The sequence below is a fragment of the Chaetodon trifascialis genome, chromosome 13 (genome assembly GCF_039877785.1).
Source record: "Chaetodon trifascialis isolate fChaTrf1 chromosome 13, fChaTrf1.hap1, whole genome shotgun sequence".
Classification (NCBI taxonomy): domain Eukaryota; kingdom Metazoa; phylum Chordata; class Actinopteri; order Chaetodontiformes; family Chaetodontidae; genus Chaetodon; species Chaetodon trifascialis.
Genome location: NC_092068.1, coordinates 16,879,064 through 17,151,201, shown reverse-complemented (window position 1 = coordinate 17,151,201; position 272,138 = coordinate 16,879,064). Strand labels below are relative to the sequence as shown.

The following is a 272,138-nucleotide window of genomic DNA, read 5'->3' as shown; positions in this document are numbered from 1 at the left end:
TTTTGACATGCAGCTGCTTGCTGCAATCTCTGATACCTTCCAGAGATCTACACAGTTTGCAAGTAAAACTGGTATCAAGTGCTCAAGACTAACTTGAATGTCGCTGATTTTCTTCTTATTTAACATCCATATGGCGTACAGCATGTACAGTACACAGTATTTGAATTTACAAGATACAGTCTCACATGTGAACACAACTGGGCTAAAATCAAATACTTAGTACACTTTATGTAAGATTAATCTACCTTGAAAAGCACAAACACTGTGCATTCAGTGGAAAGAGACATGACTCTTTAAGTGCCCTGCTTAAAATTTAATGAATCCCACACCGACACACATGAAATGTCAGCTAGTATTTACATGAAGCAATGTGTCATTATGCACTTAAGACCATTAACTGAGAAAATCAGCAGTTATCGCTAATTTTAAGCTTCAGTAGATGAAGTCACACTCGTTTTTTGTCCTTTAAAATGCTTTTAATCACGCATATGAATGCTTCACTACCTGAACACTTCCTCTGGTTTTAAATCACCCAAATGCCTCGTCCTCTGTTCGCTCATGTATAGTTCTGACATAACTGTGAACATGGTTTCAATGTCTTTGGTGCTGTTATAGATAAATTATAATAAGCGATGGTGAGATGACAGTACTGGTTATTGTTTTTGTATGGTGATTTTTTTGTGCTTGGTTTCTTTGTAACGTACTTGACTTCCTTCTTTTAGAAAATTGGAGGCTTGTGTCAGTTTGTAAACTTAAGTGAAGATTTGTTTGATATCACTTGACACCGTGGTACATTGTGCTACGTGGCGCCCTCGAGGTTTTTAAACAGGTTTAACTATGTTAAGTTCATCCATATGAATTAACCATCCTCTCCTTTGGAGGCAAAATTTACCACAATCACATAATCTGAAGACTATCTTGGCTTAACATCACCTTATGGAACTTTTAAAATGTCTTTTATAGACAGATGGCGATAGGAAAAAAAAACAAGATGACATTCTGTGAAACTCCCAACTTCGCGCCATGATCTCTCACCCAGCTCATCACCTCTCATGTCCAAAAGTCAGAGCATAAAATCAGAAGAAATGTAAGTGCCTTAAATCAATGGCATACAAAATTAACACCACAAGTCCTTTTCGATGCTGCATGAACACATATACACCTCAAAAACGTATGTGTCCTCTTAGACGGCTGCTTCTCATCCTTTGTTATATCTAATAAATACATTAATCACAATGGAAAGAGAATTTCTAGTCATTTGATGGCTCACAAAACTGTATGTGGAATACATTCCCTGCTTTACCCCTCTGATTTTATCTCACAGGAACATTTACTGACAGTAAAATGCTCAACCCTGATACGGCTGCAATGACGTGCTTTTCTCTGTGTATCTAATGTGGTCTCGTGAAGTCCACCTCAACTGGCCTGATCAAAAGTGAACAATGGCTCAGAGGGACCATCCATCTCCCGACTCAGACATGAAATGTGAGCATTTAGAGATGGCAAGAATGATTTGCAGTTTTGAACTTTTTACGATTACCAAAACAAAATTCTAGTTCACGGAATGCCTTTTAAGTCAATATGAAATACATAAATATGCCTTTGAAATAAATCCTGAAGGAGGAAATATACAAACAAATGGAAATATAAATATATTAAATGGCATTCCATACTTGTTTACCACTGTTGACAATCCTTGACAGTATGACAGCATTGATCAAAATGCATCATCATCCAAACTGTCATTTTATTATTTGGTTTGAATGAAGATGAACGATGCGTATTTGATCCCAGGAGGCCAAACAGACTGACACACTTGCATTGATATTATATAAATCTTGAAGTAATGTTGATGGGGAGCTAAAAAATGAGAGGAAATCTTACTTCTGTAGGCATACCGTAAGTATTTTACTGTATTAAGGGCAGGTTATGTTTATCACAAAGCCTTATGTATGCCATCACTCTTCAAACCATTGGATTTGAGTCTTATACTGACCGCCTTCTGCAATGTTACCTGATATTTGCCTTGTGTTATGTTGTTTATTCTGCTGTAAATTGATTTTGCAGAGTGCCACTGTGTAAGATTTTTAAAATTATAGAGTAAAAACAATACTTTTGAGTGGTGTTTGTCTCTTAGTTATTTGAACAGCTCAGAATGATGGATTGGAAGCTGTGTGTGCTGCTCGGAGTTCAGTTTGCTGCAGTGGCCACACGAGGGAGCTGCAGGTGAGACAGAATCTCTCCCAAACCGACTGCCTCGCCTAAGCCTGATGCGACCTGGCAAAGGTTGCCTGAGATCTAATAATCAGTCCGAGAGTTAGTGTCATCCACTTAGTGGTAAGTGCAGATGATTCAGCCTCTCTGGTCTCAGTGTTATTCGCACAACAAATCTGTTTGCGGGACAGGGGGAATGGCTTCAGCCATAACAACAGGGTGACACTTCTGCGAGATCAAAGGGGATCAAAGTGCATCAAAGGAGCTCACCTTACCAGCACTGACATTTAGTAAAGTGGAGATAAAAGCTCTACTTCAAAAGATATACAGCAATTCAAACGCGCAAAGTGCTACAGCGTGTTTGTCAGGACGTCTTTGGCGCATCTCCATCGCGCGCGGGCGCACACGCGGACGCATGTGCACGCACACGCTCATATGCAAAAAAACAAAACAAAACAAAAAACACGCATGCATGCACACATGTATGCATGGACGCGCACGCGCACGCACGCACATCCTTACGCTCAAAAATAGGCTGCGTGACCAGCAGATGACGTCCAAGTGCCAAGATGTCTTCACAGACAGACTTTTGTCAGCATCCTGGAAAGGGACACAATGCAGGTTCGTGTGATTCAGATACTTTAAGGTGCAAATTAAGACCCAGAGCGGAGCCCTGCTTAATTGAAGAAAACATATTTATTTTAAAAAGGTGAGATGAGCTGACCTTGTTTGCAGACTGATGTCAAACCCACACTGTCAAGACTTCATTTGAGTATTGTAAGATATTGCCTTCGGATGGACATTCCTCGCAGTGGAGGAGCCCAAAGGGTCAGAGAGCAGAGACAGATCAGAGTTGCCTTTAATCTCGAAGTGCCAGTCAACCCTGAAAGGCCTCGCCACGGAAGTCCATTAATTCGGTAAACTTTTCACACCCCTTAATGGTCTGCATATCCTACACATTGATGTTCGCCACTGGTGTAATCAAGCACACTTTGGAGGATAATTGCCCCCTTTGCAATCAGAAGGATCAAATGAAGTAGTTAATCGACGCAAGCAACTTCAATCACTGTCTTCACAGCCAAAGGGCAGTTAGGCTACTTGAATGTCAAAGAACCTGGAATAACCAAACAGCTTTAAAGAAGGCTAACGGAGTTTGTGAGGAAACACAAAAACCCACACTGTGAGGAATACAGGTGAGGTTTTGTTACAAGTATAAAGCATTATCATTTAACAAATGATAATGATTAATAAGTGGTGACTCGTCGCCATCAATATTTTGGAAAAGCAAAGAAATTCTAATCATTTGAATCAGTTCTAAGAGTTGAACAAGAAAAAAAAAAGACTTTGAACAAGTTAGCTCACACTAAAATATATACATTTATATCATAACAGTTCTATCAGTGTGGTAAGACTGTTTTCCACAAATGGTCTTAAGTCAGTGTTGAAAAGGCAGAATAACGCACACAAATGGTGGAACTTGGCATAAATGACACTAAAGGCATTAATAAATGCATAAAAGGAACATAAATAACGTATTCACTATTTTCTAGTAAAAATGTGATTTTATACATGCTAGACTCAGTAAGTCCAGACTGTATGTGTACTTTACTCTCAGTGTGCGTCACTGAGTGACGGACATTCAGACAGACTTTGCAGGTCATTATCATTACACAAACATTGTGAAACGCAGTCCTGTGCAGGGAGAATAGATGGCCATTTCCGTACAGTGGGGCTCTCTTTGAAATTCCACCCCTCCGCCTTTGTTGTGCACAGCGAGGGGCGGGAAGACAAACAGGTCCATATGTATAAAGAGATCATCCCAGCACTGTGAGTCAGGAGGCTTCGAAAGCATCGTGCCGAAACTCTCTGGAAACTTTTGGATTCAGGATTCAAGGCCGCTTTGGACTTTGTCACTCAGTTTTTGCAGACAAACAGAAGGGATTTTTTTCCGTGTGATTGCAGCGCAGCAGAGTTTAAGGGAAGAATCATGCAGATACCGTCTGCGCATCGCGTCTTGGCTGTGTATCTCACGCTGTTTGGATACCTTGGGGACGTTTACACGGGGACTGTCCTGATGAACTCCAACGCTATCAAAAACTTGCCCGGTGCGTCGGGAAGTAAAGGCGCGGACACTGTCAGTCCGAGTCCGCGCACCTCTCCCTCCGGTAGCATGGGACACAAATTACCCGCAGACACCTTGCAGGTAATTTCCGTGCGTAAAAGTCAATTCTGTGCGCCACCGCAGAAGTTGCAGTTATGTAAGTTTCATAAGTAATATCTCAGTACTTCAATGACACGCTGCTCTTGTTTTTATCAAACTACAGCAGCCAGGTGTTTGTACGGATGATGAAGACTGCGGAGGCGATGAGTTCTGCAATGACGCCCGAGGCGTCTGCCTGCCCTGCCGTAAAAGCCGGAAGCGTTGCGCACGGGACTCCATGTGCTGTGCAGGAAATCGGTGCAGCAATGGTGAGTAGAGGCATCCCTTCAGAAATATATACACTTACATTCATGGCTGATCAAATTGTTGATGATATTCTGATTTATCTATTATATGTCTGCATGCTTACGCATTCATTCTTATCCGCACAAGAGATGAGTGACTACTGTGGTAAATGCAGGCTCTCAATAAATGTCTTTCTTTTGACCTTTCTAGGTGTTTGCCAGGCAAATGACATAGATGGCACAGATGCATCCATCATCACTGGCTGGCACAAACACAACAACACCATGGAGCATCACGCCAAGAAGCCTCCCAGTGCCCACGGCCATCAGCCTCCTGCTGTCAAAGGTGAGAGTCTTTTCTAAGCATCATCAATCTTTATCAGTTCAAGTAACAACATAAGAAGTCTCCAGTGAGGTGTGGTCTATGTAACAAATTTTCATCTTTCTCTTCCCTGTGTGTGCAGGCCAGGAGGGGGATACTTGCCTGAGATCTGCAGACTGCTCTGAGGGTCTTTGCTGCGCCAGACACTTCTGGTCTCGAATCTGTAAGCCTGTGCTGACGGAGGGCCAGGTGTGCACGCGCCACCGCAGGAAAGGCACCCACGGCTTGGAGCTGTTCCAGCGCTGCGACTGTGGCGACGGCATGACCTGCCGACCAGAGAAAGGAGACCGAGACCACGGTGTCAGCAGGACTGCAGCCCGGAACCTACACACCTGTCAGAGACGCTGACACAAACGCATGAACACACACAGAGACGGAAAGACACACGCGCAAGACACACACCCAGCAAACCAACAAATCAGTCACAGACACTGACAAACAACACTCAAGATGCTGACACACACACTCAGACACCCAACACCTAAGACATTCTTTCCTGCCAAAGCTGCTGACACAAACAGCACCCGGAAGGATAGACATGATTCCTGGAAAAGTGATACACCCAGAGGGATGCAACAGAGCAAGACGGACCGATCCAATTCCTCATCGAGAGATGAGGAGTCGGAAGTTAGGAAGTGACATTTCAGAAGTCTTGGGAAGATCGATTCATGTCGTCGGTAATGGCAGAGCTGTTTTGTTTCTCTTTTTATGGAACTTCAAGCCTCAGTTATTGCAGTAAATTACTGTATTGTAAATATTATACTGGAGGTGGCACTTAATTGAGCTATTGAATTCTGTCAACACCAGTATTATAAAGACATGGTGCTGCATGCATTGTAAATGTGTTATATATATTGTTTTATAAGAAAATGTTATATATAGAAAATCTGAATATATTTGTTTTATTAAACGTCATGTGATAACCTCATTCCTTCTTTCTGCCCCTCATTTTTGGCAACACTGTTTCTGTGTCACCAAAAAAATGAAAGAAATGTCGTTTTTGGCGACATCATTCCTGTGAGGTTTCACTCGAGATGTGTTGACGGTGAACTCTCCAGCAACAGTTAGCTTCTAAACCATTTAGGCCAAATATTCATTTAACGGTTGGTCCGGGTGGGAAACGTTTCTGGCTAAGTAACAACTATCCCCTTCTGGAAAGCAAGAGTCATTTGAGCAATCATCCAGTGGTGTTTAACTCCTAGCCCACTCCTCACAAATCAGTGGTTGGGGCTGAGTGGATGGTTTAAATGTTTGGCCCAGATATGCTTCTCAAACTCATTACACACAATTGCTGAAAAATGTGCAGGCCCACACTCACAGAAAAGCATACTTACAACAAACATACAACTGTAATGAGCCTTTACTGGAGCCTCAACAGGCCACATCCTGCTAGAGGATGGTCCACCAGGGCTGTGTCATCAGACGAACATTAAAAGCAGGACAGGATGCTGCCATATCAAATGATAACTGCAAAGAGGTAATAACAAAGTATGTGTGTCCTGGCGAGGGTTTGCCACCTAACCCTTTGGTGTTGCTGGCTAGTTTCTAATTATAACTTCCCTGCCTTCATGTGCAGCACAGCAGATAGCTAGCTATGCAAACTAAAGCCTCTAATTACTTCATCTTACTCAATCTACACAAGGATTTATGAAATGAGGTGCACCGCAGCACTTCTCAGTTTTCGTGATGCAACCCAAAAACAAACAAAAAAAACAAAACAAAACCAAAAGGGATTTCAGTTCTGTCCAACTGCACAGCACACCCCATTTCCTGGCTGTTGTGTAATGGATGCGCTCTAATGTGTAGGCTATGAATCCACCCAAATACACCTTGGTGCCTGTAATTAGACCTGTTTAGATTAGAAGATCCCGTGGAAATTACTGTACTTTCTGCTTGATTCTCGTGTCAGATCAAAAGGAGCACAAGACACTCTTGATATCTGACCGAGCCAGATAACCTCTTCATCTGTTTACATCCATAGACATTAATTTGCAGTTTGTTGAAGGAAGACAAGGTGAGGCGTACTCTGACTCCCATAGAAGATCAGTGGTGAAAAGTCTCTACGGTTATTTACTCAAGTGCTGTACTTAAGTATAATTCGGTGGTACTTGTACTTAACGTATAGTATTTCTATTCTATCCTACTTAACAGGGAAACACTGTACTTTTTACATTTATCGGACAGCTGCTGTTAAGATTGCTTTAAGATTTTTAAAAGCTATATAAAATAGGCTAGAAAATAAAAATGCAATATTTAACAGCATATTAAACTACCCAATAGTACATATGATAGTAAAAGTTATCGATTTAATTTTGCTAAAGTATCAGTATTAATAAAACACTAGTATAATATATGAAAATATCACACTATCAGGAGCCATTCTGCCTGCATAATCAATACTTGGAATAATAGTCTAATACTTTACTTACATTTTGAATGAAGGACTTTTACCTTTAACAGAGTATTTTTACATTGTGGTATTGCTAATTTTACTTGAGTAAAGGATCCTGAAAACTTCCACCACTGTTGAGGACAGATGGATTGACAAGGAGGCAAGCAGACATACAGAGAGACATACTCCGTTTAAACAATTTTGTGTCCATTCTTCAGAGTAATTAAGAGTAATGGGAGCATTGTCAGCAGTACAATATACCATGCAGGCTCAGCCAAGTCATGTTTGTGGGGGTCCTGGAATCTGTGTGTGAGCCTGTCATCATTACTCCAACCACAGACTAACACAGGCCACAGGCATGTGCCCCAACTCCAGGAAGGCCAGTGTGTGTGTGTGTGTGTGTGTGTGTGTGTGTGTGTGTGTGTGTGTGTGTGTGTGTGTGTGTGTGTGTGTGTGTGTGTGTGTGTGTCACAGACTCAGCTACGGTAGGTTTAGTGGACTCCTGAGTAACAACAGCAACAACAACAGCATCCACAACAGACACACACACAATCATGTCTCCACATGCCAACTCGCTGCTATTACACATATATACAAACACACACACACACACACACACACACACACACACACACACACACACACCCTTACAGGGGCAAATCTTGGGGTGTGAGAGGGTTGGAGTAAAAGCGTACTCGCCCACGCAAAGGCATCCAAACCAACAACATTTGGTGTTGTCATACCACAAGAATGAATCAGCATTTCCACTGACATGCGTTTTCACGCTACTGTACACTTCGAAAAACTGGAAACATGTAACTACAGCAAACCTTAATCTTAGCAACACGCCTGCATGCTGCGATCTGGGAAAATACTGATCAACACATGTAAAGTCTGTCAGTTTCCATTCAGCTGTGTATTTTTTGTGTACTTTATATTCAGAACGCAAACTTAACAAACACACAAACAAGCCACACTGTGATCTTGCGGGATTGATATTCATCGAGCACAGTTTATTATGATATGACTTAATGGGCTATAAAACCCAGAACTTATTTGTTTATACTACTGTATTAAAATCTGATATCTCCCCTCACAATCTAAGATTTACAATCAAGCTTTTCTCTGCTTGAGTACCTGGCATATCTGCCATTGTTATTCTAGCATCGCTGCCAAATACCCTTGACAGACATCAGAGATGAAAGGGTAAAGAAATGAGGCAGTGTACACAGAGGCAATGCATGTTATTTTGTCAGATGAAAGGATGGCATACTTCTGGAATGAGCATTCAGATCAAAACCAAGCTCTTATGTAAACAAAATTTCACAGGGAGGTGTCAAACTTCTGGGTGCTGGCGCTGATCACTTCATAGAAAAGAAGCACAATGCTCACTATTCATCTTTGTGGGATGACGATCTGCCTGATTGAGCAATAAGGGGAAATCTCCCTGTCCTTGGGAAATAACAATTAAACAAAGGACAACTCATTCAGCACAATGCGCTGAGTGTGTGAGTGCAGGTGGAGAACAGGTTTGCTCCACTGATTTAACTTCTGAGTGATGTCAACACAACAGGGGAAACAAGGGTTTTCACAGAGCGGTGATGACGTATTGTACTCTGATTGGGTCTCATGTTACCTTCCTGGTAAATCACCAGTGACAATTGTTCTCACACGACTCCAAACTATTTGTATATTGTATTTCACCTCTCTTTGACTTTCTCTCTCTGTCTATCTCCTTGTCTTTAAGCCCAATTTCAGGTCATGAGCTTTTTCCTATATTAATCAAATCTGTGTGCCATGGAGCTGGAATCAGTGTTTATCTTAACTTAGCATAAAGGCTGGACACATGTAGCCTATATCTGGCTACATGACACAAGTCTAAAATGGCGATTTGTGATTTTAGGGACAGTTACATGTTAGAGCTGTTTCTTGACAAGTAATCTAGTCGCTCTGCACTTCTGTGCAGCTTCTCCAGCTATGATGGCACCAAATCTGATGTCACGACTCCAGAGTGCTGCGCCCAGTCATGACACCTGGCTGTTGTCCACCAAGAGAAAGGTCAAACTCGTCTAACTAGTCATTTTTACATGTCTTTTTCTGTGTGGTTTGAACAACCAAGGCATGTTGTAGTCAGCTTTACAGGTGTTGGAATGCTTATTTTTTCACTTTGGAGAGAGCCTGCTCAGCTTTTCACCCTGCTTGTAATTTTTATGCTAAGCTAAGCTAAACATGTCCAGCTCTGTACTTGAAGCGGTAGCTTGACATTTTTGGAAATAAGCTCATTTGCTTTCTGGCAAATTAGCAGTGAAGATAAATTCCATTTTCGGAAATTCATATAATGCTACATACAGCCAGTGGCATGTTAGCCTATCTTAGCATAAAGACTGGAAACAGCTAGCCTGGTTCTGTTTGAACTCGACAAAAAAACTTTCTGACCTTTAAAACTCGGTATTTAACACTTTATATCTTCCTTTAAAAAACAAAACAAAGAAAAACCATAAACTATGTAAAGACAACATGTTGTTTTGTTTTATGGGGGCTGATGTGTTGGACTGAACCTCATAGTGATAGCGCATCTTTTATAGATTAAACAAATGAGCTACAGCTTATTAATTAGTGAGTTTTATAGATGCTCATACGTGTATTTGTTACCTTCAGACTGAGGCAAGCTAGCTGTTTCCACCTGCTTCCAGTCCTTATGCTAAGCTAAGCTAACCGGCATCTGTTTGTTGCTTCTTGTTTCTCACAAAGAAGTGTAATTTGGGCAACATCCTTCTTTCAGAGAGTGAAAGAAGCATTTTTCCTGTAACATTGGATTACTCACTTAAAATATCACAGGCTTGTGAAACATTTCCACTTAATCAGAGAAGTGTGCGTTGGGCCTTGCATGTGGCGACTGAGGGGCCCAGCCCATCTCTCACTGCTATCCCAGGGACCAAGCCGTGACACTGGGTTTGCTCACCAGGGGAGGTTCATGAATGGCTGGTTTGATCCATCCTGGTGTTCCCTCCATCTGCAGTTGACACCTCCTCTGAGGTCTCAGGTCCCTCTCTGATGATGTCATACCATGTTTGAGTCCCCGTTTACCACATGAAGGAAAGTCGGCTGCTCTGATTTCAGTTGTAGAGGCCCATAGTTGGTAAGTGTGTTGGGCTAAACAGAAACAAGTGGTTGTGTTATAAGATGTTGCGTAAGCTGCTTGTTGCAGTAACACTGCATGAAAGCCCACGAAAAAGAGACACCTGACCACAATACCCTGTGTTTTGCTATGCTCTGTTGCTCTCAGGACTCATGTTTATTTTCCCTTGACTCTAGGCTTTTTCAGCAAAGTCAGTGGTACCAGGACTTGAGGGCCATGTAGGCACTTCAGTTTGTCCTCCACCACCTGTATCCTTCAGGTGGATTCCCTCACTCTCTCCAGTCCCTCCATGTGCAACACATCCCAGCGCTTCCACAGCTGTGACCAATTCAGTGCAAACAAACAATCTGCCCATTGTTTATACAAATAATATCCCAATATGTGAAGTCTGCCCGCTCTGCCAGATGAGCAGGGAGCGAACAGATGCACCAGGAGGGGGGGGGCAGAGTTACAGCTGGGTATAAAAATGCCTACTCTTCATTATGGTTCGTCCAGAAGCTTGCTGCTGGCGGCCTGGGGCTGGGGCTAGGACAAGGGCCAGGGCCAGAGCTGGCTCAGCTCCTGGCTGCTATGTTAAGTCTGCCTCAGCCACAACCACATTGCGCAAAGCTGCTTCACACATATAATTTACTCATTATTCACGAAGTTTTTGAAGAAGTCAAAAAAATATATTGCAGAGTGAGAGAGTTAGTGGAAAACTCACACGGACTGAGTCGCTATTCAGTAGAAAATAAAGTTATATCCAGTTATATAACATTGAAAGACGGCAGGCTTATAGCGTCACAGTCAATTAGCACAGCTGATTGAATAGAGGTGACCGCAGAAACCTTATACTTTGAAAAATACCTTATAGTACTGAGGAGAGGCAGTTTAGCCAATGATTTGTAAACCCCAGTATGAGCCATCAGTAGGCATTGCCAGGTACCATGCCTAATCCACTATGCTCGCAGCAGACAGACTACTTTTTACGAGGGGCAGGAAATAGGTGTCTCTGAGCCCTCGGTTCATTTCATAAAACATCCTCAACAGGAGATGAGTCTGTCTGTCTGAGACATGGATGAATATCCCTTAAGCAGGAGCATCAAAAGGCCTGAGTCTTGTGTAATGGCATACCTTTTCTCAACAGGAAGCATCCCAACAGACAATGGCACAGTAATGGCCCCAGTGGTTCAACCATTGTCCCATTAACAGTCATCAGGCCTTAATCCAAGTTTTTTTGCCACTCGCCACCTCCTTTCATACCACCCTACCCCCCCTCCAGTCCATCACCCAAACTCTTTAATGTCCCTGCTTGTTTTCCGTCCTTTCAGAAACACTGCCTTTAACCCCACCAAAGAAAATGGCTGATGCACAATCTCATTTGTGTAGGGACTTTGCAAAGGTGGAGTCTTTGGTAATAGAATGAAAAGGAGGAGGCTGGGGCTTTGATCTCTCTGGGGGGCAAATGGACTAGATTGTCTTGCCCCTGCTGGTGGGGCTAAGCTTGGGACAGTGTGAGTCCCAGGGGGTCATATCAAAGGTAGTTATCTTCAGAGGGTCTTCTCAGCCGCACATTAGTACGCTATCTAAATGTTGATTTGTTCACACCAACATCTGAGGAGCCTTAAATGAGCTGACAAAAGGAAACACCCAGTGAATGTAAATGTGTGAAGTAGTCAAGTTCACTTCTTTCTACAGATGTGTGTATGGCTTTTCTCCTCCTCACTGCCATTAAACCTGCCCCCAGTGGACAAGTTAAAAAGTCTTGATGTTAGTCCCAAATAGCAAGATTTCCACAAATTACAGGCTGAAATCTGCTTTATTTCCTTATGTGCTGCCTGGTTCTTCCACTCACAGGACCAAACCTTAATAGCGCAACATGCTCATTGTCTATGTTGTGGGTACAGAAATGATTGGGAACACCCTATAGCCTCACCAAACAGCCATGTTGAGGTTGCTCACTGTGTGTGTGTTCCTCCATTGTGGGTGGGAAACATCATATTACTGTCACTCTCACAGCTGACATTTAGAGAAAGGTATAAATCACACACACACACACACACACACACACACACACACACACACACACACACACACACACACACACACACACACACACACACACACACACACACACACACACACACCAGCACCCACTGTTAGCCACAACCAGAGACAAAGAATTAAGTTTATTGTGCATGACATCTTTTCCCCTAATTTGATAAACTGTGGACATTGAAAGGATCCGTTCAGACATACCCCTGCTGGTACAAACCACAAACTACACATGCATCTGTTTGAGGGAACCACTGTTGCCTTTAACATCATCATGAAGCTGCAGTTCTCACAGTAGAGAAAAGAGTAGGTGGTTATCTCATGGATTGAAGGGAAGACAACAGGAAAAAAGGAGGAATAACAACAATTCAAGAGTTTCTTCACAGTTGAGCGACTCAAGATTTAATCATAATGTGACTGCCAAGAGCTCTCATCCTGCAGTGTCGCTTCTGTTCTTCGCCCGTAATACAGAAGTCAAAGGATATATTTCCATATTTATTATTTCAAAGGCTGCTGTTAGAGCGAATTCTCAGCAATAACCATAAAAGAAGGGAAAATTAGACTCCCCGTCTGGTGTCACAGTTTGCTATTCTCTGTGCGCATGGGCCCAAATGTGGGATTGCAAATAAGCATCTCTATTTTTAGGGACTTTAAGACCAGTAGCACCCGTCTGGGTCATTCCATATCATTAGAAACAGCTCCAGAGATGAACAAATTCTCATGGCACTCAAATGTACTTCTGGTCTTTAAACCTATAGTACCATGAAATCAAAGCCAAGCCTAAAACCTCCCTCCCTCCTTGGTGTTATTTTTGAATCTCGACTGAAATTTGGGTTGACACGTTGATTGAGAATGCCCACTACTTTGGTTATCTTGTGCATCAAATGTTACACTCAGCACATTCCCCAGGGGCTTGAATCGCACTCAGAAGCCTCAGTCTAACCCCCTGTTACTGAAATGTACATTTCAGCCCTTCTATACTCAGTCATTAACCATGCTAGCTGTCTCCGAGGCTCTTTTCCATGTCTTTGGCTGTTGGTAAATATTTGCTAGATGGAGATTGCATTCCGAATTGGTACTCTAATGTCTCCTTTGCATAATAGTTGTTGCGAAGGCATCTATTGTCTCATTTAAACTGACCACATAGTGTATTTTGGTGATGTCGGCAAGGCTTGGCTTCTCTACAACTCTAATTAGCATTCTTTCCAGATAAAACAATGATCACTTGAATACGACTGAGCTAAGCTTGCAGGAAGTGATCTAAAGGGCTGATAGGAAGCCGTGATTACCAAGCAACTAACTCCAGTCCTCCATGCATAATGTTTTAATTCAACATCACCCCCCACCACCCTATTTTGTCCCATCACTAATCTTGTCTTAAGTTATCTTCAAACTACCGCTTTGTCCTGCGGCTACAGGCCTTATCATTTATTGATTATGTCTCTTAGATTAAAGGACCTGCTTTCATTTCCACAAGAATGTGCCCCCACTCTTTGTGTCCATATGGAAGCATTTGCCGGACAGATGGGTTATTTTCCCCTCTAGTAAAGGTCCCATTGGTCAAACAGGGATTCACAGGGACTTGGTAAGTAATGGCGCTGTTGATATCCAATTGCTGCTCGCTTTGAAGTCCAACTACCAGGTGATCTGTGTTTGACTACTAATGAGACAGAAAGAGAGCAGTGAAAAACACGCAAGACAAAGTTAAGAACGTGTGAAAAAACCATGACAGCAGTATGGTAAAGTTGAAAATCTCAACACTAATCACATGAGCCAGTTTTACAACAAGTCATCTTAATTCCTCCAGACAATTCAGGGTTGTCAGATGGCTGCATAATAATACCCCAAACCCCCTCAAGCCTCCCAGACTTAATTCCATGTGCTGAGAAGCCGAATTGCCTGAATGTGGGTTACACACAAATGACGGACATTTTGTCTTGGAGTAAGTACTAATATGCCACTGTTGTTGCCCAGGCTGCCTGTATCTGGGTTTTGGTTTAAATGTTGGGTTTACTCTCCCTGGGCTGTGTGGTTTGCAGCAGCTTAATCACAAAGCCACAAGCATCTCAGCCATTTTGATAGGAGCCAAACTGGGAAGGCTTCATATGTAACACTGTTTTTGCTAGTGCTACATATAGCAGACTTTTCTGCAGAGTCAGCGAGGCAGCTAAATTGAAATAGTTCATGTTGACAAATTGAAAATGTGCAAATAAAATGAAAATAAACTCGAGGCAGTTATGGACTGTAAAATGTTACGGATTGTAAATCTAATGAGCAAGAGCTGAGGTTTACTGGAAGAATGGAAAGAAAAATAAAAAGAATCCACTTGGAGTGAAAATCTTAAATATTAAAAACATGATATTTTTAGGATCTCAACAACGGTGATGCTAACACTACACTAGATAATAATGCTGCCATTTGATATGGTTATTGGTCAGTTTCGTCTTATCTTCTTGCTGAGACTACTGGAGTCAGAGGCATTAAGTGAAGCATCTGGAGACAGTTTCTCAGGTCAGTTTCAGGTTTGGAACAGAAGATGAGTTAAAAACCAAAGCATGGCTCAGAGATTAAAGAGAATAAAGTGATAAAAGATCTTCAAATGGACAAGAAGCACAAGCTTCTGTGAGATAACACAGATCACCAGACTGTGAACCGACACACCGGCAGCATTACAGTTATCAGCCCGAGACAGACTCTGCAGCATCCGAGTGTCCCTATCACATAGAATATTTCCCAGCACACAGGTGTTTACAATCCCTTCCAAATAACCCTGTTTACAAAAACAACCACGTTAAAGAAGGGCTGCAAAAAAGTTACAGGCAACGAAGCAATTAACGCCTGTGTACCACGTCGAGTGCCTCGGCTCACTACTAATGGTTTGGGGCTGAGTACCAAGCCTGCTTTTTATTGAGCGTTCGACTTGCGAGACGTCCAAACGCTGCCACAAGGGTGGTTTTGAAACGTTGGCTCACAGGAGACACAGAGGCTTTTTTGTTGTGCTGTGCATGTAATTTACCATCAAACTGATCGACATAGTAAACTTGCTACTGTTGACTCCCTTGGTGCAATCACATAAACTTAGATTTTTTTTAACTGGGTGCACTGTGGATGTTGTGCAGGAGCTGCGAGACGTTACACTCAGGTTGGTGCCAAGTCCGGCCCTCAGAGCTGCAGTTTTTCCACAGAGGGGAATAGCTGATTAGTGGCTTATTTATGATAAAGCTATGGTGAAGTTGTTTTTTGTTTTCAATCTAAAGCAGCTTTAAGCTAATATGACAGGTGCTATAAAGTTTAGAATTCTTCTTATTATCATAAATCCAACATTTTTTTCATGTTTTCCTTGTGTTCGCCTTTCTCCCCCCTCATTTCACTGCATGGACTTTCAATTCGGTCCCCCGTTTCCCCTCAAATGCTGTGTATTGCTGCTCCTCTCATCTCTGCCTCTCTTTTTCTTCCCTTCTTCCCTCTGATCTGTCACACACATTGCGAGGAAGCTAACCCCTGCTCCTCAGAGATCTGTGAGTACATCGTCAGGAATGTGTGTCCTTCCTGACATTACAACACTCTTTATCAACTAACAAGAGGAGTAGGAGGGGAGAGGGGAGGAAGAGAGGAGGATGTTAAGATGTTAGGAACGGTTTGGGAGCCGGGGGGGAAAAAAAGAGAGCTCTTTGTGGCCGCTTATCTGACAGGATATGAAGCAACTCAATGGCTTTGGCATTTGGCAAAATCGCTTCCTTCAATGGGCATTCACTACAAGAGGCATCCCCTGACATGAGGACACATATGTCTGAGCAGCTGAGAGAGAGAGAGAAAGAAAGAGAATTTCAGGAAGAGAAAAGACAGCCGGAGGGTGTTTTAGAAGTTCCGTGTTTTGTTAATTGCCCACGATAAGATGCAGCAATTTGCCGGTAGTTGTGATGATTATCAATGGCAGCAATTTAACAGATGTCGGTGCAGCGCTCGAGCTTTTAAACACATCAGGCTTTCCAGCGCCGACTAAAGGACAATTGTGACAAATTTCTAAATTTTTGGAGCAGTTCTATGAGCGGAGGAGCCAGAGTTTCGAGTCGAGGAACCGAATTTAACTCACCAAAAGACGCTTGAAGGTCTTCCTATGTGCACGAGCGCACATGCCACGGTTTCTGAGTATTATTTTTGTTAATGGGATCTAAGGGGACATCGTTTTCCTGATGTGGTGTAATTGAAGCTGCTGTATTAAAGGGTTGTGTTCCTCTCCTGCTGCTGAGACACAAAGTAATGCAAACCCCATCCCAGTTATTAACCCAGGAAGTCCCCACGGTGCACTGCACTCTAATGAGAGAGGCCGATACTTTTTTTTTTCCGTTTAGATGTTGCCCTTTTGACCCCTGTGAAGCTTATCCAGTGTTCAGTGGTCCACTTCTGTCTTGCTTTGCCAAAATGTTCTCCAATCATCCCTTTTTTTCAGGCTTTTTTAGACTTTTTCCTCTCTGAACAAATGAATAAAAATAGAAAAATTTAATTCTATTGCGCGCCTCCTCCTCCTCCTCCTCCTCCTCCTCCTCCTCCTCCTCCTCCTCCTCCTCCTCCTCCTCCTCTGCCTTACTGCCACACATTTCTCCTTTCCCGGTTAATCTTGTATTATTTCCACTTTTGGGACAGTAAATATTTGAAAGTGAAAGGAAATAAAAGAGAGACTTTAATGCAGGTTTCAACCCCTTGAGCTAGCTGTCACCCGATCGGGAGCTTTACCTTTTGAACTCCATGAGAAAGATACACAACAGATTTGCTGTGTTCGGGATTAGCCATGCCATCTCAAAGAAACTCGTTATACCATCTCATTATGTGGTTAGAACGTGATTTGTATTTGTATCCCCATTCTGTCATCTAGTTACACTTTAATATCAAAATGTTTACACCTTTCTTTACCTTTCTTCTCTTCAACCACAAAACACACAACATTTTTAATTAATCGTATCTGTGGCTTTACCTGGAGTTTTCTTCTTTTAATCAACTGCACACAAATATTTTCCATTCATTAAGAACTGACGTTTTCATTTGCCAACATTTGCAGATAAATCTAATTGGCGCTGTCCACACCCCGCTCTCAACACAATGGGCCTTCTTCTCACAACACAACAGCTCCTTGTCTTTAAACAAATTAACACTAATGCATCTTAATGGGGTTGAAATTACAACCCCATGTTGCCCGAGGGCAATTTCTGACAGGGATTCTTCTTGTTTTTCTCGATCTCGCGGAACATCTGGAGTTTCCCATAATGCACTTTTTATTGGTCCTCTGGCTCTGTCTCCATTTTTCACCTGATTGGCTGTGTTTCATATAGTGTACCTCAAGAGGAATGCCGTCACTGTTGTGTATCCAAAGAAGAGATTAACTCTACAGCTCTCAAAACACTCCTGATTTTCTCACACAGGGCAAAAAGCAGTCACAGTTGTATTGTCTCTTTTGCTTTGATGTAGGACTTTGAGCCCTGACGGACGTATAATATCATTTACAGTCAAAATCAGGGGTGGTCTTTGCCGGTGTTAACAGCTCACCCTGCTTTGTGTCCCACTGATTCCAAAAGGCTGGATTTTTCTCAGGCTGTTGAACGTTCACTGAATGGTTTAATTGCAAGCAGACTCAAAGAGATGGATATTCGAATCATGCTGAGTAAAATATGCCTCCATCTGGATTTGATAAGCTCATAAATGAATGCCATGTGATGCTGATTTTACACTTTACACTTCAGACAATTACATTAATTCCAGCGCACCTACTATGGTGTGACTGCGGAGTGAAAAAGCACTAATCAAAGAGCAGACACGTGGTTAGAAAATATGCAGTTTCATGTTTTGCGAACACTTCACAGCTCTGGTTGCATCAACCTGGGGGGAAGAAAAATCATGATGTGTTTGCTAAGAATATAGAATAATTGCATGAAATTGGCCTCTTTATAGGCGAGAACCATTGGGCTTTATCACAGGGATGCATAGTCTCATCCTCAGAGAACAGGGATTGAAGCGTTTCCACTTTTTAATACCAAAACAGTTTTTACCCAGTGTTTGGAAACAACAAAAACATTTGCCAGAAGATCTCCTGCAATCCCTGACTCAATAACATTTACACACCAATCGCTTTGATCACAAGAGTTCACCAAATATGTGTCAAAACAGGTTGCAGAGGAAGCATGAATCTATAATTATATAGATGGTATAATTATGAATCAAGCACATATACAATTCATGGTATAATTATGAACCTCTGCAGTCATAAGCCACTAATGGGAACTGGGAGTGAGGAGTTATTCAACACGCAGACAGCGAATTACTGTGTAGGCCTCGTTAATTGGTTATGCCCCCAGTTTAGAACAGGAGCGTGATAAGGTTGGCAGATTTATGGAGCAGCAGCACAGGTACACAACACTGATGTTTTGAAGAGACATTTTTTTTTTTTTGTATCTTTCAACTGTGTTTTCCAGACGAGGCATGAGTTGAAGTGTGACAGAGGCACTGACCACGCGGCACGGAGATTTTGGCTCACGTTGAGGAGACGACACCGATAGTCGTGACGCTTTCGCAGCAAATGGGTATGATGAAACCGTGCGATACTGAGACCTTCACGCATGATAAGATGAAAAACGCAGCCGTGCAAAAACAGCCAAACGATTAGCTTTGTGGTTGTGAAGAAAGAAAAGAAGCATTCGGATCACCAAAGCAGCTTGGTTTTGTATGGAAACAACTGTGGCTGGATGTTTGGTTCTCATGGAAGCCACATGACAGGGAGGTCATGAGAGAGACAGCAGGCCCGGCACTGTGTGCGATCTCACCACACTCGCTCCCCACCGCACTTTTGATGTTTCCCTCCTCAACTTTTATCATTTCTCCTCGAGAGACCCCTACTCTCACTGTCAGGAAAGTGTGCACACACACACGCGTGCACACACACAACCCTTGCTCCGTCTGAGCAGAAGCTTGGCTACTGCCACCCATTTCCAGCTTCACAAAACTATTTTAACAAGCAAAGAAATCATTTAGCGGACACTTTCCTGGATCGTAAAACACCAAATGATGACTTTGGGATCCCACGCTTTTATTGATCTGCCCTCTCCGATCAAACGTACACTTCCTGGGCCAGGCCTGGTCAGCTTGGAAGAGAGGAAATGGGGGTGGGTGGAGGACGAGGATGAGGGGGAGACGAAGTAGGGGGGTGCTCATGTGAGGCTGAAATGTGATCCGGAGCCTGTGTCGCATTAGCCTTAACGGCTGTGTGGCAGACGCACTGGCACCACAGGGCGGAGGAGACGGGTGGTGGTGGTGGAGGAGGAGGAGGACTAGGAGGAAGACGAGGGAGGCAAATCGCCGGACACCCTGACGCAGGAAAAGTATGTGGAGCAAAGGCAGAAGGAAGGAATGTCATCATCCCCACTGGAAGGTTCTCTGGCACCTCCCCAAAGAAAGAGACAACAGAGAAGGAGAATGATGCTTATCCCTCTATCTAAGTCACCTTTGTACCCACAGCACACACATCATCACACATCCCCTGTCAGCCTGTCATCCCACAGGGTCACGGTCAAGCTGGCGCTCCCTCTCTCTGTGTGTCATGTTGTCTCTCTCCTGCTCTGTAATTTCCCATTTTTTTCCCTCTCCTCTTTCCCGGAAAGAATGCGTCTCCTGTCGCTCCACCAGTCAGTGTCAGGGGGCTAAACAGCCCATTTTGGTGTCTGACTCAGTTACGGAGTCCCAGAGGTGCCTGAAGGATTCCAAGAATTCCAGCTTTTGCACCCATAACTGTGACGCCACCTGAGGAGAATGCCGCAGAGATCATACCAAACACGTCCTGCACACACTCAGCATTCATCTGTCATGCAGCGGCAGCATGAACCCCTGTTTTCAAAAATTCAAGAGCAGGGTGAAAAACAAAATGAGTGCAAATGAAGCATGTCTCTGAGTGGAATATTGTACACTCAAGCCGTGCACATGCATGACTGTGAATGGAGGACGGAGTGATGATGACAGAGAGGATGAAGGAGCAATAGAGGCAGAGAGAGCAAGAGAGGAGAGACAGAGCCAGAGTGAGAAGAGTGGAGGGGGTAATGACTAGGTCTGCTCAGGACAGAGGAGGCGACAGAGGGGGAAGCGTCTCCGATCGTCTCCTCGTGGCTCCTCTTTGGCGTCTGTGATCCTCGGACCCTTCACGCAATCTCCCTTATTACAAGGCTTCCCCTCTCCACACGGGCACCACTACAAAATGGAGCAATTACATTTAATTAGGCTGCAGAGGGTTAGCTAGCCTGCCCCATCCCAAAACCTCAGAGAAGCGCAGACTTCAGGTAACACAACGGTCGGGGAGAACTTCAAAGGGATGCAAAATTACAGCGCCATTAGTGGAGCCACCACAGAACTGCTGTGAAGCCAGGGAATCATTTGACCCAGAGAGGTAGATTCAAAGGAGTCAAAACTGAAAAGCAGAGCAGTGGAGACAAAAACATCTCAACAGCCACAGATTAAGGGGCAGACTGAGCACTTCTCTAAACATTGTTTGTGTTGTATGGGAGACTTGAAAAATTAAGGAGTCTTTACAATGCCTATTAGTTATCCCATACCCCTCTAGCCTTTCTGGAAGGATGCTCTTTTGGGCCATGTCAAACAGTTTGCGGTTTTACGGTAAGAAAGACATATTTTTGTTCCAAAACAAACAGGATTAAGCGTCCCAATAAGCCATTCAGGGTAGCCTAGAAAGATGATATGCGAGGCAATCCCACTTTATCTGCCTGCTGTTTGTAGCGCTGGATTTTGGCTCACAGAGGGCATGATGGCCCTAAAAATTTTATTGATGCTGACTCACTAGGCCTCCAACCAGAGTGGAAAATTCTGACTTAAATGCTGTTAGATTTGCTTCTGAGACAGAAGGACTCCTGTTTAAATGTGCAGCATCCACACAGGTGAGCAAACAAACAAAAATGACTAATTCTGCATTTTTCCAATTTTTCCAGTTGGTTGTAATGCGATTAAGGAGATTGAGTCAAGTGGTGAGTCAGACAGACAGACACACACACACACACACACACACACACACACACACACACACACACACAAATGAAGGGAAAAACCTGCATTAATGAGTGGAGAAACATAAAAAATGAAGATGCTTCCAGACATGAGCACAAAGGATCTTTGTTAGATGTGTGTTACTTTCTCATCTCGTTTCACTCCAACAGTCTCCTCTCGCATCAGAACACTCGTGGGGAAAACACAAACTGACCAATCACATTTCTCGCTGTCCACGTTTTGAATATCGACTGTCACCGTAGCTTTGACGGATTAAGGTGACCAGATGAGAATGGGTGAAACTCAGGACAGGGGAGCTGGGGGGGTGGTCATCGCCTCCAGTACATTACATTCAGTGTCAATGAGCAGCAAAACATGTGAAAGTCAAGACTCAACATTTAAATTCACTATTTTTGTCCATGAAGCTGTTCCTGCATTGTATGCAACAGTGTGCACATCATTATCCATTACATACAATTCATTTTATGTTCTTCACTCATCAGTGTGGTGCCTGTCACATCTGCCTGTGTGATGTCAGATGGCTAGAAAACACTACAACAGCCATAATTCACGTAAGCTACGGACTTGCACATTTTCAAAGGCTACCCTGCAGCCCCTGCTTTATTATAACTGATCAAAACTCAGGTTTAGTCTAATTTTCAGGGAAAAATTAAACAAGATTTGGGATTCAGGACAACTACTCATAATTCAGGGCTGTCCAGAATCTCTTGGGATGTCTGGTCACCCCCAGTGCAGCTTTATTTTTGAGGAGGTGCCCCTTAATGCACAGCTAAGTCCAGCTTTAGACAGTGCTCTCCAGAGCCACCATCAAAACATCAAATGAGAGATTTTTTGGGGGGAAGAACAGTATTCATCTGGTAGAGATCTGAGACTTGTGCTTGCAAGGGTGCTCTTGAGGCTCATGGTGGGCTTACTAAGGCACCTAATCTTGCTTTTTCCTATAATTTGTCACTAATTTGTATTTTTCTACAAACACGTATCAACGGATTTCTCTCCCCATTTTTGGAGCTGCTCCTCTTCTCTGATTTTTCTGCCATTGAAACGCTCTTTTGCGCATGTCCTTTGTAGTTAACTGCAACTCCATAAAGAAAGGCCCAGGTCTTTTTCTTCTCCACCACAAATTAGTCTCATGCTGCGTCATGATTTACTGTCTCCGTTATAGTAATCACAACCAGATCTGTGCTCACCGTAGACTACAACGGTCTGTTGGAAACTTTGAAAGACAGCCAGTCGTACTGTTGTCGCCTGTGTCACACAGCGGTCCGGCTATGAAAGAAACATTAGCCATCTCTCACTCAGTGGACTGATGGTTACCACAATGTGCCACTGCATTCGATATTGTGCTTTCTTCATGTGGTCAACTACAATTAGCGATTATTGTAACATTCCTTATAAAATGCAGCACAGGAATAATCATAAAATAAGTAAATGGATACTTAACTTCAACTGAAAGACTTATGGAAAACATTGAGGTATAACAAGCACACTGGAACATTCAAATTAATGGGGCAGGGGATACCGAAGAGCACTTTGTACAGCATATTGCTCCCTAATAAGATAGCCAAAAATTAGGTCTCATAGGAAAAATGCAGCATTTTAATGATAGATAAACATTTCAAAGAGCTATTTATATCAAATTGTGAACCACAATGGTTCTGCAATTCAACACAAAAACACAAATTAAATGCTCCATTAGGATTTCTACACAACAAACATGAAAAACGTCTTTGTTCTTACAGGATTTGCTTGTGTGTGGTTTGAAGCTGTAAAAGCTGCTGTAGGAAATGTTGATTTAAAGCGTAACTCACAGCATAGTGCAAACCTTTGACTTCAAGATGACATCGCGTCGCCCTCGTGCGTCCCCGGCTCGTGCCCGCTGCGGCTGCATCGTGACGACACCACGATAAGACCAAAAGCATTCCAGCGTTCATCAGCTGTTATCTGAGCGAGGCCTGCCTCCACTTTAGACAGCATGGATCTCTTTAAAGAGGGCCCGAACTTAAATGCAGTGTCTGATGATGGGACCAGCCTGTAGATGCTGTGAGTGATAAAAATCTCCGGATAAGAGGAAGAGACACAAATAGATGAGAAGCCAGTGAGGTGAAACAAAGACGGGAGCAGTGTCTTGTCTCTGAACGGTTCATGGAACACACCAAGGATACGAAGCATGTGGTGCCCAGCTGTGATTCGCCTGAATCAAGTCAAGTTCTTCCTGGTAAAATGATGTGATAAAGGTGTTCCTAGAGTGTTTCTATGAGGATGAGCCCATATAATCTGCTGTATGAAGCGACAGGGCAAAATCTATATGACAGTCCATCGAGACTAATGTAGTGAGCAGATATGAAAAGAAACTTGAAATGGGCAGTGTCGGGTGATGAAAGGTGTGTTGAAACTAAAATGCAAGCGTAAATTTCAAATTTCAAAGATGATATTCACGTCTCCAGGGGTTCACCTTGAAGATGTTGAGTGCTACTTTATGCCAAAGCCTGCAGCGAAACATCCAAACAACGTCTGGCATGCTCAGCCAACCCCCACCGAAATATGTTACTGAATGCGAGCAGACATCCAACCACCTCTACAGCTGAGAGAGCACGCTGGTGCTCGCTCATCTACGCAAGCATGTCATTGGTCACATGTGCATGGCATTAACAAAGACACAAACAAGGCAGGGGTGTACCACAACCCTATGATTAGACTGATTTATGAAGATGTCAGAATGCGCTCCACAAAAATATGATCCGCTTTCCTTAAAAAGCTAAATGGATGAGCATTTAATCTAGAGGCCTTTCTTGGTGACATCAAATTGCAAATTGCTTTGAATTATGGAGGCCGTGGTGCTCTTTAACGTGATGGCAGAGTTTGAAAGGAAGGTTAAGTTTGAACGAAACTCACATTTAAAAATACGTTTTACAAACAACAAATCAAGAAGTCCGCAGAGGTCATAAAACTTAAGCAATCCTCATCACGGCTGAAGTGCCCTAACAATGACATCCCGCCTTGACAAAGAGGCCTGGCTGCAGCCCTCCATCACATCACCAATCAATGAAATCTAGACAGACACAAAATACACTGCGGGCAGCATTGCCACAAGGCCCTACTGTATCATAAATCACCACTGAGACCACCATGCTACACAACCGCACCAGGCTTAGACTTAGGCCACTCCTGATGGGAATCACTTATGCTGAAACCCCCTGTAAATGATTAAGAGTTGAGGTCATGAGTGACATTTTACACGTCGCCAGTCTCTCCGAGCCTTAAAGAGTTTTTTGGAGTTTCAGACGCAGCTTTTTGGCCCTGCGTTCCCTGATATCTTATGAAATTACTGTGTCTAAAGAGATCCAGAGTGCGTCTTGCAGCTATCCAACACTCTGATGCCTCGCTTTCATTCCCGGAAAACTGTCATTCCGTAGCCACATTCAGAGATGTGCAATTTGGTTTTGTGTCAATATACATCATTGCAGGATCATATCCAGTCCTACCTCTCAACATCTCTGCCGCAGACTTTGAGAGGTACCAGCTCTAGCTCTGATTGGCTAAATTTAGCTGCTTTGCTCCATGGGAACCCTGGACCATACAGGTTGCATAACTCTCCCTCTCAAGAGGTCTCTCTTTATTTCTTTTTCTCCCTTGTCCTCCTTTCAGTAAACACCTCTACTTTGACAGGAGTGGCAATTTTCATCTCACTGATTGAAGAGTAAAGCTGCTGCTGGTCCGCCACACAGACTCCTGCCCTGCCCTGCCTTGCTCCCTCTCTCACTTTGCGCTATCAGTCATTTAAAAGAACCTCCCCCGTAATCTTAATCCTTCAAGTCTCAAGGCCCCTCAAGAACTGAGTCTGAGCCCTCAGTGTCTCCTCTGGCCCCTTTTCATTTACTCTTGAGATACAATGCTGCAAAAGCAGCTCAATTTTAACTTGTACAAACTTCTTCAGCCACCAAGCTGTTTTTCCAGGAGCGTGACTTTGTGCACAAATCCCCACATGCATGCTAATAAATATATTTAGACTGAACAGCAAACAAAACTCCACTAACTCGAGCTTTAATGAGTTGACTGCTTGCAGTAACACAAAGAACCACTTCATTTCTCCTCTCTTAATCTGCCAGTAGCCTGTCCCTTTAATAGCACTGCTTAATTGTAATGACTGTGTCTGTTTGTCTTGGGATGAATGAGGCTCTTGGATAGAAGGGAGGCGGCAGGCCTAGACCACAGCAGCAAGACTGGGCAGTGGTGACGACTAACAGCTCATCAGTATTGGAGACGGAGGGCACCTCATCAAAGACTAAATCAACTAAACTGTCCCCCCACAGATCAGAGCCACGAGTGGCCGAAGCCTCGAAGCAACGGCTTTGGATAATCTTAACCTCACCAAAGCCTTAACTAATATGAAGAGAAAACACAAAACTAACCACAGATTGTGTCTAGACGGAGCCTTAATCTACTCTGATGACTTATTCTAAGAATTTACAGATGAGGATATTGACATCACCGGTGTAGTTGAGGAGGAAGATTACACACATGGAGGCACACAAGTAAAATGTTGTTATGCTGAAAATGTTAAAAATTTATGTATATTGAACTCTTTAAAAACAGAAGAGTAACTGCTAAAATTAAGGTTTATTGCACAAAAGCACAGTGAAAAAAACTGGCTTTAAGCACACACAAGTTCACCAGTGACACACAAAAGCTTTGACCGCCTGAAGCAGTTAATTTCAAAGAGTTGCAGCAAAGAGAGATTTTGTCTTGTTTTTAATCCAGATGTCAGAGTGGCTATCAAAGATGTGCTTCAGGACCCAAAAGCGCTGTGATGCAGTTTAGTTTCAGAACCATTCGACCCTCATAGGTGATCATCTTGAAATCAATTCGAAAACAGGCTGACCGCGAGGTGACAAGCTATAAAAGTCAGCTGGTTTCAAATTGGACCAATTATCTAATCCAGGCTGGATCACTCATTCAGTGGAACCAGTTGATTTGGTTTTCTTTTTGTCTGCTTTTGTTACATGGATGGAAAGAGATAGACAGCTAAAAAACAAGAGAAAACATTCTATTTGATTAATGATGGAAAATGTTGAAAAAAAATCCCACCAATTTACTGATCATTTGCTATTTTATGACCCAGGACCAACCACAAACCTCAATAAAATCCTTATCTACAAACAGTGAAGTTTAAAGGTCCATAAAAAGTAGGGTTCATAGAGGTGTCGACCAATGGTTCTGGCATTTAAACGTTGACGTTTTAAACGCTGAATCTTCCAAGTTATTTGTTTGAATACACAAGTTACGTTCAAATCTGAGAGAACAAACTTTTCACGAATGTTCAAGTAAATGCAGTAAACCAAAATGTCTCAAACTTTGCCGGGGACGAGAAAGATAATATTTGTTCAGCACTGCTCACTCTCATTACAGTAATACCTATTGCTTTTAAGGACACGTGTTGGCCTAGGAGTCACGTGATATGTACAACATACATATACAACAACATACAGCATTTTCCAGTGGTCGGAAGAGGTGGAATGAATTCGAGTTTGCTTTAAATACTATATTTGTTTAGATGGACAGGAGAGCAGCTACAAAATAATAATTAGCTCTAAGGATAACTGCAGACTGCAGCATTCATTATGGCATGTGATGATAACACTATGTGTGATGAGAGGAGCAAAACAACATGCCTCCTTTGCATTTCCCCCACTGCCTCAGTTGATGTTCCTGCATGATGAAAGCATCCCATAATCCCGCTGGAATGACAGTGGACAAAACATGGATAAGAGCGGGGAGGAAATTGCAGTACAAACAGCCTGATGAGTGCCAGAGACACGGCCCAATGAGTATGGTCTGATCTGTGTTTGCACAGGACCGAAGCATGCAGATTGAAGCTCAAAGCCTTTGTGTGTGTGTGCGTGTGTGTGTGTGTGTGCGTGTGTGTGTGTCTGCATTGAGCAACAAGTTGAGGTTGGGGTAACAACAGTGAGCGAGGCCAACAGGTGATTCGGGAGAAGGCTCTTGTGCAGAGATGGATTCCCATGGGATTTGTGGCCAACGTTTTTCCTCTCGCCTGTTTCCTCTCATAGATCCCAGAGGTGTGATCAGAATGACTTTAACTGAGATTTGTTGTGGATTATTGACAGGTAGACTCTGACTCACAATAAACATGTCTTTTTTCACACGAATTGAGCAAGGCACAAGGTTTTGGATGATAATCTTTTCTTCCTCTCAGAAAGCGTCTAATTGCATTGGCTGGCAAGCCCACACAGAATGGTATGCAGTTATGAATGGTGTGTTTACGCAGGTCGTTTTTATGTGAAGTGTATGTTTGCTCTCATATTGCATATAATTTGCCCAATAACACTCACATCTGCTATTAAGTTACCACAGAGTTACTTCAGGCAAAAAAACACAAGGGATTAACTCTTTGTGTTCAAGTCTGGGCTGCAGTGAAATATTAAAAACAACAACAACAACAATAAAAATAAAAAAAGCTTTTTTTCTGCTCCAGAAATTAAACTGTAGGTTTAGAATTAAGAATTCAGCTCTTGTGGAGGGCAGGCATCCCAAACATCATGTTAAAGTTTTTTGAACTCCACATAAGCAGCCCACCAGTGGCTCTTCAAACTATCCCAGACGCCACAGACGCAGATATTAAAAAGACATTCACATCCAAAATCATTGTCAGAGTGGCTTTAATAGGTGGATAGTGTCTATTCCCATGCTCGTATTGTCCCTCCACACACAGCCATGGCTAAATCAGTGGCGCCACAGCCGCAGAAGCAGGTAGTAATAAGCCTCTGGATGGTGGCCCATAGATGTGTTAGCTGATGTGTTACTCAGAGGGCCCCTATGAAAAGACCCCAGGCGCCTATCCCAGTGCCTGTCTCCACAGCACTAAGCGACCATTAGGCTGGATTTAAAGGGCAAGACATTTAGGCTGCTGTCATCTTGTGTCAGTCCACCACAGGGACCGCGCCGTGGTTAAACGGGCTCGTAAATAAACACCACACGCATACAGGCAGGGAGCTGTGCTGTGGTGCTGCTGCTGCTGGTGGTGGGGGAGCCGACCACAGGTTTGGACCAAGGCTCCTCTCAACGCCCCTCTCCCCGCCCCCGCCAGCAGCTCCATCAATTGCCAGACCTAACCTTCAACTTCATCAGTCATCGACCAGACTGACGGCTCCCCACACAGTCGCTTTGTCCCCGTCCTGCTTTCTCTCCTCCATCTCCATTTTTCTCTTCCTCTCCCACACACACACACACACGCACACACACACACACACACACACACACACACACACACACACACACACACACACACACACACACACACACACGCACATGCACACACATACTTTGCATCTGCCTCACGCTGTCCCCTGGCTCTGCTCAGAGGCAACACCACCACCACGGTGGTGGCGACAGCAGTGATGGAAAAACTGAGGGCTTCTTTCTGAGCAGCCCTGGGGTACCACCACCCCTCCCCTCCCCCGCTCCTCACCCTCTGTCTCTCCCCTGTCTGTCTTCTTCTGGAGTGGGGACCACACAGATGTTCCAAACCACATCCAAGCAGTCTGGCTGTGATGAGCACATTTGCACACAGAGTGTAAGCTAACAATCTGCCAACAGCTAAAATGTGTCTGACTATGGCCTAGCACTAATCTTTGTCTAAGACAACGGCCACTGGAACTAAAATTGAAGCTGCTTACGTAACTTTGGTAGACTTACTGGGAGACACACACAAAATGGCAAATTATCACATGGAATATGGGATGAGCTGTTGCTCTGGAAACAGGGCGAACAACTAATAGCTCTGGGTTGCCTATTGAAGACTCTCAACTGTCAGCAGTAATGTTTTGATCATCAAAAATAAGATCAAGTCTAACTCTGTTTGCAGAAAGGCTTGTGCCTGAAATCACTCAAGAAATGAATATACTGAGCAAGAAAGCCACGGATTAAGAATGTATTACAGTCAGGAACAGCTTAAATGTGTGATTCAGTCAAACTCCGCTGAATAAAGAGGAATATAATAAGAGTTACTGAATGCCACGTCCTCTTTGAGTAATCAGCCATCTTTACCAGCCTTCACAGACATCAATGCAAGTATGTCTCAGCCCCTGTCATTTAAAACAGCTACTGTTTTAATGCACCAAAAACTAGTCAAACCCCTCAATTACTCTTCATGTGAATACTGTGTGTGTGTGTGTCTCTCTGTGTGAGTGAGTGAGTGAGTATGTGTGTGTGTGTGGTGCGCATACTCATCTGAAGTCTGTGGTTTGGTATGGTTTGGCGGGTGTGGGAAAGTGTGGTTAGAGCTACACTCACACAAATAGCGGTTTTCAGTGTGAGCAGACAGTGAAATTCTCATTTTAAGACAACAACACAGTGTGTACCTCGAGGCTCGCCAATGGCCAAACCACACAATGTTTAAATCATTTTGGCTTAATTGCTTTTTAACAAGGCTCCCTACTGCGTTGACATTATACATTAACACTGTGGGTGCTGAAAGCTCGCAGTCTGACAAGTCTGGCCACGCACAGCTGCGTCTGACTCAGAATAACACAAGAGAGGCTTTTTGTGAAAAACTCAATTATTTGCTGTTTGTGAAATTGAGAACAATGAGAGCAGAAAAAGTCTCCAAAAAGCATTAAATTCTATTTTTATGCCCTGAGCAGCTATCAAAATCTTTTTTTTTCTTTTTATAGTGGCTTCAGATCCTGGAATAATGTCTCCACTGTGTCTAATAAACTGAGCTCTCATTGCAGACTTGCACCGCTGGCAGATATAGGATGAGATATGATCTGACCTTGTATCCAGTGATATAGCAGCGCATGATACATGGTACAAACACAGGACTACCAGTCATAAACCCCTTCATTAGGAGAGCCAGACAGTGTGGAGCATGTATTTTACTACACACCCAACATTTCAGATAGAATATAACCTTTGGGCGGGATGTTGTAGCCCTGGGCTCACTGAGCTGCTCTGTGTGTGTTGTGTGTGTGTGTGTGTGTGTGTGTGTGTGTGTGTGCGTGCGTGCATGTGCATGCGTGCGTGCGTGCGTGCGTGCGTGCGTGCGTGCGTGCGTGCGTGCGTGTGTGTGTGTGTGTGTGTGTGTGTGTGTGTGACCTGTCTGTCAGTTAAACCTTACTTTGGGTTTTGAGTACATTTCCAAAATAACAATGTGCAGCATAGAAATTATAAAGCACTCAAGATGTACAATATATAGTTATGGAAACCTAAAAACATCTGAGATGACTTCTAAAATGGCATTAAGTCAGATGGCACACGCTTTGTGCACACGACGGTCGACGAAGGTATAGAAATGTCAAAACAAAACATTCTGAGACATCCTAATATCCTCGAATTAGTTTGAAAGCAGGTCCCGAGATAGCTCCGGCTGCGGTCATCGGGCGCCTATTTTGGAGAGGCACAGTCTTAAATAGCTGCAGGAAATGAGGAGATGATGATGGACTTGAATCTACCCTCTGCCTAAGCACCGCTCTCCAGAAATAGGAGTGATCTGTTGTCCTCTACATGCCAGAAAGAAGGAGGAAAATAATCAGATTGAAAAAAATGTGAACTAATTAGGCAGGCGGGAGCAGCAACAAGCCATGGATGCAAACAGTATCATCAGGGCCATATTCATATAAAGCAAAGGGATAAAAACTTCATTTAATTAATATCTGACTGCCACTCAAATAAAAAAAGAGTTCAACATCAGCAACCAGAAAAGAAAGTTTTGTTCAAAAATTTGACTTATGACTCAATTAAACAGCTCCTTTGTGTTTAGTATTTTCATGTTCCTGTTTGGGTCCAAGAGAATTATCAACGTCATCGCCCACAGCACGTCCTCACTCTGTGTAGTAACAAACCCACACAAGACAAATAACCACCTAAGCTGCAGGGCCTCTCGTGTCCAAAGGGAGTAAAAGTCACATGTATTATCTTTAATTTCCACTCCGTCACTACCACCTCTTCATAAGCAATTTGCATCCCTTCATTTGCCCTCTCATCTCACGGGCAGATGCCAAGCCACAGCCGTGAGTTTCAGGCGCCATCTTGTGGTCGTGTTTGTCCAACATCTGCGCTCGCATGAGGCTGAAAGTGCATCATGGATTAGTTGGATGGTTTCACAGCAATCAGGCACTCAGGGCATGTTCCAAGCAAACTTCAGATGATGTTTTCTTTACTTTTCTAGGGTTTCACTTTTTTTCTGGTTTCACAAATTTGAAAACGAACGGCCAATATATTTATATGTAAATCTCAGTTAATTTTCTTCTCTCACAAAGCGTCACAGAATAAAAAGCTGCAAAAATGACAGCTAGGCACTGGTTTATATAACAATGACTAATGTGTCTGGAAGCAAATGGCTCCCCATTTCTAAGTCATGCCAATATTCATTATCACCTCTCTGCTGCCTGCCTTTTTCTGATGTAAAATTTCAAATGAGCAAATATATTCCGAATGACTGACAGCAGGGATATCTAGTGACGAAGAGATAACCAACATTTCATGACTGTGGCATTTAATAGTATAACTTCACTCTTCAAGAAACACTAGCAGGATAAAAAAAGAGTACATAATATGATGCAAGGCCTGCATGAGAATAACTTTCCTAACATGCTGCAAATAATTTGTCCCTTTAAAGAAACATTAAGTCCAGCTCTTGACGTTCTCGCTGGTCATTTCTCATTCCTCAGGGTGTCTCTCTTTCGCATGCTTGCACCGGGTCATGCAGGGATTCCCGCAGTAATTCTCAGTAGATTCCTCCTCCTGCTATCTCTCTGATCAGAGTTTTGACTCCACCACACTCCAGAGGAAATCTAATTAGTACGCAGTGAGGTGCTGAAATGTGAGGAAGTTGGGTTAAGCATAATCTTAACAGGTGGCTGAGCTGCAGGGCAAAAAAAAAAAAAAACAAACTGAAAAGGTGAGAGCCAAATTGATCACCGGTGAAATTAGTGGCTTCTGGGTGCCCCGATGAGAATTTGCAGAATGTTTATGAATTGGACTTAAGTGTGCTTAATCAAGTTATGGCCGGTGGGGAAGCTGTGATGAATTTAGCATCGATCCGGAAAGGCCAAAGCTCCTACAATACCGTCACTTGTCAGCAGGATTAATGAACTATCGAGAGCTGCAACAACATCAGAGCTCGATAAGCGTCTCAGCTGTGTAAGCAATACAGAAAAGGGCACAAGAACAATACGATAGAGTTTTGCATCCGGCCCCAGTGAAGCAGGAAGGACAACACAAACCTGTGTCTCTGCTCTTCATCTGGAGTGTAAAATAACTGATCAGTGTTAATGCTGTGTGCATTATGCTTAATGTTATCATTTTTAAAGGGGGGGTTAGACCACCAGCATTTGTTGATTCAGTGGTTTACTTGAAGGATATCTATACAAACATGCGTCCATCACCAAAGGTACTGACACGGCGGTATCATAGAGGCTGTGTGCTTGTTTCAGCTCTATTCAAATGAACCTCAGTTTTGCCCTTAACGACCTAATCCAAAGAACCTGATCTGCCCTCCAGCTTCCTCAATATCTCAGTCCTGTCCCTGGCAACTTTAACCACTGCAGTCTATAATCCACGAGCTTTCTACACCTGTGCATCACTCGCCCCACAAAACATGGAATAGACTTCTGTTATGGTTCCATTAAAGGTGCACATAAATCTGTAGCACTGCTCCCTCTGACCAGATCAGCAGCAGGAAAGGCAATGCTCAGGTCAGCACCATTTCTGGCTTGGTGACAAATTAAAATGAAGCAATGCCTACTTGCAACCACTCATTATATTCAGATTTCAGCTGAAGGTTTTAGTTATTAGATTCTAGTTTAATTACTTTGCACCAGTCAGTGAATTCAGACCGCTGGGAACATTCAAGCATTCACAAGTTAATCATGCACTCTACCTGTGTGTGTGTGTGTGTGTGTGTGTGTGTGTGTGTGTGTGAGTATGTGTGTGAAACCAAACCCAAGAATCAGGAAAACCACCAGCTTGCACCCCAAAGAAAATCATCAAGGCTTCAGTGTCTTACTAATAAAAAAGACCTTCACCTCACTGTTTTGTTGTTTATCAAAGAAATGACCCCGATGCCAGATGGCATGTTTGGCATAAACAGTATTACACAGCACCCTCTAATGTGGCTCCACTGTAATAACCAACCTGCAACCAGCCCCAGCCTCCCCTGCAGCACTGAGATATTCCCATCTGTCCCTGCGCTGGCTGCAGGGCAGACCTGATGTAGTTTAATGAGCAAAAAGCCAGAGTTCACTGAATAACAAAAATAATGACACACCAGATACATGGCATGAGCTGTAATTTCACCAGTATCTGCTATGGTGTGTGCTCACAGAGCACACAATTCCCTGCCTCTGCATTCGGGGCCAGGATTCTAAAATATACGGTAATATGACTTTTTCCCTTGTCTCCTTGTCTTCATAATATTCATTGTATGTCAGCCAATTCGGTAAATAAATATGCGACCTCTAATTTTAAGACTGAAGTAGTGAAATGGATCATCTTATATTGGTGCTAGGTTGGAAACGAATAGTCCTGCCCTCCAGGTCTGAGCATGCAATAAGCAATGGTGACGGATAGGTATTATGAGGAGTTTCTCCTGCCTCCGTTGGGGATTTGTGATAATCTCCTTTAGAATGAGTCATGGGTAGATTACCATATTGCCTGCTGTAGGCCAGGATATCCTATATAGGCTATGCTAATAGGTGAAACTCAGGAGGCTCGCCGGTGGACTTGGAAAGAGAACAGTGCTTACCTGTACCAGGGAAGCGCATTCCTGAGCGGGTGGAAGTGGTATTAATGTATTAGCCGGCCCTCCTGTGCACACAGAAAATCAAATCTCCCTGCTTATGTTATGGCTTCAGCTATCAAACATCTCTTTACACATTTATGACAGGCACTGTTTACATGTGATAAAAGTGTGGCCCCCCTGCTTGCTTTTTCACACACACACTCAGGAGTAAGGATCAACAAACATGGGTGCACAAATCAAATACTAATCTTAATACTGAGTCTGCTCTGCGACTACTGATTCCACGCTGTTTGAATCATCAGCATTTCTGAATTGCAGCTTCAGAATGATACATGTGCCCATTTTGTTTCCGCTGGACAGTTTGCCAGCGTAGCAGAGAAAATGATTCATAACCCTTAAAGCAAAACATTTCTGAAATGTGGATTATGTTTTTAAACAGTAGTGATTATAATACTGAGTTATACTGTTGGCAGGAGCTTCGTAAGTACATAAGAAAACCTTTATTTTACCCTTTTATTGGGCATGCTCTCCAGAACATAATTCTTCTGGCATCAAATGCTGTTGGATGGCATGAGAAATGTGTTTATACAATGCAAACAGGGAATCATAAGTCCACGGGGCTGACACATATCAGAGTACTAACACTTGTATATCTGAAAAAAGAGAAATCGGAATCCCAATTCCTATTGAACTTGTGTTTCTATTTTCCTTTCACTATGAATATTTGATTACAAAGTGATTTAAAATTGATGCATTTCTGTGAAGTTGCTCCTACTTCTTCTTCCTGTCAAATTGAATGTTACCATATCAGGAGTTATACGGCTCAATCGACTACATCCTCAGCAAGCCAAGGAATCTGTTCACTTGTTAGAGAAGAGCCAGGCACATCTGAACACATGCATGAGCTCGTTGCACTGATTAAACCAAGGGCAAGGAACAAGGCCTCAATCAGCCAATTAGAATAAGTATCCTGTCAAAAGTTAGTCCGGAGGCAGAGCATGACCCTGCTGCATACATTGCAGTACTAACTTTGCAGCCTTCCTGGTGAATGAATAATCACCCTCTATAAAACTTTTAGAGATTTATGAATCTCTGTCAAGTACAGCAGTATTTCTGCGTCATGATTTACATCCATAGGTATATTACAGAATTACTGCTGCAGAAAATGTCTTCACATAAACACAAACTGTGGCAGAACCTGTTTTGAAGGATGTAGAAATAGTCTACATTTAAATGAGCCCCTAGGCATAGAGTTTATGATACAGGGGTGCAGAAACACTGCTTGCCACTCCTGTGATCAGTTCATAAAATGATTTTCTACACATCTGTTAACCATGAGGATCACTGTGACTAACTTGCAGACACAAAAACTGCAGATGTCCCTCATTTGTGCAAACTGCCACAGCTTCGGCTATTGATGTTCGGAGTAACTAAAACATGCACCTGGATATTTGCATTAGTGAATGTGCACCCAGTAGTACCCAATTTACAAGAACACGTTTTCAAACAAGTCTAAGAGTCTACAGTCACGCTAGCATCTGTGAGGCAGTACTGAGCTTTGAGCTAAATGCTAACATCAGCATGCTCATGTCTTCCAGCAGGTACGTGTATGGCATTAGTTTTGCACCTGATGATGGCGCTGTATGAAAAATTACAGATGTTGCTACGATTTATCATGAAAAGGGAATAAATGTGTGTACTGAATAAATAGCTGCTGAGACTTTAGCCCACAAACGTCAACCTCATGGTGGCACTAGAGAGAAAGTCAGGGGATCACTGGTCGTTAGTCATCCCGGAGCGATTAATGTGTGGACTGAATACTGTGCCAATCCATCTGTTAAATGTTGAAATATTTCACCTGCTTTGGCAAGAGAAGAAAAGTCAGTGGGTTACCAACAACATTAGGATTTATGATAAAGACGCACTGGCACATTGGAATTACATTTGTGCAGTCAGCTACCAAATTGCTATTTTCAAAGATGTCTCCAAACTGAATTATCTGTCTGTCACTTTTCTTCTAAGGCAAGAGATCGGTGGCCCCTGCAGGCTGGCATTAAAAAGATTCCTATTCCAATAAACTTAACGTGTCCAATCAAAGTCTGTCATTTATTTGGTGAGAAATATTATTTAATTTGATCTCATTTCACTTTAATGTACCAGTTCAAGACTCTGCAATGACTGGTTTTGTGTACATCACAGCAAACTGTCACTGTTTTCTTCCGTCTTGTCTGTCGTCTATATACAAGCCTCTGACCTAATTGTAACAGCGAACAGTAATGAAACTTCAGGTCTGCTTAGAAATGTTCCGTAGGTGTGCAGCATTTCATCACCTTTAGACAGTCTTCTTTTATAAGTATTAAATGCAAATGACAGGTAAATCCCTTTGAGGAGACATTGGATTGCGGGTTCTCTCGAGCCAAAAATGTATTACTGCAGGGATATGTCCATTCTTAATGCTGTAATTTAATCTGCTAAGTGACATGATCAGGGTGAAAGTAAAAAAAAAAAAAAAAAAAAAAAAAAGGCTTGGGACATAATCCTGTGACAGACTGAAATGCTTCCTATATTCATTGGTGGAGCTTTAATCCAATTCATCAGGAGAATATTCCAAAAAGAGAGATTGGTGAAGTATGTCCTTGTGTTTGAGAAGACTGGGGCACAGATGCTACTGCTAATTATTTTTATATTATAATGCTGCTTTTTGTTTTGGAATATGCTCTCATTGTAAGACGTTTTAGAAGATAATTGCTAAAATGTGATATTGAGCGCCATCTGCGCGGAACAGGATTCGTACAGCGCTGCTCTCCTGTCAGCAGCGACAGCTCCTGTGAGTGTGCATGCAGAGTGAAGCGGGTGGCTTTTGATAGACAGTGAGCACTAGAGAGAAGCCTTGTGTCTGCAAATCCGAAAAGTAATCCACGCAAAAGTGTCGCACATTTAATAGCTGAAAAAGATTCAACTGACAATTAAAACAGGCTGGACGTTCTTTTTTTTTTTTTTTTTTTGCAGGTCTTGCTTCCATTTTTTTTAGTGCAGACATTTGTTTTCATCCTGTAGGACACCAGGCTTGTGGTGGGAACAAGGTTCCCTGCTGACCTATTTTCTGAGCAGCTTTTCAAGTCACCTCACTCTGGCATTCAGCTCCTGCTCCTTTCTGAACCTCTGCCTCCAAAGAACTCTGTGAACTTGACTGGCATTCTCATGGTTTGATTGACTGCAGGACACTTTTTGTAAATGTCATCCTGCGTCAGATGTGTCAATCTCTGATAAACCAAGAAACAAATGAAGAGAATGTGCTTGAGATTTCCATTGCCTTCAGCCTTTTTGGTTACAATCGCTGCCATCTTTAAAAACACGTTTTCTTTTTTTTCCTTTTCTGCACTTTGTGTTGACAGGTGAGAAAGTCGACTCAAGAGGACTGTCAGTTTCTCAGACTTCCCGGCATATTTCCCACTGCTTTTCAGAGATACAGTAGCTATCCAAATCCCCATGTTTGGTGACCTGTCATTGCTCTTCTGGAGAGTGAAAGCCCACTGCACAGAGAAGGCCTCACTCTGACAGACCTCTCTCTGCACACATTGTATTTTTATGAGCTTACTGTTGAGTTCTTCTGCTGTGGCCTGCCTTTTATTCAACTTTCATTCCCATTACACACTTCGAGAACTGTATCTCTATGACCCCAAACATCTTTCATATTATCATAAAGGCACTATTACCATCCATCCAAGAACCCTGATGTTGAGGACAGAGTGAAGTGGCAGAAATAGTCAAGGCCGGCAATTATGCTTCACAATACACCATAAAATAGGTTAGAACTTTATTGTGGAATCTGGTACATTTTTTGGTAGTCCTTTGTCCCCTGCACGGGGTCCTGATGTGTCAGTTAATAAATTATCATAAACAGAGTGAATCTGCATGATGTAAAGGGGTTGAAAATATCACATTCTGTAACAAATATCCATATAAAAAGACTGCCATCACAATGCCATATTCCACTGTTGAAATATAGCAATGACAGTCAAGTTGGTATTACGTCTTTAATGTCATATGTTAGATTTTCCATCTCTGTTAGATACAAAATAGACAAAAATAATTTCATATATTTTTCAGAAAATTTCAAAAACATTGTCAAGTGATCACAACATAAAATAATCAATGACAATCTTAATTATTTGCAAGTTAAATGCCATTAGCAAAATAAGTTTCTTTTACTTTATCATAGACTATATAATCACAATTTCTTCACATATCCACCTGGATTCCTCTGTAAATGCCTTTATCACCAGAGTGAAATGAATGACAATCTCTTTGTGATCTTTTTCAGGATTGAAAAAAAACCCAAAACAAAACTGTGGCTGAGAAAGGAAAGCAAAGCATGGAATCACTCAATTAAAGAGGCCCATCTTCTGTGTTGAATAAAGAGTTAAAATTACAGTCAAGCACGGTTCACAAAAAACTTCATATTTCTTTGAGGCACTCGTTGCCTTTCAGCTCTCCCCTCTGTAATAGCCCTGTCAGTGATGAACGCTCGGTACAAATCATGGTTAAATAAAAGTTGACTCTATAAGTGCAATCACCTGTCATGGACAGTGGTAGGAGCTTGTCCAGTTGAGGCACACAATCATTTCCGTTATGATCATTTTCTAAACAAAAGCAACATGATAAAGAAAGGAACACAAGGAAAAAATCATTTTCTGCATGGCCAGTCAGAGTTTCGTCATTGGTATGTGCAAGCTGTTCCAGGGTCCCATCCACAACTCCTCCTCGTCTGATAATGTGTGGTCACTGTGGGACTCGAGTGTCTCCCTACTGTCCTTGTGGCTGTCAACAGAAGTCTCTTGCTCCTCATTGATACACGGCACGCTGCTGTTTCTGTCAATCAAGGCCTTGGCAAAATTGGTTTTGGACCCAAAACCTCTAAGATCTGCGATGGTGGATCCCAAAGAGCCACAGGAGGACCGGGTGTTGAGGTTGACGTCCACGTTAGAGGGAACACATGTACCCGTTCCGTTTTTTGTGTCGTTTCCTGTGCCCTCGATGTTAGTAACGGGAGGGGGTTCTTCATGAGTCACACCCAACTTGTCTAGTTTTTTAAAATGTTTACCAAGCCGACACGGAGAGCCCACCTTGAAGTTGTTTGGGTGCGGCGGCCGCCGAGTTCTAACAATAGTGCCATTCTGTGCGAGGTAGATGTTCCCGTTGATGTTGCTGTGGCTGTTGGGAAGTCTGTTCCGCTGGGTCTCTGTGGTGCTCTCCTCTCCGGTGGAGCTGGTCTCATTCTCCCGATCCACCACCAGCTTAATCCGCTTCTTTTTCCCAGGCTGAGAAGAAAAGAAGGGATGGAAGTCAATATATAGTATTTTCAGAAGGTATGGAAGTTTCTCAGAAAGCAAAAATGCAAACACAAGCACTGCAGATAACTGGGTTGAACATCAGGTATGAAGATTATGGTATCTCAAGGAATTCTCGCCATAATTTATGCCCTTGTACCAGGAAAAATACTAAAAAACAAAACAAAACAGATTTAAAGTAAAATTTATACTCATGTGCAATTAAGGATAGAGGGCATTTTTGATCTGAAACAAAGATGCTTTCCTCATTAATGCTACCACACGGACACTGACATAAAGCCAAAAAATGCTGTTTACACTAATATATACTCCAATTTTGTGAAGAGGAATTGTTGTTCTATTAAAGAATATTCATACTCAAACAAATGTGAGAGAATATCTTCAGAAAATAGAACAAACCACATTTTGTGATCAGTATCAGAACTGAATTTATGGCGAGAAAAGAGAAACACTGTCTATTTATAGCAAGTAATCATGTCAAATGACAGGAAAACATTCAGTCAAAGCAGATAGTAGTGCAACATGCAAAACCTCACAGCAGAAAAGAGCCTGGCGTCGCACTAAAGGTAAAGGCATAAAAACACTCAGGAAACATCAAAGAGAAGAAGTCAGAGATGTAAGAAAGAGAGGAAAACTCTGATATTTTGCAGCAGGAAACCACCAAAGTTTTTCCTTGCCAAGGGTAAACGAGGAAAAAGTCGACGTTTGAAACACTCTGTAGAGGAGAGCAATATTTCTTCACTCCCATGCAAGGGTAATTGATTTTATTCACTCTTACTTCACAGTGGACAATATATCTCTAGAAGGCAGTTGAGTTTCCGTCAGACTCTGAGTCAGCATCTGATGTCACTTCTGTTTCTCCTGAGTCCTTCGACGCACTGCCGGCCTCTGATCCAGAGCCACTGGCTGAAGATTTGTCAGAGGAGATGGCGTCCTCGTCCACCTCAGTGATGGGGGACAGTCCACCGTATGTCTCCACCGAGGTGTCACCGATGCTTCTGATCTCGGAGCTGTATGGGGGACCTCTGTAGGGGGCAGAGGGCCCAGGGTCTCGAGGCGCCACACTGGACCTCTTAGACGATGCTTCATCACTGAGCTCGCTGGCTGACTCTTTGCTCTCATCGGCAGTCTCAGATTCTTCCTCATCCTCTTCTTCACTCTCCTCTGTGATTGTGTCCTCAGATCTGCGACTCAGGCTGGACTTCTGGGAACGCCGGCTGCCACTGGCGGACCGGGAACTAGCAGAACCCTCCTCGCTGCCCAGGGAACTCTTGTCTGTCATCTGACTACCGGATGAAGACCCTCCGCCAGACCCTGACTCAGACGTTTTCCTCTGGCTGGACCCACGAGACGAGGAGCCTTCACTTCCTGACCCTGATTCTGCCTCGCTGGCTGTCCCTGTCCCTGACTCGGCCTCACTGAGTTCTTCGCTGGACTTCTCTGAGGTTACTGCACTTCCTGATGATCTGGTTCTCTGTGATGACCTAACGCTTGAGGCGGATAAAGATGCAGCACTGCTACCGCTGCCACTGCCACTGCCACTGCCACTGCCACTGCCACTGCCACTGCCACTGCCACTGCCACTGCCACTCTCACTTGCACTTTCACTTTCCCTGGTCCCACTCCCGCTTCCACTCCCACTTCCACTTCCACTTCCACTTCCACTTCCACTTCCACTTCCACTTCCACTTCCACTTCCACTCCCACTCCCACTCCCACCTGAAGCACTGCTCTCCTTGCTGGCCTCAGTAGCTGCTGATCTCATTGAAGAGCGTGCAGAAGACCCACTTTCTCTGGTGCTCCCTGAACCCTCTTCCTCCTCAGACTCTTCATCAGAGTCTTTCTCTGTCCCTGAATCCTTTTCTGTGCTCGTCTCCTTCTCTGTTGCTGTGCCCGTTCCTGATTCTGTTTCAGACTCTTTCTCGGACGCAGACTCTTTCTCTGTTTCTGACTCTCTCTCTGTAGCTGATGACTTCTCTGACTCTGACTCTTTCTCTGACTCTGATTCTCTTTCAGTGCCAGATTCTTTCTCGCTGACAGATTCCTTCTCAGTTTTGTCAGACTTGGAGTCCTCATCAGAGTCCCCGGGCTCTTCATCAGGCTCTTCCTCTGAGTCTACAGTGCTTTCATTGGCATCATCCCGGTCTAAATCTACTTTCAGATAATCTCTGTCAACACTGCTTTTCTCTGAGGATTCCTCATCAGAGCCTTTCTCCTTACTGCTTCCACTTGCACCTGCTTCTGGCTCACTTTCTGTCACACTAATGGACACTTTAGACTTCTTTTCATCCTCACTGGTTACTTGTGAGGCCTCCTCATCTCTCTCGCTGCCTGTAGCTGAGCCACGACTCACACTACTCTGTGACTTCCTCCGGAGCTGTAACTTGTTGCCTAAGTTGATTTTCTTCAAAACTTTGCCAAGCCGGCTGCGGGTATCAGACTTGCTGTCGATTGGTCCCATAACTGCTGGTCCATCAGTCAGACTCTCCTGGCTGTCAATTCGGCGGGCTGACATCAGTTTGGCGTAATCCTTGTCCTTCTTCCCGGCACCGAACATCTTTAACATATTGGCCTTCTTCCATGGAGATGGGCCAGAAGGACCAGCGTCAGATGGCTGTTCTCCTCCCTTGCTGGCTGCCAGGAGTTTGCTGAGTTTCATGACAGACTTCAGTTTCTTGGCAGCCTTAGAAGGCTCACCCCCATCTGCTGGCTCAGCTTGTGCGATTTCATCCTCTGGTGGCACATCGCTAAATGCAACCCTTTTGGGTGGACCTCTACCCCGAATGCCACCATGACCCCTGCCTCTGCCTCGGCCCTAAGACAGTCATAGTTAATTCAGCAAGCTTTTATGAAGATTAAGCAACAATACTGGAAGTCACAAAGGGTTTATACTGCTGTTTCAATAATACACTGGAACATAACCTATTAAAGCAAAAATTGAAAATCTTGACATTATCACTGAGAGCATGAAATTCAAATCTAAGGAACGGAGATACCTCAGGGCCATGAGGACTGTAGTAATACCCATCATCTTCCATTATCACCTCTCCATATTCATCATACATAGGAGTTATCAGCCTCCTCCGACTGCCGTACTGAGGAAGGTCATACCTGAGAAATAGACGGACAAAAGATAGGACAAATAATGAGTTTTTTTGTATTACTGTGATAATACCTGAAGTACGCTAGACAACAGCAGCAACAATGAATTAATTAGTTTTTAAAAATGTCTCCTTCCAAATGCTATACGATGAAGAGCCAATTACGTATTACCTAAAAAATCATACCCTGTTATCATTTAACATGGTAAATACAGTATAACATGACTTGTCCAGTATGTCCAGGCATTGATGTCACTGCCAGAATCATCTGTTTTCATTTTTAACTCCTTCCCCTAAATCTACCTCTGTTATATCAGGCTGGCTCCATTCGTGACTGCTGCCTGACTGATCTTTGTGTTTGTAGATTTGGCAATATCTTTGATCAGATATGCAGTAATTGCTGTGGTGATTTGCAGCTCTTCCTTGAAATCACTTGGCAAGTTTGGAGGGATATAATGAAGACAAAAAAACGTGTAGCTTTTCCAAAAATAAATACAGCAGAGCACGTTCCCCACGTTTGTCAAAGAGGTCTAATAAATTACAAGAATGCAAAAACATGCTGATATTGGAACCTGTGGAGTAACAAGTAATGCCTAAAAGCCCATTAAAACACTTTAAAACTGATCAAATGAGGTTGCGTAACTCTTCTCCAATGTGCTGTTTTTTATTCCAGAGCATGTTTGGCTACACTTCTTTCATCAGGGGAGCACTAAATGAGACTATCTATCCAACCACACTCCCTGCTAGAGAGAGCAGACTGCAGGTTTATTTCTTGCCAATTGTCATTAAAATGGAAGACAAGGAAGAGGAAGATATTTAATCATTTTTCAGTGATTTGCTATTTCAGTGGTGATAGCCAAATGTCCAGAACACGACCTGAAGATAGCGCGGATGAAAAAGTTTGAGCAGAAAAATCTGATTTTAAAATTGTATCCACCATTAGGTTGTCTGCATTCATGTGGTGGAAAGACACCGAACATATGAATTATTCTTCTTACACTACAATGCTGAATTAGAGAGGAGCCGATGGTAATTTGTGTCGCTGCTACAGGGACCACACAGTCTGGTGATTGCTGGATTAAAAGCTTGACCGCTGTCTAAGTGTGCCCCCTCAATGCAAATAGAAAGAGATCAAAGGCATCCGGTCATAGTGATGATACCCTCATTTACAACAGCAGCTTTTACAATGAACTTTGTGACATGTCATTAAAATATAATTACAGCTTGTTGTAAATCAAGGCCTGTATGATTCAGGCAGAGTGAGTAACAGCTGAGGCAATTAAAGCTGGTAAAGATGACAGGTAGGTCAGTGAGTAACCACAGAGGCGATTACAAAACTCCATTTCAAGACAGTTTTTAGCATTTGTCAGATTTCTTTTGAGAGATTTAAACCTGTAAGGTGCAGAAGCTTGTCCCTGTTTTGATAAACTTGCAGTGTGACTCCCCAGAGTGGTGCAAGTCACCTGCCATAGAGCGGGACAGTTTAATGAATAACAATTTCTCAGCAGCTGTTCCGGCTTTGAGTTCCATGTTTTTCCTCTTAAGACCATATGGCCAATATAACAGGCAGGCTAAAACACCCTCTATCCATTAAACCATGGGAAAACACTTTCTCAGTCTCAGGTGCCTGACTCAAGGCAGCATAATTGATCTCATTTGATGGGAGTAGAGGGGGTAAACTTTCAGATGGTGTGTACTGCTGAAGGGTCAGCACAAGTTACACTCATCATTTTATTCTGAACTTCTTCAAAATGCTCTCCTCCCCCTGAGGATCCAAACGCATGGAGCTGGAAGGCGAGGTTGCAATAAATAAGCCTTAACGGTGTAATCTTTTCGCTTTAAATTAACCGATGGAGATCAGTCCCATGGATTAGAGTAGGACTGATGAAAGATGAGACGATCAGCAGGCTGCATGCTCACCCTTGGTCATAATTATAGTAGTCTTGCGTGTAGTAGTCCTGGCCTGGGTCGATACCTGACTCCATGGAGAGTTCCTGCATTTCAGAGAGGCAGAGAGAGAAATTACTCAGCACTCCACGGAGAAAGACTGAGGAAGAAGAGCAGCAGCAGGATACAGGGTGAGTATAGCAGCAGTATGACTACAATCCCTGTGAATTAAGAAAAGCAGGAGTGTTTCTACCTCAGGTCTCAGAAGAGATGGCCTCAGCAGTTGCTGTTGCTGCCAAAGATTAGTACAGAAGAAGGATAAGGTAATAGAAGGAAGGGAAGGTCAGGAGAGACACAAACATAAGGAAGAGCTCATGCTACATACTTCAGATTTAATGCCAGAAAATGCAGGCCTTTCTTATGTTTATTGCTAGATCTATGTTATACACCATGGAGGGGGATTAGTAAAAATACTGATGGAAAGAAAGCAAGGAAAAAGAAGGACTAAGCAACTGGGAGGTAAGAAATGGCAACAAGAAAATTAAACATCCCGTATATTTCGGATGCTGACAGTTCACAGATTATTTGAGGGGACAAAAAAACTCTAATGTCAAGCACTGTCAAACAGAGTCATTTTATTTGGTTCCTGATTATGTTTTTTTTCTCCCAACAGAGGAGAAAAAGTCATCCGAATGCTTATCTGCTATTTGACAGGAACATTGGAGAATACAACAGACTCTTGAATCAAATCTAAACTGCAATGTCAGTGTCTGAAGTCCTATCGCCGGCATCTCATCTTAATCTCATTCAGTGTTTTCCATCAAGCAAGTTGTAGATAAGAATAATAGGACATAAACTGCCTCAAGCTTCCTTGAGAGTGACAAAACGTCTTGGCACTACAATACGATAAAAACACATCACAACTGGAACGCTTACCTGTCTGCCGTAGCCTCGCCTGCTGTGTGCCGCAGAAGGGGGGAAATGAGACAAATGATGAATATGGATTGACAGCAACATTTCAAGAGCCTTCAGATAAATGAAATGGTGCGTCTACAGGACATTCTGCTGACCGCTCAGAAAACTGCAGCTTTACTTACTGTGCATTTTCATGTGTTATATTACAGAGTTGCAGATCTCAGTTCAGTTTAATAAAGAGCGCCTAAGGCCCTCCTCCCCCGTTATCTCATCCAAACAGGGAAAAAAAAAATATACAATGAGTGCAAAAAACAAAGAGGCTGAGAAGATTGGTATTTGAAAAAAAAAAAAAAAAAAAGTCAGTGTTTATACAGACATATCTAGAGCATCTTTTTGCTGATATGAAAAGGACAATGTGATTCAGAGAGGAATTAGTGACTCAAAGAAAGTTAATAAAATTGTCTTTGGTTATCATGTCACGATGTGCCAATTTCTTTCAACAGGCGCCAATGTTTTTTTTGGCTAAACTGTAATAAATCATGAGAATTTCACTCTATCAGACGCACAAAAAAACAACTCAGAGCTGCTCCCGAGGACAACAGCGCAGGGCTTTCAGTACAACTCAATGAGAAATGGCGAGTAATGGAGCAATCCGGCTGAAACCTCCAGGTTCACAAGCGTACAACTGTAACCTGTCTGGGCCCATAAATAATGACAACTTTCACGCCCAGATATATGGCCAAGCAATGATGTGGGCTTCCTCTGGAGAGATGTAATCTGTTATTATGGGCAGGGAGCAGGGGACAGGGCAGAGCCATGTGGCCACACCTCCAAGGCAGTGGGGATGATGGGAGTGGGATCTGATGGATGACCCAGTGGCTTGGCTTCTGGCTACTGCTGCTTCATACGACATCAAGAAAAATGGCCCAGTGGACAGCGGCCATAGGAAGTTTGCGGAAGACAGGAGTTGGGGGAAGATGGGTGATAAGGTAATGTTGTAATAAAAGATGTGAGATGGGTGAGCTCAGAATTACAGCAAGGCTTGAACAAATAACATTTTATATTGCATATTTCTGTGTTGAAAATAAGAAAAATGGTCTTATTATTCTGCAACAAAACAAAGTTACCCAACCCACCGGAACAAAATTCAGTTACAGGAGTAGTTTGACATTTTGGGAAATACGTTTATCCTTTCGTGAGATGAGAAGACTGATAAACATCAAGAATGTAATAACTTGCAACCTCTTTTTGACATATTGAAAACAGTACAAGCAAAGTTTTACCTCATCAACTGATTTTTTGCAAAGATAAGCTTATTCTGAATTTGATGAACGTGTTCAAATTAAGTTGGGACAGGAGCAACAAAAGACTGGGGAGGTTGTGGAATGCTCCAAAAACCTGTTTGGATCATTCCACAGGTAAACAGGTTCATTGGTAACAGGTGATAGTATCATGATTTGGTGTGAAAGGGGCATCCTGGAAAGGCTCAGTCATTCACAAGCGAGGATGGAGTGAGGTTCACCACTTTGTGAACACATGAGTGTATAAATAATATTGCTGCATGGGCTCAGGAAGACTTTGTGAAACTGTTGTCAGTAAAGCAATGCTAATTATTGCATTCTGTTTTTATTTATGTTTTACACAGCTAACCAATTTTGTTGGAACGGGGGTTGTATTTTAATTATTGTAATTTGTATAATGGTTTAATTCTATTTTCCTTGTGTTTGTTTTTTCACATTACTGCCCTCAATCATCAGCCGGGGCACAAAAGAGTTTGACAAAACCAGTTGCAAAAATGGAATATAAAGAATACCATCCATTAAAGCTTTCTGCTGTTTGGGTTGAAAAAGAAAGCAGCATGTGAGCTGCTAGCCTTTTTACAAAAGAGATTACCCCATGTAGTGAACATGGAATACAGAATTAGCAGGCCTTCGATCTGCCCATTGGGAATGTGTGATGAATCAAACATTTCATTGCTCTGGAAGGGAGGTATGCTAGTGGACGATTTGCCTGAGGGCATGGAGGGTGAAACAAACACATGAAGGGTATGTGGGAGAAAGACAGAGAGGAAAGGAAGTGGAAAAACCTGAGTGCACAAAAAAGGAAGAGATAGGGGACAGAGGGCGCATTGCAATGAGTGTAAAGAGGGTAACAGAATCTCCTGAGACCGAGTGGAAAGATTAACAAGAAGAGGCCAAGGATTGTAAAGTATTACAGCTAACTGCAGAGGGAGAGGAAGAGGGAGAGAGAAGCACAGACAAACAGGCAGAAGGTCAGACGGATGGAAAAGCAAAGGAGAGGGTAACAGTAGTTGACAGTCCCACAGGCAGCGGCCCTAGTTAAGGATTGATTGGTTCTCTAATTAGCCTTTTCCAGTGTGCAGCCGAACATCACAGTGACTACTTTATCATGCTGGGAGGATCTCTGCAGACATGTGAATAGACAGGTCCCCCAGAGGTTGGCTCTCTTTATTCAACACGAGCCAGCCGGGGAACACAGACCATGTTGTAGCCGATGCCTCAAACAACATAGGAAGACGTTTTCACTTAGAAGCGCCAGGCCTCGTCGAGTCTGCATTCAACTGTATTGCACTGAAATGAAAGTATTTCATGTAGCCTGCCTTGGTATAACATCCAACGAGTTTAATGTCATAATGTTTGTTTCAGTGTAGATTTTTCTGGATATGATTTTGTCTGTGTGTGTGTATAGCCACTGTTCCCTTGCTCATGGGCTGGTTGTGACAATCAGTTGTTTCTCTTTTCAGTCTTCACTTCTGTTATCTTGTATCTCACATTCATTCATCACTGTATGCATTTCCTGTTTAGTACACCTAAAAACTAATGTAATATTTTACATCAGATGAAGTCACTGGAACAACTTTCTGAACATGTTTCATCAACAAATATGTGATCATCCTTCCTGAATACTCTGCAGCTTATTTCACTGAATTTGCATACCTTTGGGAAATTCTTAACAGTTATGGTAATTCTCCTTCGTTTGAAAAAACATTATAATTTTTGCCTTTGCCTAATTTGGATTCTGCACGAAGCAACAGCATCCTAAATGTTCATCCTCTTATCTTTGTGAAGAAGTGAAAGAATAAATTCAAAATCAGCAAAATGCAGCCAGCAAACGGTGGGAAACAGACCCCAGGGTTGTGGGGTTTATACATGTTGGTGTTTAGGATAATTTAATTAAAGTAACTTTGGTTATGAGATGTTAATGTTAGGATTATGAACTGAAATAACATACTTCTAACATGATGAATGGACTAATCTGCTAACTCTGGGGTATACTTAACACTATCATTAATCTCATAGCAGTTCAGATAATTAAAACATGGAAATGAACGCAGCCAAATGGATATATGCAAGCATCTTTTATGTTCTAATGCAAGCCTGTGAGCATATTGTACAGTCAGTGTGGCAGAGCTGAGTACACTTCTTGGCCAGTGACACTGAAATTTGATTTCCACCACATATTCAGCAATAAACCATTTTGTCCTTGAAAAATCCACACAGTCCAAAATCTTTGACTTGACTAAAGCTCGTAAAAATGCAAACTGTGCATAAAAAGTATGTAGAAACAACATAAAAACAGGCATGGAGATGTGCAGATGGAAATGAAGAGAGAATGAAGACAGAGAAAAAGTCAGAACACTGTGGACTGAGAGGAAAACTGTTCACTGAGCTCTGCAGTGTTTGAGCTGCTCGAGTTCAGCTGGCTTGACTGCTGAGCCTCTGCTGCCGTGTTCAGTTGGCTCGTCTCATTTTCGGTGCAGCTCATACTTGTTGTTGAGTTGGTTTGGACTACAGAGCCGGAGCTGGTCATTTTTGGCGTGCTCTGCTCATCCCAGGAATCAGAGCTTTGCAGTTTGTTAGCACCCTCGGATTCTTCAGTCACTTGTGGCTTCTTGTTAAACTTGGGCACCTTGCTGTTTTTGTCTACTTGGCTGTACAGGTTGGCAACAGACCTCTCTATGTCGGCTAGATTCTGGATGTTTTTCAGGATGCCTTTAAGCTCCTTCTTGCCGCCGTCAGTTTGTGATGGGTCAATAGGAGGCGGGAGTTTCCGCTCTGAAACTGGGCGTAGCGAGGACACAGGGGGCAAAGAGGCTGGAACAAACTGGACAATTTGAGGTGAGGGAGGGGGAGGAAGAGGCGGCGGAGGTGGGGGAGCAATCTGTTTATTGACAGGAGGAGAGGGAGGTTGAGTATATTGAGGTTTATGAAGGTAGGAAGGTGGAGAAGGAGGCGGACTAGAGGGAGGAGATGTGGGTGGGGAAGGTGGATGTGGTCGCCGTGGAGGAGGAGGTGGTGGATTTTCTGGTGGGTCTGGTATGATCTCCACAGTGATCTGACAAGGCTGAACGGTCATGTAGTTGGAGATGCTGGAGCTGAACTTCCTGAGGACAGGTGGAGTTGGTCTCTGGCTTGCCAGGGGCCACTTCTCCTCTCCCTGAGCAATGATGACGCTGGGGGGCACATCTCTGCCCACAGACACGGGGCTGTAGGAGTAATCCATAATGGAGAGCAGGGTTTCTGAGGTCAGCTCCAGCATGTCATCGCCGTCTCTATCCCTGACAAGGATGGAAGCGAGGGAGCCCAGGGAGTCTCTGTTCTGCTTGAGGGTTTGTTCCTGGAGGGCCTGTTGCTCAAACTGCCTGGCCTGCTCACGGACCGACAGCTTGGTGTCTGTGCTGCCACTCAGGTGAAACGTGCCCGAACTCTCCGGCTTTCGCCTGCCTCTCCTGGCTGCTTGTGCTATCTGCAGCTCCCAATCGTCCGGGTCCATAAGAGCTTGTCTCCTCGGCACCTCATAACTGTGCTGCCCTCCGTGAATGCGAGCAGGCATCGACCAGATGCAACCCGACTCGGCTGAGTGGGAAGGAGAAAAGGAGAATCGCTTTTCGGCCCGCGCAAAGACATCAGGGCTGCTGAGGGGACTGTTGTCGTCGTAGACAGGGTTGTGAGTGGTGAGTGGTTTGCGGTCAGAGAGGAAGGTCACGTTGCTCTCTGACTTGGGCAGGTTGACATGCAATGCTCCGTTGCCGCGGGCTGCAATGGCGCGACAGGCAAAGGTGCTAAGAATCCTCTGGTGGTCAGCCTCCTCAATGACAGACTTTTTAGCCCTGCTCCGGTAAAAGGTGGAGGTGAAGAAGAAAAAAAGACTTGAAACAGGTAAAGAATGATGGTTTAAAGTGCAAGCGAAGCAAAGAAAAAAGATGACGCAATAGCAAAAGCAGTATAATTTCTTCCTGCATCTGAACTGATTATGACTCTAAGCACCGTGACTGTTGCTCAGATTATTGATTTAAACAGCTGAATATATGGTTTGGTTTTCAATGTCTGCACAACGCACAAAATCAAATGAAAAAGATTGTTTTGTAAAACTTTCTACAAAAGAGTTACAAAGATGATCCAATTAAAGATTGAAATAGAAAAATTATGACGCCCGCCGATATGCTGGGCTTTAGCCCAAAGATACCAAATAACCAACATTAACCCATATTGGATGCATTCGTGCAATCAGTCACAACACAAAGAGATGTGACAGTAAGGGCGACTGAACACAAAAGAAGACGACTGCCTAATGGGAAGGGAGAGAGGAGACAGCTATAATGATAGCTACTGAAGTGTAGTACCTCTGAACAAAGGGAGCTTTCTGGCTACATGAAAGTAAAAGATTTCACTAAAAAACTACAAAACTCTCCAACTGCTACCACTTCACCAAGGTAAATTAACAAAACAGGCTTTGCCAAGCAAAAATGCATTTACACATAAGGGGATTGATGATAAAAGAAAAAAAACTACCATTTCAATAAAGGTTGAGTACATATCAAAATTATACCTACGCATGTAAAATCTATACATATGCTTAACTGCTATCAAGAGGAAGGAAACGAGGGTGCTGCTCCTGTGCTGTATTTACATATAATACTGACTGTATTCATAGACCTCATATGTTTTGGGTTTACTTACTGCAGTCTGAATCCAGAGAGACAGGGGAATATAAAGGATGAAGAGGACAGAAACACACACAGATGGTAAGATGACTAATGCAGTAATATCAGAGGTATGGATGAAGTTGAAGCTCGAGGGTGCTCCAAGTTTTTGCATTTTGAGGGTAAATACTGAACTGCTTTATTTGCTGTGTGCATCTGAGTATGGTACAAACACAAAGTACACACACAGACACGCACACACTTTACCTTTCTGCAAAGAGAACTTTGTGTTTTATACATGGAGTTTCAAAGTGTTTTAATGGGGTTGTTTATAAGACTGACTCCTCTTGCTCCTTGTGCAGGCTGGAAAACAACCCCTAAAATAAACTAAAACGCTTGGCTACAACACAATCCCCATGAGAGCCTTTCTGCTGCTGCAGAACCAGAAACTTCTGCTTGTTGCTGAGTGTTGGTCAACATCTGTTGTAAACATTGCAAAAGGTCTTTACAGCTTACCATTAAATTTCCATTTTCTTTATTTTTTTTTGAACAGCAATTGTGCTGTTAGTAGCTGTATTGCTTTAACATGCTGTAAATCAAAATCATTAAACCCAGCGGGGCAGCTGTTTGAATTCAACCTCATTTAATCCGCAAGCATTAGCATTTCATTACGCGTTCAGGGTAGTATTTAACATGAAAGGTGAAATCCGATTGCGCTGATGGCAAAACACTTTGGACATAAAGGAAAACTCAGGGAGCATTCAACAGAGGCATTCATAAAAAAGGAAGCTTTAAAGTAATTAATGACACAATCAATTATTAAGCACAGGCCTGACTTTGTAAACCAAATCGTATTTTATGAACTAAAACTCACTCTTACCTTGAGGGAGGGTCTTGCATACAAAGTCAAATTAGAAAAACATATATAAGCTAAAGTCTAATCAGTGGCTGTGCTGTGGCAGACAGTGAGGTTTGCAGACATCTAAAGTGGATCGTTGTCAGGAAGCCAAAGAGCAGAGGGAGCTAATATGTCTAAAGCAGCAGGTAGATGTCTGAGGTCAACACGCAGAGCCGCCAGTGGTTATTTCAGAGGAGAGGAAGTGATATGATTATGAATCCATTTTACCACAATCATTCTGCATTCAATGGTTGGGGTAAAAAGCAGGAAAATACTTAGGCAGTAGTACTAGTTATTAATTCAACCTCAAATTATGTCTACTGAGGTTGGATCTGAAATTCAAAGAAAGGAACCGAGATAGCAAGATCCAGTGCCTGCTTGTCTTGGGAAATGGTGGACTTGGTGGGATAGGAGATAAATAATAAAGGGTCAGGGTTGACTCACATGCTGCTGTCGCCCAGCTCTTCATAGAGGTTAGCACTGGGAGCACCCGCTGGAGGTGCTTTCCCTCCCGGCGGTAAAGCCATCTGAATCCTGGCAGTTTTGGCACACTCCGCCTGTCGCCTGTGAGAAGTGTTAACATTTACAGTCACAAAGATATGCGTTTCTAGTCGACATGCAAAAGACATAAATGAAAACCCTCATACACAAACTTACAAAGAAAAACCAACCCAAAATGCCAGTCTTTGTTTCCTTCACATTTAATCCAGTGAAGAATGAACCCAGTTAGGTTAAAAAGTGAGTAGACACATCACTTATGCATGAGGTCTCTAACATGAATTAAAAATGTGCTTTCACAAGGTAGTTCTGCAAAAAAGAGGCACATGCTGTAAGTTGTGGTAAAACTAAAAATACAGTCATGTTCAGTCATGTCTAAGGAGATGCTAGGGATAGAAAAAGCATAACTAGGCATAGCTGATGAGGTAAAGGTAGCATCTATTCTTATTTTATGTCAACAAAAAGCTGCAAGGTCAGAAAAGACATTTCAAAAGAAAACTTCCTGTATGGAAGTCTAATATTCACTGACATTTTAGTCCTGGTTTGCTCCTTTTAGCTGGTTCAACTCTCTTCACCAGCTATTTGTTTACTCTGAAAGCTGCATAGAGCTGCGCGAGGTGATTCTTAGGGAGATCGGCAGTACTGATAACCCTTTCACCTTTAATGGAGGCATTTAGTTCAATGTTAATACCAAAAATAGTGCTTAATGGAGTTTTGAATGCAACACAAGACTGTTTTAGATTGCAAGGAAGCAGTGAAGTTACAACAACCAAAGATAGTTGCAGTTATTATAGAAGATGATGTGCAATCACACTTTTCTTTATGAGTAGGTCTAACATTGATGCATGTGCAGTTTATGCGTAGAACACCTGAGAACTGATGAGGAACAGATCAGACTGTGACGAGTGGAACGTTAGAGATGAGCGAGATGTTAGGACAGAACTATGAGTCTCCTTGACTTTGGGTTGATTTTCCTTTCGAACTGCATCACATTTTCCACATGAAGAGAAACTGTTCTGCCAAATTAAACATTCATTCTGTAACCTACAAGATGAACCACTGTTGTATTTTTGTCATTATTCTTGAGACGTTTCAAAGGACGGCATTAGCTGGCATGCATTTTGTTCCATCTTCACACATTCAACTCGTCTTTAAATAACTAATGAATAACGAAGATGAGAGAAACTGCACTTCTCACACACTCTTCACACATTGAAAGAGCTTGAAAAACACTTGAAGAAACATGAAGAAGAGAAGTTACTTACTCTTTGAACCTGGTGGTTTAGATTCAGAGGAAAGCAGGAAGAGAGAGAGACATGGGACAAAAAAGATGAGTAACATGACAAAATTTGGCAAGACTGTAACAGTAAGGTGTTGAATATTGGGAAGTCTTTTTAAAACACAGCCACATGGAGCATTATTCATGCTATCCTTACTCAGCAGAAGATCTTTATATACTATGTTTAGCAGAAGAAACATGAAAAAACTTTTGCTGTTTTCTCCAATTTCTATGCAAAGCACTCAAGCCTCCAGCAGTGACTGCAGGGCTACATGCAAGGAGCCATGGCTTTTTTCTTAAGTGAATCTTCTATGCTTCATGCCACCATTACTTATTCACAACAAAATTCAATTATTCCACAAGAATACACAGATTCCTGCTTCAAATATCATATTCATTCCCAAATTTAGGCAACAGTGAATTATGTTGATGCACAGAAAAGAGAAAATGATTCCCTGAATCATTGCATTTCACCAAAGTAATGTCGCCACCAACAAAGCGCCATCTGCTGTGACAGTTTGTGTGTGAGGTCTAATGTCACCATCAGCAGATTTCCGTTGTGTGTTTGGTCTCTGCATTTGCGAAAGGACAACCACTCCGCCCATCTGCCGTGGATAAACATTTGCCAAACATCACCGTTTACGGAACGCTTGCAGCATACCAACGACGAGAGGGTATAAGAACCTGACTCCTGCCAAGCAAGAGTTCAATTACCTCAACAATCTGAACAATGCTTTAAACAAAAAAAACATCATATTTTGGTGAAGTGCTCAGTGTGTGCGTGAAAGAGAGAGCAAGCCAGACAGAGAGAGCGCTGTTTACTGTGTGTGTCAGGCAGAGATGATTAAGTAGCGTGAAGACGCACTGTGACGGTCACAATTGGCTGTAGATATTTGTCACAAATGAGTGTTAATTAATCCGCTTTCACAGAGCATGAGCAGGGAGATTAGCCCAGCAGAGTGCGCAGTCAGCATGTCTGATGAGAGAGAGAGAAAGAGATAGAGAGAAAGGGAGGGAGAAAGAGAGGCCCATAGAAAAAGACAGCAGCCAAGCAAGAAGTGCTCTTGCTTTATCTTTAATACTTGACAAATATAATTTTTAGCAATGCTGTTCGCGGTTTTGCTGGCCGCAGGCTGCAGGGTGCAGGATGGGAAAAATGGTTTACATTCAAACAATAAATATCTGATTTATCTGTGAGGAAAAACCCTTTAGCTAAAAAGTGGGAGACAAAGATAATGCTCTGCTTAATTAAAATATATTTCCTTCTTAATTTCCTGACAACCAGTTAAACATGATTAATTGATTGCAGCAGGCGGTGATTATTACTGAGGCGAGAGGACTCACTGTTTGTAGGTGACCATGACGATAAGGATGGCAGGGATGCAGCAGAGGATGATGATGATGGCCAGGGCCAGGAGAGCTCCCTCTGTATAGCCCACGGCCTGCGCCGCCTTCTTCACGCTGGCCACAATGTCCGGAGAGCGGATCTCGAGGATGCGGCCGCCTTCGCCCAGGTACGGCTGGAACTCCTTGTTGATTTCCAGCACATTCCCATCGAGAAATCTGTTGTTTATATCACATAATGAGAGCAGGAAAATGGGTTTTCCAGCAGCACTGTGGCTGAGTTAGTAATGTGTCTTGCAAACTCTTGAATGTCATTTAAGTGGCTATAATCCTTATTTTTAGAACAATGAATCAAACATAGACAATGTCAAAGGCATCAATCGTATCACACGAATTATCACCTGAATCTGCCACTCCCCTCAGCTTTTCAGAGCTTTACAACAAGTATAAGTTCATTGTTTAGTTGTCCAGCCTGCTACTTTACTGTTTTGCTTCACTCTCACCGCTCTCATAGCGTCATTTTTGGCCACAGCAAGTAGCTGTTTTCAGCCCAAAGATACAGTTAGCAATTAGGTGGTAAACATAGTGCAACATTTAGCCGCTAAAGAGCAAGATGTTTCCCTCAGGAGTTGGTTAGAGACCAAAAGCAGAGCTAAAAAAAAGGAAATGTTTTATTTAGAAACACCGGAAACACTCAAGATGAATGACAATGTTGATCTGGAACTCCTGGATGTGCTTGCAAACAACTTCAACTTATCATTTAAAAAGGTGATGTTATGTGAATGACGTGTGTTTACAACTTGTTTCAACTGCCAAAAAAAAGGAAAAGAAAAAAAAAATCAGTGACTGCAGATTTAAGTGTCTCATTTATTGAGAGACAATATTACTTCAGGATCAGAGGCATCTGGTAATTTACATCACCGCATTATGAAAGATGTGAAAGTGATTGGGGATCTGCGTCCGCCTCATTGAAACGTATCTCTTAAGTGCAAGTGATATGTCAAAAGGAGTACTCAAAAATTAAATACTTAATGGAATCTTTCTATGATAGTGTTTTCGCATCTACAGTGTTTCAATCGCAAACCTGTGGCAGAATTCGCATCAGTGTTGTAGTAAAATGAACATGCATACAAGCAGTGCGCCCACTGTTGTTCCAGTGTTATTATGTAACAACAACTAGAAAGGCTTTCAAAAATTCAGCATCACAAGAGTGAGCACACTGCCAGATCCAATTACTGTCAATTTTTTTTCTATAGGTGAAATAAATGAGTGGAGATGAAGGTTATTAAATGGCTTCTCTGGCAATCTGTCCTCTAGAGAGCTCAAATGGTAGCTGTAGTCAAGGTGCAATAAGGACACTCGCATGCAAGAATCTACTCACTGTTGTCTTTCTCTTTCTCCCTCTGTAACCTAACAGCAGATATATTACATGCAATTACCCCACAACACTGTCAGACATGGACTGCATACATAAAAAGCTTTTCTCCTCTAAACTAAACGATATTTCTGACAGTATCTGTATCTAAGGAAGCAGATTCATATTAACGCAGGGATGTGGCAAGCCTCTTTTCAAATTAGCTTGACTCTTTCAAAAGCCGCCACTTGTGATAACAGCGATAGTCAATAGTTGTGGTTACAAAACGCTGTTTTTACAACACAAGTGCTATCTTTCCCATGCCGCCAGCCTCAACCCCCCACTTTAAAAGGCCAGCTGAGGCTCTCATCTGATGGTCAAGGACACTGAGATAATGTCTATAGATTAATTCAGACCATACACAAAGCACCTCTAAATGTCATCTGAGCAGAGCATTTCCAGATGAACTGAAATGGTCACAATCTCATTCCAAAGAAAAGTGCGGCGTTTCTTCGCAGCCACACACAGAGCAGAATTGGCAGTAACCGCGGATGAGGAGAAATAAAGACAGAAGATGGTGTCACATAGCTCAAGTTGAGATTAGCAGGAGAGCAAATTGGTAGAGGGTGAAGGGGACGACTCTTTTGATTGGTGACTCTCATGCTCTGATGGAGTTGCCTTTTTAAGATTGGTGTCTGATCGATTTGACAGAAGGGCTGAGAAACCTAAGAAAGGTGAGGACAAGATTGTCCTCAGGTGCCCAGCAAAGGCCATAGTCTTTTTTCTTCTGATGGTATGTGAAAGCTACTTGTGAAAGCACTTTTTCTGAGTTGTTTTAATAGCATGCGCGCACGGCCTCTCAGTGGTCAAACTGCGTAGCACCCAGAAATCTCTACGTGTCCCCAATGATATGTATTGCAGACGTACCTCCAGGCTCTTTGAACAGCCTCTGAGCCTGTGGCATCACAGGTTGATGGACTGATTGAAATACTCCCCGCTTCACTCTCATGTTATCACTCCCTAACCTCACCCACTCCCATATATCTGCCCCTTTTCTATGACATATGCACCTGCAGGACAACCAAAGTCTTGTAAAGAAAGTGAATGTAATGAAAAAATGGAGGCAGGAGCGAGAAAGAGACATTTGCTGATTGCACAGAAAGAGGCTAAAGAGACTGCGGGGAAAACATGCAGCACAGAAAGAACATTAGGACATCAATTTAAACCAAATGATGGACCGTACTTCCTGTAATAAAATTCACCCACTCACTTGAAGAGCTCCTTGGGCGAAATGGCCCTGTTGGTGAGCGGGTCAATGGCGTACACCATCAGGTCCGACTTACTGTAGTCCTCTAGTTCATAGCCATCGCCATGACGACGTGGCCCAATGGACTCTACTATCACCTTGGCACCTGGAATCTGGTCTTGGACGTGGCGCTCCAGAATACTGAATCAAACACAGAAACATAAGTCAAACTTATACAAAGAAAGCAAAGCAGGCATGAATACTAAAAAGCAGTTAATGTCTAGCCAAAATCCAGGTTCACGTTAGTTCAAATCACTTCTGCCCAAAGCAATATGAGAGCCACCAATCTTAAGTACTCCACTCTGGCAATGATTGTCCCATCGGGCAGCAGTTTTCTTCTCCACACCGGGCTCTTGGCAAAGCAAGGCTCTGATAATCCTTTTCAGGCAGAGAGAAATCCACACCTCAAATTACAGCCAATAAAGGCAACCCTTGCCGTCTGCCTTTGCCAAAGTGGATAAGCAGTTTGAGCGCGCAGGTAAAAAGGCCCTGGATCATCACCAACACTTTGAAAAATTGCAGACCTCTCGGAGGACATTACTGCAGGGAGCTTAACATGACTAATGTGTGTGTTTTTCAGCCTAAAGAGTAGTGTCACTTGTGTGGAAGAGACAGCAAGCTCTGGAAAAACAAACATTAATGACCATTTGCCTTTCAGATTGACTAATTAGACTAAACGCTGCCCCAAGAGCTTCAGCAAGATGTTTCATGAATCTCTATCATTAATTAACTGGGAGTAGAAAAACAGACTACATGGGATGGACTCAATGGTCACATTGGCTAATCCATGACCTTAATTGATCAGTCAATGGTTACTGAACAACAAAACTGAAACAAACGTTTGATGTAACATTTCATTTTCATTAGTCTGTGTTTATTGTCGTTAGTTGTTTGGCACTGCTGAATCACACGTCACTCCAGTCCTTCAGAAATCATTTTCTTTGCAAATGAAGGTGCCACCTTGAACCAAGTTCACCTCATATCACAGTGGACAAAGCACTGTGCAAAAATATGAAATTAATGCTGCAGTGTCAATTCTACCTGAAATCAATCAACACAAGGAATATTAGAAGGCAGGGAAATGTACTGTAACATAATGTGCTGCATGGACGAGAGTGGAGGAAGAGATGCGGTGACGGACATCTGTTCAAAGATGAATATTTTATGTCCATTTTCCTTATTACCCAGTAGTTTGCTTTATAAAATATTAACACAAATGTTTACTCTTAGCATTATGCAAACAGAGATATTGGTTTCTTGTTATTTAAAATGGTGATCTGGTTTCATATTTCCTACCTAATGAGCTGCTCCTTGTTCTCCTCCACTAAAGTGGGTGGGACAGTGGACACAACAACTTGCATGTCCAAAGCGTTGACCACAGAAACCTGAGAGAGAGTAGGAGATTCCTTGTCACATAGAGGAATCACATACAATCATACATTTGACATGATGAAATTTGCTCTGTGCACTTTAACCCATCGCTTCAGGAGCAGTGTGCAGCCACTATGCGGCGCTCAGGGACCAGAGTATAAATACCTCAGGGGCACCGACATAAGAATTGACCTAAGATACATGTTTTAATGGTGAGCCTGGAGGAAACCCATGCGAGCACGAGGAAAACATGCAAACTCTGCACAGAGAGCTTCGAGCTGTGAGGCGACAGTGTTAACCACTGAGCCACCAGCTGGGAGGAAGGGAGAGAGAGAAAGGACCAAGAGGTAAAACAGACAGCAGAAAAAACAGTTATTCACATGTGGCCTACTGTGAGTTTTTGTCGACTCATTCAAATGCTTCCTTTGGTGGACCAAATGAGACCCTCTAATTGCCTGTGTGTATTTGTGCCATGCGGCAAACTTAACAGGACCTAATTCTGATGCCGCAGTTAAGTGCATAGGCAACAGCCTCTGTGCTCTGAAGCCAAATCTCCCATGCGGCTCCTGTGAAATTAGGTTTCCCCTTGAAAATTAACGAGCACCATGGTTAAGCACTCGCTGCTCCCTCACATCCAGGCAATGTCCCAGACCCTCCTTCTGTCTCGTTAGAGGCTTGTTAGCCAGACATATTTCACTGAAACGAAAAATAAGCCTGCCCACAGTCAGGAAAGATAAGCTTTGAATTGGGGGGAAAGCTGAGCCTGATCACAGTGGGTGCATGGGGAAATTATTAGGAAAAAGAAATGCACACAGAGATGAGAGACACACAGATACATATTTAGACATACATACAGATACACACACATACACACACACTCATGTACATAATGTGCACACACTTAATACGCATATCTGAAAGAACTTTAATTGGATCATGAGGCAGTGGCAGAGGCCACATGTTGAATGTCCTGTAACTACTGTTAATAATTCAATAGATTGGCACCAAAACATTTAGTACTGAGTAAACAAAAAAGCTTCATTTAAACTCATGATGAACAAATTAGTATGAAGAAAAACAGAGCAGAGGTTTCTCCAGAATGAATAAATCTAATTTACTCTCACATATACAGTTTATGGTTGTTCATGGCAGGCACTCCCCACAGACTACGAAATTGAATTTGACATGTAAAATTGGTGGAATGACCCTTTAATAAGGGTCCGTGTATCAGTGAATTGTAGACAGGTGACATTGCAAGCCAATTCCACTCTTTAAAGCACCGCTCTCTGCAGAGATACCACGCTGTAGAAACATGCAGTCAAATCAATATGCTGCGGGTGTGCAGGTGACATGTAGGCCAAGGACATAACATGCTAACCAGCACAACCAGTACATGTGCAGTAAATATATTGATCGTTACAAACATACATATATGCTATAAAAAGCACCATACTGAATGCTCACCACCACTTCAGCACTGCTGCTGAGACCTTTTCCATAGTCGTCCGTGGCAATAACTTGAAACTTGAAGTAGGACCTGCGCATGTTTCGAAACATGATGGCCGACTTGATGACACCTGTGTACGTCTCGATGACGAAGCTGTCCTGGCCTTCTGTTGTGGGTGGGATAATCAGGCGGTACGCCATCTCACTGTAATTCCCAGTGTCCTTATCAGTGGCCTATAACACACAACGTTACAGGAGAACATCAGTGTGTCATACTTAAACAATCAGGAAAAGAGGGAATATCTATTGTCTTATGGAAAAAAATGGACTTTGTATTTAGAGATTTCAATACAGCCTGAGCCATCATCCACCAACCATTGCTTGAGCTCTTGCCCATGATGGTGGCTGTTTGGTTCCAAGCATATTACACTTCTGGCTTCTTTCCAATTAGCAATATCAGAGGAGATGCTCATCTTAGGCAGCCAATGGGAAACCTGCTGTGATGTCAGTGAATTGGGCCAGGAGAGCAATATGCTTCAAAGTCTAAACAGAAAACAGTCCATGTGTGATTCGGTGTTGATTTACCCCCAAAGCTCCCCTGTGGTGTATCAATCTTGCCGTTATTAATCACACAATTATGAGAGAACAGTCCATCAGAGCTGTCTGGTTATAAAACTAGGGGGTCCTGCTGTTTGTTTGTTCCTTGGGGGCGACATTTCCTTTAATGCATCCATGATTTGTTGCCATGGTGTCGAGTTATGATGTCAAAACCATTGATGGACAACCATTATAACCTTATGTTACCACACAGGTGGCTGGCTGGAGTGGCAACCACTGACTGTTTGGCACATTTTTATTAGCAAGTCATTGATCACAACAGACTGAAACAGGAGGTGAATGAGTGGAGCTTTTAAGTGACGTCCCCCTCGAGATATTTGCTCATAATTCTTTTCCATGCAGGTGTTTTGTAGAAATAGCTGACAAAGGCTCATAAGTTTCACATTGCTGCAGCTCTAACCACTGTTACCCACTGTAGAAGGTTCAAGAGGAGGCAAGGTTTACTGACATTTATTTAAATATTTTTAACGCTTTTAATGAATGTATGCTGAAATGCTTTTATTTCTTTAAAGTGCGATACCTCATTTGTGTTGATCTAAATGACCAGACGCCTGATCTTGAAGTAACTGTCTCTCAGAAAAGCAGACACTTAACCGGGAAATAACAGATTTTTTGGGTCTTTTGGGAAACAAGTTGTGAACACAACACTGACACATCATCACCTTTCAAGCTGATCTGACAAACTACACACATACGTTATCCTTCATTGGGAGTCATGTTTCTGTCCACCTGGTGACTGTAGATGCAATATTCCCTCTCTGTAAGCTCTTTTCTTGTTCTCTATCAACTCCTGAGGGAGATATCTGACTCTAGCTGCTAAATGCTTCACCAACTTGTCACCGACTTTGTCTTTTTGCCGTTTGGTGTTGAGCTGGGACTGTGTAGTGATCTTTTCTTCCCTGACGCAACGCTATGAGAGCAGCGAGGGTGAACCAAAACAGTAAAGTCACAGCCGGACAGCTTAACAATGAGCTGAAACTCACTATAAAGCTCAGTAAAGCTGAGGGGAGCCGCAGAGTCAATTCTCTGTAAGATCCTCACTACGAGCCTCTCACATTAGACATTGTCATTTGATACATTTTTATTATAAAAACATCAATTATAGCCACTTTAAATTGGGAAATCTATTCAATTTTAGTGCTTATTTAGATTCTTTTTTTGGGTGATTCCAGGCCAGTGCTAATACCCTTTCTTCTATGAAAACAAGAAAATGACTGGGGACCATTTAATCCTGAAAAACATCATTTCATTTATGAGATTCTGCACGAAACCACTTTATGTCTTATTTGGCAAAACCACAGAATTCTCGACCTCTGAGGCACAAGTTCTGACCGGCCACCGAGCTCACAAACAAGCATCAATTTTCTGAGTGCCTGTCTGTAGCGAGTGACACTGATAAATAGGAGCAATCTTTTTTTTCTTCAGCTATTGGCAGAAGAGGGGAGGGGGAGCAAGGTCCCAATGAAAGGGCTGCATAAATCAGCAGAGTGAGATATCCTCATTGGGTAAAGACAAATTTACTAAATATATGCACCAGCATTATATATCTAGGGCAAACCATTTGAAAGTTGTTATCGACATGGGGGGGGGGGGGGTTGGGGGGACTGAGCGAGGAAAAAATGCATGGATCCATTAATAACCCTTCAGAACACCAAAGAATAAACTTCAGGCATCTCCTTGTTGTTCGAAAAGCTTTTCATTGTGTTTAAAACAAGGGGCCAAGCAGCCAAGGAGGGAGCTGATAGAAAGTGACTGTCATTTGGCTACCCATGAATCCAATTACCTACTGATTAAAAAACAGGGTCACGAAAGTGTCACAATGAGCAGGGGGTAATCATGTAATCAGACTTTTCTTCTAAACAGCACACTTCTACCTCGTTAATGAAATATTTTTCTCTTAACTTTTCCGCTCCACTGAAACCCAACTTTAGCAGCAAGTAAGGCAAACCTGTCACTTGCTTATTAAAAACCCCTGCCAGTTACTGCTGGTGACAACGTTATGTGACTCAACTTCAGTGAAAATAGTGAAGGTCAGTAGTGTCAGAACATGGCAAATGTTGATGGTATTTCTATGGATTATCTCCAGAGAACTGGGTGCTCAGCTTCATTAAGCCAAGTACAAACGCTTGACACTAGCCATACTCCAAAGAAGTCTTGGCTCCGGGGAAATTATAGATAGAACTTGACCCATAATTCAACACTTTGGTGTCTATTCCAAGCTAAAGAAAAGGTCGCAAAGGGATTCTGAATTGGTCAACCGGCTGAAGTCGCTGCACAGTGTTCATCGATGCTTCACTATTCAGTGCCACATCTGAGCCTACACAAGATGAGCTTGACATGTTTAGAGGACTTGGGAAATAAGCATGGTGAAACAGCCTCTATTTGAAAACCATCTCCATCATTCATGAGTCCAGAGAAGGTGATTTTGCTCTGCATTCCTTGTCTGAAAGCTACAAGCTTGTACATAATTATACACTCACGCACGCACGCACGCACGCACGCACGCACGCACGCACGCGCGCACTTCAGAGGACACTACATTGACTTACATTCATTTCCTGTGAGACATACTCTGACCAAATTGTAAACCAAGTCCTCACACTAAAATTTATGGACACTCGCGTTTTGTCCCCAAAAGGAAAGCGAGTCTCCACAATGTGAGTGTGTGAACAGATTTATGTCCCAACAACGTGAGTAATACATGTTCCACTATCATAAAAAAGCCACTATCATATATTTTCAGCTAAAAGACAGAAGCAGCACATTTAATGGCATGTAACAGGTGTACCTGTTGCAAGTAAAATTGACATTTTGAGGAAGAACATAGATGTTATAACATTAATAGTGTGTGCATCCTATTTATTTTAGCCACTTCCAGTTTCCTGGTATTGTGCATGATGATATACTGGTTCCTGATCCACTGTTAATGTCATTGATTAAACCTGTGCTCAAAATGCCTGCTGTGAAAAAGGTCTATCAGGGCCAGTTTCCTTTTACAGAACGACTAATGTGAGATTGAGCTACACTAATCTCTACTCTACCTTTAAGGATCAAAGCCCAAAATCAGTCAACCAGTTGCATGCGACGATGTGGGATCATGGATGAGAGAATATAAAAATATCAACAACTTGAGCCGATATTGTGTGTCACTCTGAATTCAGGACCCTTGAATTTTGGCGAAATGTATTCTAATTCATTTGTTTGTTGTCCCTCAAACCCCAATATTATCTTGTCATGTTCAGGTGAGTTTGTGTACGCCTCAAGGATAAAAATTAGATTATTACTATTTAATTAATCGCGATTGGTTAATTTCTAGCCTGTAATTTGCAGCGTTATCGCAACACCCTCTATCACAACAGCTTTGAAGACTAAACTCTGGCTGGAATTTCATTTTATAATGGAAAACAAAGGCCTTTTTTTTTTTTAATTACTTTTACTCTCTTTTTTACCAAATGTCTGTGTGTCGAACGGTCTGCCAATCAATTAGTGTGCCTCGAACGAATGGTGAAAATAGTTTTTCCCAATGTTTGAAGGTATAAGAATTTCAATAATACAAAAATAGCACATGGCATGTCACACGATTAGATATAGAAGATCCACCCACCCACACACGCAGTGACTAGAGATCCAATGCAGACAGTGTTCGTCGGTGTCTGACTGAACCTCTTAGAATTAAAATACAGAGCACACAAGCATTGGCCATGCAGTGAGCATCTGTCACAGTTTACCGTCTTTTATTTAAGTTTAATGTACATGTAATGATGTGCTATTGAGTGTTCAGTGGTGTTAAGTGCTCAAACAATGCCAATACTACCCTTTTCTGCAGGTGTTAATGTGTGCAGGCAATTATACTACCTTGAAATCTCCCATAACGTCTGCATCTCCTCACATGCATTCGTCTGTCTTGTAAATATATGCTAATCCCACGTTTAGAGTTGTGAAATGATGTAAAGCATTATCCACATAGCTTTACAAAGTCCTTCAGGAATGATTCTGTGTCTTGCGAATGTATTTTTTTTATTCAAGTTATAAAGATTAAAGAGAAGATTAAAGATAAGCTCATTTCCTGCAGTTAAAGCAACCCCAGAGTTTTATTTGAGACCATCAATAAGATGACTATAATCCCAGACAGCCCCTGGTATTCCTGTCTTTTGACTTATACAGCAACAAATTTCTTGTCTATTATATTAATAAGGAGGAGGATTAGTGACAGCTCCATCCTCCGTATCATTAGATGATTTCAGCTGATTTTTTTCAACATGGAACGTCTGAAATTCCTTTTATGAATCTCTCTTCATGACCTTCGTACTCCTCCACTTGCCTGCTGGATATTACTCCCACTTCTTTTCTTAAACATTCTCTCGACACCATTGGAATGTGGCCAATGTCCATTACACTGTAAAGAGCTCCCATGATTCTGGCCAGGTCCCAGTTTAATTTAAAACGACTACAGTTCCTCCCAGTGACGTTTCCTTTCACCTCCAAGTATTTGACAGGATATTAGCAAAACCCATAATATGCTGTTGGTCTGTGTTGTGACCACAAATGGGTGACACGCAGTTCAAATGACAGGCAGATGACATTTGCTTACAGGTGCTGTGAGTCATTCTGGAGAAAGATTGTTGAAAGATTGTTGAAAGATTGTTGCCATCTCTCCTCTTTCACTACGTGACTCCACGTTAGCATGCCAGATTCGCCTTTATCTCCCCTCTCCTTCCTCTTGTCCTGTGCCCGAGCACGAATGCCGCCTGTTGCTGATTGGCTGGAATGGTGCTGTTTGTTTCCCATGTACAGAGCCAGCGCTGACTACAAAAGCTGGATTTTTTTCAGCACACATGCAGAACAAACAGTCCGTGAGGAGATACTAAATTTCAAAGTCAGCAATATGAGCAATCTTTCTCCAGAACGACACCCCATCCTTTAACTGCATCAAACAGATGCTAAACACAGCATTACATCGATCTATGTTTCCACTTGGTCAGATTTCTTCTTATCTATTGTTATGTGGATGATACTTATCTGAAAATCAGTTAAAAGCTTTGGGGGACAAAAAAAGCCTGAATGTGAAGTAATTAAATGCCATTAGATTAGGCATTATTTGGTGTTAGCTTGCATACACGCTTTATTGAATTCTAATCAGATGAAATACACAACTGAACAAAAACTGGAAACAGATAACAACTGTTAAAGTGAAATTTTGACTAAGAGACATATGTGAAGTGTAACAGCTAGCAAGGGCTATGAGGGCCGATAGCGGCACACTGTGGGTGGGTTGACTTGGTTTTTAGGGTTTTTTTGTATTATGACTTTTAGAATTTCTTGGCAAAGCAGTAAAACGTGTTTTTTTTGCGATCCTTGACTTGCTTTTCGATGCTGCAGCTTTAATGGCGGCTCATTACATTCTGCCTACAAGCCAGAATGGTTGATATAGCTCAATTTAGGTTAATTATTTTGTCCTACCTGACCACTGACTTCACAAATCATTATCTCAGAAATTGCATTTTTTTCAGTATACTGCATCAATGCTCATATGTAAAACCCTTGAGCTCAGACTTGCCCTCTCATAGCTACACTTCACAGGCTCCTGTGTACAAATACAGAACAAGGAATTCAAGATTCTCTTTATCAGATATAAGACTCTCGAGTCAAGTTCCTGCTTCCATGTGTGAACACTTAACACCGTAGTGTAGAGGCAGGACTTGAAGGTCATCTGACATGAGCAAACCTTAAAGCCAAACTGCTATTGGGACCACAACAACCTTCCCACTGACAATATAGGTCTGAAAGCAATGTGGACTGTTTCAAACACATCTGAACACTTGCTTGGTCTTTTATTAATATTTCTGGGTTATTTACAGTTTTACTGACTTGTAAAAGCACGATTATGATGCTCAATCTAATAAATAAAATGGACTCATTCACTAATTTATGATTCATAGACAACATTGGGAAGTACTTCAATAGAGTCTGTAAGTATTCCTTCATTTAGTCCCATGTATAGCCTAAAAGACAAAACCCAGGGCAAAAAAAATTGGTGCAGTGAGAGTAGCCCTCACTGCACCATGTGCTGCTGCTCCTAGATGTCATTGCTTTGAATGAATTTCTCAATATTTCTATCAGCTGAGACCTTCTCTCAAGTGGATGTTGCTGGCTGAATAGTTAGAGAGAAGACAGACTTAAGTAATTACATCAGCTTGACACAATACAGGTAACAGGGGCAAAAAGAACATTTTGACGAGTGAGAAGGACATGTACTCACCATCCCCAGTGGACATTATGCCCTTCCATGGCTGTATTTAAATACTACTTCAAATACATATGAGACACTCTATGAAGAAAAACCATAAAAAACGCAAATATTCCTTAACCTTGACAAACGAACAAACCTCATGACAAGAGTACAGTGATTCTGTAAATGCATGACTGTCAGCTGTAGCGCTGACATTCAAGGAAAGCACTGCAGGCACTGCTTCTCAAGGATTTTGTACACAAATACAGCTTAAATGCACAGTACAACAACATCCGCCCACAAACGAAGAATAGAGATAGAGTGTAGTACACAGGATGACTAAGTGAAACCTTGGCAGAGCAGGCTGATAATCAGATACGATGTCCGGCCATGCTTCTGTGAACATGGTAGGATTACACCACTCAGCTCACTCTGATCCCACCTGCTTGTGGACAGACGGTAGGGAGAGCGAAATTGAGGTCGAGATGTAGCGAGCGATAAAGGAGGAGATGAAACTGTGCCGCAGAGAACAGATCGGATGAATTCTCCCACCACGACCGCAGGCTAAGTGTTGGAGAAGTGGGCGCACAATCAGCCACTGTAGTTGCCTGTTTCCATGCATGTTAATTGAAAAAAAAAAAAAAGTTCTTACCACTATCTTGAGCACAGAGCTGAAGATCTTGGTGTCCTCCGTAACGCCACCTATGTAGAGCATCCTGGAGAAGACGGGAGGGTGGTCATTCTCATCCTGCACGTCAATGAACACCTTGGCTGTGTTAGCTGCAAAAAGCAAATGGCATCAGAATGCATTCAAGTCCTGTGAAGTAATTCACTCATAAATACAGATCTAGTATGTATCTAGCATAGCATAAGACCTGAGGCCACTTCTGCAGGTTCACATGAAACAAAAAACAACAGCCTTAATGTCCAGACTGTATGCTTCAATGCATCGGATCACCCAGGTTTGCTGCACCCTCTCAAAATGAGAACTGGGACACAGGAGCCCAAAAAATTTCTATCATGACTGCTACTATCTGTAGAATAAACACATCTCTGAAGATTGGCCTTGATCAAATGTTACATTATTCAGCCTCAAAATTGTCACGTCAATACCATTTTTTCATGGTCATCAACTGGTCCACAACTTCAAAAGAGTGCTTGAATTCATTCCCCAGAATATTTTTGCAAGCTAGTCATCAGTGGAAACATCACAGTACATAGTCAAATAAGATCACTTTGGCTTGCCATCAGCAATTTTAAATAAAGTGAGTAGTTTTTTTTTATCATCTGACGACGGCAGTTGGGCCAATTTTGAAATCAATTTTGTTCATTTTGAAATTGAGGAATAAGATTCACCTATCTTTTGAAATTTAACTGAAAATAGTTCCTGTTAAAATATTCACGGCAAACAGAAATGACTATTTTCTTGGCTCCGTTTTGACCCAAAGTGGCCTCAGTGAATTTAAGAAAACCCCTCTTCATTTAGTAGTCATTTTCAGCTGCACTGCAATAACTATTTGAAGTGGATCTATAATTGCATGCTGCTGGAGAGAGTACCATGTTCCCTTAGTCCTACATCAACCCTTTCTAATGAAACACTGTGAGAGGCTATTTTGCTGAATCTGACAACTTTGAGTCAGTAATGAGGAGGTTAATTTTGTTTTGATTTCAGCTAATATTTTCAAGATCGAGAAAAACTGAGTCTGAAGTACGCAGATGACTCCTCTCTCACTGCCCTCAATAAGTAGATCAGAAAAACAACTGAGCCTGTTTGCGTTCTGTTTACCAACCAATTAGTAGTAACACACACACTGAGAGAAATATGGCTCTGTGAAATAAAACAAAAACAAAAATGATGATGAAATCTTGCCTGCTCAGCCATTATTTTTATGTGAAGCCTACCTGGCAAAATTTATTGTTTGAGAAGTTTGCTTTCCCCAGTGGGGAATAATAATTTGAGGACATCCAATAATCAAGCAGCCAGAATTTCCCTGGAGTCAGAGGAAACACTGTGAGAAATAAATGGGGAAAGAGGCAGAAAATGCAGTATTTTAAATCCAAATTTACTGGTCCACTGGCCTTTTTGTGAGCCTTTTGAAATATTCATCCTGTGCCTTTAAAAGGAAAACACACATATACTGACTCTAAACATTTGCCCCCCTAATTTGTCACCGTTACACCTACAGTGTGCAATGTACAGCATAAATATGTTCAGCGCAAAAACATTCCAACACTGCAGTTTAGGCAAAAAATATGCAGTGTCAAAGACCATTTTTCTTCTGGCGGCACACAAAAATGTAGTCATGTGGCATTGGAGCTAAGGACGCACCAGGGGAATTGGACAAACAAAAACACAGCACATCAAATTACAGGCACAAAAGCTGTAGTGTGAGACACAGAGGGAGGACTCCAGGGGATGGGGAAGAGGTCTGCAGAGTTCCTCTCCCCCCCCTCTCTTTGTAGAAGGTGGCTACAATCCACCCTTAGAGTATCGGGACCTAAAAAACATAACTATAGCCCCCGCCCTTCTCTCGCTCTCACGCACACTCATTAAGATGCATTAAAGATACATTTCATTAGAGGAGGGATTGCTGCTAAGACAGAGAAAGTTTGAGTGTGCCTTAGAGCAAATTATCATCTAGAAAACATGCTTAATTAAATCTTACCCTGGAATATTACATGTGCGCCTGTGAACGTGATTGTCAGAGCACGTACTGTACGCATGTGTGCACAAAGGCCACGTGCGTACATACTGCATATAACAGTGCACTCCAGTAATGTTCTGATAACTAACTCAATAAAGACTCATCAATAAGAAGAAAGATCTTCCCTGTAGTGGAGCCCTGATCTGCATTATTTCAAGTGAGGGAAGAAATGGCTTCTCTGCACTCTGCCAAAAGAGGACGTCAGCCTGTAGATGCCAAGGAAGCCCTCTCCCGTGTGTGGGAGAGAGTCCCCTGCTTTACATCCACCGGATAAGTGATGCGGGTGTGCATGCCGGAGTATTGTGCGCTTGTAATTGCTGTCATTAGTGTGTGAGAGACAGACGGTGTAAGAAGGAGAGAGGCAGGTAGAGTAGGTTCATTGATTATTCATTGGTAGCGCAAATGGATCCACGGTGAGATATGAATCCAACTTGTTAGCACTTCATCCATCATTTTACAAAACCTCTGTGAGTAAACTGTCCATAATCAAGCCCCGTGATACTGCAGCTGAGATATGGCCTGCAATGGATGCAGCCTCAGTATGCTTCAGACAAAGTGCTTCTCGGAGGGTCAAACAGCAACTCAAACCTCCTTTCTGACAATTTGTGTAACTTTCTGAAACAAGCAGTCGGATAATCATGCAGCTTTACGCAGCACTTGGCCACGTATGAGGAGAGGAAGTTCTCTCTCAAGCTCTCTTCAAGTACTTGCGTTGCTGCTTGTGATTCTGCAAATGCAACATCATGAAAGCTTTACAGGAGAGGAAATAGTAAGAAATTCTGCCCTCCAATTTAGAGTCCTTCTATTTCAATGTAACAGGAAGAAGAACTATTTTAGAAATCAGTCTATCCTGTTGCTTGCTTGTCATGACTGTTTGATGTATGTCCATGAAAGCTGTCATATGTGGAACAATATCTGTTCAATATGTGTGTAAATCTCTTAAACAAAGCTGCAAAAGGACGAAAAATGTCAAGAATTTCAGTGCAAACTGACAATAAAATTGCATTGTATTTTATCATACATGCACCATTATCCACCTTTTATGCAACTCATTGCAACCACATGCAAAAGACAGTGAACTGTTCAAGAGAGAGCTGGGAGTTAGTGGGCTGCGGTTGTATGATCTAGTTTGTTTCAAGCACGGTGAGGCCATGAGTAGGGGAACACACAGAGCTGCATTAACCGAGAATCTGCTATGATTAATCTTTTGTCACCCATCCTCGTTTTGGAGGCGGTCTGCCTAAATTAAAACAAATGAGCTATTTCTGACTCTTGTGACTAATTTGGACCTAACGTTTTTGAGGATTTATGATATTGTTGCTTTGACACGCTGGGTTGAAGGTTGGGATACATCATATATTATCATCATATATAAAGTTATCTTTAATAATCACCATGAGTGAAAGCTGAGAGTCAAATATGCATATATTACAATGCATATATTACATGTTCATATTGAGCTCTTCATAGCGCTAACAGTGAAGGATCTATAGTGAGCTAGCACCCTGCGGGTGGAACGGAGGTCGGTTAAATATCAACCATGTTTTGAAAGCACTGAGATAATAACAACTGGTACTTCAACATATTATTCAAATAATACGACATCTCATCTCAGCTTGAATGTATGAAAATGTCATGGTGAAACTAATCCAAGCTAACAAATGATTAAAGATGCAGATTTTGGAAAAGCAGCTACTGAGCTGGACAAGAAAACCACCAAATACAGTACATACTCACTCAATTTAAAATCCACAAACCATCAAACTTGCCACCAATTATACAAGTAGATCAATGCAGTGAAGAAAGGCAACGGTGCATAAAGCAGAAAAGTACACTGTGACAAAAATGCTTATCTTGTTCTGATCCAAACTTGCAGCCTAACGGTGTCGATGGCACAAATAGATTTCGTATGTCCGAGCTTTATAATGATGTGGACTGTGGAGTTTCCGATGTAGTTGTTCCAGTACGTTTGCTCTCATTTTCACAGCACAGCTGATGCTGCCGATGCATGCCTATGAGGTTGTTAAATCTTTCTGTGAGTTTTGATTTTCTTCAGCGTGGCGCTTGTAAAACAGAATTAAGCAGGTAATAATAAACACATACGTACAAACGTTGAATGCAAAACAGGTCTGTGGTAAAATAAACATGACGGATAAAAATAAGCTGCGTTACAATTTCTTCTACTGTATTCAATCGGAATCTGTCACAGTGAGGGATTATGATTAAATATAAATGCAACACCTGGAATTACATGCAATGTACTTTCATCCCTGCCTACGACACAACTCAGCCTCCACATTCAGCCATTTATCGGCTGCTCTTTCTTACTTTTTGAAGGCACACGCAGGTTGGACATGACAACCACCATAGAGTCTGCCTGGACCCGGAGGACGTAGGTGGTCACATTTTCATAATCCAGAGGTTTAGCTGTGGAGATGACGCCTGTGCTGCTGTTCACCTGAAAGTGACCTGGAAACAAACATGAAAAAAGTGAAAAAGACAAAATGAAGACATGTAACAGAACGGATGGAAGCACAGTTCATGGCGTTCTGACCAGAGATACATTGCTGAGCTGTGTATGCACACTTGGCATTACATGTCTCTGGATCAATACTTAACAGACCCTCTGCAGCTATTCATTTGTACTCCTTTGCAGGATCTTTTCTCTTTGTGGCCAATTGGTCGTAAAGCGTAGAGCTCAACAGAAACGTTTTAGCATCTTCCACACATGGAACCTTAAAAAATAAGCCTGTTGTGTGCGGCAACACTGGAGAAAATAAGGAAATCACAAAAACTGCATAAAGTCAATGCTGGATGATATTAAAAGTGTTTACGTGGCAGGGAAAGACCCTCACTCCTTTGTGACTACGTAAACAGGTCATGCTTCAGGATGCTTTTGCTTTCTCTGAGAATATTACTGCTCAGAGCCTGGAGGTAGATTTATAGAACACTAGGCCTTGAGCCGGGAGCACCTAAGGAAAAGTGACTCTAGCTCCTGTTTCCACATGACATAGATCACTGCTGGAGCACCTGAGGTGCATGGCGAGAAGGGTTCCTGACTGACAGATTCCTTCTACGCTTGTCCCTCTCTCCAGCTGACAGGTACGCATCCTTCTATTGGCTTAAATATCTGAGCTAACCTCACACCTGTCTGGTGTTCGTTCTTTCCCAGGGTGTAATTATGCTCTTCAGACTTCGCCAACAAGTGTGAAAAGCCGCCTAAAGCTGCAAAATTGTCTCACTACTTCTAGACAAAGATGGGACAAACGGTACCTATGGTGATGCCGTGCATCCCACAGTTTTCAAAAAAATGTGAGAGCTTTCTCAGAAGTATTTCAAGATGTGTTTGCACACAATTTGATGTTAGTCAAAACACCTTTTTTTCTTTACTGTGATGGAAATCTGGTTTGTGGACAACTGCAGTTGTCAGAGAAAAGGCTTTGTAGAAGTTGACACACTGGCACAAAAGCATCTTTCCTTTACGTGGAAAAATAAAACCTGAGACACTTTGTACTTCAAACACAGAGCATGTGTCATAATTTGAGCAAGTGTGTTCGGAAGGAGCGTTGGAAGAGACAATCTATTGTAAAGTAAAAAACATTCACTTGCAGATGAGGGTTAACTGACTGTATAGCAATGTAAATGAGCTGCAGTACCTAGTTCATTTCCTGCCACAATGGAGTAGAAGATGGTTTGATTGATAGCAGCCGCTAGAATTGTTCCCACTGGGGTGCCAGATGGAGCCAGCTCACTAACCGGAGGATACCTGGAAAGACATGGAACACGAATCACAAGACAAACGATATTAAGACTCAGTGCGGCTGCCCGACGCAGTGGCAGATATTCCAACATCAAAAGCACAGTATAAAAAGGGTTAAGATGACTACAACACAGTCATAAAAGCTACAGTTTATCTACCTACATTGTGAAAAAAATACAATGTTTGGAATAAATTCAAACCGATTAAGTCAGCTCAACCACTGAATTCCCACTTCAAGCATGATTTTGAACGGAACTGTCAGAATAGGTATTGATCCCTGTCATTATGTAAATGTTTGGTAAGCAGCTGAACAATGTTTATGATAATTTATAATATTTTGTAGAGAACCCACCTTTCTCATATTGTTGCCTTCTTAAAATAATTGCCTAAATCCCTTTTTCAAGTTTTTCAGAAAAAATTTAACCAAAGGTGGGCAGCATCATAAGGAGTTGATTTGGGGGGGGGGATGTCAAAAAAAATGACTTAGGCAATTATTTTAATAAGGTGACAACTTTATTAATGTTTTTTGCTCTTAAGAATTCCGTGAGAATCATGTTGTCAAGGGTTATTACTGGGTGTGTATTTTTGCTTTTTTTCAGTTCTTGTAACCTACTTTGAATGAGAAAAAAACCCTAATTTACAACATCTCAATGAAACCGTTCAACAACGGCCGCCTATTGTTCCAATTACGTCGCTTTGCGTTGATTACTTTGCCCTTTCCTTCTGTAGTATTAAGGTTCTCTTTAACATCGCTCCAGTCTTCACATAACAATGAAGCACATGATTTTTTCCTCCCTGGAACTCCGAGGGAGCACAATGTAGTTTGGGAAAAAAATATGACTTATAAATAAATCACCCACAACTGCTTGGACCGCAGCCAAATCTCCCCACATATCCAATGGTAACTTAGTAGTGAGGATAAGAACACAGACTGTGGGTTAGGTGCATCAGCTGCACTAACACTGACTTTAATCTGAGCATGGATGTAAGGAGAGAGCTAAGCCGGGAAGCAAAGCTCTCATTTTTCTCCTCAGACTTCGCTTCGACTCTCAACTACGGCCATGAGCTTTGGGTAGTGACCGCAAGAACGAGATTGAAGATTCAAGCGGCTGAGATGAGGTTTCTCTGCAGGGTGGCTGGCCTCTTTCTACGTGATAAAGCAAGGAACTCAGCGACTCAAGAAAACCTCTCTATTGAGCTGCTGCTCCTTTGTATTGAAGGTAACCAGCTGAGGTTGTTTGGACTCTTAGTGAGGGGGCCTCCTGACTGCTTCCTTCTCGGGGGGTGTTCGGAAACGTCCAACTGGGAGGAGACACCGGGGCAGACCCTGCATATTATTGAAGAATTAGATCTTTCACCTTTTTGAGAGTGCTGGGGTTTTCACCAGGAGGAGCTGGAGCACAACATAAAACCCAGACCAGGACAAGCGGCTCTCAAAGCAGAACTGAAAATGGTTAAAATCAGAAAAATGCAGAATATTTTGGTGGTGGGAGTTCAAATCCACAACTGATTTTTTACTTGCTCTTTATTTTATTAATTCATCAAATGCTTTGAATGTAATAATTTTTTGAGCAAGTTTGAGCCAAGACCTGTTCACCCAAAATCAGGAAAATAGCATCCAAAAAAAGATTTGACAGTAAATGCAGCATGAACTGTTCTGTGAACAGATTTGAGTGTTTTTTCCCCCCCTGATAAGTGACACTTTGTAACAGCTAATGACTATCAGACGCACAAGTGGGTAATCATATCCAGCAGATATGATTGTCACCACTCTCCACAGAAATTACAGCTGCCATAAATAGCAGGGAACCCTGTCTTGGTGGTGTGCCGGTGAGGGCTGATTTAAGCTGATAATGTCATCCCACTGTGACACCCTCTTGTGATACTGTGACTGCTCTCTCACTTATTATCTCATCTCCGCATGTGACGAGTGCGCGTACGCGTTCGGGCATGCATTGTGTTATGCCTTCTTTTGTGGTTTTCATTAAAAATTGCACAATTGTTCACTGCAGCGGGAAGAAATCTGTGATAATGTGGTGGGAGTAATACTCACACCATAATCAGTCATATTCTATACAGTCAATGTCAGTGTTAGAGGGTATTTTTAGGAGCAGACGCTATCTTAAACAAAGACCGGAGGCAATTACACACCTCCAGTCCAACTTTACAGCACATTAATTAATTAATCGATGTCTCTTTCATCTCTCGTCTTTACTGACCCCCTCACTTCCAACACATTCTGCAACATGAATACTAAAATCATCCAAAGCTTCCCTTCTGGGTTGATTGTTATTTTATGAGGCAACTCCCCCAGTATAGGATTGCAGCTGTGAGAGTTTCCACAAGGAAGATTGGACCAATTTGCCAGGGTGAAGATGAAGAGTAGGAAGGAATTAATTCACATAGGAACAGAGAAGTTGATTTTCTGAAAGGATGCACAGGTGTTTAGGAAATAAATGACACTGTCTTTGCTGCTCACTGGTGTAAGACAACAAAGTCAATAACTTTTTAGACAGTTGGCAGGTGTAACAGTTACTATAGAATATACTGCAAAGTTTCAGAGGCAAACAAAGGTTCAAACAGTATGTTCTTGAAGGACACTGAGCAAAAAAAAAAAAAAATCTGTCTATCCATCCTGGGGGCTACAGTTACTATCTCTGGAGACAAACATTCCCCAAGGACATCTCCGCTTGAGAATAATTCTGGAAAATATGAGCCACTTTCCTGGGTAGAGGATGATATAGCATGCCATCCCGAGATACAATATTGTTGAGTGTTTGCTGCGATGAAACGAATGAACTGCATGTGCTCACAAAGCCTTTCATGAAAAATACAGTGTTATTGATAATACTAAATGACTTGTGTTCAATTTCCCTCCAGGTGCACTGTTGGGCTGTCACTGAATAATTGCTGCCTCTGTGGCATCCAGGAGCACGAAGCCACACCATGTGCCACAGCGATGGGAACCAATTCATTAATGTGGCCGCCATATAAGTAGATTACCTGTTTGGCTCTGGAACAGGCTGACAAAAACACAGAGGCGAGCCCTTGAACAATGTGAGATGGGTGGCTCTAAATCAGTCACATAAATGAGCCGCTCATTGGAACCAAGGGTGACACAGTGGATGTCACTAAATGTATGTGCCGTCACTTTTAATACGCTTTTCGGCAAGCTCATGTCTGTTCTGGAGATTAACAGCCCAGAAGTGGGGATGTCATTGGCTGGAAGAGACTTGTTTCAACACATGCTAACAACTCACTTCTGGTTGAGGCTAATACATATTTCACACACTAACCCTGTTCATGATACATGTCAGTTATTATAGATTCAGCTGTGTGTGACTATTTAAACCTGACTAATGGTCAAAAGGTCAAGTAGCAGGGTTGGTCAAAGCAGTACATGATTATGCAAGAAATCCTCTTTGTCACTGACGTTGTTTCTACTGCCTGCTCTACCTCCACATACTTAAAGTGCGTCCACCAATCAAAGCGAGAGCCATGTAGAATGAGCCTCATGTGTCACATTCATGAGGCCTGGAGCTGGGTTTTCTGCTCACCGCTTCATGTCAGTTTGTGCGACCAGGGCTTCAGTGTGGAGCTTGAAAAACCTGAGGTGGAGGCAAGCACCAACCACCCTCCAATTAAGGCAAAATGACCCCCAAATACTTCTTTTTGAGATTTGCTGCATGTTAGTGATTATTTCAAAATCTCTTCCAGACCCATAAATTGTGACATAAGCCTCTAAAATTCCTAAATTCAACAGGCCTCATGCAAGAACATTTTCATGTTATCCTAAACTTAGATCCTGATGAGACCTAATTGAAGACTTTCTTAACTGCACAAACTCGAGTTGCTCGTGTCAGTCTGATGAACACCACCTGTTCATGAGGAGGTGTGCATTTGCCAGATTGGATCATTAGCACAATTGATGCCTCCACATTGGAATATAAGGTCACTTGTTCCACTTCATTTGTGGGCAAAATTAATTGACAACAGTGTTACCCAAGAGTGAAAATAACTTCACACTGTGGAACTTCCGATTAGCAGAGGTAACTTAACACATGCAGGGAACAGACTGACATGAAGTTAGATTAGATTTCATGGTTGTATGCCTCCACCAACCTGTCAAGTTGTAGTTTACATAATATATGTAGCAAACACGTTGAAGGAGTTCAATAAAAAGTAAAATAAAATAAATCACTGAACTGTTGTCATGTAAAAATGTGAAAAATAAATCTAATCTAATCTAATCTAATCTAATCTAATCTAATCTAATCTAATCTAATCTAATCTAATCTAATCTAATCTAATCTAATACACCCTAACCCTAACAAAAAATTCTGAATATCAGAAAATTGGCCCATGTGACATATTCCCTAAAATTGTACATTCCCCTGAAGAACGAAGCTGTTTATCCGAGTGGTTCTTGCATGAGATTCTGCAAATTTTCCAAATTTTCTGGTTTAACTCTGGTCTGGTGCAGGGCTGGATAACCTGTGCTGACCCGTTCATCCGTTTTCATCGGGTCGTTCTTCGAGCGTGAGTTTGATATGAAAGCATGTGCAGAAGCACCGGACTGCATGTTCTGATTGCCAGGAAGAGGCAGAACTGACACGTTATCACTTCTCTACAAAGTGGCTCTGCCTGAGGGTTGTAAGCTGCTGAAAAATGCCAAGGGGGGTGTGAAGGTGTTTGAAGTGTGCAGATTAGTATAAAGGTGTATCCACATGTAGACAGAAAGGATGACAGAAAGGTTAGATACAGCAGGTACTGATAGGTAGATAGACAGATAGAAGGGCGGAGAGAAAGATGTACAGTATGAGCATAAAATGTCACAGTGAGGTAAAAAGCTGCTTGAGCACAAGCTCTTTAATAATATTCAGTAATTAAGAAGGGGTAGCTATGAGCTGGCTGATATACTGACACTTGAAGATACCAGAGAAGGTAAATAAGTTGTGAATGCAACAGTCAAGTAGTACCCAAATTCAAAGAGTCAATTATACATAATGCAATAGCATGTAGTACTGAGCAGGGCCAAAGCCACTTTTCATTCTTTTCATATTCAGATGAGGAAAAAAATCCCATCCAGAGAGAGACAGAGAGAGAGAGAGAGAGAGACAGAGACAGAGACAGAGAGATAAAGGGAAGAGGAAGATGCTGACATGTCTACAGGCAGCAGCAGAGAGTCCCGGTGTCAACATGAGAGAGGGTGAATGGAACGCCACTGAGAGGCGCGGGCGGCGCACAGGTGTCAGCGAGCACTCTGCCCCAGGGCCAATGGAGGAGTGATGCTTACGAGACAAGGCAGAGGCGTATACACCTCGTCGTGCGCCACAGGGGCCGCTGTTACCGTGTCGACTCCCTTTCTACCTCGCCTTGCCTCTCTATTCGTGCGTTGCATCACAGAGTGAACACGCAGCCATGGACACGCCGGGAGATACAAGGAGTGACCTCATAAGGTGCAAGTCCATATTCTTCTGGTGGGTGTGTGCCTTGCTGCATAAAGGTCTTACATCACAACAAGGGCAGACATGACACAGTTAACTGTAATGCACTCACTACCAAACATCATCATGAGCAGTGTGCGAATGCCCATAAATATGTCCTTGCAAATGTGTTGCAGCACATTTCTGCCTGACTGCTGGTATCACGCCGAACATTTTGTTCAGCAATTATGAATCAGCCTAATTCGATGACTGTTGAGGTGGATATGTGCTTGAGAGTTTGTTAGCTAGCTGTTATGTCACCCTGGTGTTAACTTGTTTGTTCCTGCCTGGAAGCAAATTCAGGGAGTGACAAGCAGAGGCTCCTCCGACTTGAGCCTAATTGCACACAGGCAATGCATTTCAACTGCTCGTCCAACAGAAGCAGACAAAAAGGAAAAAAACACTGCTGTGAATCCAAAGCTCATGTTCTCTATTAAAACCGTGGTTCTAAGGGATTTTGACAGCCGAGGCAAAGTCAGCTCAGTCACACAGCATGATTTACACAGGAAATAGCCTTTTAACCTGAATCTTATTAAAGGTTTTCAAGTTTCATTAGCGTATTCAAAATGAATATGAAGATGACTGTCTGAGTACTTTAGCTTTGTATTTAATCACAATATCCCAGCTCCAGATGTTATAAACTGTGCTGTAATACTCTAAGCCTGTAAATACTGTAGTTTCAAAAATACAAATCTGCTCTTTGATAGAATTACAGATATTGCTTTTCTTACCATGAAACTAAATATATTTTCCTTTTTCAAGCACTGCACTCCATTGAAATCAAGGTTCACGCTGAGATAAAGAGTGCACCATCCTTCACTTAATGTGATATTATTTGGACTGTAGTATGTTATTGGCTGAGGGGTGAACTTCAAAGATTGTAGGTTATGTTTGGGAAGACCGAAGAGGGACGGAGAAGTGAAGAGGAGAGAGGCAAACAAGAAACAGATAAAAAAAAGAGCTATTATGAGATCCTGCAACCAGTGAAGATATTCAAAAGTTTTTAGAAAACAGTATAGGGTATTACAAAGCTAATTCATTTGGCAAGAGTCAATTCTTTACCTAGAATACATAATATGCTGCTGCTACTGTGGAGAAAATAACCAACAACTGTGAACAAAACATCCAACTAGGCCACAATGACACAGTGACATAAAGGTTACTGCATTAATGCTGCCTATCAGAAAGTACAGATTAAATTGGATTAACACATCATAAAAGATGCAGGAGCACACATCCTCTGCAAGAGCTCCGTGCAGCCCACTAAAATACAAAACTGCTATTGAAATTCAAATACTCCTATCTACATTATAATACAGAGCAAAGTGTGATGGTAGATGAAAAATAAAATCTATCTGTCACAAAAGGTCTTTCTGTGTCTGGCGTGCTGTGTGGAAAGCTCTTTATGTGTTGGTTTTGAGCATGTGCACTATCAGAGTGCAGGGCGAGCCTTGTGCGTGCACGGGTAAGGCTATTTTCAACCCACAGCAGGAGATAGTACCAGTGAAATCTGTCCACAGTGAGGTCTGTGGATGAGACAGAGACGCAGGGACATTGTTTCTGTGATGTATGGTAGAGGTGGCAGAAACCTAAAGGCAGATACCTCAACTCAAAACCTCAGCACATGAAACCAGATACCACCAGGAATGAGTGAAAATGTGTTTTTTGTTTTGTTTTTGTGCTTCAGGTGAACTCACCATTTAACTCCAAAAATTCCAGGATTGAAATCATGGCGGGCAGCGTAGACTGTAGTGCATTTCTGGTTATGTATGTGCATATGCTTGCATTTTACTACTTTCTTTGAACTATCTTATCGTTATTATCACTTGAATTACCTTCTTGCACCTTAGCACTTCCTGTTACCTTCTCTCTCTTCCTCTTGCTGGGAGCGGCGGCTGCAGGCCATACTGTTCACAGTGTGAGCAACAGTACCACCACCTCTTTCACAGCACAGCATTTCATAGCAAGATGGCCTGTTTGAATCCATGATCGTCCTTTATCTCATGACAATTATCAGTGCAATATGATGCAGATTCAAAATATTTGCGTTGTGGCCTCTGACACTGACATCTACTGTGTGTCATTAATATATTTCACAAGTCTTTTTTGACAGCAAATTTAGGTCTGCATCACTTTAGCGTTAATGTTAAAGAAAAGGGGAGCAACATATTTAAATGTGAATATGGTAATATACTCTTTGTAAGCAACTAATGTCAAACTAAACTGTGGTATATGAGGAAGAGTTTGGAAGATATGGAACTTATTTCAGTCACAACTGCGGAAATGTATTTCCAAGATATTTTATAATTATTGAGACACCAACACAAGGCAATGGCCCTGTTAATAAAGGAGATGGGGGCAATTTCAAAATCACTCCGCTTGCTCAACTGCTCATCTAAAAGGTTTTTTTTTTTTAATGCATTAAGTGTAAATTTGACATTCAGCTTCGAAGCATTGCACAGCTTATGCTAATATGAAAGCCCTGAAGCTTCCAAACACAACATTATCCCAAACTACTTCAATTCAAAACTATTATTATGCGTTTTATCTATAAAAATTGAGGCTTCCTCAAATTCCTAAAATTTGAACAATTCATCACCTCCTCCAGCAAATGCTCTCTCTGTTGTAAACCAAATTCAACACTAGCAGATATTAGCACAGGCTGTTTATGAGCTGCTGACTCATACTTGCTAAGAGGATTTAGCAAAAAACTCTCTGGTGCTAACAAACATCCCAGAAATCCAACACCTCCGACACCAAGTAATGCTGAAGCAAGTATTCACATTAAACTATCATGTTCAGTAAAACAAGAAAGAAAAGTGTTAACAACCCCTCGTGTGATCATGTTCCTCCCTCAGCTATTCCTCTGATCACTTATCTTGCCACAGCAGACCCAGAATTTCTGTTGTATTCACAGTGAGCCATTTTTCTGAGTTCCACAAGAAAGACAGAAGCTTCAATCAAACATCTTCTGGAGGGCAAGATGGAAAACATTAACAAATCTGGAGAAACATTTACTGCGCTGCCAGACAGTGGTAGCACTCTGTGCCAGCTTAGCCATGTCAGCCCACAAGACATCACTTCACATCATCCAGTGGCTCATTTAGTACACCAGAGGAGACCTGGCCAGCGTACATCTGGACGCTAGTGGACGAGTTTGTTGTCCAAACTGGGGCCAGCCTTTGAGGCCTGCAATGTGATATCACACTGTGCAATGTATGTACTGCTGTCACCATGCATGTTTTACAGTCAAATTACTGCTCCTGGCCAAAAGATGTATTCTACCTCACCAACAGCTGGAGGCCTCACCTACAGAAAGCCCTTAGTTCCTCTCTAACTAGCAGAATGCTGCAGGAAATATCAGTAACAGAAATTGTGTGTTGGTAAGGCAACCACAAATTACAGAGCCCCTTTTTGAATGTTCCCAGTGAGGGCCCAGTCACGTGTCTCTCATGTCACATCTCATGGGATGGATGGTAGAGAGGGGAAAGAATCCAATTTCAGCAACTTGCAAGCGTTCACGTTATCAAGGTGGTTGCAGAGAAGGTCATGTGAGGATTAAAATACTGTGCACTGACAACACAACACCATCTCCATTTCATTTCAGTTTAATTACACTGGATGAAGGACTGATGTGATGCATTCATATTTGTTGCACTGCCGTATTATTAAGTGCCAAGTTGGAGCTTTCAGAGAAATCCGAGTTTCCCCAGTCATAATTATGACTTTGATGTGAACGTGAAGGCTGTTTAGATGTTGGAAACCCGTAATTACAATAAATCAGATGCGACATGAATACGCCATTAGGTGCACAGGGTTGTGTTATGCTTCCCCAAACCATTTAATTTGACATTTACTTGGTGATGTTTCACAGCTGTCATTTTCAACCACAAAGGAGCTCAAAACTTCATGTATGTTATTAAATGTCTTCTGTTCATGCATGCAGAACAAAGTAATATTGTAGTTTAAACTGATGAACTATTTACAGGTAATGTCATCTTTTTAGTTTTATATGTTCCTTTGTCTGGCCAGACAGATAGAAATGTTCAATTTTGCCTCTTTGTCAGTCATCACAGTGTGACCTCAGGCCATAGGAGGACAGAAAGAGCTGAATTATGTCGCCCTCTTCATTGTTAAATGTGTTCATATTCAAGTAAAGTGGCGTCTTTGCCCCTCACATTCCCTCTGTTGTGCTGCTTATCATCCTTTGTTCTGTTAAAATCAAGGAAATTACAGAGGAAAAATAACTTGGAGGCATGTCAGGACATAAGAGAAGGACTTTAATTTGTCCCAAAGCTTAGACAATAATGCCCTGCTTCACCATCACTCAGCATAATGTGACAGCTGACCCTTCAAGCTACAAATAGCTGACCAAACACTTCACAAATCCAAGTACACACAACATAATTATTGAGCACCATGCACTGGTTTTGTATAGTTTGTGCACATACGTACTGTTGGTTTGGTATGTTCACTGATAATTATCTGGAAAGTTAGTTTAATGATAGGTCACACTGCTTTTCTTCCCTGGCTTTCACCATCGACCTTTAGCTGATATTTGGGATGTGTGCAATGAGTGTGACTTGGCGTCTGTTAGACAGCCAAGTGATGCCTGCCTACTTAGCAGAGACAAGTGAAAGGTCAGTGCGCTCCTGGTGCTTAGAGGTTCAAGGCTCAGGGCAGCAGATTCAAACCTGCGGCTGAAAATCAATCATGCCCTTCAGAAGCATAAAAAGCACTCCACACTGTGATTCAGAGGAGGAAGGATAGAGCGATACATAGGTGGATGGATGGATAGGAACAGAGAGGCTTGAGCCTGCTTTTTTAAATATAGGTTTGCAGTGAGGCGTGATGACATTGTGTGGGAGAGCACACAGTTGGGTTTACAGCTAACCCTTTAAATGCCTGGCAATGAACACAGATGAGTCGGCTGTGAGTACCTCTATCAGTTGTATGCACGTCTGGCAAAACAAACGTTGAAAGTGGGCTGCCAATAAAAGAGCTGTATGCTATGAAAGCATGTCATCTGCCTAATTATGTAAGAATTATAGCCTTGTCTGAATTGGAAATGTGACATGGATTTGTTTTCTCTAGAAACGATGAATACAATTTTCCTCCTGATGTCAGCGACAGTTGATGGAGGGCACAGGGTTGAGCTGTTATCTTTAATTTCTCTAAAATGACCCAATATGGATCGGTGGAGTACATTTTTTTCTATTAATTTGATGAGTAATGTATTGCTCTTTGATTAGTGGCTTATGGTGGTGGACTTGACTGTTGCTGGCTACGGGATATCTATCTACTTCAGGTATTGTGCAGCCATTTGTGAGCCAGACTGCTGAGAACATTAAATCAATGGTAACGCTGTGGCCAGACATCCACAGAAAATTTACACGGGCAGTCTCTGTGGTCTGTAAAAGTCAAGAAACTGCAGAAAAGAGACGTACTGTTTCTCAGTTTGAGCTATTGCCACTGACATTCACATTAATGGCCAGAGTAACAATGTCTAATGGAGGAATAGGAAAAAGCTATGTCTCAAGACTGAGAAAAGTCATAGCTCTATTCCATACAAAAGGCACTTTTAAGAGTGTATGCTGAAACCAAGAAAATGCATGTACGCATAGAGCAGCAAACAAAATGCCTACACAATAATTTCAGCATACTGTCGCTAATTGTGTAATTAGTGGGGCGGCAAGCACAAGTAGTGACAGCATGTTGTTGATCATAGTAATACTCAATGTTGACATTGTGTACTATGCTAACAGTATAACTAAGAGCATCACTCAATAACGGGCTCAGGATTGCCAGACTGCATATTAATGTGACAGGTACGGCACAACATCTGCTGTTTGCGACATCGCTGCTGCAGTGAACTGCTGAAGAGAGAATAAATAATGGTGTGACATTTCCCTCCCAAATGATATCCTCTTCAATCAGGAAAAAGACCAACTTTTGAAAGGTGCTGCATAGATAACCGGTATTATAAAAATCTCTGAAGTTTAGTTGAATACACAAACATACGAACTCCTATTTCTTATGATGCACTACATGATGCATGCGGCATTGAAAATATCCATCCATCCATCGTCTATACCCGACTATCCCTTTCGGGGTTGCGGGGGGGCTGGAGCCTATCCCAGCTGTCAACGGGCGAGAGGTGGGGTACACCCTGAACCGGTCGCCAGCCGATCGCAGGGCAACACATACAAACAAACAACCATTCACACTCACACCGAAGGACAATTTTAGATACACCAATCAACCAAATGAGCATGTTTTTGGTCTGTGGGAGGAAGCCGAAGTGCCCGGAGAGAACCCACGCATGCATGGGAAGAACAAGCAAACTTCACACAGAAAGGCCCCGCCTGACACAGGGATCGAACCGACGACCTTCTTGCTGTGAGGCACGCGCACTACCTGCTGCACCACAGTGCCGCCCCGCATTGAAAATATACAATACAAAAACACAGATGTAAATATGTTAATACCATTACATCACAGAAAAAGAGGCAAAAAGAAGTTAATGTGCAGTAACTAATAACTAATGACCACAACGAGCACAAAACTTACACAATCAAGTGACTTTCTACGGAGAAATACACAAATTCAAGTGTGAGCACATGCACGCAGAACCACGTATACCCACACAGGAAGAAATTCACCCCCTTGCTGAGGAGAAAATGATAGGCTACTGACTGTACAGTGAGGAGAGAAGTAAAAGAAAGACAAAGTGAGAAAGAAACTGACAGAGAGAGATATAAGCTGAGAGGAAAAACTCAGGGGATGTGGGGGGCTTGGGTGAACGGAGGAGGAGGAGGAGAGCAAAATGACATACTCAGAAGCGGTGAGGCAAAAGTCTCATGCGATTTGGAGTAGATTTAGAAGAGGAAGTGCTGTGGGGGAGATAAGCAGCACGGAAAACTGCTCAGACCGCAGGTTCACAACACTGGGCCAGAGAAGTAGCCTCAGTACAAGAGGGGGGGATTCACATAGTGGGGGCATGCTAGATAGCGCCTTACCCCTCCTCATCTCCATGAGCTCAGTGCTAAAGACTTCCCTAAAGGGTTGTGTCCGTGAGTTCCATGTAAGAGAGCCATTAACAGTGGTTTAACAAAAGGACTCTAAAGGTGTTTTTTTCTTCCGTTCAGAAAATAAAACAGTCCAGCTCATGCACATTAGCTGTAATGAATTCACTTATTCAAAATGAAATAATAAAAAAAGCCATTCTAAAAGCTGCAAGGCACGTGTGATGTTGGATGTTAGAATTTAGGTCTGAGTCCATGACTACAGCAAGATTTACTTGGGTTTTACCTGTAAGGGCCTGAAACTCTTCATTTGTAAATGGTTCAGATTATTTTTAGCAAAGAGCAGCTTAATAACTGCAGTTTTCGGAGGCTGTGGGAGTACAGACGTATTGACTATTTGCAGAAGATCTGATGCCAAGCAGTTAATAACATTTTTGATCAAGCCTGCAGGTAGAGTATCAAGGAGGCAGGAGGAGGATTTCAGATGTTTTAGAGCTGATAGGCTCAAACTGCGTCATGCTAATTGAATTGATTTTAAGCGGACAACACAGACCCCCTATATCTGATATGGAAGAACTGCCATCCTGAGTCATTTTCTGAATATTGTCAGTGAAGAATGAGACAAATTCATTGGATGACTTAGCAGATAAAACTTCAGGGGCTCCTGACACAGGAGGGTTCATCAGCCTGTGAACGGAGGAAATAAGGCAAATGCATTTTATTGTTTTTGGCAATAATGTCATAGAGGAAGGACCGCCTTGCATTTATAGATGTCATAATGTACCTGGAGAGTTGTACCCGCCTTCAGCTTTTCACCTCTCTCTTATTAATTTTTACCAGCATTGCATTTCTCCAGAGATGGAAAACAGGGTGAAAGAAAAGGCTTAGGTGACAAAAACAACAGCACAATCAATCAAAATAAAGAAATGTGATGATGATGACGCACACATACTTTGCAAAAGTTTTGCCACGGTTGCAGCAGATGATAAAGCTATAAGGCCCTGAAAACTACCAGATAATCCCGACCAATAAACTATTGGCACAAGGGGATTATAGAGTCAATCACTTACCACCTGGCTGGAGATAAGGCTTCGATCAACAGAGTCAATTGGAACAGATCAGAGTTGAGTTGCTGATACAACTCTGTGGTTATTTGGGAGGCTGCAATTCAGACAGGTTATTGCTGTCAAAATAATGGTAGAAAGCTAGATATAAATACTAGTCACGGTGGTGGAGTTTGTTGTATTTCTGTCTAGATATTTAGACAAAAAAAGAAGGCAGTAAGTATTTCTATTTAATATTCTTCTTTTCCATGAATCGAGAGAAATTTTTGAGTTCAAGCGAGAATCGTGCAGCCCTACCACAGGCAGGCAGACACCCCCGATGGCAGCCATAACACACCAATGGCTTATCAAGCTGTTATAGCTAATATGTTTGCACATATCCAGCAGATACAGAGCGGCATGACCTTTCCACTGGGCTCATTTCTGGCCTCTTGACAAATGTTAGCTCAATATTCACTCTCCTTTTTGGCCTACCACCTTGTGTCTTTTCTGTTTTTACTTTATTCATCATGTAGTGCTCACTTCCTGCTGGGCAGGTGCTGTGGCGTACACTCAGCATGGCTACCTGCCGTATAAAATGGGGGGGTCGATCAGGGCGGTTACACTCATACAGCCTACTTGCGGTCCAGAGAACTAAAACAGTGAGCTAAGAGCTTTAAAGCGGTGTAAGGCCGCACAGTTGAAAATTCCAAGTAAGTTCAACACTACAAGTAACCTTTTCGCATTACGCTGAGTCAGCTGCTGTCTTGACAATATTACTTAATGCAGCCTTTTATTTCAGAGTGGCTAATCCAAACAATTGTGAAATTCTAAGCATAACATTTGTATTTCTGCAGACACAACATAAGGTGTTTTGCTCAAACCTTCAGAAAAGAAAGTGGCTACATGCTGCTACAGTAGCAGCTATGGTATGAGCCATTTATTTTAGCCAACAATGACTGGGAGCCCCTCATTTCCCTCTGACAGATGGAGGGGACCAACCATAAAGCAGGAGCAGAAATCATTAAGTCAGCCAAAGCCCTGCAGAGTTGTTTTAATTGTCTGCTCTGGAGCTGTAGGCATAGCTTACCTGATTGCTGCTATAACTAACTGCTTTCACAGAGACAGACGAGATCTTCTGCAGATATTTAGAGAGTGATTTGTGCTCAGAAGGTTCCTTGGGGAGAGATAGAGAGGCGAGGAATGAGGAGACAGTTCATCGCAGAGCGAGCAGATTGGACGGTCTCCGCTGGAGAGCGCCTTGTCCAGCAGGAGAGGCCTGAGCACCTGGCTAATGCTTTCACAGCGCACATTTTACAGCAGGCCTGCCACTGAGTGTGGCTGGCATTGTCAACGTGAAACCCTACAGAGGTCTGCGCCTATGGTCCCGACCTTCCGTGTGTGCGTCAGACAGAGCACTCGCTCAAAGCGTTAATCAATGGCCTTTCAATGGCTTTCAATCACTGAATAAAGCTGAGCAACAGGGGAACGTGAGCACACACACAAAGTACTGGATTATAAAGGATGTACAAGGAAGGGGAAATGCACAAGTACTCACACTCAACAAGGCACACATTCACAACAGAGGGGCAGAGAGACAGACCTGTGCACAAACAAAGACAAACACACACATGCATACAAACGTACACACACGCACCTCAAATGATGTGTTGACAGGTTGGGCAGGACTTACACACCCTGTCTTATGCATAAAGGCATATCAAATTCTGTTACAGAGGATTGTCTGCCAAGACTCCCTACTTTGACTGACATACAGGCTAGTAAATCAATCCACTTAAAACAAGCTTTACTTTAAGCTTCCAGACACTGCACTGTGCCAGGCAACTTTGCCATCAGACCTTGAAGCATCACAGTCTGGCCAGGATCTTGTGAACACTGCAGACAGGTACTCACTGCAGCACAACATGATAAAATGCAACTGTTAACGCTCGTACTCACTGCTCATGGAAGATGTTTCAAAGCTGCAGTGTTAATAATCCATGTTTATTTTTAATTATAAATGACTTTTTGGCCTCCTCTTGAGTCACAGTAACATCAGTACAGACAAGCTCCACCCAGGCCCTGCCCTACAGAGCCGTGCATTGCATGTGTAGCAGACATCTCCCACATCCTGCATCTCTCTCTGCCAGCTTCAGTCCAAACACTTAATCTTGTCAAAGGAGACTCTTAATAAATTAAGGGAGAAGTCCTGCTTTGCCCTCAATGAGAAACATGTGGTTTACAGCGGTGATGATCTGCAGCATCTACCCCCAAGCTCTAATGCATATTCTCTCTCAGAGCTCATTAATCAGTCATGCACGGAAAAGAGAGCATGACAAAGACGGAGACACAGAATCAAATGCGGGACCACTTCACTGAGTGTTGGGAGCACAATGATGCTCAGACAGCTATCATTGTTGCGAGATAATAAAAGCATGAGCAATAGTGACTTCACGGCTATTTGCTGCAGTTCAAGGTGGAATATATAACTCACCAAGTGATTAAATATTAATCAAAGTATTACACAAGTTGAATGGAAGATTTGACCGCACCTTGTCCACTTTCTGCAGCCTCCTTCTGTCTGCAGCAGCCTCAAACCTAAGCTGCCCTTTGATGTGTGAGCTGACAAGCAGCTGCATCAACAGTTGTGTCAAGGGGACATACCTGTACTCTTCCTGAGTGAAGATCGGGATGCGGGAAGGCTGAAGGACAGTGATCTCCACCAAAGTACTGTTTGACTTCACCGGCTCCCCATCATCATAGGCTATCACAAACAACTGCAGTGGGCAGAGAACACACACACATAAGCAACACTCAAATGCAAGCACAAGAGCACGATTTTTAACCATACTACTACTCACTACACAAATAATTCCCTTTCTGAGGTTGCCAGGCATTTTTTTTTTTTTTTTTTTTTATGCAGACACGTTCGGCATTCTAATTAAGACAGCCTGGCAAAATAGGATCTGGCGAGCAGCCTGCAAAGCTCCCTGAGAGTGAGTATGCATGTATTGATCTACATTCATAGACTGTGGAGAATGGGGCCTGGGGGAAACAGAGGGGGGAGTGGGGGTGGCAGAGAGGGAGAGATAGACAGAAAGAGAATAAACACAGACAATGTCTAAAGAAACAGAGAATGGAAAACACAGGAGAATAAAAGACAGATAGAGGTAGACAGACAACATGAGAGCGTAAATCCCCATTAGGATCTAATATCCCAGCACACCTGGTCTACTGCTCACAACTACAGGTGTGCCTATGTAAGGTCACCTTAAATTGGTAAAAAAAAAACCTTTCATGAGAGCACCTGGAAGAGAATTTGTTCAATCAATGAGAAAAATCAATATCGCTGGCCACAGACCCAAGAGAAGCAGTGACATGATCACTGGCACTGACGACAATAATGGGCTAAAAATGTTATTCGATCTTAAAAGAGTCGATCTGACCTGCTGATCTTCCCTGCATCTTATATCACATTGAGACATGCGAGGCAGAGCAGCGAACATCAACCATGACAAGTAGATCATGTCTCTGCAGTCTGAAAGAACTCTGGGACTCTTGCATTTTAGGTTTAGGATGAGATCTTAATAACATCACTATAAAAGCATTATCATCAATTATACTTGTCAGTGCCACCACCGCCGTGATTAACTCATCTCAGATGTTGAAAGCTAATAAAAGCCATGTTTTACCCAATCTGACTTGACACATTTATTGGAAGAAAAGTTTGACATTTGCCTTTTTATTAAAAATCGAGCAAAATTAAGCCTGACTTTGAAGAAGTCAGGCTTCCACTGGTTGACTGCTAACGTCCAATAATAATCACGCAGGTGTACTGCCTCCACCACTACCCCACCTTCCAATTTATGTGCTATATTGTTGTTACTGTTGAGCTAACTAAGATTTCTCGTTCACGTTATGTGTATATTAAGGAGGAATTAGCTTGGATTCCCTAAAATTCCCAAATGTATAACCTCTCACTCGAAATGGACCATTCCTGGACTCACTGATTTCACAACGTTAATATCTCGGAAGTGACATTACAAGCTCATCACTGCTGCTGTCGCCATAAAAACAGCCGCTCACCTTAAATGTGACGCTGGGCTCTTCATTGAGGTTGACCTTCGTGATGATTCTTCCAGTTTCCTCCTCCACATCAAAGATGCTCCCACTGTACGGTGACCTGTCCAGGTCCACTCGGTAGCGGACAAAACTGGCTGGAGTACCCTGGAGGAAGGAGAAAAGGTGCGTCAAATTTATTATGTTATGTAAAATGTATTCAAGCCATCAGGGTATAACAATGTTGTTTATTTAGGAATACAGCTTGATTTTATTTATTTATTTATTTTTTTACATTGGACCATTTCATCATGCTGAAATGAAAATGTTACCCTTCTCTCTGTTTGACCTAAAAAAATTACCCTAATGTCTCACTCCCCTCATCAGACACCTAATGTAAACTCACTGCTATTCATTGATTCGGGCCTCTTCCCTTTCATTTGCAATAAAAAACTTCTCCATTAAACTCACCCTTCTAGTCTCCAGAGCAACACACTTACATTCATTAGCGAGAGCCTGGACTTTAATATGACCCTTTGATTAAGATTAATCACGGTTCCTGATTACTAATCATCTCTATAGCTTATCTTATTCCAGTTTCATCCCTTTGGACCTCGAATTCAGTCTTATTTTTAATAAGCTTTTTGCAGCTGTGCTCCCTTGCCTGAACTGATTTTATTCCTCAGGGACGGGGTAAAACCTGGGGCTAGAGAGAGGTAAATCCTGTAGTAGCAGTGGATCCCTCGGGAGGCTTACTCACACAAATGTGTCTCTAAGAGGTTACAAAACTATCAGAGTGAATTCACTAAGGGGATTCTCAGAAAAAGGGCCTCATCTCTAAAAGCTCTTCAACTTGTTTTCTAACATGTAATGGAAAAGATGTCAGGACAGGATCATTAATAAAAAAACACCTCCCAGAGAAGGATCTAATACAGTGGCTACAGTGTCGGTAGCAGAGATGGTTAAATGCACTTTACTCAAGGCTAAACACACAGTGCAGTCAATAAGAGCAGTGGGCCTCTAGTTCCTCCCACTTGTATTATCAGTTTGACCTTTGAAACCCATACTATGTCTAACTTTGTCCTTTGTCATTTTCAGCTGTACAGCTCCTTTTCTTGGCTGGCATTCGACTTGAAGACAAAAGTTCAACTGCGATTCCTAACACTATGTAAAACCAAATAAAACACACTCATTTACAAAAGAAATGCTGATCCTGAGCTCATGTAGTAATATCCTTTACACAATCATGTGTTCACAAAGTGGTAAACCTCGCTCCATCCTCGCTTATGATCGAGTGAGCCACTTATTTATGTCTACACATCGTCCCAACTTTTTTTTGATCTGGGTTGTAGTACTATGGCAAAAATAATTCTTTCTTATTGCAACTGAGAGCAAAATATGAAAGAAATAGTTTCAAATGTACTTTTTGATTTGCTTGTATTTCTTTTCTAAGAATTCAACTCTCTTTAATATAAAATAGTCAGTTCATGAATTAAAGAACAAGCTCAGAAGCTCTGGGAAGCTCTGAATGATGCTTCAGAGGCACTCGACTTGAGCCGAGCTTGAGCTGAGGGTGTAAAACAGCAAAGGCAACGCATTAACACGGTTTCATTCGGTAGTGTTGTGAAATGATTAGGGCCTGATTCAAACGGCAAACTTTTCTCTGCTCTGATGAACAACACGGCAGAAGAAAAAGAAACTTTATTTTTCACTCACATACAAAAGACTGAAGACGTGCTGAAGAAAAAAGCCTCTCACTGGAATGTTTGTCTTCATGGTTACCTCGTCTCTCGTTCAGGTTGATATTAACATTTACATTATATTATTATTGTATTTACATAAAAATAGCATCACTTTTTAAAGCCTTTACTATCACTTCTCCCGGGTGGATGAATACTACGCCTTCTTTCCAGAATGTACACACTCAAAGGTATGAAATGGTGCAGGAAAACATACAAAACACGCACGGCTCGTGTTCGTCACGTAAAGACTTGGTGCCACAGAGAGTCTCTTCCTCTCTTTCTTTTTTTTGTGTGTGCAGGTTTTTGTGAGCCCATGTAATTGAGAGTGAGAATGTGTGTGCACACATTCGTGTGTGTTTTTAGCAAGCGCTAGACTACGCTCTGTTCCATCAGAGGTGTCTATGACAGGCATCCTGTCAATAAAATTCTTTGAGCTCCCAAATCCAGGTCAATAAGAGACTGGGTTAGTCGGCTCCTGTTCGGAAATCTAATCCCTCTGTCTGTCAAACCACTTTGCAGAGTCACTCTCATGTCTCACTCGCTGCCACTGGGCTCATGGTAATATAATGATGACTTCCTTCTTATTATTTGTGTTGCAGAGCTGCTGGATATTTTCTACTGTACAAGATTTCTCTGTAAGAAGGGTTCAGGGTAAAATCCTGCATCAAAAGGCACAGCTAGCAAGGTGGAGAGGGGATGGCAGGAAAAGCAGGAGGAGGGAGAGGCTTCCTCTGAGAGGGGAAGTGAGATGTACAGCAGTCATTGTGCCGCTCTGGAGATGTTTTATCACCCACAGCTTGGGACTGACAGGCATCCATATCCCTCAGCGTTTATGTGCTGCAGAGAGCACACAAGCCCAGCCAAACCCGGTGAGATCTAACCAGCAGGAGGGCCACTAATAACAGGCATCAGGTCCACTCGTACAGGACTCTTCTCAAAAACACATTCACAAGTGGAAGCTACAAGGACAAGGCAGGGGAGTCTGAACTTTGAAAATAATAATAATAAAAAGCCTCCATGTGTTATAAGAGAAAAGGCTGGTTTGGTGGAGTCTCTATAAAGAAGAAGAAGAAGAAAAAAATGAAAGAAAGAGAGGATGTGAGCACGAAGCCTGGTGACTCACCCAGTGCAATAAAATATTAAGGTGGGTGGCACTGCCAATGAAGAAGTTCAGCCGAGGTGAACGACGCGGAACCAAACGTTCTCAGGACTATCCTAAATATACATGTTATGCTACGAACCAACGCAGCGACTACTAAAAAAGTCATGTGATGCATTCCCACCCCACAAAATAAAAGTTTTGGATTGCTCCTGTGTTGCCTCCTCTTAGTCATAAAATTTCTAGTCTCATAGGGTGTAACAATTTCTCTTCTGCATTGTGTTATTTTGTTCCTTGGTTTGCAGACAACCCCTCCCACCCCTCACCCTTCCAAAAAAAAAAGGAAGAGAAAAAAGAAAAAAAGATCTTCATAGCTCCAGTCCCAGGAGGACCTGCTCAGATATAGTAAGGTAAAGGAGTCTGAGGAAACACATCGCTGTCTGAGGCAACTGGTAGATGACTCATACAAGTGAAGATGCTAAACAAGACCCCCTTACAATAAATACACACGGCACTGTAGCTCTAATGAGAGCATCTGAGTATTGAAAACATCTTCAAAACGCGTCGTGTCAAATGCTGCGGCTGAAATTTGTTGATGTTCTCAGAGCAACATGTAGCAAAGAGGTAAAAATCACCGAGCAAGGCTTTTATCTGTGCTGCCTTTATTAAAGACACGACATGCTCCGTGTGCTTTGAAATTTAACCACCAATGTTGTACACATTGCATATTATAAATATAAACTTGTGTGACAGATGGATTTTTTTTTATACTCACTGGAGGGTCTTGGTCCTCTGCAAAAACGGAGGTGATGACTGTTCCTTTCTCTGCATTGGGCGCCACCATGCCCTTATACAGGTCTTGGCTAAACACGGGGGAGAAGTCATTCATGTCCTAAAAACAAAAGAGATTCCATAAATGAAGGCGTATTACTTGTGCACTGGACTAATTTGTAACTGAGGCTGGCTTCTGTGTATTCTACTGCATCTTTTGCTGATGCCGTCTGCATGCTGAAAGAGTAATATTATAGCAGTGCAGACTATGCAGCTGCTGCTTTGTTTGATTTCAGCAAACGCTTCCAGCAAGTTATTGTGGATTCAGGCAAATTTTCCCACTGCAGTAATTCACCATGCCCCAGGCTTTGTCCATGCACTTTAAGAACTGCGCATCTGAGCTGACTGAGATCACACATAAACACAAACTGTAATCACACCATTACAGATGAAAATAATCCATAAATATTTTAAATTAAAGTGCTTTGAAATATAAAATTAGATCTGAACATACAAAGCACTGTGGCTGACTTAATGACTTATTAAAGCTAAAAGTTATTGTATTGTACAAATTGACAACATTTTCATTGTTTTCCAAATCCTTCATTAACGCAATGGTAATTAATCCACACATTTAACTAAATTGTGACAAAATGATAATATCTGTAATACTTTCTTGAACCAAACAATAACCATGAAGATGAGAAAACATGCAAAGGCTGTGTCTCAGAGTCCAGTGACATCACCTGCATGACAGGACTGACAGGCTACAATAAAAATATATGGCATATGACAATATATGTCAGGTGGGCTCCTTGTCACTGCACAGGATTGCCAGCTGAAAGCCGACCTGTAGAGGCAGCTCAAGTTCCCAAAAACCATCACATTGACCACACTAAGGCCAGACTTGATCCTAATGTCTGAAACATCAACACTAGTGGTCTCGCTAGAGCTGACTGTATGATGGGAAGATTACATGCGGGGGGGGGGGGGGGGGGGGGGGGGGGGGCTGCACAGGCTTTGCCTGCCAGTCCCTCTACAGGGCTCTCGAGCTGGCATCACAGGACTGTACAGTAAAAAAAAACAAAACAAAACACTCAAAAACACCACCAAGGCTGCAGAGAAGGCATCCAGATAGCTGTGGGTCAAAAGGGGGGATCTGTGGAGCACACAGGCCACTTGGACACAAGCCAGGCCCTGAACAACACCAGCTGGGTCACTCGGGTGAGGGTGTATGATTGTTTAACAGACCCGATGAAAAACTGATGACCCCAGGTTATATCAGTGATGATGTGGCACGGTGGACTAGTGGTAACACTGTCGCCTCACAGCTAGAAGGTCCCGGGTTCAATTCCTGCCTGGGGGCGTGTCCTCCATCATGCCCTCGGTGCCTGCTGCCCTTTATCTTGAGGAAAGGGGCCTTTCTGTGTGGAATTTGCATGTTCTCCCCGTGTTCACCTGAAGTATCCTCCACAAAAAAACCCCACTAAAAACATGCAAGATCACCACCTGACCAATGGTGACAAGAAGGAACTGGGTCCCCGGGCGCCGCTGTCGGCTGGCAGTCCACTGCTCCTGGTCTGCCGCGAAGGGAAGGACTAACCAGGATTGGTTAAATGCGGATGAAACAATTTCACCAAAGCATGGCACATGCATGTAGTGTTGTCGTGTTCACTGAAGCATGGCATATGCATGTTGTGTTGTGTGTGATCAATAAAGTAAATCTTAATCTTTATCTTAATCTTATGTGTTCAGGTGCATCGTAAGATGTATGTGATATCTATGTGCGATATCGGGACCGCTGCCCTCTTTTCCCATGTTTTCTCTCCTTGAACCCCCCCCCCCCCCACAGGCGATGAAATCATATTGTCGGGCTTCAGTGAGATCAGGCTGCTGACGCTTGCCACATGTGGGAGCTTCGCTACTGCTTTAATCACCTTCTCCCTGTAAATAATGCACAGCGGAGCTCTACCATTTTATGGGCCTGCGAAGAAATGAAATCTTGTTAACTGTGCAACCCTTGCTTTGCTTTGTGAGAATGTAAACTCAGTGAGCCATTCACACATCTCTCAGGAATAGCTTAAATCTGTAGTATAACAGCTGGAGCCCGATCTTCCTTTCTCTTGGCTTTTTACGTTCCGCTGTTTGGACTGAGCCACAGGTAACAGTATGCGTTCTAGAAACTCAGTGGTGGAGGGCAGCCTCACTTTGATCTATACACAGGTTTAGTGTTTCCTAGCAGAAAATCTATGATCAAGCTCTTACTTTGAACAACAAAGCGTGATCTTTGTGCTGCAAGTGTTGCACAGACACAAACGTGTTTGCTTGAAACATGCATGTGCGATGCGTGCACGCACACGCTGTTTCTCTGCCCATGCACATACGGACACAGACAAACACACATGGGTCCTGAAGCAGGAGAACAGAAGAAGAAGTTTGGGACACTCATTCAAAACAAGACACACAGGACACTCAATCCATCACTGCAAGGCATCCGACGAAAGAGACAACAACAAAACAATACAAGGGGAAATCAAACACAAGCGACTTCAAATAGCCCTCTGGAGGTGTTACATGAAGAGGGAAGTGGAATCAGTGGAATAAGCGCTATAGTCTAGTCCCCTGAGAAGCCTGCGTGAATCCATTAGGCTCATTCTAATTCATGTCTGCCATTTCAAATAACAGACATTGGTTTGATATCAGTGGCTGTGCGATGCCTTATCCTATCAAACGTAGTTCCTGAGTGACAGCGCGAACACTGCAACAAAGCGTGTCCTTATCGGAGGACGAACCTCATTCTACAGGTTGGCAGAGCATGCGGCGAGCCTGCTCGAATAAGCTTCAGCGCTTCCTCCCATTCAGCGGAATATGGAGAGCTTAAATCTGCAGACTTTGAGACAGTCACTAGGGGGAAGCCTGAATTCATACACAGAGATAAATGCGAATACACAGATTTTGAGGCACAGAATTTCTCACAGAGCAAAAACACGCACCCATTAACACAAACAAGCACTCACATATAGACACATGAATAGTATCACAACACTAGGCGTCTAATCCTGTCGTTGGGATTCAGCTGTTAATCTCTTGAAAGGTTGTAAAGGGAATACAAGCTGCTGAAAAACCTGACATAATTGCTGTCACAAAGCTAATGAGTCATTCAGATCTGAAACGGCACAGTGTGCAAGGCAGAAGCACCTATCCATCAAATTGTCTGCGTCCTGATGATGCGACAAGGACAAGCAGGTCAGGAGGCCACAATGTGTTTTACAGAGGAAACGCACTCAGCTGTGGCGCTGCAGAACATTGAATTTCATGTCACAAAACCAGCGCAGGTGCAATACTGTACAATAAGCCCGCAATCCCCTTTTGCATTGTGGCAAGCTATTACTCCTGTAAAACTCTGCTAATGACTCACCACATATTCACTGCCAGTGCTGCAGCTCCTGAGGGACAACAAGGATAGATGGAAAGAGAAAAGACCACTGAGAGGTTGTGGCGGGCTGACTGTCCGGGGGGCTCTTACCGTGATGCGGACCGTGACGGTAGCTTGCCCCGGGGGCATGACCCCTCCTTGGTCGACAGCTTCCACCTGGAAAGTGTAAGAGGCCCCCATGCCCATAGCTGCCAGGTTCTCAAAGTCCAGGGTCTGCAGCACAGCTAACTCCCCTGTGACAGGGTTCAGAGAAAACAGCTGTCTGGCCGATTCAGTCTTGATCCGATACGTGACATTGGAGAAGAGGTCTGAGTCCACCGCCTGTGAGAAGGACAAGGAAGGGGATGAGTGGGAAAAATAATTACAATACATTAAAGGCGTTGGATTACACGTGTGGAGAAGTGATAGAGGAAGGCAGAGCCACATATATTTTCAAGATTATCCATATACAGAGATATAAGCACTGGCTGTGGACAATGAATATTAATGTATCCATTTTAATTTTGCTGCAGGGGTTACTTACATCAATCATTAATACGTTCTGATTAAATTAAACCACTAAGGAAAGCTGAAGATGGTCCTCACTGCATAATATCACAATTCTCAAAGCAGATATAATTTGCAAAGGCTACTGCGATAGGAGGCGATGAGATGCAGTATATGGATGCTGAAACACAAACGCAACATCTATTGGAAAGTAGAAATAGTCAGGTTCAGGCAGGAGGTTTCAAGCCACCCAACTGTTACTTTTCTCTGAGTTTATCTCACTATCTTCTGCTCTTTTAGGTGTCTTGCCAGCCACCCCCGTCCATTTAGAGTTGAGGTGATGTTGTCTGGGAGATTAATGGTGTCACCGTGTCACTGTCACTCACACCCCTCACTCTCAGCCCTCAACCCCCTGCTTCTCAGCCTCCCCTCTTGCTTTATCTCTCTCTGGGAAATGTCACTCACAATATGGGAGCAATTATTTGCCCCTCCTCTCTGTTTTTGCCCTTCATGCGCACGGTTTCCCTAAACCTCACTTCAGTGCAAACACGTGCATCAACGTTTGACTCTACCCAAAGACAGATTCCACTAAGTTGACCAAAGTTTTTAAAAAATTGTGGAGCATTAATGTTGATCAGGACTGATGAAAACATTATCCTCTATTAAAGCCTGATTATGACTCTAGCTTAAAGTCTTACTTTCTTTGAGACTAAAAGCTGTCATGACAGGTTTCTTTTTGCCATGTTTATCACGCTGTGGATGTTTTTGTCTGTGTAAATGTTTCTGTCTGGAAGCATTTGACACTTTGAATACTAAATTGCCAGCATTTTAAGTTAAAGATGCTAAAAGCCTGTTACAACAACTGGTTGCAAGCACCTGCGCTGCATTATATAAAAGGAGACATACAGGGACAGAGACAGAGAGAGAAAACAACTTTTGGCAATAAACACATAAATACTCACGCTTAGCTTCAGGACCACAGTTCCCACAGGGCTGTTCTCGGGCACATTCACCACATAGGTTTCCTGGGAGAAGACTGGGCTGTTGTCATCGATATCCATGACCTGGATTGAGAGGGTCAATGTGGTCCGTCGTGGATCCACCGCCCCATCTGAGGCTTCAACCACCAGGTCATATTGGCTCCTAAGCTCTCGGTCAAGAGGCACTCTTGTGTAGATGCTGCCGTTAATGCTGATTATAAACAAGTCAGGATGATTCATGATCCGGTAGCGCACCTGGCCATTAGCCCCTGCATCTGGATCTGTGGCCTGGGGAGACAGAAAATGATCAGAGGGCTCCATTATGGGTATATAAATAAAGTCTTTGTTTCCCATGCATTATGAATATCTGGGCAGTTCGCCCATGTTAATTAACTGCATCCCCCTAAGACTTGGGGGTCTGATGTCTGACACTTTTTTGTGGTTTTTGCCTATACAGTTTTTTAAAAGAAATCACCATTAAACGTTGACAAGCTCCCAAAACAAGTTAGTGAACTACAATGGCCATAATTCACCGCACCTGCATATCTGCATTGTTTGAGTAGTGGTCTGTGCCAACACGCACTGAGCAGAGACAGCATGAAATATAGCCTGGATAATCAGATGGAAGCATAATAGTCAGCTAATGTTGCAGTGGCCATTATCTTACAATGGACTGAGAGAGTTTTCCTGCTGAAAAAAATGGGCCTGCTTAATGAAACATCAATAAAAGTCACCAATAAACCCCCTCCCCTTCCCAACGCTGCTGAAGTAAAGTGACAACCTGTAGGAACCACTGAGAATGCATTTACATATATGCAGAGAGGGATAAATATCCACCAATACAAGGCAAATGAACGACAGATTTTAAAACTGAAACGCAGAAGCCTTTCCCTTTAGGCAAATTGCAGCTGTTGTGAGTTTGATGTGATCCATTACGTGATCCATTAGAGCCTGGCTTTATTTTAACGCCTCACATATTTACATAGGATTCAGGTACAAAGCCATGTAAGCTGCAATGCCACAGCTGAGGCCAAACATCGCTCACACATTTGAGTTTACTGTTCTTGGTACTGAGCTTAAAGTCTTTGTCATTCATAAATACTCATCGGTGAGTTCAGAAGACTCTTTATCGTGTAAACTCTGCAGCCCATGAAAGGGAAATCACTGAATGTTAAAATATCCTATAGCATACAAGAGATTTTGTGGATAAAACACATAAAAACTGCAAAAAGGAAATGGTCAGAGCTTAGGAGAGGCACATGGTTCTATCCTGTGATGATCCTGCAGGGCTAAAACAAGTTATTTTACACACTCTAATTCCTACGTGTTTATGACAGGTCATTATTGTGCCTGTGTGTACTATACATGTGTGTCTGTGTGTTCTTAGTCTCCTGTGCAGTGGTAATTCTGTGTTGTATTTGAGAGGGAGACAGAGGGAGGAAGAGGGAGAGGGAGAAAAAGACAGAGGGAGATCAAGTCGCATTTCATCTCTCTGTTTGGCAATAATTTCTCAACCTCAAGTCAAGTAAGGACAAGGCAGCTCTGACAAACAGTGGAATAGGGAGGGGGGTGCACATACACATATGGTTGCTTAAAGCTGTCCCAAATTTGTTTTACATGGAGTTCCTGACAAATACTCAAAGCCAAGGCTACAAATTGGACCTCAGCATTAAGCATTGGACAAACAGACTAAAGCACATCATGCCAATATGTGCATAAGGATCACTACTTCTCTCCGGTGATTGCACAACAAACATTCTCCCTGCTCCTTGGCTTGAAAGAGGTGTAATCCAATTAATTCACAGCCAATAAAATCAAATAACAAATCTGCATATTTTTTTGCCTGCAAGAGCGGTATGTATTATAATGGTATTATAAAGGTCTGTGCAGGTTAGGCCAGTCCTCAGGTCTCACGTGACCTGCAGCAGATGCTGGCATTCATGACAAACTCAGGTGGTCATGTTGTAATGCACGGCAGTGATGGAGAATGTAAAGCTTTTCGTCTGTGTGTCGAAGTTCGCCAAATCATTTGCACCAAATCATTTTGGTCTTTTCTTACTATTTGGCATTTAAGTCTAAACCGAAGTCAGTGTTGGCGAAGCTGCTTTGAATGCATAGCTTTGTAAGCTATTACTTCACACTGGTAGAAGATGAACTACAGCAACTAAAGCTACTCAGGGGATAAAGATGTAGTTTGGTTAACTAAAGCTACTAAGAAAAAATGAATTTACAATACACATGTGACACAAAACATATAATACAAAAAAGTCACACGCCAGAAAAAGAGTTTATTGCAAAAACTGGGAAAATAATGAGAAAAAAAAAAAAAAATAAATAAATAAAATCAGTCATTTCCTTTTATGGTCTTAAATTGGTTGTAGTTTCAGTCAGTAACTACATAAAAAATTGCAGGAAAGTCAATTAGCTTAATTACGGTTCAGCTCAACACCAACACTGATGAACTCATGTCCTCTTCACACTGTAACAGTCTTTACGGGAAGCTTTGAATGACTCTTTTAAACAGGACTCATTCAGTGATGGTAACTGGCACAGACTGGATTTTAAGCTGGTGGTCAGGCCCAGTGCATTGACTGTGGGAGCAACAGAATGTCCCGCAGGTGCGTATGGTCATGGCACAATAAGCAGCTTGAGCAGGTGGCCTCAGTCTTCAAAAAACAGGCTTATGCAGACCTCTAATTTGTAGTACCTGAGAAATTCTGTCTCCTCTGTGCACTACCAGCCCCGGTCAAGTGTTTTCTTTACTTTTTGCACTGACAAAAGAGCATATTAATCTTGCTGTGGATGATTAATTCTGAACCCTAAAATTGAATTGCTCACTTGTATACTGTAGGCCGTCTCGCTACACCCTGGACACAGTGTGTTTTAGAAAAAATAAAATGAGGCACTGACGTCGCCCTCTCAAAAGAGGTGTGATAACTGTGTGATAACATGTGCGATGCAGTGTAGCAGTGCTTGCAAATGTCTTCACTTACAGAACGGGACTCAAACTCAATCAAGGAATCTGCCTGGCAAGAACATAAATGTTCAATGTTCAACAGCCTCTCTAATTAGCAACAATTCAACACGATGCTTCCATGATGTGGCTGACATGACTGCTAATTGATTTATCCTCCGGTCATCTGCATGCTCAGATTAGGGCTCCCTGCTATGAGCAGAGAGAATCCAAAACGCTCTGGGGCTAGCATTAAGCTACTTAATAGCATTATGCATTTGCACTGCAGTCATCTTCACCGTTGGCAATAGCCTGAAGCCTTGCGGTTGGCTGCATTATAACTCCTTCTCTGCAGTTAAAGTCAAAGTGCCACAGGAAAAGATTAAGTGATTTTACAGTAACACATCACATTCAAATGTGAAATTATTGATTAAACACAAAAGTGTTTTGTAGACAGTGAGCTGCACAATACTGTTCTGACTGGGAAAACATTTGCCCGGTAAGACCAACTCGTGATGCAGTTGCACACAAAGCTAATCAAAAACATATCCACATCACAAAACATTACTCAGACTAGAGATCTGGTAGCGCAAGAACATCTGTCAGCCTATCAGGACAGGTGATGAAACAGAGAGAAATACTTAAGTGGTGTAAGTTATGTGACAATACTCTGCTCCAAACTTCTTGCCTTTCCCATTTTCTCTTTCACCAGCGGGAAGTGGACTTCAGAAAGTCATCAATGTCAGGTGTGTCCCCACAGTGTGCAAAACTCGACAGATCTGAGTTGCAGCATCTCTTTCCCTGCACACATTCCTTTTGCTTTCACCTCTGATGAACTCTTTTATTGATTAACCAACCATTCAAAATTTGGTCTTCCGTCTCTGTTGCACCCCACGTTTGTACAGTCTGTTTAAATAAAAAGACCTAAGTTTTCTCCCTCTGCATTTCTATATTTATCCCTCTTGATTGCCTATGCACCTTGTGGTTGACTTAAAGAGGCTAAGTGAAAGTTAAGAAAAGGGGCATTACAACACATTTACATTACAGTCATTGGCACTTAGAATCTAAATGCCACATGTCTTTATTATCTAATTGCTGTAATTTATTAAAATACAGCCCAGAGCAGAGCAGAGTATGAGTAGTCTATCTTCTTTGCACCTTACCCACAACTATAAAAATCATAGAGAAAACATCAATCCATTCCAAAATCACTTTACAATTGTGTTATTAATGTTACGGCACAAGTGTTTTCTTGTTTTGCAGTCTCACCCTGAAGGGTATCGTCTCCTCAATTACTGTGCAATGAGCATGATCTCTTGAAATGCAAGCACGCGCCCCTTGCATGAAAAATGAGGAAAAAGGCTGCAGATGGACACAGAAAGAGCAGGTTGTAATTTGTGTCTACTATAAATACACTTAACTGTGATAACTGTGTTCAGCTTCTTACATGGATTATTTTTTAATCAAACTTTCCTACTGCACATTTTAATTGAGGCAACTCAAAGTGCTTTACAAGAGGCACAAAAATCAATTAAAATAACATTTAAAACAACAATGAAAAGGAATATAAATCAAAACATTGTAGAATAAACAAAATAAACTAAATTTTTGTTCTTCATTGTTACTAAACAGCTTCAAAGAAGAAATAAATGAATTTTATAAAGGCAGATGAATTTTTTTTTTTTTAATTTAGATGTGAAAAGGGCTAAAGTTGGAGAGAAGTTGACCTTGTCTTGAGTATTGCGCTTGAAGTTGATGCTGCTGTTAGTAATGCCATGATGATATTGTTATAGTGGTAACAAAATGAATCTGTTCATTCATTTTTCTCCATTAATTCAAACTGTGATAGAAGGTTACCTCCCGCATTGACAAGATGCCAGCGTCCTACAACTGGGTGTCAGTTGTAGGACAAGGACACCCATGTCCACGTAGGTGATGTGACAGGACGTAAATATATCACGTTGAGCTCTTCAATGCGTTTTCAATATCAAGCCAAAACTAATTGAATCAATTATGTGCAATATAGCCAAAACATGAACCTTTGTTTGGACTTAAAAGCACATTTAGACCACCAGGAAGACAGTTTAATGATTGAAAAGTTGGCATCATATGCTCAGTTCTTCCAGTTCAGCAGGTTTCTGAATGAGCTGCAGTTTAATGGTTTTTGGAAAGACCAGATAACATACAGCAGCAGTCCATCCAGCATGAGATGAAGGTACGAATGAGGACGTGGAAGTTCTAATTCTCGCTATTTGTTTTCCATGATCAAAGGAATTACAGTGTTGATATGCTGCTAAAGGATATAACCACAACAGGTGAGACTTTGGATGAGTGGCTTCCAGATGTGAACGTGTAAATGCATGAATGTGATCACAGCATTCCTGAAAAAGAGCATCATCTTCAATGAACACCCTGACTAAATAAAAGAAAAGACAAAAGAAAAACCTGTGTTGTGCTGAGGATGTGCTTTCTTCCTGAGATTTTCTGAAACACTGCTTCATTGAAAGAGAAAAAAAAGCCTCTGTTGCTCCTTGATCAGCTACAACAGACTAAGCTGTAGCCTTTCTATGAGCGTGTGCATGGAGAGCAGGATTGTGTTGAGCTAATGTACTTTTTCTTTCAGTCGGGAAGGCAAGCCTCGGCTCAAGTTGGCACGGCGCCAGCTGAGAAAACCTTCTGAGGCAGGGAAGAGAGAGCGACGGTGGGGGTGGGCTAAGCCTCAGTCTAGCTGCTGGCTGCATTTGAGAGGAAACATTTAGGAGTGAGACTGAAGGTGGCTTTACCTCATGCAAACACCAAGCTTCCTTCACATGTCCTTTTGTCTTATTTCACACTTCATAAACTCACAACATTTTCTGGTGGTCCATTTTATTACCCCTTGAAAAATGTAATGGGATTCCTAATGTTGAAACTATATATCCCGAGTGGTGACAAATGTGACTGATATGAGCGCCTGTTTACCCTCGGTAATTTTTTTGTTTGCATACACAACGACAAGGACGGGGCAGGGAAATTAAATGAAACACAACCGAACACTTTAATCAAAATGTGCTTCAGTGACTAACAAAATTTCAAAATAAGATAGATAAAAGTTGAAAGCCACAAATGAAAATATTCTAGCTACATGCAGACAGTGTTGTGAGCTACAACACATCTCGTGTGTGAGCTACATCTCGACTGAGATACATTGATATGTCACACAGCACAACAATGCAACCCACTAACGCAGGAATTATCCAATCTACTGCACATGCTCATTAGTTTGGATATCTCATTATCAAACTAATTACATTCATTTATTATCAAACTTATGTCTTCACTATCTTACTGTGGACCATAATTATTCCATTTTACTTTTCTGATATTTTGAACATGCATCAAAGAGCAGTGGCTGAGACAACTTCCAATCTCAGAGCAAACTCTTTCAGTAACGTAACAATACAGTCTGATTTTGTCATCTCACCCAAACTCCCCCTACAACCTCCCTAAATTTCCCCTGGTTGGGCTGGATTTTATTGCCTCATCTACCACATTTTGAGAATTTACTGTACGTACTGTACTGCATTGTGCATGTCATTACTCCATGATTAATCTACTAGCAAACATCCGGCCAATTAATCTACAGTAATTAGAAAAGTCTGGCTGCTCAGTGGTGCTGAACCAAGCCAGTCAATGGGGATGCAGCTCTGACGGACAAATCTGTCAAATAACTTTGACCTTGTTGGAAAATGCAAGTTTTTTAATGACCAGCAACAATGAGCAGTGAGGAACATTTGTGACTTTATGAGGGAAGGACATGTGGACATACAACAGTGAAAAGATCCGATGTGATCTACTGTGGATGGCTAAAAATGAGAGGATGTTGGTGAAACAAGTCCACACCTGTCTTATAAAACATCACACTTACCCTGACTTGGCCCACGAACAAATTGGCCTCTTCCTCTTGGACGGTAAAATTTGTGGGTAAGGTGAGGTCAAACTCAGGGTCGTTATCGTTGACATCAGTGACGACTATGTTCACAGTGGTAGTAGATGTCTAAAGAAAAAAAAATGAGGGCAATAAAGACCAATGTTATTCAGTGTTCCTTTACAGTATATTCATAAGTCCAATACAAAGACCATAAACACAGCATAAACCACAGAGACACAACAATATTTCTGGATAATCATTGGCGTAAAATGTGGAGAAAACTTTTAAATTAGATTGACTCGCTAATAACAAATAATGATTTTTTAAGCAAGCAAGACAACAAAAGGTATTTTAAAAGCAAGAAGAAAACAGAATGCTGTAGAGAGACAGCACAGATTAGCAGGTGTATTTTAAGGAGTGGGAACATGAGTTTTCATGATGCATAAAATGTACCCAGCTTTTCTTTTATTCTTTACTTTACAAACAGTAGAACAGCAGTCACACATGAGTAGACAGTAATAATGGGAAACAAAAGAAAAGAAAAACAACAAACGCTAAGCTGTAATTGCTGTCAGAAACTTCCTGATCAGGAAACAAATGGCATTTAAAGACAAAATCTGTAAATTTCAGAAAAGATGACACATGTTGGAAAGCAGTGAAAATGTCATCAGCCATCAAGATAAACTGAAGACAAATGTATGATTGCTTATGTGAGGAAGTTAGGAGGCATTGCCAAGTGGGTAAAGCATGATTTTGCCCTGGAAACTGGTTCGCCCATCGGAAAAGGGGGCCCTGGTAGATCTGGTAGAACTTTCCCATCACCAGTGTACCGCCATTAACCTTCAAACAATGACATAGTGCACACACCTACAGCACTCCTATAAATCAGCACAGAAAAAATGGCTGAATATGCACTATCTATAATCTCTCAGTGCATTGGGATGAAGCTGTATACAAATAATGGCGTAAATGGTCTCCTTTGGGGGAGGAAGGATGGGTGGGTTGTGGGAGGAGTTGGCCTTTGCAAGAAAAAATACTTCCCAGAAGACAGCTGTTTGAAGTTGCCCTGGCAGATGAGACATTCAGCAGCACATGTCACGCAGGAAATGGCCTAGTTAGTGTCACCTTCATCTCGCCGTCTGTTGGGAATTCCTTCACCATTGTTGTTTTCTTTGTTCTAGCTTCCGAGACATACATAATCAGTCCTTTCATGTCGGAACCGACATGGCAAACCGTGTTGAAAACCATCACACTCCATTCGTCTTTCGCTCTTTTGCCTCTTAATACTAAGAGGACGCAGCTCGCCATCAGTGTGGCGATGGAATCTACTTATTTTTCATTTCACAGAAGACCTGAAGCCAATTAGCGTCTCCTTCCTGGCGTGGGTGCTCTTATCAAAGCCAAAAATCCTACCTCTATGGCCACGAGTGTGATTAATGAGCTGCTATTATTTATTTAACATAAAATAGATGGAGCCGTGTGATGTCTCGCCTTCTGTCCTCGCTGTCTGAAAGATCCAGAGGTGGCTGATGGGGCTTTGCCTTTCAAGTGACAACCCTGACCAGAGGCCACGTTGCAAGGATTGATATCATCAGGCTGTTAGGAGTCATGTTCTTGCTCCTTGGAGGGCAAGTAGAACAGCTTTATCCAGCATCCCTGGGTGAGTTTAGAGATCTGTGTCTGTGCTTGCCGGTTATGATTACAGCCTGCACCGCTGAGAATACAAATTTTAAATTAGTCACACAGATTAACACAATTTGCTCCGTGCACCAGAACAATGGATGTAAAAGTTCAAATTCAACAGGTATTGTGGAAAAAAAAAAAAAAAAAATTGTGTGTGCAGGTTGGACTTTACTTAAAAAGAAGCAGCACCGGGGGGAAGATGGCCTTGCTTCACTCCTTGTGTCAGGTTCCCATGGTTACCAAAGTTCTGTGCTAATTACACTTCTGAATCCCGGGTGTCCCCCTCTTCTTTTCTGCCCTCCCCCCTCCTGTGCTCATTTTGATCCTTTCCCTGTCTCCTGCCCTCCTCACAGCACTTGGTCTCTCTGAGTGAGTTCCTCACCTCCACCCCCCCGCAGCCCTTTACCCTCTCTCTCATTCAACTTCCTCGCTTTTGTGACAGCATTTCTTCTGAGCTATGACATTTAACACACACGAGTCAGTCAGTAATTCACTCTCTGGACAGGAAGCTTCGCACACACAGACACGCACACACTGCACAGGTAAAGGGCGTCAGTCTGAATGATCTGTCCATCAAAGAGCACCAGCTTGTGGTTACCTCATCCTGTGAGGTGAAGCCCCTCTTACACTCCTTGTTTATTTGCTCTTTTCTCTCTGACCCTGTCATTGTTCATCCCCTCTGCCCTTCCCACCCTAACTGTTACACTCTGCTCCTTATTTGAGCTTGTACAGTTCTGGCACACTCACAAATGCCGCGACATGCAGGTAGCAACATATGCTTCTTATATAGCACCACTTGACCACCACAAGTCATCTGCCAGCAGATGAGAAGGAGCTGCAGATCTGAGTGTTTATGCCTGTGCAGGTGAGAGGGGGGCAATCAACATCACTCCTGTGACAGCTCATCAGCTAATGTTCATTACCTATCACACACAGCATCTTAAAAGGGAAACCACATTTCACCTCTGTCTGGAACAGAGACAGCTGCAAAATCTGAGCCAACTGAGGTGAAGTCTAATTAAATTAAGATGGTTTATATGATTATCGGCTCTCGGCGGGAGACGAAGCAGCCAGCATTCACTTTTAGTTATAGAGTCTGCTGTTCCTCAAGGCTAAGTTACAGAGACAGCTTGTTGAATGTAAACACTCAAAAGACAAAACTACACGTGATGACATTGTTTTCGGAAGGAGTACTCCATCAATTTTACACTTAAAGATCAGTGATCACTTTAAATTTAGGTATACACATTCACCATTAAATAGTTGCTTATGAGCATGCATATTAATAGCATATTAGCACTCAATATGCTAATAATATACATACTAATGAGCAGCTACTTTAATGTTGAATATGTGTACCTCAATATATAGTGTTACCAGTGTACTAGTTAGTACTGCACAGCTGAGAAGGGTTGTATATGCTCTTCTGCAACTCTGAAAGAGAGTTACAAACTGGAAAAGGAGGTGGCCATTCAATAGACAAAGTGGGGCGGTGTTGGTTGCATGATGGGAAATTTAGGATCTAGTGTTTTTGGAGCTTGACCCATATGAGGAAATGAAAGTCTGGATGTCTCTGCTGCTTCAATTTTGACTAGTCTTTTTTTTAAATGAGTCACCATTTTTTATGGAGCACTCCTTTAAGCATCAGCTTTGCAAGTGGGATAGCAAGAGTGGGATTACTCCAAACCGCTGTGTGTGTGGATATTAAGAAAACAAGATATAACACTACTGCTTCTTTCCACTAGTTTGCAGCTATATGCATGCATCGGATTTGCTGTTGCTCTTATTCTTGACGCATTTCAGTGAATGCTGCTGATCCTTTGCCTGCAGAACTGTTATCTAATCTTAAAAGAAAGTCAGCATGTTATATAAATTATGTCGGATACAATGTTAACAATCCTTTGGCCTTTTAAAACAACACAAAACTGTTTGATATCTGCAGAACAAAACTGCCTTGATGGCTCAAACTAGCTGTAGGTAAAAAACACACCTACAAAATATACTTTTGTCAGATGTTAAGTTTGAACAGCAGGTATAAACATCCATTTGCACTACAAACAGTGATGGTAGACGCAGCACTGAGCGAGCACCATCCTGTGTTAGCAACCGACCAATGGCCCGAAAGCTGAACATCAGTCCTGTTTCACTGAATAAGTCCCACTAAGAAACTCAACATGTTACCAAAATCACAAAATTATACATAATTTCCACATACAGTATATGGATTTAGAGGACTTAAAGGTGTTGTGCTGGTTTGGCACAATGAAGTGGTGCTACTGACTCTTACTGCTACCACAGATCTTATAAATGTGTGACAGAACCAAAGGGTATTAAACGCTCTGGGTTCAAATGTACTATTAGATTTTCCAGGTTAATGAAGCATTTGGTTTCAGTGAGCCAAATATGAGCTAATAAGCTTGTATGAGAAGATCTTATTTGAGCTTAATGTGTTCAAAATGTTTGAGGATCGCCGACCCCCGAGGAATCAGGCCAATGGTTTAATAAAGAGCCTCACCCCTCCAGGGTTGCCATCAGAGGCGGTGACAATCAGACGGTACTGGTCTGTGGTCTCTCTGTCCAGAGGCTTGCCCAGAAGTAGAAGGCCAATCCTGCAGAGAGGGGCCAGAGAGGACACTTGTATCACTATTAGACACAAACAACAAGAGACATCAATACAACAACATCACAAAAAAAGGAACACAATATTGGGCTTTGTACAGACAAGTTCTCACATTGGTTCTTTCTGTCACTGCAGCAGCGATAGTTTTCGGTACTTTATCACTGATGCAATAGTGGATGATGGAGAAGGCTGCACTTCAGAGTTTATTTACCTCCAGATTAGACAGATTTATAAAACATGGTCAATGATAGAGGAGGATGAGTTTCGGGAGAAGAGCAGGTGGGTTTTTAAATGCTCCCACTCTGTCTTTCTCTCTGTGTAGCCTGCCTCTTGCTCCCAAAGCACATGGACTACAGACAGAAAGATTCATGTTTTCTTTCCAATGGCTGCAGCAGACACAGCGGCCCTCCTGCTCGTTCACAAGGTATAATTTGGCACTCCAGCATTCCAAACACAAAGTGTGGATGCATTCCCAAGCAGAACACTGAATTATCTTTGTTTGCACACACAGGCTCACAAAACACGTGAGCTCAAGCGCAGACACACACACACAAACAAACACGCACACACAAGCACACAGCATGCACAAAACAATTTCAGCGCCGCACACAGCAGAGACTCTGCTGGAACTGCAAATGGAAGGAAAGATGAATGCATCTGAACGCACTGCTAGATTAATGCCCGTCAATTCCCTGCTGTCCCTTTGCTCCTTCACATTTCTAATTTAAAGCTCCTTTGGCCAAACGGTCCAAGCAGAACCTGCCTCTCCGGCCCACAGCCGTCAAACCGCAGAGCCTCATCTTAATATCTGACAGGCAAATTACCGAAACCTCGCTTAACATTGTCTGTTTCTCTAATATCCTGCCTGAAGTTATGGTGAACATGCTGCTTTGAAACCAATACGTCTGATCATCGGCGATTCAAGAGGGCAAACACAGCTTTTAAAAACACAAATCAAATGCGTCACCATCCTTCACTGGCTGCTGTGCTCATGTTTATTTATGCATTCGCACAACAGTAGAAAATAGCTTCCTCTGTGCTAAATGAAGCTAAAGCTACGGGAAGCTTTGATGTGAATGTGATAATGAAGATATACAGTGATAATCGTCATAACTGCAGTGTTAATGATGATGTTCTTGATGGTGATAATTACAAAGATTAGAATGATTAAAGACACTTAGCCTGCCTGGGGAGTTTAGTCCCTACTACAGCTGAAGTGCTGAACTACACTTGAGCAGTTGGGTCGGAGAGGTTCACTGATCATGTGTGATAGTGTCCTGCCTCCTCTCCCCAGCAAACACAAAGACGTTGTCAGAAAGACAGGATGCTGTTAGCATCATATTACAGAGCGACGATGGTGCAGGCCAGAGGCTATCCATCCCAGTCTCACAGCCTGTTGGTCTTTCCTTCTGCTCAGATCATGTCTCTATATGGTTATCTGAATGTTGTATTCAGATGCAATAACTTTGATAGGATAACTCTCACTTAAGTGCATAAGTTGAAACACTTGTATTGAGTCTATTCGTGACTGCAGTGTCTGGCATCACGGGGCAATAAAAAGTGCACCCTCTCCTGAACTCCTTTTCAATTTCAGTTCGAATTTCACTTTGAAGAAAGACAATCAGCTGCCAGCTGGAACACAGGGCCACAAGGAGGCACTGAAAAAAGCTCATGTATCACAGCTGATGTGGTCTCTCAAAAAAGGTTTGGCTTCGAAGGGGAAGCTGTCATCAAGAAAAAAAAATAGCAGTTACAACAGCAGCACGATCTGCGAGTTACTGCCTTCCCAATACTGAATTTATGAGGCTGATACTGGAATTGATATGGTGAAGTGCAAAAATATCTGAGAACAGTAGATTAACATATAGAATAAGTATAGTAATTAACATAATTATTAGAATTTTTTCAGAATTATGACCATGAAACTCACACTGATACCTATATATCTGCAATAAACTCACGCTGGAATGGCTGATTTGCTCTATTTACAATTGCCCCTCTGCATTGTTGAATATCATGGAGGATTAAATATTGTATAAATAAAATTCAAAATGTAGTCGGTCGGAGTCTTGGCTGATATGATATTGATATTTGAGAGTTAACATATGCATATTTAAGAGGGATATAGAAGTTGTTATTCATTTTTATCCCTTAAATTGGTGCTATTCGGTATTAAGTTGGAGGTAAATTAACTTGTCAGGTCTCTCTAGTGGACACTCATGAAATGGAGGCACTTCTTAGAAATTACTTCAAACACATACGCCAATACCAATATCTCTGGAAAAGCTACAATCAGCTGATATATTGGTCCTGCTGACACATATTTAGCGTCTCATCAAGAGGCGTATGCAGTACATTTCCAGTGCTTGATTATATTTTCAGATCTATTTTGTTTGAAGCCTAATTTTGTTCCAAATCGACCCTGATAACATTCATTGTCACTGAAGGAATGTGTTGCACGTCTTCATCAGTCCCACCAGAAGCTGGGACTTCATTAGAAACAGCAGAGCATTGTTTATGAGGCATTAAACTGTGATCCTGCCTCTGCCAGTAAGTATGTCATTACTGAATGCTCTGCGTATGGCGGCTGGTGACTGCCAGACACCAAGCCACTGATTCAAGGCTGCATCCTGCTCACTACAATCATGGCGAGAGAATCTGAAGCATTCCCACCTCCCTCAGGGGAAGCTGCCCCATTTGTAGGGAGTTATGGACTGGACTGAACCGGCCCCTTATGTAGCCTGAATGTGAACATGCAGCAATGCAAAAATCACTTCACTGAATCACACTGGAGTTCTGAAGGGTTGAAAAATGAGAGTGTGAAGTAGGGCTCTGTATATTGCGCACTCATCAAGCAGACCAGCTAATCATTCTTAGATTCATCATGTGCTATATCAGCACCTGCTTGAAGTTATTACATTGCTAGGTTGCTGAGAGCTTGTGAGGTTGTATAATTTCTGGCACACAATGCACTCAAGGAGAAAGTGTGTATCTATTTCAGCAAGATTTCTGTCACATCTGGTTTAAGATGTGACAGAATGCGGTGGCATTGGCAACAACGGCAGTCTCCCGTTATTTTGATCGCGTTACCGCGTTCTTGCTTACCGTTACCACTGTGAGAGCGTAATGTAAACAACCCTCCACAAACAATTTTAACACTGTGGAGAAGATTACAAGTAAACAAATTGCAGGGATGTGGTGCTGCAACACAGCTTGCCCTTGCGTAGCTGGGAGACTGAGGATGCAGACAAAAGAGGCTTTAATCAATTAGTAAGAAACGTGTCTGGCAGGATCCTGCATTTTCAGTCCCCCCACGTCTCCTCGCTCCATATTTGCTTGCTTATTTTAGGGATGGCAAAAAGCACTGACCACTTTTAATATTTTATGCCTTGTCCTTTTCTCCCTACCCGTGGTCGAGTGAGGTGGGATTTTCAAATGCTGATGTTGACTGTGAGGGGTAAGGTAAGATTTCATCTCCAGAAATATTGTCTTTATTGTCTGTTGTCATAAGGAAAGGCTGCGAACGGGGCAGAGCTGAAGAGAACAAGAAGAGGGAACGTGAGCAGAACCAAACTCCAGCCATCAAATAAAATTTCTCATTTCATGTCCTTATTTCTGCACAATTCTTCTGCATTACATGCTACCTCTGCCTGTCACTTTCTGGAAGCTCTGACCTAATTGTACAGATGGTGAAAATGAACAACTCTCATTGTTTTCTTTCATCTTGTATATTAAGCTGTAGGAGACTATCAATGGTGTTCTGATATATGAAAACACCTTGTTCTTACCATTTCCTCATACCACAAGTAATATACCGATGTCTTGAAAATTGTAATCACGAAGCAAAAGACCTCTAATCTAAGAGACTTTTATTTATCTAGTGCTAGTTAATGCATTCATTGATAAAAAAGACTGTTGCATCTCGGCTCCATATGTTCATCTAAGCCAGTCTTGCTTATCTTCGGATGCAGCTGGAGGTTGGTTGACATTTCCCTGAATCCATTTTCTTCATACAGTTACATTCTATTTAACTAATATTGTCATTCTGTTTGTCTAGTATGTTATTTTACTATTGTTGTTTCTGTCTACCCTGCATGTCTGAGATTTATTTATTTATTTTTTTTTTTCAAATTAAGTGTCATTGCTATTGACTGTAAAACCCTTTGAGTCAAAATTGGGATTTTGGGCTATACAAATAACATTGAATTGACCAGAACACTGGCATCATGGACACAAATAACCGCCCGAGGTAAGCAGTGAGTGTAAACAGGTGTACTTTTTAACTTGGTTCATTGGGATTCTTGATGGTGCCAACAGCCAGCGCCAGTGTTCAGAAAACAAAGTCATATAGTGGCTAAAATAAATCAGCCAAAACCAATAATAGGCAGGCCAGCATCTACTCTCTACCAACAGAAATACACCTCCCTTCTCCACTCATTCCTTCTTCCCCACCACTTGGCTGCCCGGTTTGCCTGATGGACTTTCTCCATGGCCATTACAGCCAAAGAAAAAACTCTGTTTTAATGTATTATTACTGTTTGTCTATGTATAGCCTTTGCAAGTTCAATAAAGCATTTGATAACCAGCCAGCTTTTGTCTTGTTGCCTAAAACCCTAAACAGACTCTCAAATTGATGTCAGCATTTGAAGGGTGCCTCTACAGAACTATAATAGTTTGCCGGGGGCTTGTTATGCTAGGTGGACTGCAATCTCACAAAGCAGTTTGTGTTCATTCATTTAGCCTAAACCAGTTCACCAGCAGTGACCTTCAAGCCATTAAACATTGAGATCACCTGGAGGGAACTCATGCATACACAACACAAACTCTACACAATTTCCTATTTATTTTTTCCATTTTAAAATCAGTTTGTCAAAGGTATTTATGAGCAAAATGCTCTCAATCATAACTTACTAGCCTTTCCATCCATCCATCCATATATCCATATTCTACCTCAAGCAGGCCTTGGAGGGAATACCTTGTGGGGCCCGTATGTGCCTGAAAAATGAAAAATAGCTGAACGTACGTCTCAGAGAGGTTGAAGACCTTCTGGGAATCCCCACTCACAATGCGGTATGTGATTGGGTCATTTTCTCTGTCTGTGGCCTGCGGGAAGGAAAAGAAAAGCAAAGTTCTTCAAGATCATATAGTACCGTTACAGCTAAAGGTTATGAGATATGACAGTTGAGCTACAAGGATGCTGGGCTGGAGTCAAAGTGAGCGTACTCTAATGCTGGAGAGTGAAATGTGATAGAGAAGGGAAAAAAATGGTGATTTTGTTGCCTGAAACCACAAACTGCGTACCCAAAATGTCACCAGTTTAAAGACTGTTGTATCATACTGGATGCCACATTGAATTCTACATATTATGCATGTGCCTTGTGTGTGTGTTTGTGTTTGTATTTGTGGGTCATAGACTAACCTGCAGATTGAGCAGAATAGCTCCTATCCTCATGGCCTCGCTGACTTCCAGGCTGTAGGTGAAGAGAGGGAAGCGTGGGGGGCTCTGGTTGTTGGGCGGCAAAACCTCGATGTACACTGTAGTGATGGAGCTCCTGCAGGAATAAAAAGCACACATCAGCCCACTGACAGCATCGGTTTCTCCTCGACAACCTGTTGAGCCGTACTGAAGTACCCAGCCCACAGCATCGTGAAAAATATTCATAAAACATAATCCCACATCAAAGCTGTGTGATTGCAGGAGATAAAAAAAAAAGTCAGCAGGTTTCGGTCACATATCTTTTAAGTGGGCCATTTATCTGATGAGGAGTGGTGTTTCGTGAGTGTTTGTTTGCACATTCGGAAGTATCAAACACAATGCAACCCTTTTATCCACGATTTGATCATGAGCAAAAAAATTAGCTTGCTTAAAATCAGCCAGCGTGTTCTCAGGTGTTCACAGCAGCAAACTTGAAAATGGATCTGACTGCACTGATTACTTATTCATTCACTGTGTGAGAAATCTTTTGCTGAATGGCTAGAAAGTTACAAGTACAAATGTACTTTAAGATGATCTGACATGTGCAGTACAATAAGACCTTGCCTTGTACATTGTGTCATTATGTCCAACTGGAGCCTGCTGTAGCTTCTTTCAATCCTGAGCCATTGAAATGGTCCTTTGCTAGTGTTCGTGTTACCTGGTGAAATCAAAGAGGCCACCTCTACCACCTCCATCTATAACCTCCTAGCATACTTTGCACTGAGATATTTGCTTTTGCACTGAATGAATTATGAAGATAAAGTAGAGACAATGTATGAAACATGTCATACCAGAATCTCAGCAGTGTTAGATGGAACAAGACCATCTGTTTTTTCACTCACAACAGCTCAGAAACGTTATTTCTCTTCAATTTTCTCAATAATTCATAACCCAGAGAAGACTCTCTGTTCCATTCAGAAGCAGAAGAAACACTATAAGCACATCTTGAATTAAGTAAGACTTGTAAAACAACGCATGTTGGTAGCTCCCCTGCAACCCTGAGGAGACTGAAACTGAACTAAAACTGCTTAGAAAAAAGTACCGAAAAGCACATTAAAATCATTTTACCAAGCAAAAATTTGACATAAGAAGAGAGCCAGCATGCAAGACTACTGTACAGTACCTTCTCTGGATCTCTGGTGCATTGTCAGAGGCCTTGACAGTCAGTGCGTAAGATCTTCCCACAGTCAGAGTGACACCAGGCGCCACAGTGATGCGTCCAGTGCGATTACTAATGATGAAGTGTCCCTGGGCACCAGCCAGTATCTCATAGGTCACCAGACCATTCAGTCCCTCATCAGCATCTGCTGCTGTTAACTGGGAGAACAGAGAGAGAGAAAGATACTGATATAGATTTTACAAATAACATGTTTATTTTTATATGCACTTTGTAGTTTTGCAGGGGGAGTTCTGCACAGCTGCCAGCAACGTGGTTACTGAATCAGTCAAGCAGTAAATATTTCCCAGCAGGTGCTCGTGAGTGACTTCAGTCAAATTGCCAAACTACAGTCGATTCATTTCTGTGCCCTGTTATCATTTAAGGAACACATTTAGATACATTCATGGCAACAAATGGCAGGCATTCAGTTGAAAGTACACATGAAAAGTCAGGGTGTTAGAAGTGAAAGTGCAGTGCAGCAGTGAGGCCAAGGGGGGTGGTTACCATGGATCTTATAAGCTCTATTGTCTAGTCTTGCTATTATTTCCTTCATACGGTTTCCTTTCCTGAGTACACTGAAAAAAAAAACAATAACAATAAATCGATCATTTCTCGCACACTCTGTTATCAAATGAATTTAGCAGCCACCATTTCCTTCAAGCCAATTATTTAGGCATCCTGCTGCTTGTAATTATGAGACCTCATGGTGTGGCCGGCTTTGTATCTTTAAGGCCTTGAAACTTTAATCCAGGCTGCCCAGACCTCCTTTTTCATGCCTCTGACGCTGGGAGTAAAAGCTGGACCATCGAATAAGTAGCAGCATCCTCAGGGGGCCTGCGGCTCTCATAAACGGTTTATAAAAATCGGTTAAGCGGTCATACCAGACACTCTGTGACCCCTGGCCTCATTTCGGGGAGGGTGAAGCGGCTGGTTTTTAAGACAGATTAAACTTGACCTTTTTTGGCATATGACATTTTTTTTGGAGTGGTTGTGCTGAGAGGACAGATCAACTGCAAGACGAAAAGATCATGCTCCGACTACCAAGTAAGAGACAATGAAATGATGGAAGTCTCCACCTTAATAGATACAGCAGGAGAGGGTTATGGATTTGCATTTGGATGACCGTGTGCGCATGTATATGTGCCTGCGCGTGTCCTTATACATGTTCTATGCATGCATGTGGATGCTTGCTTTGGTTGGTTATTTGTGTGTGTATGAAAAGAAAAGAAAATCACATCCTTTAAAGCCAGCATATTAATAAAATTAAGGAAACGAGCCCTTTAAAATCCTCTCCCTTTCATGGAGAGGATCGATGAAATGGTCATCACGGCTGCCTACCACAATAAATTAACCTCAGTCATGACAGCAGCTGATCTACCGAGTAAAAGGCTTCCCAGGCCCGTGGACGGTGGACGGACAGAAACATTCTCTCCGACTTGTCTGTCATGACTGCAGATGAGACGGAGGGAACTGTTCCAGGGGTTTGCCTGTCAACACAATGCTCTGGATTGTTGCGGTTACTTGCTTTGAGCATGAAAGGACGTGTGTGAGAGAGATTCTGTGTGATGAGGACAAAGACGGAGGCGTGAAGCAGAGTGCCAGAGCAAGAGAGCAAAAGAAAGGCGAGAGGACATTTGTTGGATTGATTACCTGCAGTACTGTCTCCCCCGGCTGCATGTCTGTGAAGACTTCAACGCTGTAGGAGACCTCAGCAAACGTGGGCGTATTGTCATTTGCATCAATGACCAGGATGTTGACAGTTACTGGGCTACTCTGCTGGACACCATCTGAAGCCACCATCTGTAAAAGACAAGAGAAATAAGTGCCGTGGCTTTAGAAACTCAAGGCAAGTAAACATGTTGAACGAAATCACAGGAAACAGATCTTTTTATTCAAGCTTACGCTTTCAGGATTGTTCTGCTTTGATAAGACGTGTCAAACCGCAACATGTTTCTACCACTACAATGAAGTCACTTACACTTTGCCTTTGTATAAGTTCATTTTTCATTCCCTTAACATTAGAAAAGCTTTTACAGAGATGAGAGGAGAGAGCTTGTACGAGGCCTGCCTAAAGGACAGTTTGCTAACAGAGCGAACTGCATGTTTATTTGTCCCTGGCAGCTCTGATCTCCAGTACTTACTTGGCAAGGAACTGAGAAAATGGACTGAAAGAGCAACAAATGAAGTGTAGGAAAGAAGAAATCTAAACAGCAACTGTGGCAGCAGCAAGAAATACATGCTTCTGTGGAGGAAATTGCTTTTCCCCCCAAATTTTGCCTTCAATGCTAAAAGGGAAATGACACATCCTGCTGGTTATACTGTACAATATACATCAGGAAGGTGCCTTTAGTAGCAGCTAAACATTCACAGCGAAGGTGTTGTACAGAAACACATGATAACATATACGACAGCAGCTATTTTCTCTCCCATCAAACAGTGTTTTTGTTCTCCAGCCAGTCACAAGATGCCAAGACATTTTTTGAAAGCCAGGGGGGAGAGCAGATTTAGATTTACTGAGTCATCACAACTGTATGTAGAGACACTCCATACACATGTGCAAGCACTGACACATGTCTCTGCACAAACACACACCTACATAAAACAGATGTAAACAGTGTCATGCCTGCCTCCTCATCCCTCTCTTCCTCCTCACACACACAGTGACAGTAGGCACTGAAACAAAACATACACAAAACAATCTCTGAAGGCTGATATTTATCTAAATTAGATCAGTGTGCTCTCTCTCCTTCCGGTCCAGGATACACAGAGTAATTATAAAATTGATTTCAATGCTAGCGGAAAGACAACATTTCTCTCAATCACAATCTCCAAAATAACATCTATCTTCAGAGAAGCAAAAGAATAACTTTCGAAACCTCAATGCTCTTATCTAGTAAGCATGATGTTAACAAGCTTTTAGCAAGGACTGCATTCACTTGTAATGTCTGATAATATAGCCAATTAAGGTGGTTTCTACAGGATGCTGCATCTTGTCTTGCACATCATTTCAACTTTAGAGCTGAAGAGAAACATCCAGCTCATGAGTTGAAGCCACTGCATTGACTCTTGTACTGAATTAGTTGTACGTTCTAAAACATTTGGACACAATGGAACGATGTGAAAAGTTGGCGCACCCAACAAAAATTATGTCACAGGGCACTTTCGTCCAATGCTTTTTACATTGCATCCACAAAGGCTGCAGAGACTATTGGACCTTATGGACCATAAGTTCGACCTGCTCCCCAACAGCAGCGCTGGGCTGCGCAGTGTCTCCCTGCAGGGTTCCTGAGGCAAATGGTACTAAAAAGAGCTCAAAGTGTACACATTTGGAATATTTCGAGTATCAGATCCCTCTTTAGTAAGAGCTTTGCTATTAATTATTTTATCTCTCAACATGATTGTGGTTTTCTATTTTTAAATGAATGTTGGCTTTCCTGAAGTGCCTCTACCATAGTACAAGACTATTACTATTAGAATTATCTCCTGCAAATTACACTTTCCTGCACTGATGTAGGCGAGATAAGAGGAGGAGGAGTTACCAGTATCTTCTCTAATAATTTCACTAGCTCCAAATGCTGTTTTGGAGACTTTTTAAGCTTTGAATACTTTGCTTTGGTAATTAAAGCTCAGCAGTCTGCACTAACTGTGATCTGTTCTATCAATATTGTCTACCGACCCCCTAAGCAAAACACCAGTGTTTTATCTGAGTTTTCTGATTTTACGTGAATGTTCTTGGGGTTACGATAGGATTATTTTACCGGGCAATTGTCACTGTTACACCATTGACGCTGCTTATACCCTCATTAACAGCTGATCCTGATTTTGAAAGCGGCCCTAACAAACCCAGCATTACACCTCAGACTCTACAGTGAACCGAATCATCCCTGCTCAGAAACGCCTGCCCTCTCCAGGGAACCATCCCCACAGAGCTCACTGCTGGTCTTCTGATGCCCTTTAATCCAGAAGAATCCCCTAGGATGGAAGGAGCTATTGTATTGAACTGTTAAACACTGCCATCCCCCTGAGCAGTGCAGAGACAAATGACTTTAGTAAACCAGGCTGTAGCAGCAGTGAAACTGACACTTAAATAAACCTGTGTAAAACACCATACAGTGGGAAGATTAAAAAACATCAAAAAGATTATGATAACCCACTTCAGAACCCTAGTGGAACATGAAGGTAGCTGGAGTTCAGTGGGAATGAACTTTTCATACACTTATAGACATATAACGATAGACATGCCCTCTATATGTATGATTAGTTTCACATTTTGAAAGAATGTTTATTTCTTGCTAAGAGTTTGAGGAGATCGTTGTCCTGAAGAGAAATTTGAGAGGATTGATACCACTCTCATGTTTGTTCTTGAACAGACTGAACAGTCCAGATATAACATATTTAGTAGTGAGCTTTAGAGGTGCTGATGCCAGGGTAGCTGTTCCCCTCATACTTCCTGTCTTTAAACTAAGCCAAAGCTAACCAGCTGCTGGCTGCAGCTTCATCTTCATGGACAGATATGGTATCGATCTTTTCATTTAACTCTTGGCAAGAAAACAAATGAACATTTTCCCTAAATGTCAAACTATTCTTTTCAAATTTTATAAAGTCTGATTCGACGGCAGAGCGATTAATGTTACATCACACAATTGTGTGATTGCTTATTTTCAAAGCTTTGTACAGTTGTTTGTGAGTGTTTAAAGTATTTATGACTAAGTTTAATGTTTACTGTACAGTGAGATGTGTATTGGCACCATTGATACTTTACTTTTTATTCTGGTTTCACAGTTTTAAATGGACTGATTGTATGTTTGGCACTTTGTATTGTACACATAAAAGAACCAAACCAACCAACACAACCAAAAGCCTGATGACAGTAGGTTCAGGTGTTTTGACCATTTTCTTCAGACTGTGTTACCAAGTCTCCAGGTAATCTGCTTCCTTTGACTCCTGTCATCTACAGAATGCCTGCAGGGCAAAATCATGGCTTTGTGTGGTGAGGACTTGCTTTGCTTCATTAATCGATAAACCTGTAGTTCTCAAATTCGGGAGCAGTATGGTCACTACTGGGACTTTTGTTTACTTTATACCTTTTTGCTGTTGTGTTGCAACTGCTACAAATTCCATTTATATACAACGACAACAACAATATTTTTTTCAACTGAGTGCACAGTTCTGATGTGCCTTTGGTTCACATTTGGATCTAAATCTATAAATGCACATGAACAGACTGTTTTACTGCTATTTGACCACAGATAAAGGTCATACTGCTCTAAAAGTGTCAGGTCAGCTTCGTATCTGCAGGTGCCTCTTGGTATAGAGCTAACCTGTGACTTCTATTAATATACATAGAATAGGAGATGTAGGTCACAGGGCTTCAGCGCTGTCATGCAGATATTTATACAGAGTCCGAGGCGTACCGTGAAAGTATAGGCCATCTGCTTCTCCCGATCCACAGGTTTAAGAAGCCTCAGGTAGCGGACTATCCCAGTTGGGGTCAGGCCGAAGATCGTGGTGTAGTCATCCAGAGTAATCTTCACCATGGGGTCTTTTGTCTTCCAACAAAAAGATATACAAAAAGAAACATGTTACCATGGCGACACAAGCGTTTCATCAGCTGTTCCAGGGCCGCAGCTGTGGGGCTGATATTTTGATCATCCAAAGAGTTGAAAAAGTAATAGGCTGGCAGGTCCCTCATCTGTCTTCAGAAAACAGAGGGGACGGAGCTGAGGATGGAACCAGAAACCAATGACTTTTTGACATGACTGTATCAATAAAGAAAGGAAGAAAAGATGACCTCGGCTAAAACATTGTAAACCCATTACCGCCCCTGTTCCTTTTCAGGGAAAAATATAATAAGAAGAGCCATTTACCAAAGATGTGTCATCACTGCTGTGGTTAGACAAATAAACCTGCAGTCCATGGCTGTGAGTCGGCTTCGATTCACGTCCATCAATGGGTCCTCTTTAGAGAGTTTGGTAAACATTAGGACTGGGTGGCTTATTGATTTTGTTATCTCTGTTTCCACTTCACTTTGATTTGTTAATCTTCTCCAAAGACTGAGTGAAGGGATATTTTTAAAGATGAACTAAAGGTAGCGGTGCTCTCTGCTCTCTCAGCACAGTTAGGGTCTGGAAAGCATTCTCCACTGTGGTGGGCAGACACAAACATGCACCCTCACACTCACACAGTTTGTTAATTAATCGAACAAATATGTCAAAACACCTCGATCATCCAACCACACACGCAAAAATCAGTTCATATAAAAAAAATATTTTCAAAGAGCAGGCTGGCATTCAAAGAGAATAATTGCACAAGATTTGACGTAAGCAAGTGCAGAAAACCACAGCAAATGCATCTATCTGCATATAAAGAAAGAGAACACAGCACAGCAGAACACTCCAAACACACACTCCCATTAGGATAGAAAAGTCAGCGTACACCCGTCATTACCGGAGACCTGCTTAGCAGTTAATTCACCATTTACGAAACTTTGAGATAACAGAAAATATATCATTTCTGCTGTTGTGAGCAAACTGGAAAGCTCACAATTGTTTTTGTTTTTTTTTCCAAAATTGAGTTGCAAAGTTTATAATTGCATGTTGATGATGTCTCCAGCAGGGATGAGTGCTCTCACTTTGTTTCCACGCTCCGCAGAGTGATGTATGAATTAACAGTAGGGATGTCCCGAGTCAATTTGCAGAGCAGGGATCAAGCTGATCAAGGTTTTATTAATGGATCGGTATTGACTACATAAACCTATCCAATCCTGACCCTTTGTTTATTGTAGCTTATTGCGCTCCAGGTACATCAGGTGTCAAAAAACATAAACATTTGAATGATATCCATGCTGACATTGTGCCACAGTAAGCCAAAGCGATTAATATTCAGGTACACCAAACAAACAAAACAAAACAAATGTGTTTAACCTTCAGCATTAGTTCAGAGTGGAAATGAAGAGAAGTTCTGTCTCTCCGGCCTCGATAGCCCCACACTGACACTCAAGACAGTATACAAGACACTATGATGCCATGCAATATATAGTAAGAGACCAATTAATGCTGTGATGCAGGTTTAATGCAGAGCTATTAAGCAGTCGAATCTCTTAATTGACTTGGCTTCACTGATGTAAATGTAGGTCTACTTTAAGCTATTAAGAGTGCACCATGCAGCTGTATTATGCAGGAAAACATAAATATTGGATTAATCTCAGCATCAGGAGACACCCAATATTAAAAGGACTCACATGGGCAATTAGGAGCAAAAAACTCAATTGGGACATCCCTAAATTACACCGTGTGTGTGTGTGTGTGTGTGTGTGTGTGTGTGTGTGTGTGTGTGTGTGTGTGTGTGTGTCATTGCATCTAAAAGCAGCCCTTTTACCTACAGGTGTATCACCAGGATCCAGCTACAACAAGGAAACAAATACAGCAGGAAAATGACTCATGAACCTTCTGTGAGTACACAACACAAACACATGAATAAATGTGGACTTTTAATCAATATTTACACAATGCACTACAAGCGCGTTGTGTTTGTATGCGCACATGCATGGGTGGACGTGTGCAAAGAGGAGGCAACTGTGAGCACAGGCAGATAAGGGCACTTTCTTTCTACCTCCTCAATGTCGTTATCCAGTGCGATGATTCCCAGGGGGGCAGTGAGGTTAGAACTGACTGAGATAGTTGTACCCACTGGGGAGGACTCGCTCACGTAGCCCTGATAGGTGGCAAACTGGAAATATGGTGCCTGGTTGTTCTCATCCAGGATCTCGATAATGAGGTCAGCGTAGGCTGGGAGGGGGTGACCGTTATCCTGTTCAGCCTGAAAAATAGAAAATGAATAGGAAAAGGAAAAAAATGAAAGAGAGATATTCAAATATCAACAAGGCTTTAAAGAAGTCTGAAAACCAGCCTGCTGGATGTTTATTTATTTCACTAATAACGAGCTGGATGATGAGACATTATAAGAGTTATGCTGTCCCAAATCTTATGCGAGTCGTTTCTCTGAGTGTCATTTCAATTACAGAAAGTTACATTGACTAAATTTAATCAGGAGCCCGCTTAGGATTAGGCCTTAGTAATTACTGGGGTACTTAACGCAAATACCATTATTTGTAGGGGAGCGACAGTAATTAGTGGCTCTAGCTACTCCATCAAATGAGTGACCAACGATAGAAGGAGGAAATATTACTAAGTCTGTACCAAAATTAACCAGTTAAATAGTAAACGAGTGTAGTAGCACTTGATTTTAGTCTGAGCCGTCTCCACTGGTGATTGTGCAAACTGAACAGAACTGAATTCTCTGTATTTCTGCACATTGTCTCCATTTTTCCTGAAAGCTTGTGGAGCAGCCTGATATAATAAAATCCTAGCTGACACCTCTTCATCTCTTCAGTGCGTTGATATTCTCGTCTAGAAACAGGCATGCAGCAGCCAGCCATAGACCTCAAGTCATTTAAATGTCACTGTGCAAGTCTGCTAAAGACAACAATGTGGGATAAACAGCAAAGTTAAAAAAGCTGAATCAGGTAATGGTCAGTTCTTGAGAGTACCAGCGATATTCTCCAAAAATCCAATTCCTGCTGCATGAAATCAATAGACTTCCTTAACCTATAAAATATTAACAAATGCTCAAGCATGCAGTATAACTGAACATAATAAATGTTACAACCCAGCTTACACATAAAGCCCTGGAGCTGTACACACAAAACGAACGAGTGAAACGATTACTCAAAATTCCTATTTGTGTCACGTACAGTCAACGTGCCAAGCTATACTGCACGATCACCGTAGCATAAACATTCCTCCCCTTGCACAGTTGGAGGCCAACGCGACTGCTTCCATAACACAGTATATTAGCACAAATCAAAAATTGTGCTCCTCAAACTGCAAAAAAAAAAAAAAAACTACAGAAGCTGTACTGCATCTGACAGCAGTCCAGTGAGACCAAACCAAATGAACGTGGTCTGGTCAAGCTGTCGCTGCAATCTTTTCCCTCCTAAGCACATATGTCACTATTGGTTCCCACACTGGGATGCTTCAGAAACATTAAGGCTTTGAAAATACAGATGGAGAGGGGGAGTGAGACGACATCAGTTTAAGCCATGACCTGGAACTAATTCTGCACATTAGCTCGATTTCACTGGGCTTGTGTTGCAGAGTGCCGATTGTAAGAGTTCTGCTGCTAAATGTGGGGCCACAAAACTCTTGTTTTCTCTTGTTTATTGTCTGGTGTGAATACCCTATGACTGCATGCTCCACACTTTCTCAGTTCTGGAACATCGAGTTGAGTTTCACTCCAGTTTCACAACTGTTTTTATTACAGTGTTACACTGCATGTTATGCTGGACTATCTTTCCTGAAAATTGGCTACCTTTTCCCCTTATCTGAGTGATAATAAAGAACACCCACACTGCGCTGACCCAAAGATGCAATCTGCTCACACAAACACCTGAGGGAAAAGCGCCATCATTGACAGAGAAAGCGTGTGTGCCAGGATTTCTTTTTCCTCGACATTCACACACACATTTTTGTCAAAGAGAGAGAAAAGACAGGGTGTAGGATTACAGTGTTCCCTGGTGATTTAGCTCTTTAGCGATGTCCCTGTCTCTGGGAGGCAGTACTAAATGACCTGCGCTCCACTGCTACAACACACAGGCCTGCAGGAGATATGCTGCTACCAAAAATCATTGTTTATCACTCAGTCTTGATCCTCCTGTCCTGACGCCATCATCCTCAGACTGTCATACTGCATTTCTTTGCTTTTATTTCCTTTAAAACAGATGTTTTCTATCCATGTTCAGGTGCCTTTGTCACCTGTCTTCATTTCAGCCCAGTTGTCTTTATGGATATGGCTCCATCGGGATCAATCGGGACTTGTGAAGACCAACAGATGTGTTTTTCTGAAACATGCTTGAGTTGCTGCAGCTCATTCCAGCATCAGCTTTTTATCTCCTAAAGCATTTACCATGTACACCACATACTGTGCTACATCAGAGCACTCTCAGGATACCAAAGTCTAATTCTCACTTTCCTGCCCCTCTGAGTCCTTGAGCAATGGTTCCTCCCCCTCTCTATAATGCTGGTAGATAAGGCTCCTTCCACCCTCCACACACATCTCTCTATCTGTGCTGGTGTTTTCCTGCTCCCCCTTTGAACTGTCTCCCCTCCTCCAGCTATGTACAATCTTCCCAAAGACATGTAAAATGGCTCTAATACTGTATGATCAATCTCCCCTCGTTTCCTTCCTCTTGTGGAAAGCAACTCTTCCTCTCATCTCTTTGCTCCCCTGCCACCCTGGTAAACAGCAGGTCACACAGTGCTCAGAGGTGTCTCGAGGTTAGTGATGGGTGGATGGAAAGTTCATCCGCACTGCTGCTCTGCACCAGCAGCACCGAGGCAATCCCTGACTCTGCTCTAAATTAGGATTCATGAGAGCACAGCAGCCTATCCTCCTGCTAAGTCCATAAATCATCACATCTTTTTCACCCCATCTCCAAAGCAGCTAAAGATAAGGTAAATGGCCTTCAGGACTCAGGTTATCTCGGTGGAGTGGGCAAGGGTGCATGCTTAACTTATGGCGATATGAGCTAAACTTGTTGCAGCATGCACATGGAAAAAATGTGCAAACAGAACCATTCTGATGAAATTCAGAGGTAGCAGGAGCATAAGCTTCCATTTGGCATGACTTTAAACCAGTTTTCATGACCAAACACTCCTGATTCCTGTGTATGCTTGACAAATAAAATGCATAACCACAATAATCGCAAAGTACATTGTTATACAGTAAGTACCGGTGAGTACTGTGGAGTATGGAGCATGTGGAAATGTGATGATGGGTGGACAGAGCAGTGCGCTTACAGTTACCATGAGGTGTGTCTCCGCTGTCTTTGCTGAACTGGTCTGATTCACATTGTGTGGAATCCACTTGAAAATGGATATGAATGTCTTAATATATCATGTTTGATCTATATTAGTTAATCATACTTTATGTGATAATTATCTCGTTGTTGGCCTTGGGCTTGATTCATCTGTCACTAGTGTTGTGTCTATTGACATCATTCTTTTATTAAAAGCACTTGTACAGATAAAAGCAATAGCTTCATATGAAAATATCTTCTTTGTTCGTCTAATGGCGTTTCCACTGGGGTGTTGATAAGCTTTCTATTCTATAGGGATCTCCTTTCAATAATGTAAAAAATCCAGCCGAAGCAAGAGAAAAAAGAAACAGTGGCTGAAATAGCTCAATATCTGTCTACTGAAGCAAGGCTAGTTGATCAGTTTGCATCTGACCCCATGTGGACGCATGATAAATCCACGACCAGTCGTCTCACAGCACTGCCTGTCCTCTGTTCCAAGAGCTGAACATTTTTCCACACAATCGACATTATGCCTGATCTTTAGAAACTATGGACTTTGGCATGCATGGCCAGTGACCTACCAGCCAATGTACTACTAGCCTACTGTGAGTGTAGACTAAAAGATCACTTGGTCTAGAGTGATTTCAAAAATATGACCAGGCCTGGAAAACACAATTTTCAAATTTCATGACTTTTCTAGGTTTGTCATGAATGTGCTGTGCGAACCCTGTAAAGGTTTTTGGATATTTTTAATCCAAGTATGTTTGTTTTTTTTTCCTCCAGCCTAACAGGACTCTGCAGATCTGTGAGTGAACAACACCCACAAATTCTTCTATTTTAGTTTGGTGTAATGGCTCACAGCAGTCTGAAGTTGATCCTATTTTGTTCTACTCATGATGTGACCTTACATTACTCAGTTTGTTGAGGTGAGTTTAGTCACACAGAACTATTGCCATCAGTTTAGGGAACGTCCTGTCACCTTTAATAACATTAAACCACCATTCATCCTGATAATGCAAAAACAAAGGCGTGAATAATGTTACTGTTTACCTTGATGATGAGCGTGAACCTCTGATACAAGTCCCTGCTGATGGGCTGCAGAACACGCAGCTCTGCAGTGGTTCTGTTCAGGGAGAAATACTCTGGATATGTGACTGGATGACCTAGAATAAAGAATAAGATTCACGGATTTGTATTCAGCACACTTTACGATACCATCAAGAAAACCAGAATGGTCATTCAGAAGTCAAGTCATGGCACACTGACCCAGCCCCAGAACATAAAAAGTGTAAAATCAAAGAAGATGCACGATGAACCTACCAACCAGGATGTAGTACAGAATGCCAGGTCTGTCTGATGGGGGCTGTATGTTTCTATCCATGTCCACAGCCCGGATTGAAGGGGTCACATTGAGTGGGTTCAGTTTACTCTGCAACAAGGGGTGGGGGAGTCAGTCAACAACAAAGCAAGACAAGCAGATACAAATCCGTTTATTTTCTGCTGATTGCAGTTGCAGTTAACTCATATAATCTTATATAAACTGCCCAGCGTGCTATATAGTCATATTTTGGCTGCTGTATAATCTTATGCCACGTGTTGTATATTACATGTAAGTCCTGATAAAAACAGGACTCTCCTCCTGGACTGTTAAACCTTTTTCTGCATTTAAAAGGGGATGAGATGAGCTGCTGTGATTGGCCATTCTTGAAGCTCGTCCTCGTTCCAACTGCTGATATCTTATTCCTCTAAATAATGTCTTTTCTCCACGCTGCGCTGTGCTGTGCTAACATTGCATTTGCTCCTCTGGCCACTAAAGCTGCAACAATGTGCGCTTACCCCACATTTTCTGCTAGTATTTACATCATTTAACCTGTCAGGAAAAGAGAGGCAAGAGTGGTTTATTTAAAAAGGCTAATAGGAGTGTTCACGAACATCCACACCAAACAGGGCAGGTGCTGAGCCAGAAGTGAGCAAATCATGAAATAAACAAACAGCTTGCACACTGCAAGGCTCCAATGTCCACTTATTTATTGCGCCAGGTGATGTTTCAAGCACAATTGCTCTTCATCAGACTCACACTGGAGCCCTGCAGTGTTCGAGCTGTTTATTTGTTTATTTCATTATTTAAAAAGGCTGCAAAGACTGATTAAAACAACAACAACAACAACAACAACAACAACAACAACAACGACAACAACAACAACAACGACAACAACAAAAAAGAGTACTTCCGATATCTAATTCAAGAGCTAATTTCTGATATTGGCCAGTGCCTTAGCAGTCAGAACGTATAACACAGTGGCCAATTATTAAGTCATTTAATTAACAAGCCAGAGCTATTAAATGTGTTTCTCTTGAACATGCTTCCAAATATGCCTGATACAGTTTCACATCAAGGATAATCTGCTTGTTGTGCTGTAGGCTACTTTTCCTGCTCACACACACTCAGACACCATCAGCACTAATTGCCCCACACTACCGCTACACTTTGGCACCAACATATGGATAAGTGGGAATATGTTTAGCACATCACATTTATAAATATCTCTTCTCATGCAAAATGCCTCCATATGGCTGATATAGTATGTGTGAGCATGCTAAGAGGCCTGTGCTAAACTTCCTTAGAGTAGACAGGCACATGGCTAACAGCTCTCTGGCAAGAAGAATCCCTCCCTGAGGGGGTATATTTATATCCCTCAGCTCTGGAGTAATCCTTACACCTCTCCCTAACCAGCCCTCTTGCTTTTACAATGTCTGGAGGTACGCTAAATCAAATCCCCCTAGCTCTGCACAATGATGATTAGCTATAATACCCTCCTCCAGCAGTCATTATCCAGGGGACTCCAGAGCCCACATTATATCCCCCCAGGGCAAAAAATAAATACCGATCGACTTAATAATGCCTGTCTAGCCATTGTGATTAATTACAATACACTCATCAATTATGAGAAGACAAATCTCCCCGTGGACAGATACGTTAGCATAATGGTTTCACTGCAGAATGGAGAAAAATCACAGATCAGAACAAAACTGACCGAAAACAGCAAAGCGAATGAACACCATTACTGAAAAACTGTTGTGAAATTAATCAAATTACTGTTTAAGGAAAGCAAAATGAGGCAAATAGAAGATTAATGCTTTGAAACAGACTTAATACACTTAAAACATTGTGGAAAACTGTAAATCTATGGAGGAGGAGATTCTAGTGGGAGTTCTGTAACCGAATGAATACAGTTAAGGTAAATGTAACATCACTGCAACATCAGAGCTCATTTTGGGGTGAAGCTTTGGGAGGATGAACGTGTTTAGAGAGGGAAAATGTGGGAAGATGGGGAGAAAGGCCAACATTTTCTCACACTAATGAAAAAGCTTTGGTTTGTAGCCGGTGCTCCCAGGTCCTGCATACTTAGCAGTCTGCAAACCTTTTATCATAAATTATACATTACATGGGAAAACTCTAAATGGAAAGTCTGGACAAACAACTGTGACTCACTATGGGTGCTCCTACTCGACCACAGCTACAGACACATGCTCAAGCAGTACATGAACGTACATATGAACTGCATAGGCCAAAATCTATAACTGTTGATTTTCTTCACCAATCTATATAGCTCCCACTGTGTCTACTGCAGATTTCTGTTTTATCTAATCTCACTGTCTCAGTACAATCTAATTCAATTCATCTCAACTCCTATGATTCGAAACATGTCAACTGAGTCCATTTAACCCACACTCCATCCTATAATTTCATCACGCTGGAGTTGGTGGCACTAATTAATCTATACTGTAAATTTGTTTGCTAACCTACAATTAACAGCAACAACAACAAGCAAACTCTGCATCCATGTGAGTGTGAATAATTCTACATGCAGGTCTACAATATGGAAGACATTTACACCTCTTTAAGGAAAGAGATGACACAAACTCCACACAGAAAGGAGCTCGGCTGTGATTCAAACCTTCCTGCTCTGAGGACGCCGCAACACCAACCCCAATCCAGCCCAGTCCAGTAAATCCAATCAAATCCAATCCAGACTGCTCCAATCCAATTCAGTTCAAAAGAGTTCAATCCCGGTCTAGACTGTTGATGAGGACTGTGTTATACAGCTGAGACCCCCAGACCAACAGAGTAAGCAGACCCTGAGTTGAGATTGTGGATTCTGGCTGGTGGGTGATATACTGCAAGTTTGGCGGCACTTGATTTCGGCTCATCCATTTGCAACATGGCAGCCAGGTCATAAACTTTCTGATAAACAGTACACTGCAATATGTTTCTGCAAACATTTTAGGTGAGCAATGGGCAGAATCTTGAGTCATATTTTATCAGCACTGCCTAGTTTGACACTTTGATCTGATTTTCGCTGGATGGACTCATTTGCGTAAAGTAGATTGCTACTGCTCCGTCAACTCGCCGTATCCATCACGTAACGCACGGGCGGATCTCCTGCACTTGAAAATGAACAGGATCCGTTGACAAAAGCCCTAGAACAGTACTAAATGGACCTTGAGGTGAGATTGTTTTATTAATTACTCCAGTCTGGTTTAATCCAATTCAATAATTCAGCACAGTTCCCTTGAGTTCAGTTCATTCTAATGATCTTTTCATGCATAGGAACACAGAGTAGATCATGATTTCTTAGATAAACTGTTTATAGATATACATTTAGTTTCCACTGGAGCACCAGTTCTTCTGTGCACCTCAGACTCCTTATCTACGCTGCCATACTGTCTCCCTCTTTATTTTTCTTGCTTTTATGGACTCTAGTGGTATTTAGCTGTCATCCCAGGTCAACTCAGCCTTCAGCTCTAATTGCTGGTCCAACAGACCAGAAAATGCCCCTGGAATTACCATGCTGAGACAAATCAGCAAAGCATAGTCTGCCAGCAGGCAGGGAGGCAAAAACAAGTGTAAGCGCACAATTAGGCCATTTAACAGGTGTGGCAGAGTTGAACATTTAACACATGCATTGCAACTTCATGTGGCGCAATGTACATACACACAGGACAACAGATAAGAACACAGGCTGCGGGCATGAAAATACAAATATGCACATACTATTAACAGGAGGAATTCTGTTAAAATGACCTTGTGGCACAGCAGCGTGTTCACACTTGCCTGTCTGCCTGGTACTTACCGGTTCAGTGAATTCAGGGATAGCAACACGGTAGGTGAGAGGGTTGCAATCGCGGGTGTTGTTCACCAAAACACAAGGCAGGAACATGGGGCCCAAGTCGTCTCCATCCAGAACATCCACAGTCAGAGTGGTGGTAGCCGTTCGTCTGTTGGGGGGGTAAGGAGCACGGTCCTGCAAGATGAAAAAATGTTTTCAATTTCAACCTTCAGACTCCCAGACAATTTACTGCTTTGTGCACTGGGGCAATGTGCTGCTTGAGCTAAAATCAATACAACATGTTAAAACCATGACAGATCTCTGCAGCTGTTCTTCGGCATATATTACAATGGTGGCCGATACAGAAGCTCACAGTCATGCATTAATTCTGTTTTTATTCTTCAGCTGTTTGACCAAAGGGAAGCAACGACTTGTGCTTTAAGCAGAACATTGTTAAAAAAAATATTTTCTGCAGTAAATAAAGTGACCTATTTTTTAAATACACTGCATCAATACCAGGTCAGCAAAGGAACATTTGAAAGCACTTCTACAGCAACAAAGCCATAATCACTGAAAGAAAATGTTTTCTCTTTTAATGAAATGAACAAAACTTCTTTTTCTTGTTTGAAAAGTACACCATTTAAAGATAGGCCGTATAATTCCATTCTGTGATTTTCTGTATGTTTTGCAACATAATAAAACCATATCCCTGAGAGATTAGAAAACATTACTCGATGCTTGTCCGTGTACTGGAAAGGAAAAGATGTTTAAAAAGCAAACAATAAATCTAACATCCGACCGTTTCATACCAGATAGACATCTACTTTCCACTGAAGCTTTCCTTCTTAACAAAATTATTCTTGGCAATAAAACATATCTTTACAGCTGTTATCGTTCAATATTCCCCTCGTGGTACTGTTGCTTCCCAGAGTGGTACCCAGAGCAGCACAGCACTTCAAAGATTTGCGATGTCAGTGTAATTGAACTCTTGACACAGGCGGCGCAGAGTTCTAGTAAATACCATGTCTCCTTTCTTTCTCTACTCTGACGTCCTCTTGCAAGAGAAAATGAAATCTCCCTGGAGGACCTCTTGCCAGGCAAAATGGTTGAGTCTTTTGCTCCCTCATGCAGGAAAATAAGAGAATAGGCGATGGGTTGACTGCTAAATGATTATCTGTCCTGCACTACTTCACCTCTTCCATTTTATTGTCTAGACTGCAATATCTGACCACTGCTTGTTAGGGTGAGTGATTATGTAATCAGTGATCGGGAAGTGCTTATAATGATATAATCATCTGAGGGTCTTTATAGTGAGACTTTCAAACAATAAGGCTTTGATTCATCCAGCACTGTCCATGTAGGAATGGGGAACTCTTAGATCCCAGCCTGTGTTTTTGTAGTCAAATTCTTGGCCAGTGGCTTTGCAGCGGACCTGAGTCAACACACATTTGATGCTGCTTAATAGCAGTATCAGTACGGACCAGAATTCATACAGGCATTGTTAGGATTACTTGCTTTACAATATTTTCTCAGTCTCACTCTCATGTTGCCCCATGAGAGCGTGAAGAAAAAGGCCCTCCCTCAAGTAAAATCCATAATTAAAACAACTCTGATATGCAAAGCTGCTCTGATAGACTATAAGCAGTTATCTCAGAACGTCTCAAAGATAGTTTCAATCACTTTCAATGAAAAAAAATTGAATGTATGTAGTATTGAAATGCAGGAGGGTTCAATCCTCTCAGCCTGATATTTCTGACTGTGAGCAATTAGTGTTGGTTAAATGTGAGTTGATTGTGTGATGTCCTTACACTGACTTTCAATTGAGAAATCTGTAATTACTTGATCAAATGTTCAAAACATGTGCCCTTAAAATAACTGAAATGTCTGAAATATGGCAGAAACACTGTTCTTCTCTTTGAGTGCTCACATTCTGTGCTCCAAATGAAAGCAGCTGCTGCCACCGAATAAAAAGCACATCTCGAAATTTAGTGGTAATAAGAGTTCATGGTCAGGGGTGAAGTGGACAACTTTAATCAAAATTTACAAATCAGGTCCTATTCATACTCTTTTAATATTGAGCACTTACTATTCTTACAATCAAATGTGATTGTGCTTGTGCAGATTAGCTCACTTACATTGGCTTGGACCAAAACCAGGTAGCGAGTTCTTTCCTCATAGTTGAGCCTCTCTGCCAGAATGATGTGTCCTGAAAGGGTGTTTGCAACACTCACTGTTCCGTTCGATGCCTGAAAGAGGGATAGAGTCGATGTGGTGAGACAGAAAGAAAGGAGGATGTGAGCAATAAGTCATGACTGTTGAAGAAATTTACAATGGTGTAGAGGGTGTTTATCATGGCGTGACTTGTCCATATACCGGGTCATTGGGGTTGTAAAGAATGCTGTATTCTATATGTCCATTGGGCCCATCGTCAATGTCCGTAGCGCCGTTATTTCCTGAGAAGCCAGTGAAAATGGTCGTTCCAACTGGTGTGAGCTAGAGAAAATCATGAGAGTGGGGGAAAGGAAAAGTCAACTGCTCAAACAGCCCCCTGTGAGTATAACATCTACTTACAGTCGAGAGCTCATGCGTATAGCTATTACTGTTGCTGCTCCACCCCATTAGTAGACAAATAGAAAAAAAAAAAATCAAAAAGGGGAAGTTTTGCAGTCAGCAGCAGTCTGAGGGCTTACGCACACTGCTGACAGAATAACAAAAAGTAAGTATGAGAACCACTGCTGTTCCCCAGAGGCTTCAGCAAAGTCCACAGGACCAGGCAGTGGGCAGGAGAGCTTGTTCAGGGGAGACGTTGACAGCAATGCAGAATGACTCACTGTACTGTTGGGGCAGCTGCATATGGCTATGATAACACAATGTGACAGAAACTTTGAACACGCAATGTACACGAGGTGCGAACAACAGAGACTAAAGTTGTGCTTGTCTTGAACTCTGCAGGGAATTATCTCCTAAACTCAAAACACATGACTGCAAAGAAGACTTGATGAATCGGTGCTGGTTTGTTTTAGAAGAAAGAGGTTGTCCTGTCTGGTGCTCAGTAGATAGTACATAACTGAATACAGAGCAGGCTGCAACAAAAATCCCAAATGCTCTCCTGACTTGCCAGTTTGCATGAACACACATGTGTCAAAGGTTCATATCTGAGGAAAAAGAACTCTTGGTTGTATCTTTCAGTGGTGCTTGGTGCACTGAAAATGTTTTCTCTTGTCAATGTGGGGAAAAAAAGATTGTACAGCCATAGAATTGCTCTAAAAGACAAAGCTGATACATAACAACAATGTGTAGCCAACTAGAAACTAACTACTACCTACTTAAAAGTTGCATGCAGACAGTTCCTCAATAACACTGAGTCAAAGACCACTTTGCCTCTGCAGGACCACAGTTTGCAACAGTGGACTCCAAAGCAAATTTCAGACTTTGTCGGCCTCACTGGTGGTATCAAAAAGGATTCTACACATCACTACAGCCATCGTTTTAAAAAAAAAGAAAACTAAAACTTTCTCACAGTGTCTTTATTTACAGATTCTGCAGAAACCGACAGAGAATTGCTCCCTCACCTCGTTTACTGCAACATAGTAGCGAGGCTGCTGAAAGCGAGGGGTGTTGTCATTCCTGTCCCTCACAACAATCCGTACCTCGTGCAAAATGACAGTACCAACCAGCTCATTGGTGCACTGGACCTGCACCACGATGGTGGTGATGTAGTTTGGGGGCTGAGAGAGAGAGAAAAGACAGACTTGTTATTTTAGTATTCACAATGAAGGTTGTTGTGTATGTTCTTTTTTCCAACATACAGTCCTCCAGTCGACTGCTGCCATACGCTGTTCAGAAGGGTTTTTTTTAATCTTGTATTTTGTAATAATAAGAATATATGTGTACTTCGTCAGAGATGATAAAATCAAAGCTCCACTGACCTTTGCTGGTTTCAAACAGCAAACAAACACTACACACAAATTTAGGCAAGAGAGATTTAGGCTAAAAAATGTCTGTTTACCGGCATCCACCCGATGTTTCTTGGTGGAAAGTATCCTGAATTCTGAGTCTATAATCTAAAAAAAAGAAAAGACTCAAACTAAACTGCAGTCCAGTCCTCTTGTTAATTGTTTCCTGCATAATATTGTAGTAAAAAATCATGACTGGGGTTATTCAAAGTTGCACTGTGTGTCCTGATTTTATGTGTGATCATACGGAGAGCTGCTGCGAGCCCTGTGCCGTGGTCTGTGCAAATGTATATCGGACAGCAGCTTGTGTTGCTGCCGCCGCGCTTTCTCACACATCATCTGAATTTAGAAACAAGGATGATATTGCCCTGTGGTATAATGCAGCCTGGCTAGCTTCTCCTCCCCCCTCTCGCCTCCTCACTTCTAAAAGGTTTGACTCCCATTTGCTCCTCCACTGTTGTCATTTCTCCTGTTAATTGGCCATATTTCTGAGACATTCCCATTAGTAGCTTCATATCAGCTCCCTCCCCTTAGTTCATACAATTTAACCACACACTTCCATAAGGCTTTCCCACAGCAGTCACAACACTTTATGCGCACTGATTTTTATTCTCTGCAGGTTTACTGGATACCCTGGAGAACTCAACAGAACACATAACATACAGACAGAGCGGGTGCATTTATTAATTTACTTTATATTTAGCACTAGGGGCGAACTATAACGCTACACTACATTTAGTATCGAAGCTCTTCAAGAACTGAACAAGAACAAGAACTGCAAAATCAAGGTGCAAAACACAATGACTGAGAGACAGAAGGAACAGTGATGGGTTTACATGCGCATCCTGGTTGAGATCAGGTTTTTCAAGTATCTTGGTTTTGTGTTGTGCACCGTATCCAATGATTCAGAAGCCCGCATGAGCTCTTATCTTGGTTTTGAGAAATCTGGACATACCAGCTGTAGTACTCTGATAGGAACCAGGATTCAGTGGCATGTAAACACCTTATTCAGGCTACTCATCATTCTCTTACAAGCTTACAGGTACATCATGAACTCAAGTTCAACACAACATATATGATGGTAAATTATGGTATCCAGGAAGCTGCAATACGGCACAATTAAAAAACATAAATAAATAAAAATCTTTTGCTACCTTTTGCTCAAAGAGCCAACATGACTTCACCACAACTGAACAAAAAGTTCATTAAGTTCATTCATTAAATGTTCCGAGACTAAAAGAAAACATGAAACTCTTTGAAAATTTTGTCAGTGTTCCTGTAAAAGAAAAAAACAAACAAACAAACATAACCACAAAATCTTTAATGGCCAATTAAAACAGTTGAATATGCTTTATTCCTCCTGCATCATTTGGATGGCCTTCCACTGGCCTCAAATGACAACAAATAATGATGAGTAATTAGCAGATTTAAATAGCTCAGGTAAGAATAACTGACCCTGCAATGATTCACATATGAACATATACTGAGTGCATATTGATCCTGACCATGAGCTGGGGAATACTGGTCTCTAATCTGCAAAATGGGCTCACCAGAGAGAAGCAGCATATTCATATGTAATGGAAAATATATTTAATTTAGAAACAGCAGGAAACGAATCTTTCTCACGATAGATCACCATCCTTCGAGTTGTACTCACATCTCTGTCCAGAACGCGTCCGGTGCTGTTAAGGTAGAGCCTCTGCCGTGCTGGCTCCAGTATCACCCAGTAGTCATAGTTGTCCAGCAATGTCAACGAGATGGTTCTGCCTGGGTCTTGGGCACGGCCATTTATCTGCATGTTTTCCACCAAAACTGTACCTATGAAAGCAAAGCAGTCTCCATTTAACACCTGTCCCCCTTGTAGAAGGACATTCACCAAAACTGGTTTATTTATGCTATTTTAAAAATGAAGCATAATACTTATTTGGATGTAGGTTTTATAACATCTATAACAGTTGTTGTCTAATTTCCTTTTCTGTGGAATATGCTTTTTTTAATCTTGTGTACCTTTTTTTGGTCAAATTTTCAGGAGAAAAACAACATTTCTAAAATGTACTCCTGCACTGACCACTCAACAGCAGCCTTATTGAGCAGCTGCTTCAGATCTCCACATTTCATGTGGTGAAATCTATAAAATTGATAATTATCATCCCAGAGGGCACCAACACTTTGGGGTTTATATTCCACAGCTTTTAATCAGTGACTGATTAAACTTTGCCACAGCGGCCTTCGGGGACAACCCTCCCAAAGCCTGTTAAATCTGATTACATGACTCCTAAGTGGCCAAATTAGTGGATTTATGGAGAAGCTGGTTGATTACAAAAAAGGGGAAAAAAAATCCAGTCAGGTATTTTAATTGAGATCAGTGGTGCAAAAAGGAATTAAAAGTCATACTTTGAACTACAAGAACTACGTCATGCTGTAAATGTCACCGACGCCTACTGCTTCAAAAATTCATGAGACAGTTGCATGCATACTACCAATATCTAAAAACATATATGTAAAGAAGCAAACTATTGCCACATTAAACTGTTAATTGATATATTGCAGCCACTCCAATGGATGATGAATATAGCAAATGGTTGCAGTTAATCAGATAAGAATTTCTTTTTGAATCCACTCAGTCAAAACCAGTTTAGTATCATTTCTAACTACCTCCTACATACATCTTGTGAGGGTTTATAGATTTACTGATGTGTAGCTGAAAAATGTTAGATAGTCAGAGAAACCAACTACAGCAGGAAACAACCACAAATCCAACCTAAATGTGCATGAATTGGGGAAATGCTGATGGGACAGTCAAAAGTATACTTGTTCGTACTTTTACAAGATGTGCCACAGTTAGCAGTGCTGGTAAAACCACTTCAATTTATGACTGGATATATAATTGGTAGATTGTGTTTGTAATAAAATGACGGTCAATGCTTTCCGATTGAAGCATGTGAGGTTTACTGTTCAAGCACACACCAGCAAAGTACACACAGCTGCTGAGCGTAAAAACACGTGGATTATGCTGCTAAATATTCAGTTGTTTTTGGTTTTGAACCCTGACTTTCATCTCTGTATCACTTTAATTCATCCTCTTTGCATTCAGCGCATTTCACATGAACTTAACGATGCGCTTGAAGTGAGCTGGAGATTCTTCAAGGTACAAAGTGTTTTAACAACAGAGGGAAAAACCTGAATTTCCCCAAGAGGGTAAATAAAACAGTTCTTCTTTGTCCTTTCTAAAAAGTGAGTTTAGTTTCAGGATAATAAACTTAACCATACATAGATGTTGAAATACTGCAGAGACTAAAAGCACTTGACATGCCTTGCCAGTCTACCAGCTGTAAAACCAAAGAGGGTGTTGGTATTTTAATGGGCTTTTTACTGCCCATAACATCTTGTATTTTATCATTTTATTAAATAGGTTTACCCATTTTGCAGAGCCACTCAGACTCTCAGATACTCAAGAAGGTGCACAGATGGAGGTGTGATGGAAGCTTTTGCCTTATAATTATAAAACCCACCGCTGCATTTTTTGCCACTATTAATGACTGCGCTCCCTGTTTGCAGTCAGGGTTTGATGCATTTGTGTGTTGTAATCAGATGGACCTATAATTATCTGTCTCACTTGGGCTAAACTCTATCTGAAAAATGGATCTTCTAGGAATTTAATTTAAAAGTCAAAAGACCCCCCTGTTGCTGCTTCATTAATCTAAAACACAGCTTTTCATAAATATATCTGCCTCGGTAACTTGAGTGGTGAGCTACATCTTTTGGAAACTCTTGGGTTGTAAATTACACCGCTGATAATATTACAAGGGAGGGCCAGGAGAACCTCCTTTCTTTCTCAAGTTAATTGAACTTCAGCATTTCTGCTGTGGCAGCCAATACTCCCACTGTTCTGGGCACTTCCTCTCTCAATCTCAGCCACACAGCAAAGTTGTTGTCCTTATCAGGCAAGAGGATGCCAGAGTCTGTCAGACCCATACAAACAAGTGCTACCAGGAGCTCCAACATGCTTTATGTGTACTTTATTTCCAAATAAATAAAATCTCTCTCTCTCTAGTAGCCTGTGACTTAGTTTGGGTCATCCCTGGTCAGAGGCGCCTCTGATCTGGGCTTCACAGGGACAAACCCCACAGAGACAACACAGAGGGCTTACTTTTATCCCAAATATCAATAATGTTGGCGTCCATAGAGGATGGCACCAGATAAGTGTGGTGGCCTGTTTCTGATAGGACTCCAGGTTTAGTATGAAAAAAAGGAAAGTTGCATTCAAGCTTATTGCTATTAGCATGGAAGCCTTTTTGAAATACAGTATGCTTTGAGCTTAATCCATTATCTTATTTCATAACAGGGTCAGGGTGCCACAGGGAAGCAAATCAAAAGAAATAACTGCATACAGGAGAGCAAAAACAACCAGTTCACTCACAACTAAAAACATATGTAAAAACAACAAGACAATTGCTGTTGCAAACAGCCTTAATCGTTCTATGAAACATTTTTTTTTAATTCAAATTGTTCTGCATCATTTGATTTCTATGAAACCAAATGAGAAAAGAGAGTAAAGAATAAGCTCACAGGTAGAAATAGTGGCAAGTTTTTAAAGGATGGGGCTAATATTGGAATTGCTGCAATTATACGCAATTATGACATACACGTTGCTCTCTTCTGAAAGCTGAAGGATATAGGTTAACAGCAATTTTCATGAAGTATGAAAGCTCTCCGTAGCAGGTGTTTAATGGTTGCTCTCTTCACTCACAGTTACCTTTTTTTTTTTCCTTTCAATGCATCGTTTGATCCTCTGTTTAAGAACTGTGCACTTGTTCCCAGTGACTGTAGCACTTTTGTACTGATCTCAAGGATAATTTTTGTCTGTAAAAGTTCTGGACTCTTTTTCTGTATGAGAACTCTACATCTGAAAAGTGTCAGCCCAGTTTTTAAAATGTGTCACCATGCTGAAATAAATGAATGACCTTCTTTACAACCAATGAGAGAAAATGCTTTTCTACAGTTTTTCTACATCTTTGTGCAACATTCTGGGTGGTTATTACTGATGTAGCACTTTATTATTGAAGTCTTAACTCTGGCAAAGCATTTTGAGTTGGACTGTTTAGGTCATTTCAGAAAATCTTTGCAAGGACCCTCCACATTTGTAATCATAATATCGATTTCCACCTTTAGGTGGATGACACAGATTAAGTTGGGCAATGACCAAGTGCAAATGCGCTGTGGCCACAGCTGTCTCTAGGACCCCCATTACCGCTGCTGTTCAATGCCAAAAAATCTTGAGATCCACATAACTGGCCAAGATAACCAAAGCCCCTAATTTCTAACCCTTGAGTCTGTTACTCAGGACAGCAGAAATCCTGCTGAACCTCAGTATGCCTAATCTCACTTCTGTTAACTAAGTTTTAGCATTCCTTCAAACCTACAGATTGCTATTTGTGTCTCTGCAATGTCCCGTCTGGAATTTTGTAATTTCCATTTCTCTGGAAATGGCAAAAAGGTTCTTTCTGGAACAGAAATGAGAGCATATTGCCCACATCCTGGCATCAGTTCACTGGTTACTTACTAATTTTAGAAGTGATTTTAAGATGTTACTCGCTACTTTTAAATCATAGGGGGGACTTGACAGGTGCCAGCTTGCTGAGATCCTGTGAAATTCCTGATTTGGATGTTGAATAGTCAAAAGACCAAACAAGATCAGCCTTTGTAATTCAGGTGTCTAGACTCTGGAATGAGATCATGGCCGGGTTTCCTGATAATTAACAATCTGTAGAGTTCAAGACCATTTCTACTAACAACCTTAAATGTATACAGGCTCAAATGAGACTAATGCATATGTAGGATGGTTGGGAGCCATGTAATGTTAGTGTTCACATACTGGAATATAAAAAGAGACTAGAGGGCCTCAGAAAACCCTCATAGGAGTGTTTAACTTTTGCTAAATGTTTATATTCAGCGAAAACAATATATTTTCTGAGCTGTTGCGTGTACTCTCCACCTGTCATGTGTGGTTGCTTTGCCCATGTACTGACTCAGGCACTGACTCTCATAAATACATACATGCGCCAGCTGTCAAGGGACCCACTGTGCAGCACACATTGCTGAAAGTGTAGTACAGCCACCGTCGAATTAGGAGGGATATAACATCACTGCCATCTTAGCACTCGAAATGCTTAATAAGATGCAATTACTTTTGATATAATTTGACATGAAAAACATCTGTGTGTTTGTTCATTACTGATAAAGTAAGAGAGAGTCAAAGAGATGAAGGAAAAAAGCTGCAGCTGTTTCATTTAAGAAACAGGGATCCCAAGAATAGTCCTAAGAAACAGCAATTTCTTCCTCTGGAGAAAAAAAGCATTTATCACTTCCTTTTCCGGTGTTAGTCACACATATATACTTGAGCATAATTTTGTCAATGCAGGACATAAATTTCAGCCTGGGTGAAACCATTAACCATTAACAACACCTACTCTCAAGTATTCTTTCTTTAACGCATGTAGGTGGCATTACAAGTCACATACAAAAAACTAATTTTCAGACTGACTCAATGGCCAAGATGCTGCAGTGGCTTATCAAATACTCCTGATACTTTCTGAAGTGGATGTATGTCTATGGTTTACTAGCGATCGCTGTGACAAAAGATAAAATAGTTGGCTGGAGTTGCACATCAAAAAGCTGTGCAGCGTTTCGGCATGAGATAAGCCTTCATACTCATGGATCTGTTACTCAAACTGACCTTCCTGCATTGTACTTGTCTTAACATGTAAACATGTACAGAGAAGAAACACTGTGTTATATCAAGCAAAGAAGTTTGGTGTATTCAACCACACACACTGAGTGTTCAATCTTGATTTTAAGATATTGTTATGAGATCAGGGGCACTCTACGTTCCAAGGGTATGAAGCAGTGTTGGCAGCTTCTGTACTATAATCAAAACTTCAATTCATTCTGGTGGTAACAGATGGCCTGAGACTAGAGTAGAACTCAGTGTTTTTACCTGAATGACAGAGATGCAGCCACACTACTGCAGGGCATTATAAGTTTGGAGAACTTGACAATCAGCTCCAGCGTTTATCGACAGCAAGTGCAGGAAGGGCGAGGTTAGTCTCGCATAGCCAGACCTATTTCCACGGTGCTAGAGAAGGGTCTGGTTGCAGCCACTATCACTCTGGTAGAGGGAGGAAAAAGACTTGTTTGGATATCTTTAAAACAATCACAACCATCTTAGGCGGTGCAAAGCACAGGATGCGGCGACAATGGTCTTGCAAAATAGTGTCGGGGGAGAACTTGTATAGTTGGCAAATTTGCACCAGGGCAGGTGAGTCCTAAGACCCTGCAAAAGAAAGCAACTTGCTTGTTTATGCTCATACTGTTTGCAACCAGGTTAGGGCTAGGGTATCTTGGCATTTTAAGTAGTCACAAGGATTTTGAAAATGGTAACACACATATAGCAGAAGGGCCTGTCACTGGCTGCTTGAAATAGGCTGCTAATAGCAGGCTTATACCCACAGTCAACATCCAGTTGAGTAAGACTAGGCCAGGGTGACCCCCCCCCCAAAAAAACCCCAAGAGAAAAAATGTTTTCTAACTGGAACAATTTGCACAAGGTGGAAACTTCTGATGTCACACAAGGTGAAGAAACAACTATCAAAGCAATCAAGCCCCGATGACAGAAACTTGTCGATTCAAAATTACTAATAAACACACACACTAAACATACAGACACAAAGGCACCGATTTCTTTGACTATATCTAGCAGCAGGTGCTTTATCACCTGCCTGCAAACTCCCATAATGTGGCACAATCTTCAGTAAGATTTGTGTGCAGTTTCCAAAGCAGCATCTCATGCCTCTGCAGGATTCAGGCTGGTTTGGAAATTCTGAGCGTATTCAGAAGGATGGAAGAAGGAACCTTTTGGGCTAGTTGCCAACTGCAGGTATTGCTACCTGTTCACACTTCTCTGTGTTGATAAATTGTACTTGTTGTTTAAGCAGGTAGGTTTCAGGTGAAACAAGTATTTTCAGTCTCCAAAAGTTTGGGGCACCACCTGCCACAAATGAAGATGACATAATATAAACAAGCCTGGAAGATCCATTTCATATGTTCCACTTTATGTATGCACTGTAGGTACAGGTTTCTTATAATTTGTCTGTCTAGATATAAGATAGAATAAAGACAGATAAAAGATTAAAATATTTCACACATTTGCAAATAAATTAGACATAGAACTTTTACTGTGGTAACAGATGTCGCACTGTAATCAAATCAAACTAATGTGCAAACAAATGTACCACATTAGTCTTCAATTAAGAGTCTCACTCACAAGGTCAAGATAATTCCTGTTCTCTAGGTGTAATAATGTTATTCCTTTTCAAACAAGCTAACTGAAATACATAACAACGTGATGAGGTTTTGTTTTGTGGGTCAGACTAAATATCATTGTAGGGCGGTGAAATGTTATTACATAGGAATCAAGTCATGTATTAGGCCTTCCAGGAAAGAAACATGGCTGCTTTGGCGCAGAAGGGAAATGCAGCGAAAGAAAAGATGGGCAACACAGACTTAATGGATGAAGCTGAAAAAGTACATTAAACCATCAGCACTGTCTCCTTAAAGACGACACTAAAATAGAGAGCAAGGCTGTTGTTGCTTTACCTGCTGAGGAACAATAAAAGACACCCATAAACACATCCTTGACAACATAAGGACCATCATGGTAACATTGGTGTGCTATAGAATCACTGTAGGTACTGCATTGTATGGAGCATGGTATTTGATTCATGCACACAGTGTTAACAGTAGTAAAAGCATTTTCTCATTAGAAGAACTGACAGAGCTAAGCCTTAAACTAGCACTTGATGTTGGAAACTCTGCTGGGTGAACAATGTGCAACCGCCCATGTAGGTAATCTCCGCTGCCAAAAAAGAGATGCTACAATACAAAGTAACTTTCTCAAAGTGTTTTCTCTGGTACCATTCCTAGAAACTCAAGCCACATGTCATATTTTATGACTTTTGGTAAGGGTGTGATGCATTAGTGCATGCATGGTCACTGACTTTCCATACAGTATAGTGTAGACATCAGTGGACTGTACATCATAGGTTTACCATGTGGAATTATCCAGGGCTACTTATAATGAGTATCTCAGGCAGTCCAAGACCTTCATCTACTCCCTCAAAGTCCTTTAAACAGGTCCAAACCTTCAAGTAAGCTGTTGCCAGCATAGAAAGAGCATTCGTTACCTTGAGAAACATGAAGTGGTACGTGACAGCCAGCTCTGATGAAAAGAAAGCATGGATCTATGACTCAAGTTCTATCAATGCTTAAATACCACATATCTTTGCTTCTGTCTACACTGCTATGGTGACCCATCTTTGAATAAATGAACACATTTTAAGCACATAAAGAGCACTAGCCTTTAATACCTCTGTCAAAGGAGGTCCTCAAATACTTTGGATAATATTCTGGTTGAGATTAAAGTAGATTCACATACTCTATTGAAAATGAATGGGAAACTAACTTTGTGCACTTAGCTTGATAGATGTCTGATTGGAACTGACTCCTTTGCCATCATTTTTGAGCAATTCTTTATGCAACTGTACACTGGAATGACATCAGAGATGGGCCAAACAGCTCACCAAAACAGCTAAAGTTGTTGAAGGGCATGAGTATGGCATTGATTTTTTTAAATTCTGACGGCTAGATTTACACTGACCACATTAAGTGATATTTCTGGAAAACTGTGCCATCTGGTATTCAAACATTTCTAATCCAAAAATGCACACATTCTCTTTGAAGAATATATAATTCTCTGAGACAAATACGCTTCCTAAAATATTCTGTTGGGATTGTGCTGAGTTGTCCCATGTGGACAAAAATAGCTATGTGTGACACATTTTGCAAGAGCTCCAGTGTAGTATGCAATAACCACAATCAAAACCAAGAATGGGGTTTGCTTCCCAGCATGACTGAAGACTTTGTAGTTGCTTCATACTTTTTGACTGCCTCGACTTGCTGCTAAACCTGAAGTAAGTAAAAACATTCTGATTACCTTAAAGTCCCATCACAGCCTCTGTTGCACAGGCAGAATCAAGGCTCTTAGCAATGCAAGCTCATTAAATATACAACTGCATTCACCAACAAGTAACACATTTATATATTTACAGCTTCCTGCAGTAAAATAAGTCCATAAATATGTGACTGGATCAGGCTTTACGAGAAACCCGGCACACATAGCTAGATCTCTGATTTCTTGGCCATTAGCTGAGTTTTGTGTGAAGAAAGTGCCCTCACACTACAGAGCCTGTCCTCCCATTGTCCAAATACTATGCTGAGGTGTCACATACAGCATCACTAATGCACTTATGGTGTTCCAGTCTTTGTTAAAAAAATGTGCTTCAGTATGAAATCTCATAACTGACCAAACATGGGTTTTATATGAACCAGGTTACTGGAGTTTCTCCCAACAAACTGGTTTCCTGTGTGCAAGTTATTTTGAAAGACAGGAAAACAGAAGACATCATCGGTCCACCTCTCAGTGTCACTGTTTGTGCTCTAGCAGCTCTGTGACGCTGCTCTCTGCACAGGAAAAGCAAAGGTATCACAAAAAGATTTATCCTGAGGGGAACATGAATGTCTGGACTAAATTTCATGATGATCCATCCAGTATGCTGTTAAGACATTTCACTCAAAACCACAAATGTCAACCTCATGGTGGCGCTAGAAGAAAAGTCAGGAGATCCCCACTAGGTTTCATCCTCTTGAGACTATAAATGTACCAAATGTACTAGCAATCAAGGTTAGGCCAATGGACCAACCGATCAACAATGTCATCCCTGGAGCCAAGACACTTGGACAGCACGTCTCAGCAGTCAGCAAACCCCTGCAGCCATTCTACATTAACTTTCAAGGTCAAGTGGGCAGGGTAGATTTATATATTGCATTGTTGCAGAGGAACAACTGACAGCAGAGGTAGAACACTTTGATGGGCAGGGTAAGTGGATTAAACCTTAAGCAACTCAACAAACCTAAAATTGCTCCCAATGGGTGAATCAGGGGCTAACTGGTTGAAAATCAATATATATGTTAAGTCCAGTGAATTTGCCATCACCATTTCACCACCACAACTGTTAATCCAAAGTCAGAGAGGGAGTGTGGTCATTGTATTATTTTGAATCTCCACAGCATCCCTTCAATTGTTGAACAGTACATACTGTGTTGCTTGAAAATGAGATCCAAACAAGAAATATGAATGACCAATCATTTTAATGTCTGTGCAGCCTAATGTGAGGATTAAACTAATCCGCAATCTCATTACAATATGCTGGAAATTAATTGGTGAATGGTCCGTATCTTATTAACAGAGGAATGCAAATTATCAGCTGACAAACACAAATAAATCCAACAATACAGCCAGCCTCTAAATTAGCCTTAAGAGCAAGTTTCAATGAGGTTAAGAAAAGGAAAGCACACACACAAGCAGACGAAACATGTTACTCGACGAAAGTTAGTTATTATCTTCCATCAATATACCAGAGAAACTTAAATTCACCAAGTCCTACAAGCTGTGGTACAATGTAGAATATACAATCAATAAACAATCAAAAACGTGGTCCTTTCTAATGACAAGGAGCTGTGTGCGACTCAAGACGCAAAGAGGTTTTGATTAACCTCAATGTCACTGCAGCATTACCAGCTATAAACCAGAAAATGCCAGTATCATCAAAATCACAGCAAGTGTTATTCTGGTGTCCACAAACTTGGCATCAATGTTTCAGTGGAACAGCTCTGGGAGGTCTCTATACGGTGCCATCAATCCAGTTCTCGGCAGCTTTGAGGGAGGAAAAACTCTTTGAATGTCAAGTGAGATACAATATTAAAGGTAGAATATGTGTTTAAACATTGTATTGCATAATGTGTGAAGAATTTTCACTGTTTGTGGAACAGACTCCATTGTGGTGTTGCTCAGGCAGAGGCCATCAAGCTACTTTTTACATACTGCGGTGATCTCCCCGCTCGTCTCTGCCACAGTACAGTGTGGAAAACTAGCAACCATCATTCTGCTCTATAGTCTCTTCACGTACATTGGGGGAGATGCTGCAGTGGAAGAACACTGGGATTCCCTTAGAGAGATGTGAATAAAAAAAACACATATTCTATGATGACACTATTAATCTAAGATGACAATCTCACCATATTCTGGGGAAAACCAGCTGAATAATGCAGGGAGGGTTGTATGCTCACGCCAGGTCCTGGTCATAAAAAAGGCATTTCTTTCAATCAAGTCTAATAAAAAGATCTGATGAAAGGAAAACTGTGTGGGGGAGTTAAGCGCAGACCAATGACTTAACATTTTGTTATTTTCTCTGATAATGCATGAAAACATTAAGTTAGATTAAGCAATTTGATTCAGAGATTATTTGCATCCCAGAGAGCATTTTTCATTGATATTTAAAACCTCAGAGAATCCAAGTATGTTCATGCAAATCATGACACAACGCAGCGTAATACATGAAAGGCCTGTTTTATAACATAATGATGATGGGCAGAAAACAGGAAAGGAAGTAATTATCCTGGCCGTTTATCTCCACAATCTTCTGTAATTGCTGTTTTTATTTGCACATCAAACACTAAAATATGTTCTCCACTTCTAAAGAAAAACAGTAACATTAACCCAAAGTAGCCTAATTAGGAGCAAATGAATGACTAGGTACAGGCTGTTGCAGGCCACTTCAAATCTGATAAACAAAGACCATCAGATGGCGTTTACCATAAATTACGATGTGTAAAAACAAATAAAAAATGGCTCCTTAATTGCAGAAACCATGCAAAAATGTAGATGTACTGAGGTAGTTACAGTGTAACCCCCTGCACGCACAGCCCTCCTGCTTTGCTCTCTAATCCACAAGGAGCAGGTGCTGTGCACTAATCCCCGCCTTTCAGCTTCACTCCAATTATGTATTGATGACCTAGCAATCATCAGAACTGGACGTGATCATAGAAATGAGCAGTGTGTGTGTGTGTGTGTGTGTGTGTGTGTGTGTGTGTGTGTGTGTGTGTGTGTGTGTAACACAGAATAGGGAACAGTGAGAATGCATTCAAACCCTAATCACAGATAGTAAAGAGAAGAAGAAAAAATAGTGGAATTCACAGACAAGCGCAACACCGTAACTGGCAGAGTGCTTCGTGCTTAGGGGTGTCTAATTGGAGTGTTAGCCCACTGTTGGGCTCACCTTGGAGGAGACGTTACTGCCATCCAGGTGCAACTAATGGAAAATTACAGACTCCTCAGGTCTGAGGAAGTTCAATTGCAATTATGAAACCTGGCACAATACTTGAGCTACAGATTTAGTTTCCAGTCAGCGCATTTATTCTTAAAATGTGCCTGACAACTTTATATTCTGATTTAACATCCACTGTCCAAAAGAAGCATTACAAATTCAAAGATAATTTCTCACGGTATTAATCATTCTGCATATTTTAAGGGTTAGGGATCTCTACAGGTGCATAAAAATGAATCATGGTTCATATAATGCTCATGAACAGATAACATCACTCCTACAATTGGCTAGATGCTGTGTCTGGAAATATGGACCAAAAAAAAAGATCTCAACACAAAGAAAGGGAAACTCTTTCATGTTAATGTAAAGGAATGAAGCAACAGAGAGTATGATCGAACTAATGACAAGCTCAATGGAGAGAAACAGGGTGAGGGATTGAATTAACTTTAAGGAGAGACGCTAATGAGTCCATGGTGGCTGAGCAAAACACTCACATAGGCTGGCTCATCTCATTAATTGTTTAAGCCTGCTAACACATTTAACAGTTCCTAAACCTGCCTCCAAGCCCTCTGAATACTAGAGGCAAAGCAGCAGAAACAGGACCAGATATTTTGGTCAGGAGGAAAAGCCTGCAGCGCTCATCCTGGATGAGATGAGAGACCTTTAAACAGACTCCATGGTATTTAGCATCTGCACCCTATATTTTCTCTGCCATCATTTCAGCTCTGTCAGATCTTTTAATGCTGTGTCAAGGCTGCTCTGCGGCCAGTCATGTTGGGTCTAAAAACAGAAGCACAGAGTCTAAACACGACACACAAATAAGATGATGAAGCAAGGAGTTGACAGTAGACCAGAGAAAGCAGCTGAAACACTGCAGAAGTTTTAGGCGGCTCACTTTGTTCGACTTCATACAGACTGTGGCACAGTTGTCACTTTATTTTGTAGCAGACAGAGCTTTGTGTGGTTGACTTTGGTACAAACTCAGAGATGAGTGTGAGGAGGCAGAGGCGAGACAAGGATATTGTTTCCTCCTAAAAAGAGTGCACTCTCATCACATGAATGATTGGTCTGAGTACCTGTAACAACGAAAGGGCATGAAGTGATGAAAGGGTTACGAGTGCTTTGTGTTGGAGTGCAGCTCTCAGATAACATACTCCCCACTATCTTATTCAAATGAAGAGTTTTATTTTTTTCATGAATCCACCGTAGATATAATAATGCAAATATGAAGCCAATACAAATTGAAGTGGACTTAAATTACCATAAAATAATCTCCACAACTTTTAAGTGGAGAGAAGCAAGCTGTTCAGCAGGTCATAATATCAACAGCTTGTGGCCCTAACATGAAACTTTTATCATCGTTATTTTTCACAGCTTCAAGACTGGAGATGTATTCAGCCTTAATTAGAAAATTATAATGAAGGAATCAAAGAGCTTGTCGTAACAATTTACTGCATGGCTGTCAAGGTGTATTGCAGCAGCTATTGGTTAAAGCTGGACAATAAACAGTTTCAGAATCAATTTAAATCCCATGATGTTGACAGATAAAATATACACACACACACACACACACACACACACACATGAATATGTATGTGTGTATGTCCATATACATATACATACACACATACATACACACATACACACATACATACATACATACATACATACATACATACATAAATACATACATACATACATACATACATACACACACACACACATACATACATACATACATACATACATACATACATGTGTGTGTGTGTGTGTGTGTGTGTGTGTGTGTGTGTGTGTGTGTGTGTGTGTGTATGTGTATATATGCGTGTGTATATCTATCTATCTATCTATCTATCTATCTATCTATCTATCTATCTATCTATCTATCTATCTATCTATCTATCTATCCACGCACGCACGCACGCACGCACACACACACACACACACACACACACACACACACACACACACACACACACACACACACACACACACACACACACACACACACACACACACACACACACACACACACACTGTATGCATTCAGGCTTAGGAGAACAGATTGGCCCATGGCTAAAGCTCACTCCTGCTCTGAGAGCTACGGTGCTTAAGAGAAGTTGCAACAACCAAAGGAAACCTCCGTAGCTGGCAGCCCTGCATTCCTCTACCACTGGTGAATAGCTTCAATTACCCATCAAACAACCTGATTTGAACATTAAGTGCACCCAGAGGGTAACGTTTGAGGTCAAGCACGCATTTTAGTAACTGACACCATCACTTGCATCATCAGCCTACGGAGGATTTTTCACTTTGATTGCTTCATTCAAGTGGATGTCAGCCTTCCTCAAGACACAATAATTCATCTGCATTGAGACTAAATCTACCTTGGCAGATACACCACATAAAAGAAAGCTACATTGACTTCTTTTTAATAAAGCCCTTCAGCAACACTCGTTTCTGATTTCCTATAAGCTGTTGCTCAGTATGCAGAGGGGTGAGAGGATCCTCACATGCTTCAGGCAACAGTTGATACAAATCATGATTTTGCAGAGACAAGATAAAAGCTAGGAGACGGCATCCTCATTTATGGACACACTGATTTCCCACCGCTGTTGTAGGAAGCTTTCTGTCAATGAGAAAATACACCGTCTCTCTTTCCTCCCTCCTCATATCCAGCTGCCCTTATCCTAGGAGATAGAAATCTTTTCAATCTGATTAACTGCTTTTGGATTTAGCTCATAGGCAGAATGAGCCAAGGGGCCTGCAGAAAACAAGCTTCGTCTTGCTGTTGGAGATCTACTCTGCAAGTGAGTGAGACTTCATGTGTTGTGTCTGGCACCTGTCAGTGGGTCTGCAGAAGCAGCAGCTTGGATAAATTAAACATGTTACGCTTCATTTGAGCAACTGGGTTGCTATCCCCTCATGACTTTCTGTTTTTCTAAAGTGAAAACCTCCAAGAATAAAACCCAGCAAGCTTAAAATGAAAAGAAAGAGAACCAAGAAAACTGGCTTATAATGCAATGTCTATGCCGAGGTCTATTGTCTTAACTGAGTCAAATATAATTCCACCTGAAACAATCAATGAGTGGTCTGTTGATGAAACATAGTGCCTTGACAATTGCAAATGCCACCATGTTTCTGAGCAACACACCTCTTCCACAGGGAACCCTGCACTTTCTTGGCTCCACTGACTGGTGTTAAATTTGTTCTTCTGAGGAGCCAAGGGAAACAGATTACACATTTATTTGTTTGTCTATCTTTTTGACCTCAACCAAACAAAGCCAGACAGACGGGTGATTATGCTGTTTGCTTTCCCATTCGCTGACATGAATGACTATAAAGGCAAATGCTCAAAAAAAGATGGAATCTTATTATGTGCCATTTGTATGGTTTCTGTGTGACAGAAGAGAAGAGATGAAACACATTTAGAAGGATAATTGCTTTGGTCAATAACGGCGGGTTGCCTGTTTTACATTCCATTATGGGGAGGACAGGCTCTGGGCCGTTTCATCAAGGAGAGATAAATAAAAGGATGGTGGAGCCAGAAGAGACCCATATCCCAGGTAAATGAGTGCTTTATGAGGAAGATTAGCGCAAATCCCTCACACACAGCGCATCGGCACATGTGGGGCGAGGGAGGCTTTTGGATGCAGGCTTGGCTACCTCCATCTCATACATTCCCCCGGCAATCGATCAAAGCCCCAAATCACAGCTGCACGCACGCACGCACGCACACACACACACACACACACACACACACACACACACACACACACACACACACACACACACACACACACACACACACACACACACACACACACACACACACACACACACACACACACACACACACACACACACACACACACACACAGAGGAAGGAGTAGGTGAGACCATATGACAGGCTGAATGGGGGGCTATTGCACTGACGAATGACGGCCTCATCTGACACACAGCCACCAAATCATACTCTTGAGGAAACAAATATGCACAGACTGTAAAGTCTATGCATGTGCAGATACACACGCACGCACAATTTGTCTACATCAGACACACTACTACCCACAAAGCAGTGCCCCAGCACATATAGCAGGGAAGTGGAGCATCTGTGAAATAGTATTGTGATTGTGCAAACAAGCTCTGGATTCTATCTTCAGTGAGAGCTGCTCATTAAACTCTATTAACCTGCAGTACTAATATCTGCAGGGAGAACTGAGTGAGACAAACACACACCTGTTCCATTTAGGGAAACGCATTTCTCATTCCCCCAATGAACATAATGCTCCTCCCCAGCCAGCAGTCAGCGCTCCCTATCACACACACACACACACACACACACACACACACACTTTCGCACAAACACAGACAAGACATCAACAAAACACAGATGGCAAATGCTCAACACTCACAGCAAAGAGCGATGAGAATAAAGGATAGAGAATCTAGAGGGAGCTGATAAGTGGGTGCAGGTGATGGAGAGGCCAGAAGAAGAACATGAAGAAGGAAAGGAAATGGAGAAGCAGGATAGTTTCACCTGACCCACTGAGGTGCTGTGTGTCTGCTCTATGCATCAGCGATTCATGCATTGCTGTAGCACAGGTATAGCGCGGTAAAGACAACCTGTGTGGGGAGCAGACTACTCATTAATGGAGCCCCATGTCACGTCTGTATGCCAAACACCATCTGTATTCACTCACTCAGACGCGCACACACACACACACACAAACATACACACTTCTGAGCTACCCTGGGACAGCAGAGCAAATATACACACCAACGAACAACTCAAATTTATCTTTAATTTAAAATGCAATCAAAGTGACAATCCAGTATGTCTGACAAAACATCTCCTATAACCAACTCTTCCCAAGAGCCATCAGCTGAGCGACTGTACTCTATTACACTACAGCACTGAACAATCCCAACAGGGGAAGTATTAATATGTATAGCATTACCAAAGCAACAATCACTGTGGTACACAAACAATCCCAACAGTGTGATCCATGCCACTTGAGTGCAGAATCATTTACTACAGTGGAATACAGAATGAAGTGGAGCAAAAATAAGTGAGGAGCGTAGGTGGGCGACCTGTTGGAACATACCGTTGGGGCTCTCCTCATCAATGGTCACTATGGTTGCAGGGGGGCCTGGCCGGGACAGCTTACACTCTGCATATGCAAAAAGAAAAAGCAAATTAGAATAAAAGAAGCTCAATTACTGTTTGCTTTATCTAAATAATTGGTAATCCCACTGGTATATTGTGCTTCATGGCAGCTTATGAAAATGACTGCATATTTTGTAGAACAGAATACAAGAATAATAGATTTAGTCTTGAGGCTCAACTGTGAAAGTACATTTACTCAAGTACCGTACTTAAGTAAAATCTACTACATTAAGAGGGACATATTGTACGTTTTACTTCACCACATGTAGTAGTGAAGCTATTGTCTGAGATTTGACATTTTAAACAAAGCATCTCACACTGTAAGGTTATAATATACAGTGCATTGTTATAGATTTAACCAGTTTTTCCCAAACATTTTGCCTTGTGACTACAAAAAAACAGTCTCTACTTGGGGCAACTTTCAGATGTTTATGAGGTTTTAGCAGTTCCATTACAGAGACATTTTCCCATGGTTTAATTAAATGACTGTTTGAGGCCCAAAGAGGACAAATTCTCCAATATTTCACCATAAAAAAGCAACTATTAGATAAAAAAAATCCCCCCAAAAAACAGTAGCAGGAGTTTGGTTTTTGTCTTTCTTCCCCATTAATCCTCTCTGGACCAAAGAACTTAACTTTATATATAAAGTAGTTAAAACTATCTTCACCTCAACCAACTTCAGCAGCAAAAAGCCACCTAAAGTATTAATAATTTAACAATGTAATATATAATAATATATTAGTCAAGGGGCCTTTTTCCAACAGGAGTATTTTCACTTAAAGGGAATTTTTGCTAATACATCCTTACTTTTACTTAAACAGAATTTTTGAATGGACTGATATACAGTATTGTCTGAATATAGCCCACAGCAACGCTAGAATAACACTGTAAAAACAACCTGGCATTGTAAATATTTCATTTGTCTGAGGAAATAAACCTCAAAATGTTGTTTCAATGTCTCTTTGTCATGCCATAAGCTGTCACGTTGACACATTATTTTATAACAGGTGGCATCAATGACTGCTACCGCACAAACATCAGCAGGAATGGACTTTACGATACTGACACCAGACAAACAGGGTGGTCAAAGCATGTGGCAACATCATAAGCAGAGCACTGACGAGAGCAGCTTCGCAGATGGAGGTCACACAAGCTAGATGGTACCAGCACATGGGACACAGGTAATGGCAGCTTGACAGACAGCACCAGATGGGGCAGCAGGAGAGGTGGAGAGAAGGAGACAGGAGGAAGGGAGGTGTCTAGTGTAGAGGAATAGACGCTGCAAGGCAATGTGCTCTGCAGCTGATGTGAGGAAAGTTCAAGATTAACTGTCTTTCAGCAGGGAAGAGAGAGAAGTGGAGAGGGAGTGAGGGAGGCAGAGGGAAATGCTGAAAGAGAATACAGGAATGTAATAAAACAAAAGGAAAAACAGACAACGGATGTTTGCCCTCTTACCCTCATACTGCCAGTCTGAAGGGGTCAGGGGTTAGTGGAGCCAGAGGGAAGCAGAGCAGAAGCATGGAAGAAAAGAAAAGCATGATACAGTTGGTAGAAGAACAGCTCTGATGTTAGGAAAGAAGAAAAAAGATCATTATAAAAAAGAACAGATATTAGAGAACAGGGGGAAAGGAGACGCAGTTTCAGGGAGGATACACTATCCAGGCCTGCTGTATGTTAGTGAACCACACACAGTTTTTACAATATGGCCAGCGGATCTCGTCTTGCTGCCAGTAACTGCCAGCTGACATTATTCCACAAGAGAGGCAGTGGGGCGCATTACAAATATGAATCAATTTGTAAACTAAAACACTTCTGCTCGCTACATTATGTGGTAGCATGTGTTCTCGTACAGGAAAAACAGCATGAAAAAGCACTGGAGCCCAAATGCAAGCTATTCAGCATCTCCTCCTGTCTCTATTTCTTAAATTGCTCTGCCTCCATCTTGTAAAATATTGAATCTCGAGCAGCTTGCAGTCAGGTGGTGTCTGCTTACATTACATGTAATCAGAGATGGACAGAAAAGAAAGACACACCGCATCAACAGTCAGCGCTATAGGGTTTCACACCCGCCTTCTGTTGCCTGACTGCAGTTGTGCAACTGTGCACCTGTTGCCAGGTGCAAAGCAGTGGATAGTTTTCTAATTAAATATGCACGCCTGTGAGCCTTCACTAATGTGATGATTTAAAGTCCATATTAATTAGACATAGAATAAAAAAAAGAAAAAGAAAAAAGCTAAGGCTGTGATGTCACCGCATTTTTAATCAAGGCTGTTTACAAAGTGCAGATACACACAATAATTGGCAATTAAATGGTGATGAAAACCTGAGGCTACAGTAGGGAATGTTTCATGCAAATCATTTCTCAATCATTCAAGTTGTCATTAATAAACAGTTTTTGTAGAGCCGAGATTTACATCCACAGCTCATCTTGCTCCATATGCGACTGGCTGTGTGAAAATCCCCTCCAACAATAAGTTGGGAAGCATGCACAGCCTTCTCTAATCTAAAATCTTTGAGGAATAATTATCAAGAAATACTCATCTTGCACTGCTAATTCCTGAGCTGTACGCACCGTTCATTTGAAGAGTTCTGTGATTTTATAGCAATTAGAAAACCTGTATCCATCTGCTGAAGAAATAGCAGGATGAGGGTTTCCTTTAATAGCGACAAAATGAACAGAGCAAGTGGGTCACACCTCGCAATCTGAGACATAAACAACAAGCAACATCAAAATAAGTATGCAAATCTGCTCTGAGAGAATATACTCTATGTGAAGTAGAAAGAGTGTGCACTTGTGGGCGTGTGTGAGCGCACGGAATAAAAGTTACTTTCGCTCATTTTGAGAAGCTTTTTAACGGATCACAGGATGTCTGCTTTGTTAGTTTTGCACATGTGTGTTCAGACACAAGTGTGTATGTGTGAGTGTGTGTGCGTGTGCGTAGCTTTAAGTGGTAGGTGCGGCAGGAGAGCAAGATGTGAAGAGTCGGCTTTGAAGACAAAAGGCAGAACCAAGCAGATACAAAGAATAGTGCCTCCATTTGCAGCGCTAACAGTCCTGTATTGTGATCAGAGTGCAAACATGTTGCACTGAGCAAGTGAGAGTCTCACACACACACACACACACACACACACACACACACACACACACATATATATATATATATATGAATATAAATCAAAGCCATACACTCTGCTCACCCTGAAATTGAAATGATCCCAACCCCTTGCCAAATTTACACCTTTGAGCAGTGGGTGTTATTTTCTAATGACATTCTACATCAAGCTTTCCTTCCATTAAAAATGTTCTAGAACAATAATCCCCTCCTGCAGCACTCAAGATAGTAATGCAGGATGAAACCTGCAGACGCTTATACACATATATACAGCAAACATACATGATTGGAAAACTACTTATTGATTAATCCACTTATCTGGGACCCCATGTCCAATACGAAAAAGCTTTACCCTTAATATAGGATGAAAAAAATGGCGCGAGAACTGGAGATCATTTGGTGCAGCAGGAGGGTGGTGCAGAAGAGAGCCAAGCTTTTCATATGATACTATGGAAATATGTACACGGTCGCTTGTATATGATGTTCACTCTGAAATGCTGATATGGGCAAAAAGTGTATAAAAAAATATTAAATATGAGATGTGCCCTTGTCAGTGTGCACAGGTGGATGTTGTACCTGTCTCATGACGAAATGTGACGCAGCTCTTTCAAATGGTAACCAGTCAAAAACAACACAGAGCTGAAGAGTGGGAACAGGATGAAAGACACAGTTGATCACACAGCTGAGGAAGAGAGGCAGGCAGCAGAATGGAGAGCTCACTTACTGAGGTCTGTGGATTTTCCACACGTGTTTTTAACAGTAAGAACAGAAAATCAACTTTACTTCTGGAGTGAAATGGTATGGGGCAGATGAATGCTTGAGCTATTTTGTAGGTATCAAAACACTTCCACCAAAGGATTATTTGATTGGAAAAGGGCTGTGGGCCTTGGTTTTGATATAAATCAATACTACTATTACAAAAGAGAAAAGTGGTGGTGGAACGGATGAAAAGAAGTATTCCACACTTTCAGTTTGAGCTCAGTACATTAGTCACAGTATTGCGATGACGTGGTCAGGAAAGAATAATGATCAAGGACAAAATAAAAAAAAACTGGGAGGCAACCAAAAGATGCAAGATCCTCTAAGACTGAATTCTAGCTGCCAAATTTCCAGTCACACATCGTTCCATCGCTGGTGGAGTGCTGCTATATTTGAGGATGCTTGGGAGATTCACTATTGTGGTATTGCGGTGTAATTATATGCAATTTGCTTGGCAGCTTAACAGTAGTTAACAGAGGTAATATGTGGTTGTAGATAATTCTTGAGCACTGAAGATACACATATGATTGTGTACATATGTAAGGATGGCATAAAGTTTTGAGTGGAAATGAAATACTGGCCAAGGAGCAGACTGAACTGGGTTTGGGTGCCTCGCAGGAGACTGGATCTCCAAACTACAAATTTGATTTATTCTTAGCCAATACTTGGTACATCTCCATGATGTTTGCAAGCGCCTGCAAGGTTATACAAGGTGTTCAGCACATTGACAAGGCAAAATCGTTGAGGAGACAAAAGTAGAGCCCAGATAATCAAGTCCAGGCAAAACAGTGGAATAGACTGCAGATAGTTTGATGCTAACACTATATGTTTTGCATTACCAAGGGAGCATGACTTCAAAGCCAATAATCTGATTAAACATACTTTTATCTCTCACTGCAGGAGCATTGCAAGCTAACTTTGGTTTGTTGGCATGACGCACCAAGTTGGATTCATATGGGAGAAGGATTTTAAAAGAGGAGAATCATAACAAATGCAGCAAGCAGCATTCAGTCACTAATCAGGCCACTGTACACTTCAGAGGCCTTATCCAAAGACAATCAGAATCTCCTAACTTTGACGTCAGGGTAATTTGCTCTTACGTAAAGAGATCCTCTCACTAATCAACTTAACAATGTTGACTTGAAGGTGCAAAACTTCAATTACAAAGTGATTACTGCTTGTCTCACAGAGGAAAAAACAGATGCAAGCAAGCTTCAATCAGCTTGTGGAAACAGCGCTTTTCCTTGCAAAACCATTACATTTTACAAACAGATAAAGAGCTGAGAAGAATTTATCAGACAATGCAAGTAAAACAATGAAATGCTTGTTAAACATTTTGCCTTTGTAACAGCAACTGTTTGACACTTTGACACATGCCTTAGATTAAAATAGATTCAGTACATAGTGATTTTGACAGTGATTCACATTATTTAACAGTTATGACATTCATTTTGCCATATGCAGTGACAGGAATAATTTAATTGGCTACTAGATGATGTTTCTGAGAATGTAGAGGGTGTCTATGGTATATATTATATATTTACAGGGGAAAACGCAAGCTTTCGTATGCGCCTTCAATATTTGGGTTGACTTTTTGATATACATAGTTCTTTCATCACAGTCTCAGATGCAGACAACCTCCTCAGCAATTTAAGTTTTTACACGGCAGCTCATCGACTGCTGTATTACTGGTGCAACAAGGCAGCGGCAAGACGAATTCTGCTCTCTGACATTTCGCTTCAAAAGGCATCTTTACCTGCCACTTGATTCAATAGCCAGTGCTTTCCTGTGGCTTCATCTGCAAAAGCACCTTTTTAAGCAACCAATAAATCAAACTGCTGCTCCCAGAGAGAGGAGATCTAAAAAAAAAAAAAAAAAAAAAGGGGGGGGGGGACTTTAAAGGACACCTAACCTAACAAGCAATATGGTTCAGGAGGCTGCACTGTCCCAATCAATCTGGCACACCTCTACAACAAATCTACAAAAGGATTGGCCATCTAATTTACGAGACTAAGAAATGCAAAGTACTTCACATATTGAATCAAAATACGCTTGCTTTCTGTAGATGTGGGCAGCTACTCATTAAAAATTGTCAAAGGAGAGGAATTGAAGAAAGAGAGAGGCAGAAAGAGAAATATTCTTGAGAATGAGCAGAAGCAACGAAGTAGGAACTAATTTCTCATCCTTTAGCAAACAGCCAACTCAAGCTTACTCTTAATCATAAAAGGTCTCAGATTGTACATTCATCTGGAATCATAAATGCTTCTGCTCTTCAATTTAAATATCAGGCCCTATAAGGAAATGTCTTAGTCAGAGCCGATGGAAAGCTCCTCCAGCAAGGACAGGAAAAGTGGATGAGATCATTTCTTTTCTTTAAGCTACATGCAGTGGTCCACCTGAGGGAGGGATGTCTGCTGACCTCCGGTTTGACCAGATTCTACTTAAAAAACTTTAAGGTTGGAGGTTAGAGTTATGACTAATCCCTAGGGCGGCAGGCAGCCCATGGCAGGGATGAATGAAGATGGAGCAAACAGGGTATTGTTTTAATTTCCCAGTTGGACTGATAGAGTTTATTTTGCATTGATCCATGTCCAGTGGGGGAGAGGGGGTTCTGGGACAGGTCCAGTCAGGCCTGGCAAAAGACGGTGAGACAGACAAAGGGCAGCTGTCCAGTGTCACGCATTGCCAGGTAATGGCTGCTCATGGGGAGACAGCAGGTCAAAACAGATGAGCAGCCTGTGTTGTAGTAAAGAGGCTGTGGCCAGTCGTCCACAGGGGTTAGCTGTCAACGCTGTGCATAACAGTTCACATCATACAATAATGGTTCCTTGTTGTTTGGGAATACCTCACTAGTCATGTCTAAAAGACTCTCACTAATTTCCAAATTTTTTACAAACAAAACAATCAATCAATTAATTGAAATATAATCAGCAGATTAATCCATAATGAAAATAATCATTAGTTGCAGTTATGCAACTATAATGAATCAATAGCATTTATGCATCTTAAGTTAAAAAATATCTCCATCTAAACCAACTTCAGCAGTAAAATCCTGCTTTTAGATTAATGCATGAGCAATAATAATCTAAAGACATAATAGTAGGATAGTATAACAGTTCTGCATCAAGTACTTCTACTTTTAATACTGTCAGAATATTTTTCTGATGATACTTCGATACTTTTACTTAAGTGACAGTTTCAAGACAGGAGTTGTACTTGTACAGCGTGGTTTTAGTAGTTATAGTTAACAACACTGCTATTAACACAGGGAGGGCAAAATATCTACAAAAGCTGACAAAATAATACATTCCACGACACTCTCAACAAAAACCACATATTTTAAGGCTCCACGAGGCAGCACTTATTGCATGTTATTGTATTTTATTTCATTGCATTACAGGGGTTTTCTTTTATCATCTCAAACCCTTTCATTACAGGTTTCCCTTACGTGTAGGTAATATGTCATGACAAGTATGGCTTTCATAAAGCAGTTAGCACATGTTGAAGTTATAAAGCTATAAGCAGATCACAATTGCAAGTTGTGTTGATCATCTCATTACAAAAATAATTTCTTGGCTGCCAGCAGGTATGCAAAGCAATTGGCATGTAACATAAACACATCTTTTAATGAAAAGCCTATAGGCCAGAGCTATCATAGTCTGGAATGAGACCCTCAGAAGGTTTAAATTAACACACTGATATCACAATTTAACGGCAATCAAAGGCAATTCTGTTTGAAGGCCCTGTACAGGACATGGGTGGGGTCCTGTATGTATGGAGTTTGGCCGTATGTCCCTACAGTTTAAGTATTCAGTGATTGCTGTCACCGCTGTGAGAAAATGTACGATTGATGAACTAAATGAATGTTCAGGTTTGCTTCTGGCAGTAAAACTAATTCAATTCACATGAAATGTCACGAAATGTTTAGTTTAGTTTTAAACTACACACTGCTTTACATACCTGACTAGTGTTTTATCTATCTAATTTGAAATGTTTTACTTGTTGTTTTTCCATTGTAACATCAGTATATCATGTGCTGGGCTTATCGTTTTCACCTGAAAACACTATGATTGTGACTGCTGACTGGCTGAACACCCTGGTTATTTGCATTGTGAAACCATCAAGGAGAAAAGAGAAATGCGATTTAGATGATTATTTTAAATCATGCTTGAAAAATCATCTTAAATACAACAGCTACACGTAGGTAATGGTCTGGATTTATTCCAGTTTATGTACGATTAAACCAGTTCTCGCCAGGAACTTCACTCTTTACACACTTGAACAATATTTGCATTCCAAAAGGTGCAAAGCAATGGAAGCTGAGTATCTGAACCTAAGAATAATTTGTTTTCTTTATGGCGAAGGCATTGTTGCAGCTTTGATCTCACGCCGCTGCACTGCTGTCCCCAAGACAACAGATCTGATGCAATTATAAACCAGTAAAGACCAGAGCAGCTAACAACCCTAGAATTCAAACAACTCAACGTAAAACAACACTTGTGTGAACAACTCAGTTCTTTTTTGTAAATAGCCAAAAATCCTGCAGCACCCCCCCCCACACACCCCCACACATGCAGACATTCAGCCACTCGCCCTCCCTTTACTTGAGAGGAAAAAAACAGCTAAATTGATGTGGAGACAGACAGTGCTTCGTCTAGCGGGGTGTCTGTGTTTTGGCACAGGAAAGCAATCACTGTGTCTGTCTCTCTCCATTTCTCTCTCTCCAAATCTCTCATCATTAGAAGTGTAGGTCTCTCTGTGGGGCTTCTCGCCACAATTGTGCATATGTACTTATTTTTAAGGGTCACATGTGAGGTAGAATATTTCGGTGCAAAATGGAAAGCGAATGGGGGACAGTCAGTGAAGAAGGGGGGTGGAGGGGGTGGGGGGCAGAGAAGAAGCAGCGACTGTAATGAAGAGTGATGAAGAATGTCAAAGAGATTCGTGGAATGAATTCTTGCAGCATCATGTAAATCATTAGTGGCTGATAATGGAAGAGAGAAGGGGATTATTTTACTAATGTGTAATCCCTTGCAGAAGCTTCGCCTTCTATTCTTCTTCAGACTTCTTCATTGCTGCTCGTCTTTGTCTCTCTGTGAGGTTAACCACACAGGCAGGAGGGCAAAGGTTGCAATCACACCCCCAGTGAACAGTTCAGGACGCACATGCTCACATACTGAGCTCCAGTATGGGCCTAGTGGTACAGACCCCAGGCAGCAAGGGGGCCCAGCCTTAGCAGAGTGCCCCCCTCCCTTCTTATGCTGCCCAGAGCCTGATTAGAGCCTACTGGCGGGCAGATTAAAACCCCTTCCCCCTGTCACTCTGCTGCTCCCCCACTCCACAGGCCTCTGCTGCAGCCAGACACAGTCTGCACATCTGGCCCCTAATCAGACAATCCCAAAAATAGACAAACAATTGTGGGTCAGAATGGATGTGCAGATGGGAAGAGAGGGAGAGAGGCAGAGAGAGGGAAACAGTGTGAGGGAGGTAGGCTGATGTCACATGGCAGAAGTGTCCACACTGGCATACCAACTAATCCTCACCACACCGCACACATGAATACAGCCGAGCATGCTTTGGTGTGGGTGTGTGTACATGTATTTGTCCGACATCTGGATTTAGCCATGGACGGATTTAGAGGTATGGACAGTGTGCATCTGTCCACTCCGCTCTGGATTGAAGTTTGTCCGCTCATTACAGTTTGTTAAACTGCTGGGTTTACTTGTCTCCACTCACGCAAGGATCGATGGACATACGCGTACACTGCAGGGCTTACATGCACACATGCAGACATGTCTCTGAGCCTACAGTACCACTGTGCTGGAGTTGCACTGAGATGATGCGAGGTAGGGAGGAGAACATGAAATAGCACATGGAGGAGAGGGGTATTAATGAAAAATGAAACGGCGAAAGTGTCAACGAAAGAAATTATGGGACAGAATACTGAGCAAATATGGGAGGAGAGATGGAAGAGAGCAACAGAGACACAGAAAGAGAACAATCCTTGAATACTGCCAATGGCTGCCCACTATAAGGTGGTAACTAATCAGTCATTTTGGGCTTTGCTTAATATGTTCTTTTGATGGTGAATGAGGTATTTTCATTTTTAGATGCAGATGCACAGTAGTATTCATAAATCCGCCTTTAGTTTTAATAAACAGCATATTAAAAGAGATCACTGCACGAATGAATTCATCTGTGGAGGACCAATAATTTAATAGTTTGACGCTTTTTTCAATTAGAGAAAAGAAATTGGAACGTTTCTCAATGTCAGCCGCATTTTCTAACATTGTGTCCGCACTCACATTAATTAGAGGTCTGAGATTCATTATTTCTGTCTGCTAATTACATAAAGGCTCGAAAGAAAGCGGGCACGCCCACGGGAAATTACTATACACATCACAGCTCAATGCCATCTAAACATTTCTGGTTGCCATTTTCATTTGATAGACAGACAGCAAACAAGTTGACAGAGCCAAAAGCCAAGGGCGCCTCGAGGTGGGTAGAGCGGCGAGATTTATGAGTGAAAAAATGAGGGATGTGGTGATGAGGGAGGTGAAAATCCCTCCTCAGACCAAGTTCATCCCTGGGTGACGCTGAACGGCAAAGGGAGCCAACAACGGCATCCACATTTGCGTTCATCCCTCAGACTCGCACACTCGCTCTCACCCTCTGTCCGTTATTACAACTATGACACTGTGGGTCATTTGCTGGCAGACTCTCCAATCAGTGCTCATTTGCACGCAGGGTTACTATCACTAATTCATAGCTGGACCCCCACCCACCCACCCAACCACCCACCTTCGTAATTATTTCTGTCTGCAACCGGTCAAATTACAGGCTGCTGCCATAATCAGCAGAATGAAGCCCCCGCCCCCCCCGCCACCTTTATTCTCTGGTAATATCAGTATACATCAGAGTATAGATCAATAACATTCAGTGGGCCATGAGGCATGGTAAATATGGGGTTATATGAAAAGCACTGTGCTGAGGTAACAGAGATGTTTTTGAAGCCTTATCCATTTACAGTAGGCTTACAAATTCAGCTAAAGGGTAACAAGAAAGCTGTTAGGTGCAGTATGATGAAAAATACGTATGAGAAAATGAAAAAATGAACGCCATCATTTTAGTTTGTGTGTGTATTTTTTTAAGGTGACCATATGTCAGTGATGACAACAAGAAGCACATGCTCAGGTTAATTGCAAGAATCAGGCTGAAGTTAAAAAGCCCAACAACAACCGTGTCCCGTAAAAATCAAACATATAGTCTACAAATAAATATGTTTGGTAAGAAATACTGCCTGGATTGCATTTCCTATAAACACAATGTTGTTAATTACCAAGATGCATAACAGCACAAGTTTTACTGACAACATGTTTAATTTTATCTTCTTCCAATATATGTTCATAGCAACCAAACCATGCTTCAGATTTTCTTCTCGTTTTAAATAAGCACACACACAGCACCTTAAGGTTAAGGCTAGGGAAAGATTGTGGAGCTGTTTTAATACTGAACAACTATAAATTCAATCATGAGACTTCACTGTTAAGAGACTACGGTAAATGAGAAAAAAATTTCCACTTAAAAAAAGCAAGTGGCGAACCAAATTAGAAGTATATAAACGTAATTTCTAGAAGACGAGGTTGTGTTTAAATACTCAGGAAGAAGAGAAGAGACAAATTGTTTCATTACCTGCAGAACAAACTCTGGAAATGTACACGCGTGAGGTCTGCAATCATTAGACAGGAATAGCTTACATTAACACAATGTTCCAAACAGAGGCGATGTGCTCTCACTGAACTTATATGAGACGTAACCAGAAATGGCCTGTTCAAATCATAAAATTTCAGATGTTTCTGCTGCTTTTGGATGTTCTAATTAAAGAAAAGTCAACGCAAAGCAGCAGCGACAGGATTTAGCGATATTTAGCAATCATCATCAATCCCTTTACACATTTATATGACATTTAAGTTCAATTTGTGCTCTTCATCTCTCTTGTATAAACATGGAGTCATTTCCCAGGTGCTTTCATTTTCAGTTGTAGAAAACTGGTTTACCAGAACGTGAATATTTCACTAAAAATATATTTTAAGAAATTTACTTCACCGTTTAACTTCAGTGTTTGGTATAATTGTGTCTTTTTTTTATTTCCAAAATAATCATTCTTTTTGTATAAAAACCTCTCGTCTTTCACTCCACTTCCTGCCTTTGCATTTTGTGCATTGAATCATATTCCTGTTACTCACGTCAAACATTAGCTCAAGTTTCTTGAAGCTCAGATTAATCTTAGGTCAAGGTCAAGAACTTGTTTAATGAGTTCATCGTCCTGCATGTCAAACAACACCATATGATAAATAGACTTGAAATGAACAATACCTTCACGTAGGCTACTAACGCCATCCCAAGTTGGAAAAGAAATTACTCACAAACCCATATTCCACAGGGCTGTACTTCCACAGCTGTTGTGTTTTGGGTCAATGATTTCTTCCCTCCACACAACAACTTATCTATTAATGCGGTCAGAACCTTCTTCATCCAAAAGGAAACCACAAGACTCTCTTTCACCTTCAAAGGCTCAGTCAGTCATAAAGCGAGTCACTTCTCTACTAAAACGATAGCATATGAACCCATGATGCAAAGCTCTAAAACAAAATGTTCATTCAAATGACAGTAAACACAGATTATACTCTTTCTGAAAACGCTTTCACATTAGTAAGCTTGTCAAGGAAAGTGGCGAGGAAGGGAAGGGATGAAAAGAGAGAAGGAAATGGCGTTGGGATCTTAAAACTGACCTGAATTATGTGCAATACTGTCACACTAGGGGGAACTACAAGCATGTGCAGCTTCCCCTCAGCACTATCTTTAAAGACCTGCCAATCTTATGCAGCTGAAATTCACTTTTAACTGGCATCTGCTACAAATCAGTGTGTTGAGACTATAAATTCCAAGATTCCCTCTGTTATGTGGGAACTTTCATGAAACTACAAGGAGAATCCTTTTAGAACAATCAGTGAACTGTGCAGGAAGAAAGCTGGATTTATGCCCCCTCTTTAAATAATGTCTTTTGAAAAACATGTAAATTTGAAAGGGAGGGTAGTAGGGACACTGCGAGCAAAGTTACTTGGGCTGAAACATTATGCATCATGTTGAGAGCTCACCTGAGAGCAAACGTCTCTATGGTCTGCCTCCACTTCAGAGAAATCAAACTTTTCTTGAACTCTCATGAAAGTTCTACAACTATGTAATGACTGAAAGGAAACTGCAGGATGAAAAAAATCATACTAACTTATCCATAAACACGAAATTGCATTATTTGCTATAGCTAAGTGAGTGCTGCAAGTATAAAAAGAGTTTAATATTCTCAGGCAGCATTCACAGCACACATTCCTGAAGAGATGAAAATTCACTCTACAGACACACAATATAAAATATGTCATGGGAATAAAGACTAAATGTATATAAACACGTTATACAAGTAAAGACCTATGAGCTAGAAAACCGTTTTCAATATTTCAAAGGGAGTTTTACTTCTGGCCCATTTTGAAAGGGTTTGTAAAATTGTTCAAGCGCTCCACACCTCAGTTTAGCTCATCATTTATCAGTAACAAAAGTGTTTTGCTGTTGTACAAAGGCTTTTCCACCATGCCGGTCTTCTGACAGTAAAAAGAAACACTGCCTTTTTCACATTACGAGGTTCCTCTTGGCAGTGCAGCTACAGCTAAGTGAAGAAGGGGAGGCCTGAGGGTGTTCGCCTCAGTGCTGGCTGCTCATACCTTCTGTGTCCTGGCCCCAGCTGTGGGTTAGCAAAGAGAGGATTGCCATTCCTGTCCCCAGCCATCTGACAAGCCACCACCCCCGTTGCATCTTCTGTCAAGCCTTATTGCCTGCCCACCTGGACAAAAAAAGAAAGAAAAAAAAAAAAAAAAACTGAGAGAGGATTTTTCATTCATGTCTCAGCGAGCCCTCCAGCACTCTCACATGCACAGCTGTGACCCACACACACACACACACACACACACACACACACACACACACACACACACACACACACACACACACACACACACACACACACACACACACACCTACAGCATTATCATGAGGTCGATATTTTTGAAGAACACATTAATCTCACAATCCAACTTTGCTTACAGTAAATAACATAATCCACTGGATTACTCCAAAATCCCAAACCTCATAACAAATGAATTTTCTAAAATGCAGCAGCAGTCTGGTGATACATGCTGATTTAATAAAATTACAGCCATTATTTAATTTACATCATCTCTTGGTTACCCATGTAAAGTCTCCTTTTTTTGTAATTTGCTTGAGAATCTGTTTTAGGTGAAACATTTCCTTCCCTAACAGACAATGCATAGAGGATTGGTATGCCACTGACGAGAACGTGACCGGTGGTAAGTGGTGCACTCAGACATGCATCCACACAGCAGGTTAGTGCTGCGACTCCGGATTTCTTGCAAACTAATAGAAGAGAGAGAAAGATGCACATCTGCTGCGAGCACAATGAGTCGTGCATAAATGAGCGGAGAGAGCGCAGTGTGCTTAATTTTAGTGGACATGTGACTGAAGACATGCTTTAATGTACTCAGAATAATGGGTTATGCTGTAAGTGATGTTTGATTCTCTGAAAGTTTTGACTGCTTTTTTTTTTAGGTTTAACTAATTGATTTCAGGTGGAATTTAATGGTATAACATACAGACATCCTTGTCTGAAGTTATTACCTTGTCTCACAAAAATCACAATCAGCCAGCACCAAAGAATTAGCGTTAACTGCAGCACAGTTACTGCATAAGCTCCAAAAAATTATAATGGTGCCAGACCCAAACTGACAGACAGGATTTACTGTAAGCACTGCGATTCAGGTGCTGGTGGAAATCACAGGCAAAGCAGTGTGTACGTATTGTATGTCGCACACACAGCCTCCACTCTGAGCTAGAGTAAGGCAAGGCGTCAGAACGAGCAACAGAAAAGTTTTTTAGCTTCTATGTGTCTGAGCTATTCATGTCACACCTTCCTCATGCGGCTTATTCTCACAGCAGGCGATAAGCTGTGATATCAGCTTTCATTGCATACGTTAAACGGACGGGAGGGGACTCACAAGCATCAACACCATCACATCAAAGCATGTTTGGCTAGTCTTTAACTCACTTTTAAGACTTCTTCACTTGTGAGAGCGAGTTCCCCCTCGTTTCCCCTCAGAATCTCCGTCACACACATTGTACAGTACGCATTTACTTGCTTTCTTACGAAATCCGTGCAGATACACATCCCAACAAATTTAACACCGCTGAACCCAAACAACAGACATCTTGCATGAGCACTCTGTGGACAGCGGGAGACAGCTGCAACAACAAGAGTGATTTCACACTGGTTTCCTATTCTCTCACTGCCTTCTCATCTCTCCGGCTCCCAGTGGTGTTCCCTTTTGAAGCAGATTTGATTTCCCACATTCGTACATCTATCTCTCTTAAGAGGGCTGAGTAAGATTGCTTTGATCCCTTTCACATGAGAAAACTCAGACCTGCACAACCAGCCACCCTGAAGAGGGAAGTTATTTCTTTCCATAGCTTCCTCCAAAGCTCCTCTTGGTTGACATGGGAACGCTGCATCTCATTTACATAGGCTAACAACGATGTGCCTTCAAACTTAATGAACAGGGAGACTGAAGAGATTGCTGACCGAGTGCTGGAAAAAAATACTCTCTAATACTGCATTTCCAAAGCAGGCCTCTCATAATGGTCCACGAGCACATCGTGAGCAGATATCTGTATTTTCGGCAACAATACAATGCTTTGATGAAACTCCGAGGGCAACAGTTCAATTCCACTCCGCTCTACCTGAATGCAGATAAGGTAACCGCAAGTTCTGCCCAATGAAAATGCTCGCCGATTATGTTTTTACAGTATCTCCGCCGTCATATCTTTCTGGTCGAGTGGGAAAAGTGATTAAACTTATGGTGCAGGGGGTGGTCAGGAAAGAGGAGACGGTGTTAAAGGTAGGGTGGGGAGAAGTGAATGAAGCAATCACAGTTATGGATTACACAGACGGTGCAGCTCTAAGTGCAGGGGCTTTACGCTCCCTAAAAGACAAAAAAAAAGCTTGTCTCTCTCTCTTTCTTCCTCTGTCTGTGTTCCTTCGATCGCCTCTCGTCCGGCATTGATTTCTTTTCCCACCTCTTCCTGTTCATGTGCTTTGGTGTTGACAGACTGTCAGAGATGTCTCAAACAAAAATCACAACTTTCGTTAACTCTTCAAGGCCAAACATGTCACCAAGGAGAAGAAACCGTTTTTTAATTAATAATTTACTGCTCCAAGCAGAAATGAGTGAATATAACCTCTTCAATGAGTCACGCTAGAACATCAGGTTCAGTGACCAAAAAAAAACATAAGTAAATAAAAAAAGATGCATACAAATCGACTGCTAATTTGTAATGGTCATTTACTGCTGGCAGCAGATTTAACAAACTGAAAAAAGTCTTTCAGTGTGAATGTCATGATCACATCAATATACCACCCAAGAGTGAAATTGTTTTCGAGGCAGTTCTGTTAAAAATTGACTAATTTTTTATAGCTTTTTTTGGTGTAATTTAGTGTTTGGAGCACAAAGAGGTGAGAAAACCAGTCATGTGTCAAACCAGACAGGAGTCTTCCAGTTCACAAGGCTGATAAAAGAGTGGTTGAGGTGGCAGTGACCTCCGAGGTGAAAGACTAGCCTCATGCGACTGAAAAAAGTGACAAATAATTATGTTTAGCATTCTCTTGGCTGATTTCTACTTAAAAAAAAAAAAAGTTAATTTCAAGTTATTTCCCAGTTTATAAAAGCAGGAAATTGTTCCATTCATGCTGAGGCCATATGAAACTGTGTAATGCTGCTTTGTCCCCATAAATTCTTGTGCCTGTTTTATGTCAAAATGCATCTTTTCAGTTCTGCAGAATAGCTGAAACTGTCAGACAGAGAACGTGGACCTGACATGGTGAGCACTGAAGCAGTGAATTAATGACACTTTACTGCTGTTTTCCAGCTGTTAAGTGCAGGTGTGGATTCTGCGCCTCTTTGAAAGCTGACAGTGGAGGATTTTTCGACCTCGAACCAGTGTCTGTTAAATATGCAACAGCGCAGTCGACCACTGTAGCAGAACAAAATGGACTGGAAGCAGAGAGCCAAAACTCTCTGACATAATCTGCTGATATGCCCCTTCAACAATCTCTCATCTTGACTGTTACACATTTCGCTACAGTCTAAATACTAGTGTCGAGCTATAACGTTGAAATTATCACTGTGTTTACAAGGAAATGCATCATGATATGGTTAAGTGGTGCTTCCAGTGTCATGCATCACATAAGATCAAACTGTATAAAACTGAATCTTTAATAACTCATTTTGGATGCTAATGAATTGACTAATGAACAACTAATTAAGCCTGTCCTGACAGCCGAATGGTTAAGGCGCATAGCACAACTGCAGCATTACCAGCTGAGCGACTTGTGTTGCACATCGTGTTTATGAGTCAACTCTGCTTTGAACTTTGAACTGTGCTTTGACTTTGCTGTTATCTCCTTACATCACAGAAAGAAGAGTGTCTACAACCGCTGTTAATGTGCCAGCTCTACGCTCATTTGCCAGCTTATTATGTGGGTACACTTAAATAAAACAAATGCAGTCAATAAATGCAATAGATCCTACTTTCATGAACAGCTTAATGATTTTATAGAGAAGTTGAACCAAGTGTGGGATCATTCTGGAGGCTGTAGCTTGTGGCGAATTGTGTTGCATTATGCAGAGAGATGTTTCTCTTATTACTGTAAGCCCACCTTCAATGCTATAAATGAGGACAAATAATCTAAACATCTGTCTGTTCAACCACGCAATAAAAATAATGGAATATGTTAAAAAAAACATTGAAAACACAGGATTTAATGTTGTTGTTTGTGTTGTTTTCCACATTAACAAAGTAATAGTGTGAAGCAGCCTCAGTGTGCTTCTAAGGTTGAATTTGATTGAGATTTAATTTAACTGAGCTTATTCAGGTTGTGGAAACTGGTTAATTTCTTGGAATCCCCAACTGAGCTGAACATTCAGGATCACAGTGCCAACAAAGAGTCATTTCAGATCAACAGATTTCCCTTCCCCATCAATTTTATATCACTACTGCGGGTAATGAAAACTGCGGACAAAAGTGCTGGATTCCACCTTTAATGGCTGCTCCCCACCCACCTTTACAGTGTGGAGCCATGTCACCCAATTGATCAAGCCAACAAATGAAAAACAATGCGCAATAAATCATGCAAAGATCTAAGTCATAAAACCTGGGAGATGCCAGCAGCACATGGGTTCATAAATTAAATATCAGTTGACGCTAATTTACCCATAATGCCAGCGTGCTCACATAAACTGCAACAAAGGAGTATTTGTTTAATCACCATGTTTACTACCTTATTAAATCCCAATTAGAATGATAATGGCAGCAGACTGTCCTGTCAGATACATGTCTGGAACACCCACGGCAACACTCTTTGCCCTTTCACGGGAACACGGAGAACAATAAACTACAAGAAACGAAAAGAAACATGCTGCCAATAACTGACAAACTAAAAACTGCTTTGATTGACCTTGACACCAATCAAGCTGACACAAAGATGGATAACAATTGGAAAAAAAGAAGGTAAAATGAAAAGAGAATAAGCCTGGTAAGAAAGTGGGTGTTTTGTGAATTAATTCATGAGATTAAATGCATTTGATTGGCTGTGGCTCAGGACTCTTTCCTCACAACACGAAAGCAGATCCTCTCTAGTTTGCATGTCTGATTCACTCTGGGTGCCTTCTTCACAGTCACAGACCTGCACCCAAGTGCACTTGGAACTGAACTCCCCATTGTATGCATGAATGTGAGTGCTTGCAAGTTAGTCTTGCAATGGTCTTGATTTTTGCAGAATGCAAGCTGGCTCACGCTAAGCACTGCTAACATGGCAAAATGATGATTAATGACAGCTCGCTAAGTAACATTCCACATAAAAATATGTCTTATCACCACGCCTGCCAACACTCCTGGCATTCCCAGGAGCGTTAATGTCACCCAGTGTCCAACAATGACACACTTCTCACAGATTTTCTCCATTACCATATGCATTCATTAAGAAAATACAAACAGTTCAGGACAAAAAAAAAAACCAAAAACATATATCATGTATCCACACCCACATAGCTGCACAACATGTTCAGACTCTCTGCTGTCCAGACTGAGTGAGCTGGCAGAGCCCCAGAGAAGAAGAATTCCAGACATCCTTGAAGGACAGCGTTTTATTTTCTGCGAAATATGCTTTTACTATGTGTTGTGTGTTAAGGTGATATATGATGTGATTTTTCTGTTCAACAAGTGAATCATAAAAGCGCCTATATAACAGCTCTGGGCAGCTTTGAGCTTGGCAAGGGGAAGTTACTGCAGATCAACCTTGTTACGGTGCAGCTTCCATATGATTAGAGCTTCAGGTCAGATAAATAAGCTGCATTTATATAGTGCTTTACAGTTTGCCTCCCATTCTCTCACTCACCCACTCACTCACTCACTCACTCACTCACTCACTCACTCACTCACTCACTCACTCACTCACTCACTCACTCACTCACTCACATACACTGATGGCGGTGACCTACCATGCTGGTCTGTGCATAAGGAGCAATTTGAGGTTCAGTGTCTTGCCGTAAGACATTTCAACCTGTGGACAGGAGAAGCTGGAGATCAAACCACTGTGATTAGTGGAAAACCATCTCCACCCAATGAGCATCTAAACACAAAGTAGTGAGCTGGTAAATCTGAAATGGGGGTTCATAGTCTTGGAAAAAAGGCCACGCAGGTAAGGCCACAGGTACTGTAAGTCATGCCTGGGACTGTAAGTCGATCTTAACTTGGATGCAGCCTCAAACATCACGTCATATGTCTGTCACAGTAACATAATACCAACTGCTCAACTCGACTGTGCAACTCAAAACCAAGGAATGTCAACGAACCTGACACTGTACGCACGGTCATACACAGACGCACTCGTGCATGCATGAGCACCAAATCCACAAAAAGCAAATAAATTGACTAATAAATAAAGCAAATGTTCAATCAGTTTGGTTAGGTGCACCAGAGCGGTGCAGAGTTATTTGTCACAGACTGTGAGATGTAATCAGTGGTAGCAAGAGGCTCTAATGACAGGAGTGATTAGCCCCGGCTAACAGACTGGCCTGCACGTGGCTCACACCCAGCTAGAGATAGCATTCAAATAACAAACAGAATGAGATCAGGCTAAACATGCAGGCAAGCAGCTGGTGCTAAAGCCTTATCTGTCTCCTCCTCTGTGTTTATCTATACAATCCACCTACACCAGCTCATAGATACCAGGACAATTCATTAACTGATTACTGTAAGGTATTTGATCACTAAGACAAGGAGACGTTTGAGAGGACACTGTAGCTCACGCTCTGCACTGCTGGGCCAGACACTCCCTGACAATTTCAGCTGCACCAGGCAACCGTAGTTTATTATGAGAAGTCACGGTATGAACTGGACTCGACATCAGTAAACTGCACACATCACGCCTATGTTTACTAATCCCGCTGGTCAGTGATGTTTGAACCAGTGGGATCCAGTTCCCTTTGAATGGAGCACTCATTTAGGAAACAGCTTTTTAATTTGCTCTTAAAGTCACAATGAAATGAAAAATGGCTTTTACACCTCATTAGACTTCCCATTTTACATGCCATGATACACACCGATTTAACAGTCAATGCCAAATTTTAGTTTTACTTCCTACGAAAGAGTGCACCTTTAATGGTTCATCTTATGGAACAAAAGCAGGTCCAGCTTCAACCAATAATGTCTTTTGGCAAAATCAACTTTAGCGACCCGATGCAGTTCTCTCCATAACAGATATCAGATTGGTTTAAGCTTTTGAGTAATTACTCTCCACAATATGGCCTGCTCTGATCTTTCATTACAGCATGACAAATTAGGGAAGCAAGATGTTCTCAAAATGCCATTTACTGACAATTTCAATTTTAACTTATTGCTTTATGAGGGCAGAGAGGGATACAATCAGAAACTGATGTAGAGCTAGCGATTCATCAACATATCATATAGGGCTCCATGAATATGGCTGGCTCAATTATTATTGCCATAATTATTCATCAATCTTTTGAAAATTGATTAAATCTACTAATCAAAATGCAAAAATAAGCATTTCTTGACATGAAATCAGACAAAATAATAAAGCCACAGCAGCATGCAGCCAACACAGATGTGTAAATGCAATATACAACCTTATAACCATAATGTGATCAAAGCAAACACCTGCTGAGGTTGGTCACACAGTTGACCTATGAATCCAGAGCATTTGATTTGATACACCAAAGCAGAGCTATAAATGTATTCTGGACCAATCAGGCCTAATTTGTTGTGTAAACAACCTATGCAGCCCAGTTTTGCACAAATGCAATTGTATCTCAGCCTTAAAGGCTGTAATACAGTTTATGAGGCTGTTCTAGTTGAGTGAGTGTATTGTACCACACCACTGTTTGTGCATAAATATCTTCTTAAAGCACCAGTATTCACATTATCAATATCAATAGTGTTTGCATTGGCGGTTTTGGTAATGGGTTGTAGTAAACCCCCATTGGATTGCTCTAAAATTTAATTTACTTGTTTGTCTTTAATCACAAACACTGCAGGTGCTTCCCTCTGTAGGGTGATGTAACCACTATTATGACATGAGTGATTCCTAACAGGGTGCTCATTGTATGCATGGGGGTGGCAGTGGGAGCGGTGATCTCAACGTGCACTTGACACAGAAATGAAAAGCTATTATGCCGTTAGTGTTCATTCGCCTTCCCTAATTATGTAACTTTTTTTTTGCATGCCAACTCTGTTATGAGGTGTATTTTATTATATTCCCTATGGGGCTGCCTGCTGAGCTGACTGGAGCTGATGCGAAACACAGACATAAAGGTTGAGATGTTGAGGCCTGGGTATTTCGGCAGGAAAGACTGACCCTAATGGGAAAACGCATAAACACCATTATGTGCTTTTGCAGTGCTGCTAGCAGCAAATGAAAGATTTAATGTAGGCCTCAAGTGCTCTCATGCTTATTGTGATGGGCTAGGATGGCTTGAGCATGCTAAACCCTGTGCACCTGTTTATGCAATGTACTTTCCCAGACAAAAATATCTAAGAACTAAAAGGAAAGAGGAAATGAGGGCTCCAGTGTTTTCCTGTTGCGTATCTGCAGTCATTATATGGACGTATCCCAGACTAATGGCAATAATGACACAATAAATAAGTAGTGATGACGATGAACCTTATCCAAGAATACATTAGACAGTTATGTATAATGGTTGGCCTCACAAACAAACCATCTAACTACTGTGGTCTGCCTGTTTCATCTTCTATTATTCCTCCCTGCTATATCTAAAACTGATAAGCTGACCAAACCGCAGCACATATGTCCATATCTTGTTGTGTAAAGCATTTTAGTAAACAATGGCATTGCTTTAAAGGCTTTGCTATCTCATTGACAGATAGATTGCACTTCCTATAGCTGCTTCACAATGGAAGCCTCCCGCTGCCTAGCCAATGGAAACGTTCAATGTAAAGGAGCACATAAGGCACATACACAAACATGGGAGTGAAAATAACCTCCAAACACACAGAGATTCAGCGAGAAGCTATGAAGTACTGAGAAATGAAAAGAGAGAGAATTTAACATTATAATTTTTTTTCTGGTCATCAGCACAGACACACATGCATTTAGCCAGACGATGGCAACAGCTACTCATTCTCCAACATTAAAAAATCCTGAGCGATGAGGATGCAAATATGTGTTGCTTCAAAAGTTTATCTTCCTAACAGGAGATGTCTGAAAAGTCCACTCAGTGTTTGCGCATTGGAGGATTCAGGTTGAATACTGGACCAGGATTGGCTTCCAAACTATTTTATGAAGCCATAAATCATACTTGTAGATGCCTCTTCAAAGCTGAATTTTCACTTTCAGCACATGAATGTGAAAACAGTGGGAAATTTGCCAAGTAAACAGGTTCATTGGTAACAGGTGATAGTATCATGATTGGGTATGAAAGGAGCATCCCGGAAAGGTACCAGACAAGGTTCACCACTTTGTGAACTCATGATTGCATGAAGGATATTACTACAAGGGCTCAGGAACATTGCAAAAGTGCTGCCTGTAAACACAGTTCATTTGCAAATGATTGCATTCTGATTTATTTATGTTTTACCTGGAAATCTGGGTTGTACAGCCAACAAACAGGTATCACCTGGTAAAGATCAGGCCACTTGGGAAATGTACAGTATTACTGCCATCATCAAATAAAGAGGCAGTTGTTTACTGCACTACTTTGATTTAATGAAATGTAATACAGCTTAAGGGTTAAGTTAAAGCTACGACAAGAAAGCAACAATCATATTGTTGCAAACATTGATATAGGCTATTAGATATTAGAAAGTAAAGCAGGATAACATGATAAAGGGCTGTTAGACATGAAGCAGTAGCCAAGAGGCAGGCAGGAGAAATTCAGAGTGATGAAAATCAGTGGGGTGCACTACCATCTTCTTTTGAAGATGAAAAAGAAAATATTTATATTTTTTGTTTTGCTGCATAAATTTAAAGACACTCCATAAAACAAACACATTAAAACTGATTCAAAATTGGACCAAACGCGAGGCTATAATTGCACACCATAGTATCTCTATGAGCTCCATTTTCTATTCAGTTAAATAAGCCATAATAGGAAGCTGAAAAGTAAACCTACATGCAGCGCAGTAAAGTAGATACAGTAATGTATTCAGCTGCATCTAATGTCAACAGAGCCCAGTGGTCCACTATAGCTCTCATTTTCTCTAATTCAGAGCGAGTGAGGCACAGCTCTCAGAGGTTCTAATCCCTCTGCTTTAGTCATCTCATGACCGCATTCTAAATCTCTAAACCCTCACTGAGCTCAGTCCATGTGGGTGCCACGACCACTCTGCACTGTCTGCTTAGCATCAGCAATGCCCTATCCATGTCACAAAGCACACTGCTCGCCACAATAGGAACCATTTAGCCACATGGCCTTAAACACATGCAGCTGATGCCAGATGAAAGAATGTTTCTGACTTTTTGTAAATCTTTCACCTCGGTGGGTGACTTTAACCCCTGCTAATCGCAGCTCGGCCGTGATTGTCACAGGGTTTGTCTCCAAGCACATAATGGAATCACTAATCCGTTCACAGAACACTGAAATCCAAAAGGGAATGTTTAGAATTAGGAAGTTTGTGGTCATTTTTTGGTGGATTTCTCTAGCTGAGCAACAGTGTTGAAAAAAGTCACAATGTACCCTGTAGACCCATTAATCTGCCGTGCTGATGCATTGGCTGATGTTAGCTTAGTATGTGTGGTATATTGTGTCAGTAATTATTTTTCAACTGTAAAATATCCAATTCAGTATGTATCCTGGTCACGATAAAAAAAAAAAAATGGAAAAAAAAATTATATTGTTTAAACACTGTGCATTGCCATCTGCCCCTTGCCTGCAGTGCAGACCTCAATAAACGAATGAAATAAATCTTATCTCTTCATCTGGTCCTCCAAGGTCAGGACAGTCACTCAATGCGTTTTAGAAATCTATATCCAACAGCTGCATCATGCCGTGTGGATTTGTAAGATTAGACATCTCAAGTCTTACATTAGATATCTCAATTATTTGCATTTTTGCTCCCATTTGTACAGAAGTTTCTTATATGATTTGGGATCAACCAACCTATGTAATTTAAACCCTATATTTCCCCTTTAAAAAGCCTGCTTAAGTGGCATGTAAACCACCACACATTGCAATCCACGCCCCTCTGTAATTCCCTGTGACTGCTTCAAATGCTTCAAATAATTCAGTAATGGCTGGTATAAAGGACAGAGTGCACTCATTTGTATTGAAATGGGTCTTTTATGGGCCAACACAGCCCTGAGAGTAACAATTCGGTGAATATGTGTCACAGCGATTCTTCAAGAATGAAAGAAGAAGCACAGTCAGGCACTACTTGGATACTGAAAAAACCAAAAGGACATCCCTGACGTCACTCCCATGTCCTTAAGACACAGGCACATCTGAACAGAATATGAGAAAACCAAATGATCAGAAAAAAATAGCCAAACCACTTAAATATCTGATAAGCAAGCTGCTAAATGATGAGTTATGTTGGTGCTGGATGTTGAACAGTTTAAACAGAGGAGAAGATGGCCTTGGGTATGGGATGGATGCCTTCAGCTACAATGTTAGTAATAATGATGTGACTATGTTTACATTTCAGAGGAGGTTCAGTGTGGTTAAGGACAGAGAAAGAATCTGTGGGGGCGGTTAATAACTATATCTATACTTGGACAAGTCAGTGATGTTTTTCCTTAAGCTGAGAAAGAAATTCAACAAAGCCTTGACTCAGTTGCTTCTTCTGTCACGCACGCCATCGCATGTGACTGGGCCCACCTTGCCCTCCACCAAATGACATGTTTGCATGCAGCGCTATGTTTTCCAACAGCATGGTTTCCAAGATAAAGCCTGCAGAGACGCTCCATGACCTCTGATAAACAACTCACTGTCCTTGTTACACAATAAATACCAACAGAAGGTTGACATATGTACTCTAGATGAGAGTGCCATGTCAACTAATGTCTAGTGTATACATAAACAAAATCAGTGTGTGTGTTTTTTACATTAGATTAGATTCAACTTTATTGTCAATGTCCGAGTGAAACACAGAGACAATGAAACGCAGTTTATCATGTAACAAGAAGTGCAAATAGTCATAATATCCAAAACCAAAAATAAGTGCTGTCAATCGATTAAAATATTTGATCGCGATTAATCGCATAAATGTCATAGTTAACTTGCGATTAATCGCAAATTAATCGCACATTTTTATCTATTCTAAATGTCCCATTAATTAGCATTTTAATACTGTTATCAACATGGAAAAGTGGATAGGCTTGCTTTGTGCAAATGTTTTTTATTGCAAACAACATGTAGTGTTATATTTCACACTAACATTCTCATTTTGAGCAGTCATTCACATTTGAATGAATCAAATCTCACACAATTTAACACTGTCAATAAACAGATGACAAAAAAATAAATACTTGGTTACTTTCCTTTCTTAAGCTTCCTTTGAACGTACAAGCAGTCAGACTATGATGCTCTTCTATTTATTCACCAGAGGCTTATCAACGCAGCCTCTTATTTCTCTCCAGAAACAATGAACATTACTGTGAACATGCCTCTGTCCAAACTTTGGTCTGGTCAGGCGACCCATCTGGCAACTTTTTGAAACTAAACTTTCTATTCAGAATCTTGTTTGCATCCATTTTGGCTTTTCGCGCTTGACATCTGCCTACACTTTCACAGCTAGCGAGCAGGCAAGACCAAAACATGCGTGGGGCGTGTCTATTGTTTTGTTTCCGGTATACAATCGGATCCTGTAGTTTTTGTAACGTTACTAGCAGTGGCCACAGCTTAGAAAAAACTACAAGTTCACCAGATCATAAAGAACGTTAATCGCGCGATAAAAAAAATGACGCTGTGAAAATTGATTTGTGTTAACGCATTAATAACACGATATTTACTACCAAAAATGTTTCTTTAAGACTGTCATATGTCATTATTCTATGCAAACCGAAATAAAATATGGTTACATTTTTTGTGTGTCTTTGGGTCCAGTGTGAAAGATTCATTGGTAGAATCTGGCTGATATGATATATAACATCTACAAGTTTGTTTCTACAGTAGCCCAGAACAGACAACCCAAGCACGGACTACATAGCGCCATTTGCGTTTTTCATGTTTTTAGTGGCCATCGTAGGGGAAGGTGAGGCGAGGGGTTTACAGTAGCTTGCAATCATCATGCATAAACATACTACATGTTCTGAGGTTAACCGCATATTTAGTGTACTAGACATGTCATGGTGAGAAACATGAGTGAAACTTTCAGAAAGTTCAGCATGGACTGTTGTCTCCACAGCAAAGCGCCACATGGTTTAAAGCATGGCTCAAGGGAATTTCTGCAGTGGTGACAGGCACCACAGATGTAATGCCAGCCACCCTCCAGTCAGCAGCTCACAGCTGGAACACAACCAGTCTGACTAAAGTCACAATAAACAAATAAATAATGCAAATGCCCTAATTTCAAATAGGGTTTTTATTGCTTCGGCTCAGCATGGAGTGGAACGCAAATCAAACTTTCTTTTTTTTCTTTTCCAATAAACTTCTCATTACAAAGTATAAACTAATGACTGGTCAGAGGCCAAGGCACATTTATTTCTTTGTTAATTTCTTCTTCTTTAGCAAGCAGCCCATAGCATCTCATTAGCATTTCCACTAAATGCCTTTCATGGGAGGGGAAAACTCTAAACAGATGTTGACTAGCTAGTTACAATGTGTGATATGTGATCTAGAGTTAATTAAGAAAGAGAGTGAGATCTCACGCTTCATTGGCTTTTACTGCTCGGCTTCTGTACAATACCTCTATCTCTACTGAGCTTATTAACAGTGAGTTGCTTTCCTGACATGATGATATGATGCTTCTTTTTTTTTTTTGATGAGAATCCATTCTTATGTGCTGTAGTATTGCAGCCTTGAGCTGTTTCATTTGTTAAAGATCTCACACTCTGGCACTGCAAAGGTGAGAGGGGGGCTTAAACAATGAGCTATCAGCACAATGACACTGGCAAAGATGGACTGAATGTAGAAAGATCATATTGCAAGCTATATTCAATATTTAATCAGTTTTCTGGTTGCATGCAAAACTCGTGACAAATCTGTAATTGACAGTAATGAGGACGACTGTAGCGGGGTTAGGGTGGGAAGGAGAGATAAGAGGGCAGACAATTGGAGACTGATAGGGGAGAAACAAAAGATGCACCACTTTAGAAATGTGTGATTATATTAAAATAGATGTCCTAGAACTGCACAGACACCATTCCCCTGGTGCAGAGATCAGATCATCTGTCAATCTCATGCACCACACCCGTGTCTTTGACTCATCTCCATGCTCACTGCAGTCTGTTACGCTGGTTCGGTACTAATGGTTCCCATTTGCACATTTCATTTCACTACAGGTGGCAGAGATGAAATAGAGTTTACTACCTCTGATATCTGACACTGAGCTGCTGATCTGATAATGGTGTTCTTGCTGTGAAGGACCTGCCCTTCCCCACATGGAAACAGGGAGGGAGAAGGTGGTAAATCATAGCATGGGCTTGCAACACACTGCATCTCCTCTGAATCTGCGAAAGAACATCATTGGAAATTGAAACATCAGGAGGAAGGTGAGAGGGAAGAAAGAGCGTTTCACAATTCCTGTTTCCTCTTCCTCTCTCTATGCACTTGGGCCCAAATCATTTCAGGCATCACTACCTACGAGTCTCTTATCAAATAATATTGAAATGGTTACCCTGAGGTGTCCATTGTGCATATGAATAAAGTGATATTTGCTGAATGATAAGTGAGTTATCATACTACGGGGAAAATATACTTTAAGCTATGATGAAATCCCATTTTTTATAACTGATTCTGTTTCTGCAGTTGGTGAAATTTGAGAGGAAAAATCTGAAATTGAAGCATAAGCACACGCTGTATTCTGAAATCCAAGCCTGCTCTGCACCAACCTGATTACTTCCCTAATCTTACAGTCTTTTGGTGAAATTCTGGTGTTTTATGGTTTTAAAAGGCTCAGACAATATCTAGTCAAACTTAAAGTTGCTCCAAGAAATGTTTTTTATATCAACAGTGGATCAAAGGCCGATGTGAATGTAAAAGAGGTCGCTCATACTGATGATGAATGAATGAATGATAAAATAAAACTTTGCATTTCCCTAGCTCAGCTCGGCAGAGCTTTGTAGCAGCTTTCAGATCATTGTCCTGGTTTTCTGGCATGAAACTGTACAGTTTTGGTTCTCTCTCAATGCTCTCATCAGCGCTGCTTCTAGACGTGTGTCAGCTGGAATGTGAATGACATATTCACCATGACAACTTTCAAAAGTCTTACTAAGGCACCGCTGTGTTTACAACTTGTTATGAGGCACCCAAGTGCCAAAAAATCTGCTAAACCAGGTTTAAACAAATCCCCTGAGATGTCTTTCTCTCAAAACAAATGCCATCTTATAAAAAAACATGATATAGACATAGTGCTTGAATCAAACACTGCCTACAAATGCCCAGAAAAGACCAAAATTACAACAAACTGATTCCACTAACAAGGATTGCCTGTATAGCCAAAGTCACATTATGCCATAAACCTTCACTGGTGTCCAAAACACTCATCAGTGTGGCACACCATTGCACTGTTTATCTTGAATCACTCTCGCAAACATGGCTCTGCTGCTGTAAATACTCGCTTGCTCAACAAAGCTGCAGCTGGATGCAGACCCCAACAATTGCACTATTTACTCCTGTTTGAGTAATGTTTGCTAAAAATGACTTGCGCTGCTTTTTTTGATTGAATCCCCTATTGAAATTGGAGTGTGCACGTGTGACCTGTTTCAAAAGATTTACATTTTCATTAGGAACCAACAGGACTGGTGTTAAGTGCCACAGTAGTGTACTAACACACTGTTGGCAATGGCGATGGCCAAACTACAGAATATTGCTCGCCTCAACCTTTAACCACCAGTGGCTTATGTTACATGTTTATGCATAACACAACACTAAAAGCCTAAAATTTGACAATTATCTAACTCCCAGGACTGTTTTCTGCCTTCCTACTCAAGGGCTCCAAAATTAGTGCAGTCTTATTTGTTTCAGCAGCAGAATGCTTTCGGTGCGAAGCGCTGATGCAACAGCCAAGATTAGATCATTAGTCAGTCATGGGAGTGCAGCAGCCTTTGTTAATTACCATTTTAACACACATACACGCACACACAGAGATACATACACATCTGCCTGGAGTGAGCTCATGTAATAAAGAGGTGAGGACTAAATGAATGCAAACTGAATGCCTTGAGCTGTGTAACTGTGGACAGCTGAGCATCCTTTTTCAACGTCTGAAGATAAAGCTGAGGAGGAGCAACAAGGAAAGCCACCCATGGAGGTCGATCAACCGGTGGGATGATTAGTCTTCCACCTGTATGAGCCACACCCTGAAGGCTTTCCTCTCCATCCTTTGCTATGAATGAGACATTATCTCTAGTGACGATTAACCACTGCCTAATTTATCCCCTCTGGTTCACTTCAGTTACCAGAGTATTTTATAACATCTTTAGTTCACCCTATTAATACTCAAAGAGAAGACCGCCTCGAGCTTTCTGTCTGCCATCATGACACTAAAAATGGTAAATGCCTTTTACCAGGCCTCAAGCTCATAACAGAGGTAAAGACCTTGTATCAATCGATCAATGATGAAATGCAGAAGTACATTATTATCCAGTTCCTCTACTGGCCACTTACACTGGATCCAAGCAAACCCCAAAGACAGAAAGGGTCTTCATGCTGAAATCACGCACATCACCTTGAACTACAGGACACTGAGAAACATAATCAATCAATCAATATCTTAATTGACAATGAAAATAATCACTAGTCGCAGATCGTATCAGATGTGTGATACCGATTGTCTTTTTTTAAATCCTGATATATTTCATGATGTACATTTTCTTGAAATTCGACTCAGAAACTGTGTATGAGTAAAATATGAGATGAAAATGTCCCTTTTCGTGCGATTCGGTGATTTAAAAACTTCCACCTGGTGTACAAGTGTGTATCAATTTCCCATTGTACGCTCTTACCTACCAACAGTGATAACAGGCTCTGCCCGCTGAAAAAAGAACATTACAGTAACATTACATACAAGTGCTTCTACAGAACAAACTGCAGGCTCTATATCTTCCATCTTCAGACAGTTTTCTGCTAAATGCCAAGGTGTACAGAACAACAATGACATCCACACACACACACACACACACACACACACACACACACACACACACACACACACACACACACACACACACACACACACACACACACACAAACTGGGTGAACATATGGTAAAGAGGCCATTTGAAGTTGATTGTCTAACATGCAGAGGCAGATGTCTAATTGCACACTATCGGCATAGCATTTCCTGTTAATTAAGAAACCTTTGAAGCATTTAAACTACCTCATCTAAACTACCTGTGGATTACACTACAAATGTAAAGGCATCAGCTCATGTGTCCTCACTTCGACAATGAGGTCTATAGCTAAAAGGGCCAATTACAGAGCACTGCTCAAGAGTATTGTTTAAGTTGTCTGACAGAAAAAGCTTTCATACCTTTCTCATATATTGAGGCAGCAAGTAGCACTGGATACAGCAGCACTGCGACCTCACAGCGGAGCTGTGACTTGTCATAGCAGCACAGCACGGTTGCGCCAGTGACATTAATGAGGTCCATCCAAGTGTCACAGCAGGACAAGCCATTAGAGCGGGCAGCAGGAGCTTGGCTTGGGAACCAGAGCGTGGCCAGTTCATGGCCACGTTAAAGAGTCTGGACTGGTATCTGGAGGGGTGCCAGTCCACCTCCTGGGCAACGCCCTTCGAGCAAGGCCCAGAAGAACCCTGCACTGCTCTGAGCATCGACTATGTGGCAGCCCTGTCACTCTGCCATCGCGCCACTATGTTTCCAATGTGTGTGCGTATTCTCATCTACCTCTTTCTGCTTTGGTGTCAGAAGAGGTATCAAGTATTGTTTTTTTTTTTTTTATAGCAGTCTTGTATCAAAGTTTCAAAATCTGGTATCATGACAACATAACCTGTGTGTGCAATGAAAGTGACTAACAGAGTGTTAAAACTGAATTTTTCTGAGTGGGATGAATACATTTTAATTTCTAACATGGCACACCTAAATGGAGCACAGCCATCATGAATGTTATTAATTACACCAGTGCTTTTGCTGCTATGACACAGCGTGTCAACAAGTATGTAGCTTTAGCACCAAAAGGTTGTTTTGTTTTTCTTTTTAATTATGCAAACTTGACAAACAATGGGCCATAACTGATGATTCATATCTTACAGAGGTTGACTGAACAGTCTCAAAAAGCTTTGGCCTGATTTTTCTGTTTGAGTGCAGGTTTTGTGAATGGGAACACGAGGTTTCAAGAGGATCAGTCATGTAGAGTTAGAAGGCGTTTTAACCCAAAGAATGCAGACTGGTGAAGGGTCTAAAGCTCTATGTGTGTTTGAAGTTTAATGTTGCATTGATTGGGGCTCATTATTAGGGCAGAGGCTACTGCATTAAGAAACAATGGATTGCAGGCTGTGGTTGATCATATTATTATTATTGTTGTTAGTTTAGCATGCAAAATATCACATGCCTCCAATTAATCTCAGACACCTGGGGTCCCAAACACCGCAAGAACCACTTCAAGGACTCCGTATTGCTGCTATGGGCTTTTACTTTGAAAGTGATTAGATCCTGTAGTCATGTGGGCTGTTAAAAACGGTTTCTGAAATCCAAAAAGAGTACACTTCAGGATCAAAATCGTATTCCATGTCTATTAATTCACTCGTGTTATCCTGTCAATGGGCTGTGAGTGAGTGAATGAAGTTTTGAAGGGCCATGCGTTACCTCCTGCAGCGCGACACTGATCACACTCAGGAGGGGGAAGTTATTGCGTGCCAGTCGTGTTCTCGATAAAAACCTATTGATATGCATATAAGGCCAGATCCAAAAGTCTCAAAACTAAAAAGCCTTAGACGCGCAGCTGTTGGCGCTCGGTATTCACTCTCTTGTAAACCAATATTACAAATAAATAAATAAATTAAATAAATAAATAAAAGCCGCATTAGCCCCCTGCATGCTTTGCCAAACCAATAACTGCATTTTACAGTGGAGCACGGGCATTAATGGGATATCACCCATGGGATATCACCCAGTGGACGCTGATGCGCTCAGGCACTGTTTGAAAACTTCACCCTCCAGAGATTAGCGGATCAGGGCAGAGTTGAGGTGAACGCCTGCGCTTTACCAATGGATTACTCATTTCACGGCGGGGAATCGACATGATACGGTGGAAATACTGGCAACGTGCGTCCTAAGCGAGCTCCTGCTCCGAAGGTGAAGATGACACCCACGGCGCCTGTGCGTATCGTAACCCCATGTGGAAATCCATGCGCCTAAATTCTAGCGATAGTCGTCCAAATTGCAAAAGCACGCGTCTTACCATGATTCGGCTCCACGAGTAGTTCACAAAACCCCCTTTCGAACGGGAAAAGGAGCCACGAATACCGGCTGACAGGGCAGCTACAGCTTCCTCACACGGGCACATCAGCACTGTGCTGCCCCAGCGTCTTCATCCCGACACAGCAACACTTCACCGGAGGGCTGGATCCTGGGTCTAATGCGAGCAAGCCGCACCGAGCAGCCCTGTTCATCTCTCTCTCTCTCTCTCTCTCTCTCTCTCTCTCTCTCTCTCTCTCTCTCTCTCTCTCTCTCTCTCTCTCTCTCTCTCTCTCTCTCCGTCTCTCTCTGTGTGTGTGTGTGTGTGTGTGTGTGTGTGTGTGTGTGTGTGTGTGTGTGTGTGTGTGTGTGTGTGTGCGGACATGACGTGTGAAGCAGGTAATCTTATTACACCGGTCAGTAAAGGTGAGCACTGACTAAAGCTCTGTTACCCCTCCTCCCACCTCATATCTGCTAGATATGCTACTCACCAACTCAGGTACTGTATTCCCCCCCCCCAAAAAAAATAAATAAATAAATAAAAAAATAAACACCAAACCCACTCAAGAAGGTCAAACTAATCCATAACTTATTACAGTATATTGCCTGCTGCATTGTCACTTCCTTACAACTGAACTGACTGAAGGTCAACAAAAACTGTTTGTTTACTGAAATAACTGTACTGTCATTTCAGAGTTAAATCCATTCCCTTGGCCTGTCTGCAGCAACTGGAGTTGAAAAATAATACCACTGGAGGCAGTTGGCTACTGTATGATTCACCTGTCACTTATCAAAAAAATCACTGGCCTTTTCTCCCCCCAGCTTAACCAGCAATCAACAACAAAAAAGCTTCTCATCAATACAGTCTAATTAGATGGCGTGCTGAATAAGTCCTGCCTAAAGGTTGCAGGGAATATTCAATAAAATGACTTCAACAGCTGAAACACAGCTGGGGCTCTTGTTCACAAAAGACACGTCGACAAAATTTCAATTATTCTGACAATATTTACCTCTCTCAAACAGCTGATGTAATTTGATGGGATATGAACAATTTGCCAGTATCTATAAAGACTTTTAACAAAAACAGACAGTTGTAATGAAGTCAAATTAGATGCAAAATGGAAATGTCACAATTAAACGGTTAAACAGATTAAAGTGACACCCTTGAAAACGTGCATAATCAAAATTGACACGGTTGTGATGAAAACAGCTGAAGAGATTACGTCTTAAATGTAAAACCCACGTAAATGTGACCCTATAAATCAGTGTTTCCCAACTTGTACCCAAGGGTGCAAGTCTGTAGCTGCAGAGGAAAATGTGGAAATATCGCCGCGTAGCTCTACTCATTTGAAAAATGATTAACAAAATACTGAAGTTTAGGTGCAATCAACAGCAGCACTCTGGAGTTCTGGTTAACCTGCAAAATGTCACTAAAGATGCTAAATTAAACAAACATGAGCGACACAAGGGAGTGAGGGGGGCTTTTAGTTGTCTGTGCCCAGGGGCCCATCATCTCATAATCTGAAGCCTTGCTCGATGTATTCCTGCCTGGAAAACTGTGGTGGACCAACCAATTGGCAGACAGACCAACAGAGTCCACCGTCCCTATAGAGTGTGGCAGACCAAAGAACAGACCGAACCAAAACCTGACAAATCCAGGATCATGTCTCCTTGTATGAAAAATCTATCATAACAGCATCAACTTTTCTATAGTTCACAGCAGTACACACAGTGTAAAACATGGTGAGCAGTATCAACGAAAGGGTATCTGAGGGCTGTACACCCAAAATAATCTGAGAGCCGCTGCTCTAAATAATACTACTGACATGTATAATTCAGAGTGGGATGGATGTTCATTCTTGACCTTTGAGAACAGTCAGAATCTAAACACAAAGGTCCACTTACTTGTCTTTGGAGTCTTAAAGTCTCTCTCGCCGTCTTCAGTAAGCGAGTGCTTAGATTCTCTTCGCCATGTATAATGCAGGACCAGGGGCTCATTAGAGAGCACATCATGCCAGTTTGTGTTTGAGACTGGCTGAGGTAGCAACAACCTTTTCTAAAGAATGAAGCTGTATGTTTTTTTGTTTTTCTTTTTAATGTTGGGTGACTTTTTAATTTCAAAAGACGTGCAGCTCATTTTTAAATGATACATCAGACCTATTGTGAGGATGCGAGATGAGATTGCATATTTAGTCTCATCACTGAATTTAACATTTGAACAGAAATAGCCTTCTAACTGCATGCATGGGCCCTGGGTGTGCGCGGAGAGCTAATCCGGGTTAAGTCATCACTACCTCCACTTGGCCTCGCTTGTTTTTGGTATGAGGAAGGCTTTGAGCAGAAGCTCTCTAATAATCAGACCCTGCCACAACGCTAATTCTCCCTCTCATCTGGTGTCTGTTGCTGCACAGAAAACGAGGGGCCAGGGTTCAGGCAGGAGTGGAGACACTCCACAGAGGAGGGTGATTAAGGGATATGCCGCTCTTCGGAAAAAGTCTTGTCTCAGCTACCCCCTGAAGTCTTCCTGGTGAGAAATCACCCAACAGGCAAAGCACACAGCCATATATATTCAGGTTTCTCTTATGTATGAATGTTCATGTCTGTGCTACTATGTCAGTTAATCAGTAAAAATGAAAAAGGAATGAGGGAGAAAAAAGTGTAATAACAACTGCAGGCGCCTGTCTAATAAAGTTCTTATGAGTATAAATTAACAAGCCTTTCCCTCTTCATTATTCTATTATTCATAATATCATTCTTCAAATATGTGCAGTGTGTGTGCCCATCCGTCTCCAATAATGTTTATTTTAGAAAGAGTATGGAAACAATCTTTTTTATATTAGAAAGAATCCGTCGCAGAGGATGATGAGCAATGCATAGTTCAACTAAAATGCCCAAGCCGTCTCTCTTCAAAACTAATTATGCAAACAGAAAATAATTTTAACCAGGAGCAGGTAAGTTGACTCTGAGCTGCCATGCGTTCTTCTGAGAATGCTCCGAGTCGTATCAGTGGTTGTGCCTTTCTCTTGTACAACCGGGGAAGCCTGAGGGTCCCTTTATGAGTGATGTACAGTACACCGCTTATTTGTATTCAGCTGAGGGTTCAATCGCTAAGCAGGCAAGTCTTCTTCAGGGAAAATAATTCCTATTAGTGATGTTGCATTAATACGACACCTTCAGTCATTCCTTTAAAGCTCAGGAAACAGAGTTTGCCTCGCAGATGTAAACTCCCTGCAGTGACAGACAGCAACGGTTTAATTATTCTCAATGAATGCCTTCTCGTGTCACATTTAGAGGATATGGAGTGTGTTTATTCATTCTTTTTTGGGTGGAAGGTGCACTGTTTATCTATTGAATTTTGCCGACATATTAAACTGATTTCAGGGTCATTAAAATGTTTGAATATGACTTGTTTTTAAAGAGCCACTGGATGTTTTCAGACTTGGATAGACACTGTTTGGGTAATGGGATACACACCATCTGCAGCATTATTCAGCACTATCAATTTACTCCACTAATGTGAGATTCAAACAACCATCCAGTCGGCTCTGGAAAGGAAGCAAGTGATCCGATGCTTCCTTCCAATTTGAGGACGAGTCAATGAAACATTCGGTGGCTTTTTTCTAGGAGCGCGTGGTCATGCTTGCATGAGCAGAAAATGAACACAATTCCTTGCTTTTGCGACTTTGAGGTGAGCTTTTAAAGCGTATTGTCAACATGCTCACCAAAGCAGCACCAGGTTCATGAGGAAGAAAAATCAAGAGCGAGTAGATACTGGTACAACAAAAACACACGCTTCATCTTCAATATTGTTTTTCACTCAGGACAAATTGAACAATTCTTCTTGCTGAAGCGTCATTTCCCTGGACTGTGTGTATGCGCTTAGCTGTTTAGACCCAAAATCCTCTGCCTGTGAGCTCCCTGTAGGCAATCCCGTTGGAGTGTGCACACTCGCATGGAAGAGCGTGTGCACTTACACAGGCACATGCAGATCTAAAGCTGCGAAACAGCTGAGAGGCTCAAATTTTAACCCTGCAATTGAGCAGCAATTTGAAACAAGCCTGTGTGCCAGGTATTCTGTGATTTTAGAGGTTGATGTTGATGATATAATAAGATTAAAACAAAAGATCCCCAAATGCCAAATCTTCCTCTATTGTCTCTCTCTTTGTACAATCTGTATTGCACCGAGTACCACAGGTTGAGAGATGAGAAGACAGCTTCCAAACTTGCGTCACCATGTGTGAAGGAATCTAGGGTGTGATAGGGATGCCTTGATTTTGAGCACAGCACGATGCCATGGCACATTCTCTCTCTTCCTCTCCCAGTACATTTTCTGGAGGCATCTGAACTGGACTTCATAATACAGCCCCCTCCCGCCAAAGAAATGAGCTCCATCCCTGCATTCCCAGAAAATAAACACAAAATATGGGCATATTTTTCAAAACGTTTTGAGCTATAACTTCAGAACTCCACTCTCCACGAAGCTCACACATGAAAGTAAAGACATATCAGAGCTTGAACCCACATTACCATAACAATTAAACACTGAATGCAGAGTTTTTTAAGAGCTACTATCCATGGTTACGCTGATGTGGGCAGCAGGCAGCACTCCCACACAGAGTGAAGTATTTGGTGCTGTCCATGGTGCTGAAAGAGAGACTGTAGCTCAAAAGCACCATGCACTCCTACTGGTGAGCTCTCTGCCATGAGTCTTTATTAGCATGTCAATTATCACAAACAGTTTATTGTTATGCATTAGGCTGATTTATCTCAGCAGTAAGACAAATATCCAAGGACTGCACTTGACAAGCTATTTGAAAGGATGGTGGGTCCTTGGTTCAGATGGCAGAATTGCCAAAAGGTGTGTTCGGATAGCTTCCATGGTTGAGTGAGCCACCCTTTCAAGGAAACAAAGACACACAAGACACAGGCACACATACAAGAACACACATAGCTCTGCTCAGGGCGCTTGTTTCTGTGTCTCCAACTTTGGCTTATTCTGACTGCAGGCTTTACCCGAGCCCCCACCCGACCAACTATAAAAATTGAAATTGGCTCTGTGCAAATGGAAATGCCGAAGGGAGTCTGAGTCGAATAAGTGTCAAGGGACATTCATAGTTTGGCACTGACAGCTTGTGTGATATTGAGAGGTCAGAGCTACTGAGACAGCGGGCAAGCAAGAGGGAGAGAGCGATAGGGGGGAGGGAGGGAGGTCAGTGAAAGCCAACAAGACAGAGTGTGTGTCTGTGTGTGTGCGTGCAAGAGAGAGAGAGGTCAGTGAAAACAAGTGAACAAGACGTAGAGTAAGACATAAAGCGAGCAGGTGAGTCTTCCAAATACACCAATCATTCCCAGAGATAATACACACAATTATGTCCTCACCTGGGGTGACGAGGAAGCTGACTCTGCTATCTGGAGAAAACCAGTGTCAATTCTCTGAACACTTAAAACACTTAAGAGGTCGTAGAGATCCTGATTTGAGATCAGATATAAGTTATTCAACTGAAATAAAAGAGGGGGCTGAGGCCTGAGCAAAGCTGACTCACCAGTTTAGCACAGAATATCCATGGGCTTAAGTCTGTGCAGGGGGTGGATTTAAAAATAGCTGTGACCAGTTTGTTCAAAACACCATGTTGTGGTGTTTCCCTGTTCTTTATTGAGGCAGGGAATATGCCAAACAAGAATGTGAATTTCAATCCAAGCGCTAATCTGACAATGTCCTATTCAATTGGGTTGAGAGTGCATAATTATGCAAAATATCTAACTGCTCCCAGAGTTGAGCTACTGTGCAAGTATTTATAGTACAGACCTGGAGTCAATTTATATTTTATTGCTGTCTGAGTTTTCTGCATGAGAAGTCATTCTTGGTGTAAAGAGGCTTTTAGTGTGGTGAATCGGTGCAAATGTGCAGGTACATCACGTCAATCATGACAATTGAACAAAAGTATCACGAGCAAAGCGCTCGTCACATACGGCAGTTTGCTTAGCCTTGCCTACCAGCTGTGTATCTTGAGAGTTTATACCTGCAAATAACACACATTCATGAGTTGTTGAGCACATTAATATTCATTTGGAGTCATATTTCTGGCCACCTGGTGAACATAAGTCCAATACTCGCTCTCTTCTAGAGCTCTGTTTTGGTCTCCACCAAGGGAGATATCTGGCTCTTATCTGCCAAATGCTACGCTATGTTCACCCATTGGTCACTAAGTGGACAGGTATTGTACAGTGGGTATAAAACAGCTGCCTGTTGAAGCTAAAATTTGGACACCTTTCGCATACAAGTAATTTCAATCATCTTGATCCATTGACAATCTAAAAATGTTGATTTCAGCAGCTTTACGAATGTCTGCTATAAGTAAGCTGAATTAATGCAACTGAATTAAAAATAACTGCATGGTTATTCCTGTAATGCTATTTGTAATTCTTTCTTTCAGCTGAGGCTTTCAGGTGTGTGACAGAAAATACTCATGAGACATGATTTCTTTAGGCTGCACACATGTGCAAAGAAGCTAAAGGGGTTTGATAATTGGAACACACGAGGACCAGCGCACGAGCACCAGATCTGTTACTTGGAATCCCAGAGGCTATAGAAACCAACACTGAGGGCTGTAATGAAAATGTTCCCTCTTACTGATATTTTTTTTACCCCCTTCCTGCCTTTTCTTCTCCTCTTCAGAGAGCACCTTGGCAACCTAGGGGAGAGAGCTCTTTTGACAGCTACCACAGGTTATTACTTTTATAACCAGGGGCAACCTCTGGAGAGTCCATTAGCACCTAGAAGAGCAGTTGACTTCTTCAACTGGCTAGCAGAGAGTTTCAACCGCAGAACTGGACAGAATTGGATCAAGAGCTTGTTATTCATCAGAAGTAGACAGTTCGTGCAAACTAGGATCAATTAAAGCGACGAGTGCTTTGTGAGGACACTGATTGGAGTCAGAGTTTGTGCACAGAGCTGGGATAGCATCTTTTATCACTCGCTGAAAATCAATACATAGCCACAACAATACAGTTAAGATGCATTGTTATTTTGTCCACAGGACTCTCGAAGATACAGGCTTTAAATAAATTCTTGCCTAATTGCATGACTATAAAATGCCATTTTCATGAAAATGAAATTATTAACATTACAACTGTTCAAGATGCTGTTCTGCAGAGGAAAAGATGACTGACACACACAAATCTTTGTGTGAGTGCAGAGCTAACTGGTACCTACACAAAGTCTTTGAATCTCTCTTTTCCTCACTCTGTCACACCATTTACTCCCCATCTCTCCTCTTCTCCCTAATTCTATGAGTCCTGCTCTCCCTTTATCTCTCTCTCCTTTGGATTGCATTTCCTTGCGTCTGGCACTACAGATAAGACGCAGGAGATAAAGAACGGCGATGCTATCGGGAGATAAGACCGAGATGGGGCCAAGATAAAGAAGTAACCGCGGATACAGAGAGGAGAAGAGCGAACAAAAGCTATGCAACATCCCATCGCTGCAAAAATGCCCTTTACCTGTGTGCCCTGTACGCTAAATCTGCCTCACTAGTGTTCAGATGAGACAAAAAGGCTGTCCAGTCAAACAGCCCCACAAATCAAAGAAAACCCCAGATTAACCGAATTCAGCTAAATGTGCTTAACCTACATTGTTCTCAGTCAAACCATTTTATTTCCAAATACATAATAGCTGTGCCTCTCAGAAGCACACACCTCATCTCTAAAATCACTCTGTCATTTCCACCTGCAAACACCCCGATTGGCAGCTGCAAGTTCATTTCCACGCTCACGTCCTTCCTGTTTCCCGAGCAAAAAGCGTGTGTGTGCATGTACATGAAAGTGTGTGATGAACAATATGTGATTTCAGACATTTATAAAACGACTTTCTCACAGTCGATCAGACAGAAGTGACGTGACAAGGATTGGATTTGAAGGTGGTGAAGGAGCAGGCCCATTATAAGAAACACAGCCGTGATGTCTTGAATACACTGGAGGCTGAACGGGACCGGAGACAGACAGCTGTCAGACGAACAGTAAATGATGTGCATTAGAATCTGGCCCTAATCATAGCTTTGGGCTTAGCAGCAAGGACTCCGTTTTATTACTTGTCAGATATTGTGTCTCCTGACTATGCTCTCACACAAGAGACACACCGGCTTGCTGACGAGTAGACATGCAGCAGTGGCCGCTGTCTTTTTCAGGATGACTTGAAGATATATTTTTGTTTTACTTAAAACACCTGTGAATGCAACTATGGTGTGGGTGGCTGGTTAAATTGTAACAAACAAGGATACTTCACTACACCTTGACTTCAGCAAATATGACAAAACCTCCAGTGTCACATTTTGAGAGGATGTTTGACCTTTTTTCAAAAAGGATTTGCATTCTGTTTTATGTATGTTTCACACAGCGTCCCAGCTTTTTGAAATCAGGGTTGTATATCAGCTGATTGTTCTTAACAAAAACACATTTAAAGTTGAATAAAAACCTTCATTATCATATTAATATACTGTATTATATTATTGTACATTTTGGTGAAAGTGACAGGAGAATACAATTGTAAATTACGAACAGTAATTTTATATTACTAAATCCACATAAAACAAAAATTCAAATATGCTTACAGTATCTGCAAACATCTATGTGGATACTGATACAGCTGTGATGATGCTCAATAACCTGTGAAGGTACTGGTGTGAAAATATTGTGCACATTTACTTCCATGTGGGCAAAATGAAAATGAAACAATCACCTTTTGTGTTCATTTTCATTCTTTTTCATGCATCTGGTCAACAGTGGTGCAAGCTTTATCAGCGATGATGAAGCGCTTTTTATGCTTCTGGAGAATAAATAAATAAAGTATTGAGTATCAAGGCCACAAGAGAGTGGTGAGCTTTTATTCAAAGAAGCAAAACTTTCTGCATCGCAGTTTCACAACTCACAAACCATTTGTGAGAAAAGCCAATGTAAACACAACTGAGAATGAAAGTTGTTTTTTTCCTGAGTTCATGGCCTCTTCCAACATAGATTCTCACTTCTCTATGACATGCCACAACAACTTCAGGACAATTTAAATAAGATACATTGCTGTTTCGCAATGGCACATAGAAAAATAGAGATAATAATAATGGAAACGCTCCAGGATCCAAGTGAATACACTGACCCTCACTGTAAAACAGCAAACACAAAGATGTCATCGTGGATAATTCTATCCTCACCACTTGTGTTGTTTGTTTCCTAAACCTGTTAAAAATCAGTATAGAGTAGGTTGCAGGATGTCAACACATACACACACACACACGCACACAAAGCACAGCCTCACTGAATTGCTGTTTGTGTTCTGCCTACTGGAAACATCCGAATGAATTTGGAGATGAGTGAAACAACAGTCATAAACATGGCACAGTTTTTAACATCCCATCACAGGATGGGAGGCAGTGGGAAGAACACTGATTACTGTTTTGTCAGGGAGATGCATTTGGGGCTTGAGTGAGGGGAGAGATTATATCAGTATTACAGTAAAGCAGTGGAAGAGTGCTGTATCTTTGTCTCAAAGGCACACTTTTCTCTCTCTCCTTTATTCTGATAGAAATCCCATGAAGAGGCAGGGACTGCTTTGAAAGACAATAATGACAAATGTGATTAATGATGAGTCGATGAAGCTGGTGCGTCTTGTTCAGCTGTGGTTCAGGAACAAATAGTACCTTCACTGACTCCTCTATAATGCAGTGCAGGCATGCAATTGTCCTTTGATGTGATTTCACTTATACATAGATTGACTTGTATGTTCAATCTCTGATCCTGAACCCCTGATCTTAGCAAAATATGAGCTTGATGTCTGTGCCTGTTCTTGACCTAACATGCAATCTATGAGTATAACCATATGAACCCCATCAACTCCGTCTCCACTCCCCTTGACGCTCCAACCACTTGCTCAGCATATATATCCCCTATGCTGTGGTGCACGCCTCCCTTCCTGCACCACTGCCTCTTTATTTCTCCTTCCTCTCTTCTCCATCCTCCTTGTTCTTCAGTTCAAACACAAACTCTGAACCTGAACCTCACAAGGACAGAAGTACAAACCTGTGCGCGTGTCTGTGTGTACGTGCGGGCACGTGTATAACTCACGTTGTGGGGACAAAAGTCTGTTTACACAGTCACATTGTGAAGACTTGCCTTCCTTATGGGGACAAAAAAGGTCCTCATAATGTAAATCATTAAATTTTAGGGTGAAGACTTGGGTTAAGGTCAGGGTAAGGTTAGGTTTAGATTCAAGTTAAGGTTAATATTGGTTATGGTTTGGGCAAGCCTCAAGGAAATTAATGTAAAGTTATGAAATGTCCCCAAAAGTAATGGAAACACAAGTCTGTCTGTGTGTGTATGTGTGTAACTTACTGGGCCCGTTACCTTCAGATGAGGTGGACTAAAAGCTAAAGTCAACACCAGACTTTTCCTATTTACACAACAAAGGATCGGCATACACTGAGAGAGAGCGAATAAGACGGCCAAAACGAAAAGTGACACACACACAGAAATTCAAATCATCAGCATATGAGTCTTAATTTGCATTTGCAAAAAATTTGAGTACTTGCATCTGGCATCATTGAAAAGATTTTTTATTTTTTTTTCCAGAAGAACTTCTGAAAAACACCATTAATTACAGTAGCACATGTTTTTAGCACAGCATAAATATCAGCTAAGTCTTTACAACCTGGTGTAAAAAGTCTTTTTGTGATAATGATGTCAGTAATTAAATAACTCTCTGTTTGAGTGTGGCACCCTCAAGCACAGACACACACTGAGTTGCTGTTACTGAGCAGAAGACTTGGTTTCTGTCTAACATGGCTAAAGCTCAGCTGTCTGCAAGTTACATCATTTTGGTTAATAATGAATTTAAATTTGTAAAAGCAGTCTAACATCTCTGTTTAATTAATTTATCAGCAAAACACAATGTTTCCTCTGGAGCTGCGCACAGGCAGCAGCAGCTCCTGCTGAATTAACTGCTTTGTCTTCTAAATGCCTCCCTCGCCCTATCAGGATGCAGATATTGACTATCAAGACGTACTGCTGGTTTTGCCCTTTGAGCAACAAAAAAGCAACCTGCCAAGACAGAATCATCATGTTGAACAGAGATTCTGTTGAGACAGTAATGGACATGGGGATCAATCAGAACTCAAGGGCTTGCCAATCCAAAGCTTCCCAAACCCACAAACAGCAAAACGTGATGAGCCTTTCATGTTGAGGCCAAACACATAGATTCAATATTTTTGAAACTGAATAAAATAATTCCCTGAAATTTGAAACGGTTGCTAATACTGTGAATCCCGCTGGAAATTAACTCCACAGACTGCCATTTTATGTAGCTCTTAACCACTTTCAGCTCATTTTTGGGGCCAGGCTGTGGGGTTGAGTTACAACAGCCCAAATGTTTGTCACTGTGTGTTTTGGAGTCTGCTTTATGTCCCAGCTTTAAAGGTACAGTAGAGAAACCTTGGTAATCCCTAAAAACGGTCAAATTCTTGCTCTACAGACAACACAACCTGGGCTGATATAGGGAATGGTCAACACCGATGGGGGGACCCCTTAAATATTTACTAAATGGACCCTGGACAAGCAGTTTTATGATGGCAAGAGATTTGCTTGAGACAGAGCACATCAGCAAATGTCAGGGTGAATCATCTTAGGGACATCAATAAAACATAGCAAAGCAATGCTTTAAAAACCTCCACGGTCCATCCTGTCTGAATCAGTATGTCTCTGGTATGTCCCACTCTAGTCCACCAGAGAAAAATCACAGATTGGCCGAGTAGCAGAAAGGACACTAACGCACACATGCATGCACACAGCAGAAACACACAGACTGAATATTTTATAGGTTACATAAATGACCAAAAGTTTAAAATCTCAAGGAGAAATACCTGATTTGAGTTCCTGCTGTCACACCACATCTCGCCCTTTGGTCAAATACACACACGCCTATGAAGCAAAGAGAGGGAAAGAGTTAGATACATTTATGTAAGGCAATTAATAACAACTACTAATAACAACCATGTCTCAGTCAACTATAGCACAATCATCTACTCACTTATTTGTGAATATGAGTCTAATTCATAATCCTCTCCTCAGTTAATATCCCTTCATTCTCTCACATTTCCTGTCAGTCTCCATTATATGGCTCAGTCACGCATACAGAAACTGCCCTACAAACACTTGACTTTGTCTTGTGCAAAGACTTGTACTGTGGAGGGTTACGTATCGGGTGGATCCCGGGTGGATCCCGGGTGGATCCCGGGTGTGTATTTCTGACACCTGATGAGCAGGCCGGCTGGAAAATTAGCACCATGAGTGTGTTTGATTTGTCTTTTACCTGATTCAAATCTTATTTTGCGGACCCTTTCAGACAAACTCCACTGGACACAGTGTGATGTTCATGCTGTTGTGTGAATGTAAATGTCACTGCTACATCATCAGACTACATTTTGCAGCATAGTGCTTCCCAAGATTTCAATTTGTGGAGAGCTCTGTTTTCAAAGACTTGGCTTTGCACCTTCATAGCTGCTACAACGTGCTAGTTAACACCCACCTCAGTGTGATTATCAGTATATTAAGAGCGCGTAACAGTCTGACAGGCATATCACAGACATAAAGACCTGTCTTTATGTTTTCTCCATTGTTACTGCTGTTTAGTTTGGAGGTTTAATGAATTGAACATTTTTCTATACCAGCTGTCCACGTGAAAGAAATGACACACAATACAATTCTATAATAGAAAATATTGTGGATTGAAGGGCAATTAGCCTACATAATGAAGCTACTTCCTGATCAGACAGACTGACTACATGCTGGATAACCCAATGGTCGGGGGACCCTCCAAGAATTTGTGCCCAGGGGCCCCTGCCCTCTTGATCCAAGCCTGCATGCTGCATGTCAGAAGTACCGTCCTCTTAGGGCGACTACCGCATGCTCACTAGCATGACATAATGTATAAGACAGTTGGGGATAGCTTTGGATGGCTAATTTGTTTCATTTTAGAGGCTAACTGCTTCACCCAGCTCTTAAAAAGGAGCTAAACACATGCCCGGATTCAAACAAACAAAAGTTTTTGTGTGTGTGTGTGTGTGTGTGTGTGTGTGTGTGTGTGTGTGTGTGTGTGTGTGTGTGTGTGTGTGCAAGAGATAAACAGCTGAGCCTAGAACAGCTTCATTGACTTCACTGGTAGCATGGCTATTACATCTTCCTTCAGAACTGCCTGACTTTTCCTGCCTTAACTCATTCAGAAGATTGCCTTCCAGCTCAAGAGTTTGCATTTTCACCATTTTCACCCATAACAAATTTTATGACTGAGTATGAAATGTCACACAGGACTAAGAAACGATCCTGAATCAGTTCTAGGCTTAAGATTTTCAATACAATATTTGTGCTCAACAGAGAAGAAACTGCTATCAGCCTTCTCATCTGGCAAGAGAAACTTATTTTTGATATTCTCAAGTAATGTCGAGACAAGTATTATCTAATTAATTCTCAAATAAATGCATCTCTTCGACTATTGATCAACTGTGCTGTGACACCAGTCTCTCAAAGCCTCCACATATAACTTTCAGTATGGGCTCAGTGATTATCAAATTGTGTTTCTAATCGAGTTAAATGACCTGCAGAGAGCTCAAGAATTCAGCAAATTCTGGAGAGACCTCTAGACTTGTTCACCTCATCAGAGTAATCAAACAAATTAAACAGCCATTAGATGAAACTGCAGAGCACCATGAGAACGAAGCAATCTTCTACCCACATGCTCAACAAAGTGCTGAAAACACCACTGCAGGTGCAGGATGTGTAAGCGATGTGCACACACAACAACCATGTGTAGGCCTTTCCCCACACACCGAGTATTTATACAGGAAGGGTGTGAGGTGAGAATGTGCACACCTCACACATCCATCACACCATGCCCATACACACACATACACTTACATATACTTTAATATGTACAAATTACCATTCACAAACTGCATTGTGAATAATGGCGTATGTACTTAATTTCATCAGGCCTCTTATTATTTTTTGTTTATTGTCAGTTCTATAAATAGCTGCAGCCATGAGTGATGGTTGTGCTTAAAGATGGCTGCTCTGGTGTTGTGGGAGGACCCTGACGATGCGACTTTAAGACAAGTATTTAGAGACTGTTCAGATTCTCAAAGCATAGGGAGAAATCTGCAAGCTGGTGCAGTAACCGAGGGATGGCCTCCTGGTAAGATTTGCCTTGAATAATTTAAAAATACATGCTTAGTGTCAAAGTTTGTATTAGTATTAAGTGTGTAACTTTTTATAGGGGGTAACAGCTACCCCCTGCACCTCTGACCCCCCCCCCCCCCCCTTCTGCCAGGGTCCTTCGCTCTGAATTTACAAAGCTGATAGCCTCCTTTTTCCAATTCAGTAGTTTTTGCTCTTTTCACGATTCCAGAACTGAACTCATATTCACATTTCGTGAAATTGCGCTTCTTCTTAGCTGTTGTTTTTACAGTCATGTTGGATAAATTGTAATGCAAACATATTATTTTTTATATGCAAATGATTCATTAAGGAGGGTCTACATCATTTCTTGGCTAAAGATGGGAGTGGAAACCAGGCTTGTGTACATACATATGCACAGCTTTATTAATCTGATGAAAAGAACGTCCACACACATTCTGCCTTTATGTATGGACACACAGTTTTAGTCATGAATCTAAGTTTATGCGTCTGGCCCCAGAGACCTCATTTATAAAACAGATTTCGGATTAATGTTGTAAGTATGATTTAAGCAGAAAACCAAGCATAAGTAGTTATTAATAAAACTTTTCTCTGATGTGGAAATGATGCTCTATCTAAGCAAAGTCGAGACTTTGCTGCTGTTTATGTCGGGGTATTGCAGTTTGGGATGTTCATGCATCCAAGCTTTTGCTGAACTTTGAGTTTTATGAACAATGTAATAGGAATTATCAATTAAAGGTGTGAGGACCTGCAGGAATTATTTTTAGTGTTTGATTTTTAAAGCTGCAGTTATTTTAGGCTTTGTCATCCCATGATTTAGTTCACTGAATAGTACATGTTGCCTGGCTTCAATCTTGCTGTGATCTCATCTTCCAAAATCTTTTTTTTTATGGGCCATAGCTATTCCTGACTCAACCCTCATTTGTGCTGGCATTATAAGCCGAAATCGCAAGGCAAGTGCCATCAATTTAAATTGATTTGGTATTTATATTTCACATGTGAGTAAGTCAAAAATGGGATTGTTAGTTGAAGTTCAACTATGGGTTTAAGATTTACAGGCAGAGGAAAAGCAGATGTGATACACGTGCTATTTCTACACAGATACGAACCTAATAAAATTCTTGATTCATGAAAATAAATAAGAAATGTCAAGTTGTCATCACAATTCCCTTCGTGAAATCAGTCATGTCAATATGAAGAGGAGAAAGGCATTTGCTTGCATTAAGGGTGGTTGATGGGAAGTGAATTATACATGTAGAGCTTGCTCTATGAGACAGATTGACTGGAGAAATGCATCAAGGGCCACATGAAAGAACATCATGCAGTGTTGGCATTAGTGTCAATGAATATGAGAGAAAGAGCCAGACACAGACAGAAAAGAGGAAATTAGAGAGGAGAGAGGCTGTATCAGATTTCAAACGGAGGTGCATACAGCATAATGTGAGTAACTGCGCGATATGGCTCCAAGGAAACATGTGGGAGTGGATAAACACATGTCTCAGATGCTTCAGCAGAAGATAGTATATGCTCCAGTCACAGATTGCTTCCCAAAGCACTCATTTTACTTCATTTCCCGTTCCATCCTTTAGTAATGAATAGCATTCATCAATGCATGGATGTGTCTGAGGCTGCATGCAAGAAAAAAAAAGACTAGAGGGGGAAGACAAAGACAATGGAAGGACAAGTGATTGTCTCTCCCTTCTACACTGACATGCTGGACTAATGAGATGCTTTAACTCAATCATTACAGTCAATAGGGTCTTGACACGCAAATCTTCTGGTGTCCATAATTGCACCCTGATAGTCACATATACATCCCGTCAAGAAATGGAGAGCTGTCAAGGTTCAACAATCAGAGCGACAGACACAGACAGGCGTAGTCTCCGGAAATTAGTCACAGCATTCATCAGCCATGCTGTGCTGATGTAGTCTGGTGACGGCCTGGAGGATCAAGGCTCTGTGCAGTCATTGTCACTGCATGCTGACCACACTTCTGATGTTGCCTCCTCCCCGCTCATCCCCCTGCGTTCCCGAGGACAAGATTCTGCTGTGCTGCACTGTGCCGTGCAGTTTCAGCCTGGATTTCCCTATGAGCTTAACAGGGAGTGTAGCCCTCTCATTGTTTAACACTTCAAAGGAAACAAGAGAAAAGAGAGAGGAGCAAGAGAGAGAGGGAGAGAAGGGGAAATGATAGACACTGGGTGAGAGAGGGAACATGAAACAGGAGAAAGCAGAGGGGAAGCAGCAAAGGAACAGAGATTTGGAGTGGGAGGGAGAATATGAGAGGTATACGAAGTGATGTGATGGACAGAGTTTGAATGCAAGAGTTGCTTTCACAGCAGCTAAACTGCCAAGTGCTCCATCCACTATGTCAGTCCAAAAAGAAAAAACTCAAGCAGGATACAGAGCAAGTTTATTCTGCAGCTTACAGCACAGGTGTGATGTATTTAGACAGTGCAAGCCAAGTGTCAAATTAAAACATTTTTGGACTTAAGGAACCTGAGGAGTTGTTTTAACATTTTGCCAAATAACAAGGACACAGAAATCCCATTTGGTGCTTTGTTCTTGGCCATCTTGCACATAAACTGGCAATATCTAAAGAGCACAGCATTTCTGTTGAGGCCATATGGTGCTTTTCTCTCTGCCTTCAAAATGGCTTCTCCCTGTGGCAGTGGTATATCCACCACCGCAGCCGCCTTTGACATTTAGAAATTTTGTCCAAGGGCCAACAAGTCCTCATACCTAAATAACAAAATTGGCAGTTTGTCAGTGCCTTCCAAAAACAACACGTATGAGGGTTTTGGAAACTGACAAAACCCTAATATGCTTAAAGTCGGTTAGTATTGGTTAAGGTCAGGGACAGTATGGCCAATAAACTGTCAATAAAGGAGTCAATCACAAATCAATCAAACTTTATTTATATAGCACTTTCATACATATTAAAATGCTTTAAAGTGCTTTAAAATAGGTAAAAACCCTCAACTACATGCGCGCGCGCACACACACACACACACACACACACTCTCTCTCTCTCTATGTTTATGCAATGTCTTTCTAAGAGATAGATGAGACTTACATATCTGCCCATTCAATAGAAAGTGCAGACTGGAGGGCGCTATCTTAGCTTAGCATAAATACTGGAAGCAGGAGGAAATCGAAAAGTGACGACAAGACTACAGGAAGTAACTGCACCAGTTCAGCAGTGCGGTTCCTGCACATAACTCACTGCAAAACCACAACTTTTTGTACGGGTTAAAAAAAAAGACAACAATACTTAAGTACAGATTAGTGGGAAAAGAGCTCCTTTGTGGAGATAATTAGAATTATGAGGTGCATGATCTTCACCCCACACTGCTCCACCACACTCTTAATTGCCTGTCTAGGAGTCTGGTCGTTCAGACAATAAGGGGGGGCAGTGCTTAAGCCATGTAGTTTTAAGAAAGAACAGCACATCCACCGATATCACAATTCAATGCGGACTTTCACATTCAAAATCTGAATGGAAGTCGTTGGTTTTCTAGCAACTGCTTTGGAAGTTAAATGATGCATTTTCGTGCATACCGCATTCAAGGAAAACGCATTGCTTTTTTATATTAAGGCAACCAATTAGTATCACTACTGCAATATCAGCCGCATGTTCATGTTGTATTTAAGATGCTCTCTGCAAGCTAATCAATATGTCGCTGAAATCTCTGTAAAGCTAAGATTGAGGACGTGGTGCTCTAACGCAACAAAAACTTGAAAACAGGATGCAGACCTTACAATTCTCATCCACACAGACAGAGCGACTGACCTTAAAGTAATAATCATAAAAGCGCATATGGGAAATGATTATGTGGCTCATCAATGTGTGTGTCTTGCAGCTTTGGCCATGTTTACACGGAAGCACCATCTCAAACAGCGTTACGGTAAATCCCTATAAGAGCAGAATCCCTATTAAGTAGGCTATGCATATTAATTTATGCATTACTCTTTCCACAGTTGTCATCGGTTGAGGAGCTGGTCTATGTGCAGCCTTGAGAGGGAGAGATAAAGAAGCAGTGTACAACAATGAAACAGTTGATGTCTTGAGAAGAAGCTGAAAAAAAGAATCGACTGTGAGAACAAGGTGCGTTTGGGTTTCATACTTTGCGAGCCAGAGGAGCATCTCTTCAGGTCAGGCTATGAATTCTATGTTTGTGTCTGCAGGGATAACTTTTTTTCAATGCTGTTTATTGTAATTACAGTATCAACTGTACTGCTCTCGCTCTTAAGAGCCCTGCACCAGGTAAACACTGCACATCTACAGTCACAAGCATAAATCATAACCATCAACAAGCTGGGAGCTGCTGTGCTGCATTTCCACGTAGCAGGTAATGACCTAGTGTTTTTCTAAATGAAGCAATAGTCAAAGCATTAATGAAATACTTTGTTTTACTGTTACAAAAGCATTGAACTACCAGCAGTTTGCTGTTGGACTAAAGTTTTTCATGTCAAGCATTCACTCAATCCGACCATGCATATCCTTCTGCCTGAGCTCTTCAAATACTGTCAAAGCCAATACCAACAGAGAGTGAAGCTTGATGACTTTGGCTTTGTGGCACAGTATAGTCTCTGAAGCACTGACTTGTCTCAGGCAATGAGAGGAAGACCACAAAACTCTAATTGTGTCAAAACATTTATAACCAACATTTGGTTGCAGTCTGACAATCTGCATGTGAGGTACCATGAAAATGTTCGCAGTAGCTCTCTTAAGCTTTAGAAACATTTTTGATGGCAAAGACTAGTTGTGCTAGTTGGGTGCATTGCTTTGTATGAAAATTAGGGATTCATTAAGCCTGGGTTCTCCTAACAAAAGACTCCAGACAGCCAAGCTAGCTGTGCATAGCACTTCAGTAATGTGCATCTGTTCTTCTTGGCAAAAACACTGCGTGAACTGTCCTAGGACTACGGCAACCTCCAATTCAAAACCAGCTGATGCTGCACACCTAGCTGGGCACTGGGACTGAGCAACATCTGGACTGTGTGTATCAATTCACCTATAATAACTCCACGCTTTGCAAAGGAGCAAGGGACTGCAAAAAAAAAAAAAAAAAAAGGAACCAGGAAAAAGGAAATTCAATGCAATGGTGGACAGCAGTGACCTTGGCTAAGTTCTATGTTCCAACGAACATTGCCAGCGTTCCAGAGTGGGCAGCCAGTGAGGGATTACGCCATTGATGTCGCTTCTTCAGAGAGGAGGGTGTGATCTTGGTGTGAAGCAAGAAGCTCTGCTTTCCAAAATAGGGAAGAAAAGCTTCTCTGTTGGTTTCCAAGTTTTTTTTTAATTTTATTTTTAATTTATCATGCATATTGAAATTGGTACAGCATGTGTAAGTAATGTCAAAGGTGTAAAGTCACCTGAGTTACGTTTCATGTGTTATATTTTGTTCTCAGTTTCCTTTGTTTAGTGTAATATTTCAAATGTGACCTGCTTTCTGAGAAATTTGAGTTAAGCTCATATAGTGCTTGCTCATTGTTTGCGGTATCAGGTATCATGATGGAACATCCATCCATCCATCCATTGTGTATACCCGACTATCCCTTTGCGGGGTTGCAGGGGAGCTGGAGCCTATCCCAGCTGTCAACGGGCGAGAGGCGGGGTACACCCTAAACTGGTCGCCAGCCAATCGCAGGGCAACATATACAAACATTCACGCTCACACTCACACCCAAGGACACCAGTTAACCTAATGAGCATGTTTTTGGTCTGTGGGAGGAAGCCGGAGTACCCGGAGAGAACCCACGCATGCACGGGAAGAGCGTGCAAACTTCATACAGAAAGACCCTGCCCGACCCGGGGATCGAACCGGCAACCTTCTTGCTGCGAGGCACGCGCAGCGCCACCATGCCGCCCACGATGGAACATATCTTTTAAAAGAATCCTCTCACACTTGTACACAAATACAGTCACCCTGCATGTAGTGATACTAGACTTCATGGGATCATTCATCAGCACCCTCAGTACAGGGTGTTAAAAGCAGCTCCCCTTTTATGAGTTCGTTCACCAGTTGAGACTCAAAGTCTGACAGCCCTGGACCTGCAGCTATAGCCATTAAGATGAGACATTCCTTATTATTAACACGTGTCATGGCTGATGTGCTTTAATGGAAAGCAAAAGCCATTGAGACGCTCTCTAGTGAGAAAACAGCCACACTCAAACTGCCACTTTGTAAAGGAAGTGTGGACAGACTCAGTAAGTGGTAGACAGAGATAGAAAGAGACAGAGGGATCTTTCTATTTAGTCCAAGAAATTACAACAGATGCCATTATTACAATCCAGAATAAAGTAAAAAGATTAATGCAATATATTGAGTTTCACCCTATCTTTCTCAACGCAGCGATCATTGATGGCTGCTTTCCAGAGTCCAGAGAACACATTTTGAGGGCTTTGAGTTTGAGCTGGAAGTCTGCCTTCAAGATTACATCAAGCCATTCAATAAGTGCTTTCAAACGGTGAAGGAAGCAACTGTGCTACACTCTGAGCTTTCTGTTGATTGACTAGGAAAACCTTGAGCTGATTTTAGCAACATTTACCACTTTATGTGAACAAAAAATCTACATGGTTCACCACTGACAAACGTTTCCAGGTGCTGCTCGATGATTCACATACTGGAAATCCAGTGGAAAGCATGGCAGCCCAAAGGCTAGCAGGGAAAAGAGGAGTAAGAAACTACAGGGACTTCATTGCTATTCATTGTTTTTCACAAAGGAGCTTAGCTCCTTAGTTGAACTCTTGCTCTTTTGCTTTCCTCCATCCACCACACAGATGACCTTTGTGGCACGTGTGCAGAAACAAAACAGTGAGAGAAACGAGGCAAAGTTGTAAAGCAAGAGTGATTTGAAAGATTAATGAGTGTTACGCTGTCCCTCTGTGGGTTCTTTGCGGTGTTTATTTAAACTTTTATGTCCTTTCCCCTCAGGTGTACCTGGTCTGTTCTGATTGATAAAGAAGCAAAGACACACACACACAGACACACACACACACACACACAGACACACACACACACACACACACACACACACACACACACACACATCTTAACCTTAGCTTGTATTCACTTTTCTTGTCTTCCGTGTGTTGTATTGTCAGTGTTTTGTCTTGCAATGAAGAAAAAAAAAAAATTGCCATCGTCGCATATTAGCATGCTGATATTAGCATTTAGCTAAAAGCAAAGTGTCTCCCTACTTCACAACTACATCCAAATTAAAATGAGTCCTTTTGGAGGCTGTAAAGAAAAATTCCATTAATTTGAATAAGATCACCTGGTGCAGATATTAACATGACAGCTGAAATAATCCGTGCAAGCACTGCCTTACACTGGGTATAATTTAATTATTACAAAGCACTGAATGTGTCTTTCATGAACAGATGAATGGCCATTTGAAGTGCACGTGGGCCTATTTGAAATATATAATAAGGAGATTTCAATAACCAGAGGACTAAGACTATCACTTCCTCGACAGTGATTACGTTACTAGTAATTATCATTGACCTTATTTTGCAGGAAATGAAAGACCATGACTGTGCTGAAAAAGCTTAACACTCCATTATAAAACCAGCAGCACTGTGAGGAGTTCGTATGCTGATGTCCCCATTTTCTGAATAAACCCTGTAAGTTCTTGCCAAAACAAGACCTCAGTGTGACCAGCTACTAAATAAAACACACACATCTGTTAGGTGTGTATGTGGTGCTGTGTCCTATTCTGGTAAACTCTGCAATAAAACCTGTGTTTGAGCTTCGCATTGTGGAACATTTAACATACAAGAGCTGTATGTAAAAATGTCTGGTGGGGAGTTTTTTCCATGAAAACACTTTCAGCACAAATGAATGCTGGCTATTGATTGGTTGGTGAGGCATTGGTGGCCTTTCCAAAGGTGGCCCAGATTTTTCTCTGCGTTCTGTGAATGAAAATCGATTACAGGAAAACTATAAACATAAATAGACCACAGCAATTTCTCTTGCACAGGACCGGGCTCTACTGTATGAACTTAAGGTCACAAAGGACAACATCTATAAGCTAGGGTGACGTGTCCAATTTTGCTAGATAACCTATCATACTGAACAATAAGGTAAAAAACTAAAGCTGCTCAGTGAGAACACTTTTCCAGGTACAGGAGCACAAAGAATAGACTGTGTGCGGGATACAAATAATTTATAATGTGTATTTGTAAAGGGGTGGACTGGCAATATATTCTGAGGAAGGCTCCTGCCTACAGCAACCCTGAAAAAGGCTGACGTGCAGACAACGTGAATGAATGTACTGTCATTTTCACAAAAAAAAGAAAGACTAGCATGATCTATGATTTACCTTTTAATCTCAAGGGTTTGTCACGCTCTATTTGGCTATGTAAAAAAAATATTGAAAAAATCTGCGTACCAACATGTAGCCCACCTTAAAAGTGTGGAAGAGAGGGCTTCAATTAAAGCCTGACATTAGCACAACTCCACATTTCACAGCTAATTTACTGAGATCACAACTTGTATATGGCTAGTGCACGATCCCGCTGAGTGCCAATAAAAACTCTGGCCCTTTTTTCACACTCAGCAAACCATTAATGAAGCCTCAAGCAGAGAGGAACCCTCTATATCATCAGCCTTACAAGTGCAACACGGCACTTTCTTAAATGTCACTGTCATATGTTGCTTTGATAAAGGCTATGCTCACTGTATATGCTTTCGGGGGGTAAATGTCATCCCTCAGAGGAGTGGAAACAGTGTTTTATCTCCTCTGGGACCCCTTGATCTTGTATAACAGCTTGAAGACAAAGAGGCAAGTTGATTGGTGTTGTAGTCAAAGAAAATTCTTATTTCTGAAGCTTACTGGAATAAATGCTGGGGAGTTTCTTTGCTTAACTAAACAAATTGTAGGATTCATCAATAAAGACTTCAATTATAAAGACCCTGCAGTCTATGCAGTTTCTAGCAGCACTCGATTACTAATGATCCCATCTGCAGTATGCTGTATGTACACTACCATGGCGTCTGTGTGGTCCTTGTGTGACTGTGTCATGGTCTGTATGCAATCACTTGAGGTTTCGGCTGAGTGCTGGCAGGTTTGACAGCCTGTGAGCTACAGGACTGCACCGAATCCACAATCTCTTTTTTTCACCTCGAGTTGCTCATCCATCAGCATGAGCCCTGTCCAGCAGTTTCATTCTGAATATATAGATACATATATTCAGAAGAATTTTGTGATAAAAGACAAGTTTCTTAAACAGTATAGGTAAAGCTCTATTTAGTAAGAGGGATGAGGGCGACGAAGTTTAACTCCAACAGCAGTGAAATCCTCAACTTCATCTCGAGCGACATTGTCAAACGGTGATGAGTAAGAGCGAGCGTAATTGGTCGTGAAATTGTCATCGTATCTGCAAGACATTCTAACACAGCTCAGAAAGTGATAACCTTCATGATGGGATGCAAGGTTACTCAGCCATTTGCTCCCCCCAGCCTGCCCGCTGAATAAATGCACTGTCAAACTTGGGGAAATATTTGTAGGAGGCCCCTGTTGTGGGTGTTATGAGAATGGTGATTGTGTTCGCCAAGTGGCTTTCAGATGCAAATACAGTTCTCATATATAAATAGCCCTCCAGCGTCTAGTGTTATCGGAGTTGTCAGAAGAATTCATAAGTGTGGTACACTCGGGGAAGGATTAGACAAGAGGAGGGCACACTCTGGCAAACGGTTTGATTTGGTGTCCTCTCTAATGGATGTTCTCCTCAGAGCACAAAGTAGGAAAAGGCAAGATGGAAAAAAAGAACAAATAAAATGCACAGAGCGATACACATGGAGCCAGGCCTGATAATATCAGAAGACGAGTCTGCTAATGCAGTTGTGTATTTTTTGTATGGTAATAATGTCATTGCAATACAGTAAGACATATACAGAGATGAAGTGCTGCCAGAGTGCACCCAAACGACGCTCCGCCACTTCCTTTGTCCATCTGAGGAAATAGAATATTTGCAGTTTGCATAATCTGGTTGAAAATCAGACATTTTTTTAAGTGCTGGAAGATCAAATCAGCACTAAAGCATACATCATACAAGAGAGGAAATAAAAGCAATAGAATAGCCAAATTTGTCATGTTGATATTCAAGGTGCATCGATTGATACGATGCCAACTGCACTGAGCAACATGCAGGAAAAAATTCCACCTTAAGCTGCCAGTAGCTGCTGGCTGCCTTGGAGCGGCACAATGAATTAAATGATTATGTTTTCTCTGTGTATAGCTAGCTAACATTAACAAGTAATGATGAAAAGGCAGCAAAATATACTTTCATGCATCACTCACTATTCTTGACGGTTATTTGCGATGCATTTGCAAAGAAACAGTACAAAGCCAGTTTGTTGAACTTGACCAGCTTGAGCTGCATCCGCAATGCCCGCAGGAAATGAAGCTCAGTCAGGAAGGCTGTTGTTGTGCATGCTTAGACCTGTAGCTTCTTTCTCAAACCAACTTTATTGTGAGCCTACCATCTTGCTGCTGTCTTTTCAAATATGATTATCCCTTAGCCTTAGTTCTTTAATGCTGCTGTTATGTGCACCCCTCTGCCTGCCCATCACCGCCCAGTCTTCTTGGGCTTAATTTCATCAGGCCCATCAGCCTATCAGTCAGCAGAGTCATCAGCCACCACCACCAGTGGACTCCATGGGGGGGATTTACATTGCTGTTGCTCAGGGCGATGCACCGCGATTACAAAGCATCCCTGTAGAGTCTAAGTGCCAAAGACTTTCTAATAAGACTTAATTATCACATATCATCTGTCATAATAAACAATTATCTTTACTTCAGTCACTTGTCTCTCCTGACTGAAATGAAGGCTTGCTTAGCTACGTTTTCAAAGCCTATTAGATGATCTTGACCTCTACTTGCACCGCAACTTTTCCTCAGGGTGGATGTTTCAAAAGCGGCTTCATTTGCTCGGCACAAGAAGGTACATGAAATCATTCAAAACACAAACTGCTTGTGTTCATTTGCCTCTACTGATTATTACCACGCTAATTACAACCTACTGCATCCATGTATTGCCTAATACTACTGGGCTAGAGGCTTGGCTGCCGTGTAATAATTTCAACACGATCAAAATATTCAGTACATCAGTCTAACATCTAGTGTTGTTATAGTTTACTAATGAATGTACAGTAAACTTGCCACTATAGGAACAGTGTTCACACAACCTTCTAAACAAGCCATATCTTAATGATGCACTGGCACACATATACAGGCATCATAGGTATAATCCAGTATGTCTATATGTGTATATATGTATATATAACTATAGTTATAAAATACATACACAACACACTACACATTGCCTCATTCATGAAAGTCATTATATGGACAATGCAAAGTGGAAATGTGACTTTTAAAATTCTGCCCATGAACTACAGTACATTGAAACAGCTTCAATTGAATGCTTTATTCAAAATGCTATACATTTCCCTGTTCATTAGAGTCAACTTCAAGGAGGTTATTAATGTTCAGAATGACTCTTTCACCCACTGATGCATAAGTGCATGAAGACAAAACATGACAGATGTCTTTTTGCATTCCATTAATAAACATTTTGTTTTTTGTGCTGCTGCTGGTGATTTAATTAAAGACACTGAAGAATCATGTATTTTACAATGTGGAGCACTGTGACCCAAATACTGAAAGTTTAGCAAAAGAAATTATCTTTCATCTGTCTATAACTTATTAACAACAAAATTTGCCTCTAATTCAAATTAATTAAATTACCTATAATAAATCTAAAATATTGGTCTCTTTTTGCACTTGCTTTTCGTCTCTCCAGAAGATGTTTTCAGAGTCTAGTGTGGCCTGGAGTCTGCACTGACTTTCAAACTGTAACGCGAGTAATTCAGAAGGAGTTTGTCTCATAATCAGCATAAGCTCTCAGTCCGCTGCCTGAGGTAGGATCACTTCTGAAACAGACAAGATGCAGTTGATGGTAATTCTAATGGAAAGAGAGCTGATGTTTAACTAAATCCATTCTTACTGTAATGTGCATTTAATGCAGCGCGAAGGCTTGAGAGATATCTGCAAATCTGTCCAGTCATTCAGCGGAATCTGCTGAATCGCTGAGTGCGAGCACATATTGTTAGTTTTCAACGCATACACTGTTCCTGATTTAATCCACAATGTCAGCTCTCTGCAAATGATGCATTCCCTGAAAAAGTGTGAATAGCATGTGCTGTAAACTTTCATCAAAGCAACAGTGCAAATAAGGTCCTGGGTTTTTTTTAATCATGTTTTTGCCTTTTGTGAAATGACTGAAACAGACTGCTCTGGCAAGCTGCATTTCCAATCCCTGTAGCAAGGAAAGTGTTTATCCTCACATATGGAGAAGAAAATTCACTTATTTCACTCAACCAAAAAGTCATTTTCTCTATTGAATGTTCTACCACTCACTGGTGAGGTAATGGGCCTTGACCATGTGCATTTACACACTGCCGTCAACTAAGACTGTCATAGCCCACATGCAGCTAATTCCTCATCTTGCAGAGTGTGAAACAAGATGCTGAGGCACTGACATCAGGACGTTTGGGGAGGCTCTTTACGCAAAAGGTTAAGGATTTCTGCTAAGCAGAGCAAAGTGCAGAAAAAAAAGACAACTTTTTTTTTCAATTTAATTGAGCCTCTCACATTAACTTCAAAGCAACAGAGAAGTAATTCCCACTCTTTGCTGGTGTTCATTTTCCCAAGCTAAAACCTTGTCCTCTTCATTAAAAGCCCATTCCTCCTCATCCCCTTGAGCCTGTCATGTTCAAACAGTGTTCTCAGCTCCTTCCTAGGCTGGATTAATGAAATATTTGATATAAAATGTCAAAATAAGGGAAAAGCAGCGTGGACTAGGGACCACGGTGATTATCGCTAGGAGAGAGAAAAATATAATGAGGTAGAGTATTTTTTCCCTTCATTTCCTTCAACTGCAGCCTACGCTATACTGTGGTGCTTAAAACACTTTTACCAAGAAGAAAATTTGCAGCTTCTGTCAGAATCACAATTAGCAAAAACAGGAAACAAATCTTCCCCTGAGGCTGAAATTCCTCGATGCCCTGAGAGATTTCTCGCAAAAGACACCAAATGGATACCAAGAAAAAACTCAGTGGTGGGTGTCAGTCTCAGATGTTACCTTGAGCAGTACATTGATGTCCTGTTCCCATCAAAGCAGCCAGGTTAGAATTTCTCTCTCAAGATTGTTTTGTCCAATTTTATACAACTCTTTGTCACTTTTCATGTGCGCAGACAAGGGCAACACTAAGAATGGCCTCCAGGAGAGAAGACATGGAAAGAATTCACCGACATCCCGATATTTTAATTTGATATCACGCCCCACTCTCTCTACAATAGCTGGCTTTTCACTCCACCTTTGAGTTGCTAGAAACTCTACTGCCTACAGACCTTGTCAGACCACCAATAGTACGAACTAATTCTTTTCAAGCATACCCCAACCTTAATGTTCAATGCTTCAACAGATACTTGCTGGCAGGCTGATAGAGATAGCAGTATTTGCATCATTCAGTACTATTGAACTATGCACCGCACATGTTACAACACTGCTGCATTGCAGGTCTGTGTTATTGCTTTAGACCTGAGCTACCTTTGTGGTGACACAACACCACTACAGGCGATCATTGCCTGTCAGAAAACTGCAACTCACTGGTCAAATTTCTCATATCGAAGGGCAACAGTCTGTTTTTCTTCTATGCGTTGTTTGTCAATTTGTTAGCAAGAGACACATCTGTCCTGCAGACACCAACCTTCCTCTCCCGGGAATAAGTATCTAATTACATGTTCCCCTTTCAGTGGCTGCCTGTATGTACGATAGCCTTTTCAAGCTGAAAGGCCTGTAATGGACGCTCATTATTCAGTGCAATGACATGTACTATGGTATTTTAGTCAAGCTCTTCAGCAAGTGTCTAGCATTATAGAGAGGGAGGTTAATTAGGTGAAGGTGCTCCTAATTGACTGGCTGGACTACTCATGACTCTCTCACTTCCCTGTCAACACTCCACGAGTGGGTTCAAGAATCTCTGTGAGGCAATGAAACAACTGGGCAGAAATCCCTCAGTTCAGGTATAGACACAGTCTATAGCCTTGTGTCGAGTACTTGTAGTACTATTTCAATGAAAAATGTCAATATTAGTCATATGTAGTCACAGTCAATGAATGGCAGTGAGTCACGAGTGGTGTGAAGAGCAAGCACAGAGCAACATGAAGAAAGTCGCATTTCCTACCAAGCATCCTGGGCTTGGTTGACGTTTAAAAGGTCACAATTATCCTTTGCTTTATTGTGTCTGTAACAGTCATTGCTGACGTACAAAAGGCACTCAACCTGACACACATGGACACATGGCACATTACTAAACGCACACCCTTTTAGTCAGAACGAATGAATGAAATTGTTCAAGGCTCTCAGCGATTTGCTTGAAACCTGATCGTTAATTGCCTGAACCTGAACAACAACTTCACCTCAAAGGATTACAGGAACACAATTTTCCTCAGTTGGAAAAAGTGCAGTACCAAATATGCATTCACATGACTGAACTGCACTCAAAATGACAGCAGTAAGCTTGCGCTGTGGGGTCTGCTCATTGTAGAGCAACTAATGGAGGATGAGTGTTACAAATGAGACTGCATTGGTTTTGATCAAGTCAAGCTCTACTTCATCTGACCTGATTATCAGCAGACATCAACACAATGATGTCCCCTTCTTCTGATGAATGGGTTTACTTTTTTAGGCCAAATCAGTCACAAGTATGCTTTGATTAATATTCAATCTAAGATTTTTGCTTCACAACTGTGAGAAGGCCTTGTTGACAAAATGCCACAGAAGAAAAGTTTTGGAAAGGACAGATAAAGTTAAAGCTCTCCAGAAAGCAATGTGACAGAAGCATTATGCCAGAATAAAAAAGCAAAGCAAAACTGCTCCTGAATCAATAGTCTATATCACATGGACCCTACGGGGTGACAGTGAATGGGCCTCCAAATGGGCTCTGCCACCTGGAATGAGGAGGCTTTATTTATTCTCACCTGAAAGCAAATTTAAGGCACTTTTAAAGCAACACCAGATTTCAGGCTCATGCTTCATCTTTTTCATGCGTTAAATCTCGATCTGGTACATATAGAACTTTTGCTCTTGTTGAAGGACACTGGCTGCTGTGATGAACCTGTTTCTTCTACCTGTCCCACCTTTACACCGGCAGCTAAATTGCCAGGTAATACCCATGTGGACAAAGGAGTGACATTCAGTGTCTTGGAAGCCAAGATACAGCTCATGTGGCTAAGATGAGGCGCAATTTTCACAATATAATGCACGAGGGGTTTAGTTCTGTTTATTTTTGTGTACCTTCAATCAAAGTGCTAAAAATCATGTGATGTTTCAGTCCTAATGTTTAATGAGGATAAACTTAAAAAAGCATGTGCTCAGAAGTCCTTCTCTGCATGCAGCTAACAGCTGGATATTGTTTTCATGCTGAGGCATAGACTGAGCCCCTCCAGCTATATGATCTTTTGAGACCATCTTCTTCTCTCCAGAAAAAACAACAACACTGGTCGCTTCTTCAAATAGCTTAAAACAATATTTATATTCCGCGCCAAAGCACTGAGGAGTAAGTTTTCTTTTTGCCAAGAATGGTCTGACAGCCTGTGCTCACATCTAATAGGTTTTGACCAAGTACATGTACAACAACCACTGCATGAATATTCACTCTCTGTTCTCCAGTCGGGTGCCATTAAACCACAGCAGAGGAAGAGGGTGCAGCAACATGACACAATTAAAAGAGGACCCGTCAAAACTCAAAGGGTGGAAAACAATGTGAAAAATAATAGGGAATTATGGCATTTATGTTTGTTTCATGCACTCATTTGAGGAACACAGATCAAGTGTGAACCCACCATGACATCACAGATTAAACTCCCCTTTTGAAGCTTCTGAAACGAGTTTGGCTTTATGGTCGCCGCCATCTTGCTCTTTTAGAGGCAGAAGTGGTCATATTTGGATGAGATGGTACTCGCCTCACTACTTACGCCACATGCTTCATGCACGTCATGCTTCATTCAAGTCAGTCAATGCAGAACTCACTCGTTATGTGATGTTAGTGAATATGATGAAAAACTGGATGGGTCTTTCTGATGTTACACTTGGTTCACTCCATAAGATATGACATACTACGTGGACATGCATCCTTGGACCCCCTCCTTCCAAACTTTGGACACTTTAGCTTTATTACCATGTCTATGCTGAGGATCCGCAACTTCTCATTTCACTATCCTCTGATCACATGAATCCCATAAACCTCCTGATGAAATTCATACTCCCAAAGAGAAGAACAGCATGTCCTGCTGATTGTAGACTTAAACCAACAATATGCTCTCTTAAAAGCAATCTACAGACCCTGCTAGTATTCTCTATATAAACCATAAAGCCACCACAAGGCCAGAAATTACTCCCTCAGCTACTTTTTACCTTAAATGGAGGTTTATGGCTACAAATGTGATTATTTTCAGCTAACTGCACTTGCACATCATGTGGTGAGAATAATATCCCACAGCTTTAGGTTATCTATGACTTAAAGCATAATCAGTGAAATGTCACCCTGGAATCACACATCGTTCTCCCACAACCTGCGATTGCCTCAGAGCTCTGTGGCATTGTGTGCATCTCACTATTTTTAGGCTTCAAATAGATATTCAAGGAGAGCTGTGTGTGTGTGTGTGCGTCCGTCTGTTTGAGTGTGTGTTCAAGAGAGAGAGTGAGACAGCTCGAGAATTGGAGATGTTTTATTGGTAGGGTGGGGGGGTGGATCGTAAATTCTTAAGCCTTCATCCCTCTGAGACTAAAATGCTTCACAGGCCTCAGCAGGTTGCCTTGTGTTTTGACGTTGCTTTTAATTTGTCTGATTGCCAAGAGCATAACCTATATGTCTGGAATTGTTCAGAATTCAGAATGCAAAAACTGATAGATTACAGTTCAAGCATCATTATGCTGAGGGTGCTTCTCCTGGCAAGGCTGTCGAGTGCACAGCTCCAGTGTCAGTGCAGGGCTTGTCAGCTTGTGAATTCACTGAGTACATCCTTGAGTTTACAAGAATCTAAACTGAATGACCAGTGCAAAATAACAGCACCAGATGTAGCAGTGCAGTGTTGTCTGCCAGTGCCTTTTTTTACATATTGCAACTGGTGATGCCAAAGGTGGGCATCTTTTTAAATGTCTACATATGGTGGATTTAATTTAAAGGTGCTCTAGCCGATATTTTCATAAAAACAACAGGTCAAATGACTGTTTGCAATGGGAAAGGGGCTGCCCATAATGACGAACAGCTCTCAAGAGTTTTATGTGTCTTTGTCTTGGTTTTACAAGATGTTCTGATTCACTCCTATCAGCCTAATTTTAAGCTGCAGCAGGGAACTCAATGTAAACTACCTGACAGGCACCAAATGTTACAAAAACAAAATTAGCAACTGGCTGGTAAACATAGAGTAGTATTTAGCAGCTCAGTAGTTGGTGGGGACCAAAACAGAGCAAAAATAGAGTGGAAATTTGCATTTGCCATCAGGTGGTCAGAAACACGATCCAAATGAATTCTATTGCTCCATGTCTGCTGGATGTGTAAATAAGCCACTGTAAGGCAGTACAGTACATCATTTCCATGTTCACAGCTCAGTATACTGCCCACAAGCATCAAATGAAATTATGTGCCTCTACAGCTACATTTCGAATATGACAACATGTGTTTGGCCAATCCTGTGAAGCACACACAGAAGCAAGGTCACAGAGGAGAGGATCCATGCAATCCTCTTTGATGGTAAAGTTACAGAACATACACCATAACCTGCAGCAGCAGCCACATATAAATACTCTTGCTGAAGTGTGAAATTAAAAACATGGTCACAATGTTATCTGTCCACACTTACAAATGGTGCAGCCAACGCTTAGCCAAGCTATTTCATAGTATGGTAATCCACATCTTTCCTCTCTATTTGCTTTTAGGACAGCAGTATTTATTTGGAGCTGGGGCAAATATTAATTTATGTTAATAGAATTTCAATCAGCAAATATATGGACACTTGCCAAACTTCCTCACATATTATAGATGAAAAAAATCTGCATATCTGCTTTTCTCAGTTTCCCCTCAGAACTTGAGCTGTCAGTGGTTCCTTGAGCAAAAATTTGAAATGATGATAAATTCCTTCCAAGGGCTGCTGCTAAAGGGAGATGACTTTTAATGTTAAATTACTGATGCACCGGTTGGATCCTGCTCATTATATGGACTTTAACTGAGGGGCAAGTAAGCCACTAATAGCTTTCAGCATCTATCTAATTATTGATTCAAAGGGCAAAGGCACAAATATCAACAGCATGATAACTGCACAATTTTAGCTTTTACAGCTGCTGCAAGTTGGCATTGTAGTTTGATTCTGTTGTTTAAATGAGAAATTCAATACAGAGGAAACCCTATTACACAGCCTCCTTGTTCATGTGATGACAGTTTCATATAGAGGAAAAGGTTACACATTGAAACAAATCCTGGTAGTATGAGTGGGTGACATGGTACTTTGTTATCAAATGTTTAATTGTAATGTCTTTTCTGTTGTGACTGTATTTGTCTGACAGTTGCCACAGACATAGAAAATTTCCAAAAAGGACAGCTAACCAACCAACACATGGCATACACTCATGCACATCGGGGAGCTAATCACTGATTATATTTTTGCTATGAAAAAAGCAAAAGGCGTGTGTCTTTTTTTAACAACATTTGATTGACAGGTTATTGGTTGTGATCTAGGGCTGTAAATGAATATTCTAAATTCAAATGTGTATCAATTTGTATCAAAATCCCGATATTCAGTTGGGAAAACTGATATGCTATTGTGAAAAAAAAAAGCAGCACTGCCGCAGCAGCTGCTCTGAATGCACTAAACTTTGAATTAAGTGTGTTTTATGATGATAAAATTACTGTTTCTGGTGTATTTGGCAAGAATGATATCTTGGCTGTCTCCAGTTAAACAAAAAAGGATCTCACTCATTAAAAAATCTCTGTTGGGATCCTTTCAATAATGTTGTCAGTCACTTCGAATAATAATCTGAGTCTGTCAGGGGAAAAACAAACACTTTTAGTGGACGTACACTGAGCGTGAGCAAACGCACGGAGGGATAACATCGCAGCCCATTGCGAGGCTGCTGGCTTCAGTACTCTCGCTAAAAAAACTTCAAAAACTGCTGTTTCCATTTGTCACTTGGACACAAAAACATTGACTTACTGTTTTGAGACTTATTTCTCATTATTTTCAGTTTTTAGGATGTATGAAGCTTCTGACTGCACACTGTGGATTTAAACTTCCATTCATCGAAACAACGTATTTCAACGTTGCTAGAACATCTAGGAAGGACGTCCATCTGACGGCCAGGTAATTTCCTGGATGTCACCACAACTTGTCAAGTAAAAAAGGCCTTCTCATCGGTCATTCAACGTCTGAATGTTTGCTGGGTTATGTCCACACAAACCTGCTGCCCAGTGGGAAGCAGCTAGTATGGACTCCATTTGGGACTTAACAGGAGCATGAAAGCACAGGAGCTGAGGACAGATTGCCCTTCAGCACTCTGTTAGGTTCTCCTGTGGATTATTTGATTGTGCTCTCCACTACAATAAAGTCTTTATGTTAGCCAAATCTAAGAAAAAAAATGTGATCCAACATATTTGTAATCACATCATTTCATTAACCTGCTCCCAAGCACAAACTGTTCTTATCTGAGATAAAGGGAGCAGCCGGAAAAAGGAAGGAGCTAGTCATTGTGTTTGCGAGTGAAAAGAACGCAGAGATAAAGCAGAGGGAAAGCACAGAATAGATCTGCAGCGCGTCCACATGCACGCGTGATTCTTATTCATATCAAGTTCCCTTTCCATTCATTTTGAGACCAGTGGTGTTGCCACATGGAGATAACTTATATGAAATCATCTCCTCCCTTCATGCTTCAGTGGGGGGCTGGACACAGATTCCTGCTACAGCTGCTGGCCATGACGGTTAGTCAAGCTGTACTAAGACCTAATGCAGCTACAAGCTTTTGGCTGTAAATTTATAACACCTCAAGACGGAGCTGATGAAATGTTGTATTCTCAATCTGAAGGTCACAGCAGCCCATGGGGCCTTCCAAAATGAGGGGGGAAAAAAAGCTTGAACTTTACGAGCTGTTTTGACAGATTTATTTCCATTTTAATATTATTCTATATTAAAGATATTATAAATCTATAATGTAACGACTATAATCAATTAACTGATGTATATTGTAAAAATGGTTCAGGCAAATCAATATATCACGGTAAGAGCTACAATACCGTTTAAAAGTCTGGAATCGTCTCTCGATTCAGAGCAGTGAGATGGCTCAGAGGACTACTCTGTATTTCTGAATGGTCTTTCATGCTTTCAGAATGTATAAAGTCCTCTTTACAAATACGTGTTACTTTGAATGAAGGGTTTGACAAAAAAAGAAGAGTTTTGTACAACAGTTCAACCAGACTGACAACTGAAAGGGCAGAAAGAGACAAAGATACCTTTGAGCAGCAGCTAAATAAGAAATCACCTGCCACACCAGCCACTGATCAATCACTAGTCAAAGCTTGGCATCAAAAACTCTGCATGTTTGAAATGGAACAGGTTCCCGTTTCAGTGTCAAGTGCACGATAAAGGCTTTAGCAAGTATTATTAACTGGTAGGTTGCTCCATGACTCTTACTCTTAAAACTTCAAAAACATAAATAGAGGGGTAGCCTTGTGTTACTATTGTTGGAAATGGATCACAGACTATCAGCTGCATACTTGCTATGGATTGACAAATCACTGTTTAAACCTCCTCCATCTAACCACTGAGCAGGCTGCAGAGGGCCCAGCGAAAAACAGGTTCCCAAAATATTTAGAGCCCAATTACGACGTTGTGGCTGTGTAATGAAATAGGGTCACTTATGCTTTTCTGGACAGAAAAACAAATTAGAGGGTATTGGGGGGGGGGGGGGGGGGGGGGGCATCCTCCCCTGACAAAAATGGAAGTTTAAGTCATTCAACTCTTCTTCTTGTGGGACTAAAACTATTTCAGATGTAAGTAATACATTTAATACATTTTTGTGTGTGAATTCTACTTTTCAAATTCATGTTAAAATAGCCATTATTCAAAGAAAGAGAAGCATCAATGTGACAGGTGAGTCTGAACCTCTGAAGGGAAATATACTGTATCTAAGCCCTTAACGCTGTAACTCTGACTTTCACGGGAAGTGGCAGCATATTTGGAAGGTGCGATACATAAAAAGTGCAAAGAAATAATCAGTGCAGAGAGAGTGCAATCGTACTGCTGCAGCCACTTGTAAACTTTTGCACTTCAGTCTCAGCTTCTCACTCTTCAAAAGTTACCCTTATTTGTTCGCCTCCTCAGAAGATTTTCTTTGTTACTCCCTCTTTGGTGCTCTTTTTTTGCTGATCTCCTTTTCTCTCTTTCCAAAAAAAGAAAAAAGAAAAGAAACAAAGGAGGAGAAAAGAGCCTTGATCATCTCTACCTGACACAGAGCACAGGCAGCCATTAGTGCTTGCTACGTTTCTGTGCGTGACTCCTCTCTGTTACTTCTTTATTTCCCAAAGCAACAGAGGATCTGTCTCTCTCACCGGCCGTGGACAGAATACTGCAGAGCATTGCAATTTCACACCCTCGCGACAGATAAATCTTTCTGCTTGGCTGGCCGTGAATCTTTGAGGGCTGAGTGGCCACACAGTGTGGCACTGTTGCACCTGACGTTAGAGAGGCTGCACCCTTTGAAACTCGGGATGCACCTGCGTTGCTCGGGAAATCCCTTTTTATTTTTATGTCACGGTGGAGGGCCATGGAGAAACAAGTCAGGAGTTAAATATGCGCCTAGTTACAATTCTACAATGAGAAAGTGAATTCAATTAGCGAACAAAGACAAACTGACCACATTAGTTTGGGCTTGTAGTGAGATGTGTGTCATGAAACATCATACTTGATGTTTTTGCATCTTTTGGATTTACGCCATCTCCACGCAACTCTCACACAATATGCACACACATACAAGCTTACTGCCAGGATACATCTTTAACCTTCAATGAATGAACCTTTACTTTCTGTCCAGACTAGCTTTCAACCCTCTTCCATACCCCTCAATCATCAGATGCTATCCCACTGAGCAGGCCATGACAATGGGCTGCCTATGGAGCAGAACACAGGCGGAATATCAATGGAGTCTGGCCGGCCTGAGCGACGCTACTCTTCATCTCTCATTTCCCAAATGTGAGCTTCTGGAAGGAACTGACCCAACCCTGGACTGATGAAGACATCCTATAGCAATGCTTTTTACACATTCCTCGCACACCTCTCTGGCACCACCCAACCCTGTAGCTGCTGAGAACTGTAGGACACGTGCTAAAATAACATAGAGGAGAAAGATCACATCCATCAAGAACTGGATGAAAAGATCATGTGTTGATTTTCTGTGAGCAGCACTAAGCACATACTACAATATCAATATACTTCACCTCACTCTCGAGTAAGATATGTGTCACGTTCAGGAAATAAGTGTGCTCGACAGCCCTCACAGGAATGTGAAAACCGAAACTTGACAAAACGTGGTTGTGGTTTAAGTCAAACTTCACTGAATGGAGCAGTGTCCCCCAGAATGCAGAGGCAGACTGTCGCAGAAGGGGTGTCTTTGTTCAATACAAGACTAAAAAAACTACAGTGGCTCCTGTGCTCATATACTTGGCACACAGCTGCTTTCTTGATCTTGCTTGGACAGACAGAATGCAGTCAAGTCATTGCATTATGATGCTGTGCAACGAAGTCAGCTCTCTGTGCTCTCGGTTGTTTGGTCAGAATCATATCTACTCTACTTCATCAACAAGTCTATTTTAAAGTATTTTCAAAGGCCTTGCTGCATTTTTAGCCAACTACGAATTGTGAATTGTTTAGCCGATGCAGGGACAGTCTGTGAGCATGATGAAATGCTCATTTTCTTTACAGAGCAGAGCGTGCTCTTCATTGTTTCATTCATTTTGTTGATTCCCAAAACAACAGCCTGTCTCATCTGCAGCAACTGTTATGACAACAAATATGTCTCTTTTGGCTCCTGGCGTGGGGAGACCTAAAAATGATGGCACTGTCCTACACTATCCAAATCACATGTGTTCCTTAAATAGTGGCACTGCGAGGGAAGGCAAATCATTTTCGATGCCCTGATCAGAGTAGCTACAGCAGCTTTGGTCATGACCAGACACGTAGTAACGTAGACCAAACCACGAATCGCTGAACTATTGATCGTCTCTGAATTGATGCACATCCTGCGAATTACATTTCCCTTCATGCGTATGGAGCGTTGTTTCCTCAGAGCGCTTGAGTAGGCTGTCGTGTCAGGCGTGTGAAACAGCGTGCATGGGTTCCTGATCAAACGTGCAAAACGAGGAATAAGCCTACACCAACGTTACGTCTGTCAAATACATGCAGTTTTCGATTAAATGATGCAAAAGAATCGCGATGGCACCTGCGCGTAACAGGATCCACGAAGAATGTGATGTTCCGCACAGCCACACTGCTATGTGTTCTTAGTAGATTTAGTTGTCAGACAAAACTTCATACAATGTAATTAACAGTCTAAAAATAACGATAACAATCGGGAATTATTTCCTTACCTCACAGGCACACCCGTTGTATCCCAAGTGCACCAAAGGTCATTGCGCAAATATTCAGAGGACAAGATGTAGGAGTGATGAGAAGTAGGTTAGACGGCACAATACCTAATCCTGTTCTTAGTGTCCTTCAGACGTCGTCAACCCTCTAATCTTCAAAGCGAGATGGGTCGGAGCCTCTCGGGCGCTCAGAGACTCCGTTTATAATCTCACCACTGCCAGTTCTATGCGTGTGGCTCACTTTCTCTTGCGCAGCCGGTCAAAGTTGTCCGTGCTCATTTCACTAATGCAGGCGAGCCTGCACAAAAATATGAGCGTTTTCCAACGACACAGAAGAGGTCGGCTCGGTCTTCAACGAGGGTGCCTGTTTACCATTCCTGACAGGTGGCAAGTCCAACCACCCGCTGAAAAGATTCACACATCATCTAGCGGGATGTGGAGACGGTCGGAGCCATAAAGCGATCCTCCGGGCAGATTAACCCATTAGTTGTGTTGATTCCCCCCAGTTCCACGTTTCTTGCGCTATGGCGCCACCCAAAGTTGTGCTGGGGAGTTTGAGTCGCACAGCAGGGATTCCCGAACGTCTTCATGTCCAGCTCACAGTAACCAGATTTAGGCGAATTGATACGATTTGGATCTGGAGACGCACGTTCAGACATTTCTGTTGCGTTATGTCATTAGGTGAAGGATCTGGCATCCGATTTCGTTCACATATTGTTATTCTGTTCACAGCATCAAATGAATTAAACATCACCGGAGTGGAACTAATCCAAAGCCCTCTAGAGCCCCAATGAACGTCCTCAGTACAGCTGGATAATGTTGTGAACTTAAGGGCCAAATGAAAAGAACATATCAGCCCGTGCGTTTCAACTACAGCCTTCTTAATATTGCCTTGAATTAGTCTTGCTGTCGTCAGTTCGCCAGTCCCTAATTCCTCCTGTCATTTCCTGTATTGAGTATTTCCCGCCTTTAGTCATCACCTGACTGTCCCACCCACCTGTGCGCGCGCTCCCAATTCCCTAATCAGCTCCGCTGCATGTAGGCTACGCACTTTGACTCACTCCAAGTCCTCAACTATGGATTAGTCTCTTCGCCTGTTAGGACCATTTGCCTGCCTGTTTTGAATTCTGTTTGGACACTTAGAGTTCCCAGCTGTAAAGCATTGTTAAATTCAATGGATTTTCATATTCTCTCTGACTGTAATCAGTGTTGACAATAGCTTTGACGTAGCGCTGCACCTCCAAAATCCCAAATAAGTCTAACTGGATCCCTGTTATTTGATTTTGAACTTGCAATGCTTAACAGTTTGTTCAGTGAAGGTCTAACAGAGAGTCAGACCTCTGGGGTCTAAGCGACCTCAGAAATATGATAACATAACCTCTCAGTACATTTCCTATGACTTATATGTATGAACATACACAGACACACACACACACGCACACACATATATACATATGTATATATGTACATAATATATAGATATAAAGTTATTAATAAGGGGGTCTGTCGGCCTCCATACAATGAGGAAGCAAAGCCAATGTCAACAGAACATAGGAATTAAATCTTATACCTGCAACACTGACTCTTTTTGTGGTTGTCACTTTGATGAAGTAAACTAGACATTTCTAGTTAGTCTGTTGGTTTCTCGCATACAAATAAGCATATGTCTGCTGGCTGTTGCTTCTTAATGACAGATTGTAGAGAAGGAGGTAGAGTGTATAAGCACGCCTATACAGCACGGAAAAATTTATAGCTGCCTAGGAGCATTATATCATTACAGCTCAGAGTTCATGTTTGAGTAGGAAGGAAGTGTGTTTTTAGTGCGCTCTGTTTGCAAGCGCTGACAGTCGACATAATATCTATCCATCAGGCAGGAGCAGAAAGATCAGTTGTGATTTGTCTATTTGTTACCGTCATTACTGTAAATCTCGCTAAGCACAGGGAAAACACGCTCGGTGTCAAGCGCATTCGATTTTAGTGCTGAATCTGCGCATGAGATTGTATAGTATGGGGTGCCTGCATGTAAAGTCTTCCACCAGCTCATCCCGCACTGATCCCATGTAAGCTCTGATCTGCAAATTCCAAACTTCCAACCTGGTGTATGCAAATACATCAGCGTTTTTAACAGCTTCTTGTCTCAACTCCTCCGTGACTTACCGCGAAAGAGAAGATTAGACATAAACCGAGGCTTAAATCCAGTTTGGAATTCACAACTGGGGTCAAAACTCACCTGTAATAGGAAAAAAGGCTTTAGTATCAGAGGAAGGAAAAACACTGGTAAGATCAAAGTAATAGTAAGAGTTTATGTTATTGCAATTTTAAGGTTATGTTCTTCTCATTCAGAACTTTTCTTTTATGTTTTTCTAATTTTATGCTGCAGCCACAATGTTATGCAAGACACATTTTATTCTACATCCATAAGCACTGACCCTGTTGATAATTTTGTCACATACACCAATAATATGACAAGAGCGGAGAGGGCAAGGGTCAAACAACCTCTCGATATCTGATCAGACCAGCCACCGTAAACCGGTGTAAAATACTGTACCTGTTTCAATTTGGTCATGTAATGTACTTTGAGACATTAGGAGAGCTGCTTAATGAAGCTGCTGCTGCTCTTCCAGCTCTGTGCAATTAAGTGCCTATATGTTACCATTTAGTCTGTTTGCACGGTGAAATAAAAGATGACAGGTTACTATTTTACCTGGTTGGTTACCATGGTTGCTGTGCATGTATTATCTCACTCTGAACATGTATGAGCATTGCTGTTGTGAGGATCAATTCACAGATTCTTAATCACATTTCTTTGCCAAGTCCTTGATGAGCTGACATCCATTTGATTTTATAACAGGGCTCTGAATAGGTCGGTCGATAAGTTCTTCTATGTCCCTCATGTATTGTGGACTTCAAGTAATTTATTATTTTCAGAAAAACAAAAGTGAATGAAAAACAATTTCTGGAGTTCGATGAGTAAATGAACTGTTAAATTAGTTGAAAAAAATGACTTTCAATTTGAAAATGCTTTAATACAAAACCTATTTCATAATGAAATAAACCACATAATACAAGTGAGCCAATCAATTTCCTACACAGTATTCCTCATGCCAACTTTAAATCCATGAATAACTCGTAAAATACGAATATCAATTCAAACTTCAAGGCTTTATTTTCTTCAAATGTAAACTTCAAGTCGACAGGCAGTCGGAGAACACAACTCATGCAATAAGTATTGAATAAATATTAAAGAAAGTCCTGGAAAAAGATCAAACAATTCATCATTGTTTAGGGGGGGGTTGTAGTGTCTGTCTGATAAAATGGCAGAATACCAAAATATTAACTATCCCATATTATCAGTATTACTTTTTATTTGTCATTGTGAAACTGCAGCACACGCAGGAGAGCTGCTGGTTTTCATGGTCACGCAAGACGATCAACCACGGTTTGAGTATATTGCTCAGCAAAAGCAGATCTTGCAAGTGTCACATTACTCCGCTTTCCCATAAGAACACATTCAAGAAAAGGTGAGTCACATGTCGATGGTTTGCAGTTCACAGCAAAACAACCTGCAGCAAACATGAGTAACTATAAAGCCTCTGATTAGGTGCAAAAACAAAAACAAACAAACAAACAAAAACAAGAGGCAGATCAGCAGTGTTATATTAAAAGGTGAATAACGAACCTTGATCTCAACAGTTAGCGCTATATGGAAGCTGTGGAGCCCTTCAGCAAATGACACTCTACACTGTGTGACAGTGTGATTGAAAAGGTCCAAACACAGACGTGCATGAGGTTACACTCTGTCTGAAAAAATTGGGAATTTCAGGCGGGAATGTTATTAGGGATTAAAGGCCATATTTGAATATGAGACAGGCGTTAAAGAAGCTTATGCTTCTCTACACAAACCAAATGACTAAGCTCAACACTAGTATTGAATGTAATTAATCACCGGGTAGAAGCTGGAGAAACCCGATTATGCAACGCAGGCTACCTCTCATGAAAATGGTCCTTGAGGTGTCCTTTATCGATTTCCAGGTAGGTTGGATTCGTTCATCCATAAACACTGAGCTTAATCATAATAACTCAATCCGTCTGGTCCAGGCAGGAGTTTGGCCAATGACTGCAGAGAGATGTTTAATCCAATTAAAATCCATTTGTGATTGTCTGACAGATCCATTAGCCAAGAGATTTAAAGGATATCGTATTGTTGTTAAAGCACAAACAATAACAGATATTTCAGGGGGAATTAGCGCTAAATGGCTCAGCACGCAGCACTTGGACAAACCACAAATCTCACAGTAAGCTCGCGATGAATAAAACATGTGTATTACATCAAAGAAATGTTGAGGATTTTGTCTGGAAGAAGTCGCTGTCCTTCCTTTTTATGCAGATAAAGATGTCAGATCTGGGTGTCTTTTGCTGTGCAGTAACATTTCTTGACAGCTTGAATGATTCATAACAGTCCACCAGAGCTGTACATCCATCTGACTTTGAATCCAGAGCGCTGATTTACATAAAGGATATTCCATTCACTCTCATTTTTCTAGCCATTTGAAACACATTTAAAGTCTACACTCCATCTTTTGTAACATGTGCCCTGTTGCTTCTATCCTCATTTAAATAGTGTACATATCTACTCTTTCACTTATAAGCCAGTTTTTTTTATCCGGCTACCTGCAGTCAGAAAGTATTGGCTCCAACTTTTATTAGAGTCCAAAAATGTAAACGGCCACAATTAATCTTCATGACAGCACATCATTTTTCATGTGTGCAGCCTGTTTATTGATGTCAGAGGATAAATGTCCATTAATCCACGCTGGATACAAACAAATACAAAATGCTATGAAACAAAAATTGCTATTCACATTCATGTTATTGTTTTTGACCTACAGTTACATTAATTTAAAACAGAGGGTAAAGCGTGGTTTACTCAGTATTTCAGCTTAAGAGCAACTTTCACTCATTTAGCTTTTCAGAAATTCAGGGGCAAGTTCTCATGCGCTGCTTGTAATTTTTCATAATTAATTAACATCTTGGACACTGTGAACATGACACAGATATTGCAGCACAGAACAAAATGTGACACATTCAGTTAATATTCCCAAAGTGAGTGCTCAGTGTGTTGTGCCTGTTATGAAAATATTCAGAGTGCTTATTGCCAAATCTGATTGTCTGCCACTAAAAATTTAGCATTTCCTTAACCGACTACAAAATTATGACTGGTGATTCAACAAATGTCCTTCTATAATCAGATATTGAACTATTTAGCCTCCCAGGCAGCCTTCTGCTTGGTATGCATGAGGCAGCGCACGTCAGGTTGGAATTTGAAATGAGGATCAAATCAAACAAGAGCCTGGCCAATGACAGGTGGTTGCCAATCACTGTGTGTCGATGGCAGGTGGTAATCAGTCGTGAATGTACCAACTTGGCTCCTCATTCCACATTGTTTACAAGGGAACTGTCATGACCAAAAACCTGCAGCTGACAGCAAAAGCATGGCAGAAATGTCATGCAGACAGCCATTATTTTCATCCATCACTGACAAGTTAACAGCACAAACTACATAAAACAACTGAGCTAATCATGAACAAATGAAAGTAGATGTAATAGAGGCAATATGTGTGTAATGATCAGTGAATTAGAGGTAACCAACAGAAGAATCAATCTAGATATATGCTGACACTGGAGGCAAGAAATGGCTTCTTAATCAAAGATCAAATGACAGCCAGCCGAAGAGAGACACACTTGGGTGTATGAACTGGGTTCTCATATAATGAAGCATTGTTAAAATTTCCTGGCTATCATAGAAACAGTCAATACTAATTAAACATTGCATATTTTACTTGGAAAGTGTGCTGATCTTTGGAGTTAATAGTTGAAATTACATTTTGCACAGGTGGTGCAAGTGCTGCAGATAAATGAGAATATCTGACTGCAGGTTCAGACACGTTAGCACAGAACAATGGGTTTGTAACTTTATAATTAAGTGTTGTGCATCCTGCAGTTAATAGAGGTTACTTCCAAATCAGCATTAATTAAGCCTTAACTTCAAAAGTTCCTTCTCACAGCTCACAACAATGCAACAATATTCATAGTTATTTTTTACCGAAACTAGTCAGCCTTTAAATATTGAATAAAACAATGTCTTAGATAACACTCCCCTTGATTTATTTACTTTTAACCAGTACATAAACAATGAATAAATGGTTTATAAGGCAATATAATGGATAGGTAAACAGATACAAGGGCATAAGTGTTAATTAATTTAATTTAATTTAATTTGTCTTTGTTAAGAACTATTCTTAACTGTTTATCACTGATTTGTACATGTTGTACATACCACAGTGTAAAATGGTTATCAATCAATGTATAACTCTCGTATTACAGGTTAATATTAAGATGCATAAACTTAATTGTTTGTCTACAGTTTTATTATATTGGCTTATACAAACTATACAGTGCGTCAAAAAGTATTTTTAACAATGTGTACAGCTGTTTAATTGTGTATACTGTGTGTTTAATGATGTGCTTAAACTATGTGTTATGAAGCAATTATTAACTGTTTAAACAACAAATAACAAACTAACTATGGATATTTCATAGAAGACATTATTGTCAAATACATTAATAAACACTTAAAAATGTCTCTACAGTGTATCTGCTTACAACTACTCTGTACTATACATATAAAGCATATATTAACTGTTTATAAAGTACTTATAAGTGCTAAATTTGTCCATGTAATCCAATGTTATCGACATCCCAGAAACATATTATAGTTGGATAACGTGTTTAAACACGTTATCCAACTATCCACACACACTAGTCCACACATGTTCGGTTGTAAATGATGAAAAAAAAACAAAAAACTCAAGGGCAATAATCTGAAAGAATAATTTGAAGGTTGTAGCTTCTCACATTATGGTACATTATACATCACTATACTATACAACTCTGATTATTCTGCATTTAAAGCTGACATTGGCAATGCAAAGTTCTATTCGTTTCCCAAGGTACAGTCACATAATGCCACAGAGATGCATGTCAGGACTGCTAAGTAAGAAGTAAGAAATACTTAAGTAAGTAAGAAATACAATCATAAGAGCAGATTTGAAATTTAGGAAATGCTAATGATACATATTATATCATCTTTTTAGAAATAGTACATGACAATCAATGGATTTACAGTGCTGATCAATAACAAACAAATCACAACAGCAACATCTTTCGGTCATGCCCACCCTGATGCACTCCTCATTTGCAGCAATTCTCCATGACGTGACTGTGTGACTCTGTATGGAGCCAAACATCCAGAGGCCTGTGATTGACCAGCCAGGAGGAGGGTTGGCTCTGGAGCTGCTGGAGGTGCCAGGGCCTTGGATTCCTAACATTGTGGCACACTAACAGCTCTGAGGACACTGACTTTGTGTGTGGTGCACAGCCAGGCCAGATTTGGCACTGAAGAAGGACATGAGCATGGGATAGGAAACACTGGAATGACTTAAGCCTAAATTTACCATTTGGCAATCGACTCCAAGCACTGGGATGAATTAACTACAGCACTTGCATGTATGCATGGAAATCCCTTAATTTGCTACGGTCTCTGCACACTGTAAGTTTGGTCATTGAATCTGGATAGCTGTAGTTATTCAGATGTTATTTGAAAGGAAAGATGGGCTCCAGACAAGGCCGTGTGAAGCCGCCACCAACAGTGGGCTAGCTTAGTTTAACACAAAGACTAGAAACAGGGGCGAACAGCTAGCCTGCATGGTCAAAACTAACAAAATGTTTTGCCCTGAGCTTCCTGGATCTCTGCCTGTTGAATGTTTGATTCGCCAAACATTTAGAGACACTAAATAGTTCTGAACAGAACATTGATCTTGCCGCATCTTGTACTTTGAGAGACAATACTTCCAAATGGGACACTGATCTGTACTACGGCTTATCCGCCTCTGTCACGCCTGAGATCAAAGTCAGTGAAAGTGACTTCCACGTACTGGTGGTACAGCAATTTGGTCCTAAACCAACCTGTTACATACAGATGCAGAGGAGCGTGGCAAAGCATTGGTATTTGAGACCCAGGGAATGAGTTGACTGTTTGTAGCAGTTTGATTGAAGCAGCTGAAGAATGTGTCCTTCTGCCAATATCTATAAACAGCGTATTGACAGTGGGTGTAAGTCCATGATGTGAGTTTCTCTACGTTTATATTTTTCAATGCTACGCTCAGTGTGGGTTGATGACCACTCCAATTTGCTCTCTGAAAGCTGATGTAGGCCTGGGTAAAAACATCTGTCTATACAACTTAGGATCAAAGGAGCCTGAGCCAATGAATACTTGTTTCATATGGAACCACACCATGCACCACTTGAACTGCTGCTTGAGGCAGGATGTCAACCTCAGAGCTCGGTGTGCATGGGCTCCCGTAAGGATTTGATGCCATCTTTCACATGTTGCTGTAGTAAGCATCCAGAAAGTGCTGATTAATGGACCAGGCTCTTTTTTTCTCTGAGACAGTCTGAAGGAGATTTATAGCTTTTACTCTTGTTTTACTTTTGCCTGGAGTCAACCGTGGGGCCAGGCCGTGTTTAAGACCTGAATGCCAACGAAACAGCTTTCACTTGATAGGAAAGGAGGTTTTCTTTGTAAGACTTAACTGTAGGAGACCTTGGGGCAGACCCAGACCACACTGGAGGGATTACATATCCCACCTGGTCTGGAACCTCTCAGGATCCCCCAGGATAAAGCCGGTGTGAGACGCAGACCTTGAAAATCAGTGGAAAATGGATAAATGGATGGATGGATCAAAACATTTATGCTGTGAATACATCAAATCAAGCCAGCGAGGCCTGTCTCATCTCAAGGGCTTCTAGACCAGATGTGCTCCCTTTGTTTGCCCAAAAGGACAAAACAGGTGGATTCTTTGCAGCCTCCAGAATCTGACAAATGTGTGCACTGCTCCACTGTCTGATGCCATTCAGGTGACCTTTGTCTACTTGAAAAGTTAAGAAATGCCACATACTATCATAATTACACTCAGCCAGTCATCCGTCACAGGAAAAGATGTGAATATCGCCAATCAAAAGTCATGGCAAGGTGCAAATACTGGGTAAAAGTCAACTAACTTTGTGGTAAGGAAAATGAATTTATACTCTATGAATAGATTTAACATTAATCTAGTATGCTATTTTCCAGTAGTCTAACACGTGCTGTTGCCAAGACTGTGGTTGAATATTATGTTATTTGTCCCAGTGGTATTTATATTTTGTCTGCCATTTGAGGGCAGCTTTCTGGTGATAAACTTGAAATGTTGACCTTACAAGCTGTGGAGGGTCACCCAAATGCACCATTAAGTTTAGTGTCTATGAAGCTAGACTATCATTTGGGGCAGGGGAGCAAGTTCAGGTTGTTATGTGGCGGCATCTGTCCCAGACCTGTCACAAACTGATCCAGTGTATTTATTAAGAGAAAAAGAGAATTCACAAATAAGAGATTTAAAAAAAACAAAAAACAAAACTTTGAACTTCAACTAGAAGAAGAAGAGACTGAGGTTAGAAAATGAAGCCATTTAGACTGAAGCCCAAACCACTTAGGTGTACACACACACACACACACACACACACACACACACACACACACACACACACACACACGCACACACACACACACACAGGCAGAGGGAACAGGATCCAATTCAAGGCTTCAATCCATGGCGACAGTATCATATAGCAGCTGATACATGCCTTCATCTGTATTTTTCCTTCAGTAAGGATAAAAATAAACCAAACTATAGTCTGACTTTATAAGCTATGGCAAACCTGATAATACCAGGGGTACAAAGTACATTTACTCAACTACTGTAACTGGGTGTACATTTGTGATACTTGTGCTTAGAATATTTTTTACAGATCACCTTATAGAAATTGGTGCATTACCCAACAGTTCATGAATAGTTCGCATTAGCTCCACATTGATCAAATAAGTTACCTTAAAGTTCTGCTTACACGTTGATTTATCAATAGCGATGTAGTTATATAACATTGACAGGGGCCGTTCTGCATTTTGAGTGCTTTTACTTTGACATTTAAGGATATTTTGTCGCTAAAAAGTCTGTACTTTTACTTTAGTACATTATGGAATAATGTCACATGTGGTGAGTATTTTTAAAGTGTGGCAGTGATTTGAATACTTCTTCCACCACTAGACCTCCCTATACATTTCTTTCAAGTCAAATCTTTAATGCTTTCCCTCCTAATTGTTATTCTGCCGTTGTAATCACTTGTGCATGCTTCTGTTCCCTACGAGTTTTGAAGTCACTAACCTGGTGGCTGAGGCACCGAAGTTCCGGCAGACCTCAGAAAACACTGTGTGTATGTGTGTGCTCCGCATCGTCTCCAGAGAGATTTGATTTATATCCTGCCTCAGTCTGTTGTTTGGCATCTTCTCACTCCCCGCTACCCTCTGTCCCCCAGAGCAGCAGTGAGCCAGCTCTTCCCATCAAAACACATAATTTCCATGCCAGTGCTCTCACCCAGCCACATATACCAACTTTTAATTTAAACTAGATCATCAACAACAGCAGGGATGATGTAAAGCATTTTAATACAGATTCCAGTTTGGTTTTTACAGACACGTCAGAGTAGTTCTTACCTGTACAGATCAAGCAAATGGTCACCACTATCTATTTTTGGGGCACTATCATAATGAAAACTGAGAATGAAAATTAAAAAGCTAGTATGTTGTCAAAGTTATCTCACTGGGTGCAGAAGGTGACTGCGATCTGTTTTTATATCTCAGGCAAACTGAGATCAAGGCCCAGGGCAAATGAATGCACAGCAGGAACAATCATTCATCCCAGCTTAAAAAAAAAAAAAAAAAAAGACAATTTAATATTTGTACACTAATGATGTGGGCACAATGGCCCAGCCTAGAGCCATAAGCATGAATGTCAGCATCAATTTGAAGGAGCTGAAGGGGTGTAACGCTGCTACATCATCCAAAGGTGTTGCCAAAAGACTACAGATCAAAAAGAATTTATGTAAAAGCCAGAGAAATAAAAACAATCTTCAGGGCACTGAGATTGAACAGGCAGACATATGGATAAGCCTCTTCAGTGCTTTGGTCTGATGATGAGAAGAAATCACCTCAGAGGCTGCGGGCTGTTACTCAAATCAATACCTTTTAAAGGGTTTAGACAAGGCACATGAAGGCGCTCAAACTCTTTCAGCTTCTGCGTTTGGTGTTGCTACTGTGTGGCTGTTTCACTGCGTATAATGTAATCATATGAAAATCCATGGAAAGTTTTTTTTTTTTTTTTTTGAAGCCATAACCTGGTGTGTATACCCAATCATCCAATCCACAATAATGGGCAGAAATAGCTTGGGGCAGAACAGGTGTGAAGTGACGGATAAGACGACTTATCTGCATAAGAGCAAATATACTGTAAAAAAGATCACATTAGCATAGCTTGCCTTGGAACTAAACTCTTGAAGGGAGTTCCTGGCAATGGCACGGAGAGATTAGAAAAAAAATTATGAGAATAAATAAGCTTGCTTGTTCCTCGAGGCTGTTAACAACACGAGGGTGGTGGTGGTTATGGCAGTGGTGTGGAGTAGCTTCCTGCAGGGCTCACAGCACCATCACTCGTGTCTGATCCCCAATGAAACTGTTTATCCATTAATTTCCTCTTCCTTTAATTGGCAGATGATGGAGACCCCCCCTTCCTTCTGAACTAGCCTGCAGGTTTATTATTCCCACCACAGTGGGCCATCCTCCCCAGCAGCTCGTTCATTTCACTTTGTTGTCAATTCAGGCGGTGAACTTGATGTCTTTGCCCTTTATATCCTGTTTTATTTTACACCCTACCTGATGATTGAATCAAGAAGCAATTAGAGAGAAATTCACCATAAGGAGGAACTGAGGTAATGTTATATAGACTAGAGAGATGTGGACTCGTGAAGTCTGCTCTGTCTGTAGATGTAAAAAAAATGGCAATAATACAGTATGGTAGGAATATTGTACTTGTAATTTTCTGTCCTATATTTGATTGTATTGTGTGGTTTTGTTGGAGGTAATTGCCTGTTTTGTTACACATGTTTTTTCCTGATTGTTTGTGTCCACTGAAGTTGTAAGTTATAACACAATCTGGGACGGTTTCTGTAGAAACATGAGTACCGGCGCTCATCTAGAATGAAACATGACAGTGCATCGACATATGCTCATTTTATCAGGTGGAACATTTACCGTGTCTGCCATCTTAGTATAGTAACATTTACTATTAGCACTTAACGCAGCTGAAGTGCAGCTGAGGCTGATGGGGATGTCATCCAAAGTACTGGACATAGTGAAATTTTGACCTGATGATGGAACACGATGAAAAGTTAAGGCATCATCAAAGTTATTACAATTCACCCTGGATCCCTAGAGCCATGCAGCTGGCATGGTTAATAAAACCGTTTAAATTATTCTGAACTGACTTTTCATTCGAACATGTTTTCTGAAAACATTCGATGGGCCTGAATTGCATTAGATCCTCGCAGACAGCTCATAAAGTATGTGCCATGTAATCACACAAAAAATCACCATGTGTCAAAGTGACAGATGTCCAATGCAAAGAATCAGCTCTGTTAAAAATCACACTCATTTGGCAAAATAAAAAAATATATACATCAAAGACCAGTCAGGGAGGTCTTATTACATTTTCTAGCCAGAGAGTGAAATGCATCTTTCATTCTATGGAAAAATATGTCTGATTCATCTGGTATCAGGAGATCTGAGTCTCAAATGAGGGACTGGCTCAGTGGGATGTGTGGAAACAGACAAATGTTGTAATGCCTAAAAAGTCGAAATACATTTCAGCGCTTCATGAAAGCATGTATGAGGCAGACGCTTGTTAATTTAAGAAATTTACTTTTCAGATTGCCTCTTATCAGCACAGTGCGGCTCTACGTGTGAACAAACACATACAGTAACGTTTGTTAGCTGCTTTTTTTCATGCCATGCTGTTTTTTTGTTTTGTACATTCTACCTGTGGATATATAGGAAATCATGATGTACGATATTATTCTGAGGATACAGGGTTTTCTTTTTTATTCAGTTCCATCAAGCATATTCTGTAAAATGTCACTTCTTAATAATGGCCAATGTTCATGGTTCATTGCAATGGGCAAATAAAAGCTCCTTTTAACCTATTCAGTGGCTCCAGAGTGCCTTCTTTACATCAGAGCTAAAGACTGTGTGCTTGCTGTATGTGCCTGTTGTCCATACAGCACAAAATGATAAACAACATTGCAGGAGGTCATGTTAGGAAGTGTGGGAGCACAACAGGAATGAAAGGAGGCAGAGGAGAGAGATTGAGTGTACCATGGAAAAGCTATCAACTGCCCCCCACCCACCCCCACCCCCTGCCACCATCCTCCCTTCCCATTTTCAGCTCAGTGCACTCTTTAGCAGAATTATTGATGGTGCTTGTGAGGTACAGAGGACTGGGATGAAGATGTCTCAATCCCTGGGCAGCAAAACAAGAACTATGGCAAAGGGTGGGGCAGCAGGAGGAACAACACATGCAGTATTTATTGCTGTGTTCAATATGAGGAAAGAGAGGAAGAAAAATGGAAGTGATCTCCAAAGTGGAGCAGAACAGAACTCATCCTCCACTGGTGTTACTGTACTGCAGTGTTGGAGGAAGCAGTCTGCTCCTTTGCTTCAGTAAATGTGGCAGTAACTGAATGAAAGAAATAAAATATAACATGTTGTACTGCAGCACTCGAAAATTTTACTCAGCCCAAGTAAAAGTAGACAAGTACTAACAGCAACAATGTAGAGTCTAACTGTCCTTTCAGAGTTTTATATTATGTATGTTATAATGTATTATAAGCAGCAGCCCGCATAATTTATCATATTATGATCTATTTTTTTGTATCTAAACACTAATTTTGCTTACAGCTGTCAAATAAATGTAGTGGTGTGAAAAAGTACCTCTGAATTGTAGTGGACAACATGTTCACTATACAGAAGTGCTTAACACTGCACTAATTGGCGCATTTGGCCACTCGGGGGCAGCGGAAACAAGCTGTAAGCATCCCACTGCTCCAATGACAGTTTCACACCCAGGAACATGAACATTCATTTAGTCCGACATTCACTCTCCTTGAAGCTCTGTTTTGGTCTCCACCAGTTCATGAGAGAAATATTTAGCTCTTCATCCGGTAAATGCGGTGTGTTTAGTTGCAGTCATTAGCTTTAGTCTGGCTCTCCATTTGTTGCTGGGCAGGTTTATCAGAGCCTTTTCACTGTAAACAGCTGAAGATAACACTGATGAGAGTCAACCAAAACAATGCACAGTAAGACACTAAAAAGACAGAAGGCATTAGGGGAATAGTAAGGTAAGAAGAATTACCTGTTATAATGAACAATCCCTTTAACATGCAATGAGATCCATTGTAAATAGAGAAATATTAATAACAGCAGCTTTAAGTACAGTACCCTGACTGGCCCCCTGTGTTTATTAATACCACATTAAAGAACTGAGAAAACAGAAACAAATCAATCTGTCACAAGGAATATTTCAACAAAAAAACACAAGAAGTTTACTTCTTTGCGAAAAATGAATTAAAGTGTGACTATTTTCTGTCAGATGAAAAATTAACTTGGACTTTGTGGTTTTCAGTCAGCACCCGAAGAGAAGTTTAACTTCAAAGTGTTTCATTTCGACAGAAGAGAGTGGGCGAAATATGGGGACGACATGCAACAAAAGGCCTGGGAGAGTGTTCACCACAGGATATTCTGTACATCGCACAAACTCTTGGACTCCAGGAAGCTGGACAGAGTGTTTTATGTATTATATAGAAAATAGCAGCATTTCATAACAATGGTCATGGTAGATTGCACATGTTAGCACCCCTGGTCGATTAACAATGTATGTTCACAGGTTGTTTCAGGTGTGAAAGGGGTTCGGGGGTTGAAAGAGACGGGCTGTGGTTTTTATTTTTTTTTTCACTGAGGATGTCCTGTTTCTTTAGTTTCATCATGCTTACAGTACCTTACTCATCTCCTCCTCAAGCTTACTGCTAAGTTTCTTGTCTCTATTCCCAGGGTGTACAGTACGTTGTACATGCTCTACACACAGCGAGGGGATAAGAAGACAACCGAAGGATGAAGAGGAGAGACATGATTTCAGAAAAATAAACCAGAAGGAATCTTTGATTGTGACTCTCTTTCTCTGAGCTTTTGTAATTGCACTTTCATGTGTCTAATACAAAGACAACCAGGGTTAAATGTTTTTTTATGATTTTTTTTTTTTTCTGAGGCCGTCCTTGACGACTGGTCTTGATTAGAACAAGAGATTACAAATGCTCCGTCCTCTTTGCTTCCATCTATGTTCATCTATCAGTGACATTAACATTCCATACCTCGAGCCCCCTTTCAATCACTACTCCAGAGAGATGACAGTTAATGAAACTCATCGCCCCCAAGATTCATCAATGAACTCATAAACACCAGCCCCCCATAATGTTTATTCATAGCATGTGCGAGAGAAAAGCATGATTCAAGGCAGACAGACAAACAGTATGGCCAGCGTCTCTTTTGATGAATGTCCTGGTCCTACAGAACGTCCCCATGATCCATGTTTATAGGAATGAGATCATCAGCAGAAGGTGACTTTTAATAGTATGGTCTTATCATGAAAAAACTGTGATTTAAATGAGGCATCTGGCTTAACCCTTCTGTCCATTAGGAGGATTATTGAATACATATGTATCTTATAAATAATTCAATCAGCTCATTTTTGTGCTCCAGCTGCCTAAATGATGTATATCCAATCAATGAGTGATTTCAAAGCCCCTCCAAGGCAGCTTCCCCAACAGAGATGCACAGGAAGATGATATTGTGTTAACTCTGATGAGATATTCACCTTTTTTTATCATCGCTTTTTTATGTTCCTGACAATCATTGCTATCTATAGCTATCTATACAATCTATAGCCTTTTGTTTTCTTTTTCTCATCCTCTTTTTAGTGCTACTGTTGCCCCTCACTGCAGTACAGCACATCTCACATGTCATTCAGTTCATATGTGTTTATGAGACCCTCTAGAGGAACATTAACAGCATCACATCAAAAATAAACCATTGTAACTGATGCTGATATAAGAGCATGTCATCCCACGGATTGCACTATGAATAGCACAGGTGTTGATTTTATCTTTATCTTTCGAAGCCACCGACTGCATTTTCGGTTTTGCATCGAGTTGATTTTGCTTAATGGAAATGTGATTTTTCAGATGTTGTATTGGAGAGCACGATAGTCAGAGGTGGGGGAAGTAGTCAGATCCTTTACTTAGGTAGCTGTGCTGATACCAAACTGTGAAAAGAATACTACAAGTAACCCATACTGAAATAACCAGCTGGATTTATGATCAGAAATCAGAAAAAACTTTATTGCCAAGTACAATTTTACACATACGAGGAATTTGTTTTGGTGAAGTTGGTGCATGACACATCTACTAAAAATAAGCTATTCAAGAAGTAAAAAATACAACAATATAAATATATATACACAAGTCTGTTTGTTTTTGTTTTTTTTCCTGGAAACACAGTCTGTTTTTTCAGAAGAAGTCCAAGCTGAGCGTTAATGTAACACATAGAGTTATGGCAATGTCAGCAAAATGTACTCAATAAATGCTGAAAAGTGCATTTTCCAGCTAATCCAAGAGAGTTTTTAATAGTTTATTTAGATTAAGGAGAGTAAGCAAGAAGAATTAAAAATAAACTGAAAGCACAGTATGTAGAAGAACCTAAGGCCATGTCTTATTTAAAGCAACCTTTGAGGACCATACTTGTTGGCACTCGCAGAAATTTGGGGTACTGTAGGATACGTGGGCGGGTTCTGTCAGTGGTGGTTTGGCGGCACCTGAAAAGCACAGGTGCATTGGAGGGGAAGGGGAGGGGGCCGCTGTCTCGGTGAAATTAAAGCTGTGGCAACTGGAATGAAGTAACACTGTGCATTTTCCTACTGTGCAAGAACAAAAGCCTGTAAAGCCTGACATGTGAATGTGCTGGGCAGTATGCAAAACTCCTCCAGGCATTTGGCGAGAGGTTGAAGGACATGAACAAAATGAACTGAATGTGTTTGCTGAGCTGTTTAATGTGAAACCAGCTGATGTACCTGACAACCCACAACATGAACTCATTGAGCTTTTCAAAACGGACTCTTGCAAAGATGCTCTTCTGCTCGAAACTGACCATGACCATGATCATCTCTACCGCCTGACATCAGACGCCTCCCCTAAGAGAAGCAGGTTCAGTCAACACACAGGTTAGTGTGATATATGTGTTCAATAATTAAGTATAGGCAAGAGGTGGCCGGGGGGGCCAAGGCCACCCTGATACAACTGAACATCCCCCTCCCCACAATCGCATATAATAAGCTCCTCAAGTGCTGCCCAATCACCAGTGACCCCCCAAAGGATGTTATAAAAATTTGAATAGCCACTGACAAAAAGTAATTGCTTTTTGTCTTTATGAATTGCCTTGTGGGTCAGATTAAACAGTCTCGCTGGCCATATACAGCGCAGAGGCCAGAGGTTCCCCACCCCTGTTTTAAATTATTCACAGTATGAGAAATAAACTACTAAGTATAAAGACAAACCTGCATTGATTCAGCCACAGCCTTCCAAAACACCCTTTCAGTGTCACACTCAGTGTTTCATCCCTGCCAGTCACTCTGTGGTTGGATCTTGGAGTTATTCCACTGACGCAAACAGTTCGGTCACCATGCTGATGAGAGCTGACACCTCAGATACCAAGACTTCCTTCAATGTCATGAAATGACAAGTTTGTGAAACTAGACGCTGTGGCACATGCTCTGATAAGGAGTGAGTGAATTCTTTTGCAGCTACGACTGCTCAACTCAGAAAGCATCTCCATCTTCATCGTTAATGAATACCTACTGTATTATGTGATATATGCTCTATATCAATTGCTGTACTGACTGCTGAAGCCCTTTACATACAATTTGAAGCTTAATGAATTAATAACAGCGTTCTGCAGTTTTATTCTGCAAGTTGCTCCCATCTGTTGTTATCCAGCCTGTCCACTTGAGCGCAACTACAACACACTTTAGCCACATTGAGAAATTAGGAAAAGAGGAACATTTGCTGTTCCACAAATAGGACAACCAAAGTCTGACTCAGGTCAGCTATTGCGATGTACCCAAAGATAGCTACATACATATTCATAGTTGGTCATACTCAAGCTAAATATAGTGCTACGATGAATCCACAGGGTTGGAGAGCACTGCAGTCAGTGGGTAGTTAAAGAACAGTAAGAAGTATCAAAGGATCAGACAAAATGTGAAAAACTGCAGTACAAATATATGAAAGAGAGCCACAGGAAACAAAGATCCACTCCACCACACAAAGCATGACAGAAGAGATAAAACATCTACTACAGGATCGCCCGTGCTTCACTGTGTTTCCAGCTCAACCTCTTCTGTTTCTAACTGCAGTTTTAGTGCAAGTTTTACTGTAACTGCAGTGAAATGTCCAAGTCTTCTTCAAGTATTTTCACTGCAGCTGTCGAGCTCCCTCTTTATACTACAACACTGCAAAGCTGAGAGACATAAGCTGTAGCTGTAACTGATAATACAACATAGAAGAGGAAGCTGTTTGACCACTCATCGTTGTAACACACCCTAAGGCACAACTTCCTGCTTGTGTGTGTTTGTGGTTTCGACAGAGAAGAAGAGCGCATTAGACACACACACACACAGAAAGAGAGAGAGAGAGAGTGAGTAGGTGGACTGGATGGGAAATGTTTTTGACAGCTTCTAAAAAAGTGACAGAAGTTGCAGCTGGCAGCAGCAAAGAGCAGGGTGATGGAGCCACAAGAGATCAGAGAGGGATATTTGGTGAAAAAGGTAAGAATAACTACCAGAAGATACAATCCGCTTCATCGCATGGCATTGGTGAAGCTTGAACATGAGCTTGGACAAGTCAAACACTGACAATATTGCAGCAGAATTGATAACTTTATGATCTCTTCTGATATAAAAAGTCGAAACAGTGAGTTACAAGAGATACAAAACCGTAAAATGTATCAGATTCATACGAGGCTTTTGAAGAGATCACTGCTGAAGTGGTGATTAACGCTGTCACTGTTGTGTGAGTCACCCACACTGCAACAAAAATAATTAAATAAGCATTTTGAAAATGTCCGACCAGACAAACATCGCTGATAAAGAGGAATATTCTAAGTCAAACCAGCACCTACAGGATCAGATGTGCACGTCACTTGAAATTTGCTGCATAACACGCAACTACACACTTCTGTTCTACAGTTGCTGAAAAAAATCAAGTTCCTGTTTTTGTCCACAACCGAGTGTAAAACACGAAATGCGTTTTGTAGCTTGTTTTTCACACTTTATTCTACACACAAACAGATTTGCACTTGACAAATCTAAGAATCCTGTGACCTCAAACAAGCGCTCTTTTGGCAATATGCCATGAGAGGACTGCGAAGTCCACAGACACTCAACACATTCCAGCTGCTTTCACAAGGGAAGACAGAGGATGAGTATATACAGTAAACAGTGTTTATAGCCAACGTTCACACATCAGCCAATGCTTTTTAAAAATGCGGTGAGAATGTGTTTGTTTCACACTTTAAACCTACGCACAGATGTTTTTCTGCACTGAGAAATGTGTGATTTTTTTTTTTCCTATACACCCAACATGCCAGTCAAAGGCACATGTATAAACTGTATCTTAGTGAATTGCTTTTGTGTGCTCAGACATAACTTTATTACTCTGTGTGTTCTTTTGGTCCTTTATTGTGAAGCACTTTGCAAACCCTGTTTAAAAGTGTATGTCAGTAACTAACCCATTATTGAATGTCGTTCTCTTGTTCGATGATATATTTTGAGATATCACGGCGGATGTGTTTTATCTTATGAACAATCCGTTGACACTACGGTTGCTATGAATAGCCACAGCTGTGTATAATGGTCATGCCTGAAGATGGTTAAGACATTGTCAGAGAACATTTCCTCTGCATGGAAAGAGTGGAAGACACATATATTATACAAACATGGTGCATTTATTCCTGACTTACTGTTGGAGTGCCAATGCAACGCAATCAAACACACAGATTAAAAAACAGACATTTCAACATTAAAGGATAAGATGGTAATTTTCCATATTTTCTTACAGCCAACATTGAATTGATCCAACTATTAAGTTGTCAGTGTAGCCAAACTGATTTACAGTAGCTCGCTCCTCTGTACCAAAGATGTTGTTATTGTTTTTCTCATTGTTGTTCTATAATACATCAATGCACCACACCGTTGAACTGCGACATGTTCCCTTAGTAGGGTGAACGTGGTCACGGTAGTCTATTTTGAATGCAGCACCAAATGTGTATCAATCTGTAACTGAAAAGAGTCCCTAATTTATGCACACTTTACTCCTGTTTAAGTATTGTTTACTAAAATCTATAATGCCCATCTTATTTAGAAAATGATTACTTAAGTTATTAATGGCTTATCAAAATCAAACTATATATTTGTGACCAGTTTTTACAGCTGCACTGCCTTCATGGCGAGTCCAGACTAGTGTTGATTCTTGATGCATAAACAAAATTTTAGTATTTAAACTACACACAGTGTCGGCCGGTGATCCTTTGCAGTGCGGATGAGCTCCCCGTAGGTGGTATTCTTTTCCTTTTTCCTCTCATGATGCCTCAGTGCCCTGCCATTTTTACTGGGGTCGGTGTGTGTGGGTATGTGTGTGTGTGGTTGTGTGCGGGTGGGTGTGTGCATGATGTATGTCTGCGGGTGTGTTGGGAGGGATAGTTGCTTTTATATTGCTATGTTATGTTTTTATCTTTTGTCAAGCACCTTGTGCTGCATTTTTATGTATGAAAGGTGCTATAGAAATAAAGTTTGATTAATCGATTGATTGATTATGTATGGAAGAATATATGAATAGTTCAACATCCTACTTCACACAGTGGAGTACACGAATGACAAGATAGAAGACTACGTCTGTTCAGAAGACAAAGGCTGATATTCCTCCGCCATAATATTAGATATTTCTGTTATATTATTTATCCCCTGTGTGATTGAATTTGATGAGCACAGCCGTAATTCTGTGGTGTTATTGTGGTGGTTGGAGGCATATGTTCCACAGCAGATATACTTTGGGAAGACTTTGTACATAAGTTACATAACTTTAAATGTTATACATTCTCAAAAGCATGGCTCTCTTAAAAAGAAAAAAAAAAAAGACACAGTTATTAAACAACTTGCTTATGTTCCCTGAGGGAATGCAGAAAGCAGAAGACACTGTCAGCATGATAGTTTGCTTAAACCAAACCAAATGACATGGAACATATATAAAACCCAAACCCAAACTGCTCCACAGAGCGACTGCCAGTCAGTGATTCCTCTTCCCCATATGCAGGCTATTACCAGAACTGCTAAATTTAGATTGATTTCTGCATTTTCATGCAGCTGGTAAATGCTGATCAGATAGGAGCTGTCTGCTTTTATTTTTTAACCCTGCATGTTAATTGTTCACTTCATGCCACCAAACTCGGCGCGTGAAACCGCACAAAGCAGACACACGAAGCAAAAGAGGGACATTTATTCGAACTCAAAATTTGGCATTTTTCATGTTACATCATCTGAGCAAAAAAGAACTCTCTTGTTTTGTGGGAAACTTTCTTACTTTTAAGTGACGAGTGACCTTCAAAGCCCTGCACTCCGCCTCGGATTTGAAGGTCACCGTTGAAAGTAAGGCTTGTGATGTTCGGTGCTATTCCTCGTGTTATCTGCGCAAGGGAGAGGATGAAGAGGATATCAGGCTCACGTAGCTTTACTGATGACAGAGAAATGTTAAAATATGTATAAATAAAAATATTCCGTTAATGTACAACTGTAACAACTACATACTCGACAATGCTTTCGCGCTTGTGCTCAAGGCTGCCTGTTGTCACCCGTCTCATTGATCCTCAGGGTACAGTGCTAAACTCCTGGAAGGCAGTGTGGGTGGTGCTGTCAGACGACGGGGTGGAATTCTATAAAAAGAAAACAGACCGTTCTCCGAAAGGAATGATTCCACTAAAGGGAGCCACACTCATCAGTCCTTGCCAGGATTTTGGCAAGAGGATGGTAAGAAAATGTCAAGAATACCTGCTGAAAATCTGAACCAGCACTGAAGGATTAGAGATGTGAACATGGCACTTACAGCAGAGTGTTTAAGATTAGTCACAGAGTACAAGAGTAGAGTTAATGTTTAAGAAAATTTGATTAAGTTGAGATAACTGATGAGCAGCCGTTCCTGTTGTTGGTTTTCTTCATATCTAATGGAAAATCTCAAGAGTTAACGGAAAGTGTGACTGATTCATAATGCTCCGTTTAGTTGGTTTTCAAGATTACCACGGACAAGAAGCAGGATCATTTCTTCCAAGCCTCACATGTGGAGGAGAGGGAGCTGTGGGTGAAGGACATCAAGAGAGCCATTACCTGCATACAAGGGGGAAGAAAGTTTGCCAGGAGGTCCACACGACGCTCCATTCGCCTGCCAGACACAATCAACCTCAGGTATGTTCAGTAAAATCTTATTGGTGGTTAGCTGGGTGGTAGGTAGGTGGTGGTTTCCAATGATAATGATGAAAGATCACTCATAATTTTTATTTTTGAGTCCTTGACTTCAGATGAAACCAGGTTCTTTCGCAGTCAACTATCGATAATGACCTAATTAAGCTAACGTCAACTATGTGAGTTACTGTAAAACTCTCTGTGACTGATGATCAGGGATACCATTTAAGATTACACTGTTCATTCTAACATACTCTGGTTTGGTTTGGTTTGGTTTATTACAGGAAATCATGCATCAACACGAAACACAGAGGTTAAATTTATGCTTCAGCGTTGTTTCAAATACAACACATCCTCATACCGAAATGACTGCCGGTAACTCCCAAAACAATAAATATCTCCATTTGAGAGTAGCAATGACAAGCCAGTATGACAAAGATCTTCTTGTAACCCATAAACAAACAAACCCACAAATCCCACCCCACCTTCCATCAAATGTGGACTTCTTTTGCCCTTTATACTACGACAGCCAACTAGCACATTAGCATTAGGTAGCTTACAGCTTATGGTAGAGCCAGTAAACACACCATTTGAGCCGTGCCTTACAGTTTTGCTGTGCAGTTTTGACTTTGGGCACAGACTTCCAAAGTCTTCGTTCAAGACCATTCATTCTTACAAGCAGAGCCTCATGCACAGCAGGTCAGCGCATGCACAAAATGAGAGCTTTACTCTCTCATGGTTTGGCACAGGGACTTGGTGAAACTTAGTGACAGAATGATCGTGTGGTGATACCTGTTACCAACGTTCACATTGTGTTTTCTCAGTGAGCTGTACACTCTGATGAAAGACCAAGATGATGGAGTGAGAGAGTTAAAACTGGAGCAGGAGAATCGAGTCTTCAACCACTGCTTCACTGGTACTGTTGTCTTGGTTTTATTGATGTAACCCTAACCCAGGTGTGGAAGAAGTTATTATTTTTATCTTCTAACAGTCTCGCTCCTTTTGCACAGGTGCAACAGTGGTGGAGTGGCTGATTTCAAAGGGAAAAGCAAGAAACAGGCCTGAGGCCCTCATGTTAGCAACAGGGCTCATGAATGAGGGTTTTCTCCAGCCTGCAGGCGACCTGTCAAAAGAGGGAGCAGAGAGCGGAGAGCAATCGGTCTTCTTAGATGATACAAATGCTCTTTATTACTTTGTAAGTTCAGCTGAGTGTTGAGAAGAATTTATTTATTTAACAAAGGATTTCATCATTACTGTAAAAGGAAACTGTGTATGTCTCAGTCTTTTTCCAATAAGACAAATGTTTGCTCATGGTCAGTAATAAGGTTGAGTAGGGTCATGGACGATGTTTAACGTGTATCTCTCTCTCTCTCTCTCTCTCTCTCTCTCTCTCTCTCTCTCTCTGTGTGTGTGTGTGTGCATGGCTGTGCTTTGCGGCAGGCAGACAGTGGGTTCTTCTGTGAAGGCTACTCCAGTGATGAAGATGTCCTTGTGAAGGAGGAATTCAGAGGAAACATCATAAAACAGGGCTGTTTGCTGAAACAGGTGAGTCAGAAAGCAAGCGTGACAAAGTGCCACTGTGGTTTTTGTGCGTTTACAAGGTGTCAACTCTGTGGCATCTCTTGATGTGAAGCCGCACTTTTCAATGTAGCTCTCACGTTCACAAACATGTAGATTAAAATAACACACACCAGCCTTGTAGATGAAAGTGTCGGCTTTTATTTATTTATTTTCTATTACAATTAGGAAAGTCAGTTGTCACTTTCCTCCGCAGCAGCCCTGTGGAGGGAAGTGTGAACTTTTTTTTCTCTTTTTTGTTATTACAGTTATGCAAGTTGTTGTGTTCACTGAAAGAGGAAGTCTCCTTCACAGCTGCCTGACACAATGCCCTGTTTGCCGTTTGGTGATTTTCAGTAAATCAGATAAAGCATGTGCTGTGTTCTTTCATCACAGGGACATCGGAGAAAAAACTGGAAGGTGCGAAAGTTCATACTGAGGGATGACCCTGCCTTTATGCATTATTATGATCCTACAAAGGTAAATATATTGCCGTGGACAAGCAAAAATAAGAATGAGAGTTTCTTTGTCTCACATGTTTTTTCTTTCTTTCTTTGCGTCAGGGCGATGACCCGCTCGGCTCCATCCATCTCCGTGGCTCTGTGGTTACAGCTGTGGAGTATGTGCCCGATGGTGAGTGAGACCGTTGTGGCAGGACACACATGCCCTATATTGCTTCCCCACTGTGACAGACTGTGACCAGGAAATATAATTGCTGTATTTACTGTCAGCGGTTTCTTTTCAGCCCATCCCTCTTAACTTCTTTTCCTCTTTTCCCCGTCTCAGCCAAAAAATACGACATTGATGGCAACCTCTTTGAGATCATCACCTCAGATGAGACTCACTACTTCCTCCAAGCTGCTACCGCTGAAGAAAGAAAGGAGTGGATCAAAGCAGTACAGGCGGTGTCGAAAAGCGGGAAATAACATGAGCGGTGAAGCAGCTGTGCAAAATATGCCAGCCACAGATGAACCTCTTGACTGTAAAATCCCATGTTTGAAATTTGTACATTTAATAGTGTGTTAGCTAAGAATAACTGAATTAATACCACAATGTAGTGCTATGTCAATTTAGAGTAACTAGCAAGTTTCACCCCTCTATACACTATCATACTAATGTTATAATGGTTTAATGAAAGAGAAATAAAAGTCTTGTCTAAACCGAGGCTTTGTCATTCATGAAAAACTTGTTCATGCATTCATTTCCAGTAGGTTGGACTACTGGCCTAAAAAAAAAGCCCAAAAAACAATTAGGCAACTACAGCTGATCCAAAATGCTGCTGCATGAGTCCTTACAAACACCGAAAAAATGGACCATATCACACCAGTCCTCAGATCACTGCATTGGCTTCCTGTGAGTCAAAGAATAGACTTTAAAATCTTACTGTTGGTCTACAAAGCATTAAATGGTCTAGGACCAAAATATATTCTAGATTTATTAACTCCATATGAAGTATCCAGACCTCTCAGGTCATCAGGGACAGGTCTATTGTGTGTTCCCAGAATGAGAACCAAACAAAGTGAAGCAGCTTTCAGTTATTATGCTCCTCACCTGTGGAACATTCTCCCTGCACACCTGAGGTCTGCACCAACTGTCAGCTCATTTAAATCAGGGATGAAAACTTATTTGCTTAAATATATTTTATTTTATTTTTATTTTTCTCGTCTAATTTCTTTCTTTCTCTCTTTCATTGAAATGTATTTTCTATTTATGATTAGTAATAAAGACAAAATAACAAGTCATTGTTACACTGCTCACAACAGTTTGACAATAAATAATGTCATGTTTAAAAATGGGGCACTATCACTGTGTGTAATATCAACACAATGGGGTCACCGGTGTTGGTGACAATAGTAAAAGTACATATACAGCTAACAGTGTTTAGCAAGTAGCTTTCAAAATGTATATTACATTTTACCAGTTACTTACATACTTACAGCAAGTGAAACAGGAGTGGAGATAGGAGAAGCATTTCGATGGATTTCCAAACTCTTTGTTGTCAATCTCTTTGGCTGCTCTCTGGTAGGTTGCTGCTGCGATATCCTCCTCCTCAGTTTTCTTATTATTTCGGACAATATCAGGATTTGCAAATGCACAGATCTCTGAGCTGTGCACTGGCTCTGTCCATAGTGAATGAAAGAGGTGGCCCACTGAGGCGGACTGGGACATGAGACCTTTTATCACCTTATGAGTACTACTGTTATATCTTTTCATGGCCCTAGGACAACACATTCTTATATCTGAAACATACTGCATAACCCTTAATGTTGTCAGACTCCTCCTGAGGAGGCCTTCACTGGCCTCCTACCCAACCGAGGCCAGCAGAGGGGTTCCACCTTTGCCAGTCTCCAGTGAAACCTCCAGAGGGGTTTCGCCTTTGTCGCTGGCCTCCTGCCAGACCTCCTGTGCTGTTCCACTCATCTGTCCAGCCCCAGGCTATCAGCCTGAGGTCTCCTGCACCATCCCTGTCCTGTCCCCAGGCTACCTGCCCGAGGTTCCCAGCTCTGCTCCTGTCCAGCCCTCCATTCTTCAGGTCCTTGACTACTTTCCCAGTAGTATCAGCCCAGTATTTAAGCTGCTCTCCCACACTCACTCAGTGACAGATTGTTCTTTGTTTCCAGCATTCATGATTGGACCGACCTCTTGTTTTTCTGAACTTGGCTGCCTTCGACCACGTCTGTTCTCCTGTTCCCTGGTAAATACATCAGTCTTCTGTCTCTCAGAGTTTTGCCCTGCACCTCCTGTTTTTTTGTCTGCCTTGCTTCGCCAAACATTTCAAGTGACTTTGAGTCCACCCACAGGGACTGAACTGACTGATTTTCCTCTGCTCATTTGGTGCTTTGCAGCAGTAAATATACTGAGAGACTTTACACTGAACTTTGAACTGGGTGGCTATTTTCCTGTTCCTGCCAAATAAGAGATTAAAGTTGGTACAAGCTATATCCGTGTTCTGGTGCACTGAAAACCAACCCCTTTATAGTATATAATGAGCTCTATATGGCTCTATCAGTTTGGCTGATGTTACTGTATTTTGTACAGATGATACTCAGTTGTGCAGAATTAGGCAGCTGTTGTATCTTTTTTCTTACAAAAAGTCAGAAATTTAAACACTGTATGTTTGAGTATAAAAGGCAGTCAGACAAGGCTTATTACTGTGCCCACTGTGTTTTGTTTTCCTCCTTGTTCTCAAACTTTGAGACAGTTTGAACTATCACACAAGTGCAGTCAGTTCCTGAGTGTGAACTCAGTCAGAATCATTTTACGCCTTCACGGTTCAGTGTCACTTCGTGGCTTACAGGCCTGCCGCATCTATGAGACGTTATCGGTGGCAGAAATGACTGGCTTGAGCTGAAGTGTGACAACATTTAAAAAAAGCCCTTCTGTTAAGTAGCTGTCTAAAGTGATAACAATTGAAGTGAAGTAAGTAAGTAAAGGATCATTCATTTTATTACAACTTAAGGCTTATTTTCCTGTTTTTTTTGTTTTAGCCATCACTTCTATCAGTAATGTTATATTTACCAAATGATGTCTGATTTGTGTCTGTGCAAGCACTTGTCTTGTCTGATTTCAGGTATTGAAATTCGACCAAATGAAGATCCATCAATCAATGGAAGATTACTTTTCTAATGATCAAGGAATTGTTTTAGAAATTCTTACCACTGGAGTTCAAAAAGCACAGTTCACTGTGGCTGCCTGCATGTTGTTTTACTGTTTTAACACAGGAGGGCGCTATATATCAACCTAAGACTGTTCCTGTGAGTCATAGCAAAGCGGGATCTTGGTTTCAGTGGTTGGTAGTTTAAGTGCTACACATATCAACGCCCTGTGGTCAATCACCCACATATACCCTCAGAACCTGATGTACTGATGTCCTCCTTAATGAAAAATGTCGTTCATGCCTTTATGAATGACACTGTAGAAAGTTTGAAACTGTGATCATTCAATAAAGCAGAATAATTGTTCAGTTGTATGAAAAAAATAACATGTTGGCATCAATCAGCCCAGCACACTATTATCCCCTAAGTGCTCATTGCGGTACATTTTAAATTAACTTTAATTAAATATGGGTGCCTGTTCCATAGTAATTGTCTTAAATCCAGTGAAGAACTGTGAACAAATAAATAAATAAATAAATAAATAGAAAAAATGGACACGTAGGTTCCAGCAAACTGGGAAGACAAATAATTCAACAGAGATGTCATCCTACAGCGATCATCAGCTCCCACAGAGTTTTTCTTTGCATTTTCTTTTTCTTTTTTCTTTAACAAGCAAGCAGTGGTGGTGACACAATACAGCACAAAGCACAGCAGCATTTCAACCATTGTGTAACACACTGATCCTAGAGGAGGATAAAGGTGTCCCATATATCCCACACAATACAGCCAACGCACATGTCAGCCTAGATGAAGGAGACAGTGAGCTGCTGTTCTGATGTACAGGCACCAAAGTTCAATAAATTACATAATGACACGGCGACACAATTCACATGATCTTTTTTTTTTTTTTTTTTGTGAAGAGGAATTACAGTCCTCTTCAATGTAATGACAAACCTGATGTGTATGGACATTTCTTATTATTTTTCTCAGTTTAAGATATGAAGATGTACAGTGCAGCTGAATGGTTTAAGACAGTGGTTTTCAAAGTGGGGGCCGGGGCCGCCAGGGGGTGCTAGGGGGGCCTCAGAAAATTGGAGGGAAGTTAAGGAAAAAAAGCAAAAAAGCAGGACATGTTAGTTAATAATATCCTTATGCTAAACAAATGTAATAATTATTGGATAGTGAATAAAAGTAAGAAAATCATTCTAAAAGTTGATGTTTCTTTACATATTTTGTAGCATTGTCGGTGGGTTTGCAAAGGGGGTCCCTGGCCAGAAGCTAATGCTGTTCGGGGGGCCATGGCATGGAAAAGTTTGGGAACACCTGGTTTAAGAGATTTTCAAAGACCCCTCCACGCTGAGAAACAAAGTGTGATAAGACAGAAGGCAAAAGTCCCCCTCCGACAAACAGGAGAATTAAATCAGAAACAAGGACTCTTTTCTCAAATCCTTCCCACACTGATGTGGATGTATCTGAAAATGCTTCTTTCTCTCTCTCGTTTTCCAGGCACTGAGGCGGCACTTTATCACCAAAAGTCAGGTGGAATGCATTTGAAATATAATGTTGTAATGTTGAAAACTGAGATTTTCAAAATGTTCACCTGTGGTCAACAACGTGTCATTAAAATGTCAATTTGTTTGATGGAGCATTGACTTAACCTGAGACTCGCTTAACAGTTCCTAACAAAAGCTGAATGTTTTACTGTCCATGTTACCGTATTATATTCAGGGACGTGCTTGACAGAAGCAGAAAAATATGTCAATGATAACACTTCTACTGTGTTATCAACACGATGGAAACAATAAAAACGTGATCACACAGTCGAGGGTGACAGAATGGAGTTTTATCCTGCTGAGACCAAGCAGAGTCACCAGCATGTTTTTCAAAACAGTCCGTCCATAAAGCCACAAGTCTTACTGAAAGAAAGTGGTACTGTGCAATTTTGATGTTTTCCAACTGCCATCAAGAGGAGGAAGCACTTTTGTATTGTTCAGTTCTGAAAAGCCTCATGTGGATGGGACCTTGTTTGGGATGTGAACAGCATTTTTAAGTTTACCTGCATTCCCACAGAGATGGCGACTGAACTTCAGGTAGCTTCTACTCACCCCTGAGAGTTTACCTCACCTTTGACACCTCAATAGGAGTCTTTTACATTAGTCTACTCACAAATGACATGGATATTTAGATTAGATCTGTTCTCCTCTGTCAGATCACAGTTTGGCTTATTCCCAGGTGGAGTACTTCAAAGTTCCACAGACTAAAAGCTTATCGTACTGTTCAAAAGAAACAGACTGTGTCTGCAATATTGGAGCTGACATTTATTAACAGTATTTAAAATGAGTGTACTTTCTTTGTTCTAACTTCAAAGATTTTAATGTCTGACTCCCCAGAAAGCATATCCTATATACTCAACTGAAAACAGTACAAAGACAATATATTTAATTTCATTGATTTTTGTAACTATATAATGTATATAGAATAAATGCTCATATTGTTTTAGGTCTTCTTACCTTGGCTAACATGAACACTCATCGTAATATGCTATTGGAAGAGTATATGATATATTGTGACATGCATAATAAGACAGTACCTTATCTTTGAAGGATCAAAGATTGAAGATTTGAAGCCGAGCTCCAGTTCAAACGTTGAATCCAAATGACGACGAGCACAACAGGCCACAAAATCTTCAATGAAAATCTGGAACAAAAGCTCTTCTGTTGGACACTGAGGTCTAACTCCTCTGCAGTTTTGGAGGCCATTAGCATGAAAATGATAAAAACCACATGCTATGGCCTTCACATTCAGATCTCAACCTGATTAAACGCCAGTCAGAGATAATGGACAACCTGTCAGACAGCTATCTCCACCACCATCATCAAAACACTAAATGCGGGAATATTTTTTGAAAGAATGGTGTTCGAGAGATGTGAGCGACTGCATTAGGCTTTTAGGTAGCTTCAGGTAGAGCCCTGGCATCACACTAGAAGAGTGAGAGCAGTGAGACCCAAGAATCCACTTTACTTTATGTGCAGGCTTTATGGTCTCTCATGGAAAAGAAAGCAAATAGATAAAAGTGGTCTAAAGATCTCCTCTATTTTAAACAAAGGCAGAGAAAACAGAGAGGGCAGTTGTGACGAGTAGAAAAGAGAGAAGGAGACTCCGTCGTGAGGATGAGCAGCAGTTTTTTAAAAGGAATCAACTTCAGATTAACGACTGGCCAATTTGTACTGCTATAAAGGTCTGGGTGTGGCACAGGATTTGTCAGTATGATAAACTCAATATACAATAAAAAGGCAATTTCTGATACTTTGCTCATCTTCTCTACATTTAAATGTATCTTATTCTTGCCTACTTTTATCTGTGAGCTATTAATAAAAGGTCCACCATCCACCATTATCTACTTCTGGCTGCAACGAGATTGGAGCTGCAGGTGAACGTCCATTCTTTGGTAAGTGTGCATAAAAATGGGCTGGACCAACTCAGGTAATTTATATTGCTTGGATGTACTATATATCATAAATTATTATATACTATATAATATTATTGGATGGAAATCCTGTCCACAATTTAAGTTCAATTTTTGAGTGCATGTACACGTGCATTTATCAAATAACATATTTCGAAGTTATTAGGCATGCCAGGTCAGTAATTTATTTTCTTTTGTACTTTCATGTATAGTAGCAGTAGCTGTCTGCAAAAGAAATATCTTACATTCATGATAATTCCTAAAATAAGAATGGATTCATTCAAGGCCTGACACCCGTCCTGAAGAAGGAGAATAGATCCATTAAAGGGTCTTTGCACTGCATGCGTGCTCAATGCTGAGACTACAGAATTCACCCAGCTCCCTCTTGTGCAGTGAAGAGGTGAATACATAGAATATGTATATACTGTGCTTTGTTATGTAAGTGTTAATTTGGCATTATTCTATGCCTCACAGAGAAAATGAAGCCTGAAAGGTCATGTGATGATGCATGATGGTGACACTACTCTATAGTGTATATAGGCTACAATATAGTATTGGATTTATACTTCATAGCTTTGGCTTTCTAAATAGACAGCACAGTTAAGCTACTTCACAGCACTGATGGAGGGGGGTGGGGGGTGGGTGGCAGCTTAAAAAGGGGATGCATTTTGGTCATTTTGCCAAAAAGGGGTATGGCATCTCCCTCTCATATCACCTTCTGGCTCCAAGCTGTAGTAAATGTTCCACCATCGACAGTGTTTTAGATAACTGTAATTGTGTTTTAGGAACATTAAAAAGCTTATGTTTTTTGCTGAAATTTCCTGTCACAGAAGCCTGTACAGCACAACTAAAATTGTCTAGGGACTTGATGATAGACAAAATTCGACTAAAACTAGACCGTAACATGAACGATAATCAAACTACTGTTTTTCAGAGGGCTAAAGCGAGTTCAAAATCAGGTGATACAATTAACTCCAACTAGAAGGTGTATTAATGTTTGATATTGATGGTTGCTGAGGTATTAGAAGATGTAAAGCCAGAAAATGGACTTGCTAAAATGCGTACTGCCCCTCCTAAGCTTACCACTTTTTCTTCTTCTAAACAAATTTATATGATAAAATCCATCCTCGTCCACCTGCGCCCAAATGGATCCATTCTCAAATACATCAGGAGTCTTCGCCCACAGCTCTCTCTGACAGCACAGTAGGAACTAACAACCTTTTTGAAACAAAGTAAACCTGTGTTACCAATTCACGACACAGTTCATGGTCATCCTTTCCGCTTGACGTTCACCATTTCGAGCCCTAAATCTAAAATACAAATTAGCTTGTTCGGCAGTGCCTCCCAAAATGAGTGACAGAAAGAAAAACTTGAACTGCCATACATCTGTAGCTAAATTCACTAAATAAAGCTAATTGGTTGAGGTTAGAGAAAGATCCCCTTTATGATCATACTGCTGTCACCTGACTCAGCTGAGAGAGGACGATCATTTTTGCAGCAAAGCAGCCATTTTTCTGAGCAGAGCAGTCTCTCAAAGCAATGTACTTTGAGTTGTCATGTTTCATTGCACAACAAACAAGGAGTAGCAAGAGGTCAGATGATGCTTGAAATAATTCACAAAATTTGTCATTTGAAAGGTCATGCTGGGAGATATTTCAGTAGATTCTGACAGGATGAAATCCCCCCATTTCTCCTCAGTTCGTCCTTAATTTTAATCAATTAACAGAACAGTCCTCGTCGTGGGAAATGATTATGTCTCTCATCAGCATACAATCTTTGATTCTGGATATAAACTGACAAATTGAAAACACAGATTATAAGTATCAAGTAAGATAAAACGGATTAGGATAAAATGGGATAAGACTTAATTAATCTCATGGCAGAGAAATTAAATTGTGACAGCCAAGTATAAAAAGTAAGTATAAGAAGAGAGCTATAGAAAGATCAATAAAATTAATAAAAAGGGATATAGAATAAAAACTAAAATCAACTATGTATACATACAAGATTATTTTGGTTGGATGATACTCCTCAGATGTATTAGATTAGATTTCATTTGTGTTACACAGATGCAAACACTCATGGCAGCAATCCAGTGTGCCTTCTCACCAAAGCACAGACAGAATAGTGACACAAAAAAACAGGTATTTCGCTTTATTTTTCTCCTTTTCCTCTTATCCCATGGGTGAAGGAGAAGCTATTTCCCAAGCCAGCAAAGCGGAACACTTAATTTTCTATTATTCTGAGGGCCTCTCCATCTCACCAGAGTGCCTCACTGGATTTGAGCCTTAACTGTCCGGGTCACAATAAATGACCAGTGCAATAGTGTGACATGCCCAGAGAGAGGAGAGTAACACAAGAGGTAAACAATTACATATTTCACAGTGCTACTAATGCTGAGAATTATAGAATATTTTGTCTTTTTATGTCTCTATTTTACAACTTTTCAATGCTATTTTAGATCACAATTTAGGCCGAAGTAAAGCTTTAAGATCTTTGTTGGCAGCACAAGTAGAATATCATTCACAAGATAGCAGATTAAATGTTTTTGGCTCTGGATGTATCTTCTTCTTCCTCACAATTAGAAATAAAATACTCATGTTTTTTGTGTTGAATTGAAAGATGTGATTGGTAAAGGTCGCTGATGGAAAGTTTTGATGAGAAATTGTATACGTTTTTGATGTGAAGTGACCAGCGCTTAGCCTAGGGGGCGCTGTTGTTTTGAGCTGACTTTTGATCTGTAATGAGGAGGTAGAGTACGCAGTCAGGTCGAAACACACAGTGCTCTCCATCTGAGTTGATAATCACTCATCATTGTTCCATAATAATACATCACGATGTTCAGCTTTGTTTATGTCTCCTCCTCTTACTTGCTGATGTTCTAGAGTGGCTAAAATCTGGACCTTGACAGGCCATCATCTAGACACCAGCCTCATTATGGAAGGCCTGAGTCACACTAATGACTATAACTAATGACACAGTGGGGATGGATGATTTCCTGTTTGATCTTATGCCTGGGGCGGATGAAGTCAAAAAAGGATATATTGCTCAGTAGGATGTGATGCTGCTTTAAAGGTTAGAATTTCACACATAGACCACACTTAATTACAACCCGTAACATCAACATTATCATGATCAAATCTTCCATGTGAAAAATGCAGGTTACATTATCACACTGCAATCAGAAAAACATATTGCTGAAGCCTTTATAGCAAAATAGCTCGCATACTGGTTGTTAAGTGAGTTTGTATGTATTTTATACATTGAATCGGGGTTACGACCAGTTTTATAAACAACAAGTAAGGAGGCTGTCTTCAGAAAAAAAAACATCACAGACTCCTGAGACATTGTGTAACGGAGGCCAGTGGGACCATGGGCAGTTCCTCATTTAAGCTGTTAAAAGAACAGTATTGACCAAACTGTTTTCTACTCAGTACAAGCCTGAAATCAGAATCACCATTCACGAACAGCCAATGATCTGCTGTCACAGGAGGCCAGCATTGGCAGTAACAGCCTTTGACTGATAGCTAACAGTCAATAGTTTGCTGAACATGCTAACTCCGGGCAAGACCTTTCCACCATCCTCGCCTCAGAGGGAGTGTAGTTCAGGAAAAACTATGCAGAATATTTTGTTTCCACTTTATAATAGTTGAGGAATGATGCACAAATATGGATGCACTGCAGATGTGTTTTCCTCAATTTAATCCCAAATTTAGTCAAAGGTTGCAAAAATTTGGTAATGCTTCATTGAGCTTTGACACATTTTAGCTGGTGCGCAAAGAATGGCTGCTAACTTTGGCAGGTTCTCACCAGCTATCTTACAAAGCAAACTATGCCTATATTTCTCAAATGCACATAAGTGTGCAGAATTTTCAACAGTGTGCAGTGTGTGTGTGTGTGTGTGTGTGTGTGTGTGTGTGTGTGTGTGTGTGTGTGTGTGCAGGTGCATATGCTACCTGATTTCATCCTGCAAGTAAAAACCAAGACAGAAACCAATACAATGGGGGAAGGGGGTGTGTCGCTTTTTGAGGTGTGAGTTATGACACAATTAAAAGAATACACGTGACTCATAATATAAAATTATCATGACGACAAAAAATAATAGTGAGAAAATAATATATAAAATTACATAAACATATAAAAATTCCAGATATAAAAAAACTGATGAGGCACATGGCCACTAGCTTGAATGGACATGATGCATCTTATGGCGAATGTCAAGAAAAGAAAAGAAGCTGGTAGCACCACACAAAGTAAAACTGTTCCAGGGTGTCTGTTTGTTTTTCGGATAATTCACAGAGATGAAGGAAAACCTGTCGTGGAAACTCAGTGACAGCAAGTGTCTGTGTGATGGATGTTACTGTACCAAATGTGAAATCATTCGAAGCCAAATTAAAGCTGCGGCAAGAGCAACTTCAAAGGGGAAACACTGTGCATTTTCATACTCTGCAAGAGCGAAAGCCCGCTATGACATCACAATCCTCCAACATGAAATCAATGAGCGGCAAAGTAACAACAAGCTCAAAGCTACAACAATCGTCCTCTGCTCAAGTTCTAGTATGTGTGTACATCCTCAGGATTCTCCTGTTCTGGGGAGACAGTGTGGGACGACCTACTACTGTGACCAATTCTTCTCAAAACTGACTCAGTTCTGCTCACTGACAGACCTTATTCAGGAAAACCAGCTGCAAGTGGCCTCATCATCATCATCATCATCATCATCGCTAACATCTGACATCAGGCGCTTCACCAAAGAGAAGCAGTTCCAGCCATCATATCAGAGGTTAGTGTGATATGCGTGTTCAATAATTAAGTATAACCCTTGAGGGATGTTATTAAAATGGAAATGATAGGAAAAAGGTCCACCACCCCTGCCTTAGAGGCACAATCATGCCTACATGCACTGTGCATCTGATACCCAAAAGACACTGAGTGTTTTTTTTTTCTTTAAAATATGCAGAAACGGCATATCGCAGTGACTGGTATGATCGGACTCTGACAGGTGGGTTTTCTTCTACAGGTAAATGCTGAAAAGAATGCTGCAATTTTTAATGAAAAGTGAAATTTTATTCCCATTTAAGGAAAAGAAGGATGTCTGCGTTCTAATGTATGGAGCAATGTGAAGTGCTACGAAGTACGAGCCAGGCGCATTTAGCGAGGAGGAGATGAAGAGAAAGAAGCAATTTGTTAATGTCAAATGTGACTTCCTGGACAGAGTCGTCCCACTGGATCAGCTTTTTCATGACAGCCACCCCGGTCAACCATTTCAGGAAAGCTTTTTCTTCAACAAACAGCCTGATCTCTATAGGGAATGGGTTAACATGAAGTGGAGTGAAGCTCAAGCCAAGCACATTCGGGAAGTGGGAGAGGGAACGTTGGAGAGGACTTTTCGTTAATGTCAGATTTAATTCTCTGGATAGAGTCACCTTGCTGGATCTGCTCCAGGTCAGGCTGAGAGTCAGCTGGGCAGACAGGTCAAGAGACAGACACATGACTGTTCCCACAGATGAACATCACACATACACAATGGTCAGAGTGTGTATAGACTGAAAACATTGTAGCACGATTTGCAGGGATCCCTCCTCTGCTGCTCTCCCGAAGGTATCTTCCATTTTTTTCCCCCTGTTAAAAGGTTTTACCAGAGCGAGTTAAATGAGTTACAGATTGTAAAACCTGAGAGAAATTGTGATTTGTCATATAAATCTAGATAAAACTGACATGACTATTTCAGCTCTAATTAGACAAATACATACAGGACTCTCAACATCCAACAGTGATAAATACTCTATCAACTATATGGGAACACAGAAGATTAAGAATCGTTTAAAGTTATTCATGTCTGGCAAATAGAAAATGTGACTGTGCTCAGGAAAAAATATGCTGGACACGAGAAAACCATTTTATGGCCTGAGGAATTCAGATCAGGTTACTGCTGTTTACACTGATGAAAGGTGAAGAATTGAGGCAGTGTAATGAAAGGTCTATGTTTGCACTGATGGTATGGAATGTGTTTTCATAGCAAATTGAACCCCTTTATGAAAGCCTGAGCAGTGCCTGAATGTCACCGACAGCCTGATATCCTTGCCTGTCAGGTGTGGGCCATCATGGTATGAGTGCATCCATCTGCAAATTGATTTTTGTCAGCAGCATAATTCCTGGTGCAAAGGGAAAAGAGTCCAAGATTCATTCCACAAATATGAAAATAAGTTAAGATAAAAGGAATGCTGTGCTAAATGTTGTGGATCTTCCATTCTTATGTTCTCTATTTTGTACAAATATTTAGTTTTGTCCGTAGGGCTTGCTAGCCTGTTGTGTAATTTGCCCGTTTCATGCCAGAGAAAAAAAGGGTAATGATCACCACTTTTATACTTCAAGTGTCTGTGGAGTGTGAGGAAAATATCTGGCTTCTGAGTGAGTGGGAAATATAACCATGAGGTGATGTTTTAACACATAAGTATCACAGTCTCCAAAGCCCATTGCAGCTAAACAATGAGAAGCTGGGCTTCCAGTTGGCAACAAAATATATGGGTTTGAAAATGGTGTTTATTTGTACGACCTAATGGTCAGATCTCCAGGAAAGTAAGGTACACGGGGAAAAAAACACCCCTGCTCTAACTGACACTTCACCCCCAGGGGCCAGAGCACGGAGATTAATGGGGGCAATAAGCAAGACCTTGGATAATGGCAAAATAAACATTTCCCTGCGTCAAACAACAGCCTGTATGAAAATTAGCATAAGAGGCGGTGATTTTCACAAACTGTCGACATACTAAACAGGAAGCTAATGGCAAAATCAAGAGAAGCATGAGTAAATGCAATTTAAAACACTAAAGGTGACGCACACTGTAGATTGAGGCTGATATGAAAAAAGGTCACTATATTCAATTTAATGTAAATATGTTCCAGAGAGGACATCTCATTGCTGTTGTTCATACTGTACATTAATAATGAGAAATGGTTTAGAGCTAAGTGATTTAGAATGTGAATGGCCTTTTTGACCGACTGTTGTGGGTTCACCTAAAGCTGTTCGGAGCACTCACCAGATCGCCATCTCATCCATAATGGAAATGCTGTGATGTCTCTGCTGGTGGCGCTGCTTAGCGTCATTTTGTTACTTTAATTTCAGTGCTTTCCAAGGGGAAATTCTGTACCTTTAAACTGCTCCACCACATGTGTGGGGGAGGGCTTTACACTCAAAAAGAAAAAAATTATTACAATTCTTTTTTTTTTTTTGTCATCAACTTTTGTTTTGTATCGTAAAACAAATGAAAGACGGGTCAATGAAGTATCTACCATTGGTCCACTGCATACACTGATGCATCCTTCCCACTGGATAATGTCTACCTCCATTGTTGTTCGCTGGAAGCACAAAAGAACACAAATCAGTAATTGCAGACACCTTGCACACAAGCTAACAGCAAGTATGAAAACTCAATGCAAAAACAAAAAAAACAACAGCAAAAAGGAAAAAAATCATTTAAGTGTGAAAGAAAACAGTTATTCAAACATTTAATACTTCTAGTTCACACCCCTACTGTATCTTCCCAGCCCCATACCGCCCTACCAACACCTCAGAAGGATCCCAGTTAGATGATGACACATATGGTCCTGACCCTCATCGACATCACATACTGGAAGATTTAGCATCGTGCATTTTGCAGAACCTTCAATAAATACTGATTTGAAAGCAGCCATTCCTATTTGGATAATGAATGCAGTGGTTTCCATTTTTTTAGCTGCCATAAGACCAGCTGAACTAACCACAATCACTTTTGTGGCAGTTGTAATCATGAATGGGTGCCATCGTTTAATAACAGCAGCAGCGAGGGAATTAATTTACCCAAAATTACTGAAAGAGTGGTTTTCAAAAGGTCAATCACCTATTCGTTTTCCCATGTCATACTGTATGTACAGAAGTTCCCGGCTTGCTATGAGAGCAAAATGAGCAGTTAGGGGGCTTAATTATTGTCATTTCAAAAATGCTTCTTGGGGAAAGGAAAAATGTATAAATGAATTTATAATTCATCATTTCATGGTCCAAATTCCTCAATGAAAAATTACCACTTAACCTTGCCAGATGATATCTGTTTTAAAGGGCGTTCAAAGGAAAGGTTTGCTGCTTATGTTCTAACCTGAATTTGTAACTTGTACTTGACACTACTCTTCTAGTGCTTTGTTAAAGGATTTTAGTAAAAAAGGGCAATCTGCACCCTCCTGACCATCCACGTACTGTATGTATATAGTATATACATACAGTACGTGGATGGTCAGGCTCAGGGAACAGTTTGAGAATTTTCCTAACGTGTATGATACACTGTTATAGTTAACATGATTTGATAATATTCTATATTTTGTAATTGTCAGACCTTCACATTAAAAGATCAAAGCATACTTTCAGACTTCCTCAGCCCATATGTTCCTACTGGAGATGTAAATATTTAAAAACATGTTAAAAAGGCTAAATCACATCAGCTGTTTTAATCATTTTTGAAAAACAATGAAGGCCTATGGCACAGAGAAATGGGCTATATCAGGTTTTGGGTAAACATCCACTTTAAACATTTATATGCATTGACATTGTTACATCTGCTACTACAACATCTGTCTCCCTTGAAGCCTCTCTTTCTGTCTCTGTGTGCGTGTCTGTGCAGCGTATGATTGGCTGAGTGGAGACAGGTGTGTGAGGGCCTGAGCAGAGCCTCTCCAGCTGCATCCTATCCTGTAATCAAGACTCCAATAACGCCTCATCCACCCTGCCAGAGTATAGCTCCTGCTCAGGTTACGTTTACATGTAGCAGGGTATTATGGAAAATGGATATTTTAGCCCCCTTGTTTTCAAAAATAACATTGTGCACACATCGTTTTCAAAAATTCTGTCGTTTACATCAACCCGGATAAATACGGCATCGAGCGCCATCATAGCTATGCCAAACCTATGGACATGAGTGTAAACATAGGTCACTCACATGACGTTAAGTATTTTCAGTCGCATGTCGTGACGTTTCGGAACCTAAAATGCTGTTTAACCAGTTTACACGCCAACACATAACCGGCGTTTTCAGAAATCTCCACTTGAGCCGTTCTGGCGTATGATGTGACGTCGGCTACCTAAAACTCTGTTTTTCTCTGTTTACATGCAAACGTCCAACCGAAGTTTTCCAAAATCTCCACTCTGGCATCGTAGAATGCATTGTTTTCTGGGGCGAATTCTCCTTTTGCGTGTAAACGAAGGGCACAAATGAAGGGAAATGTCTCAGTTTTTCAAAATATCCGTGTACGTGTCAACGGGGCTTCACTCAGTCTATTTTTTCAGCTTATTTCTTTATGTTTGCCTGTTGCCTGTTTGTCTCCGGCTCCTGTCCCCAACCCCTTCTTCTCATCAGCCCCACTCCCCTGTTGGACCTTTGCTCAGCCTCTCTTCTTGGCTTGGCCCCAGCTCATATCTAATTTCTTTTGCCCAGAAATAAAATATCTTACTAAATCACATACCTGACTCTTGGTCTGTGTCTGTACCTGGGTTCACTAGTTTCGCCTCTTAACAGACATGTTTGTTGTTGTTGTTTTTTTTTATCCATTACAGCAATGTGATACAGATGCAATCTTCATTACTTTTACCTCCAAATCACCAGTTCTATGACTATATTCAAGTTTTTAATGCTAATCTGACAGCAAATATTTGGCTAATAAGAGAACAGAAACAATTTATTTCCTCCTTGCAGTGAAATATGTTGAGGCATGTTTTTTGTTCAAATGTGGATAGAGTAGAATTTAATATAACTCCTGTAAAGTAATTTAATTTATCATTGGAACAGAAATAGAAAGTACATTAAAGTCTACTTATAGAATATTTTTCTCAATAAGGTGTATTTGAGATCACTTCAGCTGGTTGATAACACTCTTACTTGCATGTCACACTGTAGAAGATGTCAGACTGTGCAAAATCAATTTTCACCAGTCTCCCACTGTAAAGAGGCCTTAAGGAGAGACTAGATTTATGAATTCAACGCTTTACTGCACCAACATAAATCAGATTTAGGCGTAGGCACCATTTGGGGCTAATTATTGATTGTGAAGAGGAACACTACAAATGTTCAGCAGCATCACCTTCCTCATTTGACATTTAGCGTTACTGCTTTCCAAAATGGAGCCTTGATGCTGAGAAGCAGCAACAGTGGCAGAAGCTGGATTAGAGCTAGATACAGGGTCAGCGTATGTACACATGAAAAATAATACTGTAAGGAACAAAGAGTTCTTTTTGTAACACAGAACTGATTATTAATAGTTATTTTCATAAGGTGACACTAGTAGTAAAATTAATTCTAAAGTCAGAAAGCATATATTGTATGTCTACCAAATTTTTAATATCTCAATCCAGATCTGTGTGACAATACACATAGTGGCACATAACCAAGTATTTTTATTCATTTTTGAAGTAAGTGTGAGAGTTAATGAGAAAAACCTTCTAAGCATTGTTTAATTGTCTCTTTGTATGGAAATGTGTGCAAGATGAGTCCCAGGTGATTTGACCTCCGTTATTTACACCTTGATTTCACAAATGACAGGTGCTAAGGTCATTAGGGGTCAATGGCCCTTCTGTGAAAGGGTTAGGGATGGTGAAAACCATCTGTGTCACATTAAATGAGGTTTGAATAGCTGTTAAAATGCCTAAAGGATATCAAAATGGTAATGAATGTTACTGATAAGTAGTGTCGCCACTTCCCTCTTTGCTCAGGGAACGTTGCTCCAGCCTGACCCTTCTCTACCTGATCACTCGACAGCCTGTCAAGTGTGCATCAGGCCTCTTTCCCTGTCTGCGCTGAGATAGGCTCCAGCCATGCGCAGCCCTGAGCAGGGTAAGTGGTTCAGTAATATGATGATGACCTTCCACAATACTCTTTCAAACCATCTTCTGCCTCTGTCCATCATGTGCGCCTTCAGGCTATCAGAGACTTGCCCGCTGTCCTTTATATGCATAAAGGAATTACAACAGTTTCAGCTGCCATTTCCTGCATGACAGTTATGCTCATGACAGCAGACTTTCACTCCAAAGTGAGCTCCTCTGCAATGCTAGTGCACATAAAAGACTGAAGTGGGATCCCAACAGCAATTACAGGGAAAAGGTGGTAGACTGCTTACATTAACTGGAGAGGGGGCAAAGCAACTGAACTGATTTTCTCTACCTTGAAGAAGTCACCCTTCAACTGTTTGGACTCTCCAAAAGGAATGATCCACACTAGGGCCAATGGTCAACAGCATCTTCTCACGGAGACAGAATATTGACCTAAAAAAAAATGACCTAAATAAGACCTAAACAAAGTTTTAGCTCCACTGGTTGGCAAGTCTGTGCAGCAAGCGAGGGTAACTCCAAGTATTTCTTCTTCCTAACAAATCAAATACATCTTGCCTCAGACTAGGAATTATATTCATATTGGATGATTGTGCAAGTTATAATGTACTACCAGTGCCAGTTCAGGCCAGTGAATAGCTGTGTAGCAAGTCCAATTTTCAAGCAAGAAATGAGTTTGTAACCTGTGAGACATCAAAATTTTTTTAGTATTAAATGTAACCAAAACCTTAACTGCATGTTTTTTGTTGCCTAACCCAAACCATAGTTTATTTGGCATGATCATTATCTTTCACTAAACTGGACCATACCATAGGTGCCATGAACAGATATTGCGGGAATCAAATATTTTTTAAATGTTGACACTGTATATAAAATGCCAATGAACATGAAGGAGGGTTTAGAAGAATTTTTTAATATCAACGTTTTTGTCTGCTGATAGGATTCCTTCCCCATATGCCACATGGCTTATCAGCACCAGCTCTGCAAAAACCAGTGCACATCAGGGCAGATGACTTTAATTCTAGCAGACAGGCCATTTCTCTTCAAAAGCCTGGCACTCAGTCTGGACAGATGGTACCATGACAGTGCTAAATATCCTACACCTGGATGTCTCAGCATCTACACATAGAATTTATTCCTAGAAGCTGAGACATGGTCATGTCACTCTTAAGAATAAAAAATCCACCTTGTGTCACTTTAACACATTTAATATCAACGATTCAGGATGTTCAATGCATCCTGGCAGTGGCTCATAAGATATGTATCTCACAACAGAAAGAAGCAGCCATGGATTCGCTACTTTAATTCAGCAACATACTGTACGGATATGTAAAATTCATGAGCTGGCCCGGTTGTTAACACATGTTTAACAAAGAGTTTCAGGATTTCAAAAGAATAAATGCATAAAGTAAATCCAGAATGAAACCCTTGTATGCTGATTTTGAGAGAATGACGCTAAAATCTGAGGCTTCAAACTTCTATTGATGCTTGAAAAGGTGCAACTTTTTCCTCTTGTGTGACTATGGTGGAAACTTTCAACACTTTTCATCATCCATTTCCAGTTTATCTACTGGAAAGACTCTCATCTACATCATTTATAAGGACCCAGAAATTCCATCTATACATGATAAAGAAGTTTATCTCTCTGCTGGTATATACATAATGGACAACATTTCCCATGACCTACTCGTTAGATAGCAGAGTGTTTTCAGTTCAACCATCTATCTACTTGGATACAGGAAAAAAGCAAAAAAAAAAAAAAAAAAAAAAAAGTACCGATTTGTTTCTAGTATCTCTTTGTTTATTATCATGAACACAGATAAAAAGCATTAAGAAAGCATGCAATGAATTGATTATTTTCAGGGACAAATAATGAAGAAAAAATTTTTTAAGACATTTATAAGACCTTCTCAATACTCCACATTTGACAAAATGACATCTGTACTGAAAAATGACAAATCATTTCTTCAAGGGAAACACAGAACAATTAAAATAGAAATTGGTCACTGAAAGGATCTCTTTAGTATCAAGAGTTATCTGACCTTACTGTGTGTCAATTTAAACAAAAAACAGCCGATATAAAGGTACACCTTATGTACTGTAGGTAGTCAACATCATGGATCAGCAAAGGCCAGGAGCAGCTGCTAGTTATGTTTTCCATGAAATATATCTCATACAAATGAAACACTCACAATGACACTGTATACTCACAAAGTGCACAACAAATACATTCCCAGAATACCTCAAAGAGAAACAGTGACACACCTGACTAACAAAACTTGAGCTACGTCGCCCCATTAATCAACGTACTGTTAGGGA

General features: G+C 41.4%; 4 protein-coding genes across 5 annotated transcripts; 2 read left to right on the top strand and 2 right to left on the bottom strand.

Annotated features, from left to right (window-relative positions):
* The first annotated feature begins 4,077 nt into the window (after window positions 1–4,077).
* LOC139341465 (dickkopf-related protein 1-like) lies at window positions 4,078–5,705 on the top strand. The gene is made up of 4 exons (XM_070978009.1): window positions 4,078–4,417; window positions 4,539–4,683; window positions 4,871–5,005; window positions 5,124–5,705. Exons 1-4 carry the CDS (start codon window positions 4,202–4,204, stop codon window positions 5,387–5,389), a joined length of 762 nt encoding a protein of 253 aa, XP_070834110.1. The 5' UTR covers window positions 4,078–4,201; the 3' UTR covers window positions 5,390–5,705.
* Window positions 5,706–38,224: 32,519 nt separating this feature from the next.
* LOC139340921 (protocadherin-15-like) lies at window positions 38,225–228,073 on the bottom strand. 2 transcript variants are annotated; one of them, XM_070977057.1, is made up of 39 exons: window positions 227,766–228,073; window positions 201,729–201,786; window positions 170,372–170,490; window positions 158,182–158,196; window positions 156,665–156,730; window positions 139,934–140,094; window positions 137,893–138,048; window positions 136,694–136,813; window positions 136,456–136,566; window positions 134,345–134,515; window positions 130,530–130,638; window positions 130,260–130,372; window positions 125,966–126,172; window positions 123,769–123,903; window positions 120,005–120,154; window positions 118,319–118,512; window positions 117,139–117,271; window positions 116,743–116,822; window positions 111,615–111,708; window positions 107,414–107,542; window positions 100,536–100,841; window positions 99,178–99,408; window positions 95,656–95,772; window positions 92,067–92,207; window positions 90,645–90,757; window positions 74,323–74,432; window positions 72,995–73,135; window positions 68,614–68,741; window positions 61,133–61,348; window positions 59,594–59,682; window positions 58,262–58,438; window positions 55,638–55,856; window positions 54,280–54,288; window positions 52,961–53,080; window positions 45,696–45,717; window positions 45,013–45,051; window positions 44,793–44,866; window positions 42,768–42,882; window positions 38,225–39,741 (listed from the first exon to the last, which is right to left on the bottom strand). In XM_070977057.1, exons 3-39 carry the CDS (start codon window positions 170,460–170,462, stop codon window positions 39,127–39,129), a joined length of 5,217 nt encoding a protein of 1,738 aa, XP_070833158.1. In that variant the 5' UTR covers window positions 170,463–170,490; window positions 201,729–201,786; window positions 227,766–228,073; the 3' UTR covers window positions 38,225–39,126. The 2 variants fall into 2 exon arrangements, 1 of the variants encoding a protein (XP_070833158.1); XR_011602971.1 differs by lacking the exons at window positions 38,225–39,741; window positions 42,768–42,882; window positions 44,793–44,866; ... (1 more) ...; window positions 45,696–45,717; window positions 54,280–54,288 and adding an exon at window positions 50,941–51,661 and having other exon boundaries at window positions 52,961–53,082; window positions 55,631–55,856.
* LOC139341461 (protocadherin-15-like) lies at window positions 49,039–51,194 on the bottom strand. Its single transcript, XM_070978006.1, has 2 exons — window positions 51,180–51,194; window positions 49,039–50,954 (listed from the first exon to the last, which is right to left on the bottom strand). The coding sequence occupies exons 1-2, from the start codon at window positions 51,192–51,194 to the stop codon at window positions 49,326–49,328; spliced, it is 1,644 nt and encodes a 547-aa protein (XP_070834107.1). The 3' UTR covers window positions 49,039–49,325.
* An 18,447-nt stretch (window positions 228,074–246,520) lies between the features above and the next one.
* On the top strand, window positions 246,521–253,088 carry plek (pleckstrin). The gene is made up of 9 exons (XM_070977662.1): window positions 246,521–246,673; window positions 249,770–249,925; window positions 250,176–250,357; window positions 251,179–251,270; window positions 251,365–251,549; window positions 251,795–251,899; window positions 252,308–252,391; window positions 252,475–252,544; window positions 252,698–253,088. The coding sequence occupies exons 1-9, from the start codon at window positions 246,632–246,634 to the stop codon at window positions 252,835–252,837; spliced, it is 1,056 nt and encodes a 351-aa protein (XP_070833763.1). The 5' UTR covers window positions 246,521–246,631; the 3' UTR covers window positions 252,838–253,088.
* Window positions 253,089–272,138: the final 19,050 nt, after the last annotated feature.

What these genes read in the sequence shown, in the direction of transcription:
- LOC139341465 (XM_070978009.1), top strand. Translation starts at nt 4,202, where the DNA reads ATGCAGATACCGTCTGCGCATCGCGTCTTGGCTGTGTATCTCACGCTG. An exon ending in TACCCGCAGACACCTTGCAG is followed by an intron (nt 4,418 to 4,538) that starts GTAATTTCCGTG and finishes ATCAAACTACAG; the next exon opens with CAGCCAGGTGTTTGTACGGA. An exon ending in TCAGCCTCCTGCTGTCAAAG is followed by an intron (nt 5,006 to 5,123) that starts GTGAGAGTCTTT and finishes CTGTGTGTGCAG; the next exon opens with GCCAGGAGGGGGATACTTGC.
- LOC139340921 (XM_070977057.1), bottom strand. Translation starts at nt 170,462, where the DNA reads ATGCAACGGGGGTGGTGGCTTGTCAGATGGCTGGGGACAGGAATGGCA. An exon ending in ACTATGTTGCAGTAAACGAG is followed by an intron (nt 136,814 to 137,892) that starts GTGAGGGAGCAA and finishes GATTTTCTCTAG; the next exon opens with CTCACACCAGTTGGAACGAC. An exon ending in ACAGTCCTCATGGCCCTGAG is followed by an intron (nt 39,742 to 42,767) that starts GTATCTCCGTTC and finishes TTTTCTTCTCAG; the next exon opens with CCTGGGAAAAAGAAGCGGAT.
- plek (XM_070977662.1), top strand. Translation starts at nt 246,632, where the DNA reads ATGGAGCCACAAGAGATCAGAGAGGGATATTTGGTGAAAAAG. An exon ending in CTTCAACCACTGCTTCACTG is followed by an intron (nt 251,271 to 251,364) that starts GTACTGTTGTCT and finishes CCTTTTGCACAG; the next exon opens with GTGCAACAGTGGTGGAGTGG. An exon ending in AGGGCTGTTTGCTGAAACAG is followed by an intron (nt 251,900 to 252,307) that starts GTGAGTCAGAAA and finishes CTTTCATCACAG; the next exon opens with GGACATCGGAGAAAAAACTG.